This window comes from Cydia pomonella, chromosome 6 (assembly GCF_033807575.1).
Source record: "Cydia pomonella isolate Wapato2018A chromosome 6, ilCydPomo1, whole genome shotgun sequence".
Taxonomy (NCBI): Eukaryota; Metazoa; Arthropoda; class Insecta; order Lepidoptera; family Tortricidae; genus Cydia; species Cydia pomonella.
Genome location: NC_084708.1, coordinates 16,096,683 through 16,298,592, shown reverse-complemented (window position 1 = coordinate 16,298,592; position 201,910 = coordinate 16,096,683). Strand labels below are relative to the sequence as shown.

The 201,910-nt window shown below is 38.0% G+C and overlaps 5 protein-coding genes and 1 non-coding gene across 9 annotated transcripts; 5 read left to right on the top strand and 1 right to left on the bottom strand.

Moving 5' to 3' along the window:
• The first annotated feature begins 3,309 nt into the window (after positions 1-3,309).
• Positions 3,310-6,877, top strand: LOC133519104 (adhesive plaque matrix protein-like). Its single transcript, XM_061853026.1, has 2 exons — positions 3,310-4,604; positions 4,683-6,877. Exons 1-2 carry the CDS (start codon positions 3,814-3,816, stop codon positions 6,151-6,153), a joined length of 2,262 nt encoding a protein of 753 aa, XP_061709010.1. The 5' UTR covers positions 3,310-3,813; the 3' UTR covers positions 6,154-6,877.
• Positions 6,878-20,499: 13,622 nt separating this feature from the next.
• Positions 20,500-29,326, top strand: LOC133519096 (uncharacterized). The gene is made up of 4 exons (XM_061853012.1): positions 20,500-21,191; positions 21,899-22,097; positions 27,297-27,500; positions 29,079-29,326. The coding sequence occupies exons 1-4, from the start codon at positions 21,043-21,045 to the stop codon at positions 29,322-29,324; spliced, it is 798 nt and encodes a 265-aa protein (XP_061708996.1). The 5' UTR covers positions 20,500-21,042; the 3' UTR covers positions 29,325-29,326.
• An 11,864-nt stretch (positions 29,327-41,190) lies between these two features.
• On the top strand, positions 41,191-134,855 carry LOC133519100 (uncharacterized). 2 transcript variants are annotated; one of them, XM_061853017.1, is made up of 13 exons: positions 41,191-41,445; positions 60,779-60,948; positions 108,612-108,798; positions 109,429-109,663; positions 109,750-112,406; positions 112,890-113,096; positions 113,705-113,869; positions 120,241-120,376; positions 121,052-121,249; positions 124,140-124,298; positions 127,707-127,987; positions 131,143-131,312; positions 134,074-134,855. In XM_061853017.1, exons 2-13 carry the CDS (start codon positions 60,835-60,837, stop codon positions 134,425-134,427), a joined length of 4,863 nt encoding a protein of 1,620 aa, XP_061709001.1. In that variant the 5' UTR covers positions 41,191-41,445; positions 60,779-60,834; the 3' UTR covers positions 134,428-134,855. The 2 variants fall into 2 exon arrangements, with proteins under 2 accessions (XP_061709001.1, XP_061709002.1); XM_061853018.1 differs by having other exon boundaries at positions 41,192-41,445; positions 124,164-124,298.
• On the top strand, positions 129,129-129,202 carry Trnai-aau (transfer RNA isoleucine (anticodon AAU)). The gene has a single exon. It is a non-coding gene; the product is annotated as a tRNA-Ile (tRNA).
• A 61-nt stretch (positions 134,856-134,916) lies between the features above and the next one.
• On the bottom strand, positions 134,917-195,651 carry LOC133519102 (adenylyl cyclase-associated protein 1). Of its 3 annotated transcripts, none has more exons than XM_061853024.1 (9): positions 195,496-195,651; positions 157,959-158,197; positions 152,904-152,989; positions 152,313-152,695; positions 148,594-148,740; positions 145,982-146,154; positions 144,342-144,548; positions 136,725-136,868; positions 134,917-136,173 (listed from the first exon to the last, which is right to left on the bottom strand). In XM_061853024.1, the coding sequence occupies exons 2-9, from the start codon at positions 157,989-157,991 to the stop codon at positions 136,087-136,089; spliced, it is 1,260 nt and encodes a 419-aa protein (XP_061709008.1). In that variant the 5' UTR covers positions 157,992-158,197; positions 195,496-195,651; the 3' UTR covers positions 134,917-136,086. The 3 variants fall into 3 exon arrangements, with proteins under 3 accessions (XP_061709008.1, XP_061709006.1, XP_061709007.1); XM_061853022.1 differs by lacking the exon at positions 195,496-195,651 and adding an exon at positions 182,153-183,056; XM_061853023.1 differs by lacking the exon at positions 195,496-195,651 and adding an exon at positions 169,789-169,972.
• Positions 139,516-141,914, top strand: LOC133519103 (uncharacterized). Its single transcript, XM_061853025.1, has 3 exons — positions 139,516-139,994; positions 141,138-141,215; positions 141,715-141,914. The coding sequence occupies exons 1-3, from the start codon at positions 139,788-139,790 to the stop codon at positions 141,883-141,885; spliced, it is 456 nt and encodes a 151-aa protein (XP_061709009.1). The 5' UTR covers positions 139,516-139,787; the 3' UTR covers positions 141,886-141,914.
• Positions 195,652-201,910: the final 6,259 nt, after the last annotated feature.

Here is a 201,910-nt window from a genome sequence, read left to right as displayed (position 1 = left end):
TTCGCTATTTCACTATTTAATGAAATGTAATAGTACATTATGATATATCAGTGTGCTAAGTTAGTCACTACCCAAGAGACGATTTGTGCGCGCGAGCTGTAAGCGAGCGCGCAATAAGAAAGCAGATGTGGGTAATGAATGACCAATGCACACGCGTTTCTATGACGTTTTTCAACACACTTGCGAGGAAAAACCAAAACTTACAATTTTTTTATTTTATCAAAACGGTAAAAGTACAATTTTCAAAATGGTGGCTTCCAGTTTTAACATCGCTGAATAATTGCACCAAAGCGTGCTGGGCTTGTAGGCATTTATTCGCCAGTTCATTGAAGTAAGCTACCAACACATTTTCCAAGAAAGTCTGAGGGTTTTTGCTGATTTTCCATTGAATAAAAGTTTCATATGCCGCCAATTATTTTTCACCCGATTTTGATGATAAAAGGCTATCGTTCTCGGCTCTTGCCTCTATTAGTATTACTGGTAGCGTCCATTATATGTATATTCATTTTCAATGCTTAAAAATGACATTTTTGTCAATATATAAACTGAAAACATGCAAAATTATTCCAATTTTATGACAAATACGGAAAATGGTTGGCGCGTTATTTTTTTTTACGCACGATTCTAATGCGCGCGCAAGGCAAAGGCGCGAACGAAATCGACAAACCGCCAATAAAAAAAAGTAAAAACTAATATTTTCGTATTTGTATTCGACGGATGGAGATCAAATCGATAAAATGTTTATTCATTAATGTAATTTACGAGGTAATTTAATCTATAAATTATGTTTGGTGTGATAAAATCTCTTTGAACTAACATTTGAAACCTAATAGTTAGTTTAAAAAAGTATTACTCGACCAAATTAAGAAGGCTCCGCTTCCATGCATATTATTAGCAATCAGTTAAATTTTTAACTCAGTCGGATAATATAATGAAAAAGCACGAGTGTTATATATGAGCCTAAAAGTGGAATAAAAACGTCGTTTTGAGCAAGTGTGTTGAAAAAAAAAGTAGGTACTTACCTACAAAATACACTACAAAAAAAGTGTATCAGAATGCGCCACTCAATGCCTTTCATAAGATACCCAACGGCCCACGTACTTAGTAGACTTTGATTTTTCCCTCCCCCTCGACATTTCTACTATAAATAGAAAATATAATAACTAATAACTATTTAAAAATAGTCACTTTCAATGCGTCAAATGCGTGGGTATTAGTCTTCTTTAATCAGTATCGGAAATTGCTGTGCTTTAAGAAAAAATCTTAAGAATATTGTCATTTTACAAAAAATTGCTCAGACGTGCAAGAAAAAAGTATGGAAGATCAATGAAACTGCTGCCGTATGCCGTATTTCTGATGACAATGCCGTATTTTACGGCACTTACAGTATCAGGAAATATTGCGTGCGCTAGGTAGCTATAATTATTCTACGTCGCAAGACATGTTACAGAGAACAAAAATTGTTTATAACATCTGTATTCATTACCTGTAATGCACAATATATAAATAAATGATTCTAACACTGTTCTTTATAATTATTCCAAATTTCAAATCGATAACAGACCGATAGATATAGACGCACCGTAAGGGTTCCTTTTTAGGGTTCCGTAGCCAAATGGCAAAAAACGGAACCCTTATAGATTCGTCATGTCCGTCTGTCTGTCCGATTATGTCACAGCCACTTTTTTCCTAAACTATAAGAGCTATACTGTTCAAACTTGGTAAGTAGATGTATTCTATGAACCGCATTAAGATTTTTACACAAAAATAGAAAAAAAGCAATAAATTTTGGGGTTCCCCATACTTAGAAATGAAACTCAAAAAATATTTTTTCATCAAACCCATACGTGTGGGGTATCTATGGATAGGTCTTTAAAAATGATATTGAGGTTTCTAATATCATTTTTTTCTAAACTGAATAGTTTGCGCGAGAGACACTTTCAAAGTGGTAAAATGTAGCCCCCCCCCCCCTGTAGTTTCTAAAATAAAAGAATGAAAAATCAAAAAAAAATATATGATATACATTACCATGCAAACTTCCACCGAAAATTGGTTTGAACGAGATCTAGTAAGTAGTTTTTTTTAATACGTCATATATGGTACGGAACCCTTCATGGGCGAGTCCGACTCGCACTTGGCCGCTTTTTTACATTTTTAGTACGTAAGCGAAGTCGGAACCCTAAAAAAAAGTGGAGCGATGTCTATTCAAGTATTACAATAAGCCCGGAATTACTATTGATTGGCTATTTAGTCTGCTTGTTGTATGAGCTAAGCTAGCAATAAAAACGATTGAGTGCTTTCAAGTTAGAAATGGTTTAGATCTCTTAAAGGGTAGGTACCTATCTATATGTATAGGTACATATTAGGTTCTACGAGTATCTCGCATCTTGTTAATTGTACCTAAGCCGATGCAAAATAACCAAACTTATAATTGGAAAGTGTTTCATATTCTACATACATTACAAATTGTAAAATTGAATTGAATTGAAGTAGCTATATTATAGATATAATAGACTTCAAGAACTTCGTTTGATCATTAAATATTTTTAATAGTATTATATATGCTTATGTAAATTAAAGCATATTCCGATAGACATAATTGTTAGGTGCGCCGTTATTAAAGGTAGACAGAGTCCGTCTAAGCTAATTTTGCACCGACTTGAACAAAACAATTGAGGAAGTGAAATTATAAACATCACGTTCATTGAAATTTGACATTAATGATGACCTGGCCACACTTAGTCATCGCAAGCGCCATGCAGAGTTAGGCTGGTCCGACTCTATGTTATACACCGTGTTTTTATTGAATTTCGTAAACTTCGGGGTATCGCTAAGTACGTTTAGGGAAACTATATGGCATAGTAAATTTAAAAAAAAAAACTTTTTTTTTTAAATTTTATTTTTACAAAAAGTTATTAAATATTGCATAAGTATAGCGTTGTTGTAACACGGGCATTACATTTAACTCAACGAAACAATTTAAAACTGTGACAAATCAATGTCATTTTGAACATCAATCGTCCGAGATAGTAGTTAAGTTTAGTAGCAAATGTATTAACTCAGGGGTTCCCAATCTTTTTCACCATGCGGCGCAGTTACAAGTTTAGTATTTTGCAACGGCGCCCTTGTAAATTTAAAATCACGGTCGAAAAAGAGTGACACGACGCTATATTATTTACCGATGCGAGCGCTCAAATAGGTACCCGCGAATATTTGTGGTTTCGGATAATGATAGAACTCACGGCGCCCCTCTTTATTTTCTACGGCGCACCAGGGCGCCGCGGCGCACACTTTGGGAACCCCTGTATTAACTCATACTTAACACTAATCAATATGTAAATAGGAACTAAGCCAAGTGTATACGCTCGTAAGGACTTTATAAGATAAAAATTAAATATTGATTATCTCTGAAATGAAGTTAATTGGAATAACGGTGTCTTTGAGGAAGTTACTTAATTTAAGCTCAGGGATGCACCCTTGAAATTAACGAAAAAAAAAAAACACGGTGTACAGGTATTTAATGTGATGGTAGCAAGGTTCCTATATTTGTGTTTAAGCTTGTGACACTTTCTTCGGCTCGACCTCGCTTGCTCGTGACATCAATAGGCTTGCTAATAGTGTAAATCATAACGCTGTCTGTGGTCATCGGGATCGTGCCTTAGGCGCAGTGCTCCACATTCCAGGGTACCGTAAAAAATTATCACAATTTTACTCTCGACTTATCAGTACGGTGAATATGGTACCGAGCAGTGTCCACTTCTTCAATCATTTCTGATTTGGCATCCGAACGGACCGGTAGTAAAATTGTGGTAGATGAATAATTACAATAAAATGGCTCAAACTGCGGTGTATTTTAGTTTTATAGTGTGCTTATATCATGTAAATTCGTTAAACTTTCCCGGTCCTCTTGTGTACGTAGTGACTCCTTCGCCACGCACGCCAGCCGCGCTGAAGATCGACGAGGGAAGATCGGCGCCCTTTTATTACCACAATTGGATGAGGAGGATGGATTCACCCCAAAACGCTTCGAGCACCACGACGATGACTACGCCCAAAGTGGAAACACCAGATTTGATATTTGCCGAATTTGAATCTCATAATGGAGACAACTATAGAAAATCATTGAGGAACCTCTTGGAGAAAGAGAAAATACAATCTAAGACGTCTACGACCACGAAGCCAATATATGTGCCCGACGACGTCCCGGAGCAAACGCCACAAGTTAATTATGTTGTACCCGACAGCAATACCCATGCCGAAGACAAATTGAAAGCAAGCACTCCTGATATGACTGATTATTTTGCTCTTTATAATAATATGTACGGCAACAAAAACGCTGTCCCAGTATTCATTCCAACACCTACTACGGCATCCACCACGATCACCACTACAACCGCTGCCCCAAAGTTGAACAATGTAGAGGATATCTGGCATGTGATCGATAGTGAAAAGCATAACCAATTTGCTGGACAGTGGGAAGAAGTGGCTGTTGATGCTGAGAGTGATAAAACAAATACACATACTATGATTTCCCAGGAGGAACCACAAAAAGAGGATAAAACTAAAAACGAAGACATCATGGATGACAACTTTGCTTTACCTGGGTAAGTAAGAAAAACTATTGCGAGTATTCCGTAAGTTTTAATAAATATGTTAATACTAATATTCTCAATTGTTCACAGATTTGGAACAAATCCTGGAAACGGAGCCGAGAATGAATCTAGGGCAATTCGTACTGAACCTAACATTCGTTTTCCCTACATTAATTTAAAACCATTTCAAGTCAAGAATTCATTTGCAAACAACAAGAAAACCAATAATGGCATGTTTACGAGTTTGGATAACTTTCATGAAATAACAAATCCAGTTAGAGGAGAAGCCCAAGAGGTTATGCCGGCACGCCAGCCTATCGATCGTTACAACCCAGCGCAATCGTATGTGCCACCATCTAGATATGGTAAAATAAATACAAAACAAGATTCTAGCGCCAATTCACCACCTGTAAAGTCAGTTGCAAACTTGGTGCCTCCTCCACCTCCTCCACCACCATCTACTGGCGACAATTTCCCTGCCCCCGACAGCTACGAATCGTTTCCACCTTTTGCTTCCGTTGATACGAATCCTGTATCGGGTCCTCCTATCGCCCCAAGTCCTCCACTACCCCCATCTGTTCCTAAAACTTCAGCCCCAAAGTATCAACCTCCAGTGGACACACAGGCATACGACTCACCGAGTGATAATAGCGATTCTGATAGTCCACCTATGGATTTAGGCTACCGATACAAACCACCTTCATCTCCTGCTAAACCTTTTCTACCGACTTTACCGCCTTTATCAAAACCATTTAAGGGATACTCGTATGATAAACCAGGGATGCCATTAGATGATCCACCAGTAATGGATAAACCACACTTCCATGGTTACCATTACAAAAAACCTGAGCCTGAGGCTCCCCCCAGCGACGACCTTCCACCGAGTCCAAGCTACGACCACCCACCAAGTCCAAGCTACGACCACCCACCAAGTCCAAGCTACGACCACCACAGACCGCCTTCGTATCAAGGACCTGACTATCCCGAGCTCATCTTTAATAAACACCATGACAACGATGACAGCAAAGGCGGAGACGACATGAAAGGAGGAGATGATATGAAAGGAAATGACATGGGAATGATGCCTCCGCCACCAGCAACTGATATGGACAATTCTGGTCCGCCTTCTGATGATCACGGATTTCCCCATGACTTCCCTGGGGATTTCAAATATCACCACGACTTTGACGACCATGATTTCTACCATCATCATCATCATCATCCCACAACCACAACAACTACAACGACGACAGAAATGCCTCGTGTCAACAGATACAGTTATTATTACTTGGGTAAAAAGCTGTATTACTTACCGCTGTATTTTAGCGTTTACTTCATATGTTACGTAGGGGCATTAATTATCAAGGCAGTGTTACGGCACAAGATAGTATACCCTAACAGCTTTAGACCAAACGATCAAACAGCCAGTTTCTTTTCAAAGCGTTCTATCGATTCATGGGATCTTTCAAATGAAAATCTTCACGAGATTACTGGAAGGGTCACGGCCGCCATCGGAAAAGCAGCTGAAAAATATATGAACAAAGGAATAAAACAAGAATAAATATAACCACAAGTGCCAACGTGTATATCGCAATACTAGGTGATAGAGAGTCATGGACGTCATGGGAGTCATGGAGGTGTGTAATGTTGATATTGTTAAGTTATAAATTTGTTGTGAACTGGACATATTCAATTCAGAAAAAAAGCTATTTTTTTTTTGAGTATAGTTCATTGTCACAACGGTTAATGTTTTTGATACTAAGATGCATACTGAATTAAAAGGAATGAGGAGAAGGAAAGGATCGTATAAGTTGTGTCATCTTATATTGCTCAATAAAATAAGTTACATTAAACCTTGCAAGAATTTATTTTTGTTTACACCTACTTGACCTACCCTTCTTATTTGTAGCTCGGAAGTTCCTCTGCCAATTCGTGCAAAAAAAATCTAACAAAAACACACGTAATACTTAACCCGAAAGCATTCAGTTCCAAACTTTAAACATTCAAAATGATAAAAAGCAACTCAAAGCAATAAAAGAAGTCGTGTCTTAATAGTATTTTGTGCAACAGTTACATAATAAGGGTTCGTAAAATTTAAGTTACCTAACGAGACGAAGTCGAGTTTTGTAAATACAGGCTCGAGAATTTTAAGATCTAATTATGTACTGTTGCACACAATTTTTTCTAAGACACTTGAAATCATAAAATAATCGAAATAAGTACACTATACACAAAAAAATTAATTTGGTTTGTAGATCTTTACCTACATTTTAGCCTTTTAGAAAAAAAAACAGTTGTACAATGAATATTCATAAGATGACAAAGTTGTATTATGATCCTATAGACAAGCGCCACCGCGCCCCCCGCGCTGCGCTTCAAATGAACTTGATTTATTTGACAGATACGTACTCAGAAAATCATGATTTTTTTATTTGAAATAATATTCCATGAATAAGAATTGTAACGTGAGATTTTTTCTTAATAAAGCCGATGAAGTTGGTACTTATGTAAGTATGTCATGTATGAAAGTAGGTATATATATAGGTATAGTTTGGATGGACTATAAACTATAAACACTAAATTTTTCACCACACCAATGCGAGGAAAATACTAACTGTAAAACATCAAACAAAATCAAATCCAAATGAACATTATTCAATATTTATCGTTCAAAATAATCATTTATATTAAAGTCTTTAGTCAGCATGAGCAAACAACTCAAAATTTGCATCAGATTACTTTGCCTCACATGAGGATAAAATGCAACTTTCTTATCACTTTTTGAAGTACCAAGAGAGCCTTTACCAGCTGGTGTGGTGAAAATAACTATTTGTACATGTAACTATTCAATTCAGCTCATATAGGTATAAAACGTTTAGCGCTGACAATAAATATATTGCACAAGTTAATTACAACAAGTCAATAAATACCGCAACACATAATGATAACAAATCGAACGCAGCCATCTCGAATTTACCTCAATGGGGTTGGCCGGTCGAAGTATTAAACAGATGGCGGAAAAAAAGCGCGGGAAACGTGAAACGCGGCGGTCTAGTTTTTTGTTTCTCGTACATTATTTTTATTGTAATATCAGGAAATCGGTAATTTGTATATAATTTTTCACATATTTTGTATATATTCTTTTATTTGTATATATAATTAGTGGATTTCTTCATAGTTGGTAAGTTTTTTCGTGTAAATTTTCTATGGGGGACGACGATCCTCCTGATCCTGGAGGTGGAAACCTCCAGGTCGGATGTAATGTGACCGTTGATTCGGCAATGGATACTGACACTTCTGTGGGTAGCAGGAGTGAACTTAAAAGAAATAAAGTACAAAAAAGATGCAAAAATTGCAATAAAAAAAGAAGGAAAAATAATGGCGGGGAATATTCGTGCGATTGCCAGGAAAACATACAAAACTCCCAAGCTCTTTCGAGTTCTAGCACGCAGCCTACCATAATCCCCTCTGACAATTTAAATACAAATATAAACAATAGCGCTATTAGCACCAAGGTTGGTAGGAACTTATTTTCAAATTCAGATGTTGCACCCTTTATGGTTCACGTCCAACTCAAACAGACTGACGCAAGCTCATCTCTGCACCCGGTATCTTTTGGGAAATTCCTCGTCAAAAAGGCCTTCAGAAACATTATTAACGGAAGTGTTAAGCGCATTGGCAGAACTCGCATAGCAATGTCATTCTCAAATTATTTAGATGCAAATTTATTTGTAACTGACCCATGTCTCGAGTTAGAGAATCTTACTGCATACATACCGTCTTTTTCTGTGACCCGTATGGGTTTGGTTCGCGGCATTCCTGCACAGTGGTCGGATGAAGAAATTTTGTCAAACATTTCCGTGCCCATTGGGTGCGGAAATGTTCTTAAAGTGCGGCGCTTAAACCATAGAGTTACGGTTAATGGTTCTGTTTCGTGGCAACCCTCTGAAACAGTTGTTTTAACTTTTGATGGCCAAGTCTTACCAAAACGGGTATTTTCGTGCTACAACTCACTGACTGTTGAATTGTATATTTTCCCCACAATTCAGTGTTATAATTGCACTAAATTCGGACACACCAAAACTAATTGCAGATCAAAACCAAAGTGTTTTAAGTGTGGTCAAATGCACTCCGGTCATACCTGTTCAGTGGAGGAAGAAGATGCCATTTGCTGCTTATGCAATGGTTTTCATTTCGCCACGAACAGGGCTTGCCCGGAGCATAAGAGACAGAAGGATATTAAAATAACTATGGCCAATAATTGTATTTCCTACGGTGAAGCTGTCAAACTACATCCTGCAGTTTCTAAATCATTCGCCGATGTCCTTCTGACACAACCACAACCACAGTTACAGTCCCAGCCAAATTTACATCACAGAGTCCATAATTCAGCCCCGAGCACAACCATGCAGTCCCATAGTTACAAAAAAACAACTTTTTTGAAGCCACGTCCAGTAAGAAAGACCATGACAGGGTATGATGTAGCAGCTCATAATGCACTAGTTAATGAGTATACCATTCCATCTCCTCCAAATGGCTGTGCACTACAGCAAGATTCTCGCAAAGAGAATACATCAGTAGCTGACGAAATTCAAGCCCTAATTAATCATTTATCTCAGCCCAATGTAAAACTACCGTCCCACGTTGCCCCCATGCTTGATGTACTTGTTACAACTATTAAAAATAATGGCCACAATTATTCAGTGGAATTGCAGAAGCATAATAAATAAAAAGCAAGATCTAATACATTTATTAAACAAATTTCAACCTTTTGTTTTTGCCCTCTCTGAGACATGGCTAAAGCCTGGAGCTCTTCTTAGAGCTACTGGATATTCATGCCTCAGAGAGGACCGTCCTGGCGGATGGGGCGGTGTAGCTCTACTCGTCAGGAATTCCATTTCATTTTCACCTTATAATCTTCCATCCCATAGCGATGATTTTTCAATTGTTGCTGCCATTGTAAATAACATCTGTATCATTTCTGTATATATACCTCATCCATCATCATCCATTTTTGATGAGCTTGAACAAATAATTTCTTCTCTCCCTAGGCCCGTGTTAATTTTAGGAGACTTTAACTCGCATCACCAGTTTTGGGGTAGTTCATCATCTAATTATAATGGAGATCGTCTCATACATATCTTAGACGAACACAACCTTTGTGTTTTAAACACTGGCTCTCCAACCCGCCGAACAGCGCCAACAGAGTCAATTAGCGCTATTGATTTATCTATTTGTTCGGTCGATCTTGCATCCTCTCTCTCTTGGCATACCTTAGATTCAACATATGGGAGTGATCACTACCCTATTATTATTACATTTCCATCTTCCATTCCTCCATCTCCAAAACCTAGCCCTAGGCTTAAGTATAATTTAAGTAATGTTGATTGGAAACTTTTCAAAAGCCGCGTAGAGGAGAAATTGTTGTGTTTGCCCACTATAGATGCTAGTAATGTAGTTAGCTGCTCAGTTGCCTTAGCCCAGACGATTACCGAAGCAGCTGATGAAATTTTCCCTGTAAAAAACAGTGTATCAGGTAAAATACCTTCTCCTCCTTGGTGGGATGATGATTGTTCTCAAGCAATCAGAAACCGCAAGGAGGCAGAGAGAAGTTATCGTCATTCGATGACAAATGAAAATTTCGAGATATATATACAAGTTGCTCGTGAGACTAAAAAATTACTGCGCAAAAAAAAGTTCGAAGGCTGGAGACGATTTTGTTCATCTCTTAGTCCTAACGTGAAACCATCCATAGTATGGAATAATATTAAAAGATTCAGACATGCTTTCAATGAGCCATCTAGACAGACACTTCCTCCTAACCTTGCTAATCAGTTCATGGACAAATTAGCACCAGCATCAGTCCCCGAAGAACATGTTTTCCACCCTGCTGCCTTTTCATTTGACTCTTCCTATTATACTGTATTTAATGGGCCTTTTAAAATAGAAGAGTTAAAAGGTATACTAAGTAGTTTAAGAGATACTTCACCTGGGGATGATGGAGTCCCATATTCCTTTTTAGCAAATGCTAGTGATGGTATTCTCTCTTATTATCTGAATATAATAAATTTTGTCATCCAATCTGGTACAGTCCCGGATTCTTGGAGATCTCAAATAGTTATTCCTATATTAAAACCCAACAAACAAGCAACAGATGTTTCTTCTTATCGTCCAATTGCCCTTTCTTCAGTATTTGTTAAAGTAGCAGAACATTTGATTAAAAACAGATTAGAATATTTTGTAGAAAAAAACCAATTACTTTCTCATAGTCAGTTTGGATTCCGAAAAGGTAGATCTACCTATGATAGTTTGGGTATATTAGTTGCAGAAATTAGATTAGCATTTTCTAGAAATGAGTCTGTAGTAGCTGCTTTTCTTGATATAAGTGCCGCTTATGATAATGTTTTAGTCTCAGTATTACAAGCAAAACTTCATAGATTAGCTGTACCAATAATGTTAAGCAATTTCATAATAAATCTTTTATCAGAAAGGTCCATTAGCCTTCTTATAGATGACAACAATAGGATTTCCCGTTTAGTTTGGAGAGGTCTTCCACAAGGTTCCGTATTAAGTCCATTGCTATATAATATCTACACATCCGATTTAGAGTCATCCTTAAATGGCACTGTCAGAATTTTGCAATATGCTGATGATTTATTATTATATTCACCAAACCTTTCTATTGAACAGGCCAGTAGATCCATTACTTGTTCTTTGGGTTTATTGAAGTTATGGTTAGATTCAAATGGTCTGGAACTCTCAGTTCCTAAAAGTGTTGTAGTTTTGTTTACTAGAAAACTGTTTCCTCCTCCAATCAATGTGCAATTTAATAACTGCTCCATTCCCATTAAAGATAAAACCAAGTTCCTAGGTGTTATTTTAGATAATAAATTAACAGGTCTTCCACATTGTGATTACATAGTTTCTAAATGTGAAAAAAATATTAATATCCTTAGGTGTGTTTCAGGAGTTTGGTGGGGTTCGCATCCTCTTTGCATAAAATTAATGTATAATGCCTTGATAAGAAGTATTCTAGATTATGGAACATTTTTGTTAGAGCCAGGATTTGTAGCAGGCTTCCAAAAATTAGATCGTATTCAATCAAAAGCCCTGAGAATGATATGCGGTGCCATGAATTCAAGCCCTATCAATGCTATGCAAGTTGAGTGTGCTGAGCCTCCACTCCATTTACGACGCCAATATCTTTGTGATAGGTTTATTTTCCGCTGCTCCCAATTTTCTAATCATCAACTCTGGGTTATCTTGTCTAACCTCCTGCTTCAAATAACTACTTCTAACTACTGGAAGCACAAGAGTCCTCCATGTTTGATTAAAAGTTTTCAAAAACTTAAATCTATTTCAGCTCCCACTGTTAGCTCTTCAACACTTCCCATTTTCCAGTATGAATATGAATCTGTAATACTTGATCCTCCAGTTCTCCTTAATATCGGCATTTCTAAGAATGATGTTGAACAAAATCAACAATTCCTGGGATTCATTGGAACAGATGGCCTAGCTGCTGATCATATATACACAGATGCTTCTAAGATGTCTGACAATGGGTGTGTTGGCATTGGTGTACTTCACACCCAGTCTAATATTTACCAAAAAATAAAGTTGCCTCCAGAGTCCTCTGTGTACAGTGGCGAGTGCTTTGGAATTCTGAAAGCAATAGAATTCATCATTATAATGCATCTTAAAAAAACTATTATTTTCTCAGATTCTCTAAGTTCACTTCAGGCAATAGCTAAATTTCCTTTCAAATCTAAATCTAATAACCCAATTATTTATCAAATCCGTAGCCAACTGTTAAAATGTCGTCTTAAAGGGTATTCGGTTTCCATTGCCTGGATCCCTGGACACAGAGGGATTAAAGGCAATGAAAGGGTGGATGACTTGGCTCGAGATGCCATTAGTTCTGGGGACATGTTTCCGTTTAGGAATGTTGCTGAAGACCTGTTGGCACTGCCTAAATTATATCTAAGAATGGAATGGACAAAATTATGGGCATCTGGTGCGGGTGCCGCTGCGTTACATTATCGTAGCATACAAACAACAATTCCTGCCAAACCTTGGTTTGCTAAAATCTCTTTGCCAAAGCCTGCAACTAGTATGTTGATTCGTATGAGATTGGGCCATGTATGTACACCGGAACACCTGAAACTACAAAATCGTGTGGCCAGTTCTGCATGTATTTGTGGAACTGATCCCGCTGATCTTAATCATATCTTTTTTTCTGGTAATTGTAACCTATATGACCGTTCTATATTATTAAGACAGCTGTCAGATTTAAAAGTTCCGTTTCCCACATCTATTACAACACCTGTATATTAATGATTCATCTCCATATATATTTAAATCATTGTATTCTTTTATTTCACGTCACAACATTAAACTTTAAATTATTTGAATTATTAACCTTTTCCTGATCCTTTTCCAAAATTCCGTCCTACCCGTTTTAATGTAATCCTTAATTCCGTTTCCCCGTTTTACTCGTCTGGCTGAATGCGCCAGGAGCGCGAAGCCATTAAAAAAAAAAAAAAAAAAAAAAACAGATGGCGCCATCATAGCTTGCCCTGTCTATCTCTAGAATTGTGTCAAATTCTTGTTTTTTTTTTGGAATTTTGTGACCTGGATTCTAGTACTTTAAGCCAAATCTCATAGAACAAAACTAGAGACAGGGGCAAGCTATGATGGCGCCATCTATGCAAACCTTTGACAGTTGCCAACCCCATTGTTTGGAGTCCTTTTTATCACACGTATGTACACTGACATACAGAGGGCTTTCACAAGATATCTTGCTTTTAGGCTTTTCTAGGTCTAGGCTTTTCGCACAGAAACACCTACGACTGTCGCCTCGCCAAATATAATATTAACATTGAATAGCCTGCGCGATCGGCAATGAATGTTTTCTGCACAAAGTCGTAAATGGACAAATCAAATGCATCAATTGGCTTGAGAGAATCTATATAACCTCATAATCCTCGGCATCCTATAACGAAACCTTTCTCGGTGCCAGTAGGTAACTAGGACCGACCTCAGACTGCAGTCTCCCATGGTACGAGTTTGTGCTGCTTACAATGCCTTTATAAGGCGGATGTCACACTGACGCCGCATTTCGTTACGGAGTACAGAGCGACGAATTCGCGTGCGGCGATGACGCACAACCGGACGACTTTTCTTCGTATATTCGTCCGGAGTTGCGGTGCACGACGAACCGCGTTCAATTCCCTTTTATGTTCATTTGAAATTCGAACGTCGAGGTGATAATTTGTTAGTACAATGGAAACGGAACTTATTCAAAACACCGCGGCAAATTTTAGTTTGGTTTTTATATAATCAACTCAAAAACGCAGAAGATACTGGGTACATCCCTATTTACAAACCAGACCCATAAATGAATCTTTTGTAAGAGATTTTGAAGATTTAAGGCAACACGAAGATTTTTTTTTTTAACTGCACCCGAATGTCTATTTTTTTTCTTATCATCTATTGAGTCATCTGGGTATTCTGGGTCGGTAAATTTATATACCAATTCCTCCCATTGTCTTGCTTTTTACACACGATCACTGGACGCTTCACATTTAATGTTCCAAATTGCTGGACGGCTTTTAATTTCAAAAATAAACTTATCTATACCGAGGTCCATTCCGATCACGTTCTATTTGCACCAATATCCGGACGCAACTGCGGAGTTCGGTGTGGCATACCCTCCGGCCCGCACCACGCGGTTCGCACCTGCGGACGGAGACGCGGAGCCACTGTGTTATACCATGCGGTTTTTGTATACAAATATAGATTCTGCAGTACTAAACTAAAAACCGCAGCACCGGACGTCGCTGCGAAGTGCGGAGCAGTGTGACATCCGTCTAAAGGTTCCCACCCACGTTCAAAAATAAAATTAAAAATACATAGTACATTATTGCGGAGGCCGGGAAAGGGCAATTCGTGGATGAGTTTCGATTTTGTTGGACGACGCAAAGCGGAGTCCGACAAAGTCGATGAATCCACGAATTGCTGTTCCTGCCGAGGCATATATAGTGCTTTTCCCTAAACATGCGAGGAAATCAGGTAAAATAATCATAATTTAAACATCAGCTAGCACTCAAATCGAACCTTCACATCAAAAACGTCAAAAACAATTTCCCTCTTTAAATTTTTTTAAAAGGTCTAAGGCTCAACTATTCTGTCATTCAGTACCATTCAATATTCGCTCATTCAATATAATTGTGCAATATAAGCTGTATTTGAACGCGATCCTTAAAAAAAATTAAAAGGTATATAGTTTTTGATTCTATTAAGCAGTATTCGCACGATCATACACGACGGTCTTACACGACTCTATCCTATAGCTTGAAATGATGCTGACCGGGGCGTGTAGACGCGGCCCGCGACTATATTAATTAAAACGTAGTGATTATATGCTCTTTGATATTAATCGGCTGTTTGCGTTTTTCTTAGTGGATACATGTTACAATCCTTCGCGACGTCCAACAAAATCGAAACTCATCCACGAATTGCCATTTCCCGGCCTCTGCAATAATGTGCTATTAAAAAGTAAAAAAACAATACAGTAATAACTTCGCGTCCGCTAAAACACGACAATAATGGTTTAAATTGTTTTAATTTGAGTTTTACCATAACGAAGAACTTCCCGTACTATTTTTGCTACAATAAGGTGAACATTTCCGAGCATTGGAGAAAATTATATTTTGTTGCTTAACAATAACATAAATTAATTAACATAATAAATGATGAATTAATTTTAGTAACAGAAGTCAGAAGTGTAATATTGTAGTTTTATAGGTATAATAATTAAATTAGTATAATTTTAGATTTGATTGTATAGTTTTAGGTTAAGTTTAATCTCACTGTGATGCAATATAAGTAGTCAATGTTAGGTACTCCATAATTGTTGTATATATCAGTATCAGTGTCTCTATCAGATGCTCTCAAAATCTGTTACTAGTTCCCCCTCCTTCCTCTTCGAAATTTTACATTAACTCTTTCAGTTTTCGCGCTGTCCGGCTGTGGAATGCTCTGCCCGTTGACATCAAACGTGCTAAATCGCTCTCTATTTTTAAAAACCGATTAAAAGAACATTACTTGTCTCTTTCATAAATGTAGTTGTTATTCTTGAAATTCTTCGTTATTTGTATGGCTTTTCCTTTGTCATTTATTTATATATTTATTTGTTATTTATATATAATAATAAATGTAGTATACCTATATATATTAAATATTTGTAGTATATGTATTTTATTTTAGTATTTTATTATTATTTTTGCACCACCCGTTACCTTGATTACGTTCGCCATTTCTCTATCTGAAGGTTGTCTGGAAGAGATCGCTGTTTAGCGATAAGTCCGCCTGTTCTTACCTACATATTTATACCTTTACATACTTTGTACCATTTTTTTTTGTAGTGTGCAATAAAGCATTTTATTATTATTATTTATTCCCTTTTAGAATGTTTTAGTGTAAGTTATAATATGTATGATGTGGATGTACATTAATAAATAAAATAAACTATGATGTGATGAAGTCCTTATTGAGTGAAGTTTTGATTGTGATTTATTTTTAAGAATTCAAAGAAATGAAGGAGGTTATTACTGCGACTGTATTTTTAGGGTTACGTAGTAAATTAGAAATGTTTGCCATGGCCATCTGTCTATCTGTCCGTCCGAGGCTTTGCTCCGTGATCGTTAGTGCTAGAAAGCTGCAATTTGGCATGCATGGAAATACTTGTACACATATAAGTAGGTATCAATCGTGTCACAAAAGCGGTAAAATAAAAACTAGATAAAAGAAAGTGGGTGGTAGGGGAGCATGGGGGAATTGGAGCCTTCTTGGGATAAAACGAAAATAAAATCATTGTCATCGGTGAGACACGAAAAACAAAAAAATGGAATTCGCTCTCATTCCTCCCACTTCGGGTCATCAGAGCCAAATAGCACATTATATTTGAAATAGTTTTGGATTGTATTTTCTAATGTTTATGAGTGTTTTATTACTAAAATTAACGCCACGCCATATCGTTTGCACCAATTCATTCACACGAAGTTTTTCTGTTTCATCGGCTCTTTCTTTTACAATAAATTCAACCTGTTATTGAATATTTACCCAATGCCCAGTAAAGTCTGCATAAAAGCTGTACAAACGTTGCTCATTGGCAAGACGTATTTACGACAACACGGAAAGTCTATTAGAAGTAGTTACATAGAAGTTAAGAAAAGTAGTAGATATTTATATGTACAAATTGTTGAGTTATGTCACATATGGGGAAAAATTGTTCCTATCTGGACTGGCTTTAATGGGCATAATTTTACAACCTCCATACAGAATTTTTGAAAATTCATCCTCTGATGCCAATTGGAAAGGAGAGGGCATAATTCAGAACCAATGATTCCAATCCCTTTAAGGTTAAGGTGGCAATTAATTTCGTAGTTTGTTATCGGGTAACGGTATTTGCAACTGTTTCCTCAATATGTCAAACGAAAGTGACGCAACAGCACAATAAATAATATAATTCGTGTATAAGCGAATTTTGGCATAGTTGTAGGTAAAGGTGCCTACAACATACTGAAAGTACTGATGGATAGGGGTGGCGCTAATGGGTAGGGTGGGGGGTTTAAAGGTCCCTTTTTGTAGTTATTTGTAAATAACTCGGTGGTCCATACCAAAAAATTTTCTTATACGCAACTAATCTAATAAAACTGCCTACAAAAAAGATTTCGTACACTTTTTCGCTAGGCTCAACATTTAAAAAGACATTAAAGCGGCAAGTTCATTAATATCAATTTTATGGTTTATTTTTCTATATTTTCGTAAATAACTCGTAAACGGTGGCCAGTAGCAAAACACGTTGTGAAACGTAAATAATCTACACAAAACTTTCTACAGAAAAAAAATCTGATACACTTTTCGTGTGGATCAATACATATTTTAAGAGATATTAAAAAGGGAAAATTAATTATGTATAATCAATTCAAAGGTTCCCTTTTTCTAGTTTTTCGTAAATAATTTATTGAACGTTGAAAAACGTTTTTTTTTTGCTACTGGCCACCAGTTACGAGTTATTTACGAAAATATAGAAAAACGGACCATAAAATTTATTTTAATTTATTTTCCCGCTTTATTAACTCTATAAATCAATATTTAATATCAATATCCTAGCGAGTTATAAGAAACACTAAAAAAGGGACCTTAAGGGACCTCTAAACCAACTCCCCCCTCCCCCCGCCCTACGCGTTAGCGCCACCCGCATCCATCAGTACTTTCAGTATGTTGTGTAAGGCACCTTTACAACAGCTATGGCAAAATTCGCTCATACACGAATTATTTCGGAGGTTTTTCCTTCATTTGGTGGCCTAGTTGGTAGCTATTGGCACATTGGCGTATTGGCTACGCGGGCTGAGCATACTTTTAGACTATGAGTTGCAACTCTATATGACTAAGCTTGGGGTACACAAATTAGGGACAAATTGTTAGTGTTATTACAAAACACTTTCTCCGCGACCTAACATATAAAGTAGGTACACATGACATTATTAGATTGGACGTGATAATAAATTGTCCAGAGCAGTGGCAGCATGGTTCAGTTTTTATCGCTTGTCACTATGCCTATCACTTTCGCACTTACATACTATACTTATTAACGTGACAGGCATGGTGACAAATGATAAAGAGTCGACAATCTTAGACCTACAGACTGCTGTTACCTATAACGAATCACATAGGTAAACCTAGTTAGTATATTAACTTTAATTAAATGAAAACTATGTATTTACGATCAACTAATTGGATACATGAACCTGTATATAAATAGATGTGTAATGAGAAAAAGAATTCAAATGGAAGGTGCTCCAGAAACAATTTAGACATAATTTTAATTAAGTTAAGGTATTTTCAACACACTTGCTCAAAACGACGTTTTTATTCCACCGATTTTTGGCTCATAATCCTAGATATTAAACTCGCGAGCTTTTTCAGTATATGATAACACTTGTGCTTTTTCATTATATTATCCGTCTGAGTTAAGAAGGTAACTGATTGCTAATAATATGCATGGAAATGGAGCTTTCTTAATTTGGTCGAGTAATACTTTTTTTTTATCCAACTATTAGGTGATGATTAGGTGTTTCAAATGTTACTTCAAAGAGGTTTTATCACACCAAACATAATTTATAGATTCAATTATGTTCATTAATGAATGAACATAACATTTTATCGATTTGATCTCCATCCGTCGAATAGAAATACGAAAATATTAGATTTATACATTTTTTAATTGGGTGTTTGTCGATTTCGTTCGCGCCTTTGCCTTGCGCGCGCATTGGATCCTGCGTAATAAAAAATAACGCGTCAGCCATTTTCCGTATTTGTCATAAAATTGGAATAGTTTTGCATGTTTTTAGTTTATATATTGATGAAAATGTCATTTTCAAGCATTGAAAATGAAGAACACATGAAATTTTACGCTGCCAGTTATACTAATAGAGGCACGAGTCGAGAACGATAGCCTTTTAAAATCGGGTGAAAAATATTTGGCGGCATATAAAACTTTTGTTCAATGGAAAATCAGCAAAAACGCCCGGTCTTTCTTGGAAAATGTTTTGGTAGCTTACTTCAACGAACTGGTGAATAAGTACCTACAAGCCCAGCTCGCTTTGGTGCAATTATTCGATGTTAAAATATCGCCTCGTGTGTAATGTCCAACTTAGCACACTTGTATCATAATGTACTATTACGTTATATTATAAGTTACGCTATTCATAGCAAAAGGCAACTTATTCGAGCTAGTACATTTTGTAATCAAACACAATTTGATATAATTTGATCACTAGTTCGGGATGTAGTATTTGTATATAAACATGTCAAAACGAGTAACCACGATTTTTATGTTTACCATATCCTTAAATTTGGTTGTCTGGAAGAGATCGCTCTGTTCAAATCGGTGTAACTTAGTTCGTTTTTATTCAGTTGGTGTCGTCCGAGGTGTTCAATAAAGAGTTATTGTAATGTAAACTGCAATTTAAATTGAACACATGTTCAATGTTTATGTTCCTAATAACTCTGAAAAAGTCATCAAAAGAATCTTTCTAACCAGTTTCAGTGCATAAGTTACGTGGTTATAACGTTTGATATACGGTGACAATAGTTAATGTGTTAATTGCTTATAAGCCAAATAAAGTTTTAGAATAGTTATTTACGATACAAGTGCAGAAAATAGGAAATTCGCAACGAGCGGTGATAAATGAAAACACGACTGAAGGGAGTGTTTTAAATCGACATAAACTGAGAATTACCTATTCGCACGTGTATTGTACCACGTTTTACAGTACATATGGCTCTTTAAAGTTTCGACATATGCACGGAAAGTACTCATTCCCGCGCGCGTGTGGGAAACTAGCATCATATGTACTGTAAAGTATATTTATTAATAAACATTTAAAGCTTTAAATTAGCTAAGTAAAGTATGCGTGCCCCATCACTTGCCATGCCTAATAGGCGCAATTTCGGCCACCTCTTTAACTCTAAACGGCGATAACTAACAGTTTAGCTCTTCTTTATAAATTGAACGGATTTCCAAGTTCGCATAAAGTGGAGCAACTGTTACTAGGCGCGAAACAGCGCAAATCCTAGGCGCGACACGGCGGGTCACACAGGCAACGCCGCGCTGCGCCGTGCCCATCGTAAATTATTACTATTACTGGCGATAATTGAGGCACGTCGACGGTTCTACTCATATGGATCTATATTAAAACTGCGACCGTCGCTCTTTTATTTCCTCAAATCAAAAAAGAAAATGGAAGATACCAAAATTTATTAAAATAATACTTATATCTGATTACATGTCAGATATGTCATAAAGCGATGCTTTCGACTATTTTGTTATGGCGTCTACTATTTAAAAGATACTGCCAACGTTAATGATCTGTACGAGTATTAACTAATACAAACGGGACTTAATCACGTAGGATTAATAATGTCTAAAAATCGTGAAAGTTTAAATCAGTGTTAAAGATCTGTATTCAGATTACTTGTTTTGTTTATATTTATTTTTCTCTGTTCAGAGAAGGCGATTATTAATATGACGTAGTTCATATGCGGAATTTCGTATATTAAATCCAACTCTCAACAAAATAATCATCTTTTAGAGCAACTAACATTCCATGTTAATTTACGTCGCTGTCAAACTTGTAAATTAAACCACTTGAGAGCAACACGTTTTCACTGTTTGCTGAATTCATATTTCAGAAACTCTTTCCGTGCCTAACCGGAGCGCGACATTTCAAATCAGTCAGTCGGTTCCTGAACTTTCATCCGAACACATCCAAAGACAAAAAAAAGTAAAAGTTAGTTAAATACATGACATAAAACCTGATGGTGTTCTAATTTACATTTGATAATTTGTAATTTTTAAAGTTTCAAGTTGTGATTTTAAACAATGGTGCGTAAAGAGTTGATAGTGCCGAGTATAATAATGTGGGCGGCAGCGGCGCTGGCACTTTGGGCGGCCGGCGTAGGCGCCGCGCGCTATGACAGCGCTACGCCGCACACCCCGCCCTACACGAAATACAAATACATACCTTTGAGGTAAGTACATACAATGTTGTTATTGTTATTTATAAGAAACATAGATATCTGAAATCAAAATAATTTCATTTCTTACAAAATATCTTAAAAAATAATTGATGGGAATTGTTATTTCAATATGTTGTAGGAACAAAGTGCGACTTTAGTCAATTCTGTATGTGACCCTCACATACATACTAGGTTAGGGTCGGCAACGCGCATGTAGCTCCTCTGGAGTGTCAGCAGGCGTATATAGGCAACGGAGACTGCTTACCATCAGGCGGGCCGTATGCTTGTTTGCCACCGACGTAGTATAAAAAAAGTAAGATATTTAGTTAGTTAGGAAATGTATGTTAGTAGATACATTTAGTGTATATTCCGGTTCACTCGCATTAAATAATCAGGCCTGAGATAATCTTCTGGACTAATAAGTAGTGTGAAAAGGGATAACTTGGCAATTTTTTTCGCTGTTGGAAATGGTTCACAAATATTTTTCCGCAATAATATATGTATCTAATACCTTTAAACGAGCAATATATTATATTATTATTATATATTTCGGGGATCTCGGAAACGGCAACGGAAATTTGCCATATGGAGGTTTTCGGGGCATAACATCAATCTAGCTTGGTGTTTTCTCTGGGAAAACGCGCATTTTTGAGTTTTTATATGTTTTCCGAACGAAGCTCGGTCACCCAGGTACTAAATACTTATATGTAAATTTCCAGATCCTCATACGACCGGTACGACCCTGATGACTTAAGTTCGTCTCCCCCCGCGGATCCCCCGGGCGGCACCGTGGTCAACTCGGGCGGCATGGCGCCCTCAGAGTTTATCTTGACGGCACTACGCACTGCCCTGGATGTAGTGCGCAATATCAACAAGCAGCGCGCGCTTGCCAAGCCCAAAAACAACACGGCTCTAATGGTAAGTTACATTACCCTCGAGACTCCCCCGCGAGCCAACAGGTACAATGTTCAGCCGGGCGGTATGACGCGCTCAGAGTTACGACGAGAGTGGAGGACCCGCGCGAAATCACCTTTTCATACAAACGAAGTCTTCATTTTCCTCTCTGGATATTAACATTATTGAAATATTTTAATACAATTTGTTGTATATCAACCACAACTATTTGTTTTTTTTTTCGCATTTTTAATTATTAAAGCGGTGGTGGCCGAGTGGATATGACGTCCGACTTTCAATCCGGAGGTCGCGGGTTCAAATCCTGGCTCGTACCTATGAGTTTTTCGGAACTTATGTACGAAATATCATTTGATAATTACCACTAGCTTTTCGGTGAAGGAAAACATCGTGAGCAAACCTGCATACATCTGCGAAGAAATTCAAAGGTGTATGTGAAGTCCCCAATCCGCATTGGGCTAGCGTGGGGACTATAGCCCAAGCCCTTTCGCGCATGAGAGGAGGCCTGTGCCCAGCAGTGGGACGTATATAGGCTGAATTATTATTATTATTAATTATTATAGGAGTTAGAACCATTAAAAATGTTGTATGAAATCTGTTTCTCGCTCCTAATTTTTATAATAATACAAAAAGTCAAACATAGGGCATAGCTATGGTAGTGATGGTACTTATACATCTAATTATCTAAAAATATTTTTCGAAATGTCAATATCCAGAGAGGAAAATGAGGACTCCGTTTGTATGGAGAACCGGCCGTCCTCTTTCCTCTTAATGTTGATAGCATTGCGTACTGTTCTGGATGCGCAATAAGGGTACGTTAACGATTAGCATGTTGGCTACGCGGGCTGATAACCTGACTACGTCTGCGATTCCACAAATTCAGCAGAGCGGCATGGAACCTAGCATTATTAAGCACGCTCTCGATTTTGTGCGTAACATTATTAAGAGGGAAGAATAACTTTGCAATCCTATCGAAATAACGGTACTTTTTCTATGACATTCCATTTTGGGAGAAAACTGTTTCCATTAACTAAATCTCAACAAATCACTTTGATTTTGATGTCGATCGCTTCAGCATAATATATATTCTGGATTTGTAGGTTTCGCTTTTTTGAAAAAAAAGTATACACTTAGTCATGTTTTTTTAAATACACATGTATTTCACTTTCCTCGTATTCGAAATGAAACGTAGAGTGTTTAAACAACATTTTTTCTTTTTGTATTGACGATTACATCCTATACTTCCCTCTTAAGCGGAAACAATATACTACGGTTAATGGTACCTAGGTTATGCCCGCTTTTTTAATTCGGTATTTACAAACAACATATTTAATTGATAAATGAGAAGGAATTTATATTTTCGGATCCGCGTAGGTACCTATACAATATAAAATGCTAGAAACTGCAAATGCCCAAACATAATTATATTAAAAAATATAAAAAATGGCACGAGGTTACCAATATTTTCTAGCTTTAAAAGGTATGTTATAGGATTGAACTGGTTCATTTAATATAAAGACTAAGATAAATGAATTAATCATCATTATCATCAATGAGATTCCGAGTGATATGGTGTTGGTCAGCGAGTAGAAAAGAAATCACTTTTGTTTAAGTTTCTTGCGAAATGCTCCATTTCTTCATTCTTACTTATATATTTCTTCAGTGATATTATATTTTATATTTCTGAATGTACAGTCAACAGCATAAAAAATAATCGAAGATCCAAGAAAATAAACAAAGAATGTCAATTAGGTCGTTCAAGATGTTTCTAGAAAGAAAAATATACGGAAAGCAGCACCACCTATCGGGCCCAATGGTATTCTTAATCCACCCAGAAACCCTTTGAAATATATACACAACTTTTCACCCAATCCGGTTTCAGCAAATTAAATTTGACGATTTAGCGATAGCAGCGCCACCTACCGTGTCCAATTTTTTTTTCAAACCATCCATGTAGTATACTAAAACCTTCTCCAGTATGTAACGAACACTTTTCTGAAATCCGCATCTAAATCGGTTTAGCCGAACGCGAGATAATCGCGGAGAAACATACGTGTCAAACTGAGAACCTCCTTCTTTGAAGCCGGTTAAAAAGTACTAACTACAAAAAATTCAAATACTCAACAAAAAGATATGAACTCGACCTTCTGTATCTACTTCTGTATTCTAGTTCATCTAAATACTTGTGACAAAGTATTACAGCCACATGGTCCTCAAACTGGGACAACTGGGTCACTAACGGTTTCCGCTGAACTGGGTGACCGGGCGCCAGCGCTAAATGCTTCAGCCCCTGTTTGTGGAATCCATCGCGACTGCCTATCGTTGACACACGACTGTTAATTACGTGTACACTGAAAAGCTCAACGGGATTTTTTAGACTGATTCGTGACAGAAAGTAGCTCGCCATATGTAGTTAAAATTACGCGTTAGATTAAAATACAAACAGTTAAAATGTAGTTACTTCACGAGTTGCAAGAAAACTGGGTAGTATTTATATTGATATGATAAGAAAATAAGAGTAAATGAATTCATTTTTGTGGCTGGGTGTACATGACCTACGCGCCTATGGTAATATTTTCTTCCTTCAACATACTTCAAACGTAATGTAAAGTTTAAATCCAAATAATGACAAATCATACATAATTTAATTTCCTACATTGAATACGAAACGAAGCCAAGGATTTTATAAATTGAATCATGAGCGTAGGGATTGGATTCACACTTGAGGGATTCAAGTGTGTTACGCCTAAGATGGAAATAATTTTGCTACGTTGTGACACATACTGCTTTCACATCACCTATGAGCAAATTATTGTTTCAAAATATTATTTACCTAAAAAAAATAGTATGTAAAAATATAAAAATAGTGTCCTAGAACAGATAAGTGTTACTTTGATCCTTCCTAGCAGGGACGAAAAATCCCTTTTCTGAGTAGGTGATGTAAAAAATCATTATTCAGCCATTACTCAATTTGTTGAGAGCTGAAAGAACATTATCTTCATTTACCTATTTAGTCTCTGTGAGCCACTAGTTTGTGTTTGTGACTGTGACCTCGCTAACCCCCATGGCTCCGTCATTTTGAAAATTTTCTGAAAACTGAATCGATAAAAAAATCTATTTAATTTTTGACCCTGCTCACAAAATTGGACGAGAATCTGTTAAGATTTGCAACCTATAAAACACGGACATATAATAAAGCATATGAAAGTATTTTTGTCCAAGCTGAAACGGAGACCTTCACTAACGCTTGGTCAATTAATCGATTGAAAACTGAAAATCTAATAATTAAAAAAAAAACAAGAATTGAAATTGTAATATATAACCACTTAGAGAGATAAAATACTGTATCTAGCTGAAACTTGTGTAAGTAGTAGATTTCAGCTAAAAAACCTACGGTAGAAATGAGACACCCTGGTTGGCACCACAGATGGCCCCCGCGCGCCAGATTTAAAGGCAGACCGAAAAAGAGAAGGCGGGATTACTTGCACGAATAGACGCGTTCTGCAGGAATGGTGGGAGAACAAGCGACAGGACTGAATGAAAAAAAAATGCTCAGCAATGTTACATTATTAAATGAAGCTCCGATATTTTTTTTACAAATGAAATAAAAACATATTGACACTATTACAAAATTAACTTTTTGATAAAATGTACCCCAGACGGGGACGAGTGGAAATACGATTACTTATCCCATTTGTTCTGGGCGGAAGCACGAGAAAATGTTTTTCACTAGAGCTAGGTACGGTACCAATCTCGTGCTCGTGTGGGGTCTAAGGTCTAATCAAAATTTTCGGCCAACCTTTTCCACCCGAGATAGATAAATAATGACCCAATTACAGAGTAGTTGTTACTATTAGAGCAAAAACATCCTTTTAATACTTCTTTCGTAATATAAATAATTGGACAATCTTTAATTCATCATTTATTTTTATGAGAGAAATATACACTTAATATCGCAGTTAACGAACAAAATGTTGAAAAAATTAAAACAACGTTTTAGAAGACAGGCGAATCAATCAAATCAAGACCCTATCTCCTTTATTCATAAACGTGTACTAAAGTTACCATGCCGCTGATCATCGTTTGTCCCTTTCCTACGTAGCGGTATGATGGAAAGGGACAAACGATGATCAGCGGCATCATAATTTTAGTACACGTTTACGAATAAGGGGGTAAAGATTTATTTTGTAGTGTGCAATCAATTTTAATTTAACAGATGTTTTGTGTTTTAAAACGTGTCAAAATAATGGGTTACACGATTGTAAATTTTTAACCAAGGTTAATAAATACTTACGTTTGTAGATTTCAAAGCAAAATCTCTAAATCATCTATCTGGGCACTTTTTATCGCCTATCCCTACTCACCAGACTTAGATCCGAGTAAATTACAATGTTTTCCAAAATTATTGGAGGAACTCCGCGGAAAAATTTTTGATGAGTGCTGTGAAGGAGTTTTTAGAGACTACGAAAAATTTTTTTTAGAAGGTATAAATTAATAATACTAACGACACATTAGGCACATAAAAGGTTTAGATAAGAAAGGTTTTTTATATCTAAGAACTTTTTGATTCACCCTCGTAGCCTCGATTTTCTACACAACAAACGCCTACACTAAATAAACGAGCAATAAAGTTTTATCAAACATGTCTAAAGTTAAGATACGTTATGGAGGCGTAGTTGTGAAATACATAATAGAAATACGTGCTAGCAATAATAGACGTAAATGTTATAATATAACAATATAATAATAATATATATATAATAATTTAGCCTATATACGTCCCACTGCTGGGCACAGGCAATATAACAATATTATTAGCAATTTACAAAATGCTTTTTAATATCGTATTCAACTAGATCTTATTTGCGAAAACCGAATACGTGGTATTACTCTGTCAAAGTATCTTAAACTTCCCATTGCCTTTTATGCCAAACACTGTCTAACTTGGAAAAACAGTTATTATAGTAGGTATTTTTCATATAGCCTGGGTACGGTGACAACCTATCATCTTAATACAATTTTGCGTTTTAAAGTTATTAATACCAATTGTATGCCAGATGACAGCTGTCAGCGTATCCAAGCTATATGAAAAATAGGAATTAAATAAAAACAATTTATTGGATACTTTTATGAATCTATCGTACAAACTCGAAAGTGTAAATAAATTGGTAATTTACTTTAACAACTTGTTCACAAAAATTCCAGCAACAACGGCGGAGAAGAGTAAATGTCACAACGAGTGAGAGCGGGCGTGGCTTTGAAGACTACTACGACGAGCACCACCACTATGAGACAACCACCACCACCACCCCCAAACCCATGAAGCAGGGCCGGTACACCGACCCCTGGGCTGGCTACTACGACTGGATCATCAACGAGGGCTCCTTCAAGTTCTGGAGCGTCTTCCAGGTAAAAAAAAAGATTATTAGATTAGGTTACATATTTACATCGCTTTTTGACAGTCACATTTCGCATTAATACGTGGAAATCGTACCAACAAAGAGGTTTTGCCTTATATCAAATGAGGTAGTTCTGTTTTTTATATATATTGGTAGTGATGGAATAGTGATGACAACCATCATTGTGTATATAGTTACAGTACAGAGAGGGAAAATGTTATAACTCGTATATCTTGTATTTATATCCTTGACGGACTAGGCGAATCCACGGCACTCCTTTTGGGGGCAGCTTGCTGTGGTACATTTTCTTCGTTGACCTGATCGTGGATGAATGGTTTATCAATATCGGCACACATCAGGTCTCGTATATTTTCGCAGAATTGGCCATTACAGTAGTTGAAAATAGCTGAGCATTTGGGTCTTGCTTTTCCTGCAACCACAACTGCTGATTCAATCTTTTTGTAGTTACAATTAGTTAACAATTTTGCAAACCTTTGAGAAGCCATATCTTCGAAACTATTTTCCTAAGACTAAATTATTGTCATTTTCGTGTGCTTTAAAGTGACTTTTGCCGTTACACGGGTTCTTGAAAAAATTACAAAAACTGAAAAAAATCCTAAAATTTAATGGATTTTCATGTTATTACAATATCATCACTACCAACATATAAAAACAGAACTAACTCATTTGATGTTAAGTAAAATGTACCAATTCCGTAGGCTCCATGGGAATGGAAAATCCAATTACCGGAGTTTTTTGTGTTGATATCTTTATTAGCGATTTTACCTTTTAAAATTTAGCTTAGCTGTCCCTTTCGGGTATATCAATTAGACAAAGACTATAGATGATATCCTAAATATTTTGGTGGCGTATTTAAATTCGAATGAATTTGCTTATTTAGTCATAGTTTCGACCTCAAAACCACCGTAGCGCAACGTAGCGAGAAAATATTATTGTTAATTACTTTGTGTGAAAAAATGACGATTACCTACGTAGTTACGTGCCGGGCAAAAAGGTAACGAGGAACGCCGTGTAGTCATAACATTGACATAGTTTTGATGTTTGTCCGGCATGGGACGGTCGTCACTCGTCAAGCATCGGTGCCGCGCTAGCCGCCAAGGATACTGCAGCGGAAACCTTGCCTATGCTATATTTAACATAGACAATCTTACCTACTACTTTTGTTTAAGTCATAGCAATGTTTGCACTGAGTTTCCGTAGAATTTTAAGTAGGGAACTGACGGCATTGCAACATTTTTGTAATATAAGGTACTGCAAATGTCGCAACACCTACAATAAACGGTTACGTACCTTTACCACTTTTTCGTATAATTATTCATATCTATAGTCTGAAATGTTTCAGCTTCAAAACAAACTACATTCGTAAGGTCACTGCGAGGCGCCTTAATGGACTCGAGCAATTTGTCATCCGTTTGATTGTTCTGTGACATTGTTTTTGCTTCGTGTTAGGAGGTCATATTTATCGTAATACTCGGACACGGCAGTAAACTACTGCATCCTCGAAGGCTTTTGTTGTTTTTTTTTATGTAAAGAAGAAAACATTGAGAGTCATCTTTTTTGTTTTTAGTTGTTCACTGCTGCTCTTCTGTTGTACGCGTGCTTCTCCGCCATTTACTATGCGAAGTTCAACCCTATTATTCCGGACTACGACCGGGAATACGATGATTATTTCCTGGAAAGGACAGTAGGAAGACAAGCAAGAAGTTTGGATTCGATGGAGTCTTGGGAGCTACCCTCTGGTCTTAGTTGGATAAATCCAAGGACCTTCCAGTTCATTTTAGATGCTATTTCAGCACATTATGAGCAAGAATAACAAAATATATTTAACCCGAAATATGAAATAAAATCGTATTCTGACAGTAACTCTGGGTCAAAGAAGTCGAAAGCAACTGGAAGAAGTTAGGGTGGTTGCTGTATTCATTGTAAATAATCTTCTTAGCTTTACAAAGCCGTCGCAAATTGCGAGTTCATTGAAGAACAAGTTAAACTCTGTAATTAAAAGTTAATCTAAGTTGTAGCGTGTGCGTGTGCGTAACTTACTTTCTATGTATCTCACTCGTACTCCCATATTAATGCGAGCGAGATGTATAGAAAGTAAGTTACGCAGACGTTAGCGAATATGTCAGTTTCACACTGCTAAGGCAGTCGTGGTAAGGCTACTGAAACTCTCCAGCGACGGTTTTGAAGTTTTGAAATTAACGTATGTAGATTTATTATCTAGTGACGTTTTAAAAACGATACGTATATGTACATAGGCGTGATTTGACAGAACTTAGGTACAATAGTCTTTATAAGATAGAGATGTAAGAATGTAGTTATAAGAATATGTATTGACGTAAATAGGTACGTCGATACATGCATGCACTTGTAAGTTCTTATTGAATCGGGCCTAAAGTATTTTAGATATAGTTGACAAATACCTAGGATTTTTATATTTATAAGTATATTTTCCCCATTTGCTCAATTTTAGCTGCTAGATTTGCCATACCTATATACCTTAGATTATGCCGGTGATGTCGAACGACGAGTTAGATTTAAATGCAATATGGTACATATACGTATACATATGGAGGCGTGACTTGACAGAACTTAAGAGTAGGTAAGTACATAATATAATATTTTCACACAAATGTACTTCTATATGTATAAGTTTGTGTTTTCATGTAAAGTGCATAGATACATATATGCAAGTTCATTTTGAATCAAGCCTAAAGTTTGATAAATAATATAGTTTAAAAAACGGAGGAAAATTAAACTTATAAAATTACTGAGTATTTTCAATTTGCTCAATTTTAGTTCCTACATTTGTCTCATGTAAGCACGAAGTCACGTATGGCGATTTAAAAATGATAGGTGATATATTTAAGTAAGTAGAGGTGATTTGATAGACTTATTACATAAGGGAACATTTCAACGGTCAATAAAGATATTTTCTCAAAAAAAATGTATTATTATTTTACCTCGAAATGTATAATTTTTAACGGTAAATGCAAGATAAGATTTTATCTAAGACTAGGTATGCTTTAAGATAATCCTAGTAATAGTAACAAACTATTTCCTATTTACTTAGGTGACAAAATAGTTACTTTATTAACTTGCTTACGTAAATATTGTACTTACTTTAAATACCTACAGTGTGACTTTGTTTTAATCAGCCTTGTTCTAAGAAGTAATTATTTTAGTTTACATTGAACAATTTTCGCTATAGGATAAACCCCAAAGTAATAATAATAATAAAAAAAAAACAAAAAAAGGAAAAAAAACCGTAATGGCATGCGTCGTAGCGCCAAAATAATCAAATTTTTGTTCCCCTTTAGGAAACCCTAAAGTAATAATAATAACCTAGCGCTAGTGGGAGCCCTGAACGCTTTACTAGAGCCACACATACGGACTAGTAAAGATTTAGATGATACGCACTCGATCATGTACTGCGGAGCCATCGCGGCGTGCCGTGTTGCTCGAGTCAAGTTTCCGGACGCTGAACGTGCACCTAGGACCGTCGGAGGTGTGCCTGCATGGCAAGCGCGGATCGAGCGACGTATCACCTCGTTTAGGACTCTCATTGCAAAGCTGACCTGCTTCAGGGGGGGCAACAACCGCCCCCGAGTAATGCGCTTTGTGTACCAGGCATTCGCGGGGACGGATATCAGGCCCCGCGACTACATGGCCAATGTCACAGAGCGCATCGACTTTCTAAAGCAGAAAGTCTATGCATGGGCAAACCGTATTCGCCGCTACAGAGAGCGTGTGGACCGATTCCAGCAGAATCGTCTTTTTCAAAGTGACCAAAGGAAGGTATACAGAAGGTGGGAGGAAACCGACCCTCATGTGTCCGACGTGCGGCTGCCGGATGCTACTGCCATGACTGATTTCTGGCGTAGCATCTGGTCGGTGCCCGTTGAACACACGGAGGGCGAGTGGATAAACGTTGTCGAACGTGAGTGCGAGAATATCGAACCTATGGGGGCTACCACCATCAGCCCCGATGACGTAAGTTGTGCCATCCGTACGGTCCAGAACTGGAAAAGTCCTGGACCAGACGGATTGCACAACTTCTGGCTAAAATTGTTTCGGTGCTCGCACTCACGGTTGGCAACGCAGTTCCAACAAGCCCTCGAGCTTGGTTCCCTCCCTCCTTCCCTAACAACTGGAGTAACCTTCCTGCTCTACAAGTCCGGTAGTACCACGGAAGCGAAGAACTACAGACCCATCACGTGCTTGCCTACACTTTACAAGCTCCTTACATCCATTTTGAGAGCAAAAATTAACGCGCATATTGTCGCTAATAACATTTTGGCCACTGCTCAAAATGGATGTAGGGTTGGGTCCCGTGGTACTAAAGAGCTCCTCCTCATAGACATGACCATTTGCCAACAAATCCGGCGGAACAAGAGGGCCCTCTCAGCCGCTTGGATTGACTACAAGAAGGCCTATGATTCGGTGCCTCACTCATGGCTGGGGAGGGTCTTAGAGCTGTATAAAGTTGATACAGCTTTAAGAGCCTTCCTAAGCGCGTGTATGAGGCAGTGGACCACAGTCCTTCGTCAACCAGGAGGCGGGGATGACCGTCCTGGCCCGCAGGATTTTATAAGGATTGAGCGAGGAATATTCCAGGGTGATAGTCTGAGTCCCCTGTGGTTCTGCCTAGCTCTGAATCCCCTCAGCACCCTGCTGAAGGATTCGGGACTAGGTTGCCGGCTTCGGAGAGAGGGTGAAGTCGTTTCTCACCTTCTGTACATGGATGACCTCAAATTATTTGCACCAAATAGCCAAGACTTGTTGGAGCTACTGAAAACCACCGAAGTCTTCAGTAGTGCCATCAACATGGAGTTTGGTGTCGATAAATGTGCAGTTATGCATGTACAGCGGGGGAAGGTTGTAAATTCAACAAATTTACAACTATCTGAGGCAATGGCTTTCAGATCTATCTCTGAATCAGAAACCTACAAATACCTTGGTATGTCACAGTCGTTGGGTGTTGAGGATGAGGGTATTAGACAGTCGGTGAAGGAACGCTTTTTCAGTCGGCTCACAAAAGTCCTTAACAGTCTTTTGTCAGGAGGCAACAAAGTGCGCGCCTTCAACGCCTGGGTAATGCCCCTGCTCACATACTCCTTTGGCATACTAAGGTGGACTCAGACCGAGCTGGACGCCCTGGATCGGAGGGTCCGGCTACTGCTAACCACACACCGTATGCTACACCCACGCTCGTCAGTTATGAGATTGTACATCCCACGGAAGTGTGGAGGTCGAGGCTTCCTAAACGCCAAAGATCTCCACAACCGCGAGGTGTGCAATCTCAGGAATTATTTCCTTAACAACGAGTGTGGGATGCATCGTGATGTGGTGGCAGTAGACAGGAACCTCACGCCGCTCTCCTTGGCAAACGAGAACTGGCGCAAACCTGTGGTACTAAGTACTGCGGATCGCAAGGCGGCATGGGAGAGTAAGGTGCTACACGGGCGGTTCTACAAGGCCCTCACGGGACCCGACGTGGACCTGCTCGCGTCGGTGAACTGGTTACGATTCGGGGACCTCTTCGGAGAAACCGAGGGTTTTGCCTGTGCAATTGCGGACGAAGTGATGATGACGAACAACTATCGGAAATATATCCTGAAGGACGGTACGGTCGACATTTGTCGGGCATGCCGCCGTCCCGGAGAGTCACTCAGGCATATAATTTCCGGTTGTTCTCATCTTGCTAACGGCGAGTACTTGCACAGACATAATCTCGTAGCCAGGATTATTTACCAGCAACTTGCTCTTCTATACGGCCTTGTGGACCGCGAAGTACCGTACTACAAGTACTCACCTGCGCCAGTTCTCGAAAATGGTCGTGCCACGCTCTATTGGGATCGATCTATTATCACTGACAGGACTATTCTAGCCAATAAGCCTGACATCGTGATAATAGATCGATCGCAACGCCGGGCCGTGCTCGTCGACATCACCATCCCCCATGATGAGAATCTCGTGAAAGCCGAGAAGGACAAGTCCAGTAAGTACCTAGACTTGGCTCACGAGATAACCGCCATGTGGGATGTTGATTCGACGATCATTGTCCCGATAGTCGTTTCAGCGAATGGTCTCATAGCGAAGAGTCTCGACCAACACCTTGAGAGACTCTCGCTAGGTGGTTGGATCAAGGGTCAGATGCAGAAGGCGGTGATCTTGGACACGGCGCGGATAGTCCGCCGGTTCCTCTCTCTGCGGCCCTGACCACCGGCAGCTTGGGCCCTGCCCCGCTGCTGGCGGCACCCTAGGTTAGGTATTTTATAATGTGTTTATATGTATTTTGTATTATTTTTGTATGATTTGTTGTATTTTACTTTTATATTCATATTATAAAATGCCTAATCTAAGACACAAGATCAATAAAGAGATAATAATAAATAAAAAAAAATAAAAAAAAGGAAAAAAAGCGTAATGGCGTGCGTCGTAGCGCCAAATAATAAAATTTTTGTTCTCCTTCAATACCCCACGCACATCATCCTATTTTTAGGGTTCCGTAGTCAACTAGCAACGCTTATAGTTTCGCCATGTCCGTCTGTCTGTCTGTCTGTCTGTCCGAGGCTTTGCTCCGTGGTCGTTAGTGGTAAAAAGCTGAAATTCGGCATGGATATATAAATCAATAAAGCCGACAAAGTCGTACAATAAAATCTAAAATTTTAATTTTTTTGAGGGTACCTCCCCTACACGTAAAGTGGGGGTGATTTCTTTTTTTGCTTCAACCCTACAGTGTGGGGTATCGTTGGAAAGGTCTTTCAAAACTAATAGGGGTGTTCAACAAACATTTTTTGATAAAGTGAATATATTCGGAGATAATCGCTCCGAAAGAAAAAAAATGTGTCCCCCCCTCTAACTTTTGAACCATAGGTCCAAAAAATAAATCGTGGAAGTAGAGCTTAAGAAAGACATTAAATGAAAACTATAGCGGACATGATCAGTTTAGCTGTTTTTGAGTTATCACAAAAAGTTTCCCCTTCATAGTAAAAAGACTTACTTTAATTAGGTACTGATTATGCAAATTTGCCTATTTGTTTAACTCGCGTGAAAGGTACCGTTTCATCCCTTGGTTAACAATTTACTATACTTTAAGCTCCAGGTTAGCTTATTGTGACGGAAGAGTAACTACGGAACCCTACACTGAGCGTGGCCCGACATGCTCTTGGCCGGTTTTATTATTATTTCATTGCATGTTTGAGAAAAGCACTATACATACCTCGGCGATAAATATGGGGTTACCCGCCTCAGAGCTATGCTAGAGTCTGGCTACTGAAATATTACACACATTTTTGGCGGGAAATTCAAAAAATCTTGGGCTGGTCACACTTTGTGTAGTAGGAATTATAGTTTGATACTAGAAAATATTTTAGATTTTCTTAGCTCACGTAAGGTACCTAAGGAAATGAGTTAAATATACGTTGACGTGCACTATGTAAAATACATATATGTATAGACATGTTTCGCCAAGATATTTTTATATATTTTTTATATCAAATTACTACTGACCAGTCACTCCACAGATTTCTTCTAAATATTGGTTTTCACTGTTTTCAGTGACTCGTTATGTTCTAATGTTTTTATTTTATTGATATTTTCCAGAACTTCTAGTTTATCCGTTTCTTTACACATTTGTCCTGTTCATGAGATTCAGGTATTAAGAAATTCACGTACTTAATCAAAGTTATAGGCAAATGTTAGAACTAGTACTTAAAGTATCAAAATATGAATAGAGCACCAACCTACTAAATTATTTACGACTTGTAAACATTGCAGTTTTTCGTTATACAACGCTTCACGTCGACTTCGCACATTGTCGTAATTATTTACGAGGTTAAATAATAGTTTGCGGACCTCACTCGATATAGTCATTATTAATATTATTTAAAATAAACTGAAATAAACCCCTTATAAACCGCGAACAATTTAAATGAATGACATAAATTGACAACAGACTTTTAGCTTTTTTTAAATCATAGACAATTGGTGATACAACAAGGAAATATCTGTCAACAATATTTGGTAAGCCAGACTCTAGTCTGTAAGTCTTCGGCCGGCAACCCCTTTTGTCCCGGCCTCTGTAGTAATATACTAATAAGCGCCTTAAGGTAGAAATGAGGAGGTGTTCTATGTAGTCTACTTTGTATAAGTATATTGTTTTTTTTTTTATATTTCGCAATACACATGTTTTGGATTTCGAACGGCCATACGAAACTAGATTGGATACGAAAGATATAATTTAAAAAAAACCTATAAAAATGATACAAATTGGACTAACGTTAACTTCCAAGAGTTTGATAAAGCTTCAAAAAGCAGTAGAAAAGGATGAAAAAGCAACCTGCGGTGAGTTGTTTTTTCGGAGTAAAATATGGATTTCCTGTAGCCGTGACTTTTATGTGATATAACGCTCGCACTGCCCGCATTGCCTATTGGAAATAAAGGTTTTAGCCGTGGTTTAACGGCTAAACCTTACTTGTAAAGTGCATTTCACATTGCAGCATTATGAGTAATGTAATATGTTCCTAAATCCGATTCAGTAAATTGCACAATGGACGCTTAATTAATTATGGCGTGTTTTATGTGTGAATTATTTATTTACTTGTGCTACGTTGATGATACAGTTTTACTCACCACAAAAATCGATGACATGAAGCTGATTCTAAGTAGACAAGAGTTAGAAAGCAAGAAGCTAGGGCTGGCAGGGAACAGGCAGAAGACCAAACTAATGGTGATAGATCGCTCAGGGAAGTTAAAAGATGCTCATGATATTCAAAGCATTAGATAAAGTGACCAGCTTTATATACCTGGGTTCACAATGATGGAAGTTGTGTCCCAGAGATCAAGCGCCGAATTGCCATGGCAAAAGATGCAATGACCCGCTACTACTAAAGCACGCCTAGTAAGAGCCTTGGTTTTCCCAATTTTCATGTACGGAGCAGAAACGTGTACAGTAATCATCAGAGAGACAGAGGATAGACGCATTCGAAATGTGGTGCTCGAGGCGAATGCTTTGGATACCCTGGACGGCCCGGCGCACAAATGCGTTAATCCTCCGACAGCTGGGCATCAAAACGTTTGTCCACCATATGCCAACATCGGTTGCTATCCTACTTTGGCCATGTTATGCGTAGAGGTGATGAAAGTTTGGAGAAAGTAGTCGTGCTCGGAAAAGTGGAAGGCGAAAGACCGCAGGGCCCCCCACCAATTAGATGGTCCGACCAAGTTAAGAAGGCCACCTCAGGGATACTCCATCAAGCTGTGAGGGCTACGGGAGATCGAAACTGTTGGAGACAAATCCCAGGAACTGCAAAACCAAGTGGTCACGATCCTCAGTAATGAGGGGCCGACAAAGAAGATGTATCAAAAGTGATACGAACGGATAGTGCATTTCTTTATAAAGTAGGCGTATGATATATTTTCAAAGCTCGAAGAAAAGATATACCATTTTCAGGAGCCTATATTATTTTCAAGGTTCAAAATCATCACCAGTGCCGGATTAACCATTAAGCAAAATAAGCACTTGCTTAGGGCACCACGTCTAGGGGGGGCACCAAAATCGTAGGGAAAAAAACGCACAGGCTGCATCAGCATCGCAGTCGTAGTGTAGTACTTATGTACACGAAACTTTTTGATACGTGTGTACCCATCTAATAACGAAGGGTCGTAAGAGAGTGAGAACACGTAAGCACATCTCCAAACTTACGCGGAGGCCCTCAAAGCTCATGGCCAAAAAATCTTACCGTCGGGCTTGTGGCCAACCGATTTTCTCGACGTAGATTACCGATTTTGTAGCGAATTTTGCTCTCTTGCACGCCAGATGTGTCGGCCAGGCCGAGTTTCTGCAGAGCCGTGATCCTGCGATCTAATTGTCAAAGTGTTACAAAAGGCCCCGCGAAGGCCGAAAACCAAAAGTATCTTATCAAGTTGCGCTTTCGAGTAAAGCCAAAGGCCGAGCAGTAGGAGAACCGTGATTACATAGGTTCAATTTCAAGCCACTCTTTTGCAGTTCGGCATTAAGTCTTATGCGACGCTAGGCCTTCTACTTTATGCAAACTGCCTCACTTTCACTTGGCCATGGATCCAAATCCAAGTCCTCTCTCGCAGCAGGGCCTTCTGCCTTGCTCACACTTCGCCATTGGTTGTATTGTATGATAACGCGCCGCGATCGGACGCTCCGGACGTCCAGCCATTCACACCTAGCCATTGGTCAAATTCAAGGCTGGCTTTCTTCCAGCTCGACCTTTGGCCTATCCGTAAGCGCCGATCGAACGCTCCGCGCGTTCAGCCTTATGGAAAGCTCAGCCTTTGCTTTTAAAAACACTGATTTTTATACTTTCGCGATTTAGGGTTTGATGAAAAAAAAATTTTTTTTTTATAATTTTATGACGCATTAAAAAAAACTACTTACTAGATCTCGTTCAAACCAATTTTCGGTGGAAGTTTGCATGGTAATGTATATCATATATATTTTTTAGATTTTTCATTCCGTTATTTTAGAAGTTACAGGGGGGGGGGGGGGCACACATTTTTTCACTTTGGAAGTGTCTCTCGCGCAAACTATTCAGTTTAGGAAAAAATGATATTAGAAACCTAAATATCATTTTTGAAGACCTATCCATAGATACCCCACACATATGAGTTTTAAAAAAAAAAATTTTTTTTTTAATTTTTATGACGTATTAAAAAAAAAACTACTTACTAGATCTCGTTCAAACCAATTTTTCCAACGGACGTACTGTTTTCGATTTACAAGCAAAAAAAACCGAAAAAGAGGAAACATTTATGCACACCTCCTGGAATGGAGCAAACTCGGATTATACGCATTTTTAGGACTAAATTCGAAAAAATCTAATTTTATTGGCCTAATTGTGACACATTATTATTTAAGAAAACGGGACTTAATCGCATTTAATTAAGTTCTAAAATTACCTCTAACGTCAAGATAATGATGTCGATTTTATCCCGTCTTCTCCGAGACCACGGGGACAACGTCCTTGAAACGTCAACGACAAGAACCAATGGCCAATGGCTAAGCCCCTACTGAAGGCCTTTGCCCTCACACGAATGAGCTTCGCAAGAAAGCTCTAGAGGTTGCAAAACCCTGTGCGGAGTACGGCCTGTCTTACGTCCTCGCTTACAAAGTAGGTAAGTGCTTTGCATAAGGCCGGAGGCCAAGTCAACTAATATTTGGAACATTGCTGCGTTTGAAAATTCTATTCTCAGCAGTAATGCGGCAATAAACGTCACTCAATTTACTAAGAAAATTCAATGTAATCCTGATGAGGGGGCACCATGGTCTAGAAATGCTTAGGGCATCAAAATATCTTAATCCGGCACTGATCATCACCGCCATTTTATACGTGTAGAGCAAATCCTTTTCTTTAATGATTTTATTACTTTGAAACGGGCAATCCTGAGGTTACGATGAGAAAAAAACGTTATATGACTTTTGGTCTTTAGTCAAATTCGTCAAAAAAGATTTTTTGTGTATGTGAATTTTCTGCACAAGTCACGTTATTTCTTTTTACATCTTGGCAAAAAAAACACATGAGTCATTTTTTTAATTACAGATAAAGTTTGCGAATTCCTTTAAATCTTTAATATCTGTCAGCAGGTTGTCTAAACTAAGGGTCGATTGTACTAAACCGTCTGTCATCGTTAACGCGTTCGCATAATTTTATTGTAAGTATGGGAAGTTTCATAGTTCACTGTTGAGTGATGTCAGAGCCCCTAGTGTAAAATTTTATTTCGAAACGTGACGTGCGCGTTTGCGTTAAGTTACATTTAGTATGGGATTTAGAAACAGCGCGCCATGCGGAACGTTTTGAAAATTCAAAATCCCATACAAAATGAGACTTGACGCAAACGCGTACCTACGTCACGTTACGCCATCGAATAAATGTACACTAGGGGTACAGATCAGTCAACTGGCCGTATGTCACATAGTGGCAGCGTCGCAGTCAAAAAGGCGTTTTTCATTACAGAAACAAATTTTTAAAAGAATTTCTATTATCTCTAAAATAAGATCAATTTCAGTAAACTTTGCATGACATTTTAGTTTCTAAATGTGGTCATGTATTCTTTACCGCAAACCATTAAAATTTGTCTGGTTATTCGAGCCCACAGTGTGTAGTGATTTCTAGTTAACTACGAAACTCTATAAATGTTGTAACTCACCAAATCCCGGAATAGGTGACAGAATTAAGTTATGAATTAGCTATTGTAATCGCGATGCGTCGGTATGCGCGCAGCCTAGCGGCCGCGGGGTCCCGGGTTCGTCGGCCGGCGGCCGCGCGGGCGCAGGCTCTAGGATATGCACAGGACGTCGCCATTACGAGTACGCTCCCTCCTGCATCGACAGCGGGCTATAATTCTATACCCGCACAATCATAATTATTACCTATACCTACCTAGCTACGTGTAAGTGGACTTAGTGTTTGGTTTTTATTTCTTAAGTTATTACTTTCGTGTTCGCGTCAAGGGTTAATAGTAATTTTATGGATCCAAATACCTATACTCGAGAGCAATAAAAACAGGTCACTATGTACGGAAATTTTAATATAATGCGACCTGGTTTCATTACCTACTTTTGCAGTTATACTCATCTGAATATGGTGTGCCTATAATATAATACCCATTTGCACATCGAAGAAAAACATCAAATCACTCAATTCCAGAAACAATTACATTATTTGTCTCTATATGAAAATAACGAATCTAAAATAATTAAATTACTAGTAATTAACTAATATATAGGTAGTGCTTTTTCAGAACATGTAATTAACTTTTTATTTAAAAAATCTTTTTACAGTGATGACCGGGATAAGTCATGTACTTAATTTCATATAACTATTACTTTATCGAGAAAATTCAGATGTTGCGCTTCTGGGAAATTCTGGATGTATAGACTTGTAGAAAACCTTAATTAGTTGTATTTTTGTTCTTCGTTGATAATTGGTAGGTATTCCAGATTATTTTGCAATGGACCAGCTAGGGAAAACGGGCTTGGATCTTTTCGAAGGTTGCTGATAGAGGATCATAAAAGTTGTCAATTTGACCTCCGTATAGATTCAGCAAAAATTAATGGCTTCGGAGAAATTATCGAAATTTGGCCTCATACATTGATAACCAATCAAAATCGTTTTTAGAAAAATCTAGTATTAAAATACAAAATTTACAGCATATGAAGTAAATTTTGCTTTCCTGAAAAATACATGGGGGTCGAATCGATAGCTTTTATAGTTCTCTACTCCAAACGTCTCATCTCTCTATCAATAATAATCTAGTGACATGTCATCTAGTATCATCATGGATCATGTATCAGGAGAACTCGTTAATTTGGCTATGTGCGTGGTAAAAGGGACGTCAACCACTGTCATACACAATATAAACACACGGCAAGTTCTTCTGTTAGGAGCAACACGGTTACCGTATGTTTAGGAGATAGCAATCATCGAACGATCAATTAAGCTATCTCGCGCCGCCGGCGACCACAGCACAGTTTCCGAACTGCTTTTGCGGTTTGCTGTCCATTGCCCGCATTCATCTTTTGCGCTACAATTACTTTACTTCTATATAGGTGTATCTGAATAACCTAAGTCATTTAGAAACAACGTGTTTACGTAACGCTTGTGCGAGCGGAAAGGCTTCTTGCTTCGGCAGGGTTGTCACGCCAGTTCAACGCTCAAGTGCAACTCGGGCGCACATCGAACGAGTCCGTAGTGGTGCGCGGCTGCGCGGTTTCATGCGCAGATGTCCCAGATACGATTTCCGAACAGGACTACTATTTCTGACTGAAAACGATTTAACTAGATCACAATTGTTTTACGAATCTGTAACGGAACTGTCAGAGTGAAGTGATTGGTTGAGACGTTACGTTTGAATGAAATTGCGGTAAACGTGAGGTGCTGTGCTTTTACGTGAATACAAAGGTAAACATTTTTAATTGAGCTTTATATTATGATATTTATGACCAGTTAAAAACTTTGTATACTTATTTTTAGACCGTAACTATAATTTAATCGTTGAAAGTAAACTACTGTAATACAATTTTAATTTCGCATGCAAAAGACATCAACGAGCATTACCCATATGTAGGTGCTCGTATGCAATCTGAAAGACCAAACATCTAAATACACGTATGATTGTGTTATTAATAACAACACATTTTAGCAAGATAACGGTTTTGTGATGTGGATAGTGTTGAGCACTGAGTCACGAGACGGTGCCTTTATGTAGGTATTCTAAAATTGTAAAAATCCGTTACATATCATGTAAGTGCAAAATGCAGCAGCACTAATACTTGTATCAGTGTTTGCCATATTTGAAAATTTTGAACTTTCAAATATGGCAAATAGTGTGCCAAATGTTTAAATCAATACTTATTTATTACAGTTACGCGGCTTCACGTTGTTAATTGTAAAATCACTGTATGTTAATAAAATAAAGTTACACCTTAATGAAATATTGTCTATTACGTAAAATTCTGCAACGACTTGTTATTTTAAGCTCCAAAATACATGATTGAACATAATGAAGTTGTACAATATTGTCCCTTACAAATGGTTACTGAAAGTGGTTATTATGTATGGTAGGTATTGAACGGTGAGGAGCCACACATAAAACAGTCATGTATAAATTTAAAAGTTTCAGCATTTTCATTTCCTGTGTGTGATTTTTATTCGAATTGTTTACTTCTTTCAAAATTATAATCCCTTAGTGACAGTTACAAGTAAATAATGAAAAAGTAACATTATCATATGTGAAAACATTAGCATTCCTGTAAAATATTCTTATTATGACTTTTCATTGCTATCACTAAACTGTAAATAATAATATGATTATTTAAAGGTAGTGTCATTATCATATTACTGATAGTGTCTGGACCGCATAAAAGCTTCGAAAACATGAACCATGTCAAAATGTCGATGTTGACGCGTAGTTCCGCAAACTCGTTTATCTGCATATATAAGAGTAATCTGTCACATGCATTTTATGTAAGTTTGAGCAGTTGAGCACCAAGAACATCCCGTTAGGTTTTAATGAACAGGTTGATTAAGCACCGACGGCGATGCGTGAACCTATGTATTCAAACGTAGCTGTAAAACTTCGAATGTTAAATTCCACATGACATAGCATAGTAGACACGTCATAGTGGTGTGAATGTGAACAACATAACAGCATTACAGCCTCACATACGGATGGAATACAAATAAAAGTTGTTGACAGTGTAATTGTAATCCAAGGAGGTACTTCAAACTATACTCACACATTCATACTAATTTTTTGATAAATACTTAAAAATATATATGCAGGGTGGGCAAATAAGAGTGATACACTTTATTTTTAAATTTTAATTATATTAAGTGCAAAATTTATTAAATATTTTTTCATAAATATATTATTTAGGGTTGGCAATCATTTTTGCCAAATGTCTACTTCTCGCAGCAAACATTTGTTTCTCAAATGTTTCTGTTGTTTAAAACACGTTGTTTGCTCGATTAATTTCGAAAAAAAGTAACAGTGGCAACCAAAATCCCCAAATTTTGCAACGCCTGGTTTAACTATTTCTGTGGGGCTATCTAAAATTACGTGTCTAATATGCTAATAAGCTGATGAAATTTAAACAGTTAAAACCAACTATCCGACACAAATTTACTAAGATAACGCCGAAAATGTGCGAAAACTGCGACGGTAAGGGCTTGCATTTGCCTGCTGTTAGAGGGTAACATATGTCAGACATGATCTTTCGCATGTATTTGCCAACTCTAAATAATATATATATATTTAAAACAATACTTAATAATCTTTGAAATTAATATAGTTACAATTTAGAAACAAAATGTATACTTCTAATGCCCAACCTGTATAATACTTAGGTATGCTCAGCAGTAACAGTGACAACAGGCCACTTCGTGTACTTATAATTTCCATGATATGCTGAGTTATAAGCTTTTCAGTAATAACTGTAACAAGCTTTTGCCGTACGTAAGAACAAAATACCTACCATTGTTTAAAATTACAAAGTTATTAACTCAACAAAAGTGTAAATTGCAATTTTAAAATTGACGAGACAGAGGTTAATATATCTTGATAATAATTCGTACCTACTTACTAGGAAACAAGTAGTTTATTTGAAGTTTTACAAGATTTCCGCATTTCATTTCAATAAAACATTACTTACAGTTACGCAAAATCACTCACTGTGATCAAGTTGGTAATGGCAGGTCCAAAACAACAAGGTAAATCCCGTTTCTTTAAAATAATTGGTCATATGTCAAATCGATTCACCAAAATTGCAAGTGTAGCCAGATAATAACACGCATGTTCACATCCACTGAACACAGCCATAACAGTGTACCCGGCAAGTCGACAATAACGTGGACTCGAGGCAGTGCGTGCACCTAGCGGGACCCCGGTGACACACTTACCCAGGCGCGGGTAATGCATGCGGGGTAATAAGCATTATCTCACCGCTCCCATGTTAGCATTCGCGCATACTATCATTTACCGTGATATTATGTCTTATTTAGTAATCAATGATGAGTTATGACCTAATGTTTTACAATATGAATATAGATTAAAGACAGTTTTTATATATAAAAAAAAACTACTTACTTTGCACACAAGCTCCAAAGAGAAAAACCGTACTCCTTAGGAGATTATTTTTTATACGACGTTGGTGGCAACCAAGCAAACGGCCCGCCTGATGGTCAGCTGTCTCCATAATCTATGTACCTACGCCTGCAACTCTGGGGGAGTTACATGCGCGTTGCCGACCCTAAATCTAAGCATCCTCGTTGAGCTCTGGCAACCTTACTCACCGGTAGGAACATAACACTATGAGTAGGGTCTAGTATTATTTGGCTGCGGTTTTCTGTAAGTTGGAGGTACTTCCCCATTTGGGCTCTGCTCTAGATCTGGAATGACATTCGCTGTGCTGTGCCCTACCACACAAAACGAGATGACATTCACAGTGCCCATATGTATTTTAGACGTAGTTTAAGAACATACCGGGTCCAGATTAAGAAAGCAAAGTAAAAAGCAAGCATATTTATATAGTGCGAAACTTTAAGCGCAGACAGTATGTGTCATTGTCATGGCATGAATGTGAATATTTGTGGGCACAATTTTATTATTATTTGTCGCCCTCAAATGACTAATGTGGTCTTTATCAGCGCCATAGTTACGAGTATGCCATCGCAAACTGCATATGGAAACCAATATGCATATTAGCACGTGCATAATGTGTATTGTCCTAATAATTTGCATACCTATCTACGTATAGAATGCTTTTAGGAAATTAAGCAATTGTAAACTGTTTTTTTTTTAAATTAACTATTCCCAACATGAAGAGGGCCTAAATTTCAAAGTCTAGGTCAAGTGGGTTATTATTTAAAAGAGCTAAAATTGTACAAAAAATAGATTTATGAAAGAAAATGTGAGAGAAATACAATCCCCCCCTTAACTCCGAAGTTTACCGAAGAAAAAGATGACATTTTTAAATAATATTAACATTCTTATAAATGTAACAGCATAAATATAATCAGACCTCTATCTTGGTAACTTTTTTTTGCAATTTAACCAACTTTACGTGTGTTTATTACCCTGACACTATCCTCGAAAAACCAACATATGTACGTGCATTACATCGCGCAAATTAGTTAGACAATTTGCAGATGGATGGCGCTGTACACAGTTACACGAGATAATTCGAAGTTTGTACTGAACATTCGGTGCGCGAGTAAAAAGGAACTCGCACTTGACCGGTTTTATAATTGTGAAGTAACTTCTATGCAGAGGTTACTCCACCGTCAGGATAAAAAATAGAAGTCGTGATCCGCAATAGCGTATCTAACAATGCCAATTTAGTGTTTGGCTCCAGAACAGGAAATTTGACGCGCGCAGGTTACTCGGATGCTTTCAAGATAACAGTAAATGCGTTTACTGAGATTCATCTCAACCCGCTTTAGATATATTATCTACAAGTTAAGTGTTCCGTATCCCAGAAATGACGTCATTATTTTTAGAAAATGGTCCATAGAGCGGTTACTTACATTCTCGTAACCAAAACAGTGATTTTGTAAAACATGTCTCCATGATAAATAAATAAAATATTTTGTATCTACGAATATTAAAAAAGACGTTTATTCCGTTTTATAACTATTTACAATATACTTCTGCCAAACCACAGATTGGTTTGTTGGCAGACGAGACTCCTGTAATAATTGTGTAATGAGCTAGGTAATTTATACGTAAATTAAACTTATATTATTATCTATTAACCCCTTACCACATGCGCAGCCCTATATGGCAGTTATAATTTTCAATTATATTGATAGCTATTAAAGTTTATTTTTAAACAGATATACTTTTATTTGCGACATGAAGTAAGCGGTTAACGCTACAATCTGAGCATACAGTATAAAAATACAGTGCAAGTGTATGTACAGTTTATAGGGGTTGTATTTTACCTTTTAGTTTATTTAATAGAATATTGCTTAATTTCTTTTTAAACGTTTGTTTTGTTATCCTTTTGGTCTTTAAATTGGATAGGTACTTTTTAGAAACAACCTAATATTGTGCCTACTGTAACTACTGAAGTGTCTACGGACAGCCTGAAATATTAAACACGCAATATATATATATGACATTATACATATTTGTCAAGTAACTAGATAGGTATTCGATTCGTCGTTGCCCTCGTAAATTCCGCTAATTGAGCTATGGAACTTTGAGAAAAGAAAACCTTATTGCAGTTTTCAGACTTTTATTTCAGTTTTCAAAAATCGAGCACATGTTGGAATTTAGAAGCTTGTTGGGGCTTACAAAGAAATCAATCCAGTTAGTTTCCATTTCTGGAAAAAAAATCCTTTCGAATAGTTTTACTACCTATAAATACACTCGCAAAAAAGTAGGTATATAATTTTCCATCACGACTTTGAGATAATGTCTTAATTTACGCCCTAAATTTAAGCCGACTAATAACGATAACCATAATTATACTTATCACTATTAACAAATGAGAAACAACCCTGATATCAGTCAGTACTATCGCCAAGATGAATCTGCTGCAATTTAAGTAGCTTGAGTCGTTTGAAGAACAATTATGGTGTTTAAATTTAATCTTTTATCTATGAAATTGTTCTTCCTATTGATAACAAAGGCAGGTAAACGAATAATTGGTAGAATGACGTCACCCCGAGGCCAGTGCACCTCACGGATCCACCCTGGCTCTTCATCGGAGGACGAGCGTGACACGAACCTCACAATCATCGTCTCGGCAGCAGGAAACGCATGCGAACACGACCAACGGCTACTTCACGGTGTTATGATCTAAGATGTGTTTTAAGTATTAAAATTATGTAATTTATTTGTTTTTTATATGACGCTTGATTGAGATAATCGTTGGGTCTTTCGAGGAAGCGTAATAGTTAGCAACTGGCAGCCAATTCTAAGTATTAGTTATGTTGTTTAGATTATTCAATACCTATCAATTGGGTTATTGATATGTTATTTAAAGTTTAATCATGGTTATATCAGAAACTACACACTTTGCAGATAAGATATAGTTCGTGTCATCCACGATGACGCGCAGAATTGTCAAATCTAACCTTTAATGACATGACCATACGATTAATGGCACGCGTCGTCGTGAATGACACAATATATGTATATCTACTCTACGCATTGGCGAAGAGCGATGTAAAGTTGTAGACCTTGTAGTTGTGTTACTAATGCGTAATCAATTTTGCATAAATAGACCAATGTAACAAACCTATAAACCTGACTGAACATAAGGCGCAGAGCTCCCACGATGCATACCTACGAGTACTATATTTTGTTCTGTTGTTGAACAGCTATTAGTAATTAAAATCTGTAATGACTCACAATGAATGCGTATTCACAATCAAAATGTTTTTTGTCATTAGCCCGTGTACTTACTTAAGCAGTGATTGTCTAAGACGCCCCTATCGTACAATATTAAAGCAATTAGTTCTATTGTTATCTCCGGTGTCTGTACGCGTTAACGTTTTGCCTTGCGCGTCGCACGAGCATGTACCGTACTCGGCCGAATTCCGACTTTAACGTTATTTCACCCAGATTTACTAACACGCCTATTAAGGATTTAGGACATTTTAGGACTAAACAACCTGCTTGCTGGCTGCCTGCCAAAACAGATTGTGTAGGTATTGAGGGAAGTAGTACATCACAACAGTAGTACATACAACAATGCGGCTCGAATCCAGAATGATAAAAGCGAAGCTTTCTTAGTCCGACGTTGAGAGTTGAGAAATAGGAAGCAGTACAATTATTTTATATGCATTAAAGTCATAATTATGCGTTTTAAATATATACCGCTATGTATAAGAACCTGCGTCAAACACAATAAGGTCGTCGTCATAAAAAGGTCATTATGTCACTATGTAAAGCTTTGTCAAAAATCCATATTGTAAAACATATACTTACGTGTAGGTACCTACATAAATATCAGATATCAAATTTAAATCTTAAACTCAGTTAAATGAGGTACTCGTATAGAGAGATAAAAAATATGTTTGCACATTTATAAGAAAAAAATACCAATTAATCAATTAGTGTGCACTATTATTTGCCTATAAAATACAATAAGTACAGTCAGCATCAACAGTAGCGTATGAAACTACGCGCCAAAACAATCTGCTACCCGCGATTACTTTTCCAAATAGAGATATACCTCGACCGTTCTAAAGTATCTGCAACAGTTTAATTGTTCTATCTTATATTATATTAATTTTTTACCTACCTTTAAACGAGCAATTCTCGTATATTTATATATTTCGGGGATCTCCGAAACGCTTCTACCGATTTCGATTAAACTTGCTATATAGGGGTTTTCGGGGACTAAAAATGGATCTAGCTAGTTCTTATCTCTGGGAAAACGCGCATTTCTGAGTTTTTTACTTATACGGTGTAACATGAGGAAATCGAAAGATTTTAATAGTGTATTCCTGATCACGTTTAGAGACCAAAAAATCATATAAACTTTCCTGGATTTCTCCTAGTTTCAGAGTTAATACCAATTTAAAAAAACATCTTCTTATTATATCTTAGTGGAAAACGCCTTATTGATAGATGTCAAAAAGTGACTAGTAACCATTGCAAAAACTAGGTTATATAATAAAAAACGTAAAATGCATATTTAGTGCCAGTTTTACCATAACATTAACTTTTTATGTACAAATACATTTAAAAAAAAAGGCAAAAAAAAACCTTTTTTTGGCGAAATTTACTTAAACTCATCTATTTTTTTTCCTTCTTTTGGCCTCAAAAGTGCGTGGTTAAATTCTTTCGGGTTCCTCGTGTTACACCGTGTAACACGAGCAACACATATCTCTTATTGTTTGGCTATCAGAGAATGGTTCATACTTTTGACGCATAATACCTAGTTACCTACGCTACTTTTAATTCAAAATATAAATAAATATAAAAAATATATTAATTCAAAATTACCTCATATTGCTTAATAATACCTCAAGCACGACTTGTAGCAATATTATACAATATTTTATTTTAATTACTCGTATTATGTAAAGATATGCTAAATGATGACGTTTTAAGCTTATTCATCATTGAGGAAGCTGGACCATAAATCATAAAGCGTAAAACTAAAACAGACGCAAATTCGACCGATATATTTATCAATTTTCTCAAATTAGCTGCGGTGTGAATCTACATGGATCCTTGAACTGAGACTACAATTGGCGCTCGAGCCGCGCGGGCAGCAGCCACGTGCGCCGAAGTGGAAAGGTGACATTGACATTGGGCAGGCTGCAGCGAACCGCGTTGCAACTCGGAAACATTGAACTTTGTGGGTTTGTTTACCAATACCGACGCAATCCTCACATACTTTTAATGGCGGTATGGGGACTATCCGGAACAACGCAAATATTTATCCACCTATATAATGTTAGGTATAGAGCACGGACAATGTCACTAAGGACGGATAATTCAATGTTAGCTTTAAATAATTTAAAATAAACAAATTTTTTGCTGTTCTATGGTGAGTATTTTGCTGTTCTGTGTGAAAAATTCTTTTTTAATTTCGTGGTAGTTAAATACATCATAACTGTTTTAGTAATTACTCTAGCTTCTTGGATTTTCTTGTTATTTTTGCTACGCTCTGTAGGCTTATTTAAAAGCAATCGGTTAAGAGTAAGAATCACGGAGATTTGCTCACAAAACTGGAAAGATTTAACGGTAGAATTATCGCTGGCTATATGGCCCGTGGAGAAGCATACCTATTATTTATGTTATTTTATAGTTTAGGAACCGAGTGAAGCTATTTTCGTATTTGAATGGTCAGTTAGGTAAATCTTGCTACTAAATTTACATCGAATACAAAATACAAAAATACAATTACAAATAATTTATGCATTTATTTATGAATGACTAAACTATGCTTAAAATAAAGCCGGTAAATCAAAGGAGTACACATAAATAACTCAAATCAATTAATTTATACTGTTTCCTAAGTATCTGATATAAATACGCTCGCCGTGCGTTGGAGTTGCTTATCGTATGCTAGTTAATCTTCGCTACAGGAATTAAACGCTATAGATAATGAAATGACCGAAGTTGGATTGAAACGCTGGTTTCAATCCAACTTCGGTCTTCCCTTCTTCAGCTTACGTGGCTGGCTAATTTGATTTGTTATGGATACCAGCGCCATGTGATGTGTATCAGTAATCGGTATCTCTAAATCCCTTAGTGAATCTACTTATACTCGTAAGCTTTAGCGTTGAAGGCTTGAGCTTTTACGAATCTCGACATCTTTTAAGTTCAATAGCAGAAGCAAATGTAACCGAGCTGCAGCAAGATGTAACATGACAATAAAGCTCAAAACATGTAAACGCAAAACCTTACTGATAAGCAGCAATTATTTCCCACGGTGCTCATGGTCTATGAGTCAACTGTAACAGGTAACTGCGATGCACCGGCAAGGCCTCCAGGTGAGGCAACGTGCTCTACGTGTTAACGACGCGTAACTCGTGTTACGGCCTCTGGAAACTGTTTACGTTACATACCTATTGTAAACTGGAACATAGCTTGGCAATAGTATTCCTGCCGTTGTATTGTAATTTTCCCAAACAGATATCTCTGCTTAAAATCGACAACAACAAGGTAGTCGTAAGCTTTGATATAAGATCCACAGTTAGATAAATATAATTTGTTCTAATTGGTTCCTGTATCGAAAGTTTTATTTCACTAAAGCGTTTTTTTCTCTCACAGTATCTAGGTACGTGAGTATTTTTCAACGTGAGTGAAGCCTAACTTATTGATATAAGTTTTTGGCACATTTTTGGTAGGTACAAGCTTTTATCGCTGCTTGTACTTTTCTTACCATAAGCAAATAATACTCAGTGAGACAATTCTAAAAACCCCAAACACAATTAGGTTGCATTGTTTCATCACAAATTCCTATGGCCACCTCCTGTCTCCATCATCAAATCAGTTCGATGGTACCATAATATTGTATTGTCACCGGACTTACATATGTATGTGCCTATGCAAATTTTCAGCTCAATCGAAAATCGGGAAGTGGGTAAGCTTCCAAGATTTGACCCACATTAACTAACAAACTTACACACTAACAGGCCAAGTTAAATAAAAGCTTGTAATAAACATAACACAATAGTATTTTATACAAACGTGATATAATAGAGAGCTTTTGAAACGCTTAATTATATCACTATTTTATACAATACTTTTTCTACGAGTCAACAAAAATATATTTTTTTACTAAGTATAAAACCTAAATTGAAAATTGGTAAGTATCTAAGTAGACAAAAGACAAACGCGCGAGCCGAGGCCCACTCGTACCCCCTTTCTATGGGAGCGCGGCGCCACGTGATTGGTCAAATTTATTTATAGTTGACTACAGCGTATCGAAAGAAATTTTATAGTTGAGTTGGGAGCCAATTCATGAAAAGTGCGCAATTATAGTTTGGTATACGACATATTAATTCAACCATTACAGTCTAGAAGTAGAAAACCATATTTATTTACTGATAGGTAATTAGAGCTGACTGAAGCATTTTATACATACTTAGAAGAAAAAGTAACCTAAGGCCTGTTTTACGCATTGATTAGTGTTTATTGCGAGTTCATGCATATGCTCCTTGCGTTTAGTAGCAAATGTATAGGCTAATCCAGACGGAATGGTGAAATCCACCGATTTTATCAGGAAAAAAATGACGTCTATCTCATCTTAGTGTCCGCACGACCTGTACACAATTTAATCACCAATTACAGATTTATGGTAAGATCGAGCGCTCGAAATAAATAATAAAAACTGCCCATGAATCTAGTATAACTGGATCAGGTATGAGCGGTGGGAGGAAATGGCCGAACGGGGTAGTCTTATGTATCTTTCAGTAGGAGTAACAGAAAAAGCGCTAGAGTCTGACCCAGATAAGTTGGCAGCGATTTTGACAGCCTAGACAGTGCTGTTTTTATTTTAAACGTCAAACTTCTATGAAATTATCACTTTTACTTAACACTTCCACAGGCTGGGCTATCAAAACCGCTGCCAACTTATCTTGGTCTGACTTTATTATTGTTTATCCTTGTCACACTTTGTCTTTTATTCCACACCGTAAATTTAGTATGGTTTATAGTGGGAAACAAATAACTCGACCAATTTAGGTAGGTTGTTTTTGGTGTGTTATCAGGAGTATACGTGTTTTTAATTTTGTCGCATTGCGTATATTCTGTTCCTCACAGGTGCATACGTATAGCACATCCATAGGATCCTACCATCTATAAAAGTGACCCTAATCGCGCCCACTACAGTAGGAAATTGGCATTCTCACGTGACCGTTTCTCCATACATACAGTCCCCATTTTCCTCTCTGGATATTAACAGTACAAAAAATATATTTATGCAATTTGATGTAAATATTATTATGAATTTTTTGCTCCTAATTCTTATAATAGTCAAAAATTAAAAATAAAGTCAAACGAAGGACCATTATAGGTTAATATAGGTAGGTACAATAAATTGTGTAAGTTGTAAAATATCCATAATGTCAATATCCACTACATCTAGGGAGGAAAATGAAGATAACGTGTGTGTAGAGCAGTGGTTGTCCACTATTTTCTTAATCAAAAAGGAGACCGCTGATTGGAATATGATGACTAAAGCATCCACTTCCCGATATAAATCAACAATTAAGTTTTACACGCCAAAAGTTTTTGCGGTTTAGAAAAAATAAGAACACGAAAATTGTACCATAACATGGGATGGTAAAAAACCTATTCATCGCTCGGTCTCTGGGCGTTTGCAACGGGTGGCCCTGAGCTGAGGTCAGGCTTCGTATTGTCAATGAGTATTCAATATCTGCTCATGCCTCATCAAGCAAAAACAAAACACGGTATATAATATATGACAATATCACGGTTAATAGACAAAAAGTGTGTGAACTGTCAAGACTTTAGACAAGTGGCATAACTAGTTCATGATGTCACTGAGTAATTAACAGGAGAAGATATATGGAAGTCATGTTTTCAATGACGTGGCAGGAAAGGTCGACAGGCATGAATATTAGAGACTAAAATGTCTGCGCGACCGAGAAAGCGCGGGACATGAAACCTTAAATTATTGGCTAGAATATAAAGTGATTTTGGTAAACAAAATCGATAAAGCCGTTTTAAAGAACCAATTCATAAATATTGCATATATATTTATACAAGGTGTTTCGCGAGGAAGCCGAAAGATTTTAATAGTGTATTCCTGATCATATCTAAAGAATAAAATATTCTATAATCTTTTCTGGAATTCGCCTAGTCCCAGAATTAATGCCAATTTAAAAAATAATAATAATTTAATTGTTACTTAGTGCTAAACGCCTTTTTGATGGCGATGTTGCTACTATGGGACGCAGTCTAGGTATCCCATCAAAAACATTTTCATGTAAAATATTGCCAAGGCGAGACCATAAGGCTCGCACTGTTAAAAAGTTATCAGATCTCTTGTAGAGCCAAGCTTTTAACTCTAAACTTAAGCCCTAACTTCACAAAATTTACACCTTAGTCAAAATATGTGGAAAAATGTATTTACTATTCATTATTTTTTATTATACAATACTTCTTGTAACTATGTAAAGAAACGGCCAAGCCACATATTTTGACTAAGGCGTAAAGTTTGTGAAGTTAGGGCTTTTAGAGTTAGAAGCTTGGCTCTACAAGAGATCTGATAACTTTTTGACAGTGCGAGCCTTATGGTCTCGTCTTGGCAACATTTTACATGAAAATGTGTTGATGGGATTTCACTTCTTTTTGTAAGTTGCTTATTAGAATCTTCGATCCCCTAATTTCAAGAGTTGGGAGTGATTAAAAATCCTGAAATACGTATCTGGGGGCTTCTTTTATACAATCTGCTTTTTACTGATTCCTCATACAAACTTCAACTCCTTTTTCCCTCTAACGCCTTTTTCCTCTCCCTTTTCAACCTTAGGGGGTGATTGTGGGGTTAAGAACTATTCTATATCCTTCTTCATAACAAAAACTATGTACATACCAAATTACAACTAAATGGGTTCAGCGGTTATTGATTTATCTGGTAAAATCCAAACCCAAGTTATGAGGGTTCAAAAAAACGACGAAGCGCTTCGAGAAAAGGTAGTTAGTGCCCTTGCGCATCGCTTTGCTCGCCTTGGCGGGGGAACTACCGTGCCTCCAGATTACGAAAAAAAAGTAATAATTCATTTTATGTGACAGGTTTACTAATAACATTTGAATTGAATTTTGTGTACAAATACATTAAAAAACACACACACAAGCAAAAATTTTTTTTTTTGCAAAATTGACTTAAACACATATAACATTATTTTAAAATCTTTCGGATTGCTCGTGATACACTGTGTATATTTAGTAAAGTAAACAATTCATATGACAGTAAAACCTGGATACGCGAAAATTCAAGACACTTTGAATATATTACCACTATTACGAGTACCTTATACACCGTGTTTTTATTGAATTGCGTTAACTCCGGGGTTTCGGTAAGTACGTTTCTTCTTCTTCTTCTTCACTGGCTCAGTGACCCAAACAGGATCTTGGCCTCTGACACAAGAGAGCGCCACTCTGCCCTATCCTGCGCCACTTCACGCCAGTTGGGTATTCCGAGGGCGAACAGGTCTTTTAGGACTTCGTCGCTCCAGCGGTATCTGGGACGCCCAGACGGACGTTTTCCACCCGGGTGCCCCACATACGCTCTTCTCACGGCACGATCCTCTCCCATCCTCTCTAGGTGACCGAGCCAGCGGAGTCGTGTGGCCTTGACTTCGCCAATTATATTGGGCATCGCAACCAGCTCCTCTAGCTCCCTATTCTTTCTACGCCTCCAAGTTCCATCTTCATCTCTGATAGGTCCCAGAATCTTCCGCCAGATTTTCCTCTCCGCCACTAAGAGCTTGCTCTCTTCTTTCTGAGTCAGAGTCCAAGCTTCACACCCATACATCAAAATTGGCCTAATTACAGTCTTGTAGACACGAATCTTGGTTGGTCTACTGATAAGCTTTGACACTAAAACTCGATGGAGCGCTGCCGAGCATCTTAAAGCGTTTTGGACGTTTAAGGAAACTAAATGGCATATTTCATTTTCAAAAAAAAACAATGTTTTTTTTTAACTATTTTTATTTTTATTAAAAGTAACTAAATGTTGCATAAAGCGTTGTTGTAACACGGGCATTACATTTAACTCAACCAAACAATTGAAAACTGTGATATATCAATGTCATTTCTAACATCGATCGTCCGAGATAGTACGTACGTTTAGTAGCAAATGTATGAACTCGTACTAAACACTAATCAATAAGTAAATAGGCCCTAAGGCAAGTGTACACGCTCGTAAGGGCCTTATAATATAAAAATTTATGATTGATTATCTCCGAAATGGAGTTAATTAGAATATCGGTGTCTTTGAGAAAGTTACTTAATTTAAGCTCAGGAATGCACCCTCGAAATTAACGCAAATAAAAAAAAACACGGTGTATATGTAGGTACTTGTAGCTTAAGTTTTCAAGAAAAGTATAACACACAGGCACAAAGCTGGTTCATCATGAATATTAAACATAGGCCTCTTTTTATAAGTAAGTAATACGTACTTTTTGCGATGTACCTAAGTGAAGGACGGATACTTTAGACGTTAAATACTGGTTAAATAGGATACATATTCTTACTTTAAATTATGTCCTAATAGTCGTAGCAGCAGCACATAAAATACAGCGTGTCCTGAACAAAAGATTTTCTTTGACAGGATTGGTCTTAGGAGCCAAGGATGGATTTAAGAAGTGGAGCCACCAAGAATTTTGATGTAAATTTTAGGAGTGGAGGGGGGGCTCTCTCTCAACTTTATCTTGATATCTATATCATTTAAGGCACTAGGCCAAGTTTGGTATCGTTTTCGTATAAATTGGGGATGCCGAACTCATTTATGTTATCATATGGACACCATTCTTAAGTAAAAACATAGAATATGTATAAAAAAACCTTTTTTTATTCTTATTCACGCTTAAATCGCTGAACCAAAATTTGGTATAAAGATTTGTTGAGTCCCGGGGAGGAAGAAGATAGGATAGTTTTTATTTCAAAAATAATTCCATAAAGGTGTGAAAAGGGGGGTAGCGATTTATATAGGAAATCAATAACCGCTGAACCGATTTAGATGAAAATTGGCATACATATAGTTTGAGTTCCGAGGAAGAACATAGGAGAGTTTTTATCCAAAAAATCAACATGTACATATTTGATTACGTTGAAAATGATACCAAACTTGACTTAAAAACTTAAACAATTACGGCCCGGCCACGACATCGCGCGGCGGCGGCAGCGGCGAGCGGCGACCATAGGTTGGATCAAGACACAGCGATCCGACCTTTCGTTCCCACCTATGGCCACCACTCCCCGCTACCGCCGCCCCATGTAGTCGTAGCCGGGCTGTCATTAACCTCAGACGTCGCCGACGCTCAAACCGACGCCAACCTGCACCAAAAATCTGGGTGGCTCCACTTCTTAAATCCATCTTAGGAACACAAAGATTAATTCTGCGAAAGGGAATCTATTGATTTCGTGTGTTTCGTGTGTTACAAACTTCCCACCCAACCCACTTCCCGGTTTCCGGTGAAGCTGAAAATTTGCATACATATGTAACTCGGGTGACAATGCAATATTATGGTACCATCAAGCTGATCTGATGATGGAGACAGGAGGTAGCCATAGGAACTCTGTGATAAAACAACGCAACCTAATTGTGTTTGGGGTTTTTAGAATTGTCTCGATGAGTATTAGTTGCCTGTGTAAAAAAAAGCGGCCAAGTGCGAGTCGGACTCGCCCATGAAGGGTTCCGTACCATATATGACGTATTAAAAAAAACTACTTAAACTACTAGATCTCGTTCAACATTTTACCACTTTGGACACACATTTTACCACTTTGGTAGTGTCTCTCGCGCAAACTATTCACTTTAGAAAAAAATTTTATTAGGAACCTAAATATCATTTTTGAAGACCTATCCATACCCCACACGTATGGGTTTGACGAAAAAAATTTTTTTTTAAATTTTGTCGTATTAAAAAAAAACTACTCACTAGATCTCGTTCAAACCAATTTTCGTTAGAAGTTTGCATCGTAATGTATATCATATATTTTTTTTAGATTTTTCATTCTGTTATTTTAGAAGTTACGGGGGGGGGGGGGGGACACACATTATACCACTTTGGAAGTGTCTCTCGCGCAAACTATTCATTTTAGAAAAAAATGATATTAGAAACCTCAATATCATTTTTGAAGACCTATCCATAGATACCCCACACGTATGGGTTTGTTGAAAAAAGATTTTTTGAGTTTCAGTTCTAAGTATGGGGAACCCCCAAAATTTATTGTTTTTTTTCTATTTTTGTGTGAAAATCTTAATGCGGTTCATGGAATACATCCACTTACTAAGTTTGAACAGTACAGCTCTTATAGTTTCGGAAAAAAGTGGCTGTGACAGAATCGGACAGACAGACGGACATGACGAATCTATAAGGGTTCCGTTTTTTGCCATTTGGCTACGGAACCCTAAAAAGTACAGTCAGCGATAAAAGCTTGTACCAAAAATGAAATTTTTGCCAAAAACTAATTTTATCTCATAAAATAAGTAGGTATTTTGAGGACTAGATATCTACTACCTTTATATAGGACCACTAGTTTCTCAGGTAGGGCTGGCAGGTGTAGGTAAACTTCGGCTATGTTATAAACCTAAATATCTCCTTGTTCTAATTGTTAAATAATACATACCTCATTTCCAGCCTTCATCAACACAATTAAGGTATAGGCACACCTGATAGAATAATTCTATCAGATAATAGAATAGATGCACGGGGTGTTTGACCGGTCAAAGCGAATTGTTATATCCAATGACCCCCTAACAGAAGGCCCGGAGCCGGTTCTTATGTAAACACAAGTGTAGAAAGACACGGATATAGGATTAAAAGTGTACCCGAGACTCGATCCCGTTACTCTAGCGACCGCTTCAACAAAAACTGGTATCATTAAATGAAACGTCTGCTTAATGTATTATTTTTATCGGAAACTTATAGGCCCATTTGAATAACCGCACTTTGGTTATTTGCACCAAACTGTATTAGAATATAGTTGAATAAATTAATGCCATCATAAAGTTCAAGGAATGAAAATATGAGTTGTTAATACTCTATACAAAATAACTAGGCAGAAACACTACACTACCAAGAACTATCCAAAAACATACCAAGAACGTACTGGGCTGACAGCCTTGTCACAGCAGTGATTATATGCTCTTTGGTCACAGCGTTTTAAGCACTTTTTTTATAAGGTACATAATATATAGTTATATACTCTGGCACACACACATTTTCAGTAGAATAGGAGGCTAATTTAAAAAACGTAGGCGCGAATAGTTGACTTCCCATAGAAAATTTGAATTTTGCAGCCATTTTTCTACTAACACAGTCGGTTTGCCAGAGTATATATATTATTTATTCTGTGTACAACTCTAAAGTACATGGCCCATGACCCTAAAATAACACTTTTATTAACGTTTAAAAAATATTGTCCAACCTAAAAGACCCAGCTATGCGGTAGAACGAGAACGCCATAACGCTTGCTTTCTTTATGTCGTTGATTGGCCGAGGAGGGCCAAAATTGACCCAATGAGTTCTCTATCGTCCATTCCAATGAGTACAGCAGCCTTAAAAATATTGTCTATGATTTTTTTTTTCAAATTGTTGTTTTTGATTCCAAAATTTTAACTTTTCTTCAAATCAGATCCGGTACGTAAGTTTAAAGTCGCCTTAACAAACTAAAACTAGAAAAAACTGGCCGCTTAGAAGTAGTCATATGTAAAAAAAAAACTAAAATAATTTTCTTTTTCCGTAGTTTAATGGCATTTTCGTCATGTTTCCATTCAAAACCGGATAGTATCTTTAGAAATTTAAAAGAAAACTTTTTATAAATGTTTTATTCGTTAGGACAAACTTTATAAAAAAAAATATCGCGGTGAAATTCCGGCGCGGCGGGGAAAATTGACAGATTTGACTTAAGATATACTTAATATATTTCCATGGCTATTTCGTAAAGGCAAGACAAGGAATATATATTTTTATAAGTATCTTATCATTGAACTGGTCATAGATAAGAATGTGTAAAACTGAGGGGTTTTGTAATGGCAGTGGGTGTTTACTTATGCAGCTCACATCGCAGTGCAGCAAGTGTACGCCCGGGACATTATTCCTTTTCAAAAGCCAATGCACAATAACAATAGGATCGTAACAATAGTTTTAATATGAAGGAAACAATGTGGGCTTCGAACTACGAGTTTATGATGTAATGCGTTTGCTTGGAGGTACGGACTACGAGGTAAGAAAGTAAACATAACAAGCTTTGAGTAAAAATAACAAGCTTTAATTGAGCAGAAGACGATTTGCTCTAGATTTCTGTACAACCAAAAAAGATAAAGATAGTTTATTATTCAAGTAGGCATATTACAATGCGCTTATGAACTTCAAATAAAGCTACACCGGCTCTAACCCTACACCTCTGACCCGACAAGATTTAAATCCCCCCTCAATTGGAGGAGGGTATCCCAATATGGACCGGCTAGAAACTCAGCGGGACACATCTTTTCAAAACATTACGTCTTATAATTAACATGCATTAAATAAGAAAAAAAAGATACAATTTAGATTACTATAGAAATCATTAAATTACATACAGTAGCTGCTTTTATTTATAGTAATTTGATAAAAAAAATATTTGTATGTCATGTTTGTACTTTGCGGACACGAAACTTTCTGATAGAAAGCTTACATAAAACATATCTAAGTTATTACCTAATGCCCTAAATATGCAAATGTTTATATTTATTCAATATCTAAAACATTTATATAATAATCCCACAATAAGCTTTGATTTGAAGCTACAGTAAAACACACAGACTGCTAAAATTACACCTATGACTCTTCCCGTAGTTGGGTGAAAATGAAAAAAATTGAAAAATCTATATTGTATCAGAAATTTGGTTATATTCTTAAATTCAGCAGTGGGTCACGACTAATAAGAATACAAACTTGATACAAATATAACCACACATCAATCAAGGAAGGTCCTTTTGATTTTGCCGTAGTCGAGAGGTTCCACATCAGAAATCCAATAAATATAGGCCTTAAACAGAAATATTGTTAAGTACTATTTATTTACAGTACCGTTAAGTCTGCCAACCAATACCTATTGTATGTAATGTATACTAATATTGCCACCTGCTGAGTGCAGTATCGAAGACGCCTACATTTTTAAATGAGGCAACGAGTTTTTATTATCACTGATTTGACTTTTATATGTTCGCATTGGTACTTGAAAGTGTTATTAAGCCTGAGTACAGTTTGTATATACGGGCGTTAGGCGTTATGTACCTACGTATTACAGCGTACGGGTGCCGCCACATTTCTGGATTCGAGAGTATTCGTGATGGCGTCTCTTTCATTTCCCTTGGATAGCGAGAGACCGCAGAATTACGTACTGCTCGCACACCGAAGCCTCGTGCGGATGCTCATCCAATATGAAAGACGGCCATATATCGTTGTAATCATTTGTTGCACAAGCCGTTGATAATCATTTGTCCTTATCCGTCATATTAACTCTTGTATTTGTTAGAAAGAGACATTTTTTTGAATAAGGGAGTTATCTTTACTTTCGTTGTTACAGTTATAATGTTGTCTACTGGCGAGTAAGGAACCACAGATGTGAAGAGCACATACAGGATGCACACGATGGACACAATGGGCTACGGCCACAAGAAGTACCGGCCGCCGCTCTCGCCCACCAGCTTCTACCAGCATGACATGTACTCCAGACCCACCACCCTGCGCCCTCAGGTATTTATTATTTTGCTGTGTTTTTTTCTTAACGCAGCGCGCGCAAGCAATTAGCGCAAACGTACGGAAACTGCAAAAGTAGAACCGAGTATCACAAACCTTTCACTCATCGACTTTGGGTTTAGATAGCTGAAAATTATAGCAGACTTTACAACATGATATGTATTAAGATCTTGTACATGTTAAGTAAGTAGTAAAGGTTTTTCGTTTTAATGGTAAGTGTCATCTATCTACGCGCATTTTATTAGATTATTTCTAATATCTTCCTCGACACATATTTTTTATCTAGATTAATGCAGCTGTCCATTTGATTACCTATAATAACTTGATAGGTTAAACTGTGAACAAATTAAATACTTAGAAATTATCACATAGTCATTTATAAGCGATTTCGTTTAAAGATAACCGTCAAATGCGTACGTAGGTAGGTATATGCGTATAACTGAACATTTTCCACGATCGTTGGAAGGCATTGTTCGTTAAGTTCATAGACAACCTTTTGACTGGCCTAGTGGGTAGTGACCCTGCCTAGGAAGCCGATGGTCCCCAGTTCGATTTGAATGATGAACACAGATATTTGTTGCTGAGTCATGGGTTTTCTATGTATATAAATATGTATTTATCTATATACGTAAGTATATCGTCGCCTAGTACCCATAGTACAAGCTTTGCTTAGTTTGGGGCTGGGTCGATCTGTGTAAGATTATAAGTACTCGTACGTATTTAAATATTCTTTTCTGCCCTCCGGGCGGAAAGCGGCAACTTCGTTTAGCGCAGCGGGAGCAGAGTTGACGCTAAAATAGTCTCCGTCGAGCAGAAAAATAGTGTGCGCACCACGGGAGGAATCGTAGGATATTCCATCCCGCGTGTTTGTGCACCAACAATTATACATTTTATATACATGTAAAACTACTAATAAATTTGTATTGTACCTGTCACCATAGAAATATAATAAGCCTGTCACTCTACCCATCGAGTCGGAAAAACACTATAATATAGGTCCCTATAACTTATTTGTATATTTTTACGTGCCATACTGCAGTACAGATTAAATAATAAGCATCTCCAATATCTTCACCATCATCAGCACCCTGCTGACAATGAAACTTTTGAACACATTTTAGAACACATTTAAAACCCCTTTATTGTTTAATAAATTGCCGTTACACCCGCGAAGATAAAGGTAACAAAATAAATGCGCGATAGAACCAACTTTAAATATATTTCATGGTTAATTAGACCAGGTGTTTTATACTTAAATGGTCAGAGTTAGTATTTTGTGCAACAGTTACATAATAAGGGTTCTTAAAATTCAAGGGCCGAAGTTACAAAACGAGACGAAGTCGAGTTTTGTAAAAACAGGCATGAGAATTTTAGATTTAATTGTGTACATTGTACACAATATTTTTTCTAAGACAGCAGTAAACACCTAAAACGAATCTAAATCGAAATGATAAATAAAATCGAAGTAAACCTATGTATACAAGAATAAATCAATTTGGTCTGTAAATCTTTGCCTACAAGTTAGCATTAGCATAAAAAAAAATACAACAGTTGTTATAAAAAAAATTAATATCATTTATTTTCAGGCAACTATGGCCCATATATACATACCTTACAGACTAACATACATACAATAACAAAAATCTTAAAATATAAATATAATTTTGCTGACGCAGTTTTCGGTTGCGCCGCCTGTTCTTCTTGCGGATATATTCCACCACATCTTCTTCCGTGGCGGAAACATGCAGGCTATATATAGTAGCTATGAATATTCATGAGATAACTGCTATAGTTCGTTTGAATAGCATTAGACAGAAGGTGTGGATAGATAATAGGATTTTGATAGGATCACAATAGATCACTGCCTGGTCGACGTGGCATTCAAAGGCCCACAAACTCCAATAATAAATAAATAGGATCTTGACGTGTCTTTTTATTAAAAATCACTTTCTTAAAATAAGTCACTACAAATATGTCACAGCTATATAAATCATATCCTTTGTTTACATTATTTTGCTTTGATAAGTAGGTAATATTTATAAACTAATTTTTTAAAGCGTTTTTTAATCATCTTCAATAAAAAGATATGTCAGATTATTTACCTTTTTTCTAATGCAAAAAAAGACGAACTATAAGCAGTTGTATTATGATTCTAAAGACAAGCGCCACCGCCCTCCAAGCTCCCTCTATTTAAAATGAAGATTTAGATATTACTAGCAGTCATTTAAGAGGCTGTCAACACCCAATGTCCTTGAAATTGATGTTACTTAAACAGTTTTTTAAGAAAGACTATTTGTTTTAGTCAAGTAAGAAAAATATATGTTCATATTAATTATATTTCAAAGCCCGTGGTTGTACTCGATACATGATTGAACGAAATCGGCTCGATAGAAAATAATTACAAAGATTGGTCTTAAAATCACAATTAAACGGTTTTATGTCTTTATTGTTTTGACTTATGGGTCTGCAATTAAAAACACAATTTCAAAACATTTATATCTAAACAGCTGTTGAGTAAAATATTACACTAATAATCCACTTTTTTTTATTTAACTTATTATTCCCTTGCCCAGGCCCAGTAACATGCGACAGTGCTATCTCATTTACTCCGATACAAATAGACAGTCTGCGCGCTTTAGGTATTGACAGCCTCTTAATTGACAAAGAGACGTGCTGGAGTAGAAAAAAATATATGGCAACGAAAGTTCGCTAAGAAGAAAAAAATGCTTTGTATGGCGGTAAGCGGTAAGGCTTACATATATTATTTTCTCTCTGGTTTATGAATGAACCGATGTTGGGAGCGTCCGTATAATTTAGGAATGATATCAGTTGATCGGAGCGCTTCACGCGGCTTAGGGCCGGTGGGCCGTTCCCGTTACGTGGTCAACGGTACCTGACAATGATCGTTATAATAGTATGAAATCGAGTAAGAATTGTCATAGAGTCGCTGGAATATTTTTTTAAGATTCGAGTTTTTAAGAAGGTTATTGATTAAAATTGAGTCACTTTTAGAGCATCTACCTTTTTGACTTTAATAAAATGTTTATATACCTACAGGGTGTAATTGTTAAGTGTGTGTGTGTGTATGTATTATTCTGGTTGTCCTTCGTATGTTTTGGCTTTTGTAATTTTGCTTTAAAATACCTACTTAATAAGATTACATTTACGCCTTCAATATGATTTACCTGTTTATTTATATATATAATTGAAAACAGTAATACTGTAGAATTAGGATATCCTGTAAAGAGGTAGTGTGTATGTAATAAAAAATAAAATTAAAATATTTTATAGTCATAAATACAAAAAATCCTTCCATATTTATTTCCATATTTATGAATCTGTTTTTGTTGATTAATTTTCGCATACCTTTCCTTATTATACTTGTTCTTAAACATAAGCTTATCTCATTCTCTTTCGGTATGCGGGAGCTCGTTAGCGCGTGCACATTTCTCGCTTGCCTAGGCGCGACTAAAGACAGCTTGTACAATTTGTACAAGGTAAGCGCTTCAATTGTGGAAAGCCTATAACTTATCTGGAGTTATAATGTCATTGGTTGAAAAATAGAGCGTTATGTTTAGATGGCCGTGGCAAGCCAGCAATATGGTCTGATTTTAATGCCTGTAGGATAAGTTGCTTATTTGTCTGTTATTAGCTAAGCCGGTGGAAATTGGTAGGGCAGACCAAGATAAGTTGGCAGCGATTTTTATAGCCCAGACGGTGCAAGTGTCAAGTAAACGTCATAATCTCATAGAAGTGTGACGTTAAAATAGCCCGTGCACCGTCTGGTCTATTAAAATCGCTGCTAACTTATCTTGTTTTGACTCTACATATAGTACATATACACACATCAAATGTCATAACTATACATTGATCACGAGCCTAAATAACTTAGTAAACAGCTTTAATAATACTAGTTTAGGCACTTAAGTTTTTCGGGAACGTTAAAATTGTTTTAAATTAAAACGTATGTTTGATTGAGGTAATAACACTATTTCGTGAGAAACGCAGTTAAACATGTACTTAATTTTAATTAACTTGACGCTTCGTATTATAAGTAATTGCAGGGACATTCTGCGGGAATGTCCCTATTGTATTATGTTATGTGCATGATTTCTGGGTAAAAAGATAGTCTTATGATGAATGTGTATAAAAGGGTTTCCCGGGTATTTTTGTTAACCTCTCTTGGCTTCGTACAAATTTAATCAATCTTAAGTTTTTTTTTTATTATCCTGTCAAAAATATTTTCATGTGGGCTCCAAATTTTATTGCGTTACAGTATTCTTTTTATTGATTCTTACTTGTACTCTTACACAAATATAATTATGTACCTTAGTCGAACGAGCGAACGAAGCGAAGTTCTTACATTCGACTTGGAACACACGTCTGGCTAGGGGCACGTCCCGGCGTTTCAATGTTTGCTGAACTATCAGAGGATAGTTTGATGGACAATATCTTTAGTAAATTTGTTCTAAATTAAATTAAATTGGGTAAATGTGTAGTTGAGTTTTGTTTGTTGGTAAATGTGTAGTTGATATTTTAGTCATTAAATTATGAGCAGGCTTGATCAAGGGGTTATGGAGCTGGAAGAGCCTAGAAGACCAAAAAGGTATTTGTGAGGGGTCTTGCTATTCTGGTCATATTATTTCCAAGAAAGTATGGTCGAGTTTGGTATAAAATGAAAGTGCTCGGCTTATATAATATATATATATTATTTACGTTTTTTTTTTAATAATCAGCAAGATAATTTATGTTAAACTCTATGGTGACTTAAATCTATCTGATAAGGGCTCCACAGACCTTGAAATAAATCGCATGCGACTAAGTAGGTGCATTCAATTGATCAATCATTTTAGTGAATAGTTTTCATTTCGGGGCGAACTACTTGTATAAGACAAAAATACGGTATGAAGTTGAAGAGTATAGATATAGAGTCAGACCAAGCTAAGGCGACCACTTTGATGTCCCAGCCTGTGCAAGTGTTAAGTAAACGTCATAGTTTCATAGAAGTTTGACGTTTAAAATAACCTTTGCACTGTCTGGGCTGTCAAAATCGCAGCCAACTTATCTTGGTATGACTCTAGCTTGCTGGCTGATTGTTCGCAAGTTAAATAAGACATGTTTGGTTAATATGGTAGATATATTTATGGAACCCTTTGGAATAGAATTCCTTTTGCGCTTTAGTTTAATTATTTTTCTCAGTGCTTGAGCTATACATTTCTCGTTTAATACGGTATATTATTGAGCAGCCTCATCAACATAACTGGCGGCGGCTGTATACGTAAATATAATCCTCCCACAATGAATAGGACGTTAAAACACGTTACCTTGTTCATACAAACCCGTAAATCACGCATTATATTTATGTATGAATGCACAGCTGTCACTGTTGAAAAATATTATATCTTAATTTTTAAGTAGTTTCGTGATTGTATAATAAAGATACAATAAAACGTGTTTTCGCGGAAGACACGAAAGGGAGGACGGAAAATGAAACGTCCTCCTGACGTGTAACAATAACTGACGGAATTTTATTCTTAGTTCCTATACATGTTAATTACATGAACTAATATCATATTGCCACCTATTTATTGAATATTTGAACTAGTAAACTTAAATATAAGCAAAACCTACACGCTACCATATTCAATATTATGTGAAATGATGGAACTGATGGCAATTTTAAAATTTACACAAGAATGTGATCTAGCGCATACTTTAATTAATAGGATTATAATTTACATATTTTTTCAACACGAAAATACAGGAAGCTGTTGGTGATATTCAAATCCCAAAAAACGTTATTTATTAAGGGATTGAGGAACTTCGTATGTTAAAGATTGAGAATGCATAATATACACAGGTAATTATTCTAGTACCTTCACTTAGGACCAGAATCTAATACATAACCAATCTAAAAGTAAAAGCTGAATTGTCAACGAGACCAAAACTTGCTTATAACGATTAAGTTGTCTTGGTTTTGACATAATCACGAACACGGATCATATTTACCATCGTATTTGTGTAGACTCTCGAAAAATCACAAACGAAGATCAAGTTCACGTTTCGATAAGCTCAGGATTTTCACGAAGCTTATCGATTGTGTTTAGAGGCAAGACTACCAGTAGGAAAAGACCTTTGATTGCTTCAAATCTTTGGGGCAAATTGTACTATGAATGAACCTTGTTGTGAAGTGCCGATAGTCGTCTAAATTAATATACAGGTGTAATATTTTGCGAGATGAATAAATAGGTCATACTGAGCAACTTCTACTATGGGACCAACGCCGAATACGCGAAATAAAATTGACTGTTTCATAAATTTTGCCTGGTTAGATGTTGCTGATTTCTATGGAATGGGAGAGCCATTTTTTTAAAATTAAATACCTTTACTTGGTAAAAGTTGCTCAATATTACCAATTTTTTTTTATATACTACGTCGGTGGCAAACAAGCATACGGCCCGCCTGATGGTAAGCAGTGTCCGTAGCCTATGTATGCCTGTAAGTCCAGAGTTGTTACATGCGCGTTGCCGACCCTAACACTCCACACCATCGTTGAGCTCTGGCAACCTTACCGGCAGGAACACAACACTAAGACTAGGGTCTAAGTGTTATTTGGCTGCGGTTTTCTGTAAGATAGAGGTACTTAGCCAGTTGGGCTCTGCTCTAGATGTGGAATGACATCCGCTGTGCTGTGCCCTATCACGCAAAGCGAGATGACATTCACAATGCCCATACCTCTCTTTTGGACGTAGTTTAAGGACGTAGTTTATATATTTCACATCGCTAAATATTGCCGATAATTTTAAAAACAACCTGTATTTCTACTTCTCCAAAATATAGCTAATCCCATTTTAAATTTTACGTTTACTGGTAAAATCACTAACACGATCATTATTAATCACAATTCATTAATAAAAACTGCCATCTTGTATATAAGTAGATAATAAAACTGCCTACCTTCATACTACAACGCGTAGACAGCCTGCATTACAATTAAGCTATTTAACGACGACGCATTGGTCGAGCTCGAGTAGTTTTGTTCTACACCTCATTAATCAATGTACGTTTTTAACATTTATTTTATTGTTATCAATAAAACGATAATTGGTATAAGTTTAATGAATCAATACGCTTATCGATGAGATGCTCTGGTGCAGATCGCACGGTGTCGTTCACTCGCCGCCGACCGTTACTTTGCTTGATCTCCACGATATCAAATCACCTCTGCATTCTTCATTTCAATACCTATTTTTATAATATTTTGTTACACTACTCATTGAGATAAGCTACGGTTAGTTAGTACCTACCTACCTAAAATTTCTTGTGTGTTTGACACTACAATGACGATGAAATCAGTCAAGCTCATTTGACTTATGTTATTTGTATTAAAAATAAATGTTAGATTTGTTCTGTTACTTTCTCTCTTTGTGTAGGTATAAATATGTACCCCTCTGAGAGGTCGATCTATTAAACATAATTTAAATACTGTATTGTGACAGCGGGCCGAGCCTTGTGTTTCTTTTAGCTCGTCGCTGTCAAAATATAACGGCAACGGTATTCACTTGTTTACATTTTTAACGAGATGTTTTTTTATTTATTTCCCAGATTAAGCAACTTTTTCAACCTTATCTGTGTCAGAAGTCTAAATATTTTTAACCAAAGCTACGTTTGAGACGTTGTTAGATTACGACAAAAATTGCTTGCCGTGGTTTCCGATGCAATCAAGGTGAGGTGGCCATAACTCATCGAGAATCGATTAAGTGAAAAAAATAAAACAAGTGACTGATCTCATGCTCTAGTGATCTACATCGCCGCAATTCGAGCAGCCATTATCCGACAGTGGCGTCGCTCCCGGCGCAGCGGCTGACCGCTGTTATTCCAGTCCACCATTCCTTAATGTGTGATCAGCGTTGGTACTTTAATCACTAATTCTCCATAAAGATATACCTATATTTAAATTCATTTAAAGGTAAATATGCGATGGTTATTAGACAGTAACATATCGATTTATGACTGCCTGGAATGCAAAAACAGTATTGCACCGTTAGACTTAGGTATGCTAATAAGATCGTAGAGCGCGTCGAAGATGATTCCGCGAATCATGTTGACGATGTACCTAGTGTATATAGGTGTAACGAGAGGGTGTAACAATAAAATATAAGATGCGCTTCGGTCGGTCGTACGGGTGTGAATATAGCACAGCCTGCGCCGCCGAGCGCAGCCGCGCGGCACGCGTGAACTCATCTGCTTTGCTTCTGAAAAACCCAGGAAACGTGGCTCGGGCTAAGTGATGCTGCTAATGAATAATGATGAATGGACTTCCGTGAGTTCACTTAATTAGCTCTTTAGTCGTGTGCGCAGCCACCACGAACACCGATATCGATATAAACGAGCACCGCACTCGTCTGACCGTGAAGACACGCGCTACTAAAGATAGTTTACCTATTATGTAATCGCTTCTGGAAGATTAACAACAATTATATTCAGCTGTAACTACTGGCTACCATAATAGATTTAATTTATCCACACTCGCGAATCGCGTTTATCCTCGACGTACTGGTGTGCAAGATTAGCAAAAAATGCTGCTTTGTAATTTATTAATAAGCAATATTTTTTATCTTTTGCAAAAGGTACTAGTACTGATATTTTATGATCATTGGTCAAGCTGATTTGCTAACTATAGTTTACTAGACTCTGCCCGCATAAAGTTGTTAAACTGCCCAGCCGCCCTTCCCCTCTCACCACCTCTTCTCCCATTTCATCATAATCGTTATAGGGAATTAGTTTTGGGGGCCAAAAATATCTTATGTCGTATTTCAGGCTGTAAATTGTGTACCAACTTTCATCCAAAACCGTTACAGCATTCAATTTCAGCAGTTTTAGCTTTGATTGTGAAATAATAATTGCAAAGTTACTTAAAATGTTTAATTTAGATCTAATTTACTTTTTTCTGATCATTAAATTCGTCGTAGTATTAATATTTAAATAACAACATCATTATTTTCCAAATGTCAATAATTTATATTTACCGCATAATTAAAGAAATAACATTAACGTATTAGGAATAGAAAAACAGCATATTTAATTTTACTCGTGAAACCGAAAAACAAGCCACTCACTCAGAGGGCGAATCATAAATTTGACCTTTTTCCCTTTCGGCTAATTTAATAACAATTGAGGTTCACCGTCGAGAGGCTTTTCTTTAACAAATTAACACACTAACAACTTGTAAAAGAATTCGTGTATTTAGAGAAAGTATTTTGTTTGAGACACTCTTTATTTCAATGAATACGTATACCTCTAATTCGAATAAGTCGCTATAGTTATTAAGAGTCTGACTATACGCTCACGATGATTTGATCGTAAATTTCTCATTTGCTATACTAACGAGGAAGCTTTTGAAAAGGTAGTTACTGATAGTGATAGTTTACTCAGACCATTGTGAAAAAATCGCACGCGCATTGTCCAAATGGCTGATGGCGGAGGGGTCAGGAGTCGCACAACGGTTCGCTCGAAGTGCTATTTTTGTGTCAATGATCTTGACTTCTAAAGAAATTTTCATATGGCTCCCACGAATTATCATTTGCAGCGGTACATAATATGTAAATTAATTGTTATTTGTACAGCGTTTGTTTAGTGATATGGCACCTGACATTATTATATGTATATATCGGCCGCCGATCGTATGATTAGGCAGATCGTAATGTTCCTGTGTAGTGTTTCGACGGTAGTCGCATTAAACTAATAGATACAAGGGTCGATTGAAAAATTCGCGGCCTGGCCAATTAAAAAAAAAACATTTCTCTTTTTTCTGCCGCCATTTTGAACTGTCATTATTCAACTGTCTTCCCGCGAAATTTCAATTTTTCAATCCACCCTCGCAGGTAGAAGTAGGTTAGGTTCGTTAGGTTGCTTCAGATGCCCGAAGGGCAAACTGGCCAGAAATAGGACACAACTCAAAAAGGATACGACTCGGGAAACGAGACAAATATTTACACACTTTACGATTGATTAGGAAATGATTAGGAAAACTTACGATCGGCCGCCGACATATTATATAGGTACTATGAAAATTTGTATAAACTAATACAGATATGTGTAAAAACTGAAGCATGTGCCACAACCGTTTATCAAAACAAATGACGCGATAACCTGACCTAACCCACATCACAACCACAGATAGGTATTTAAATTGAAGATGTGTATGGCATGAATGGCGTCTCTTACTAAGCCAGAGTTTTCATTTTCTTCATTTATTTTCATAGCACGTACTCGTATGTTGTTTATATATCATTATCAGATGTAAATGTGACATGGTTTGCAAAATTGAATTGTAAGGCGGATAAGATCATGCAAGATCTGGTTGTATCGATATCCGAAACTACTTAATAGATTCTAATCCCTTAACTTTGTATATTCTATTGTAAATAGTCGTCTAATGTTGAATTGAATTAAAACTAATTGGAATAACATGTCTAATTTGAGTTAGTCGATTTGGCAGCGATTTTAAAGATGCTGAATTCATAAACCTGTTCCTTGAAGCGCAGGCCCCGACCGTCGTGGGACATTAATTTTGTCTGCTAATTCCACCTATGTGGGAATGGTCATCCACTGACATGGCAAGCATTATTAAATTACCAGGCTCAACGTTTTTGCCGTTGGTATTCAGCTCGCTCAGAACACCCATGTTCGAATAGAGAAAACGAGATAAACACACGTTCGTTTAAGTTACATCCCCAATACTTATCTATATTGTATCGCCAGCGGAACGTGCACCGACTGCACAGTGCACATTCATTCCGATTTATGCATGTTGCCTTTTTCTTTTCGAACCCTGTAAATCGTCACGACTCGGATAATTTTAAAATCCAAGTACAATATTAATACTATTATATCCCAAAAAAAAATAGAAGTAAGAAGTCGTTCGTCGTATTTCTCATTTACATATTATATAGAATACAATTAGCTTAATTCAATTGAAAGTATTTAAATGTAGTTCTTTTTATACCTATTTATAAAATTTATGAAGTAAAATAATAATATATTTAAGCAAAAGAGAAGCTACCTTAAATGTTGCGTTCTTGTATGATTAAGAAACAAGATAAAAAATATTTTTTTGACTGTATTGTTAAAAGCATCAAATTTTGGCTCTTCTTATTTACTCACGTTCACTTCAATCACATTTCTTCAGCCGTTGAAGATACATAAGTAGGTATGTACTTTAATTAACACAATTTGATAACACTAGAGCAAGATTACGTAAAAGGAGCACAACATTCCGTTTAAATATCAGCAAACTCAAGCCATGTTGAGCGCAAAAAAAGTGTAAAAAGTATAAATCGTGTCGGCATTTAGTTGTCGTAACGCGGAGTTACGTGGAGAGGTTCGCCTTGCACTTGGGCCGGTGCGATCTTCAGTGCAATAGCCGGCGCCCGCGCAGCCCTCTTACCTACTTTACCAAGCACTCGCATAGGCGGGACTTGTATAAGTGTGATCTCCGATAACGCATAGCTGATACGGATATCAAGATCATTCTTATACGGGTGGTGCCTGAGGTATGTGCTAAGTAAGCGACGGAAATAGAATCCCAGACCGGGCTAGCAAGAGCACCGCGAATCGGGTCAACACATTCTCATAAACAACCCACACTTTAAGCATGTAATTTGAATCACTGAACTACACTGTATGAATGGTAATGATAACAGATGATAAACCTATTTATACAAACAGGTTGTTACAGTTACTTTTAAATGAGGTAGGTAAATATTTAAATACTTAGGTCACATGCCCTGGAATATAATAACAACAAAATTTATCATTATGTCGTCTTGTCTGTATTTTATCTCATAAGTAATAGTATATTGTGATACAAGTGTCCTACGTTGGTCATTATTTATATGAATTTGTTTTTTAAGTTACTGAATAAAAATATTTTATTTTTTTATTTTATTACACACGAGGCGCAATAAGAAAGCCGAAGTGTGTAATGACCAATGCATACATTATTCAACACACTTGCGAGAACGAAAAAAACTCTCATATTAATCAAATTTTAATTGTTAATTCAATAAGGGCCACTTGCACCATCTCTCTAACCCGGGGTTAACCGGTTAAACCTGGAGTTATCAAGGTTACCTGTACAATTTGACATTGGGTTAACGGTTTAACCGGTTAACCTCGGGTTAGTGAGATGGTTCAAGAGGCGCTAAGAGTCTTGCACCTATCGTACTGTCGGCCCCTCAACCCTCTCGGCCTCTGGCGGCCGGCGCCCTCTAGTCCTTGTTGTAAAATCTACTGGACCAATTTAGAAAGGCGCCGTCTCCATACATATTATTAGCGATTAGTTACAATCTTAACTCGATCTGATTATCATACATTACCGCACGAGTGCGACAATATAATGAAAAAAACATGCGTGTATAATATCTAGGATTACGAGCCTTAAAGCGGTTCAATAGCTTGCACGTTACGAGCAAGTGTGTTCGAAAACGGGTCTTTTAACTTCACAATATTGATATAAAGAGATACTTTGCTGTTGAACTTAATATGAACTTAGTATGTCACGGGTAAATAAAGTCATATTGGCTATACTTCGCTGTGCTTAAGCTTATATAGACTGATCTTCATCAGCAATTTCAGTTCATCCATTATGCTTTTCGTGAACTAAGCACGAGTTACTATAAAAATATCCATATCTTTACCAGTATTCCTATAATGTTTCAAGAGTTCTCTTATTTCTCTAGGATTATACCATCAGATTCTGACATAAGACATTCGGCCTCAACAGTTAAGTTTAAAATCCATAATGTGTCGATCTGTCTTCCAGAAATCGGAAAATATACAAAAAAAAAAATCTACTTTATTGAAGTCGGTTAAAGAAGTTTTCATTTAATTAATAGTTAACTAACTACTAATTAACGGTCGATTAATTATAAGTAATCAGAAAACTGAAGAGTGAAAATCAATATCAGACGCATATGTTTCATCACAAAACCTTTAGATGTAGATGATATTAAGTATAACCATAATTTTACAATAGTTGTTCTCTGGAAATATGTGTGCAGTTGTGAGAATGGCCGGAAAGTTGCAATATAAATCCGTAACACAACTGACCCCAAGTTGTAAAACCAAATACCTGAGATCTTTATGTCACATTAATTGTACTCAGGCCGCCAGTAAAACCTAACTGACTCTACGTCGGCGCCATATTGTTCTCCGCCATTTGTTGAAGCCACGTTGAAGCTAGCTTTTTGTACTGAACTATTTATGAAACTTAGTGAAATAAAACTTGAACTTGCCGGTATTGTTGAAGCTCGAACAGTGCCGGATTAACCATTAAGCAAAATAAGCACTTGCTTAGGGCACCACGTCTAGGGGGGCACCAAAATCATAGGAAAAAAAACGCGCAGGCTGCATCAGCGTCGCAGTCGTAGTGTAGTACTTATGTACACGAAACTTTTTGATACGTGTGCAAGTACCCATCTAATAACGAAGGGTCGTAAGAGAGTAAGTACACGTAAGCACATCTCCAACCTTACGCGGAGGCCATCAAAGCTCATGGCCAAAAAATCTTACCGTCGGGCTTGTGGCCAACCGATTTTCTCGACGTAGATTACCGATTTTGTAGCGTATTTTGGTCTCTTGCACACCAGATGTGTCGGCCAGGCCGAGTTGCTGCAGAGCCGCGATCCTGCCACCTAATTGTCAAAGTGTAATAAAGAGCCCTGCGAAGGCCGAAAAACAAAAGCATCTTATCAAGTTGCGCTTTCGAGTTAAGGCAAAGTTGCGTTTTGAGGAATTAATTCCCAGCAAGCTGGAAATTGTTTTACTACATTTATTTGGTCCTAAATGCGTGTAATCCCAGTTTGCTCTATCCCAGGAGGTGTGCATACATTTTGGGATCCTTAGGAGATAATTTTTTCCTTTGGATTGCCAAACCACTCGATGTAGAAATTGTAGAAGGAACCCACTATCAATTACAATAGCACTTTGTGGATCAGACACTGGTAAAAAAGCGTTTTCGGATTATTAACATGATTTTACCAAAAATAAAAAATGACGACCTAATTTACAATTTAGGTACTACGAATACATATAAAGGTACCTTAAATCAATAAATCAATCAATATATTTTATTGCAAGAACATAGTTAAATTACATTTCGGATCCTCAGATATCAATTTTAATAATACTTGTAATTAGAACAAATTTTCCGTCGGCCGTACCGTTTTCGATTTACAAGCAAAAAAACTGAAAAAGAGGAAACATTTATGCACACCTCCTGGAATGGAGCAAACTCGGATTACACGTATTTTTAGGTCGAAAAAATCTAATTGTATTGGCCTAATTGTGACACATTATTATTTAAGAAAACGAGACTTATTCGCGTTTGATTAAGTTCTAAAATTACCTCCAACGTCAAAATAATGATGTCGACTTTACACAGTCTCCTCCGAGACTGGGGACAACGCCGGCCTTGAAACGTCTGGTCAGAGGTAATTTTAAAATTTACCCTATTAAGTCCCGTTTTCGTAAACAATAATTTGCTATTTAAAACATTTGTGGCCATTGGTACTTGTTCTGACAAAAACCAATGGCCAATGGCTAAGCCCCTACTGAAGCTCGGCCTTTGCCCTCATATGAATGAGCTTCGCAGGAAAGCTCTAGAGGTTCCAAAATCCTGTGCGGAATACTGCCTATGTCTTACGTCTTCGCTTACACTTGGACCATGGTTGGCTCGGCCTCCGGACTTGTGCGAAGCACGGTCTTCGAATTTGCTTACACTTGACCTTACCTACTCTTGAAACATTAATACTGCAGTTCTGTCAATTTCCGTGATAAAATGATGTGACGGATTGAAAATTCTATTCTCAGAAGTAATGCGGCAATAAACGTCACTCAATTTACCAAGAAAATTCAATGTAATCTTGATGAGGGGGCACCATGGTCTAGAAATGCTTAGGGCACCAAAATGTCTTAATCCGGCACTGAGCTCGAATATTCATCATTTATTTACGCCTCTAGACGAAGTTTACTTAAACTTATTAGTTTTATTTCAAGCCAAGCCGGGTGTAACTAGGACTACCTGACAACCTGTCCTGCAGCATCCCGGCTATTTATACCGCGGGGCTCGACTGGACTCTAATTAAAACCTTCATTTCCACAGCATTAAACTGTAAGCCAACTCTTGCGATGTTAAACTAAGATATTCTAGGCAATCTAGGTATAGCAAGGAAACTTCTAGTGCTTAACTTAAACCCAGATTTCTAATAGTACATTACGATACAAGTGCGAAAAATAGGAAATTCGAAACGAGTGGCGATAAATTAAAACACGACCGAAGGGAGTGTTTTAAATCGACACGAGTTGCGAATTACCTATTCGCACATGTATCGTACAACGTTTTACAGTACATATGGCCCTTTAAATGTTCGACACAGTAACATAATATGCTACTTCTCGCACTAGTGCTATAAAGTAGCCCCATATGTACTGTAAATAATATTTTCATCTCATATTTATTGGAGATGGTTCCTTCCTAGCTTAGTTTATATTAATTAGTAAGTAAATTAGGGTTAACAAAACAATTGATCGAGCGAAAGTTAAATATTAACATAATGTCCAAGGATAAGTAAGTAAGTAAATATTCTTTATCGCACCAACAATTACAATTTACGTACATGTAAAACTCCAAATATTAAAGCTTATTTGAGTTTTACATGTATATAAATTAAGAGGGATAATTTATGAGAATAACTATTTGTTAGTGTCTTATCGGCGAATATTTACAATTTACTAAATATAATATTTAGGAATGAAACAATAGACTTCATGTAAGGAAAGTAGACCCCGCGAGTAGGTCACTGGGTCCAGGCGGTCACCTTTCTCCTCGGCTGTTGGGGTAACAAAAAATATGTTTTCCAGATGGTTTCGTGACACCTACTGTTTATTTCATTTGCGGTAGAAAGTAAAAGAAAGTGTTTTGCTACAATGGCAATAAATAGATGAATTTCAATTGTGCTTTTATTTGTAAGGATTTGGTTTCATAATTGCATAAAGTTAGTTAAACAACTTTTTGCGCAAAAATAATAAAAATGTTCAAGTTACACAGTAGATTCTGTCAATATTTAATAAAACAAACATTACCATATAAATCCAATTTTAATATCTGTTGGTTTTTTTTAATACTATGTCGGTGGCAAACAAGCATACGGTCCACCTGATAGTAAGCAGTCTTCGTAGCCTATAGACGTAACTCCATAAGTGGTTCATACGCGTTGCCGACCCTAACACCCCGCACCCTCGTTGAGCTTGAGGTTGCCAAACCTTACTAAAAAATAACAGAGCGATGTTAACCATGGGAGTTGTTGAGGAAGAAGAGAGTGAGTCGGTGATGGATACAGGAATAAACCATTCGGTCATATTTATGGTTGCGTTCAGAAACAATATCTAAAATCAATGAATTACGGAGAATGAACCATAGGTGTGTTAGTTACAAAGCATTGTTGCGCGAAAGATGCTATGAAAATAAACGGGAGCACTACAGAATTTTCGCGGCGCGGCGGTCTACAAAAGTGATAAACAATAGGCAAGTCCCGGCACCGAGAGACCCGCAAGAGTTCGTTGCTCGCCGACGCGGCCACTCTTCGTCATGCTGATTAACTGTTCCTCAATCCTTTTGTCATGTTATGGTTACATTAATGTTGTATCATTTAAATAATAAAAATATGGACACACATACACACATACGTACACACATACGTACATTGAATACACTTTTAGTTGAAGTTAATCTGCAACCATTCAGTTTTTTTAACCGACCAACGAAGAAATCTCCATTACTTCCTATTGTAGATACCTACTTACGACCTATTGCTTTACGAGTATAAGAGTAATAAGTTTTTCTTTCCATTGGGATTTCTTAATAAAAAAGGTCGTACGTGATGGATCTAGAGAAAATTACAGCAATAATCTGTTAACACAAGGCATTGCTCTTAGTAGGTATTTATCTTTTCAAAATGTTTGTCGGATGTTACGAACTAAGTATCTTCTTCTTTCCCTAGCATTTTCTCATATAATTTAGGATCGGCTCTCCTCGTTATTCTTCGCCAGGCGTACCTGTTCTGCCTGCGTAGCCAACATGCCAATGGTTAACGCTCCGTAGCGAACGAAACGCAACTGTCACTGTCGCACTAATATAGAAGAGTGATAGAGAGAGATTACTACGCTACGCTACGGAGTGTTAACGTTTGGCACGTTGGCTACGCGGGGGTCGTCGAGACATTTGTGCTTTCTTAAGGTCGGTCGTTGTTAATGACGGACATCCAGGTAATAAGGGGTGAAGTAATAGTTCTGCCCGATCTTTTGGAGCCGATGTTGATGTTCAGGACGTCTATTAGTCATTAATCGTCTGGCCTCACGACATGGCCATACCACTTTAAGCTTGATTCGGAGAACTTTTCTTCTATTGGCCGGTTCTTAAAGCTGCCGCTGATGGGCTTGTTTCTCACCCTGTCGAATCCCCCCACCTCGTGCCCCCCTCAACATCTTCATTTCTCTTGTGTGCAGTTTTGTGGTTTATGTAGACCTTCTTCAAAGGTCAACATTTAGCGCCGTAGGTGAGAGCCGGTTAGATTGCGGATTTGTACACCCTACATTGTCCCTAAAGACACACCCGACAGTTCCCGACATTTCATCCACTCCGTGTTGCTGCGGTGAGCTATGTCAGCGTCAATAGTACCTCATTGGCTACAACCGATCCAAGGTATTTAAATTGCCTGACTTTCCGTAGCTGATGGGTTTGCAGTGTAACCGGATTGCACTGCTGGTTGGATTCCGAGTACCAGTACGCATGTACTTACTTCGTCTTCTGCCGACTTATTTTTAATCCGCCTGTGTCTGAATAGCGGCTCTCCATATTCATACAATACAGTAGGACTAGGGTAGGGTAGGAGAGTGGAGTAGGAGTAGGGTAAAGTTTAACGAACTAAGTATGTTAATTTATAATTATTATCCTCGATCTCTATCTGTTAAAAAGTTAAGTTTAATGCAACGCTTTACGAAGTTATAGCACGAAATTACGCGAGTAATTTATTGCAATTTACATGAATGATTCAAATGTTTAAAATGTGCATTACGATAAGTAAGACTATAGAGTATCATTTTATTTCGAATAACTCTCTTAATTTGAGTCAAGTACAAGCCGAAACCAGTAACTACGAAAATAGTTAATATTTATAGTATTTAGGATTATATAAGACAGCTGCAGGTACTTTGTACTGACATAATGTAACAGTTGAACCACTTATTATGGGATCATGTATATTACTATACTAGTGGTAGGCACAAAGCAGTTATCAAGGTTGCTGAGATTACCTCCTAGACAAGTTGTGAGTAGACTATGTAATTATACATAATTCTTAAACAATGCGATACCGATTAATTAGACTTAAATGGTAATACAGATGATATCTTATGGTGAGGAGCTGCCCTCCGGTTGTGCACGTGCAATTCAGTACAGTCGTTATTGTGAGTAATCACGGGGTTAACATTTTTATTAAAAGATACTATTTCATCGAATAATATCAGAGGCTTTGATTTATGATTGGTTTTTAATTGATAACGAACACGAGCTTTACAAATTAAACAATTTAAAAGTTTAATGGCTAATCGTTATATTACACGATTAAATTATTTATTAGCTACACAAAAATGATAATAATTATTGAATGAATAAAATCTTTTGACGACAAATTTTCTTTCACCAAATTCAAGAAAAACGTTCACAAGTATACCTACGTGTTTTGAAATCAGACCCAAACCCAAATGACGCCACCCTCGAGATATTCGGCCGTGATCATGACCTCAATATTCTGAATTCAAGACATTTGTCGCTTGATATGGCGCTTTATCGGAAATTGTTTCCTTTAGCGAAACGCTCCGCGAGGTATAATAACGCTCACGTATTTCACACATCCGGAGGAGGCATTTCAGCGGAGGCTTTAACCTATTGTGGAAACGATAGAATCGAGTCGAGAAGTATTGAGTTCCAGCCCAAGTAGCCACTAATAAGTAGTTACACGCTAATCATTTGCTACACTATTATTTGTCGTTGAATCGAGGATACCCTTAGCAACCACGTACGTACCTAGAGTAGACCAAGCTAACTCTGCACACTTAGCAGTGACAATATGGAAGTGCGCCCATAAACGTCAAATTTCCTATGAAAATATGACGTTAATAGTGACGCTTCGCTTTGACATTTTAGTCTGCAGAGTTAGATTAGACGGATCCTACCTAGCTTTACTTACAAACCTTTTCTTATCCCTCATTCGTCCCACGTTCAACGAGTTACAAATGACTTCAGTTTTAGAAAAATAAAATAGGTTCACAAGGATTATATCAATTAAGACTGCCGTGTCCATTTTAATACTCGCAATGTAGTTTCACCTAACCTAATGAATTCACAAAATCTCCATAAAGAGCAGTGCCGGATTAAGATATTTTGATGCCCTAAGCATTTCTAGACCATGGTGCCCCCTCATCAGGATTACATTGAATTTTCTTAGTAAATTGAGTGACGTTTATTGCCGCATTACTGCTGAGAATAGAATTTTCAAACGCAGCAATGTTCCAAATATTAGTTGACTTGGCCTCCGGCCTTATGCAAAGCACTTACCTACTTTGTAAGCGAGGACGTAAGACAGGCCGTACTCCGCACAGGGTTTTGCAACCTCTAGAGCTTTCTTGCGAAGCTCATTCGTGTGAGGGCAAAGGCCTTCAGTAGGGGCTTAGCCATTGGCCATTGGTTCTTGTCGTTGACGTTTCAAGGACGTTGTCCCCGTGGTCTCGGAGAAGACGGGATAAAATCGACATCATTATCTTGACGTTAGAGGTAATTTTAGAACTTAATTAAATGCGATTAAGTCCCGTTTTCTTAAATAATAATGTGTCACAATTAGGCCAATAAAATTAGATTTTTTCGAATTTAGTCCTAAAAATGCGTATAATCCGAGTTTGCTCCATTCCAGGAGGTGTGCATAAATGTTTCCTCTTTTTCGGTTTTTTTGCTTGTAAATCGAAAACAGTACGTCCGTTGGAAAAATTGGTTTGAACGAGATCTAGTAAGTAGTTTTTTTTTTAATACGTCATAAAAATTAAAAAAAAAATTTTTTTTTTTAAAACTCATATGTGTGGGGTATCTATGGATAGGTCTTCAAAAATGATATTTAGGTTTCTAATATCATTTTTTCCTAAACTGAATAGTTTGCGCGAGAGACACTTCCAAAGTGAAAAAATGTGTGCCCCCCCCCCCCTGTAACTTCTAAAATAACGGAATGAAAAATCTAAAAAATATATATGATATACATTACCATGCAAACTTCCACCGAAAATTGGTTTGAACGAGATCTAGTAAGTAGTTTTTTTTAATGCGTCATAAAATTATAAAAAAAAAATTTTTTTTTCATCAAACCCTAAATCGCGAAAGTATAAAAATCAGTGTTTTTAAAAGCAAAGGCTGAGCTTTCCATAAGGCTGAACGCGCGGAGCGTTCGATCGGCGCTTACGGATAGGCCAAAGGTCGAGCTGGAAGAAAGCCAGCCTTGAATTTGACCAATGGCTAGGTGTGAATGGCTGGACGTCCGGAGCGTCCGATCGCGGCGCGTTATCATACAATACAACCAATGGCGAAGTGTGAGCAAGGCAGAAGGCCCTGCTGCGAGAGAGGACTTGGATTTGGATCCATGGCCAAGTGAAAGTGAGGCAGTTTGCATAAAGTAGAAGGCCTAGCGTCGCATAAGACTTAATGCCGAACTGCAAAAGAGTGGCTTGAAATTGAACCTATGTAATCACGGTTCTCCTACTGCTCGGCCTTTGGCTTTACTCGAAAGCGCAACTTGATAAGATACTTTTGGTTTTCGGCCTTCGCGGGGCCTTTTGTAACACTTTGACAATTAGATCGCAGGATCACGGCTCTGCAGAAACTCGGCCTGGCCGACACATCTGGCGTGCAAGAGAGCAAAATTCGCTACAAAATCGGTAATCTACGTCGAGAAAATCGGTTGGCCACAAGCCCGACGGTAAGATTTTTTGGCCATGAGCTTTGAGGGCCTCCGCGTAAGTTTGGAGATGTGCTTACGTGTTCTCACTCTCTTACGACCCTTCGTTATTAGATGGGTACACACGTATCAAAAAGTTTCGTGTACATAAGTACTACACTACGACTGCGATGCTGATGCAGCCTGTGCGTTTTTTTCCCTACGATTTTGGTGCCCCCCCTAGACGTGGTGCCCTAAGCAAGTGCTTATTTTGCTTAATGGTTAATCCGGCACTGATAAAGAGGGCCCAAAAAAGAAGTAATTCAACGGGCAGACGGCATCGGCACAGGGTAACTGACCGAGTCCTTGACCCACAGCCGTGGTCACGGTCCACTCGCCTCAAAACAGACCTATAAGTATAATGAGGTTTATAATCATGTTTGGATGTGATTCGTGCGTGGGTGTCTCGCAGTAACCATAAAAAGAAGACTGCAGGAGAAAGTTGAAGAGATAGTCATTGTTATAAGTAACGCGTTGTAAAGCGTATCTAGTTTCATTTATGCTATAGTTTATTTAATTTGTTTATGCTCGATATGATCTCCATTTACGGGATAAACATTAAGCACAGGCGGAAGAAATAACGGTTAAAACACACACAATAATTCACCAATTTACACAATAATTTTGAATTTTCATAATTCACTGTAAAGTACCTGCTAGCACTTTTAACACATTGAGTTCCGGCAGCCCGCTCGGCAGGTTCTCTGTTCCTAGTCGCTTTCCTCTACAAAGCGGGAAAACGCGTAGCGTTAAAAAAAACTTTGGCAGTGAATTTGTTAATACTTTGTCATAGAAATTCATTACTGACATGTTGAAACATACCAACTGATAAAGACAAGTAGTCCAGCGAGAGTTGTAGTTGAGCCAGGTACAGTTGTTGAGTTTCAAATTGACTAATAGTATTTTTATTTTGTCTCTCTCATGATCAAGTAAAGCTAAACATTTTCAAATTGATGACAATCGATTTTAATTAATATGTAGATCCTATCGTTCTTAATATTTTCGGGGCAATAAAAGCAGTGCAAAGCACATGCAAACTAATAATTAAATTGACAGATTTATACAGGCGTGGAAAAAAACCATATTAAGAACATATAACTAATAACTATGACTTGAGTATAGCCTAAAAAGAACCACGTATGTAAATAATATTAACTAATTATTAATCATCCGATGTTTCTGAGCTGTATTATGTATCTCTGTAAAAGTTTTGGTATATTCAAACTATAAGTACGTACATGAAGTTGGTATTGTTGTAAAACCTGAAGAAAATTTACATACTCAATTAGATTTAACACGCTTTGCTCCGCTCATATCTATACATACGTACGCTGTATTTCTTTGACGATTATATTGCTATCAAGATGTTTTAGAGCGCGTTATGTGTGTTATTGGGTAGGTATTAGGTAACTGTATCTGCCACAATTATAAAAAGCAATCACTAATGATATTGTATAGTAACACTGGGTTGATGTTTTCTATTGTGCCTCAGACAACGGTGCCTCGAGTATGGAATGGAGAAATTATTGACCCCTCGCCCCGCCACGCCTTCTACATTTTATGAGATTTGGGTCCTTGTTGATAATAAATCTATAAAAACACTTATGAACCGTTTAAAGACCGAAATGGTTGTACAGTTATTATTCTTGATAATTAGTAAATAAAATATATTATGGTAAAATAAATACTTAAGCTAGGTACTTTATTTAGGTAATATCATGATTAAAGATTTAAAAAAAACAGGTACACTTAGTGTATAGTCGGTCTGTAGTTCGTTTTCCTTGTTAGTTTGGCACATTCGTTAGTGTTAATCGTATCACGCAGCGTCACTCGTGTCGGCCCGTTACGCGACACACTCGTGCCCGGTGAACACTTGATTCGACATCAGCCGTGCTGCCATTTGATTAGACGGCTCTGTCACTTTCACACATCATGTATCTGATAGGGATAACACCTATATCGACAAAACCATATGTGGCGTCGGTGTGATGTAATAAGCAATCACGCACGATCATGCGTTGAAATGAAATAGCCTTTAATACATTTCTGCCATCAGGCGGTATTGAAGTTGATCTAATCGAGATGATGAGCCGCGTCGGTGCGGTTGTTGTCCATAAAAGTGAAGTGATTGGTAATGTGTCGGAGGAATGCCACTCTATCTGCGCGTCGCCGCCGCAATCAGCGCTATCCTCAGCCACACATTCCATACTTAGGTCACATCCGCATTGTGTGTTGACTTCCATAACTACCTATTGAATTTCTTTTTGGGTTCGAATCGGGTCTACGTCTACCTTAAGATGAAAGTGGAAGACCCGCGCGAAATCGCCTTTTCATTCAACGTAGTCCTCATACATCAACTTTCAGCGTTCTGATCCGGAAATCATACTTTACGGGAGGATATGGTATCTACTTCAAATACTTGCCAATAATATTTGAGGAGTTCCATCAATTTCTTCTGAAATGTATCTTACAAAACCAGTGTAGATGATGATTTATGAATCGTGGTGTATCCAAATAGCACAAAATATCTAAATTGAAAACCTCTTTTTTTAAAGGAATTAAAATATATTTCTAGTGTACTGACTCCCTAGGTAACACACATTAGCAACCACAACAGACATCAGCCTGTCATTGACATCTCAGCACAGCCAATGCGCTTAGTCATCTATTATATAGCAATCTGCGCTCCCACACTTCATCGATATTTTACTCCTATAAAATGCGGGTGTATTGTTCACGAATACTTAATAAATAACTAGCACGAGTTATTGTAGTACTCATTATTACATCTACAATCTATACATATTATCTAATGCATCACGAGTATAAAATGATATTTCAGTATAGAGATAAGCCAAAAAAATACAATCTGCAAAAAGTATTTTTTACTTTATCAAACGAACGAAGCGTAAGCTCATAGGCTTCGTTAAAATTCAATTATGGTTTCATACGTGATTCAATATTTATTAATGAACATTTTTTATTTTAATCAACCGCTTCCTATAGCTGGAAACACAATTTGTAAATGTAGAGATTAGCCTTGATACAGTTCAAAGCCTCTATTCCAGTTGTGGTGTCGTGATTTTTTATTATTTATTAGAGACGTTTAGGTGCTCACATGTCAAATTTTTTTGTCATCTTCTTTGATGGTATGTAGGCTATATTCACGGACGCAAGCTATTACGCCGAGATTACAGTCTTTATTGCGAGATCCTTGGGCCGCCATGAATGCCATGATTCATGTTCTTCACAGCACGCCGCTGGCTGGTGTATTTTGTTTTTGTTTGTTATAAAAACACTGCAAATTGCTTGTGTATCAGATATTCTTTTTTTATAATCTTAATTAGTAAGACGGATTTTGTATTAAGTATGCAAAAGCAACGCATCTCTTTTCGATTGTAACGAAATAACGGTATTTTTTCTATGAAATTCCATTTCGGGAGAAAACAGGGCTACGAGTATAACCGCGAAAATCGAAGTTCGTCAAATGCGAGCATTTTTCTCTGTCACTTTAATCACGTCTTACTGAGAGTAAAAGAGAAAGATCCCCGCAATTTGCGAATTTCGGTTTTCGCGGTTGGCCCTCTGTTTCCACTAACTAAATCTTAACAAATCACTTTGATTTTGATGTAAAAAGTCATAGAGAATGGAAATTATATAGAAGTGGAAAAGCATTCTTTCTTTTTGTATGGACGATCACGTATACTTCCCTCTTAAGCCTGAAATAAATCCATACTTTAGATTACAGGAGGACATATTTCCGATTTCGAAATCAAATATTTTTTGAACGCGAAGTCCGAGGAAAATGCGAGGGCATGGGGGTTGTTTTAGTTCTGTGAGTGTGGCGGATTGATTAATGACAATGGATCACTAGCCAACAGCGTGCAACACTTTTCACTTAAACGCTTTCAAGGCTTAAGTTTTGCATTAATTTCGGAATATGCAAAATAGGTTGGAGATGTGCGCATACCTAGATAGTGCAGGTTACTAATATTTAGAAATTACGATTTTCAAAAAATTAAATCCACTTTCATCTTCTTTTCGTATAATATAAATAAATAGTTTTGGTTTTTATGTTTTAATTGTTTTTATTCAACTTTCAAATCCGATATATTATGTGGCGCTAGACATCATGTACTTACCTATATTGCTTTATTACGCGGTTGTTTTATGCGACAAATGCTGCGTTAAGCCCTGTTAAGCCCGATGCGTTGGCCGCACACCATTTTATATCATATGGGTCATGCACATTTTTTAGCAAACTCGTTCGCGTCTTTCCTGTAGACATCGCAAAGTTAAGGGAACTTAAAGTTAATTTTTACTCGGTGCCTTCACAGGCGGAATATTTTTTTTTCAGTACTTGAGACTCAAATAAGGAAAATGGGATATCAATGTACCAGAGTCGTTAACTTTGATTGTATTGTCCTCAGAAGTGACCTTTTTTATAAGGTGTTTGGACTCGTCCGCGTCTTTCCTGTAGACATCGCAAAGTTAAGGGAACCTAAAGCTTATTATGAGGCGGCACATTTACAGGCGGGATAGATTTTTTCAGTACCTACTTGAGACTCAAATAAGAAAAACGGAATATCTATGTAAGGAGTGGATCAGAAAAAAAGTAGCAGCACATTATGTGGATTTTTCATTTTATTTAGTGATCATTTTTAAGTAGCGGATTTTTGTAGTAATCTATATATACAATTAAATACAATCGTATTTAAAATAAAAGGATGAATGGAAGTGTTCGCCTTTTATATTACATGTCTCCTAAGACTTATTGAACAGCGTCTTCTGAGAGAATTTATGAGGTGTTTCTCATAAACATAGTTTTTTCTGTAAGTTTGATAAGCTACTCGTAGATATATTTATTTACAATAACAATATACAGAAGATTTGATTTGATTGATGATGATGAACTCTAGTTTATTGGTATAATTTACTCGTAAGATGATATTCCTAAAAGCATACAACTAGTTGTGGAAATTCAAGAGTGGCATTGTGGAAAACGGCAGGTGTTGATTGTCAAATTGTGTTGTACAAAAAGTTACGAAGTACATTGCAATAAAAATGAGAAAACTCAAACAATCTGATATTTCTCAATATGACTTTATTGTTATTATATAGTATTTTATCTACAGATTACTGAAAAAATAACCTGCTTCCTAATTAGTAATAAAAAATATACTAGATAATTTACTGCCACTTTTTTACTTAACCACGCCTTATCAGAGGAGTCGTTAACTTTGATTGTATTGTCCACAGAAGTGATCTTTTTCTAAAATGTGTTTTACCCAGATAATCTAATGACCATACATTGCTTTACGCAGTCAACGCGCATACGAGTATGTAAGCGCAATGTCATTTTTCATACATTCCGTTGATTGCATGCGTTCGACGCTGCGTTTATCGCTTAAAACAACGCGCGCTTAATTATACTGTAACTCATGATCTTAAATTAGGTATCCCAAAACTTTTGAGAAGTTAGTATAAATCGAACATTAACTATGAATGCGACACTAATAATTCTACTTAATTATGGTAAACAACCCACTTAGTTGAAACTTCTTGTTTTAAAGTGTCTTCGTAATTGCAGCGGTTCCAACATTGAAGGATTTCTAACAAAAAAGTCTTCCTGCATTGTGTACAATAGACAGATAATAAGCTTTATTACCGACAATCTGCCGCGAGTCCCCGTGATGTCTGCCTGTCCGTCTGTTCGTTGTGAACAAGTGGGTGCAAATCTCAGGCCGTTGTTACGGAGAGACTTCTTACGTAATTGAGGACCATTAAAACAAGGAGAATGAGGTAAATTAAACGTCAACGAGGACACTGACGACTACTGCTGCGCAGTACGCAGCCCATTATGCGGGCATTATTATAATTTCTGCATTATACAATCGCAGTAGCTAATAATTAATAATACCCAGATACTAAGCTTATCATTGTGTTTAAGTCAGTACCCAAGCGTAATTAATAAAACTCACGATTGTATCGGCAGATGAGGACACGTCTGTCGGTATGGCGTCCTCTCAACGCATCCTCGTCAATGTTACCATGACTAACAAATTAGTTCCCGTGTTTAAACTATTAGCGTCATACAGCCATGACCTGCACACCGCGAGTGAGGAACCTTGCCCAGCAATTATCTCAACAAATATTGATTAATTGCCCAAAACTGACCAGCACGGCACGCATACGTCGTATGGTTCATTGATGGTTTTAATCAATCTTCTAATTGAGGTTGGTTACGCGTTCATGATTTTTTCGACAGCCGCCGCAGGCGAACGTTGGTTTGTCATTTTAATTTAAAACGCAACGGAGAATTTTATTTTTAACCTTTAAAATATGTCTTAAAGTTGATAAAAAATAATAAATTACTGATAAAGATCAACGACGACAAGTACTTACCTACCTTTTGTTTAACAATAGACTTACTTACTTCAGAAGATTACTGTTGATTGAGATGTAGGTACGGCAGTATGATGGACACATTTGCCAATAATCCGATGATGATTTATGGGTGATCAGTCGCCGTCAGCATCAGTTAGGCGGGCCCAGGCGCACCTCAGGGTTGTGAGGTCGCATCCGCGCAAGGTCGCCCGGTCTCGTCCATGCACCATGCAGCCCACTTATGTATGTGCATCTTGAAATAGATGCCGCAAGGGTAATTGCATAGTAATAATCACTAAGTGCCAGTGTGTTGTTATTCATCTATAAAACTGGACATTTTAGTTCATGATCATTTGTTTTTCATGGAATTCATATGGCTTTAGAACGAGGTCCCCAAATGTCAAATGGTATGGACATGAATAAGGGGCCTTTAATTTACATACATACCAATTTTCATTTTCATCAAAATTTTGCGCCAAAAAAATGTTTCCTCCTTTTTTTCAAATCAAACCACGATCCTCATTATTTTTGTTACACCTTGTAGGTAGTTAATGAAATATTTATTTACCTAAGCCTTCCAGTTAGAAGAAAACCACGTAAATAGACGTCTATCTATGCAACGAGGTGCGTCTTGTCGGTCACTGATATCAGACAGCTATGCCAAGAATCCTACAAGTGGGCTCCAATATGCAAATTTACCTTTGAGGCATTCGATGGACGATGAGGAACTTACGTGTAGTGTAGGCTGTCTAATGAAAAAGCTGATCGCAAATTTTCTATTCATCGCGCTTAAAACACAAGGGTACAATGAGGGCTAACGCGTTTAATTTCGCCGCTAGGGGCGCTAGTGTGGACGCAGGTCTTTCAAAATGTAAAATGCATAGTATTATTAGTATTTTTGAGGGTTACAAGCTTTTTTTATCGCGAATTTTCACTCCTTATTCATAATTGTGATATAAATAATTTTTCTTTTTTTGACTACTCATGGTAAACATTACATAGATTCAATAAATGTTAGTGGTTTTAAAAAGTGCCAACTAAAATATATGAATAAATTAAACAGGTTTAAAAAACGGCAAATTTATATGGTATTAAAATACTTTGTGTATATTAGAACGTATTTTTTTTAATAAGCGTAGCAGAATTTTGAGAGCTGTTCTGGACCACCATCTACAGTGGCGCCAACTGGTGAGCACAAAAACGGTAATTAAGAGGAAAGGGGACGGCCGCTTCTCCATACAAACGTAGTCTTCATTTTCCTCTCTGAATATTGACATTATGGAAAATATGTTTGCATAATTTGATGTATATTATGTTGACGACCGGTTTGGCCTAGTGGGTAGTGACCCTGCCTACGAAGCTGATGGTCCCGGGTTCAAATCCTGGTAAGGGCATGTATTTGTGTGATGAGCATGGATATTTGTTCCTGAGTCATGGGTGTTTTCTATGTATTTAAGTATTTATAAATATTTATATATTATATATATTGTTGTCTAAGTACCCTCAACACAAGCCTTATTGAGCTTACTGTGGGACTTAGTCAATTTGTGTAATAATGTCCTATAATGTTTATTTATTTATTTATTTATATTAACTATATAATAGCTATGCGCCTACGTTTGACTTTTTGCGATTTTTTATTGTTGTAAAAATTAGGAGCGAAAAACAGATTTCATACACATTTTTAAATGCTCCTAACTCTTATAATAATTTTAAATAATTTAAACGTAGGGTCATAGCTGTGTCAAATATATTACTGTTGCAACCAATTATGTCAAAATATTTTCAAAAATATTAATATCCAGAGAGGAAAATGAGGAGTACGGTTGTATGAAAAGGCGATTTCGCGTGGGTCCTCCACATTCGTCTTAAGTAAGTTTGTATAGCGAGCGAAAATTGCATTATGAATGAAATTCATTCATAAAGTGGCCTTGCACTTTTGCGGCTGGGTGTACGTTACGGTTTGTTAACCGATTTCAAAAAAAGGAGGAGGTTCTCAATTCGTCGGTATCTTTTTCTTTGAGTAATCGGGGACCATACAGTTCCCCAATTACTCAAAGACACCTGAACAGATTTGAAAAATTGGTTTTTTGTTTCAAAGGGTATACTTCCCAGGTGGTGGTCCCATTTAAACTTTATCGAAATCGGTCGAGCGGTTTTAAAAAAATCAATAAGATCTAAAAAAATTATACATTAAAGATAAACATAAAATAACCGCCTTCAAAAAAACCCAGGAACTAAAAAGCAAACAATTTTTGGTATTTACATACGATTTCCTACCCAAACCTATAAATTAAATTTATATTGATTAGATGTGTTTGAAGTCGGGGACGGCCGTGCTGCGGTGGCAGCATGGTTCCATTTTTATCACTTGTCACTATACTAGTCACTTTTGCGTTTACATACTTGTCGGCATGATGACAAAATGATAAAGAGCCGATCATCTTAGCCCTACTGCGGTGGCAGCATGGTTCCAATTTTATCACTTGTCGCTATGCCCGTCAGTTTCGCGCTTACATACTTGCTAGAACATGACAGGCATGGTGACAAATGATACAGAGCCGACCATATTAGCCTCACTGAACAATACAACCCAAACAGGTAGACGTAGGGTGTACTTTTATATGCCCTAATATCTTAACCGATCTCTTATTCCTACCTATCATTCTAACATCTCATACAGGCGCCTAGTACTTTTTATAAAGTTATAAATTAGGAACAGTATTGTAAGTACAAAAAGAGATAGGTTCCTAATATTTTCCTGTTTTTAAAGCGGTAGTGAAATATGTTACCTTAGGTGACTAAAATGTTTAACACTGAACAGAGGCTGATTCCCTAATTAGCAATAACGCGTAATATAGTGGAATTCAATAAACACATAAAAAATTGTTTAATTAATTCGTACATCAGGAATCAAATTACATAAAAGCTTATGATAGATAGGTACAGAGTCAAACCAAGATAAGTTGGCAGCGATTGTAGAAGTCCAGACGGTGCACGGGTTATTTTAAACGTCAAATTTCTATGAAATGATGACGTTTACTTGACACTTGCACCGTCTGAGTTATCAAAATCGCTGCCAACTTATCTTGGTCTGACTTTATTATCATGTTGGCAATTTTGCGGTTGCGTTTGGCTTATCTGAACAGAAAAGGTCGGAAAGTGGGAGTAACGGGACTGAAGTGTAAGTACAGTGGATGTCTAATAACGGGTGATAACAAAAAAATGAGAATGATTTTCTGTAGACTTAGGTATAAACAAAACTATCTACATAAACAAAAAATGTCGTTAATAAAGTTGTTGCTAGTTCTTTTGAGATTCTTGAATTTCAAATGTTTTATTTTTTCAAACATTTGTTTTTTTTTTACAATACAGTCGAAACAAGAAACTCTGCGAAAACGTGTTGTACATTTAAAAAAATCTAACTTAAACATGGGGAAAAGCGACACAGTGGGTCATTTTTGTAGAGAAAATATACCAGTTTCTACTATACAGGGCGTCCCAAGACTATGGGACAACAAGGGAAAGTACCTTAAATATCGTAGATAGGATATTTTTCTGAAAGAAGACTTTATTTTATTTTTAAAAGTAAGTAATATTTCATCCAAAAAAATTCTAAAATAAATTTGCAAATGACTTACTTTTTCTGGGAATGAACCATTGATGTAAGTAAAAGGGGTAGATATGTGACGTTAATAGTTGACAAAACTAAAATCTGGTCCAGCACCCCCTCATTTGCAAATACTACACACCATTATAATGTACATGTGCACAACGAGCAACAGGGATAACCAAATATAGTTAACAGTGCTGCGCAAGCGAGACCCCTATATTTTGCGTATTCCTCGAGGTGCAACAGAGAAAAACTAATAACATTATACAAATGTGTAGGCGAGACGTACATACTTCTTACATTGTCGTCTTAAAGTGATATTAAGTCATTTCGATTTTTAAAAAATACAATGATTTGATATTACCTAATCTTAGACCGTCTCTCACTTCAAGCAAAAATCTGAGCGAGCGAGTTACACTGAGATTAATATCAAATGATTGACTATCATATTTTTAAAGCATGAAATTGACCCTCGTTTTTTACTTCTGAAACCCTGGTCGACTATTCACTATGTTCAACTAACGTGTCGCCTCGAGAAAACCAGTATAACGATATGATCTCAGTTGATAGGGATCTCGAGGTTCCACTTCTGATGGTTTTTCGGAAAAGACAAGTACGCTTGACAAGAGATAATGTAATCACTGGTAATTCGTAGTTACTCCTGGTATTTATATATTCCAATCGTTCACCGAGCGCACGACTCAAGATAACCAATATAAAAGTGTGAACCTTGTTTATTCATAGTTACGATACGTATACGGATTCACTTATATTGGACAAGTTGTAAGTCATGGGAATAAGCGCCTTCAACGGCGGTCTTTATTAGGTAGCGTCAGGAAACAAATATTTATAAAATATATACGAAATTAAAATAAATAGGCACTTTATTTATTTTATGGAAAACAATTTTTTTTTCGCTAACACAAATAAAATATGTAAAACTGTATGTATTTTATATGTAAAACCGATAGTTTATCTATACAATTCAAAAAAATATGCGGAAAGGGCGGTATAAAAAGGAAAATTATAATGTATGGAGAAAAAAAAATTGTATCAAAAACGAAACCGAGCATCATTTTTAATTTTCACAATTCAATGCCTAGGCATTTCCACAGCTGCAGCTCGTTTTAAAATAGAAATAAGTGAAAGTTTTTTCTCTAAACGTTATAGCTTTCATTTTTTTAACGTTAATACTGATTTTGAAGTTATATTTTTTTTTTATCATTCCCTATCGAAGGCGAAATTAGCAATGTCCCACTTTTCTCGATTTGAGACGGCAGCGTGCCCTTACATTAGAATGTTCAATTTAAAGTATTCGTTCTGATTTTCATCGTTTTCATTTTCATCACCTTAGTTGCTCTACAAAGAGGACAAATTAAAACAAATACTCAAACGGTAAATACGTAGTTAGGGAGTTTCGTTCTGTTTATAATCAGCAGTTCCACTACACTAATTGCCAGTTTTTGGATAAAAAGGCTTAATTTGTAAACAAAACCACAAAAATCACTATATGTGTACCTATAAGACTTTAAGTGTTCCCTCAATTCTTCATGGATTCCATCATTAGAACTTTGAACCCGGGACGGGACCATCGGCTTTATAGGCAGGGTCACTGCCCACTAGGCCAGACCAGTCATCATACATTTTACTTGACAAATAGAGATGATTATTATTTATTTCTTTTGTTTATGATAAAAGGTTAAATTTGATTGATCTAATATCTGTTCTAAATATTTTTACACAGTTTTCAACATACATAAATACATCTTAAAACTACACTATAACTCGCATATTAAAATTGTAAATCGAGCTCTCGTTAAAAATGTTGTCCATAGTTTTCCTATTGTTGTACAAGTACTATTTAGTAATTTTTGATGGACTATTCCCGATATTTGGATTTCAAGTTAATGCAAGATATTGTTTTAACAATACTATCAGAAAAACTGAATTTTTGGTTAACAACCGGTTATTCGTATATTAAAATAAAAACCGGTTACATTCTATAGTTTCAAGGAATAGGAGCACATGATTTAAAAAGTTGCATTATTTATAAAAAAATTGCTGACTCTACAATGCATGAAGTGGGCAGGCCTACTTGACACTCGGATAAACGTGTTACTCACATGGGTAATGCATTATTTAGCTGTCGCGCTCACTCAATTACAAGGAAATTTTTAATTTTATTTAGAAAAAATTATGTTTTCAAATGTTATAACAGTACTTACGAATGAAAAGTGATACCGTGAGCTTTGTTTTTGTGCTTGGAGCTATTGAAGCACTGGAAAAAGGCACAACACGGCATTCTTTGGCAATATTTTATCGAATTTGATGACAATGTTGACACTTCAGCGTCACCCGTACGACTAATTCAATATAGGTCCCGGAACCTATATTTTGTGGCTCACGATCGAGCGCCTGGTACCTCATCTACCCCTATTACGTACATCAATGGAATGAACCCGAATCTTGAAATTTTAATCAAAAATTTTACTCTATTCATTTCTTTGGCGATATCATATTTCTGAGATGACTTATTTTTTATGCATTAATTCGATTGGCATCATAAAAATACAGAATGTTTTTTTTTTTCACATTTGAGTCCGTTCGATTTCCAAACAAAGTAACTTATTTTTTTTAAATCATTGTATGCAGTTTTATTCAGTTTTGAAAATAAAATAAAGTCTCCTTTTAGCAAAATATCCTATGTCTTATATTTAAGGTAGTTTCCCTTGTTGTCCCATAGTCTTGGGACGCCCTGTATATTATCATCCAAATTTGATTGTCCTTTTGTGCAGAAATGGAATGACATTCATATGGGTTTATGACATGCTGCTGCTGACGTTTTATTTATCTGATTTTAATTTTCATTTGAACTTGATTTTAATTGTGATATTAATTAATTTATATATTATACTAGTTCATTATTTAATAACAATTATAATTTATTTATTTATTTGTAACTGTGATTATTTATTTAAAATTAATGTAATAATTATACTGTGGATACTAAGTTACTAACATAGTCATAAAGAAAATTTGTAACTAATCTTACATATATGGCTATAATACCTGAAATAAATAGTTCAATTTCAATTTCAATATAGAATTATTGCATCCTTGACAATAAATCGAAAAAGTTGTAGTGGCTGGCTAGCTAATAACCAGGGCAAGCCTGAATTGACTCCAAAGCACTTTTAATTATATGAATTCCAGGAGCCAACGAGATGCCGCCAAAATGTTTAAGTGTTACCAACCGTACATTTGTCGATCATTAAAAAAGTTAGGTCTGGAATGCTGCTAGAAGGTAAGAGCCCCGGAATACACTATAATCAGTAAAAATCGACCATAATGTCTCAGTGCTGCTAGATGACTCGGAATTACAAAAGGAAATCATTCAGTTTGGATGATGAAAGTTATTTTCCTTTTAGCAAAACTTGATATACCTGGAAATGGTTGATACTATACTAGTAATAATTCTACAATACCAGGCAATATTAAACACAAGTATTATGGACAAGTTTGAGCAGACATACATTACAATTCTTGAACTCCAATAACATACCATTTGTATGTAAGAAAGTCCGAAATCCCACAAACCTTCCACAATGTCAGCTGATTGATAGTTTTTTTTAATGTTTGGCTAGTTCAGTGTATAAAAATTATTGGAGAGCCGAAAATTGTGCCCAGCTAATAAAAATGACTTCTTATGTTCCGAAAATGGATAAAAACATTAAAAACGTGAGAGTCAGAATGGCGGGTGTACCTAAATAAAATTAAATGAAAACCATACCATATGTTTGTACCTAATTTGTACTATTTAGTACCTCCTTTAAAAAAATGTACCTCACGGTACTTAAAGTTATCACCAAAAAACAGTACACTCGCCATCCTGACAGTCAGAATGACGGGTGTACTTTATTACGCTATGTTCCCGTGGTTATTGATAAATTCTATGAAAGCCAAATTTTTGTACCTTTTTGTAAATTCATATTCAATTATAATACGAGTCATTTTATTTGTGGTTTCCAAGTTTTCCTCATTTTATAGTTTGCTTGCTATTACAATTTTGCAGGCGTTATAAGTTTTCAAGTTATCGATTTCATTTTTAAGAAAAAACGCTAAGGTACAATTATTTTTATTACGCCAGGAATTAGTACCTTTAATGTATAATCTGTTAAGTTCAAATAACTAAACAAATAAAAAAAGGGCGCCAATTCAAAGAAATCTTTCTAAGAAAAATCATTTTTAAGACATGATTTTCTGAGTTATTTGAACTTAACAGATTAAACATTAAAGGTACTAAATCCTGGTAAAAATAATTGTACCTTAGCGTTTTTTCTTAAAAATGAAATCGATAACATGAAAAATTATAACGCCTGCAAAATTGCAATAGCAAGCAAAATATACAATGAGTAAAACTTGAAAAGCACAAATAAAATGACTCGTATTATAATTAAATATGAAGGTACAAAAATTTGGCTTTTATAGAATTTATCAATAACCACGGGAACATAGCGTAATAAAGTACACCCGCCATTCTGACTGTCAGGATGGCGGGTGTACTGTTTTTTGATGATATCTTTACGTACCGTGAGGTACAAATTTTTTGAATGGAGGTACTAAATAGTACAAATTAGGTACGAAAATATGGTATGCTTTTCAATTATTTTTATTTAGGTACACCCGCCATTACGACACAACACAACAAATAAGTTTGAAATCTGTTTTTCAATTAATAGACACATCAAAATCGGTTACCTTCTTTCTAATGCTAAAAAAACGAACTATGAATGCAAGTGGCAAAAATCAAGCAAATAATGTGTGTAATATTTCAGATATAGCTACATGAAAAATGATGATAGATTTAAACAATGGTTCGAAAGACCTACTTCACACGGACCTACTATTGTAGCGATCTAATGCCGGCATCTTTTAATTTGCAAACCTTGTAACGCAACGACAATAAGTCGGACGAACGTTTGTCGGTCATCGCGGGGTAAGTAGGCGTGAAATTAGTACGAGTGCTAAACGCTGCAGCTGCACTATGCACTATGCTAGCGAGCACTCGATTACATTACACGCACCTTAGTGCTACTAAGAGAGACATATTAAGGGTCTTGAGCGCGGTCGCAGGGGCCCACGACAGCCCAATATTTGGCCACTGGGTGAAAACTCACGCGCTACATGCCCACTATGACAAGTAATAAGTTTTAATATAATTTAATTGATAATTTTAATGTAATTTAATTGATAATTTTGATATTATTTAATGAATAATGTTAATTTAATTTAATTCGTATTTTTAATTTAATTGAATTAGTATTTTAAATCTGACTTTAAGTGTCCATCTTTGATCTGTGAATCTCGCTGTATGTCCAGCCCACTTCCACTTGAGCTTTTTGCATAGCTCAGGGCGTCTGTAGCCCCTGTTTTTTCTCTTATTTTCGAATGTCTAATTTTTTCTATTATTCTTATATTGAGCATGCTTCTTTCTAACCCGCGTTGGCATGTAATGATTTTCTTTTGAGCCTTAAAGTCACAAAATGGAAAGGCCTACTTGGCAAAAGAGGCCATGGATGGCCAAAGACCACTGATGCGATGGGACGAAGACATAAAAAGAACAGCCGGTACAGACTGGATGACAGTAGCACAGGACAGGGACAAATGGATAGCACTGGAGGAGGCCTTTACCCACCCTAGGGATTCTAGAACAAAATATTAATTAAATATAAGTTTTAATTTCATACCTGTAACCATATCAAAGAATAAAAGGCTTTTCTTTTTTTTTGATAAATATTTTAAATCTATTTTATGTAATTTATATGAAAATATTTTAATTGTTGGTTGTTTTGTGTTTTTGTATATGGATCTTGTCCGAAATAAATGTTTTTTTAATAATCAATACAAAAATGATTATTATTCTTATCTATTTGTAATATTAATATGTATATTCAAACACAAAATTTAAGGATCGTTTACAAACTCGTTAACGTTCTTGTCCTTGATTATAAAATTAAAACCACTAATGAATTATATGAATGAGTATAAGTATGAGTATGAGTTGAATTACATTGATTCTGTCGACTCCATAGCTCGCTAACATCTTGCCGCGCCATAAAAACTCCGATGCCTTAATCAATTGAATTGAGTAGGTATGAAGAACTGCTTATCTAAATTCAATATCTTCGAAAAGTTACGTTCCTCGTCGTCATTGTTGAACGTGGGCGGGATTTGTCAAGGGGTAGTAATTAATTGTATTGTGCGGTGATCCAACATTATCAAAGATTTGTGATTTCCTAGTTATTATAATTTTTGTATGACCTTTGCAGATTAGTAAGAATTCTAATCTTTCAGTGAACTCATTAGATGGCGTTATAGGTGTCTAAGTGGTTGCACCATGCACGATTTAAATTTAGGATTATGACTATATTTCAGTAGCGACATTACATACTTCTTAATATTAACTCGTCTTTTTTGCTAAGTAATGATACAGGCATTGAAGCATATAGGTATGTACACTACCAACTACGAACTGCGTGGAAGCTCGTCATTACCGCAGCCACGTTGGAATGGGTCCACGGTCACCGTGCCGTCTTCCACCGATAAATGATAATTTATTATATCTACTACTAATAACGCTGGAAAAATGATCTACAAAATCTAGCTGATTGCAATATTTATAGGGTAAGAAATATTAAATCAATTACTAACCGGCTTCAAAAACGGAGGAAGTTCAAATCGACCGCTTCTTTGTATGTTACCGCAGAATTTAGTAATTTGTTATCAGATTTGTAAAAACATTATTTGCTAAAATTACCCTCAAATCTTATAGGCCATAAATATGAGTATGAGTATGAATTTATTTTAATAAATGAAGGGTTATTCCCACTAGTTACCACCAAGTTGTTGCCAGGGGTAACTACTGGGATTTTTTTCCCCATCTTTTACCACTGGTAAGTACGGGGAAAAAAAATCCCACAATCATTTGCATTTAAAAAAGTGTCAGTTGGTGCTATTAATTATCGTCATTATAATCACTCACACATAGTTTTTATTTAACATATGTGGGTACAACTTAGTATTTATATATTATACCTAAATATTTATTTATCATTAATGTTATTAAATCAGAGCCACTAGCCAAGATTGACAATGTTCCTTTCCTACATCAGCAAAGCATCGTATATTGATGAGATAATCAGAACGCTAAATTCGCGCGCTCTCACAACGGTTCCATGGTGCACTCTGGACGCTGGAATCTGAATCCAGCGATCCGAGTTTAAATCTCGGTGGAACCTTCAGTTTGCTGTTGCTTTTTCTTTTTGTATTTTAGTTTATTTATTATTTAACCAAATTGATTCTTTCCAATCTAGGTATGTAAAACAAATTTAAAAAATATATTTTGGTACGTACTTGGTTATACGAAAAATACATCTTTTTATTTTAACAACAAAGTTTCTGTATAGTCTTCTTCTTATCGTGTAAAGGTGATCCAATTTCCTAAATTATGTTCGTCCAATGTTTAGGCACTTGTATTCCTTGTATTTCCACTGTATAGTAAGACAGACTTAATTGTTATGACAATTAAATACCCTTGTAATTGGTCAAGTTCAACGACCTAATTGCGCAACTCGTCATTTAAAGAGAGGTAATTACCCTCGGCTACGGATGTGCCAGTAGTCGCTAAATTAAACAAGGAGTAATTATAATTGCGCTGTTCGACTGAATCGTAAAGATTGGATGCAAATAGGTACCAACTTTGGAGTTTAAAGATGTAAAATCTGTCAGATACTAACAAGAATCTATGTGTAGGTATGTTTGAAATTCTGTACTGTACAGTTATAAACTAATTTCAACCCTAGATATACCTGTCATTGTATGCAAAGTTACATTACAATCCAACACGTAGTTTTAAAATGCGAATGAAACTCCGTTTGTATGGAAATGTAAAATTCGGCCGAGCTTGTCTGGGACTCTTCAAAGGACTGAAATACAAACTAGCACTTGAATATTACTGAATTTTGTTGAACTCGATATTTTATGTGGGTACCTACTTAAATATACATTAAATGGCATGTTACAGCAATCAATTATTAGGCAATTTCTTCCACAGTATCCTCATAAGCTAGGCCGTCAATAAACTATGTACATTTTATCATTACTAAATAATGGCGATTTGCCGTGAAACTACCTACCTACATATGAATATTTAATTACCTACCTATCTATAAGTACTAGCCTCAATTTCACAATCGTTTTGTCCTCCTTCTCTGTAACTCAGGGATAAAAAAACATTTGGCGCATTTTTACTTTTCTACAAAGCATACTTACTTCACAAGGAGAAATTACTCCGCATTGTTTGTGGATCATTTCTCCAAGTAGGACTTTCTTCATTCTTGCGTTTGTAAATATGCCAACCCTTTTGTAATGGCCGCCGCTTCCACGGTATAATTACTGGGACCATAAAAACCTCTAGCCAAAAATTCTACCTCATCAAAATTCTGTTCATGTTCTTCAAAATGACGCGCTACCTTCACCAATTTTGAAACATACGTTTTAATTATCGACTGATATCGAAGGCAGAGTTTATTGCCATAATAAGCTGGTGTCTTATCCGTCTTCCTAATCGGTTTTGCCCTCGGCTGTTTTGAGTTTTAACTATAAGAATGTTCGTGAAAATTGCGTTGATTATTTACAGGTACATGTTTTTACACAAAAAATGTGTACAATATATGACATGAACAATAATATATAACACCTTGACAATATTTACATCATAAGCTTAATGCTAAATAACGTTTTTTTTAAGTATACATTCCTCAAACTAGTTAATGAAGTTTATTATTTTTATTGAAAGTTTACTCAGAAGGAAACAAACGCCTGTAGTAAATCAATACGCAATACTATATAAAAGCGTACAATAATACTATTAAGTTTACAAAGACATAATTATAATTTCGTTTATTTTATTTTTTCATTGCCTAGGTCTTCTTAATATAACTCTTCTTAATAAATTCATTATTTTATAAAAACTCTTTTTGTACTCTAGGCTCTAAAATTTGGGCCTTATTTTTTTATTAATCACCGTAACCATAACATTATAAATAGTAGGTAGGGATTTCGCTCTCACCAACTCATATTTTCTTGATTTCGCTTCATCTGTTATGAATGAAATGAAATGTGTTTATTTGCTTAACATTATGTACAGATAGGATGGTATAGTCAATAATATTATGTCCAGATAATGTCAATACCTTATACTAGTAGGCATGCAAATTATTTTAAAGACCTATTTACATTATATTACATTAAATTACATATTTGCATAATCAATTACAATAACATTATATTTCAATAAATTATTATTATTAAATATTAACAATGAAAATAGAGCCAAGAATAGAATTAATAAATAATAAAATAATAAAATGTCACAATATCAATAGAAATCTATATTTAAATATTCCTTAACGCTATAAAAATTGTGCTGGCTTAAAAATATTATAATCGCTCGTTTAAATTTAATAAGTGGCATGTCTCTTAACGATTGTGGCAGTTTATTATATATTGTGTATGTCATCCCATCGACATTATTTCGATAAAGCGCCAAATTGTTTTTTGTTCCAAGAAGTTTCTTCAGTCGATTAGCTCTAGCATTCGGATTTACTTGAGCTATAAAAGTAAAGTATTGGTAATGTTTTTTTACAAAAATGCATATTTCTGCTATGTATATACATGCCAAAGGAAGAATTTTAAGTTTTTTAAACATGGGTTTACACGATTGCCTTTGTACCAATACCGCTTAATGCTCTGATGCACTTTTTTTGAGCTTTAAATGCTCTATCAAAGTCAACTGAGTTACCCCAGATTATAACGCCATATCGTAACACAGATGATACATAGCTATGGTAGGCGTTTAAATCTGTGTCTAAGGATGCGATATTTTTTAGTCGTTTGAGTGCGTACACAAATCGGTTCACTTTAGTGCATACAAGGTCAATATGTTTCTTCCAGTTACAGTGTTCGTCAAGAGTTAATCCCAAAAAGACAGTCGAATTAACCATTTCTACTTTAATATTATTGTACATTCTATTTATAGATAATGCTTGGCTCTTATTTGTTCTAAATTGTACAGCTTTGGTTTTACTAATATTAATTCTAAGATCATGATTATTCAGCCAATTTACTATGGCTTTAATAGATTCATTAATTTCATTTTCAAAGGTGTCTACGTTCGTACATTTAAACAATAAAGTAGTATCATCAGCAAATAATATAGATTTGTGTGTTGTTACATCGGGAAGGTCATTAATATATAGAATAAATAATAATGGTCCTAAAATGCTTCCTTGAGGAATTCCTCGGCCATAAAGTTTATATTCTGACATGACACAAACTTTTTTATCATTAATTACTTTACATATTTCAGTGCACTGTCTCCTATCATTTAGGTAGCTAGTAAGCCAGTCATGGGCTTTACCTCTAATGCCATAATCGTAAAGTTTATTGAGAAGCGTTTTATGGTTTACAAAATCAAATGCCTTTGACATATCTAAAAATAATGCTATAATAGGCAAAAGCAACGCTTGTGAACCCAGATATTACATCGATTACATTTGTGTTTCATCGGTTTTGATATACGAGTCACGCGGAATAAATTGACGGAACGTAAAAGGTGTGGGTTATTTGGCGTTGCCCGTGGGCAGTTCCCAGCGCACATGATGTCCAGCAAATGCCTAATGATTTCAACATTGTGTCAAGGCAATGCTGACGTGTCATGCCTTTTGCACTGAAGTATTTCACACAAATCTTTCACTTTTCGAAAGGAAATATGTTGTAGGTATATAGATTTTGCTATGTAAATGGTGTAAACGAAAAACAGTGTGTGGACCCATTTTTCGGTGTCCATTTATTTTATTTTTATTTTCTTTATTTAGGATTACCAACAGATATAACATCTTATATGCTCTTATATGACAACAGGACTGATGCTTATCTAATTATAGGTAACCACATCTTATATAAGTGTCTTCTTCCAGTAAACATGCAGTAATCTTACGGTTCAATTAATTAGTACCAGTACATTACATTAACTAATGCTACAACTAAGATGATGTTAAATAGTTGATAACAATTATTAACTACTTATATAAAAATATTTAAGCTAAAATTTAACACAGCGAATACATGTTAACCCTTTACCAACCTAAGGGATATATATTTCCCACATGAAGCACTTCAAACATGTGTTCTATTTTCGATGAGTAAGACTGACATTCCATTGTTATTTTTGAATTGTCAGCCTGGTAAAGGGTTAAGATGTAAGTCAGATGACCAGCTAATGTATTGTATTGTGCCTTAAAGATAATTTGATGATGTATGCGTGGCTACAAAAACTGCATGTACACCTGAACCCGAGTTCGTGCTTTTGAGAATCTCTTCTTTAAATCTTAGACGACTGAGCAACATAAAGTACCTAAGGTCAACCGGAATACATGCAACTAAGGGGTTATTTATTTTATTTATTTATTTTATTATGGCAACAAACAGTCATTACATCAAAAGAAACAACAGATGGACTTCAGAGAAGACAAACAGTACCGAAACATTATAGATGTTGATACTGAGTGGTAACGATAGATGCATCGTGCAACCCAACAGACAGGTTTACAACATTTAAATCGATAGAACGTTTGAAAACAAACTAAAGCTTAAGTTGATTACGGATGCACTATACTCTGTAAATGATTTCTTTCGGCCATCTGAGACCACCTGATTACTTGCCCAAGATCAATGTAAATACGAAGAATAATAGCTGTTAAGTAGTGTAAGATTGTTATTTATTAAACAATTTTTTTATTTTATTATTATTTCCTTTATTTCTCTTAATTCTTAGACTGAGGTTTTTTACAATATGGATATAAAAGTAAAATATAAAAATACATAAAAAAAAAAAAAATACAAAACACATATAAACATATTGTAAAAAACCTAACCTAGGGTGCCGCCAGCAGCGGGGCAAGGCCCAAGCTGCCGGTGGTCAGGGCCGCAGGGAGAGGAACCGCCGCACTATCCGCGCCGTGCTCAAGATCACCGCCTTCTGCATCTGACCCTTGATCCAACCACCTAGCGAGAGTCTCTCAAGGTGTTGTTCGAGACTCTTCGCTATGAGACCGTTCGCTGAAACGACTATCGGGACAATGATCGTCGAATCAACATCCCACATGGCGGTTATCTCGTGAGCCAAGTCTAGGTACTTACTGGATTTGTCCTTCTCGGCTTTCACGAGATTCTCGTCATGGGGGATGGTGATGTCGACGAGCACGGCCCGGCGTTGCGATCGATCTATTATCACGATGTCAGGCTTATTGGCTACAATAGTCCTGTCAGTGATAATAGATCGATCCCAATAGAGCGTGGCACGACCATTTTCGAGAACTGGCGCAGGTGAGTACTTGTAGTACGGTACTTCGCGGTCCACAAGGCCGTATAGAAGAGCAAGTTGCTGGTGAATAATCCTGGCTACGAGATTATGTCTGTGCAAGTACTCGCCGTTAGCAAGATGAGAACAACCGGAAATGATATGCCTGAGTGACTCACCGGGACGGCGGCATGCCCGACAAATGTCGACCGTACCGTCCTTCAGGATATATTTCCGATAGTTGTTCGTCATCATAACTTCGTCCGCAATTGCACAGGCAAAACCCTCGGTTTCTCCGAAGAGGTCCCCGAATCGTAACCAGTTCACCGACGCGAGCAGGTCCACGTCGGATCCCGTTAGGGCCTTGTAGAACCGCCCGTGTAGCACCTTACTCTCCCATGCCGCCCTGCGATCCGCAGTACTTAGTACCACAGGTTTGCGCCAGTTCTCGTTTGCCAAGGAGAGCGGCGTGAGGTTCCTATCTACTGCCACCACATCACGATGCATCCCACACTCGTTGTTAAGGAAATAATTCCTGAGATTGCACACCTCGCGGTTGTGGAGATCTTTGGCGTTTAGGAAGCCTCGACCTCCACACTTCCGTGGGATGTACAATCTCATAATTGACGAGCGTGGGTGCAGCATACGGTGTGTGGTGAGCAGTAGTCGGACCCTCCGGTCCAGGGCGTCCAGTTCGGTCTGAGTCCACCTTAGTATGCCAAAGGAGTATGTGAGTAAGGGCATTACCCAGGCGTTGAAGGAGCGCACTTTGTTGCCTCCTGACAAAAGACTGTTAAGGACTTTTGTGAGTCGACTAAAAAAGCGTTCCTTCACCGACTGTCTAATACCCTCGTCCTCAATACCCAACGACTGTGACATACCAAGGTATTTGTAGGTTTCTGATTCAGAGATAGATCTGAAAGACATTGCCTCAGATAGTTGTAAATTTGTTGAATTTACAACCTTCCCCCGCTGTACATGCATAACCGCACATTTATCGACACCAAACTCCATGTTGATGGCACTACTGAAAACTTCGGTGGTTTTCAGTAGCTCCAACAAGTCTTGGCTATTTGGTGCAAATAATTTGAGGTCATCCATGTACAGAAGGTGAGAAATGACTTCACCCTCTCTCCGAAGCCGGCAACCTAGTCCCGAATCCTTCAGCAGGGTGCTGAGGGGATTCAGAGCTAGGCAGAACCACAGGGGACTCAGACTATCACCCTGGAATATTCCTCGCTCAATCCTTATAAAATCCTGCGGGCCAGGGCGGTCATCCCCACCTCCTGGTTGACGAAGGACTGTGGTCCACTGCCTCATACACGCGCTTAGGAAGGCTCTTAAAGCTGTATCAACTTTATACAGCTCTAAGACCCTCCCCAGCCATGAGTGAGGCACCGAATCATAGGCCTTCTTGTAGTCAATCCAAGCGGCAGAGAGGGCCCCCTTATTCCGCCGGATTTGTTGGCAAATGGTCATGTCTATGAGGAGGAGCTCTTTAGTACCACGGGACCCAACCCTACATCCATTTTGAGCGGAGGCCAAAATGTTGTTTGCGACAATGTGCGCGTTTATTTTTGATCTCAAAATGGATGTAAGGAGCTTGTAGAGTGTAGGCAAGCACGTGATGGGTCTGTAGTTCTTTGCTTCCGTGGTACTACCGGACTTATAGAGCAGGAAGGTGACACCAGTTGTTAAGGAAGGTGGGAGAGAACCAAGCTCGAGGGCTTGTTGAAATTGTGCTGCTAAGCGTGAGTGCGAGCATCGGAACCATTTTAGCCAGAAGTTGTGCAATCCATCCGGCCCAGGGCTTTTCCAGTTCTGGGCCGTGCGGATGGCACAACTTACGTCATCGGGGCTGATGGTAATTGCCCCCATAGGTTCAATGGACTCGCACTCACGCTCGACAACACTCATCCAACCCCCCTCGGTGTGTTCGACAGGCACTGACCAGATGCTACGCCAGAAATCAGTCATGGCAGTAGCATCCGGCGACCGCGTGTCGGACGCACGAAGGTTGGTTTCCTCCCACTTTCGGTATACCTTCCTTTGATCACTCTGAAAAAGACGATTCTGCTGGAATCGATCCACACGCTTTCTGTAGCGGCGAATACGGTTTGCCCATGCATACACTTTCTGCTTAAGAAAGTCGATGCGCTCCGTGAGATTGGCAATATAGTCGCGGGGCTCAATACCCGTCCCCGCGAACGCCTGATTCACAAAGCGCATTACTCGGGGGCGGTGGTTGCCCCCCCTGAAGCAGATCAGCTTTGCAATGAGAGTCCTAAACGAGTTGATACGTCGCTCGATCCGTATTTGCCATGCGGGGGCGCCTCCGGCGGTCCTAGGTGCACGTTCAGCGTCCGGAAACTTGACTCGTGCAACACGGCACGCCGCGATGGCTCCGCAATACATGATCGCGTGCGTATCATCTAAATCTTTACTAGTCCGCAGATATGGCTCTAGTAAAGCGTTTAGGGCTCCCATTAGCGCTAGATTGCGTTTATTCATAGGCAAACGTGGTAATCGTGGCCTAGTGTTGGGTGTGGACCGATACTGCGTAATCACCTCTTCCAGAGTCCTCCTCAGTTGCTCATTGGCAGATGTACTCACGCTCTGATTCGCAAAGTCCCCCTCATCGGTACTGAAATCAACCCGCGGCGCCCCCGATGCCAGGTCGGGTGCGGGCATCGGATCCGGCGACATGGCGGGCAGATCTCGCACCGAGGAGGAGTCCGCGCGAGCAGAGAGAGCCTCCTGGCGAAGCCGATCAAGTGTCGCGTCATCCAACCGCTTTAGCCGCTGAATGACGCGCACCTGATCCGATAATCGTTGTTCCGATACGATGATGGTAGGTTCAAGAGCCTGAAACAGAGGAAGTATTCTTGAGCGATACGCGGATAGCTGTGTTCCCCCCTCTGTAGCCCCATAGTAGGCGCGCATGACGTTCTCATTCATGGATTGAGACCATCGCATGCGACGCACTACACCACCGGCAGCGGGAGCCGTGGGCGGGGCAGGATGTCCCGCAGGCCCCAAGCGTGCCGGCAGCGGTGGCCGCCCTCGTCGCGCAGGTGGTCGTGGCGGCGGCGGCGGCGGCCCGCACTCGTCGCTCGACTCGCTGGTGTCGGGCGCGGTGGCGAATTCATCGCCCGACGACGGTTGCGAGGAGACGGACGAGGCGGGCGAGGGTGGTGGACGTGCGTTTTGTAGAGACGCTAATTGGCCGCGTGTTTTACTTCTCGTAATCATTTCCGTTAGGTATGCATCTTGTAATACATGTCGAACATTTATGGTATCTTATTATACCCGATATATGATTCTTGATTGTATGTAGACATGTCAAGGGTACTTTTTTCCATAAAATAAAGTTAAAAATCAACATGTAAATACAAAATATAGAAAATAATTTAAGAGAAAATAGAAAAACACGTTTGACTTTGACGGCGTCATATTTTTTTTTTAGTATTATTTAGTTATTTTAAACTTAAAACAAAAAAAAAATATAATTAATTGCATATGATAGAAATAAGTTACACTTAAAAAAAAATCGTTCATTAAAAATTATAATTATATTTGAATATTATATAAATCTGATTAATTCTTTTTAAAATAAGTTAAAATAATTCGACCCGTAATGATAATGAACTTTGAAATAATTATATTTGTGTAAATAATGTTTTCATCTATAAAATAATAATGTGCGATTAAATAGATATAATGAGTTGACATGTAAAATAACTATATTTTATCAATAAAAAATAAAAAAAGATAATCTATTACTTATCTTATTGCGCCTATTGTGTTAATTCTTGAATACGATTGGTCGAAATGCCCTCTGTTACATTTTATTCTCCAAGTAGCTCACTTGATTCTGGCTGCAGCGTCATCTAGTGCATGATAGCAGGCTCTAGTGATAAGTAACATCACTAGAAGACGGCAACTTTTATAATTCACGTTGTTAACACGGGAACTGAAATAAACGCAATAATCCCATAGTTGCATTTATCCCGGTTGATCTTACCTGTTTATTTATGTGCAATCGGCAATAAAAGCTTGATTGTCTTCTACACCCTTGCCAAAAGCTTTTCTCGTCTCTAACGTCTCTAAACGTCTCTAAACTTTCTGATGTTGTTAACAGAGTGAATACCGGTTCGCGGGCGGAGGGTACGGGCGCGGGCTCGGCAGCGGCAGCGGATCCCGCGGCGGGAGCGGCAAATTGTGTTCGGCGGCGTTAGTGGGTGGGGCGCTGCTGGCGGCCGTGGCGGTGCTCGCCGTCGCGGCGCTGGCCTTCTACATGGGGGCCTTGAGGCCTGACAACGGGGAGCGTGAGTAACAATGCAACTAAGCTAGCTAGAAATTCACGTTCCACCTCTGATTCTTATTGAACGTCTCTTGTTATTATCACCTCAACTACTCCTAGAGTGACATCAATGAGGGTAATAATGGGGAACGTAAGTGAACTTTTTTTGTTTGTTTTTAATTTACTGAGAAACAAACAGTCTAAAATAAACATATGAGCAATTTAGCTAATAGCTACAAATTGATTTCGTTATAGACCTAATTTACAAATATCTGTCTACAATTGAAGAAAAATTACAGGTACTATCTGGTTGCTGCAACATTTAACCGTTATTCATATATTTACTTTAATAAAGTGATAATTCGGTTACCTTGGTAAAGGTTGACTGGAAGAGATCCCTTACAGGGATAAGTTCGCCTTTTTACATTGCCAACAATTTTTTTATTGTATCTTTACCTGTCCCTTATGTACAATAAAGTGTTTACATACATATATACATTACATATACATATTATACACTCCTAATTTTTGATTTCCATTTCATATTCCTGTACCTAAATTGAATTAGGATCTAAATCGGACGTCGCGATATAGTTTAATTAAATAGTGTCAATTTCTATTTCACACACATTAATGGTCTCATATATTATTTCAGCTATAATGTCGTTCGAGGGCACGCTACGCGTGACCCGCGGCGACGTGTACGGCGGCGCGGCGGGCAGCCCCGCGTGGCGCGAGCGGCAGCGCCGCTACGGCGCCGCGCTGCGACAGGCGTACGCCGCGCCGTCTCCGCTGCGCCAGGCCTTCGCCGGCGCCCTCGTCACCGGCTTCGGCGACCGCCGGCTCGACGTGCACTTCAGACTCTACCTTGACAGGAGAAAAATACCAAGGTATGGAGGTTCACCAGGTTCAGCCTAGTTACTACAACCTCAAGCCCTAATGTAACCCCATTTTTAAACTTCGATTTCTTTTTCAGTTCTGTCTCAAATATAGAAGAAACGCTGAAAAATATTTTGATTCAAGACTTGAACTCGAAGAATCCAGCTTTTGGACAAATTAAAATTGATATGTCTAGCATAGTTATAAAGAGGGATCTAACCCACACATACCACTCTGAATCTTATGTCAAAGAGGCTTTAAATGACACCATGGTAATAAGTAGTTCAAAAGCACCTCCGCCGCTTAGTAGTAAAGATAAGACACTGCAAACGAGAGTAGGTGTTGTTCGCAAAACCACAGTGAAACCAAGTATGTCCAATAAAAAGAAAGATCCCGATGAGCCGGATATTGACACAGAAAATTTGCCTGTAGTTCAAGGTACTTTCCAGATCACAAAGACTGAAGCTGATATTACTGAAAATAAACAAAACTCTAGTCCACCAAAAAACGACGAAAAACCAAATATTAAGACAACGCCTACAACGAAAGCAACAACTACGGCTAAAGCACCCTCAACGAAACCTCCCTTCATTAGACCGTCTACGTTTAGACCATCCACAACAAGAAGAGTTCCTACAAGTACACCAAAGGCGCGACCATTTACGATTAAGTCTACCTTGAATGTAAAACCAAAAACAGATCCTACTCCACAAACCGATTCCGAAAGAACTACGACTAGATTGGCGACGTCATCCATTACCACATCATCTCCTCCCGAGATAAACACGAATAATGTTTCTCAAATATTACTGGATCTCCTTACTAATGAAAATCAATACAAAGATATCCCTAAAATCGATACTCTTTTTACTGTACCACATGTTGTTGATAATGAACCGTGGCGGCCAATCACCAGGCCATACTACGAGTCCACCAGCAGCGTGCCTGTGGTAACTGAGGAGCAGCCTATAGAACCCATTGAACAAAATGCTGAAGATAGGATCGGTGTCGCTGAGGTAGTAGAAGATTCATCGGTTCTAGAAAGCTTTTTAAGTCCTATCCCTCCAGTGAAAAAAAGAGACAAAGTTACGTATAAGCCTCCAGGCTTGTTAAGTGTGGATCCTAATTTGGGTGCAGAAGTATACGTACCAAGTCCTGTATACACAAGTTTTACTCTTCCTACGTTTGCCCCACCATTGAAAAATATGGAAACGTTAGGATCTAGTTTTCCGAAAGCTCATCCCATTCCTGTCGATAAAATCAGTGCAGTAGTGGAATCAGAAGATACAAGCGGAGACGATGAAGATGATGGAAAACCAGTGGAAAGGCCTCCTAAGGAAAAAACGACGTCTGTAACACTAAACGTGGTACAATTTGAGCAACAAGATAACAGTACTGAAAAAGTCTCAATAGAAGGCGCGTCAATTCTTAAGAAACAAGAAGTCACTACAAGCAGTACTTCATCAACAATTACAACTTCAACTTCAACCAGCACCATGTCAACTATGTCCTCAAGAGACATGTCACCTAGCAGTACGACGAAAGCAGCTGATGGTCACGACGATACGGAGAACTCCACAAGGCGACCGAATAACAAAGTTTCGATTATACCAAGTACAGAGACCCCTCACCACACCTGGGAATTGGTAAATACCTCAACCAATGATAATGGCACATTCAATAAACACTCACCGGAGAAATATTACAATGATACGTTGCAAGCTATTATTACTAAAAATGACGCTCCATTTCCAAACACTACACCAAAGTTCTCGGGAAAAGTATCAATACTAAGAAATCTGACAGAAATTATAAAACGATATACACAAAGCACGACTGAAAAACCTATAAAAGAATTGGATGAATCTGAAAATGAAGAGCGCCAGACTCACATCAAAATGACTGGATCAGTTGAACTTGTACCCGAGGATGAAGTCGAAGCAACAACAACACGAGTCATCACTCTACTACCCGCCAAATCTAATCTTGGCGTAAACCGTCCTCTACGACCGAGGCCGTTAATACGGGTTGAATCTCCGACGAAGGAAAATGAGCGTAGTTTTTTTCGTAGCAATATAAGATCTCAGACGGTTACGGAAAAGACTACAAAGAGGAGTATAAATGATAATGACGATTACGTGACACCTAAACTTGAATTGAAATCTAAGGACGGAGAAGTCAAACCCGACGAAGAAGATATGTTAACAGAAGTCAGTGACAGTATAACTTTCGCCAGTTCACCAGACATGGTCACTGGTAGTAACCGATTTCCTAAAGCGAGTGATGAACTAGGAGGTTATATTCAAATTAAGAAGGAAAATGGCACATTCGTACCCGAAGGCACGTATAGGGTCTCATACCATGTTACTGGAAGTGTTAGTAGCAAACAGGCGAACAAAACTTTAGACCTTCCTGCATACGAACTTGCCTTGGAACCCGATGTCGTTTTAGAAATACCTACTAATCAAACAAATACTCTTACTATTGATAAACTAAAACAATTAGCGAATTTGGCGACGATATCAGATGCTCAGAATAATACTTTATTTCGAACTCCAGGTGGAGTCATTTCTACCAAAGCTATACCATCTAGTTACACTTTAAACCAGGCGGGATTCAAAATTTTAACTAAGACATTTAGTAAAAGTCCGCCTTCTAAACAAGAGGTAATCATCATAGAAAAACCTGTTCCCGAAAAGAACTTCAACAAATTATATTTAGAAAAAGAAATAACAAAAGACGCCGTTAAAACAGGTATGATTATTAGTTATCTGTAAACTGTTTCTGGCGTGGCCTTTCCTAACCTATGAATACTGTGTGTGTACTATTTATATCTTTAAAATTCTAATCTTTATTTATGCCTATGTTGTACAAAAAATAGTGTATTAACGTAAGTTTATTGGTCTCGAAGAACCTTTCGATTCTGGATAGAAATGGGATCGATATGTATATTTTTTTAAAATCACAAATCATAATGTTACTGTACTTTTTCCTCAAAATCTGTAGTAATGTCAATCGACAATATCGACATTAGGTACTCAAAAAGTTAGAGAAGGTCTCCTAAGATCATTGTTTGCGTAGCAGCGCGAGATCCAATTTAAAAAATCTACCCTGTATATACTGCTATAATTGTATGTGGATAAAGCCCACCTTCACATACATTTTAAGCCTTGCACGTGAAAATTGTTCCTAATTGAAGCAATGATGGGTTTGACAATGATTTGATTGCATTACCAGAGGAATGCGACAACAGCACGTCATTCCGTTGCACGAGCGGCGCGTGCCTGCCACTGACGTCGCGCTGCAACCGCCTGCTAGACTGCGCGGGCGGCGAGGACGAGCGCGCCTGCTCCTGCGCCGACTACCTGCGCGCCGACTTCGCTGACGCCAAGATCTGCGACGGCGTCGTCGACTGCTGGGACTACTCTGACGAGAACAGATGCGGTAAGGATGGGTTCACTCGTATTTCCCTACTCATTGAATGATGCTCGGAGGTTTGACTCATATCGATTGCTGGATCACCCAAGATTAAGTAGGTATTCCGAAACAAGATCCTATTGTAAAACCTTACAATAGGATCCTACAACTAATCCTGCAGAACCATACAAAACTTGAAACACCGCTCATGATGTTGATGATCTTCTCTTGATCAGATGTTAGCAGTTGATGTTTTGCTCTTTGCGATTGCTAGATCTCTATAATCTCCATTAAAAAACTCCCAGCTGATTAAGTATCTCGAAATATTGGTCATTCGTTACATAAGATTTTTCAGGTAACCCTGCTGAACTATGTAGGTTAGCATTTTCCAAACTATGGGTCGCGAGCGAATATTGAGTGGAACTTGAAACTACTAGGTTATCTGGGAGTTACCAATAATATTTTATGCCCCCTTTTTAAGACGGCTAAGAGGTGGGTCCCGAATTTGGCAATTATTACTCGTAGTAGGAGAGAGCAGAGCCCAGTCAACTTTGGGCACCACTGATGTTGGGAATTACTTGAAACAACACTCATCGTTTTAAGCTCATTGTACTAAACTCGGGCTTTACTTACAGAATGGTGTAGGGAAGACCAGTACGTGTGCGCGAACGCGAAGCAGTGCGTGGAACAGCTCCGCGTGTGCGACGGCGTGCCGGACTGCCCGCTCGGCGACGATGAGAAAAGCTGCGTGGCGCTCGCCGACGAGATCGACAACGAAGTCGTACCCTACAACGAGGAAGGTAAAGGGGATTAATGGGCCTTATTCTACATTGTAAATACACAAAAAATATTTGTTTTTTTCTTTATTCTTAACTGATCAGCGATTGACCCTGGTATCTCCTGATGAAAAGTACCTAACGACTAACCACAGTAAGACAAAAGTAACTCACTGATTCCATTGACCATTGACTAATTGAATGACGGTTAATGGAATCTTGTTGTCTGAAATGCGAATATCTATCGAAAATATATGGTTCGTAAACAAAAATGGTCAAGGCTTTTAGGACTTAAAATATTTCGGTCGGTTTTGTTTAGCCATTCTTAATAGACCGCGGGCCAGGAGCATATTACGTCAGTCATCGCCTCCTGGCTGATACTTTGTCAGATGATAGTTTAGATGCTGTTTTAAACTTAAAAAATCGTCAGCCGGTTCTATCGCGGTGGAATGACCGTCAGCTGTGCTGTAAAATAAACATGTAAAAATATGCGCCTACCACTTTATGTGCGGAAAAGTATGCGTAATGTGTAAATTGCGTAATCCGTTAATGGCTTTTTAGGCGATTACATGTTTACATGATTACACATTAAATGCTACATGCAACGTTTCATGATTTGTTTTTGCTATCATAAAAAGGTATAGCACTTATTTTTTACATGTTCATGCGATCAGCTGATGTTCTTACCACCGCGATATAACCGGCTGACGATTTTTTTTAACTAACATTAATAGCATCTGAACTATCATTTGACAAAGTATGAAACGGGAGGCGATGACAATTTTTTTTTTGTTTTACGTGTTTCGGTGGCTGCCATTCCTCAATCCACCAACGGAGCGGCAGCTATATTAAGAGTCCTTATTCCTACAGACGAGCGTATTTTGTAAAATGCTTCCTTTTTCATTCAAGATTACGACGTAACTATTAGTATTTATTCAAAAACTGATAACGTACTTAAATAATCGTTTCCTAAACTAGGGGCTCCAACAGTTCAAATTTTCATTTTCTCTTTTAAACCTCTTTTTTAATGAGGTTTTTTGGGAGTCTTTTCCAAATTTTGCAGTGAGATGTGGCGTTACGGTTCTCAATTTTGCTATAAACAAGAATCATTTGGTACATGAATGACTACAATTTGATTCAACATATCTCGTACGAGGGGCTGGAATGATAAACAATCGAAGATTCATTTGAAAAAACTGATAAAATACCTTCCGAGTTTTCTTCATTTTTTTGGCGAAAACAGGGTTTTAATATATTTTATTTCCGCAAATTGTACGCATATTTTGCTTTAAAAATAATATTATAGCAAACTGTAACTTTATGTTAACCTATAAAAAAAAAATCGTAACTATGGGGCCTACATTGCCGTAAATTTATATTTTTTTAAACACGTATAAATCACGCAGCAGCGACGCCCCGCTCTCAGTCCGCGCGGAGCGCGCTTAGAGGACGGACCTGTGCTCGATTGTCAGGCATTCGTTGCGATCGTAATCAGCTACGGAGTTCCGAGAAGTGCTATATACTGCGATTAGAAAATCTTAATAAAAGTTCATTTTTTACAGTATGCCTAACAGACTCGCTTATTGATGGATTTTCAGTGTTACTTTTTTTTAAATACTAAGTCGGTGGCAAATAAGCATATGGCCCGCATATGTACGCCTGCAACTCCAGAGGAGTTACATGCGCGTTGCCGACCCTAACCCCCTCCCGCCCCTCGTTGAGCTCTGGCAACCTTACTCACCGGCAGGAACACAACACTATGAGTAAGGTCTAGTGTTATTTGGCTGCGATTTTCTGAAAAACGCATTTTCACTTGAAATTACGTTAGGGTTTGCATTATTATTTTTGACCCGGATGAAGTCCAAGTTCTCATGATGGAGTCAGGAGTTGGTCACCAGAACTCCTAATCTACTAATTATAATCCCATCGTGTTTGGGCTCAAAAGATTTGCCCTGACGAACACCATCGATCTAGATGAGGTCCAGGGTCTCATGATGGAGTCAGGAGTTGGTCACTAGAACTCCTAATCTACTCATTATAATTCCATCGTGTTTGGGCTCAACAGAGTTGCCCTGATGAGCACCTTCAATCTAGATGAGGTCCAGGGTCTCATGATGGAGTCAGGAGCTGGTCACCAGAACTCCTAATCTACTCATCATAACTCCATCGTGTTTGGGTTCAATAGAGTTGCCCTGACGAGCACCATCAATCTAGATGAGGTCCAGGGTCTCATGATGGAGTCAGGAGCTGGTCACCAGAACTCCTAATCTACTCATCATAACTCCATCGTGTTTGGGCTTAATAGATTTGCCCTGATGAACACCATCGATCTAGATGGGGCCCAGGGTCTCATGATGGAGTCAGGAGTTGGTCACCAGAACTCCTAAACTACTCATCATAACCTCATCGTGTTCGGGCTCAATAGATTTGCCCTGACGAGCATCATCAATCTAGATAAAGTCCAGGGTCTCATGATGGAGTCAGGAGTTGGTCACTAGAACTCCTAATCTACTCATTATAATTCCAACGTGTTTGGGCTCAAAAGATTTGCCCTGATGAGCACCATCGATCTAGATGAGGTCCAGGGTCTCATGATGGAGTCAGGAGTTGGTCACCAGAACTCCTACTCTACTCATCATAACTCCATCGTGTTTGGGCTCAATAGAGTTGCCCTGACGAGCACCTTCAATCTAGATGAGGTCCAGGGTCTCATGATGGAGTCAGGAGCTGGTCACGAGAACTCCTAATCTACTCATCATAACTCCATCGTGTTTGGGTTCAATAGAGTTGCCCTGACGAGCACCATCAATCTAGATGAGGTCCAGGGTCTCATGATGGAGTCAGGAGCTGGTTACCAGAACTCCTAATCTACTCATCATAACTCCATCGTGTTTGGGCTCAATAGATTTGCCCTGATGAACACCATCGATCTAGATGAGGCCCAGGGTCTCATGATGGAGTCAGGAGTTGGTCACCAGAACTCCTAATCTACTCATCATAACCTCATAGTGTTCGGGCTCAATAGATTTGCCCTGACGAGCATCATCAATCTAGATAAAGTCCAGGGTCTCATGATGGAGTCAGGAGTTGGTCACTAGAACTCCTAAACTACTCATTATAATTCCAACGTGTTTGGGCTCAAAAGATTTGCCCTGATGAGCACCATCGATCTAGATGAGGTCCAGGGTCTCATGATGGAGTCAGGAGTTGGTCACCAGAACTCCTAATCTACTCATCATAACTCCATCGTGTTTGGGCTCAATATATTTGCCCTGATTAACACCATCGATCTAGATGAGGTCCAGGGTCTCATGATGGAGTCAGGAGTTGGTCACCAGAACTCCTAAACTACTCATCATAACCTCATCGTGTTTGGGCTCAATAGATTTGCCCTGACGAGCATCATCAATCTAGATAAAGTCCAGGGTCTCATGATGGAGTCAGGAGTTGGTCACTAGAACTCCTAATCTACTCATTATAATTCCAACGTGTTTGGGCTCAAAAGATTTGCCCTGACGAGCACCATCGATCTAGATGAGGTCCAGGGTCTCATGATGGAGTCAGGAGTTGGTCACCAGAACTCCTAATCTACTCATCATAACTCCATCGTGTATGGGCTCAATAGAGTTGCCCTGACGAGCACCATCAATCTAGATCAGGTCCAGGGTCTCATGATGGACTCAGGAGTTGATCACCAGAACTCCTAGTCTATTCATCATAACTCCATCGTGTTTGGGCTCAAAAGATTTGCCCTGACGAGTACCATCGATCTAGATTAAGTCGAGGGTCTCATGATGGACTCAGTAGTTGGTCACCAGAACTCCTAATCTATTCATCATAATGGTAATTTGATGGTGCTTGTCGGAGTAAATCTATTGAGCCCAAACACGATGGAGTTATGATAAATAGATTACGAGTTCTGGTGACCAACTCCTGACTCCATCATGAGACCCTGGACTTCATCTAGATCGATGGTACTCATCAGGGCAAATCTTTTGAGCCCAAACACGATGGAATTATAATGAGTAGTTTAGGAGTTCTAGTGACCAACTCCTGACTTCATCATGAGACCCTGAACATCATCTAGATTGATGGTGCTCGTGAGGGCAAATCTATTGAGCCCAAACACGATGGAGTTATGATGAGTAGATTAGGAATTATGGTGACCAACTCCTGACACCATCATGAGACCCTGGACTTCATCTAGATCGATGGTACTCGTCAGGGCAAATCTTTTGAGCCCAAACACGATGGAATTATAATGAGTAGATTAGGAGTTCTAGTGACCAACTCCTGACTCCATCATGAGACCCTGAACATCATCTAGATTGATGGTGCTCGTGAGGGCAAATCTATTGAGCCCAAACACGATGGAGTTATGATGAGTAGATTAGGAATTATGGTGACCAACTCCTGACTCCATCATGAGACCCTGGACTTCATCTAGATCGATGGTACTCGTCAGGGCAAATCTTTTGAGCCCAAACACGATGGAATTATAATGAGTAGATTAGGAGTTCTAGTGACCAACTCCTGACTCCATCATGAGACCCTGGACTTCATCTAGATCGATGGTACTCGTCAGGGCAAATCTTTTGAGCCCAAACACGATGGAATTATAATGAGTAGATTAGGAGTTCTAGTGACCAAATCCTGACTCCATCATGAGACCCTGAACATCATCTAGATTGATGGTGCTCGTGAGGGCAAATCTATTGAGCCCAAACACGATGGAGTTATGATGAGTAGATTAGGAATTATGGTGACCAACTCCTGACTCCATCATGAGACCCTGGACTTCATCTAGATCGATGGTACTCGTCAGGGCAAATCTTTTGAGCCCAAACACGATGGAATTATAATGAGTAGATAAGGAGTTCTGGTGACCAACTCCTGACTCCATCATGAGACCCTGGACTTCATTTAGATCGATGGTACTCGTCAGGGCAAATCTATTGAGCTCGAATACGATGGAATTATAATGAGTAGATTAGGAGTTCTAGTGACCTACTCCTGACTCCATCATGAGACCCTGGACTTCATCTAGATTGATGGTGCTCATCAGGGTAAATCTATTGAGCCCAAACTCGATGGAGTTATGATGAGTAGATTAGGAGTTCTGGGAGTTCTGGTGACCAACTCCTGACTCCGTCATGAGACCCTGGACCTCATCTAGATCGATGGTGTTCGTCAGGGCAAATCTTTTGAGCCCAAGCACGATGGAATTATAATGAGTAGATTAGGAGTTCTGGTGACCAACTCCTGACTCCATCATAAGAACCTGGATGGACTTCATTCGGGTCAAAAATAATAATACAAACCCTAACGTGATTTCAAATAACACTGAAACTCTATAGCACTAATGTGCGCAAACGATTGGCATCTTGACTACGCAGCATGGGTGCGTAGCCACCATGCCAATCGATACGACAACGAAACACTACCTGTCTCTCTCTTGTACTAATATGCACAAACGATTGGCATCTTGGCTGGGCAGCATGGGTGCGTAGCCAACATGCCAAACGTTTACGATACGACAAGGAAACACTATCTGTCTCTCTATCGCACTAATATGCGCAATCGATTGGCTTCTTGGCTAGGTATCATGGGTGCGTAGCCAACATGCCAATCGTTTACGATACGACAACGAAGCACTACTCTCTCTCTATTGCACTAATATACGCAAACGATTGGTATTTTGGCTAGGCAATAAGCAAGTGTGTGGCCAACATGCCAATCGTTTACGATACGACAACGAAACACTATCTGTCTCTCTATCGCACTAATATACTTTATTTATACCTGCAGTCATTTAGTAACTTCTTCATTTTCCATTGGTGTGAAAGAGACAGAATAAAGAGCAAGGGTTATAGTACACTCTGTAGTCTGTACACTTAGTAGTAGTGTACATAAAAAAAAAACTACTGTGCATATACAATAAAATAAAGAGTGCCCATATGATATCATATGACACTAAAATTAATGTTGCTTGAAATTATATTGAAAACTATCAAGATTATTCTAGTCTGCATTGAAACGCGCGTCGCGTTGCCGGCGCTCGCGTACCGAGCGCCAACGCCATCTATCGAGCGTTATTTCGTGAAATCGGAGAACGCTCCAAGGATTAAGGGCTCTTAACCACTACACGAGTTTTCAGCTGGGAGGAGTTTTTAAATGTAAATAGGCTTTGTTTTAATTTTTATTGTAATTTTAATTTTAAGTTAGTTTTAACTTTAATCTAGTTTCATTTTGACATGTAAATTAACTTTATGAATAAATGAGTATGAGTATGAGGCGATTGGTCATAGAAATTGTTCCTGGCTCGCGGTCTATAAGTAGGTAAACGGCCTGAACTGTATCTTGAATCTTGCCATGATCATTTGAACGTTTTGCAGGATACGTGATGGTGCGAAAGCGCGGTGTGTGGGGCCGGCTGTGCGTGGAGAGCTTCGCGGAGGCCGTGCATGAAGCGCACAGCACGCTTCAGCTGCCCGACCTCGGCCGAGCCGTCTGCCGCGCCATGACCTTCCAGTCAGTATCGCTATAGTCTCGCTGCAGCTGCCCGTTTTTTGCCGAGCCGTCTGCCGCGCCATAATCTTTCTCTAATGATACGTTCTGCGAACGCTTCTGGGAATTATAGCTAGCGTGAGTAGCGTGGACTTCTGGCCAGAGGGTATTTCGGTGGTTCCGTGGGAACTCGACGAATCCTACACGCATATATATATATATATATAGTCCTCCTCATCGTTTTCGATGACGGCGACCCCAAATAAACACATTATGGACGTTGTCTAGCATGAGCCCTAATGTGGCTGGCCAGGCCGAACTTGCTCTTAAATACTCTATTGCACGCGTGACAATAAAGTTGGCCAGCTGCGTTGAACGTATACACGTAGGAGGGCTTAGGTCTCTCTTTCCGTAACTGGCGTTTCATGTCTAGGCTAGTGAGGCGGTTATCTTCGAATGTTTTGACACCGTTATGGATGATTAGTAGTTTGGATAGTTCGACACTATTGTGACGCCAAAATGATTTGTAGTGTTTAAGATTATTAAAATTGTATGTGTATGTATGCTTAGTCCGCAAGGTTTATGTGGTCCTTCATTACCTGAAAATACGTGACTTTTGATTTGATAATGTAGGATTGGAAGTAATTTGCGCTTCTCTTCTCGGATTGAATCAACTCTAGAGCAACGTCGATGTGACAGGTCCGTGGGCTACGCGCGCGAGGCCCGCGAGGGGCGCGCGGCGCGCGCGGGGTACTGGGAGGTGCGGCACGAGGCGCGCGCGCGCGACGCGCGGCTCACGTTCCGGCGCGCCGCGTGCGGCCAGCGCCGCGCGCTGCGGGTGCGCTGCGGCGCGCTCGAGTGCGGCGTGCGCCCGCACGCTGACGCCCAGCAGCCCAGGTAAGCGGATGCCGCAGTTTGCACGCACGGTCGACGAACTTTATTTCAGAACCAATTCGCGCCTTATCATTGTGACATTTATATGAGATCCTTAGCGGCATTCATATTGTTCGTCAATGTATAACAAGTGGGTAATTATAACAAGATACCTACGAAATGGTACTGAAATTGAATTCTTCCACTTTACCTTTATTTAGATAGAAATTCATCTTTCGTAGTTGTTCTTTTTGAATGAATGAATGAATATTTTTATTACATGTAACACATGGACACATATTTTCATTAGTAGAACTTACAAACTAAGGGGTTAGTAGGTACAACAAACACTAATTTAAAATAAAACAACACTGATGGGGGAATGCAATCCCTCACAGTGCGACAAGTAGGGACAGTCGACCCTATCCGCTATCATTCGTAGGATGCTGTTGGGACTGCCACGCACCCGCCGCACCAGGGATGCTGCGCGTGAACGCATGGTAGTATAAAAACAGTCCACGCGCGCCGTCACGAACATCCCTGATGCGCTACAGAAACGGGGCAGCCCCATCAGCACCCGGAACGCATTGTTGTACTGGACCCTAAGGGCCCCGTATGCCCGTTGCGTATACTGTGCCCACAAATTGCAAGTGTAGAGGGAAGTGCAAAATGCCCTAAATAGTGTGACTTTAACCTCTTTTGAGCACCTTGCAAATCTGCGGGCGATCATATTCGCCCGGACCGACAGGGCCCTTCGTTCCCTCTCCATATTCAGGTCGTCCTTGAGGTCGGTCGCGAGAACATGGCCTAGGTACTTAAAATGGTCCACTCTATCTATGGGGGTACCATTGAGGCAAATAGCAGGAATATCCATTGTCTTCTTGCGACCGCACTCAAACACCATGAACTGACTCTTGGTTGCGTTATATTTAAGACCATGATTTGAGACATACGTTTCGCAAATTCGCAACAGTTTACGCAGCCCACACACCGACGCGCTCAGCAGCACCATGTCGTCCGCATAGCTTATGTTGTTGACACAAACTCCATCCACATGACAGCCGACATGGGTTCTACTGAGCGCCTCGATTAGTCCATTAACATACAGGTTGAAGAGCATAGGTGAAGTCAACCCCCCCTGTCTCACCCCGCACTCCAACCTGTACTCATCAGATAGCACGTCTGCCCATCTAACGCAGTTGACCTGGTTTCCATACCAATACTTAAATATTCTAATGGTTTCCTGCGGTACACTGGTATTCTCCAGCTTCTTCCACAGTATATCATAGGAAACCAGGTCAAAAGCCTTAGACAGGTCAAGGAAACAGGCCACCACCGGGGTTTTACTTTTGGCATAATACCTGACAGTGTGCTTAAGACATAGGATCGCAGACTCAGTAGATAACTGTGGTCGGAAACCTAGTTGGTTATCATGCAGTTTCACATGGCTATTTAACTGGGAGTTAAGCACACTATCAAGTATTTTTGCCATGACTGTTGCCAACGAAATGGGTCTGTAGTTACTCCTATCTGCCAGGTCTCCGGTCAGGTTTTTGACATTAAATTTTACTTTTTCCCTAGTTTTAATAAATAACCTGAAATAAACCTAGGTATTTACTAAAAAAAATCCCTAAATGATGATCTTTATCAAACGATTCATAATAGCTATCCTTAGTTTAAAGAAACTTTTTATGATAATGAAAACGTTCTATGATAATATTTTTTCAATATAACAATTAAATTTTGAATTAAACTTTCCTATTTGTTTACACTGATTTTTGTTTTGTTTTTTTTTTACACTGGTTTGAATTACCAAGTTTCTCTCAGGCGATAACTTGTAAAGCGGTTATACGGTTTAGAGAGATGTGGGTTACCTTGATATCTCGAAAGTGTCAGCTGCCAGTTCCTTAAAGGTTTCAAGAACTGTAGCCAATATAGCCACATATACACCGTGTTTTTATTGAATTTCGTTAACTTCGGGGTATCGGTAAGTACGTTTAAAGAAACTAAATGGCATAGTTAATTTTCAAAAAAAAAAAAAATTGTTTTGTTTTTTTTTTACTATTTTTATTTTTATAAAAAGTAACTATAGTTGGTCAAACCAATTTGTCAGTTAATAAGAACAAAAAAAACTATACTCGTCCTTTTTTTTGGGTGCTAGTACTAATGTAAAACAAAGATAGTATGATTCTCTCTGTCTATGTTGACATGAGATCGTCCTTTGACAAACTATAAATGTTGCATATAGCGTTGTTGTAACACGGGCATTACATTTAACTCAACCAAACAATGGAAAACTGTGTCATATCAATGTCATTTCGAACGTCGATCGTCCGAGATAGTACTACGTTTAGTAGCAAATGTATGAACTCGCACTAAACACTAATCAATAAGTAAACAGGCCCTAAGGCAAGTGTACACGCTCGTAAGGGCCTCATAAGATAAAAATTAATGATTGATTATCTCCGAAATGGATTTAATTAGAATATCGGTGTCTTTGAGAAAGTTACTTAATGCACCCTCGAAATTAACGCAAATCAAAAAAAACACGGTGTATACATTGTCCAAAAATGGCAGTAAGCAGCAGATAAATAAATATTCAGCGACAATCTTACTCAGATCGACCTAGACCTAAACTAAGTAAAGCTTGTACTATGGGTACTTACTAGGCGACGATATACATATGTACACATAGATAATGACATACTTATATACATAGAAAACACCCATGACTCAGAAGCAAATATCATCATACAAATAAATGTCCTTACCGGGATTCGATCCCGGGACCATCGGCTTCATAGGCAGAATCACTACCCACTAGGTCAAACCGGTCGTTCCAGATGAGAAAACATTCCCCTCTGTTCCCTTGGGACCGGGGTGGAAACAAATAGGAACAAGTTATAATTTGTAGTAACAGTCGCGTGCGTTGGGGCAGGGTGGTGGGCGGCGGCGGCGCGGCGGCGGGCGCGTGGCCGTGGCAGGCCGCGCTCTACCGCGACGGCGACTTCCAGTGCGGCGCCACGCTCATCACCGCCGAGTGGCTGCTCTCCGCCAGCCACTGCTTCTATCAGTGAGTTGCACTTTATCCTGTGCGTCACCTGTGACAGTGATGTGATTGTAGCCTGTCACCGTACTCGGACCACATGAACTAAGTATGATTTCATATAGCGAATGTTAGTCACTTCCTCCTATGTTACACATTTATTTATTTAACGTTTGTTGCACAAATACAGAAATAATGTATAAATGGCGGACTGGGTGGTATTCTCTATCAGTCAACCATGTGTGTTTGAAAATTTTCACAAATTTCAAATTTTAGAGTAAGTTCAGGCTACCTATAAAGAGGCAATTAAGAGTCCGCAGCAAACTGCCGAATTTCGCCTTCCCATACAAACGGAGTTTCGTTCTCATTTTAAACCTAGGTACGTGTTGGATTGTGATTAGTTTATATTGCTCCAGCTTATAAGCGCCGGTCGCGCGCGCTCACGCACTGCTCAACTCCCTGCTCGAGGCGCAGCCACAGTGCGATTTGTTTGTGAGTGCGATGGGGCGAGTGATAATGGAATGCAAGAGGATATTAGAAAGAGAGATGCCTGAGAGTACTATACCGTTATGAATTCCTGTGTCTTAGCTGCTCATGTGTTATTGCTTTATAATGTTAATGCTTTATGTTGTAAATGTATTCCAATATGTGCCGCTTTGGCATTAGCTGTAAGGTGCAATTTGTTATTTGAAATAAATAAATAATAATAATAAATAATAATAAAACAAACGAAATAGACTAAAAACAATGTTTTGTATGAAACGCTTTAATAACACATAAACTAATTACAGGCATAGATAGATACATCTTATTCTATTGTAAGTACACAGTTTTAGAGCAATCTGACTAGTCGTATTCAGTGCCGGATTAACCATTAAGCAAAATAAGCACTTGCTTAGGGCACCACGTCTAGGGGGGGCACCAAAATCGTAGGGAAAAAAACGCACAGGCTGCATCAGCATCGCAGTCGTAGTGTAGTACTTATGTACACGAAACTTTTTGATACGTGTGTACCCATCTAATAACGAAGGGTCGTAAGAGAGTGAGAACACGTAAGCACATCTCCAAACTTACGCGGAGGCCCTCAAAGCTCATGGCCAAAAAATCTTACCGTCGGGCTTGTGGCCAACCGATTTTCTCGACGTAGATTACCGATTTTGTAGCGAATTTTGCTCTCTTGCACGCCAGATGTGTCGGCCAGGCCGAGTTTCTGCAGAGCCGTGATCCTGCGATCTAATTGTCAAAGTGTTACAAAAGGCCCCGCGAAGGCCGAAAACCAAAAGTATCTTATCAAGTTGCGCTTTCGAGTAAAGCCAAAGGCCGAGCAGTAGGAGAACCGTGATTACATAGGTTCAATTTCAAGCCACTCTTTTGCAGTTCGGCATTAAGTCTTATGCGACGCTAGGCCTTCTACTTTATGCAAACTGCCTCACTTTCACTTGGCCATGGATCCAAATCCAAGTCCTCTCTCGCAGCAGGGCCTTCTGCCTTGCTCACACTTCGCCATTGGTTGTATTGTATGATAACGCGCCGCGATCGGACGCTCCGGACGTCCAGCCATTCACACCTAGCCATTGGTCAAATTCAAGGCTGGCTTTCTTCCAGCTCGACCTTTGGCCTATCCGTAAGCGCCGATCGAACGCTCCGCGCGTTCAGCCTTATGGAAAGCTCAGCCTTTGCTTTTAAAAACACTGATTTTTATACTTTCGCGATTTAGGGTTTGATGAAAAAAAAATTTTTTTTTATAATTTTATGACGCATTAAAAAAAACTACTTACTAGATCTCGTTCAAACCAATTTTCGGTGGAAGTTTGCATGGTAATGTATATCATATATATTTTTTAGATTTTTCATTCCGTTATTTTAGAAGTTACAGGGGGGGGGGGGGCACACATTTTTTCACTTTGGAAGTGTCTCTCGCGCAAACTATTCAGTTTAGGAAAAAATGATATTAGAAACCTAAATATCATTTTTGAAGACCTATCCATAGATACCCCACACATATGAGTTTTAAAAAAAAAAATTTTTTTTTTAATTTTTATGACGTATTAAAAAAAAAACTACTTACTAGATCTCGTTCAAACCAATTTTTCCAACGGACGTACTGTTTTCGATTTACAAGCAAAAAAACCGAAAAAGAGGAAACATTTATGCACACCTCCTGGAATGGAGCAAACTCGGATTATACGCATTTTTAGGACTAAATTCGAAAAAATCTAATTTTATTGGCCTAATTGTGACACATTATTATTTAAGAAAACGGGACTTAATCGCATTTAATTAAGTTCTAAAATTACCTCTAACGTCAAGATAATGATGTCGATTTTATCCCGTCTTCTCCGAGACCACGGGGACAACGTCCTTGAAACGTCAACGACAAGAACCAATGGCCAATGGCTAAGCCCCTACTGAAGGCCTTTGCCCTCACACGAATGAGCTTCGCAAGAAAGCTCTAGAGGTTGCAAAACCCTGTGCGGAGTACGGCCTGTCTTACGTCCTCGCTTACAGAGTAGGTAAGTGCTTTGCATAAGGCCGGAGGCCAAGTCAACTAATATTTGGAACATTGCTGCGTTTGAAAATTCTATTCTCAGCAGTAATGCGGCAATAAACGTCACTCAATTTACTAAGAAAATTCAATGTAATCCTGATGAGGGGGCACCATGGTCTAGAAATGCTTAGGGCATCAAAATATCTTAATCCGGCACTGGTCGTATTAAAATGAAAGTGTAACTACGTCTGTATGGAGAACCGAGCTTGCTGCGGACTCTTAACCACAAATCAATTCATTCTACTGTCGCCCCTTGCTTCAATAACAGCTACAGCTATAAGCGCTTCGAGTTCTACGTATTTCGAATAAGTTTTTTTTTATACCACGTCGGTGGCAAACAAGCATACGGCCCGCCTGATGGTAAGCAGTCACCGTAGCCTATGGACGCCTGCAACTCCAGAGGTGCTACATGCGCGTTACCGACTCTTTAAAAACCTGTACACTCCTTTTTTGAAGAACCCCATACTGTATACCCTCGGGAAAACCTCGGCAGGGAGCTCATTCCACAGCCGGAGCGTCCGCAGGAGGAAATTCCTCTTAAACCGCACAGTGCGCGACCATTTAGGCTCTAGGGTATGAGGATGAACACCCTGCCGACGGCGAGCGGTGCGGTGATAGAAAGTGGCCGTTCGCATCATGTCAAACAATTCTTCAGAGCACCGCCCATTGTACAAGCGGTAGAACACACACAAGGAGGCAAAGTCTCTCCTTTGACTTAATGGTTCAATGCCGCTTGTGAGTTTGGGATCGTCGACGATTCGATCTTGTACCTACACTTTGATAGCGTACAGCGTCAGTGTATAGTATGGTAAGACAATAATTATATCGATGGTGACGTCGAACACAGCGTAAGGTGTGTTTACTTAATGTACAATCGGTAATTGCAGAGCGACGGAGGCACACTGGGTGGCGCGACTAGGCGCGCTGCGGCGCGGCGCGTGGCCGCGCGGGCCGTGGGAGCAGGCGGCGCGCGTGCGCAGCGTGGTGCTGCACCCGCGCTACGCGGCGCGCGGCTTCCGCAACGACATCGCGCTGCTGCGCGTGGCGCGCCTGGCGCTGCACGCGCGCCTGCGCCCCGCCTGCCTGCCGCCGCCGCGCGCGCCGCCGCCCGCGCTGCACTGCACCGTGCTCGGCTGGGGGCAGCTCTACGAGCACGAGCGCGTCTTCCGTGAGTCACCAGCACATATACCCGCCACACTAACGAATAATAATATCACTACTGACGCCTTGACAATAGACGCGTGTTCAGATATTTGTAAACACCTTGCCCGGCCCTATACACCTGATGGCGACTCTGCCTAGAACATACATCGAGTGCCAATAATAAAACAGATTAAATTGGTAACGCAGCTTGGGTGTAATTTTGGGTACCTATACAATGTGATAGACAAATAAACTAGCCCCCTTATTCATAAACGTCTACGAAAGTTGACAAGCCGCTAATAATCGGTTGTCCCTTTCCGACGTATTGCCCGTATTGGTATGATGGAAAGGGACAAACAATTATTAGCGGCTTGTCAACTTTAGTAGACGGTTATGAATAAGGGGGTTATATAGGCAGGGTCAAATTTATATCTGAAAATTCGAAAAGCACCTTAATAGGTGTTAGTACGGTATAGGTATGAGCTTTGATAAAAGTAGTAGCTGACGTACGAATTTATTCATAATTTGTCCACCCAATATCGCAGCTCACTATACAAGAAGTATTACCCGAAAAGAAAAGACTGCCTACAAAAAGAAGAACTGCTTACAAAAAGAGTTAACATCCCATCAAAATTATTACATGTGAAAAGACGCAAGTAATAAACTAAGTCAGTTTTATTTTACTCATTACTGGGGGTGTCCGTCCACAGAACACGATTTCCAACGGCTTGCCTATTTTTAAACCGTATCGATAACACGGCTACATAATCAAGAGCTTATTTACAATGTGTTTAGTCCCGCCAACCATAGGTCAAAATTCAGTGGTTTTCGAGTTATTCGAGTTTTTAGTTTTTTTCGAAAAACCACCATCTTCCGACCTAGGAATGGCAATAGTAAAAAAGTACATGCATTAGGATGGTCAATTTTTGTTTTTCTTGTAGCCAGTATACAAAGGATTAAACAAAAAATATTATTATAGAATATAGCCTATATAACAATTCAAATTAATATGTGTAGCGCCTAATTGAGATGGTTGATGAGAAATTAGGTAGGTATTTTATTATTGCTGACTGAACAAATAAAAAATAATAACAAGGCACATCAAATTCACAGTCGCTTTATTTATGACATAGAAACTTTACTGTAATTTCGATACATGGCTCATCGGCCCATTAGCTCAGTTGGTTAGAGCGTCGTGCTAATAACGCGAAGGTCGCGGGTTCGATCCCCTCATGGGCCATTTCTATTTTTATATTTTTTCATTTCCAATAGACATACTGTACAATTGACTACATTATTTTTTTAAGTAGGTAGTAAGTAATGTTATGTATCGAAAAAAATATTAGACATTTTTTTTCGATACAATACTTGTTCTTTTATTTCACAAGTACCCAGCGAATTCCAGGGTCGTTAGTGTATTATGCCTACTACGAAATTTATAACATTATATGACAACCGGACATAATTCAAATTTTATGCTTATAATATGTTATTCACCTTATACAGCCATATGCAAAATATCGGTAATTTGTTACATATTTACCGGTAATTTATAAACGTTTTTTACCGGTTTGCATTTCCTATATCAAGGTGCTCAAACATTCATTCATTTCATTTTTGAAAAATCATACCGTACCGCTTTTTTAGATAACAATACGGTTGCCAAAAATTTAATAGCAATTTTGAGGATTTTCTCTGGGGACTTCAGCTATTTTAATCCTGATTTTTTGACTTTCGCTCGATAGAAAAGAAATCACGAACATAGGTCTAAAAAGCATTTTAAAAAATTGTAACTATTTATGCACAAAAGACTTTATTTAAATGTTTGTGAACTCCTTCTCCCATATATCTGATGTTAACTATACGAATATAAATCGGTGCGTAATGCCTATCTACCATCTACATACCTATCTACCACATTCAAATTACGTATTGAAAATTAATAATATTTATAATTACGTGCTGGTTCTTTTACCGTAATCACTAATCTATAACATGAACACATACGAGTACATGCCTGCAGTATATTATATTACTTATTCATATATAGGTTTTAGCACTGCTACAGATATAATATGCGGGTCGAAATGAGCAGAAATCCGGCACGTTTTTCATCCCGACACGTCGTTGGCGTTGGTGCTGGCGTATAAAAGGCGAATTACTTATTAATTTATTACCCCATTTGTACTCTGTCTACAAATGAAAATCGACGGATATATCTTTCTGTGCTTTCTATAGGCTCGTTTATTATCCATTATGTCTGCAACGTTCACTTGATAAACCCTAGCCTAGCTAGGTGTATGGTTTGGCTCTTGTAGAATTATGGTTGTTAAAATCGCATACCTAAGCAATAAATAGGTTACCACCACAGTTTAACTTTGATTACTATTACGCTGCACAAATTTCTTCAATGATGTATAATAACTAAGTAGTAGGCGTTATCATGAAGCCTTCGACCATGAATAAACACAATTGAACTTCACTTACAGGTAAGTTCGTTTAATTTCTAATTGTTGCGTGCTTTTGTTTGAAGAAAAAGTATCCCCCATTGGTGATTGTTAATTTATTCCCTGAAAAAGGTTATTCTAGAGCTCATTTATAATGATTTATGCTCAGTTAGCCAGGGGTCTTAATTCAATGGTTTTAATGCTATTTGAGGATCAAGGGCCTGGCCACATGTCAGAAATACACGGTGCATGGTGTACACATTTACGGTGCCGCCCGTGGAGGTTTGCGGTGCCGCTGCGCCTGCTACGGCGTCGTGCCACAGAGATCATGATCAATTTAGTACTTACACCTTACATGGCAAATGTTATCCGATTCGCACGTCGCTCGCTTCGACGTGCGAGCGGGATGTCGCTATAATACGCGCATAGCGTTGTCTCGCTTAAACATCGGAGCGACGTGCGAATCGGATCTAGTGTGCCATGCGCCTTAACTTACTGACATGTGGCCAGGCCCTAAAATTTCTACGAAAATATCCGTTCAAAATGATGATGAAGAATAAATTAAGTACTTACCCCCGTCTTCCGTCTCCGACGTATTGGTATGATGGAAAGGGACAAACGATTATTAGGGGCATCGTAACTTTAGTAGACGTTTATGAATAAGGGTGTTACTGATTACATAATGTCGAGTTTTGGTATAAAAGTTTTGTAATATGTGAAAATGTTGTTCCAGCGGACACCCTACAGGAGGTGGAGCTGCCCGTGATCTCGACGGCGGAGTGCCGGCGGCGCACGGCCGCGCTGCCGCTGTACCGCGTGACGGACGACATGTTCTGCGCGGGCTACGAGCGCGGCGGCCGCGACGCCTGCCTCGGCGACTCCGGCGGCCCGCTCATGTGCCAGGTAACCTTGGCAACCACTCCTTTATGTACAGCTATGGGTACATACATCAAAATATACTTAGGTACCAGCTACGAACCCTGCGATAGTTAGCTTACTATTTAACTAATGATAGTAGGTGATGGTCTTACCTTACTTAGGACGTTACCCCACGTTGGGCGCCTGTGGTGAATATTAGATACAGAATTTCAATTTTAGAATTATTTACCGTCTTTTATGGCATCGCGCTTCTGTCGCATTCGAAAGTGTAAAGAAAGTTGAATTGTAACGTTCCGAAACACGCGAAGTTATTTATCTACCTACATGTAATTCTGTTATTATTGTTAGTAAATGTTATTTGTGGTGCAGTAAAGAATATTTTCTCAAACTTGCTATGAAATGATGACATGACTTACGTCAAATTAGGTCCGGAAATACTACATATCAGGAGCGATGAGTGAAAATGATATGTAAAGGAATTTCATACTGCCTTACACACTTTGTTTTTAACATCAAATTGTGACACAACGTCTTGGCATCCAACCATCAACTAGCTTCCAAAGAGCATATAATCACTACGTTCTACTAGCTTCAGTAAGCTTGGTAGTTGGTACGGTGACTTGTTGTGCATATTCGTTGCTAAGCAACGGCGGTGGCGCATCGCGCAGGCGCGCGGACTTACGCGCGTGAGGTACACCGCCGCTGGTAGAGTGGCGAGCCGAGTAGGTCGCCACAAAACAAATTGACTACAATTTTTTGTTTTAATTGCAATTTTGAGAAAAGCACTATACATATCTCGGCGAGAAACGGGGTTGCCGGCCTCTATAGTAATGTACTATTACTTACTTACACGGTTGTTTAGTCAGCAGTTGCCGAAACAGACCATCAACTTTAAATACCACGGACCGCTTTATATCTAATTCAAATTTTTGAGAAAACTGCCATATAAGTAGGTTAAATTATTACTTTCCAAATTCCCACCGCTCCGCTTTGTCAAAAGGACGGATGAAAATCTCAATATAGAGGTTTATTTGTATCCGGGTCGGGTATTACGGAATTTTAAAAAGTTGAAAACAACCAGGTATAGGTACGTAAGGCCTGTACCGAAAAAAGAACTGTAGATAATTAAATTTCAAGTCGCTGTAATTTTGTTTCTAAGCAAGATGACTACTGCATTCTTACCGCGATAAAAAGTTTTACTATTATATTATATATTTCAATATAAATAATTCTGGTTTAACGCTGTTCAACTTTACACCAGTAAATAGAATAGATCACTGAAAATTGTTTTTTTTTTTCGAATAGCAAGATAATTTGCAACATCCTACATGCCTGATTTCGAAACAATTAAAATTACCTTGAAGTTTCGTGCATTTTAAAATAAATAACTAATTTAGTATGTTGTCTCTTGAACAGAGGCCGCGAAGCGGCTGATCTGTAGGAACAAGTGACCCTGGGCCCATCACAAAGATTGCTAATAGAAATTGCGAAAACGAAGCATACCTGTCATAATTATCGTAAAAACTGGGGTAGGTACATATGCGGCTAAAATAAAACGAACGACGATAAAAGTCAGTTCAGTTCTTCGTACGAAGGTAATAACTAAAGTTACTTACAGAAAATGTGTGTTACTTAATTCTAGCCCAAGTCGAAAATCATACAATTTCCTTCGTACAAAAATCGCATTTGGTAGTTGACATAGAATAGAGTAAGAGCTCCAAACGTCTTGCTGTGCCGTTCTCTCAACTATGATTGGACTAAAATTAAAAGTGTATTAAAATAGAAGAATGAAAACGCTAAAAAACATTAACAAAAGTCCAGCAGGTGACGGGCAAATGCAGGCATATATGAAAAACGGGTCCGTAAAAAGCTGCCACTGAATGCGCTAGGAAGAAGCTGCCTATCACTCCTACAAAAACGGACAAACATCTAAATTAGAAGTCGCTTTTTATTGTAGTTATTCTAAAAACCTTAAGTCTGTTCTCAATCGCATTAGTTTTTATCATTTGAAGTTTACAGTTTTTTTCGGTACAAAGGAGACTTTCCATTTAAATTAAAATAACCTTGAAACATTTTATTATCAACCAAGTTTATTTCCAGCTACAAGGATAAAACTCTCGTTTAACTTAACCAATTAAAGTGCAGGCTAATTCGACAGATGTTCCCAAAAAAGTAATCTAAACGAAGTCGCAAAATATATGTTATTTAATTGCCAGTGAGCCGATTGAGGGCTCGGGAGCCGTAAAATTTATAATAAGGAAAACGAATTCCAATTTTCTCCGTTTAAGGGCGAAGTTTTTGATAGCGCATATTATTATTATAATGACAAAAGCAAACTTATTTATTTCTTTCCCAACTCCGTCAATTTGAATATGAATAGGCACGTACAGAGATATTTGATATGTTGATTAATCATTGTGGGAAGTTTAACAGCGGAACTAGACGGCATCGCTCGGGTATTGTATTGTAGGATGGGTATTTCGCGGAAAATTGATACCTATTGAACTGTGAAAGTAGGCGCGTCTGGCAAAACTGTTTCATTATAATTGATTCCACCGTGTATTGTAGAGTTAGACCAAGATAAGTTGGCAGCGATTTTGATAGCCCAGACGGTGTAAGTGTCAAGTAAACGTCATAAATTTATAAAAGTTGGACGTTTAAAATAACTCGTGCACCGTCTGGGTTATAAAAATCACTGCCAACTTATCTTGGTTTGACTCTATACGTCTAATACAACTCGGTAGATGTTTCAGATGAGAAATTTAAAACTGCTCGTACATTTCAGGAAGCGGATAACAAATGGTACATCTACGGCGTGACGAGCAACGGGTACGGGTGCGCGCGCGCCAACCGGCCCGGCGTGTACACGAAGGTGTCGCACTACATCGACTGGATCGACGGCGTCATCGCGGCGCACGCGCTCAACGACTCCGCCGCCGACCCCTCGTACTACGACTTGGAAGCGGCCGAGGACAGGCCGGCCGCGCGGCCGGACACGTGCCGCGGCCACCGCTGCCCGCTCGGCGAGTGCCTGCCGCCGTCCAGCGTGTGCAACGGCTTCCTCGAGTGCTCGGACGGCAGCGACGAGTGGCGCTGCGCCGGCTCCGGCCTGCGCTCCGGCGCGCTCGATCCCGACTGACACGGGATTAGAGCGATCTAGCTACTTATAAGCCAGTACTATGTAGTTACTTTCTTAAATGCGACTGATATGTTAATTAGATGTACTTAAGTAAACGTAGTGTACGATTTAAAAAATGTCAATTAGGTTTAAATTGTAAAGACCCCGATTACTTTTCGACTAAGTTCAGTCCGTGCTTCCCGTCTCAAACCTCTGCTGATATCTTTGACTATGCCATATTTATTTAGAACGCGGGTACGCTTTGTAAATATAGATATTAGCATCAATTAGTACCCGAACTGTTGTTTTGTTAACCACTTCGTGACAGCTTGAATTTAAAACTATTTATTTGAAATTCATGGATGACCTTTTCCGTTTGAATTACGTTACCATTCAAATGGACGATGTAAACCATGATTGGAATAAAAATCTATTGATTGAAAACACTATACTTTTTGTTTTATTTGGTTTCAGGGTATAAAGAAAGATGATTTCAAAAATATATACACGTTTCCTTAAAACTTAGTTTAATCTCTCGACAAATAAATTAACAAAATGCAAACGTTTGTATTACAAATTATCATTATTCATGTGTTCAAAATGATGGCATTATCAATAGTTTATATTCTTAATAGCAATGTCATATATTCATATTAAAACGGAATAGAATTATCCTGATTCATTATTGCCTACATTTATATAATACTTCAAAGAAATTAAAAATTATAATACCAATAAATTATAATCATCTCAAATTAGAAAATCTCAGTAAACCGCTTGAGAGAATTCGATTACTCAAACGTTGATAAGTAAATTTCTGCATTTTGCGAGATAAGTCGGGGTTATAGAATCACTGTAGTGACAGCAAAAGTCGAGACCAATAAAAGCATTCCTAACTCCAAACTCGATACAGTCACACGCCTTATCTAACTTAAATAAATCCCGTACCAAGCGGTACTCCCTCGCCTTACACAAGACTGATTCTTTATTTAAAAAAAATATAGCAAGGAACATCATTCTGATACATCTCAAAAGGCCCGTAAATACTTGAGTTACAATGATTGCTACGTCACGTAAGATATGCATTTAAATACTAGGAAATGAAGGTAGAACGAATTCACATTGGCAAAATCAGATTGGACACTTAAATAATGTAGTGCCCGAGAACATTTTGTGCTTTGGTTACAATTTTGATACGAACTCTATCTAGTGTGTTAGAAGTTACAACTAGACCGTGCAAAGTAATCATGTTAATAAACAAAATGAACGGGTGATTGGTAGACCCGGCTTTCAGCGCACTAATCGTGTATGGTAATCCAACCCCACAAACGGGTAGTCCAAGCCGTGGCACTAATACGAATAAATTAAAATGCAAATTTGTATAAATTGAATAATACTAATCATAGGATTTATTAATTTAAATAAAAAAAAAATAAAGTTATAAAAAACACTACGAAAAAATGTGATTTCACAAAAACGAGACGATAAAAAATAATAAACATTTGAAAACAATCATCTACCCTAACAGTAATTTGCCACGACTTTTAGGCCTCGGTCTCCAGTTGACGCTGCGTACGTCATATTGTAAGGAAAAAGAGAATCAGATGCCGTCAACCGGAGAGCGCGGCCTTGAGACCGGTTGCGGGCGCGGCGCAGTGTTCCCGGGCGCCAGGCGGCCGCCTAGCCCTTGCTCTCGACGGGCGAGGTGGACAGCCCGCCGCTCTTGGTCACCACCGTCTTGAACTGCTCCGGCACGGGCCACTCCGTCTGCAACAAAACACAAACGTCAGTTACCCCTTCCACTAATTTCATGAAAATAATTGGCCCTTAGCACTCCGCGGATCCGCGTTCCGGCTTGCGAACGCGGATCCGCGTACGAGGACGCTATTTAAAAAAATTGCGGCATACGAGTTGTTAAGATCTTCTCAGATATGAAGTTTATATGCCATTCTATATAATTACGTAAGGCTTTGAAAATTATAGTAACTTATAATTCGAATACCATTCTTATAATTCGAGTATAAAATAAGGTAGAAATCCCGTAACGCAAAAGTTCTTTTACAATGCTTCGAACCCGAACAGAAGAGAGCACATGTTTATGTTTTGCAAAATTGTCTGAAAATACATAGATCACAGGTCGGCAGTTTTCAACAAGTGAGACGAACTCAAGGCCTATCATAGGAAAGAACTTAGGAATTAGTTATTTCCTATGATAGGCCTAGTTGAGCAAATAAAGTTTAGTGCGCAAGGAAAACAGAAAGAACTTTCCTTTTATTGAAGTAATTTTGAAAGAATTAGGTAAAAGATCGTTCACTTACGTAGTCGCCGTTGCCCTTGGGCACGAGCACGTTCATCTCGGAGGACTTGGAGCTGACGATCTCGACATCGAGCGCGTCCTTGGAGAGGTAGATCTGACAGCCGTCCGTCTTGTCCACGGAGATGGTTGGCACCTTGCCCAGTACCTGTCGATCATCGACATTTTATTAATAGATGATTATTCATTACTGTGCAAAACAAACAATCAACACGATTCTAATAATAGTGGATCATTCATGAATAGGATATTGTTAATGTAATTAGTGATCGCGAAGTTCTACGGGAAAAATAATGACATTTTGTTTTGTCTTTATTCTCAAATTCGTAGTATGCATGTAATGCATGTGTCATAGCAGTTGACTTTCATTCTTATTATTATGTCCCTAAAAGCTAATTTCGGTAATACCACTTGCTTTAATCAAATAAGCCAAATAAGGCCAAATAAAACATAAAATATGAATTTAAATAAAAGTAGCATTTTGTACCATTTGGCGTTGAAACTCTAGGTCCATGGGGTCCCAGCGCGCACAAGTTTTTTTGGAGATATCGCGAAACGTCTGGTTGACGTAACTGGTGACCGAAGAGCTGGCGGCTTCCTCGCACAACGTATCAGTATTGCGATACAACGAGGAAATGCCGCCAGCATCCTTGGTGCAATGCCTCAAGGGCCTATTTTAGATACATATAAGCTAGTTATAGTGATCATCTGTATATATCCATTATGTATATTGTTATTATAAAAAAAGAAGTCGAAAGTCAAGAGTCACGCTTTAATAATAAACAACCATACCGAAACTTTTCAGATGCTTTTGACATTTAATTAACAATTCAAAGATAGAACTGTGCACAGAAGTTGTGATGTGACAGCGTCACGTCATTGTCACCCATTTTAAGTTTCAGACGATATTGTTTACATTTGTATTTTCCCACTTTCACATCAATAATTGATATGCATGGATAAGAGACGGGGTAAAGTGATGATAATCACGAAACGTTTAGTAATAATGGTCATGTCAGTGTTGCTCGCGGTGTACACTAGCAGGCTGTTCAACGACAGGCGAGCGGTGGCGCAGCCGCCCCAGGTCGCATGTGATAACTACTGGGACCATGTACTAAATCACTACGGAATACCCTTTTTACAGTTTTGTATTACATCGTTCTACAAATTATATATAAAGTTTACTGTTTTTAACGCGGTAAGTTTCTGATTATTTGCAGGATTGTGATTTGATTGCACCTGTGATTTGGATGCAATGAGTTCAGTAACTTAATTTCACGTATTATTTACAGTTAGTGTTTAGCATGAAATATTTACCATCCGGAGTATATTTGTACAAGTTTGTGAGCAGTGTGTACCGTACTTCGAGAGAACGTCTGAAGATAAAACAAATAGAACTCGAAGATTTAGTTTTAGAGGTATAAAAGTTCCGAAACGTTAGGTAGGTAATTCTAAGTTCGAAAATTCGTTCATCGCTGATTTCTTCAAGAATATTATTTTTCGCGTTGTGCTGTATAAGGACATACAAACTGAATTATTTTTTTCGCAATTTCCGTTGTCCAGCTTGTAACCTGTATCGTATGCAGTTTTTTTTACTTAGGCTTTGTTATCCTCCGCCATCCCCTTAAGGAGGCATCGCGTCCCCCCGGACCCACAGTGATAAAAAGCCTATAAAGATCTATCATATAAATTATAACTGATAAGCTGCCGAAGTTTGCTATAATAAAGCTTTTAGCAGTGTCCTGGTTAGTTTCATAAAAGTCCAACCGCATGCTTAGATTATTTTAAAGCGCCACTGCAATGAACTGAACAGATCGCGATGGTGAAGACGAAGCAGGTCGTCAGCGAGACGGAGTGCACGGAGCTGCTGGCGCAGCAGGAGCGCGAGGCGGCGCGCCTGCGCGACATGCGCGCGCGCGTGCAGGCGCTCGTCGCCGACGACGACGTGCTGCGCAAGCTGCTCGACACCTTCGCCATTGAGAGGCCTCACTCCTTGGGACATCACACCAGCGATCAAGACCTTAACTTAAGTAACTTTTGTTGTTTTGTGAAACTTTTTAACCGACAACCACCCGATACAACATTAGAAAGATTTAAAAAATGTATCTTTTTCGTAAATAGACTTCCTAGTCTTATTAGTTTATTTCTCACGGTGTCAAGCTAATATTTAATAGTGTCGAGAATCGAAAGTTTAAGGCATTAAAGTAGTAAAAAATCCAGCCATAAACGAATCCTACCCCTTTACTCATAAACGCACTACAAGCTTCAATTATATAATAATCGTTTGTCTTAACACGATCACTGTCCCAACCTGAATTGTTAACCTTACGGCTTTGTAATAGAGGCTTTCCGTGACCCATATAACAGTGAACAGTCCATAGGACAGTGAACGTGTTAATCTGTAATTTGGACTTATACACGTGTAAGAAAGGGATAAAACATAAATTAACTAATTGAGGCTTGTAGTGCGTTTATGAATAGAGGGCTCGGCTGACCTGCCTCACTCAACACTATGATGATACAACAAACTTTACTCAGTGGAACTCCTCGCATTCGATAAGAATGGATCAGCAGACAGAACAAACGAGAGCGTAGATGACCCCAGAGAGGACCCCGTCTCAGGGAAGAGCGAATACTCGTCGGTGAGCGAAGCGGAAGTTGAGAAGGACTGTCGGATCAAAATCATTGAAGTGACCAACGTCTACAAAGTGGCGTATCTCAAGCACTACATTAAGCAGAAACGAATCCGTCGAGCTAGCAGACACGCGTTGCTTAAGAAAAAGGTAAATATTTCGAAAATTAACTTTACGTAAAAGAATAATAATCCTCAAAATTTAAAGCTAAACGCTATTTGCCACAAATATGATTGTCATATCACTTTCTGTCCTGTGAGCAAGCGAAGTAGCATTTCATTGGTAATTCTGTCACGGCTTTAATACTTTGTATTGTAGGAAGTGCTTTCACATCACGTTGAGTGACTGAGCTCGTTTTTATAAGAAACTATATTATAATATTATAAGGCCGCGTGGAAAAAATATACTGTAGCTAATTTTTATTTTTATTTTAGATGGCAAACATCAAAAAGTTGTTGGAGAGCTGGCAAAAGGCCCTCAACATGGTAATGAAGGACCACCAATACATGCTGCGGCGGGAACGGGACGAGACATCGGAGGACATCAGCGCCTCGCGGCGGCTCGACTCCGACACCGACACCGCCATCGACGAGTACAGCCCCGACTGGGACAATCCTGGGCCTTACAAGAACTGCTACCGGGTACAGTAAAACCACAGCCACTTATTGCCATGGCGAGGACGCGACGAGTCGTCGAAGGACATATACGAGTAAATTGTACAGAAATAGTACATTGTGCAATTAAGGGGGTAAGTGAAATTTTGAATACGAGGGTGGTAATTACCAAAAGACCCGAGTTTGCAATATTCTTACCCCTTACACACAATGTTTTTCATCACAATTGCGAAGAAAAAACTAAATTTTAAGCGAAATAATTCCTAAATACGGTGACATATCAAACATTCGTCCGCCATTTTGTAATTTCTTGGCAAGTGAGGCATTCAGCCACGATTGAAAATTATGTAAAAATATTTTAATCGGCTGTTAAATTAATCAAATTAAATCATTATAACATAAACAAAAATATTAAATTATAAACGTCAGTATTTTAAAAGTAAATCTCATTTACAGTTCATATTGTGCTGCTTTACCGCACTAGTGCGAAAATTAGCATATTATGTTACTGTGTCGAACATTTAAAGGGCCATATGTACTGTAAAACGTTGTACGATACCAGTGCGAATAGGTAATTCGCAACTCGTGTTGATTTAAAACACCCTCTTCGGTCGTGTTTTAATTTATCGCCACTCGTTTCGAATTTCCTATTTTTCGCACTTGTATCGTAATGTACTATTATGCTACTTGGTTTGTATGAATAAGTGACATAATTATAGAAAAAAACTATAACTCCCTAGGGAGTTATAGCTTTTTTCGCAATCCATAACTCCCGCGCGGACAAAATAGGCCTTTGTCTTTCAGCACACCTGCATGAAATAAGATCTTTTTCGAACAAGTGTGATGAAAAACTTATTTTTATGGTGGGAACGGTCCTGATATCGGCACTCGCGTACAGGTGTTATCCCAACTGGCGGCACCCCGGGACTTACAAGAACTATTACCAGGTCTGTACAACCATAAATACCTGTAGGATATGTCATTAACGATGGATCAAATCGAACAGGAACATGTAATAATTTTGCGTAACAGTTAAACGTGGCAACATGCGCATCGCATCCTTATTCAGTACCCAAGCTACACACTTCTAGCATACTTTGGACAAGCTAAATAGATAAGCTTCGTGAGCAACTTGTTAGAGTGATTGTAACTAAGCATGTATTGTTCCAGGAGCCTGAAATAACAGAATGTTCAGGTGACTACCCATGCCACGAGTACAACGAGCACTATTACGGAAACTGCTACGAGGTAAATTATGGCAAGCTGCCCTGACGACGCTTAGTTATACAACACGTTTACAATAAAAAGTGGCGCCATCTTACCGAGGCCAAACGTATGGCGGATGGCGCCACTTTTTGATATTTAACAAATGTAACACATATCAGTGAAAGAATAAGGATCAAAGTCAAATGGCGTTTTAAAAGTTTTAATTATGTGTTGAAAGATGGCAGTAAATTTACTGGGGCTACAAAGTTTACTTTGACAGTCCACCTCTATTTCAAATTCTCTTTGGTACTACTAAGAATCATAAGACCCTCACGGATTGCAAACTCGATATAAGATATTTATCAGATTTTACAATTTAAGAGTTAAGACCAATCTCAAAATGAACGCCCCTCTAACGTGCTTTCAATTCAAAGCGCTCACTACAAAACATATCAATTAGTAGAAAGAAGCAGAATAACGTTTCACCTCGAAACGATTTTCACATTTCTAAGAATCAAACTAAACACAGCATAATTCCCAGGAGACCGAAACGTCGGTGTATGAAGAACAGGAGTCGAAGTGCGAAGCGCAGGCCGCGCCGAGCGAGCGCGCGCAGCTGCCGCGCCTGGTCGAGGAGACCAGCAGCCAGCTGCTCGCCTTGCAGGACCTCACTCTCGACCACGATTCGTCGAACGACTTCCTCACGGTTTAATTTTTGCGACATTAAAATTGATGATTGAAGGTTTTCTTTATTTCCTATTCTACTGCTGACATTTTTAAGTCTCTAAACTACAACCCGCGAACTCTTGCCCGGCCAAAAGGATGGGGGAAATCCGAAGGCCTGGCAGAGATCTTCGGGTTAAAAGGTTTGGAAACCCCCGCACTAGACTCATCTCATTTTCATTTAAAGTGATATCATAGAGAAATAAGTAATTTTAGCGTGCTCACTGTATAGATTTCTTACTTAATTTTTTTTTTTTTTATACTACGTCGGTGGCAAACAAGCATACGGCCTGCCTGATGGTAAGCAGTCTCCGTAGCCTATGTACACCTGCAACTCCAGAGGAGTTACATGCGCGTTGCCGACCCTAACCCCACCCCCCTCGTTGAGCTCTGGCAACCTTACTCACCGGCAGGAACACAACACTATGAGTAGGGTCAAGTGTTATTTGGCTGCGTGTGTTATTTGCGGTTTTCTGTGATGACTGTTTTTTTTGGTTTTTTTCTTAATAATATTAAGTCGTATGGCAGGTATGGTAAAACTTAACACTGATTAAACATAAATCTTATTACAAATAAGTTTTCGCTAAGCTCGCTTATAACTTATCTTTTACGATTTTTTTATATATATCAAGTGAGCACTCTATGCTTACTTATTTGTCAATGGTTATATCGAGGGATATATATACCGTGGGCTCAAATAACCAGACAGATTTTAAGCGCGCATTCTTATGAGGTCGTAAGTAATAAAAATGTTATGACTTTTGGTTAAATTCCGATTTTTTTTGTGTGTGTATGTGTTTTCTGCACACATGTTATTTATTTTTACATCTTCGAAAAATGAAGTTTGCAACGAATAAGTAAAGTTTATTAAGGATATTAAGTTTATTAAGGATAAGGAAACGAAAAACTTTAGGCTGGTTTTAATGTCATGCGGACCGTTAGTACGGACCGCTCGGCACCGGACCAATATGTATTAAGTTCAGGGAGCGAGGGAGTTTTAGAATAAGGCTGACGGGTCATGAACTTCATACAAATAGTCGGTGCGGATCGCTCCGTACTGACGGTCCGCATGACGCTAAAACCAGCCTTAATGTCTGTCAGTAGGTATGTCTAAACTACTCTAATAAACCAAGTCACCGAGTGGCAGCGTTGTAGCCAAAAATGCGTTTTTCACTGAGTTATTACAGAAACAGATTTTCACTCAAGAACTATCATTATCTAGAGATAATGAACAATGATTTAGGAAACTAGCCCGATTTCAGAAAACTTTATATGACATTTTTCTTTTTCAATGCGGTCAAGGATATACCTTTAAAATCTGTCTGGTTATATGGGCCCACGGTGTATACACATGTCTAATCTATTATGTGAATATTTTTTAGATTGGAATCACTTTATACTCTGTGATTATATATGATTTATTTATCGTATAGCAAGTTTACACTGGGTTTTAAGTATTTACATGCAAATCATAACTTAAATTTAGCATTCCATAAGTCAGATAACGTCGCTCGTGAGGTCTTTCGAATCCATGGGTGACCTGTCATACTTAGTTATGGGGCATTCGAAAACAATGTGGTGCACAGTTTGTTTAGGGTCTCCGCAGTCGCATATCTCAGCGTCAGTGTGATTAAAAACCTACATATGCAATGAATACATTTAAAACTTGTGGATTTCTCTGGGCATCATATGTAATCTTCACTCGAATGGAAGCGGGGTGGCATCATTAGTGCTGACAATACTTGTGGTCTTATCAGCACTGAAATAACACTACCTGACCTCGCCACGAAATATCTCATTAGTGTCTGTGCAATCTACAAGAGCATGTGCTAAGAGCTCACTCCAACATCTTGTCATGCTGGTTCACATTTTTAACCAGTGCATTGTTAAAACTGCAGAGAAATACACTGTTTTATGAAAAGTAATGTTAAAATTCCAATGATAACACATGTAAAATAATGTAATTTCACGGATGTCCCAAGAGTCATAACGCGATCAAATTCAATTATTTATTTCGGAGGTTCCAATTACGTGTTGGTTGTGGCTTAGTGGGTGTGTCGATGGCATGACGGCATCACTCAACTTTTATACATGCAGGCACTTGCCTATTTTTTTAAAATATTTGCTTTTAACTTTACGAATCAATAAAATGTTGTAAGTAACTTATAACATTTTATTCATACATAAAGCTGAACGCAAATATACACATTTTCAAACTTTAATTTAAAGCAACGTAAATGTTTAAAGTAAGCGCAGGATTGTGCGTCAGATGCATCTGTGACTTAAATAACTTAATATTGTTGAAGAAGTATGCTACAAAAGCTAATGACTGGTTACGGCTTGTAATTTTATCTTATTTCTGCCTAGGTCTATGGCCGTTATGGGTGTAGTCACCTTAGTGTCTTGTCCTATGTATATTAGTAATTCTGAGCATTGTTCACTGACCTGCATCTGCACAGACTGGCAGTTGACGAACTCGACGCTGGCCACGAGGTTGTCGAACACGACGGCGCACTTGGTGCACGAGTCGAGCACGACGCCGTTCACCTTGCCGCGCACCGTGAGCGCCGAGTCGCGGCACCGGAACATGTACACCACGTTGTTCATCTCCGCGTTCTCCACTACCAGGTTGGGGTTGCCCTTCTGGTATTCCTGTTCAAACAGGTTGAAAGATTTTTTTTATAATTTGATTTTCCTAATATTTAACTTGGTTACAATAATCAAGACCGAAATATGAATCCTCTGCATGACATTTTAAATTGCACGGTACGTATATACCCTGTATAGTCGAGTTCACATACATATTAACAAACCAATGTCCCAAAAATATATTTCAACACCTCTAAGACACGGACAATAAGGTCATGTAAATATATTTACAGTACATATATACTGCTACTTTCCTGCACGCGTGCGGGAATGAGAACTTTTCGTGCATATGTCGAGACTTCAAAGAGCCATATGTACTGTAAAATGTTGTACGATACACGTGCGAATAGGTTATTCACAACTCGTGTCGATTTAAAACACTCCCTAATTTCTACATATGTACCTTCCTATTTTCGACACATGTATCATAAATAACTATTTTGGAATGTTGGTTGGTAAAGATGGTTGTGAACCTGTCCGTAAAAAATATATAATTTATATAATTGAATGTATGTAGTGACCACTTCAAGCTAGCATGCTATTGATAATACATGCCGATTGGTAATGCCACGTGATTATTTCCTTTCCCTGAAATGACCGAGTCACACGAGGGCGAGACAGGTTTGGATGGAAATGGTTCAATAAATGAGAGATATTTAAAAGGTTATAAAAGTTGACACCAAAAGACACATTTTCACGAGCACTGGCCTTACTTAAGATGCCAACATTACATACAATGTATATAGAGGCATGTTCAGATATTTGTGAGCGTCTTGGCCGCTCCGGTATATCTGATGGCGACTGTACATGAAATACCGTTGATTGCGCGACACCTTAATTACTAATTAAACTCTACGTATAAAGGGCTGCGGTTTTCTCTGAAGTGGCAATTGTAATCTACCTATAGCTAGTAAGATGAAATTCCAATTCCAAGACAGACTCATACATACTAAGACATGAATTGAGATTTTTATTTAATCGGAACATAGCTCATTCATTTACCACAATCGATTGGCTAATGAGGGTACAAACATTTTTAACACCTTTGTCATTTATTAAGTCTTTATTTGCGCTAAGTATGTACCACTTTAGATCATAATTTGACTGTGCGATTTCACCGAAGGATAAGTGACAATTATATGTTTATCCTTCCATTTTAAAATAACCAAGTTATAGTTAGCCGGGAACAGGTTAGTTGAAAGTGGAATTCTTTCTTAGGGGACATTCCATTACCTGTCCCGTATAAATGCATTATATTTCGTATATTACCTACATTTTTCATGGTTACCAGTCAATGATCTTTTTACTGAGCATTTTTCACATCCATTGTGACAGAAAAAAAACTCCTATTCCTGCAAATGTTCAGAAAATTCGCGGCAGCAACGGTAGGTAAATCCGTGGAATGTTCCTGAACTGTATGTGTAGATAATACTCACAATGAGCCACTTCTTGCCGTCGCGCGCGAAGACGGGCGGCTTGTCGACGGCGCCGGCGCCGGGCGCGGGCAGCGCCTTGCTGGGCGCGGTCGGCGCCGCCTTGAACGGCGCCGGGCCCTGCCGCAGCGCCGGGTTCTTGTGCGTCTGCATGTCCGATGTCACCTTGCGGAGGCCTGGACAAAACCACTACGTTACACATGTCCTGCATGTTATTTCAACTGGGCAGTAAGTTGCAGAGCTGATCCCCACTCTGAACAGGAGATTGTTTGCAGAGGGGTCGAGTATGTGTACGGTGCGGTAGCCGATCCGTAGTAAACGCAATATTTCATTTAGTTTACGACTCTAAACAATTTTTTGGATATCATATCATCTCCATACAATTTATAAATTTAAATAGCAAAATCTCGCAAAATAGTACTGAGATGAAACCTGTCACCGTACCAATGCCGTTTGAAAATACCATAATGTTGAATACAATAAACTGTGTAATGTATTATAGCAACATAAGCAGCTACGCGAACGCTCGGAATGCTACCACTAAAGTATAAGTTGGAGCAAATAGTTTTGAACGGCTTGTCTGTATGTTTCTAACATATATACACGACGTTTGTGTAAACCTTAAAAAGCATATACCAGAAGAGTACCTACACAAGTATAAACATAATAATAAATAATTTAATAAACAAGAACAAGACCGTAAAAATAGGTAGGAACTTTCTGTATTGTACGAATGTAATCAAAATCACATTAGTTATGACTGTATCAGATACAAGAATCCTTTTTTAGATTGCGAAACAGCAAAATCCATGTAACAAAACAAGCGATCAAAGACTAATTCCGAACATTGTTACTTTAACAAGTATTAACAACTAAGTATAAGAAGTTAATAACAAAACACACGCGGCCCGTTCCCACGACAATCCGGGAGATAGTTGCTCAACGACGGAGAAAACTAAGTTTACTTTGATGTAACAACTGCCGTCAAATACCAGAACTCTGGACCCGCGCAGACTGAAGAACATGTAGCACTTGGTGACTCATACAATACATATAAAATAGATCGCATCTTTAACGATGATTAATTGGTTAGGCACTTTTTGAATTTGGTCGAGTTTGATTATTCTAGAAATATATAAAATCTGTTTCAATATTATTTCAAGACACTATTACCGCGAAATCACAAACTTACCTCGAAATGTTTGAAGGTAAACTAATCATTATATTTTAAGCATCAAGCATCACTCAAGTCGAACCTTTACATTAAAAAAGTCAAAAACAATTTTTAAAAGTTAAAGGCACAACTTATACTGCCGTTTAGTACCATTCAATATTCTTTCAATCAATTTAATTGTGCAATATAAGGTGTATGTGCACGCCTGAGATGTTAAAAAGAAGTTACGTAGTCTTTGATTTTATTAAGCAGTATTCACACGATCTTACACGAGTGTCTTGTAAGAACGAGACATGTAAGTTAGTTTATCTTCCTATCTCACTTTATCCTATAGCTTGAATTGACGACTGACCCGCGTAGCCGCTGCTATAATAATAATTGGCTGTTTGCATTGATTTTTCTTAATGCGTAGATATTTTTAAAAGATAAAAAAATAATATAGGTAGTAATAATTCTTTCCGTCCGCAAAAACAGCAACAATAATAAAGCAAAAAAAAAAAACAGCAATATTTTATTTTTTTATTTTTAGTTTTCCCATAAAGAAGAACTTCCCGTTCTATTTTGCTACAATAAGGTGAACATTTCCGAGCATAATAGAGAAAGTAGTACATTGTGCAACGAGGGGGGTAAGTTAAATTTTGGAAGCGAGGGTGGTAATTCCCGACATCCGGAGGCTGGAGAGAATTAAAGACCCGAGGTTGCAATATTCTTACCTCCGGAGTTACACATAATGTTTTATAACTCCCTAGGGAGTTATAGTTTTTTTTTTCACAATCCATAATTCCCGCGAGAACAATATAGGCCTTTGTCCTTCTGTACACCTGCTTGAAATAAGATCTTTTTCGAACAAGTGTGATGAAAAATCTATTATCATATCTATAGCACTCTTATATTTATATATTAGGTATATGATAGAATAAGCAAATACATCGTCATAATTTAATCCAAAATGTCCAACAATTTTTAAGAAACTCGTGTCTAGAGCGCATCCATTTTTGATATATCATGCGGGAATTGCCTGAATTTCATTTCCGTCGTTTCAAAGCGTTGGCATATCAGAGAGGCAATCCAATAATACACCGCGTTCATTGTTCACTCACGACGCAGCTCGTGCCCTTACTCTGTTATTGTCTAAAATTGTTAACGTGTGACGTTAAATTGAATCTGATTTAAATAAAAATTCTGACTAATCTGTCATTAAACTAAAGGCCGCTGTAAAGGACGTGCCAAGGTGGCCAATTAAAAGCCTCTGGGCCTTCTGGCGGTCCAGGGTCACTCTGACCTTGGTCGGAGCGCGATATATTTTAGTGGTAAACCACCGCCTATACGGTAGGAATCTAGCAAGTCACTTTGGGAAGAGCCTTGTCAGTGAGCGCGTAGAGTGGGTTTAGTTATGTAGATAGTGATGATGTGGTATAGTAGGTAGGTTACAAATACTAACTGCTAGTGATGTTCTCGCCCTGGTTGATCTCTGCGAAGAGCGCGCTGCGGTCGTCCACGGACAGGTTGGAGAAGTCCGCCGCGGGCAGCACGGGCGGCGGCGGCGGCATGCCTCCGGGCGGCGGCGGCGGCGCGCCCGCTCCCTTACCTGTGTCAACAATACATGTAATATTAGGCTCTGGCGACAACAAAAAAGCTGTTTTTAGAAGCAATTTTAAAGTGTATGGAACATACAAGCACCTGGAATCTGACGGACACCCGAAGGAAAACAACTAAGATTCCAAAATACATATACATTTTTGCAATCGAAAGAGGCGGCAACATAATCTAAGCTCTTGAATAACCCGATCCGTTATTTTTTAGCACAAGTGGCGCTTACTGGGCTATCAGCATGTAATGGCATTTTTATACGGATCCAAACGGACCGTGACTGCGTGTAGTCGATAAAATATCGACAGTTGAGCTTGGCTATTTCTCGATCGGGGAGAAAAGACTCAAACAACAATATACACAAATCTAAAATTCATGTAGTCATGCCTAAAATATCGCAGATAGAAACTATAAACGGTGCTCACGAGGACCCCGAAATAGTTTAACAGTATATTCCTGATCATGTTCAAGTCAAGTTCAAGTACTATAATGTCCGTTTTCGGGAATTCGCATAGTTTCGGAGCTAACGCTAATTTTGAAAAAGCATATTGTTATTGTTACTTAGTGCAAAATGCCTTTTTGATTGCGATATTGTCACTACGGGAACAAGTCTAAATGTCCTTGTCTAATTGTCTAAATGTATTTACCAAAATATCAATATCCAGAGGAAAATGGACACTACGTTTGTATGGAGAATCGGCCGTCCTCTTTCCTCTTAATCGGGCTAATAATGACGCCTCGCCCGGTTCTTCAAGCATACATTAGGTTATTAATTATGGTAGGTAATTAATTTTACAGTATGTATACATGCGATAACGCGACTAAACTGGTAGTTTGTGTGTATTACTGCGGCATATTTGTGAGTTGGTAGCATGTTTCAACAGAAATGTTAGTACCTAAAAACTTACAAGCAATTTTAACTATAGCTGTGAATTTACTTTAAATACTTATAGTACTACACAAGGAGAAGAGAAGTAGGTACACAATGAGATCCAAACGCGCAAATGCCATTGGATTGGGCATATCCTCAGGAAGTCTGACCCCCACATATCCAAAGTGGCCCTCACCTAGAAGATGACCGGAAAACCGGAAACATGGTCGCGATAAATCGACTTGGCGCCGTTCCGTGGAGCAAGAGTTGTGTGTATTGGGGATGGGGTGGAGGTTACCCAAGCTCCCCAGGAACAAAATAGTTCGAACCTTCACCCCAGCAGGGTGTAACAGGATTAAAAGAAGAAGACGACATAAAGGATTAAATAATTAGTTTTAACCCCTTATATCGAAACTATACTATGCCTGACGTCTGTATCGACCTTGTTGACATTGTAAACTTTACATTTTAAATCTAGAGTGCTCTCGAACCGGTAACGTTACGCCCGCCCTTTATAACACATTGCTGCTTAAAATTTAAAGGTATTTTCAGCACATGCAGGAATTTCCTCCCGCGGACGCTCCGGCTGTGGAATGAGCTTCCTGCCGAGGTTTTCCCGACGGGCTACAGTATGGGGTTCTTCAAAAAGGAGTGTACAGGCTCGGCAACGCGCATGTAATATCTCTGGTGTTGCAGGCGTCCATAGGCTACGGTGACTGCTTACCAACAGGCGGGCCGTAGGCTTGTTTGCCACCGACGTGGTATTAAAAAAACACACGAGACTCAACATAGTAGATTGTTAACCAAGGGATGAAAGGCACTCATTTCTGCCGAGTTATATGCCAATCGTCCGAGGCTGAAATGAGTGCGGTTCACCCGAGTTAAACACTCTACTTTTCATTTCGAATACGAGAAAAGTAAAATACATGTTTTTTTAAATCATAACTTAGTATAATTTTATTAGCATTTTTTTAGGGTACTCTCAATTAACCATTTAGGTAAAAGTATCGCTATTTATTGGAATGGGGAGTTAAATATCAGAATGGAAGTTGTATAAGTAGGCATCGGAGTTTTTATCGCATGGTAAGACTAATAGCGAGCTATTTAATTCATTTAAAATCAAATTTCAATTACTTATCATAAAAAAATATAAATATCGTCCTTGGAAAGTAAAACACACCTTTTAGAACAATAATGACACTTTTTCAGAGCATGCGAAATGAAAAGACTTATAATTAAAATCACAGTCTCTTTTAGTCCTCACGGGACCAATGTTTGTACATTTTGGGTACGTAATTGTACACATATTTGATTTCAGTCAACTTGTTTTAAAACTAATATTAATTACGATAGACTTTGAAGCGACAACGAATAAAAGTTTATAACTACGTGTACAAACTTTCTATTGAAAATTAATATAGCGGACAATTTAATACCATTGATACGTCATTAAATATAGATGAGGTCAGAGGGAAAAGTTAAATTTGGCTACGGAGGAAATCTACAGCCACCGCAAAAGCTATCGTTTCAAATAACTCAATTACAGGAGGAAGGTTAGGGGAGGGTTCGAAAACGATTACGGCGAATTTTACGTGGGTAATGGGTTAGATAAAAATACCTAGAGACAGTAATTGTTTAGTTTAACAAAATGACACCAATGCTTTGTGTTAACGGATCAATAGAGCTAGCAAATTGTGCGGCCTCTACAAACCAACGATTGTTCACTGAATAATAAATTAGCAGTCAAGTATCGCCACCGCTGTATGCAGAATTAATAACGAATAAAGACACGACAATGCTTCTCATGTGAATATTTCCCTGCGACTTATTTATAGAATGAATTATACTGTACCTATTCTTTTTTTAAATTGGAATCTAGAATCTAAAACAAAAAGCATTCTTTACTTCATTAATGTACAGGTAAATTATTCCAAATAGCCACGTGTTATTAAACGGTTTGAAAGTAGACCGCGTGTAACAGATGGACAAATTCTAAGAGGGTTCCATAAATATATATTATATACCTATTACATTGAATATAAACTATTTTTGTAAACAATTATAAAGATAACAATCTTAATAGACCTACCCTATTACTTACAGTTACAATATATAACCTACACTAAAAGATAGTAAATTCAAGGATTTACGATATTGAACTTACGTGTGTACCAACACTACATATTGGGATTAGATTGTGCGGCTCACAACGAATGGGACATCAAGATATCACAACATCTTTTGTGTAAGTCTACGAAGATGGTAGAGTAGATAAGCTCGCGCATAATAGGACGATAAAACCTTAATGCTCAGGCCTATATCTACCCTCATATTTGTATATAATGGCAGTTATCTTGTCAATTTCTGATAGATTACATAATATTACGCTACACTTGAAAAGTAGATTGCCGATCTATTTTTATAATAGTAGACGTCCTACGCGGTTCTTGTTGACATCATTTTTTACGGCCATTATTTTCGGACGACAGAAACGTGTGATGAATTTTTGCTTTTACGATATGCAGATTCGCTTGGTACACAGCAATGAGGCACCCTCGCCGTCAGTACTATATATTCGTCAGGAAGGAACTCTCTATTACTTATACATACCTAGAAAGTGACAGCGTTATGTGATGTTCATTAATTTGTAAGTACGGTTAAGCTGCTGCAACCTCAAGTAAGAGAATCATTTAACTTACCAGACCAAACAAGCCCCGTGGTGTGGTACTGTTTGACATAGGCCTGCAGCTCAGAGAGCAGCTGCACCCAGGCGCGGCACCACTCCACGTGCTTCTGATCCTTGTCCTTCCACTCCTTCAGCACGCGATTCGTGTAGAACTGCCCAGCGTCATTCATCTCCTTCACGTACGGCGCCGGCGTGGGCACGATCGCCACCCAACCCAGGGCGGGAATGCTCTCGGAGATAGCCGAGAGATGGTTGAACAGCTTCGACGCGCGGTTCTTCTCACGGTATGCTTGGATGGCAGAAATCTGTTCGCTGGTAGGAGCAAGCAGTTGCATCTCTTCGCTCTGTGATGGTTTGCTGCGGGAGCCCGCTAGCTGAATGTAGCGCATTTGAGCCCTGAAAATATATTACGCATGAAAAATGCGCCACAACTTTGATGGACTTTGCAGTTCTTGTTTAGTAGGTAATCAAAGTCTCTAAAACAACAATATCAAAGTTATTGTTTGAATTTCGAACTTGGGGTAATGAAATTTGACTTGATTCGTAGTTATGGGCATATAGTAAGAGAATACACCACCAATAACATTAATAATTAATAACTTACTGGAAAGCATTTCCGACGAGGTCGGCGTGAGTGGCGACATCTCCACCGATCTGTTTGGACAGCTCCAAATACGTCCGCAGCGGACCCTGCGTCAATAGAGCATATTTAATGCAAATACAATACAAACAATTGAAAATGTATACTTGTATAGTACTTTTGAATTTTCATCAAAAGTAAGGCTTAAATACTTGTGTAGGTAAAGACCCGAGTGTCTACGGTGCCGATAGCTTGAAATTCGAATTAAAATTCAAGTCGAGGTTCAAGCTCCCCTTACATTATTCCTAGAGAGGTACCCACGCAGATATATCTTGAGATAAAATCGGTTGAAGGTACCTGACTACCTTGCCGTTTTCAATATTTAGAATATTCGATATTGTAGGAGCTTACCTTTCAACTTTCTTTCAGCGTGTTTTAATGGATTAAAATATCTCAATTATCTAAGCGCTTCACCATTGAAAGCGCTGAAGAGGAAAAATGCCAGTTCAAAACTGTGGATTCGTTTGTGGGAACATCGCGAGTAACTAAACAATTCAAGCCGTATTGTAACGACTACAACGCTCTTCTGTTTTTAATTTCTTATTCTGGTACTGTTGTATTACATGGATTTAATCTGTCAAAAGTAACATTTTGGTCCAGAAATCCACAACAGTTTTAGAACACGGAATTAGAATAGGAATCGGGGGATAGGTGGTTTGATTTGGAAGCATAACTGAAAATGAGGCTGGACGATTTAAAAACGGAATTTTCTTTTCTGATAAAGTGATAAGGCATCACTTTCTAACTACACAACGTGCTCACGAGGAACCCGAAACATTTTAATCGTGTATTCCTCATCATACTTAAAGACTTTAGTCCTATATTTTTTTCAAGAATTCGCTTAGTTTCAGATTTAATACCAATAATAATAATAAATGTAACTTTGTGTAAAACACCTTTTTGATGGCGATGTTGCCATTACAGATGTCAAAAAGTGTCAAGGACAAGAACTTTGCAAAAACTATTAGTTCAACTAAAAAAAAGTACGAATTCATTTTAAGTGATAGTTTTACATAAAACATTTACTTTTTATGTACAAATACACTAAAAAACCGGACCAGTGCGAGTCGGACTCGCCCACCGAAGGTTCCGTACTTTTAATATTTGTTGTTATTAGACGTGTGCGCCGCGCCGGCGCACCGCCGCCGCCGGACTTTTTTGCCACGCCGCCGCCGCCGATAAATGATCGGCGTGAAATCGGCGTGACCTTCAGTGTCAACAATTAGCTCTTCCAAGTTGGTATTTGGATTACAATATGGATTTTTTTGTATTACATCAATATATCAATTATTAATTAAATGAAACTGGTGACAGACGGACGGACGGACGGACAGCGGAGCTAAGACTCCGTAATAGGGTCCTGTTTTACCCTTTGGGTACGGAACCCTAAAAGTAGAATAAAAAGATTTTTTTGACATTATAGACGTAAACTCATATACATATAATGTTTTCCTTCTTTTGGCCTCAGAAATGCGTGGGTAAAATTTTTCGGGTTCCTCATGGGCACGTTGTATGTTTATAAAAATCAGACAGATATATTTTATTGTTTTTATTAGAGACTGACCAGTGAAGTAACATACACTATTACTTTAAATATACCTACCTAGAAGATCGTATTTGTGAAATTGCATTCAGAAAGACGATGATTAATCGCACATGGAAGGTATGTAGAGGTATGTGTTGTTAGTAGTTTTTAGGCTTTGTATGACTAAGGTCACTATTAAAGTAGCAGCTACAACACCCGACTCGCTATATAATTCATGGTTATAATCTCGCTCAGCGGAAACCAAATTTTTCGATCAGGTATGTGGGGGCGGGGAGGTAATCTGTCTCAAATTACTTAAGCCCTCGTTCGTTACCGCTACTTGCAATTAATAATTTGACGACAATCTTTAGAACAATTTATAACGAAAGTAATGAAATACCTTTGAACCCTTATCAACGACGATATGTATTATATAATTGATCTTGACTTCAAATGATTGGACAGGAAAATGTGCGCTTACCTCCGGCTGTTTTCGTTTAAGCTTTTAATGGTCCTACGACACCGGAACTTGACGCAGCAAATAGGCACAGACGTTTTTTGTTATTGGTATCTAGATTTTTCTGTGTCAACGTCTTTCGAGAAGCAGTGTGGCCGATCTTTTTCAAGCAAAACTTACAACTTTTAACGTATTTTTGCACATTTCGGGCGAAAATTACGGAGTGCCAACTGTTAAAGATAATTAACCAGACTAGACCCTGAAGCCGACCAGGTTTTACTCAGCTGCAGAATAACGATGATATTGTTCAAGTCTAACGCGTGAAAACGCAAAAAAAAAACACACAAAAGGATCGAGAAAGAGTAACAACTCACAAGGAAAGGTACCCAACTGTCCGGTTTCGATTTGATTTATATTTATATATGTTATAGAGTAGTCTAAAATAACGGACACGTATTTTTTTTTAGCTGCCCAAACTCAACCTATTGGGAGAAATTGTCCTCCAAACTACTAAAAAGTTACTAAATCTTAAAACTCCTATAGAAAGTGATGCTCAAGCATCTTGCTAGTTAATGGCTTTTTTGAGTATATGTTTGAGAACAGGAAAAAATTATGTACACGTGTTTTGTTATATCTGCTTAAACTCAAGTTTTCCTAAAAAAAACACCCGTCTTTATGTGTAACTTTAGCGATAAGATATTACAAAACTTCGAATGTCGATTTTTTTTTTAAATGAGTTTTAGCCGATATAACAAAACACGTGCTCATTATTTTTTGCTGCTTTCAAACATATACTCAAACCAGCCATTAACTAGCAAGTTGCTTGAGCATCACGTTCTATAGGAGTTAGAAGATTTAGTAACTTTTTAGTAGTTTGGAGGACAATTTCTCCCAATAGGTTGAGTTTGGGCAGCTAAAAAAAAATACGTGTCCGTTATTTTAGACTACTCTATAACATATATAAATATAAATCAAATCGGAACCGGACAGTTGGGTACCTTTCCTTGTCAGTTAAAGAAGCGGTTCGTTATTTAGCTGATTTTATTGAGTTCATTCAAGTTCAAGAATCATAAAAGATCTTTGAAACGTGAACGTTACGTTGCGTTGCACTGGTTTCTAAATAGGCAATTAGCATTCAACTGTAAATTATAGCTAAGTTACGTCAATTTCCAACAGTTAAATATGTTTAATTAATGTGAATGCGGACATATCACATAGATTCTATGTACCTATCCGGAATAATCGGAATATAGGTAATTAATATTATAGGCGTGCTACGAATATTCGGTTGCAAGACGAAAAGACTCAGGTACTTACTTAATGATAATATTGATAATTCATTTAAGTACATATATTATTAATCAAGGCTATTAGCAATATTTTTTTGACATTTTTCTAATCAAAACGATGATTTACATTTCCAGGTCGGAGCCTGCTACGGATTTTGAAGAGCTCAGAATTCCTGCAATCGATGCCTATCGCCCGTCAAAGCCAAGCAGAGTCTAATTGCTCAATTTAATCATTCGAACACCGCAGCGTTGATAGCTCACTCAATAAAAATATCCTCGTCATCACGCAAATTTATTTCGTTGGCATTATTGATCTCTGCTTGAGACACATTATGGAACTAGAAGTATTAAAAAGATTCAACAATTTCGTGCGCTGAATTACGGGCACAGAATCTACCATCAATTCATATTTTAAAAAATCGCAACTACAAGGCACTTACGTCCATTTAGCTACAGAACTATATAAATGGATATTTGACCAGTTCCAGTTCCTTGACAAGGATAATTAATTTCAGTTTAGCTATGGATACGATATTGGCAAGGCTCGATACTCCATGCAAGCGTGGCGGCACCTATCGCTGTCATAACAGGGCTGAGATTAATTGCTCTACTCAATCATTCGAACACCGCACCGACGAGAGCTCACTCAATAAAATGTATGCCCGAATTTTTAGCTTTATTTATTTGGATTGAATCATTGAGCTATGTTTGCGATCCCGAGGTATTGCTAAATATTTAACGAGTACTCGTACCTCTCTTCAATGCTCGCTCGCTGCTACATAATTTGTTAGATTAGAGGGAACTTTGCAGCTGAATGGCGCGGGATTTTACATTGGCATTTTCTGGCAGACGAGAGTTATCTCTCTTTCACATTGTATAGGATTAAAGTATTATAGCTATTACGATAACAGATTCTGGGTAACAAGGAAAATTTGGTGTGTACCAATTTCCGACAGGGAAAAGCCCTGACCATGACATTCATCAATAAATAAACATATTTATGTGTTAACTAGAAGGTTACGAATAATCTTTGTGGTTATACATATGGGTATACCTATAGTAAAGTAGGTATTATGTTTACGGACAAAGGCTATCTGTTCGAGGTTACGGTACCATAAGTAAGACGTACGTACGACAATATATATTAATTATAATGTATGTATGCAAAGATATATTGAACTTTTAATCGGCATAGTGGATACCTACGTTATGATGCTATTATTTTAATTAATTCGAAGCATGATTAACAAAAAATCACTCGATACTTTTAATTCGCTGTGTAGGCACCGTTCTTCAGCCCTTGCTGTGTAGTTCTGGTCGCAACGCAGCTCGCTGAGCACTGAGCCAACGGCCGTGCGTGCCCATGATCGCGAATATCATTGTTATTTAAAGTAAGTTTTAACAAAAAAGTAATTGATGAGTTCAATCAAAAATAATATAGGTTCGCATTTTTAGAAGCAATTTTCATGCTACACAATGTGCATGTGCACAAAAGCTAATGTGCAAAAATAATTTCAATTTTTGGATGGTGCGTTTTTTTCTATCGAGCGAAATTTTAATCAACTTTCGTATCGATGAAGTTACTAGAGAAAGGCCTCAAGACTGCTATTCTTATTTTATGGCCACCATGATTTGAAAAAGGCAGACGATTTTTTCAAAAACTCTGCTGTCTGAATCCTCTGCAGCATAAGGTACGCTTGCGAAAGAAAATCTAGAATATTCTCAGAAGGGTCTACTGGCATACATACCTGTATAATGTCCTGAAACCCGCTGATACTCATATTGTCAGTAAGAAAGAGCTCAGGCTCGTCCTGCTGGGCGAGGGAGGGGGTGGGCGACACGGGGGTCGCGGGGGTGGCGGGGGGCGAGCGCGGCAGCAGCAGCGGCAGGCGTTCCAGGCGCGAGGTCACTCGCTCCAGCCGCTCGATCAAAGCCTCGAGGTCGGCTGCGGGACTGTGGGTTGCAGCTGTTGCCTCGGGTTCACCGCCTGTTAAAAAACGATGCAACTTAAGACTCTGTTCACGTGCCACGCTATTTTGTTTAGCATGGTACTTATTAGATTATTTTATCTCATAAGAGCATAACGACATACGTTAGAGGATTAAGGAACTTTTCCTGCTCCGATCTTTTTTCTTTAGATCCTACAATGAAATTATTTCTAAAGGAAACTAAGCCGATTCGTATAAAAAAAGAAGTTTTTCAAAAGATCTTGTCACAAAAAAGTTGATGATTGATTTGTTCGACAGTTTTCGTGTATTTTTCATTGTTTTGTATTTAAAACAACACTATATATAGTGAAAAGAGGTCATTAAACATAATCAGGAATATGAACTCCATAATTGCTAATGATTAAAGAGATTTAGTAGTGTTTATTATGGGCGTGTTCTTCTTGTCGATGACTCAAGAGCTTTATCATCACATCGTGACTCACATCACAATCGCGTAAGTAAGATGGCACTAACCGAGCCCAAAGTATATATTAGACTCTAAATAGACTACAGAATAGTAATTTCTTAAAAATAGTTAAAGAATAGTAGTTTCAGAAATGTAAATATTTGTTTTCCTTTTTTATTGTGCAACGTACCACATTACAATCTATAAATTGTAATTGTATTGTATTGTTGTGTTTTTTTTGTGGATTAACATCTGTTATACAATTTATAAATAGTAGTTTCCTTAAATAGTATTCTTACGTATAGTGTATTCAAAGTCTGGCTGATAAAGTTCCACCAATTGCTAGACGGAAATAATTTACATCGGGTTAGTACTGTTGGAACAATACAGTTGCTCCATAATTAAACCAAGTTGGTTAAACTTCCATTAGCCAAACTATCTTCACTCCACTTTGTATACCAAAGGACAGTTACAGTACTAAAGTTTAAACTTTCCCGCACTAATAACAACTTTGGTGTTTGTTTATTAAAGGAAATAAAATATACAAAACATTTCCCTTATTGTAATAGTTGTTTTACAAGAGGGCGAAGTTGTTGCTTAACCCCTCGTGCTTATATTCGTATTGATACCCGAGCAAGCGAAAAAATCTTCACCACACCGACGCGAGGATAATACTAATTGTAAAACATTACAAATCAAATCCAAATGAACGTTATAAAATATTTATCATTCAAAATATTACTTAAGTCAATTTTACCATCCAAAGAGGAAACAACTGAAAATTTGCATCAATTACTTTGCCACTCTTGTGGGTAAAACTTTGTCATCAGTTTCTGACGTATAAAGAGAGCCTTTACGAGCTGATGGGGAATAAAAATATATTGTTAATAACTAATCATTTCTACATTCTGCCATTTCAAAAGTTTAACTTTACAGTATTTTTTGCAAATTTTGGAGAATTTATGCATTAACTTTCCTTTTCATTAGACGAGACAGGTACCATCTCATATATTTACATAATACAGGCAATCTACAAAGTTTTAAAGAGATATACACTTTGGGAAATTTGTCATAGTCATAGGTATTCATATATCTACGAAAAATCAACATAATATAATATCTACCCTACATGTGTACAACTCGTGTAATAAATTTTGCCTTTATAAGACGTGTAAAAGTTCGCTTGAACACCGTGAATTTTTATGAGCACTAGGGGTCTCGGGAACGAGGTCAACTCAACGAGAACATTATTCTCTAATGTAGATAAAGTGTATTCCTTACATGTAACTGTTCAGAACGAATCTTTAATGACGTCACGGACGGCCGAGGGACTCCAAAATTCAAAAGATCGGCGACGAACGTACGAGTATATCGCCGTCCGCCGACAGTAGCTAACGGTAAACTTCCAAAATATATTGAATGTCAAACTCGAGTTGTACTGTATTTAATTGAATTATAATTTATATACATAAATCCATGTACACAAGTTTAATTAACAAGTCTTCATTGAACATCCACTTAACCATCCCTGCTTTATCTAGAAAGGAGCCTAGGCCTGAATAGTAACCATATTACCAAATAAAATATGTAGCAGTATTACGATGATAAATATAAAACAGAAAGATTGAATAGGAATATCGGTATAAATTTGTATCATTTATTTCCAAAATAAACTAGGTATTTGCACCTAAACTAAAACGATTTAAAATTAAAGATACACCGCCTAATAGTACTTATAAATGTTAACTTTCTTGTTCATTATCACGACAGAATATAGAATAATATATCGTGACCTTGTACATATAAATAAGAATAAATATAAATTATTAACAATGAATATACATATAAATTAGTGATTCTAAACATACCAATCATATCATCTAAAATTGTATTGACAGTATCCGCGACGTCATCTTCCCCGGAGATATTGTTCCGTGCTTCAAATATTTCTATTAAATGTCTCATATTTCTTCGTATACTAGGTCCTTGACCTTCCGCCATTGTTCACTCACAAAGAACTTTAACACTCTGGTACGCAAGTTACAAAGGCGCAAATATACCTGCACAACTCGACCCCTCCTACATAGGTATGTAGTGTAGAACTTGTAAAAGTCATATGTGAACCTGACTTTGAAAGATCTGATTGGTTAGTTGGTGGCTATTATCAGCAATTCACAAAAGATAGGATTGATAAAATTATTACTAGTAAGTCATTATCATGAGTTACAGAGATAACAACATTACGAAATAAAACGATCGTTATGTGTTGATAATATTGTTTGAACTTTCATTCGAAATTTTGAACATTATGTTGACGATATTCAAATATAATAAAATAAGTAAAGCTTTCATCTTTCATTTATATCTGAAAAAGTCCAAATTTAATATGGATCATTTAAACATAAAAGATCTAACGAGCAAAATTACAGAATCTCCAACTCGTGCAGACATAATCCTCAGAAAGGACTAATCTCGTAGACCTTTAGAATTGAAAAGGCTTTCTTTGTTAAATATAACAAAGTGACCTGTGCTGAATGTGGCTTAACGACGTGTTTAATTTATATAAGAGCCTTTGTGCCCTTAACTTATGCCTAACATCATACGGTACCTAGCCTTTGACCCTTTTCGACGAGTTAATTTAATCGCCGACACTTTACAATTAAAATCAAGTTAAAACTGCTAATTCTAAATAAAATATTATGTTTTAATCTTGCAACATGACCATTAAAACTGGAATATGGAAACTCTATTTTCCATATCGGTTACGTTTCCTAAAATTTCAAATGTGGTTTGCAATTTGCATACCCATGTATAGCGGGAATCTAACAACGTACATTGTTTTAATAAAAATATTTGCCGCCTTTATTACTCACACATAGACAAAACAGTCATTAACCTAATGCCAGCTAAGTATAAATAAAACTTTTTCACATTAACTAACTACTCCACAGCAATAGAGCTAATGTGTTTTGAATGACATAAGCTAAAGGAGTTAGACTTTTCTGTTCCATAATCCATGTCGTCTAGAATAACAGGTCCGAATGCTGATGTTAATGACTCACTAATGGCGAATTAAAATGTAAAAGAGTTCTTTAACTCGTCGACGTAGTCTACCTGCTAAACTAATCTGGGAGTGTATTTGAATGAACGTACGGTTATCAGCTAGCGCTTATACACTCAAGAGCAATAACCTAGGTTATTTCGTATGGAAATTCCCACTAAAGTGTTCCATTTTTATTGCTCTTTGTCAGCGTGATTAGCATAAATATCCATGCCAAAATACCGCTTTCTAGTGCCAATGGTCACTGAGCTAGGCCACAAAAAATATAAAAATTTCTTGATGACTCTAGAACTATACAAATTGTAAAAACACTCGAGTTATGTAGGTTGTAGTGGACTAACAGAAATTTAAGACGATAATCGAGCACATGGACTGGAAGTGCACGCACATTGAAAGTTCAATACTCTACTACGAATATGTAACAGGATACTGCACACAGTGGTTTGCCTGAACCTAGCACAAACGACACGACTTTCACGTGTTCCCTCAAACATCGTAACATAGCGGAAGTTCAACTCATATACTTGCTTTAATTAAGGTGTACTATCTAGTTACACGAGTAACTCATTAACCGAGCCAAATAACAGTCTACTGTTTGGTTTCGTTTCAGTCAGCTACACTCAAGAGCAATGAATACGGGACACGTTGTATGAAAAAGATTATAATTTATTAATTGGCTTTTCCAATTGAACTCGGAATTAAAAACGTGACCTCAACGTTTGTATAGTTGTTAGATTTGTAGCTGGCCCTCAACGGAATATCTTTGTCCATTGTTAACTAAAACGGCGCGTGCCACTACCTGAAAAAAAAAGGGTCGTATAATTCTAATTGGCGCCTGAGCGCGGGCTAGTCTAACGCTCAAAAAACCAATGTAGGTGTGCTCTCCGATAGCGCGCCTTTGTTACGCATATCGAGGACACATTTTAGGCTGGTTCGGTAGCGTTCGACTCGCCGGCACTAAGTAACAGTATAGGGACCACACAAGAACTCGCAAATTATTTTTTCCATTTGTTCATTTTGAATCTTATTTCAATTACCATAGGAGTTGTAATTAAATAACCGGTTAAAGTGACCGGGCCCTTTTTTTGCAGGTAGTGGCACGCGCCGTTTTAGTTAACAATGGACAGTCTCCAACAACATAAACTAGCTGGGCGGGCAGACCTTGCACTCTCATGATCATAACAAATTCTCAGTCAGCTGATGAGTAACGGCTAAATTTAGATTCCAGTTGAGAGGACTATTTTAAACGTAACCTCAATACATAATCTATTTCTAACAATAAAGATAGAAGCGATCGAATGAAATAAATCGTACATCAATTCCAAATGCCAAAGAGGGAGGAAATGCGACATTCTTATCAACGAACAGGGAAAAATCGTCGTATCCAAGCGGTTAATACAGACGGGCGCTGCCAGAAATTTCAATGTAGATATAGATACTTATATTATAGCCATTGTGTTCAATACTCGGCATTAAACAGGCGTGATCATATTCTTAAGCAGATTTTCATTTTGATGGATTTAAAGAAAAAATGATTTTCTAAAGATCTTACATGTGTTCTCTGTATTATGAAGGTATGAACTCTACCCCTACTGAAATCGCAAATGCTATTACATACATATATACATATTATTTATTATATACATATCTCAAAGCAGGATTAATACAAAAGGCGAGCTACAACTCTGCTGCATCATTAAATGACACCCAGTGGGTTGAATAATTTCACTGGCCCAGCGACCACAAAGCGCTAAATAGTAACCGTAGCCCGACGCTAAACCGCAAACCGTATAAGCGAAAGTATAGCTAACAACTTTGTCTTGTAGTCAAATAAAAATTCGCCGTACTTTATATTGCGAATCAACTAAGTAGAAAGGACCTTTGTATTAAAACCTTAACTACGATGGAAACGTTGAAAGAAAAGCCACACCCACTGGTTATGTTGAGATCATTAAAAGAAGGGAGACCGGGGTGAGATTGTTCTTTTTCCATTCTAACCAAGTCAGTAGCGCTCAGATGACAGTTGAGGTTTTACAGTGGTTAGGGCCAAAATATTGCTAAAAGTAAGTTTCTCATCATTTTTTCAAGGCCATTTCTTTATCAGTTTTGAAATTTTTTGCTATATGTTTGGAGCATTCTAGCAGTGTTTTTTGTATCATATATTTGGACTTATCGCTTTTTTTAAAGTAACTCGACATCGTCTTGTTTTGTAAATTAAAAGTCCAAAGAAGTGTCAACATCTGAAAAATATAAGGATGAGGTAGGTTGAAACACCTGGTTGCAATTTTTTGTTCGAATTTGTCAGAAGCTGTTCATATCAGATTGAGGGAATTATATTTTTCAGTTTTATTTTAGCACTTGGGTTGAGAGCTTTACAAAAATGTATTTACAATGCTTTAGTCACTAAAAACACTTTAATACACAAAAATATTGATCAAAATAACAAATTCCTTCTCGCCTCCTGCCTCGCAATCTCTCTCTCTGTGTTTTAAAAACTAAACTTTTACTTTTGAATTTAGAAATTTAGCTAAAAGTAAAATTCTAAATATGTAGAGCAGCGGTTATCAATGAAAATGCTTGATTTAAATTCATAAATCATAGAAGTGGGTCAAAGTCTCTTTCATATAATGCCGAGCGAACATGCGCACCAACGAAAATGTGCACAAACGCCATTTGCTCACCAACGAACTGGCCCACTTCATATTGTCCGTAAGGCCCGTCTCTACGAAGTAATTTTTAAATTCAATCAAATTTATGGTTATGACCAAAAAGTAAAATTTGTTTCAACTCTCCTAGGTCTCCCCAAGAGTAGCGCAAGGGTCTTAATTTTGAGTAACTGCTAAGATTTCTTAAAGAATTAAATGGAGTAAGTTAAAGAGAAAGCAGATTTGAGTACTTCTTTTGCAATTTAACAAACAACTATACACACATGCGGGATTGAGAGTGTACAATTTGTAGATAATAGATAACCATCTGTTGTGCCGATGTCATTGGGTTTGCCGTGTACCGGCATCTGTGGTTGGCCATATATGTAAGGTCGCACCATGTTAGGTATGCCTCTCAACGTTAACGTTTATAACCATGCATACGATCTGCTACGATGCTGATATGATACGATACTGTAAGTACACTTTTTGGGTATTAACGACGACAACTGCTATGAAACATTTTGAGTAATACCTGCGTTTATAGTCCCGGTCTCGCCTGCCAATTTCACAAACGGCTAATGGGCGATTTGTAAGATAGGTGAAGTAGCTATATACATATATACTTATATTTCTCCTACCATCTTTCTTAATGGCGACATTTACTCATCATAAACATCATTCTCCCTCTCATTAACTTTTGGGGTCGGCGCGGCATTTCATTTTACTACTTGTTAAACATGGATGGGAAAATCCCCATTCGCGACCCCGAATCTAACTTGCGAATTTTGACGTAAGACAAACTTGCAAAATACGCAAATTAAATGTGTGTCACAGATATGCGCATCAAACGCGGGTTAAAAATATACGGGCAATTTGTAAACCGGCAGTCTACTAACAAGCAGGAGGCAGGCGCTAGTTTTCAAGGAGGCCGCGGTTATGGCAGCAGGCTAAGGGCTGGCAAGGCCACGCAAATGAGTAAGAGCCTCTTAGTCTGTTCCATATACGTTAAAATACTGTAACAAGAGACACCTTTTAAGAAGCGCACCCTTCTGTAGGTAACTCTACATTTTTAACGACTTCCAGCTGGAAATTTTGTTGTAAAAGTTTAACCCGTAAATACTTTAACAGCAGAATTTTTAATTACCTAGGAACTGAATTTAAGAAACATTCAAACACTGTACTTCTTACGGAAAGATAAAAAATTTAAGATAAACATTTTTATAAACTGTGATTAATTTACTACTGACTCTTTGTAGGTACCAGGGATCGGAACCGGTTTTTTGCAAAAACATCGAAATAACCATATATTTCGGTTTATTTTATACTCTAAATGTAGGACTCGGTTGTGTTTTCAGATAACGACTTCGTATTATTAGATTGTCTAATTAGAAATAAAGTAATTAACAAAGAACGAAAAAATACCGTTTTCGTTCCCATACAAAAAATACCGGTTTCCGATCCCTGGTAGGTACATATAATTAATCACTTATAGAATCAGGAAGATTTCAATAAGATTTAACTCCGAAAATAAGCATCTAGCACTGAAACTTCATACATTGGTTTGTATTAATTAATGCAGTCGGTACGTAAAAAAACGAAACACATTGGAACACGAATGTTTTCAATGTTGCTTTTCAGTATTCACGTTTATATTTACGCATGAGATGGGATCCGTGCCAGGTCAGAATAAAGCATTCAAGTCGGCCCACAAATGTGACTCTAAGCGGTCTTTAATAAATGACAGCAAGAAATAACGCCCGTATTCAATGCCGCATGGCGCAACACCAATTAAAACCCTTCTCTACTTTCAACTTAAGCCTTGTCAATAGTTTTCTCAACCAACGATGACATCATTCGTAATTTAATTCACTCAGGTGTGGTTTGATGAATTAAGTATAAAAGAAAGTTATAAAAAGCTACAAAGCAGGTTATCTAGTCTTAATTCTTACTATTCCTATTATTATTTTTTGATATGCTTATAAATATATTTTTACCTTTTCTATCAATCGTTGATATTGTGCATTTAAAACATTAGTAATACGATAGATCCGTCTGTTGAAACTTAGGGCAGACCAATAAAACCAACAAGTACCTACGCTGGTTACGGCTAAAGATTTGTGAAATTATGTGTTTTATACATAAATGATATTGAATGAATCTAAGTTAACATTGACTGTTACGGTAGATATTACTGATACCAATACTGTACCGAAAATTTACACATCAGTAGATACACCAACAATAGCCAACATAATGAGATTCTGTAAACTACCGAGCCGTTGGTCGTCCAACCGTATCCAGTTTCTACACTACAATACTACCATTTAACACAAAAGGAAAAATCACTCAATTTTCCTGTAAAAGTTAAGTATTCCAATCGTTTTATACTCTATTTTACATATTCTTGTAATACCGTTATTTGCCTACGAAGTATCAACCCTACAATTACTTTTTTACCTCATTTAAGAGCCCTTTACCACGCTAGGAAAATTTCAAAAAAGCACTTATATGTACTACAGTCTTTTTAGGGTTCCGTAGCCAAATGGCAAAAAACGGAACCCTTATAGATTCGTCATGTCCGTCTGTCTGTCCGATTCTGTCACAGCCACTTTTTTCCGAAACTATAAGAGCTGTACTGTTCAAACTTAGTAAGTGGATGTATTCTATGAACCGCATTAAGATTTTCACACAAAAATAGAAAAAAAACAATAAATTTTGGGGGTTCCCCATACTTAGAACTGAAACTCAAAAAATCTTTTTTCATCAAACCCATACGTGTGGGGTATCTATGGATAGGTCTTCAAAAATGATATTGAGGTTTCTAATATCATTTTTTTCTAAAATAAATAGTTTGCGCGAGAGACACATCCAAAGTGGTAAAATGTGTGTCCCCCCCCCCCCTGTAACTTCTAAAATAACAGAATGAAAAATCTAAAAAAAATATATGATATACATTGCCATGTAAACTTCCACCGAAAATTGGTTTGAACGAGATCTAGTGAGTAGTTTTTTTTTTAATACGTCATGAAATTAAAAAAAAATTTTTTTTTCAACATACCCATACATGTGGGGTATCTATGGATAGGTCTTCAAAAATGATATTAAGGTTTCTAATATCATTTTTTTTTCTAAACTGAATAGTTTGCGCGAGAGAACCTTCCAAAGTGAAAAAAAGTGTGTCCCCCCCCCCCCCCCCCGTAACTTCTAAAATAACAGAATGAAAAATCTAAAAAAAATATATGATATACATTGCCATGTAAACTTCCACCGAAAATTGGTTTGAACGAGATCTAGTGAGTAGTTTTTTTAATACGTCATGAAATTAAAATTTTTTTTTTTTTTCAACATACCCATACATGTGGGGTATCTGGATAGGTCTTCAAAAATGATATTAAGGTTTCTAATATCATTTTTTTCTAAACTGAATAGTTTGCGCGAGAGAACCTCCCAAAGTGAAAAAAAGTGTGTCCCCCCCCCTGTAACTTCTAAAATAACAGAATGAAAAATCTAAAAAAAATATATGATATACATTACGATGCAAACTTCTAACGAAAATTGGTTTGAACGAGATCTAGTGAGTAGTTTTTTTTAATACGTCATAAAATTAAAAAAAATTTTTTTTTCGTCAAACCCCTTCGTGTGGGGTATCTATGGATAGGTCTTCAAAAATGATATTTAGGTTCCTAATATAATTTTTTTCTAAAGTGAATAGTTTGCGCGAGAGACACTACCAAAGTGGTAAAATGTGTGTCCAAAGTGGTAAAATGTTGAACGAGATCTAGTAGTTTAAGTAGTTTTTTTTAATACGTCATAAAGGAACCCTTCTTGGGCGAGTCCGACTCGCACTTGGCCGCTTTTTTTAAGAAACCCGCTTACCTTATCAGAGAACACACTCTTTGTATCACGACACTACTAATGACAGAGAATAGATAATAGTGCTATTTATATAATTGATTGTCATTATGTCTAATTTACGTGGATGATATTTTGGCGTGTGTGTGTGTGCAATGTGATTCAACAGTCATCAACTTCATTCACATGTTCCCGACCTTGCATCTAAATCCAGATGAAATGATGCGGTCAAAGTTCTTAAAGCCCACAGCATTATTTGAATGAGCAAAATTCATTACAAATTAGATTAGGTACTTGAAAACGTAAGTCTGCAGTAAATTATGTATAGATTTATTATAGATATAGGAATTAACATAGAAACTACATATCCAATATGTAACAGAACGAAAGGTAAAGAACCCGTTAACGTTTAGGTCATACCTACTGAGCAATTATTACTATGGGACCAACCCGGAAATAACGAATATAAAAATTGACTCTCCCATAGGAAATTTCAACATCAGACCAGAAGCAAAATGTATGAAATAGCTAAATTTTTATTTATCGCGATTTCAGGGTTTGTCCCCATAGTAAAAGCTGCCATTATGGCCTACTAAACATTAATGGGTCTCTTTCTTTGCCCTTTCGTTCTGTTACATTCGTATTATTAATATTATTATACTGTAGGTAAGTCCATATAAAAGACTTACCTATAATGAAATAGGCAAAGTAAGCAGCCCATTCATAATTTAAATTGCATGTAATGAAGAAAGAAAAGAAAATAAGAAAACAAAGAAAATAGTTGTGTGCTTTAATGAGCAGCTCAAGGTGAGTCGCAATTTTAATAAGTTGCAATTAACTCTGGAACTTTACTCAATAAAAAGAAAATGGTAAATTAACTGAAATGCTCATAATGTAATAAGTAAATCAGTAATACTGCCTATTAGCAGTAAGAGGGCAAGCCAGGCGGCAAATTCATTTTCTATTACAGTCATATGAATAAAAAGAATAAATAATCAAATGCTCACACTAGACAAGTGCCTAATAAAATATGTCATGTTCATCTTGGATAAACTCGAGAGTATTCCACGTGAATTGTGCATTTCAAAGGTTAGATTATATGATATGATAGAACTTTACAGTGTAGAACTTGTAGTAAATTTTGCAAAGAAAACTACGTTGGATTTTAATTTGAATTCGTACAATTATAACAACTGTGCGAACACTATTATAAACTTATATCGGGCATCTATTATCATATACAGCTGTCTAAAGTAGTGATAATACTAATCCATCATTCATAATTTATGAAATCATGCACATAAATAATATCAGTGATGGGTGGCTGAAAACAGTGCCAAAGCTCGCAAACGTCACGTTACCGGCGTTACCGCCCTTGAATTATCGGACCATCCCATGTCTATAACAACGAAGTCATAAACAAGTACCATTAAACCGCAGTTACACGGTTAAATGGACAGCCATTACAGCAACCGACAGGAAAATAACGGGTGTATTTTAAACCGTATACGTTCCTTATTTATTACATTAGGCTCTGAAGGACCGTTATCTCTACAATGATACAGAAATTAAAACTATAAACGCACGTTATGTTTATTACAACTCATGCTTCTTATGTCTTACCGTTTATTACAAATCCGAATAAAAGGCACAGTCACAGCACAATATTAGAACACTGGCGGTTTGTTTTTCTGATATAATCACTAGCGATGCGCGTGCGACTCCGAACACTGGCTGGAGTGTAGTCGCCGAGCGGATGCCGTGATACTCAACGGAGTCCGGCTGCCGGCACTTCGTCACTCCGTACTGTACTCGCTCGAAACATGCCAGTGACTCATGCGGTGGTGACGTAGGACACGTAATAATCAATATGAGCCATATCGGCTGCATAAGAAATGACATTAGCAGACAATCAACAAGGCAAATAAACCGTTATGAGAATACTTAATACAGACAGTATTCATCAAAAATTCGAATATAAACCGTGTCTAATAATACAACAATAGCAATATAAACTAAATAAAGGATATTCTTCAACGCATCTGTCATCGCAGTAGGCGGATAAAATGACCATTGATCGCTTAAATTAATTGGAAGGAAATACAATACAGTATAATACACAGTACAGTAACATACACAAATGTCTCTGTTTGACCTAATGGTTGACTGGTAGAGAATGCCTTTTGGCATTAATTTCGCCATTTGTACAATTTTCTTTATGTGTGCAATAAAGTTTAAATGAATAAATATAATAAGTAATAAGGTTATTTATATTTTCTATGCGAATGACAATGACTAATGGAGCTGGCGAGAGTAGTGAGTGCTGGAGTGTTGCACTAATCCCTCACCGAGAAAAGGCAAAGCCTATCCACGATAGAATCTATAACGGCTAACTATTGCAGAACTCGAGATCACAGTTAAATGGGCTTCTCTACGTTTCATAAACTGGTTTGATAAGCTGTGTAAACGACCTACTCTGGAGCTCTTGAAAGGGATGACATAACACTGGAACGCTGACAAACAAGTGATACCTACGAGATCACTGTGTCTAGAACAACAGAGATCGGATATTAGGTTTCCTCACTCCGTCGCATTCATAGAAAGTGGTCAAAACGGATCGTAACGTAGGTGTCGGGATGTATTTCAAATTCATAACACGCGGGAAGTATAATCTGCTTAAATTGATTTGTTTTATATCATTTGTCAGGTCACGTAACGTCATTTCGAATACCTTAACAATTTCTCCAAACCTTAACTTGCACTGAATTAACATTAAGAGTATAGGTAAATGACTCCTTTATCCAGGTGAGAAAAAAAGATAAATGAACATCATTATAACTTTCCAAGAAAACCATTACGTGAGTGGCATGGGAAAACAGGCACAGATAATGATTAAGTGATTAGCTTATCAAAAAGAATAGGTCATTTATTTAAATGCGGAATCTGTATAATTTACGTTAAGTAATACAGGGAAAAGTTTGGCCCTCATCAGTTATCTATAACTACACTTAATTGCTGGGTCAAAAGTTTCTAATACGAAGGTTCCGTGAACTGGATTAAGTAAGTATGAGGATTATTGTACTAATTTTCTAGACGTTTTATTGAAAATAAAGACAATAGTCACACAACGTATATTTCCAGCAGATTATTACATTTCCAGAAGAGAAACTCAACACGATTTCTAAGAATTTATTTGCTTTTATCGTAGCTCGCTTCACAATAAACAATTTATGTAGAAACTTCCAGCAGTAATGTTTTGATGGGGAGGTTTTTATTGGAAAAGAAAAAGCGTAAGTCGTAACATTTTTGTTATTAACGTAAAAGCCATTTTGAGTGAACTTTACCGTACCGTTGTCCCGACGGGCATAATAACATAGTTTGCTCGTCTACAGCATAAGGAGCTGGGAATATGTTGGCCACTTAAGTACCTGTACTTACGTAAATATTTTTTTACTTGTCTATGATCTATGTATTTTCTTTTAGAATTTGTTTTTATATATTTTGCAAAACTTGGTAATTAGTTCAAATGTAATGACAACCATTAGATAACGAGCTGAGTCTACCCACATCGCGCGCCCTTCCCAGTGACAACATATACGAGTCTACAAAAGCCGCGAATTGTACATCAAAACAAAAATAGAGAAGAAGAACAATCTAAACGAGCTGTCAGTAACATTACACTACTACACTACTTGTACACTTAAGAAAGCACTGATTAAATGAATTAATTTTTGTTACAAATAGTATTATAATAACATGTAAACACTAACTGCCAACAGGACTAATTATATACTTAGTTAAGGCTAAACTTAGTTAACACAATCTCCAAATATAGAGATTATAACTGAGTGCAGACTGTACCTCAACAAAAACTGAAATAAACAGATTAAATATATATATTTTTTTTACATATATCCTGACGTAACATTTCAGGGCTCTCCAACGAAATGCCTTCACATTCACAACCAAAGAATAGGCCGTTGTTATGATCCCACCCTTTTACATGCAGGTATCGATCCTGTCTTGTATGTATCGCTCTCACTAATGATGCTATTTAGTAATACTCCAAAGAAGATAAAAAGCTTGCTTATATTTTGTATAATATTTTGCCTTATTTAATTTTTTTACTGTTTTGTCCATATAATCGGTCTGACGACTCTGACGTGAAACTGAAATGTCATATTATTATTATTAGTTTTCTTTCAGAGAAGTTCCATCAGTAAACCGGTTTTCCCGAGAGACTGCGGTATAGGAGTTTTCAAAGGGTAGAATATTTATGTCGGCAAGTCCTATTCAAGTTCCCATTCCTATTCCCATAACCTAACCTAACCTAACATACACCGTGTTTTATTCAAACCCCTTTAATTTCAAGAGTGCATCCCTGAGCTTAAATTATGTAACTTTGTCAAAGAGATTGGTATTTTAATTTAATTAACTCCACTTTTAAGGTAATCCACAATTCGCGCTATATACAACCTATAAACAACGTTTATCTCCAGTTTATTTTTATTTAATAAGGGCCCTAACAGCGGCAGAGGCAGCGTTAGGCGTGGGCGACGTGGGGCTCCGCCTACGGCCTCGCGGTCCGAGGGGCCTCGCGCCTCAAATAAGTATAATACCTCGGACACAACGTAAAAATTTTCGTTATTTCTTGCGCCACCAGAGGGCCTCGCTAAATGTACCTTGCCCCGCCACTGCCAGCGTGTACACTTTTCTGGGGGACTGCTTACTTATTGATTAGTGTTTAGTTAGGCTTAATACATTTGCGACCAAACACAAGTACCTACTATCTCGGACGATCGAGGTTCGACATGATATTGATATGTCCAAATGTTCAATTGTTTGCTTGAGTTAAATATAATACGCATTTTACAACGCTATAGTTCGTGTCACCCACGATAAGCGCAGATTTGTCAAATCTTATCTTTAATAATATGACAATACGAGTCAAGGCACGCGTCGTCGTCGTGAATGTATTATAAATATATCCCATTGCTCTAATTATAAAATGGAAGTGCCTCTTTACTTTGCTCAACCCGTTACCATCAATATGTCGTCTCTTTGACTTCCCCAATCCAAGTGAACGAGCCTGTCCAACATTTACCGTGTCCCCACCACTTGCTAAAACTACCGTGTTGCCAACAGCATAACGTTATTTTCCCAACCACCCCTGTATCAATCGGGGCAACATAACAATGTTGTCACAGTCCAATTATTATTCAACTGCTATCTTAAATGTGAACATATATGAATCATGACAAATGACACGATCCATATATGCAGTATTTAATTACTTTTTATGAAAAATAAACAAATATTTTTTTTTATGAACTATGCCATTTAGTTTTCATGTATGTAATTAACCACTTTAGCCATACCCCGAAGTTAACGCAGTTTATATAAAAACATGGTGTATATACACCTACAATGAAGTTAGTCCACACAAAGTTAAGATGAAAATATGCAATTAAATCTGTTTGGGAGAGCTGTGCGCATGAGATAAGAGTTACCTGACATGTAATTTAATCTAAAGCACGGCTTCAGGATCCTTGTTGGTAGAAAATTTGTTTACCAAGTTAATTTATATAGGTACCCAAAAAGTTGAAGGCCGTTTGTTATTCTTAATTTCTCTCTTCTTCCTCGCGTTGTACCGGCATCTTTTGCGACGGCTCATGGGAGCCTGGGTCCGCTTGACAACTAATCCCAAGATTTGGCGTAGGCACTAGTTTTTACGAAAGCGACTGCCATCTGACCTTCCAACCCAGAGGGTAAACTAGGCCTTGTTGAGATTAGTCCGGTTTCCTCACGATGTTTTCCTTCACCGAAAAGCGACTGGTAGATATTAAATGATATTTCGTACATAAGTTCCGAAAAACTCATTGGTACGAGCCGAGGTTTGAACCCGCGACCTCCGGATTGCAAGTGGCACACTCTTACCGATAGGCCACCAGCGCTTTTTATATCAAAATAAATTTGTTGAAATATTCGTTAATGAAGAAGTTTGTTATTCTTCATTAACGAATATTTCAACATCAAGACATATAATAGGCTAAACGACATTTTTTTATTAATGGTATCAATCGCTCAGGTTTGTTTTTAGAATAAAATGTTTATATGGGAGTATGGGACCCATCGCAAAACACTCCTAACATAACGATAAGTGATCGTGACGTCACGGTCACTGAGAGCCCATTTTGAAATATGGAAAAAAAGAAAATTGCGTTTGTTGGTAAAATATTGCATTTACGTATATAATTTTTATTATATACAGTAACTTACTTACTTTATTCCCGGGTAATATGTGACGAGAAGGGACAGTTTTTTAAAATTCATCAAAAAATTATGGTGGTAAATTATACAAAATGACGTATAAGAACAGTTTCAGCAAATGTTGTAGATAGTTTAAGTATCAAAATTACGTATAGTCACTTGTTTAGAAGTAATTTCTGGAGAAAATTGATTTCGTCTAACTTTTTTTTTTTATACCACGACGGTGGAATGGAACAAGCATACGGCCCGCCTGATGGTAAGCAGTCACCGTAGCCTATGGACGCCTGCAACACCAGAGGCATTACATCCGCGTTGCCGACCCTTTAAAAACCTGTACACTCCTTTTTTGAAGAACCCCATACTGTAGCCCCTCGGGAAAACCTCGGCAGGAAGCTCATTCCACAGCCGAAGCGTTCGCGGGAGGAAATTCCTCTTAAACCGCACAGTACGCGACCATTTAGGTTCTATGGTGTGAGGATGAACACCCTGCCGACGGCGAGCGGTGCGGTGATAGAAAGCGGCCGTTGGCATCATGTCAAACAATTCTTCAGAGCACAGCCCATTGTACAAGCGGTAGAACACACACAAGGAGGCAAAGTCTCTCCTTAAAGGTTCAATACCGCTTGTGAGTTTGGGATCATCGACGATTCGTACAGCGCGCCTTTGGACTGAGTGGAATGTTCCAAGTTGGCATTCAGGTGCTCCTGCCCAAAGGTGACAGCAATACTCCATATGGGGTCTGACTTGCGATTTATAAAGCAGTAGTCTTTGCCCCGGAGTAAAGTATCGCCTCGCTTTATTGAGCACACCGAGTTTTTTGGATGCCAGCGCAGCCTTTCCTTCCAGGTGGCTACGGAATTGGAAATGTCGACACCGAGGATCCCAATACACCCTGATATGGTAAGGACTGAGCCTTGGAACTGTGGGACCACAGTAAATGGGGTTTTCTTAGCGATAAACGCGCAAACTTGGTGGGGTTGAATTGGACTAGATTGTCCCGACCCCACACCGAAACTCTGGATAGAGTGCTCTCAATGTCCGACACAAGCTTTTCACGACTCTCCAGCAACACAGAACGAGGGATGTTGGCACGGCCTGTGTAATAGGCATCCCCAGTACTGTCGTCAGCATAGCAATGAATGTCGTCGTTAGACAACATGTCATTGATGTGCAGCAAAAACAGCGTTGGGGATAGCACAGATTTACACTTGTTCAAAGTTATAATAACAAAAATTTAGTTTATTAAAGTTGAAGTACAGGATATGTGTAATACAAAACTACCATTTTTAGCAGTCCAAACTTTATGAAAATTACAAATAAGATTGAAAAAATCAGTACTTTACGCGCGTTTACCTAAACGTCCATCAGAAAAAAAATCATTACTAATTAAGTGAGTCTATTTTTAAAAAAATGTTTTATTGTTTGAATTGTTTTAAAACGTGCTAATAGAAACCAGTACTTGTTATTTCTAATAGTTAGCAAAAGGTGTACAATTTCATCGGCTAAATCTATCAATTTGACATTTTTGCGACTAAAATCGATTACAGCCTCTTAAATTTTGTAACTTCAGGTCCTGTATCTGTTTATCATTTCCAATTTTAATATTCACATTATTGTGATGAATTGCTCATTTGCTAAGTTTTTGTTATAAAATTCAACATGTGTCATCATTCCTATATAAACAAAATGTGGTAAATCATATAGCAAGCATTTTATTTAATATTAAAGCCAGAAATATTATTAAATAATATAATTACATTATTTGCCAAATTTGTATAGGCATGAGTAAGTTTTCCTCAAGCGGAATACTTATACAAAAATGTGATGCTCGTTAAAAATATTCAGTAAAGGTACTTACTAAATATAACATGTTTATCGGAAAGGTACATTTAAATAAGCGATCATATTTTCGAGGAAACCCAAATCAATGTCGTGCTGAGATTTTTATTTAGCAGCCAAATATCGTGTGATAACAAAATATAAGCATAATTATTTCTTCTCTCTCCTATATTTATAGTCGTCGTTCATCATCTTAGTAATCATCTTGAGCCTACGTCAGTAGTACTGATTAAGCTACCAGACGGCACCCTTTATCTACATAGAACATTAAGTGTGCCCATTTATTTTCAAATAAGGGGTGTACCGAAAAAAACTGGTAATTTCAAATGAAAAAAAACTGATGCGATTGAGAACAAACTAGGGTTTTTAGAATAACGACAATAAAAAGCGACTTTTAATTTAGATATTTGTCAGTTTTTTTATTCATATTTTTTTCTGTAGGAGTCATAGGCAGCTTCTTCCTAGCGCATTCAGTGGCAGCTTTTTACGGACCCGTTTTTCATATTTGCCTGCTAGCCCGTCACCTGCTGGAATTGTTTATGTTTTTTGGCTGTTTCATTCTTCTCTTTTAATACACTTTTGATTTGAGCCCAATAATGGCTGAGAGAACGGCACTGCAGGCCGTTTGAAGCTCTTACTCTATTCTATGTCAACGATCAATTGCGATTTTTGTACGAAGAAAATTGTATGAATTTCGACTTGGCCTAGACTTAAGTAACACACATTTTCTGTAACTTTAGTTATCTTAACCTTCGTACAAAGAACTGAATTGACTTTCATCGTAGTTATTTGCACTTTAGCCGCATATATCTACCTCAGTTTTTACGATAATTATGACAGGTATGCTTCGTTTTCGCAAATTCTATTAGCAATCTTTGAGATGGGCCCAGGGTTACTTTGTTCCTAGAGATCTGCCGCTTCGAGGCCTCTATTCAAAAGACAACATACTAAATTAGTTATTTATTATGAAATGCACGAAACTTCGAGTTAATTTTTAGTGTTTCGAAATCAGGCATGTAGGATGTTGCAAATTTTCTTGCTTTTTGGAAAAGCCCAATTTTCAGTCATCTTTTCTATTTACTGGTAAAGTCGAACAGCGTTAAACCAGAATTATTTATATTGGAATATATAATATAATAATAAGACTTTTTATCGCGGTAAAAATGCCGTAATCATCTTGCTTAGACACAAAATTAGAGGGGTTTGAAATTTACAGTTTTTTTTCGGTACAGGCCTTAATTTGCTAAATTATAAAACCGTTTCATTAATAACAAAGTCTAAACATGCCTGCTTCGCATTTGACAGCTAATGCATGGAGATGATGTGTTTCTTATAATTATGCGGTAACTCTGACTGTCAAAAGTTTATTTTTTTCTTAGCCCGTTATAGTCACCCGCTGCTGGGCAAAAGCAGCTCTTTAATCTCCAAGCCCAAACCTCCCGTTGTTGTGCTTTTTCCATGAAGGTAAAGGGTATCTTAGTCGTCCCGCCATCTACGCCTAAGCCCGCCACGTCCGCGCTAATTTCGCAGCATCAACTTGGTGGGTATATAAGCCCACCTAGCCAGATGCATGCCGCAGACGTGACCCGCCCAGTCCCACTTCAGCCTGAACGTCTTCGCCCCTACGTCAGGTATGCATGTGTGTTTTGGAGCGCAGTGTAGTGTTTCGGGTGTCAGAAATTTACGTTTGACTATTTAGTTGCCGTACAGCGCCTAACTTCAGCTGTCAAACTCGGAACACGATTTGCTTCTTAGAGTACATCTCTTCTACTATACTTAACTTCATTTCTATGCTGCCGAGTCTATTCTCGGCAGCTTGTGAACAAGATTCAATTGTGTTCAAAAGGCATGGAGGCGGTAGCAAATAATTAAGAGTACAATTTTATTAACAACAAACATGTGACGTATTTAATAGGCAGTAATAAATTGAAGGAGACATTCCATACGGCAAGTAGGTATAGTACAGAACCCTTAGTGTAAATTTATTCGATAGCGTGACGTGACGTACGCGTTTGCGTGAAGTCTCATTTTGTCTGGGATTTAGAAACAGCGCGCCCAGAGGGACGTTTCAGAAACTCAAAATCCCATACAAAATGAGACTTAACGCAAACGCGTAGGTATATCACGTTTCGCTGTCGAATAAATTTACACTAGAGGTACAGAACAGATTAATACGTTTACATGTTCTATAAAATATAACTAAGCAAGAAAACGTAAATCTCGGCCCGACTTATTCTCAAATTATAAATAATGAAATTAATAAAACATCAAACAATCGATAACATTTTAAGAAAGTATTTGCGATCACTCGCTCTACTTAGTTTATTAAGTATAATTCCATATGGCAAATAGGCACAGAACATATTAATACGTTAACATTTTCTTTAAAGTATAAATAAGCAAGTATATCATCAATCGTGTATGTTTATTGACCTAAATTTTGTGTGTGAAAGTAGGCTTTATAAACGTTTTTTTTTTTTTTGCAACACCTACTCTTTTTGATTAATTGTTTTTGTTTCCGCTACCCAAAGGTCGTCTGGAAGAGATCGCTCTTTAGCGATAAGACCGCCTGTTGTCTGCCTCTATCACTAATCAATTGTTTTTCTTTAAGCTGTATCTTTTACTGATGTGTGCGAATAAAGAGTATTCTATCTATCTATCTATCTATCAATGTGGACCAAACTAACTAAATCCACAGTCTACTTGAGGATTTTTTTAACTACTTACCAAACCCACAACTACCAACCCACGAACATAGACCGCTAAAAGTGATTAAGTTAGATCTCCACAGGTAGCAAGATATCACTCATAAGTTAAGCTGACACGCTCGAGTAACTACAAAAATCCCCTCTTGGGCTCCCCTACTATACTATGATAGAGCGCAACTCCAACGCCGACTAATTTAAATTATAAAATACAAATTTGAATTGGATTGTTGACGCTTAATGCACGCCTTGACAGGGGCACGTTAAATTTCATAATATATATATAAAGCCAACTGATGGAAATCGATGTAAATTGTAAACCCGTATCCGCACGTGAGTAACGGTACGGTAAACAAGTAGCTTTATGAAGTCTGAACTCGCTATGCACTCAAATTAATTACTTGTACTGTATGTTTTTGCCGCTAGCGATGTACATATTTAAAATGTTTGTTTTATAACATGAAACCAGTAAGAAATAAGCCGGTATTAAAATTGTTACTTACAGCATTTAATCCAATAACTTTGTGTCAAATCCGGTAGTTCTGATTTTTTACAGGCTTGTTTATGACGTTAGCTCAATAAATAATCCAAGTTGCCTGAAGCGCCGAACGCAACTTTGTCAAAAAACGAAAAAACCTGCGAAAGTTTCGGTTTTTAGGGTTCTGTACCCAAAGGGTCAAACGGGACCCTATTACTGAGACTCCGCTGTCCGTCCGTCCGTCCGTCCGTCTGTCACCAGGCTGTATCTCATCAACTGTGATAGTTAGCCAGTTGAAATTTCTACAGATTATGTATTTCTGTTGCCGCTATAACAACAAATACTAAAAACAGAATAAAATAAATATTTATTTCCAATCTGGAGGTTCTCTTCTCATCCAATCACCGAAGTTAAGCAACGTCGGGCGGGGTCAGTACTTGGATGGGTGACCGTTTTTATAGATAATTGTACGGAACCTCTCCTGTGCGAGACCGACTCGCACTTGGCCGATTTTTTTTTTAAATTTGGGCGATTATAACCCTAAAGGACTGGTTTTTGATATTACTTTCAAGGGGCGTTTTTAAAGAAGACTAAATTTGCTACAGTACGAGACTAGAATTGTCTCTGTACACGTAATAGTTTCCGAGATAAAGCCTTTCAAAGTTTATAATATTTTCGAACTTGAATTACAGGGTAAGGAAGTGCAGTGCTTTTGTCTCAGGCGATGCTCGTATTGTAGCAAATTTAGTCTACTTTAGGAACGCCCTGAGAAGGTACTATCAAAAACTAATCCTTTAGGGTTATAAATGTTATAATCGCCCAAATCTAAACAAAACACGACTTATCGCGGTTTTCTCGATTTTTTACCAACTTGCGTTCGGCGCACAAACTTTGATTATTCTTTGGGCTAACATCATAATCAAGTCTGCAAAAAATCAGAACTATCGGATTTGACGCAAACGCTGATGTATAAAGTTACTGTATTAATTGCTCTTTTATGAAATATTTACTATATTTTTCCCTAAATTTGTATTTTGTGTTGTTACCCCCGCGCTGTTATCACGCGTTGTCCTAATCGAAAAACACACCGAATTGACCCCCAAAATGTATTTTCCTCTAACTAGAGGATTTCCGTAGCATTTGCCAAGGGTAAAAATATTTTCTTCACGCCTGGGCACTCTTTACAATCTATTTGTACTGGCATTGGCACACTGTTCCATTACTCATCTTACTGGTCAAGAGTTTAAATAAAGATAAACCTCGAAATAAACCGGGATTTAATTAAGACATTATTATTGCAAAAACAATCGAGATTTCGCTGAAACGCAAGAAACTTGCCTTTAATTAATCTAAAACACGTTTTCCACATACAATATTAGAAGCAGTCTGAAAGATTATTTTTGCACATGAGGGAAGGCTTTAATGGAATATGTATTTACAGTCGCTGGAATTTCAATGGAGGTACACACATAGACCTGTAAATAAATTTGTACATAAGCCAAAACGAAGGTAAACATATTATCAAAACACGCTATATATCTCCTCCAAAAGATATTTTCATCAAATTAAGAACATATATACTTGCGTCAGGTTATCAGAGTTCGTGAGAGGGCTTTTATTGTTAGTTAGTACAGATAGATATAGATAGATTCCGGGCGGAAAGAAAATAAAATTGTTAGGTGGCTGTCTCAGTGGATAGATCATCAGCTGATTTCCTGAAATGTGTATCACAAGATTCACAAGCGTCAGGCGAGAGCAACAATCCTCCTACCTACCTACTTAAATGCACCAAGTCCCTTATTCACCGCGCAGATAGCCTGGTTCAACAATTGTCTAAATTGCCTAATTTAGTAATAATTGACGCTAAAATGTAAATCAACATATCGCCTAAATATGCCAAAAGTATTGCCTCAAATGAAAAATAATTATTTACTGCAAATTATCCGTACACGTGAGAGGTTTCACTCTTCAATTACCAATACCCCTCAATTACATCTATTGCAGCCATTTAAATGAGGTAAAACCGTATAAAAAATTAGATTAAGGAACATTTTGCACAAAAAACCAAAGTCAACATATTTTTCGCCTACTGCTAACACTTTTGAAATTTTTTACATCACGGCTGCTGAATAATTCCTATCAAGATTATGTTATTTATGTTAATTGTGGACCAGATAAAAAGCAGATTTGGAGTTGACGAGCAAAAATATTTAAAAAAGCATTAATGTTAAATATATTTAAATCCTACAAGTAGATAAATGCTGGTTTGTGAAATCGGCTCGTATTTTGAATGGTGGAACCTGAATACATGCATTACTTATAAAGTACCTATAGTTTTGTTGGGCACCTGCCAAGACCATTGATTTTTCTCCCTCCCCAAAAGTGAAGACATTGTAAGTAGGTATCTCTTAAGAAAACAAAATGATTTAGGGAAGACAGTTAACTTTTCTATACTTATTTGTGAAATAATGCAAATCAGATATACATGTGGTTCGTTTTCTCTTTTTAATAAGGCACGCGCGTAAATAAAATATTACTAAATTTAATTTTGTTTGGCTTTTAAATGTGTATCAATTATAAGTAGTCGCCCCAAAACCAATGATTTTTTATTTAACGTATATAGTCAACAAAACAATTAGCGTAGCGATAATCGAATCCGTGGGACATGAACATGCGTACTCGGTAACCAACTCACCGGGTTCAGCAACAACAGGCCCGAGGGGGTCGAAGCGAACGCGGTGCTCGACGGCTGCGCGCGCGGCGCACACAAGGTCAGAGAAGAATCGGTGTCTCCGCAAAGCCAGTTCGTCCCGTCCTACTGGCGTCGCAGGAGGCTCAGTCGGCCGTTCGGTAGAGTCAGGTATACCCTTTTCAAATACATCATCGTCATCAGAGCTTGGCTCTTGAAAAGACTTGTGGTCCCCACTTCCGGTACTAACACTAGTTTTAAGTATCCCAGTAGACTTACGTCGTCCGCCAGGCCGAATATCGAAATTCGTCTGAGCTAATTTTTGCTCAAGGCGCGCCAACTCTTCTAACGTAGCCGTATCTCGGCGGTAATCAACCGAGAACCTTTTGAAATCCATGCGGCTTTTTTTGATATCCACCGAATATCTCTTTTTCATTAATTCCCTTTTGTACACTTGGGCCAAAATATCATCATTGATAACATCATCAGTGGAATCATCCCCTAGATTTGTGTCAACTTCATCAGATATTATTTCACTTACGTCATTTGTACTCTCAGGAATACATATATCTTTTTCGGGAGCATCTGGGGTAACTTTTTCTTGTACGATTTTATTGTTACAAGGTTTTGGCACAGCCTCTTCTTTCGACTCACTAACTTCCTCCCGCAACTTTTGGTTTGCATCAGCAACTTCGAACTCAGACATCGTGTCTATCTTTTCGGGTTTCGATTTACTTTTGGGTATCTTTTTCGGTCGCGCACAGCAACTTTTAAACATAATTAAAATATAAACAGTAACAATTTATAAAGAACTTATTTTCAACAAATAGAGACAATCTATTAAAAAAGTCAAACATAACAATATAGTAATATTTTCTTAATCAGTGTAAATACTCATTAATAATCTAATCAACCAGTGATTTCAGCGTTTTCCGCACGATGTAAGTAGTTAATATAGAGGGGGTTGTTTTGTCGGCGGCCGGCCGAGCGCTCGGCGGCGGGCGACTGGCGGACTGACGCAGGGCCGATGCGCCGCGACCGGGCGCATCAGCCACCCGCGCCGTCCCGCACAACCCGAGGGACTCCAGCCTTGTTACCCATAGACACCGACTGCTTCAATAAAGACGAACCAGTTTAAATCTAACCTCCTTTTACGCAAAGCTACTACAAATCTCGGGGTCAAGCTACACTAGGAATAAACTCCGAGTCGAGACAAAATGGTTTATGATGTGAGTAGCAGCACTCTACCCCACAACATCTACATCAAAGTACCTATACCATACGCACAGGCATTTCGAGTGTACATAACTTTGAACTACCCAAAACCTCACAAAACACAGACGTGACTCCGAATCTACTTTCATGTCTAACAAAAATTTCACGTGATAAAATATTATGTACAAAAATACAGTCGAAAGATAATATAATATTGTGCTGCTCTCGCAAGGGGTTTTATGGTTTAAATTTATAATATACTTATTTGTCTACATGTTGCATCGCAATAATTCAAGTTTTTACATGTTTTAAGCAAGGGCAAATGTCATGAACAAATTCACTCATAAACTAGACTATATTTGCGAGGCCAGTACCCCTAGTGTAAATTTTATCGACATCATAACGTGACGAACGCGTTTGCGTTAAGTCTCATTTTGTATAGGATTTTGAGTTTCCAAAACGTCCCGCTTGGCGCGCTCTTTCTAAATCCAATACAAAATGAGACTAAACGCAAACGCGTACGTCACGTTATGATGTCGATAAAATTTACACTAGGGGTACAGACTCTAAGTAAAACCTTAAAAAGTTAAAGTTGACGCGATAGATAAATATCACGAAAACATGTCTAATTTTCGTTTATTTTAAATTGTATGTCGTTACCCTACAATCCCTGCATACCAGAGCAGTATAATTGTGACGTTTTCAAGCAACAGGTATAATATTGTCGCTTACCATAAAGTTGCTTGTATCTTTATGCGAATAACCTGTCAGATCATCTTTATTGCAAGCAACAATGTGGTACCTTTTGTTTGAAAATGACACAATTTTAGTCAAAATTTTAAACACAAGTATACTTCCAGAGGTATTGAGGAAAAACGTCAAAACTCGCGCGATCGCGAAATCTTCTGTCGCGAAATTCGCGCGGCGCGCCTAACCTTTTGTTCCTTCGACTCTCCTGGCTTTTCGCCCCGCCCACTCTTATAAAGTTTTTGATTTTATTATAAGATAGGTATTTATAATTAAAATATCATCATAATATTAAATAGAGTTATCTAGTTTTTACTTGGTGATGGGCACCGCACATTCATATTAGGTATATTTGCATATTAATATTTACGCCAAAATTTTGCACGATGTCACTCTAACATTTTTGTCCTTTCTGTGACTAAAAAGAAAATTGAATCCGGCCAAGTAAGGTAATAAAAATACATTAATCTTTAATCGAAATCCGGAGGTGGAATGGGATTGGAAACTAGAATTTCTCCCACAGGGTGACATTTCATACAGAGGACCGAACGTGTTAAATGCAGGGCGAAAAGATAATCACATTTTCCCCAACCCAACATCGTCGGGAAAGAAAATAGGCCCTGGAAAATATTACCGTTACCGCCGCTCTTTCGTATTTAGGGTATTTTATGAGAATACAGTTTAATTCAGCTCATAGATTGTTTCAATCTATGAATATGAATGATTGATATCATTATTTATTTCAATAGTTTATCGTTACATTTTCATGAATTTTCCGTCCTCTTTTCGTTACATATTTATTGGTTTAAGACCAATCTTCGCGCATTTTACAAGTGCAGAATGTGTAGAAGGGCCAATGTAGTTTATGTAGTTTACAAATGTTAAGGTGGCTGGCTAGCCTTTTACGCCTGCGCCACAGATCAAAACAATAACTACTAGTTGCTACGTATGTTTAAAACTTACTGTTTAATAAATAATGGCCATGCAGGTCCTAGTACTTAGGTTGTAATTTTAGTTCTCCACACGTTGATGTAGTCAAGTAGGTAAGTTAACGTAGAGTTTAGTCCAAGATCCTAGAGCCGCCAGACCTTACTTATTTTCTCATTAATAAAATGTATGGGATAATATAGTGTTGGTAAGTATGTACCTACTTTTAATGTCTGCATACTTGCTATATTGGCCCAACGGCCATTTGTCCGGTACAAGGTGCTAAAGGCCTAAAGGCTGGTAAAAATACAACTTTCCTTAATATTCTATGGCTGATTTTTATGTATGTTTTAGAAAACATTGTTAAAAAGTAATAATCAACATTGCCAGACCATTCCCGCCGGCGATAACTATTACCAGACGCTTTAAAACTGCCAAAAAAATATTGAAACTTTACTTATATTCTCACTCTTGATTTCTATGTATGATACTCAGGGAACTATTACAAACCATTTTGTAAGTAGCCAGACCAATTGCAGGGGCACAACCATCCCCCAGACCCTCATAAATTTTCACGCAAATACACATATACAGTCTTTTTTTTGACAGTTTTAAAGCGTCTATCGCCGGTGGAAATGGTCTGGCAATGTTGATTATCAATTTTTAACAATGTTTTATAATGTAACTCATCTACGAATTGCCATTTCCCGGCCTCTGCAATAATTGTACTATTTCTATTATCTTGTTTAGGAAATGTACTCGGGGAAGTAGAAGATTTGCAGGAACACGGCCATGGGGATTATTCCCGGGAACATGAATGTTCATTAGGCACAACACTAAACGCAATCGCTCTAGTTGAGCTTTCGGCGGCTGCGGATAATGACGCGCCGCTGGGTGCAAGTGGGACGCGTGTACATTACATTCTTACTATTCCTCACCAATTGCTTGTGATCACCCTCCGTGGCGCCTATATACTATATAGACTTACGAACAGAAAAAAATAACAATGCGCCTCATTTCACTCAAATGCTATATCCTCTGTCATATATACATTATACGTCCATCTCTATCTTCTTGACCAAACCACGCCAGTGCCATGATTTAATACAATATTTACGAGAAACGAAATATAATATTTGATCAAAATAAATTCATGAGCCGCATGCTAATCTTTCAAAGCGAAATAGCTGTTCTTACTTTTCTAAAAATTAATATGTATTCTGACCGAATTCGTGTATTTAGGTATTAATATGTGAATCTTCGCTATTTCCGGAATAATTAAGTACAAGATGTCATTGTAAAATACATTATCTTCTGCTTAGTCCTATATTAAAAATCAGACAGAAACTCTAAAAATACAGCCACATGAGACACATACATAGATACGGTCCGATACACACGTGTTACGATTTCGACCAACGCATGGCAGCGTTACTTGCAAAAACTTACATACCTACCTAATATAATAAAAACCGGCCAAGAGCGTGTCGGGCCACGCTCAGTGTAGGGTTCCGTAGTTACTTTTCCGTCACAGTAAGCTAAACTGGAGCGTAAAGTATAGTAAATTGTCAATCAAGGGATGAAACGGTACCTTTCACATAGGCAAATTTGCATAATCAGTACCTAATTAAAGTAAGTCTTTTTACTATGAAGGGGAAACTTTTTGCGATAACTCAAAAACAGTTAAACTGATCATGTCCGCTATAGTTTTCGTTTAATGTATTTCTTAAGCTCTACTTCCGCGATTTTTTTCATATTTTTTGGACCTATGGTTCAAAAGTTAGAGGGGGGGACACATTTCTTTTTTCTTTCGGAGCGATTATCTCCGAATATATTCTTCTTCTTCTTCTTCTTCCAGTGAGCCAGTGCTCAGTGACCCAAACAGGATCTTGGCCTCTGACACAAGAGAGCGCCACTCTGCCCTATCCTGCGCCACTTCACGCCAGTTGGGTATTCCGAGGGCGAACAGGTCTTTTAGGACTTCGTCGCTCCAGCGATATCTGGGACGCCCAGACGGACGTTTTCCACCCGGGTGCCCCACATACGCTCTTCTCACGGCACGATCCTCTCCCATCCTCTCTAGGTGACCGAGCCAGCGGAGTCGTGTGGCTTTGATTTCGCAAATTATATTGGGCATCGCAACCAGCTCCTCTAGCTCCCTATTCTTTCTACGCCTCCAAGTTCCATCTTCATCTCTGATAGGTCCCAGAATCTTCATAAAGGCGCCATGCACTTTTGCAGCTGGGGTTCAGTATGAAAAATCTTTTTTTTTTTTTAGGTCATTAGCGACCACAAGAGAATTACAATTCTTATATATATATCGATTAATTTTATAAACCTGAGTACATGTAAATATCCATCATTCAAACAATCACTTAAGGTGTTAGGCAACTCACAGATTTCTTTTTCTTTCTTATATGCTAAACACTCAACTAAAATATGGCTCACAGTCAACTCCAAACCAAACCGCATTTATCACATTTATTTTTTTCTTCCTTAGTGATAACATACCAATGGGATGGCAATGGGTTAAGTTTGTGTGTCCTATTCTAAACCTACTAATAGCGATCTAATCTCTTCTACACGTGAATGGTATCGGTGGGGTTTCAAAAATTGATTCTCTAACATACGATAAACCACTTACGTTACCACTTTTCCAATAATTATTCCAGTAGGTTTTGATTGCTGATTTGATCAGTTTTTTAAACACAGACGTGACTCCGAATCTACTTTCATGTCTAACAAAAATTTCACGTGATAAAATATTATGTACAAAAATACAGTCGAAAGATAATATAATATTGTGCTGCTCTCGCAAGGGGTTTTATGGTTTAAATTTATAATATACTTATTTGTCTACATGTTGCATCGCAATAATTCAAGTTTTTACATGTTTTAAGCAAGGGCAAATGTCATGAACAAATTCACTCATAAACTAGACTATATTTGCGAGGCCAGTACCCCTAGTGTAAATTTTATCGACATCATAACGTGACGAACGCGTTTGCGTTAAGTCTCATTTTGTATAGGATTTTGAGTTTCCAAAACGTCCCGCTTGGCGCGCTCTTTCTAAATCCAATACAAAATGAGACTAAACGCAAACGCGTACGTCACGTTATGATGTCGATAAAATTTACACTAGGGGTACAGACTCTAAGTAAAACCTTAAAAAGTTAAAGTTGACGCGATAGATAAATATCACGAAAACATGTCTAATTTTCGTTTATTTTAAATTGTATGTCGTTACCCTACAATCCCTGCATACCAGAGCAGTATAATTGTGACGTTTTCAAGCAACAGGTATAATATTGTCGCTTACCATAAAGTTGCTTGTATCTTTATGCGAATAACCTGTCAGATCATCTTTATTGCAAGCAACAATGTGGTACCTTTTGTTTGAAAATGACACAATTTTAGTCAAAATTTTAAACACAAGTATACTTCCAGAGGTATTGAGGAAAAACGTCAAAACTCGCGCGATCGCGAAATCTTCTGTCGCGAAATTCGCGCGGCGCGCCTAACCTTTTGTTCCTTCGACTCTCCTGGCTTTTCGCCCCGCCCACTCTTATAAAGTTTTTGATTTTATTATAAGATAGGTATTTATAATTAAAATATCATCATAATATTAAATAGAGTTATCTAGTTTTTACTTGGTGATGGGCACCGCACATTCATATTAGGTATATTTGCATATTAATATTTACGCCAAAATTTTGCACGATGTCACTCTAACATTTTTGTCCTTTCTGTGACTAAAAAGAAAATTGAATCCGGCCAAGTAAGGTAATAAAAATACATTAATCTTTAATCGAAATCCGGAGGTGGAATGGGATTGGAAACTAGAATTTCTCCCACAGGGTGACATTTCATACAGAGGACCGAACGTGTTAAATGCAGGGCGAAAAGATAATCACATTTTCCCCAACCCAACATCGTCGGGAAAGAAAATAGGCCCTGGAAAATATTACCGTTACCGCCGCTCTTTCGTATTTAGGGTATTTTATGAGAATACAGTTTAATTCAGCTCATAGATTGTTTCAATCTATGAATATGAATGATTGATATCATTATTTATTTCAATAGTTTATCGTTACATTTTCATGAATTTTCCGTCCTCTTTTCGTTACATATTTATTGGTTTAAGACCAATCTTCGCGCATTTTACAAGTGCAGAATGTGTAGAAGGGCCAATGTAGTTTATGTAGTTTACAAATGTTAAGGTGGCTGGCTAGCCTTTTACGCCTGCGCCACAGATCAAAACAATAACTACTAGTTGCTACGTATGTTTAAAACTTACTGTTTAATAAATAATGGCCATGCAGGTCCTAGTACTTAGGTTTGGCGAAAAGAAAAATCCTGAAAATTTTACAGCACCATAGAACTATACCTTCCTATAATTCATCATCACTGTTCGTACTGAAAACTATAGTGATTGAGTTCGAAGCGCAATTCAAGCCACAAAAAACGTATCACATAGATATTTGAATACCTACATATAACATGAATAAACATGTCGTCAAAGAAAATTAGATCACACGTATAGAAAAGTGCAATAGCTATTTAGATGACGAGGCGTGGCAGTGGCTGCAATGGCAAGATGACTATTGACAATACGGGCTGCTATTCACTAACATTTACCGACAGCCTCAGGTACACCAGTATAAACGGGCCCACTTATTACCAGTTCGCCGGACGATATATATCGGACTGTTAGTTATTCGCGATTGTCAGCTTTTACGAATAACTGACAGGCCGGCGATATCGTCCGGCGAACTGGTAACTGAACTTAACGTGCATCACACACGGCCTGAAATTTTAAGACACTCAGCACCGGAGTCTGTATGGATACTATGGATACGGAATAAGTTCAGATGTTGTCCATGTCTATTTTGCCATTTTTGCCACGAAAAGGAACAGATTCCATAGATAATATCTGAATTACTCTATGACCCTTGAATTTGGTGCTGTACGAGTAAATCTGATAATTTCAGCCCATGTGTGGACCTTAGTTTGTAGTGCTTAGCATAGAAGTGACACTGCTTAACAAACCCAAATGTGAATCATGTTGTGTCTCTCTGATGCATCTGTTACCTACTTTTTCGGCTCTCCAGGATGGCCAACATTGCGCTTCACTTGTGTTATACAGCCCACTTACATGCAATCATTCCATCCATTAAAAATACATTTTGATTTCTAACTAAAAACAGATCACATTTAACGAAAACTTTATAAATACTCCGTAATTCAGTCCTAGCGTAAAATAGCGTAGAGTAACAATTGTCACAATGTGATTGACAGATACCTATGTAAACTCACACTCCCTTTGCCTACATAAGTAGTTAAGAATGTTAGGTCAACTTATATCAGATACGAGTTTACAATCGAGACCAGTCCAAATATTTTGTGATAGGCTGCTCCGTGTAGCGCAATTATTGTTGGCTGTTTCTGAAAATGGAAAACGTGCCGAGAATATTTCCATCTGTAATTTTAGTTCTCCACACGTTGATGTAGTCAAGTAGGTAAGTTAACGTAGAGTTTAGTCCAAGATCCTAGAGCCGCCAGACCTTACTTATTTTCTCATTAATAAAATGTATGGGATAATATAGTGTTGGTAAGTATGTACCTACTTTTAATGTCTGCATACTTGCTATATTGGCCCAACGGCCATTTGTCCGGTACAAGGTGCTAAAGGCCTAAAGGCTGGTAAAAATACAACTTTCCTTAATATTCTATGGCTGATTTTTATGTATGTTTTAGAAAACATTGTTAAAAAGTAATAATCAACATTGCCAGACCATTCCCGCCGGCGATAACTATTACCAGACGCTTTAAAACTGCCAAAAAAATATTGAAACTTTACTTATATTCTCACTCTTGATTTCTATGTATGATACTCAGGGAACTATTACAAACCATTTTGTAAGTAGCCAGACCAATTGCAGGGGCACAACCATCCCCCAGACCCTCATAAATTTTCACGCAAATAGGTACACATATACAGTCTTTTTTTTGACAGTTTTAAAGCGTCTATCGCCGGTGGAAATGGTCTGGCAATGTTGATTATCAATTTTTAACAATGTTTTATAATGTAACTCATCTACGAATTGCCATTTCCCGGCCTCTGCAATAATTGTACTATTTCTATTATCTTGTTTAGGAAATGTACTCGGGGAAGTAGAAGATTTGCAGGAACACGGCCATGGGGATTATTCCCGGGAACATGAATGTTCATTAGGCACAACACTAAACGCAATCGCTCTAGTTGAGCTTTCGGCGGCTGCGGATAATGACGCGCCGCTGGGTGCAAGTGGGACGCGTGTACATTACATTCTTACTATTCCTCACCAATTGCTTGTGATCACCCTCCGTGGCGCCTATATACTATATAGACTTACGAACAGAAAAAAATAACAATGCGCCTCATTTCACTCAAATGCTATATCCTCTGTCATATATACATTATACGTCCATCTCTATCTTCTTGACCAAACCACGCCAGTGCCATGATTTAATACAATATTTACGAGAAACGAAATATAATATTTGATCAAAATAAATTCATGAGCCGCATGCTAATCTTTCAAAGCGAAATAGCTGTTCTTACTTTTCTAAAAATTAATATGTATTCTGACCGAATTCGTGTATTTAGGTATTAATATGTGAATCTTCGCTATTTCCGGAATAATTAAGTACAAGATGTCATTGTAAAATACATTATCTTCTGCTTAGTCCTACATTAAAAATCAGACAGAAACTCTAAAAATACAGCCACATGAGACACATACATAGATACGGTCCGATACACACGTGTTACGATTTCGACCAACGCATGGCAGCGTTACTTGCAAAAACTTACATACCTACCTAATATAATAAAAACCGGCCAAGAGCGTGTCGGGCCACGCTCAGTGTAGGGTTCCGTAGTTACTTTTCCGTCACAGTAAGCTAAACTGGAGCGTAAAGTATAGTAAATTGTCAATCAAGGGATGAAACGGTACCTTTCACATAGGCAAATTTGCATAATCAGTACCTAATTAAAGTAAGTCTTTTTACTATGAAGGGGAAACTTTTTGCGATAACTCAAAAACAGTTAAACTGATCATGTCCGCTATAGTTTTCGTTTAATGTATTTCTTAAGCTCTACTTCCGCGATTTTTTTCATATTTTTTGGACCTATGGTTCAAAAGTTAGAGGGGGGGACACATTTCTTTTTTCTTTCGGAGCGATTATCTCCGAATATATTCTTCTTCTTCTTCTTCTTCCAGTGAGCCAGTGCTCAGTGACCCAAACAGGATCTTGGCCTCTGACACAAGAGAGCGCCACTCTGCCCTATCCTGCGCCACTTCACGCCAGTTGGGTATTCCGAGGGCGAACAGGTCTTTTAGGACTTCGTCGCTCCAGCGATATCTGGGACGCCCAGACGGACGTTTTCCACCCGGGTGCCCCACATACGCTCTTCTCACGGCACGATCCTCTCCCATCCTCTCTAGGTGACCGAGCCAGCGGAGTCGTGTGGCTTTGATTTCGCAAATTATATTGGGCATCGCAACCAGCTCCTCTAGCTCCCTATTCTTTCTACGCCTCCAAGTTCCATCTTCATCTCTGATAGGTCCCAGAATCTTCATAAAGGCGCCATGCACTTTTGCAGCTGGGGTTCAGTATGAAAAATCTTTTTTTTTTTTAGGTCATTAGCGACCACAAGAGAATTACAATTCTTATATATATATCGATTAATTTTATAAACCTGAGTACATGTAAATATCCATCATTCAAACAATCACTTAAGGTGTTAGGCAACTCACAGATTTCTTTTTCTTTCTTATATGCTAAACACTCAACTAAAATATGGCTCACAGTCAACTCCAAACCAAACCGCATTTATCACATTTATTTTTTTCTTCCTTAGTGATAACATACCAATGGGATGGCAATGGGTTAAGTTTGTGTGTCCTATTCTAAACCTACTAATAGCGATCTAATCTCTTCTACACGTGAATGGTATCGGTGGGGTTTCAAAAATTGATTCTCTAACATACGATAAACCACTTACGTTACCACTTTTCCAATAATTATTCCAGTAGGTTTTGATTGCTGATTTGATCAGTTTTTTAACTTCAGGGTAGCTGGATTTAATTAAATAATCTATCTATTGATTTTTAGTAGCGTTTTTAGCCTCAATATCAGCTTTTTCATTTCCAATAATCCCTTGATGTCCTGGAATCCAGATTAATTCAATTCTAATTTTTTTTTTCTAATAGGTAAATAGTTTTCTGTTTAATATGTAAAACAAGTGGATGGGCGTTCTTGGGGTTCTGCAAGCCCATCAAGCATGATTTAGCATCAGTGTAAATTACATGTGTCACTAGGTTAGAATCCTTTTCAATTAACTCTATGGTTTTAAGAATTACTATCGCTTCACAGGTAAAAATAGAGTAACTAAAATCATGGAGTCTATAATTGTAGTTATTGATAGATACAACTGCACATCCAGATTTGCCATTTATAACGGAACCATCGGTATAATACGTTTTACAGTGTTCAAACCCATCATTAAGTTCATTGAATAGATTCTTGTAAGTATATTGTGCCATGTCACTCCTTTTATTTTCGGATAAGACTAGATTTATGGACACTTGAAGCTGTTCCCAAGGTGGAACAGTAAGTAATTTTATTGGGTATAATTCTGGGATAGTGAGATTTAATTCTTTTGGATATCTTGCTACTCTAATATTGAAAGGTTGATGTAAACCTGGGTGAAAATTAAATTCGTCATCAGTAACAGATTGTTTGATGTAATAATCATATGTAGGACAATCTGGACGTGATAGAATTTTCGTTGCATAAATCAACGAAAGAGCTCTCCTCCTATATTTAAGTGGCATTTCTCCGGCCTCAGCCAATATACTATTAACAGGACTTGTACGAAATGCACCAATACTAAGTCTCAGTGCCGTGTTTTGTGCACTCTCAAGTGAATTCAATATTCCACTATTTGCAGAATCATATAAAACTGAACCATAGTCTATTTTTTGTCTAATTATGCTACGGTAAGTGTTTAATAGACAATTTCTATCAGAACCCCAAGATAGAGAGGATAATGTTTTAATTATGTTCAATCAATTCATACACTCTGATTTTAATTTATTTATGTGGTGAAAGTCAGAATGGTGGGTGTACTTTATTACGCTATGTTCCCGTAGTTATTGATAAATTCTATAAAAGCCAAATTTTTGTACCTTTTTTGTACCTTCATATTCAATTATAATACGAGTCATTTTATTTGTGCTTTCCAAGTTTTACTCATTTTATATTTTGCTTGCCATTACAATTTTGCAGGCGTTATAATTTTTCAAGTTATCGATTTCATTTTTAAGAAAAAACGCTAAGATACAATTATATTTATTACACCAGGATTTAGTACCTTTAATGTTTAATCTGTTAAGTTCAAATTACTCAGAAATTCTCCGAAAAATAGTTCATGTCAAACAAGTGTTAATGCTATATCTCTACCTAGCTAATATTAACCTATAAACAAAGGGTCACCACAGTTGCTAAACATCTGTGGATGTAAACAAAAGGTAATAAAGTAATAAATGAAATCTACTGTAAACAAATACTTAAATATAATAGAAAACAACCATGACTCAGCAAGGAATATCTGTGCTTGTCACACAAATACATGGCCTGACCAGGTCTCAAATCAAACCTAAGACCATCACCGTCATAGACATAGAATATAGCCAGTCTATGTATTTAAGGTGAGGGCTTGTTTGTTTATGTGTCTGTGAGCACAAAATAATCTCTCCATTTATCTCCAGAATGGCTTTGCCTATTTAATTTGATCTTCAGTAAAGGCTGTGTTTCATAAGCAATTCATTGAAATTGTTTATACTCAATATATTCTCTGACATATACCTTCACTTCAATGTTATGTTGTAAACTTTTTGTTGATATATTTATGAGTAATTCACTGCATAAAATCCAAATTTATCCGACTAAGCAGCTCAAAATTATAGCATAATACAGAATAACCCAATATGGTGCCCTAAAAACAATTTAATATAGTAATCAATAATGAATATATTGGGCATTAAATAATACTGTTGAACACCTAATGATTTCCATAACTAGCTACACAAAGACAGGAAATGGTCGACAGGAAAAGTTCGTAAAATCGTAGTTTTACTTATCTTAACACGAAGTTCATTGTACTACAGTGTTGGCGGCCGGGTTATCATTATAATAAGCTTTAGACGTAAAAATCTTGACGTTACCGACTGAAACACAATTTGGCAATACAATATAAACAAAGCGAATTTTATAAACACCATTAATGGTTAACACTGGTTGTGGCTTACTAGAATAAATCGGTAAATGCAAAATAAGGTTACACGTAAGTAAGTAAACGCAACGAAAATCTGGGTGAAATAATTACAATATATGATTTAGAAAACACTTACGCGTCACCGGTCTCTGCTATCAGCTTATATGAGGTGGAAACCACTAGATTCGCGTATATAAAACGATAAAAAATCAGTCTTGAGGTTAGTTGTCAGATACCGTTTGCCGTTCGGCGTTCCGTTTCGTTACATTTCGCAGCGCAGACGCTAGTTGACGCTACCCATGAAGCATCTTTTAAAAGCCAATATTACTGTAAAAAACATTTTTTTTCCTACGAAATATTTCTCGCATATAATTAGGAGTAGATGCCTTATTGAGTTGTAAGTTTTCATAACTACTACTATTAATTAAATTTATAACAATTAGGGTTCTTTACAGTTCTGTAGTACAAAAGGAAAAACGGAACTGATTACTCCATTCAACACATCCTTAGAACACGCTCTAAAAGAACACATCGCTTTTGAATCTCAAATCTCAACCAGCGTTGGTAGGACTGGAGTCTTATGTTATGAGTATAAATTTGAAGAACTCGACTCGTTTTTACGAGACTGCGCTAAAAAATATTCTGAATCTTTTAAGTCCTGAGTAGAGACCTTTCCTGAGTCGAGTCCTGAGTGCCTTCGGACAAAGACTCCGTCAACAATTTTATAGGTTTTATCTAAATACTAGTAGCAGTATAAAAAATAGCCGTTATTATATGATGTACGGTCTAACAGATGCATTTTACATTTTGAATTATACTGTAAAAACAAGTCAGTCTAGACGGGATGATGAAATCGACCGATTTAATCAGAAAAGAAATTGGCGTCAATCTCCAATTTTAGATTTATGGTGATATTTGAGCACCTTAAATTTAAAAAATGCCTCCAAACATGAATACACACGTCACAAAATGGTATTCTTGCGTCCGCACCTCCATTTTATCGGTAACTAATGGGGGCGCGGTGGTCGAAATATGCGAGCAAAATTGGAGTTTGCGTCCGTGCGGACGATTGATCAAATCGACTGATTAGATCAGACAATTTGCAAAAAATTGTTCCCGTCTGGACTGGCTTAGAACGGAGTCTTAACAGTGAATATTATATTTATATTCTTTGGTCTTAATCTTAATGCAGAGGATTCGAGTTTTAATCAGCACTAATCTCGATCCGTTCTGGGCTGCAATTTTACAGATAGGGCGATGTAAAAAAAAAGTGAATGTTGAGTTTGTCTACAAGGGCGCTCCACACTCATGCGCGAATCACGGTGTGAAGCCGCGAACGTAAGTGTGGCGTCGCTTTCGCAGATTGTTTACGCCTTTGCGCCTAATTCCTTGACTCCCGTTTTTAGGGTTCCGTAGTCTGTCTGTCTGTCCGTGGCTGTGTTCGGTGGTCGTTAGTGCTAGAAAGCTGCAATTTGGCATGGATATATAAATCAATCACGCTGAATATGTAGAAGAATAAAAACTAGAAAAATATTTGTTATGGTGCCTCCCCTACACGTGAAGTGGGGATAAATTATTTTTTCGCTTCAACCCTGACATAATATCCTTTTTTGTTACGCTGTTAGAGAATGAGAAAAGATACTTTTGACGCGTAGTCTGATCCGCTACTTTTGATGCTAACTGTACCAGCAATTAAATGCATGTTACGCTTAATGCCGCGCCATGATATGACCCGACCGGACCGGTACAGGTACGTTCGGTTCGTCCATGCAATTGTATTTAAAGGCTCCTCTACACGATGGCCCAGCCTAGGCCTGTCTAATCATAATCATAATAATTTATTGATAATATAAAATTACATGTCAGGGTTACAGTATGTAACTACAATATTATACAATGTTAAACTATATGTTTAACTTAAACTTAATTAATTACATTTTATATAGCTCCTTGTGGTCGTAGAACGTCTGCTCGAGAAGCCATTTTTTAAGTTTCGATTTAAGAGTCCTTATACCTACAGACGAGCGTATTTTGTAAAATGCTTCCTTTTTCATTCAAGATTACGACGTAACTATTAGTATTTATTCAAAAACTGATAACGTACTTAAATAATCGTTTCCTAAACTAGGGGCTCCAACAGTTCAAATTTTCATTTTCTCTTTTAAACCTCTTTTTTAATGAGGTTTTTTGGGAGTCTTTTCCAAATTTTGCAGTGTGATGTGGCGTTTCGGTTCTCAATTTTGCTATAAACAAGAATCATTTGGTACATGAATGACTACAATTTGATTCAACATATCTCGTACGAGGGGCTGGAATGATTAACAATCGAAGATTCATTTGAAAAAACTGATAAAATACCTTCCGAGTTTTCTTCATTTTTTTGGCGAAAACAGGGTTTTATTATATTTTATTTCCGCAAATGGTACGCATATTTTGCTTTAAAAATAATATTATAGCAAACTGTAACTTTATGTTAACCTATAAAAAAAAAATCGTAACTATGGGACCTACATTGCCGTAAATTTATATTTTTTTAATACACGTATAAATCACGCAGCAGCGACGCCCCGCTCTCAGTCCGCGCGGAGCGCGCTTAGAGGACGGACCTGTGCTCGATTGTCAGGCATTCGTTGCGATCGTAATCAGCTACGGAGTTCCGAGAAGTGCTATATACTGCGATTAGAAAATCTTAATAAAAGTTCATTTTTTACAGTATGCCTAACACTCGCTTATTGATGGATTTTCAGTGTTACTTTTTTTTAATACTAAGTCGGTGGCAAACAAGCATACGGCCCGCATATGTACGCCTGCAACTCCAGAGGAGTTACATGCGCGTTGCCGACCCTAACCCCCTCCCACCCCTCGTTGAGCTCTGGCAACCTTACTCACCGGCAGGAACACAACACTATGAGTAAGGTCTAGTGTTATTTGGCTGCGATTTTCTGAAAAACGCATTTTCACTTGAAATTACGTTAGGGTTTGCATTATTATTTTTGACCGGGATGAAGTCCAAGTTCTCATGATGGAGTCAGGAGTTGGTCACCAGAACTCCTAATCTACTAATTATAATCCCATCGTGTTTGGGCTCAAAAGATTTGCCCTGACGAACACCATCAATCTAGATGAGGTCCAGGGTCTCATGATGGAGTCAGGAGTTGGTCACTAGAACTCCTAATCTACTCATTATAATTCCATCGTGTTTGGGCTCAACAGAGTTGCCCTGATGAGCACCTTCAATCTAGATGAGGTCCAGGGTCTCATGATGGAGTCAGGGGCTGGTCACCAGAACTCCTAATCTACTCATCATAACTCCATCGTGTTTGGGTTCAATAGAGTTGCCCTGACGAGCACCATCAATCTAGATGAGGTCCAGGGTCTCATGATGGAGTCAGGAGCTGGTCACCAGAACTCCTAATCTACTCATCATAACTCCATCGTGTTTGGGCTCAATAGATTTGCCCTGATGAACACCATCGATCTAGATGAGGCCCAGGGTCTCATGATGGAGTCAGGAGTTGGTCACCAGAACTCCTAAACTACTCATCATAACCTCATCGTGTTCGGGCTCAATAGATTTGCCCTGACGAGCATCATCAATCTAGATAAAGTCCAGGGTCTCATGATGGAGTCAGGAGTTGGTCACTAGAACTCCTAATCTACTCATTATAATTCCAACGTGTTTGGGCTCAAAAGATTTGCCCTGATGAGCACCATCGATCTAGATGAGGTCCAGGGTCTCATGATGGAGTCAGGAGTTGGTCACGAGAACTCCTACTCTACTCATCATAACTCCATCGTGTTTGGGCTCAATAGAGTTGCCCTGACGAGCACCTTCAATCTAGATGAGGTCCAGGGTCTCATGATGGAGTCAGGAGTTGGTCACTAGAACTCTTAATCTACTCATTATAATTCCAACGTGTTTGGGCTCAAAAGATTTGCCCTGACGAGCACCATCGATCTAGATGAGGTCCAGGGTCTCATGATGGAGTCAGGAGTTGGTCACCAGAACTCCTAATCTACTCATCATAACTCCATCGTGTATGGGCTCAATAGAGTTTCCCTGACGAGCACCATTAATCTAGATCAGGTCCAGGGTCTCATGATGGACTCAGGAGTTGATCACCAGAACTCCTAGTCTATTCATCATAACTCCATCGTGTTTGGGCTCAAAAGATTTGCCCTGACGAGTACCATCGATCTAGATGAGGTCCAGGGTCTCATGATGGAGTCAGGAGTTGGTCACCAGAACTCCTACTCTACTCATCATAACTCCATCGTGTTTGGGCTCAATAGAGTTGCCCTGACGAGCACCTTCAATCTAGATGAGGTCCAGGGTCTCATGATGGAGTCAGGAGTTGGTCACTAGAACTCCTAATCTACTCATTATAATTCCAACGTGTTTGGGCTCAAAAGATTTGCCCTGACGAGCACCATCGATCTAGATGAGGTCCAGGGTCTCATGATGGAGTCAGGAGTTGGTCACCAGAACTCCTAATCTACTCATCATAACTCCATCGTGTATGGGCTCAATAGAGTTGCCCTGACGAGCACCATCAATCTAGATCAGGTCCAGGGTCTCATGATGGACTCAGGAGTTGATCACCAGAACTCCTAGTCTATTCATCATAACTCCATCGTGTTTGGGCTCAAAAGATTTGCCCTGACGAGTACCATCGATCTAGATTAAGTCGAGGGTCTCATGATGGACTCAGTAGTTGGTCACCAGAACTCCTAATCTATTCATCATAATGGTAATTTGATGGTGCTTGTCGGAGTAAATCTATTGAGCCCAAACACGATGGAGTTATGATAAATAGATTACGAGTTCTGGTGACCAACTCCTGACTCCATCATGAGACCCTGGACTTCATCTAGATCGATTGTACTCGTCAGGGCAAATCTTTTGAGCCCAAACACGATGGAGTTATGATAAATAGATTACGAGTTCTGGTGACCAACTCCTGACTCCATCATGAGACCCTGGACTTCATCTAGATCGATGGTACTCGTCAGGGCAAATCTTTTGAGCCCAAACACGATGGAATTATAATGAGTAGATTAGGAGTTCTAGTGACCAACTCCTGACTCCATCATGAGACCCTGAACATCATCTAGATTGATGGTGCTCGTGAGGGCAAATCTATTGAGCCCAAACACGATGGAGTTATGATGAGTAGATTAGGAATTATGGTGACCAACTCCTGACTCCATCATGAGACCCTGGACTTCATCTAGATCGATGGTACTCGTCAGGGCAAATCTTTTGAGCCCAAACACGATGGAATTATAATGAGTAGATTAGGAGTTCTAGTGACCAACTCCTGACTCCATCATGAGACCCTGAACATCATCTAGATTGATGGTGCTCGTGAGGGCAAATCTATTGAGCCCAAACACGATGGAGTTATGATGAGTAGATTAGGAATTATGGTGACCAACTCCTGACTCCATCATGAGACCCTGGACTTCATCTAGATCGATGGTACTCGTCAGGGCAAATCTTTTGAGCCCAAACACGATGGAATTATAATGAGTAGATTAGGAGTTCTAGTGACCAACTCCTGACTCCATCATGAGACCCTGAACATCATCTAGATTGATGGTGCTCGTGAGGGCAAATCTATTGAGCTCAAACACGATGGAGTTATGATGAGTAGATTAGGAATTATGGTGACCAACTCCTGACTCCATCATGAGACCCTGGACTTCATCTAGATCGATGGTACTCGTCAGGGCAAATCTTTTGAGCCCAAACACGATGGAATTATAATGAGTAGATTAGGAGTTCTGGTGACCAACTCCTGACTCCATCATGAGACCCTGGACTTCATCTAGATCGATGGTACTCGTCAGGGCAAATCTTTTGAGCCCAAACACGATGGAATTATAATGAGTAGACTAGATTTTGCTTGGTGCGCGGGGCCCGGGGGCCCCGCGGTGTGCATGGTGCTGTTGTTAGTATTGTTGTTTTTGTAGTTGGTGCTGTTGTTGATGTTGTTATTGATGAGTTATTGTTGTAGGTGCCGTTGTTTGAGTGAAAAAGTTTGTTTTCCAAAGGGAAGAAGTGGTGCAGTTGTACTTTTGCTGCGCGTGCGAGCATGCACTCGGCCTCGCGTATGTTGTTATTAATATTGTTGTTTATGTGTTGTTGTTGTAGTGTTTGTTGTTGTTGCTGTTGTTTAGGTGTAAAAGTTTGTGTTTTCCAAAGGGAAAAGGTAAAGCAGTTGTACTTTTGCTTGCAAGGAATGGTCCGCGTGCGAGCACGCACTCCCGCAGCTCGGCCTTCGGCCTCGCGTGTTTGGGCGATCCAATGGGACGCTCCGGGCCTTCGGCCCTACGCGGAGCTCGGCCTTCGGCCTTCGCTAGCCTCGACGCTTCGCCGTCGGGCCTTCGGCCCGCCGGCTACGCTTATTAAGACAGTTGACTTGTTGCCGGTTCGCTTTATAACTTTTCCCGTTATTTTTGTTGTCATTAATATAAATAAGATTTGTTTTCCAAAGGGGAAAGTTAATGCGGTTGTACTTCCGCTTTGGGCCGCACTCTCGCAGCTC

Coding starts and splice junctions, on each gene's coding strand:
- LOC133519104 (XM_061853026.1), top strand. CDS start 3,814: ATGAATAATTACAATAAAATGGCTCAAACTGCGGTGTATTTTAGTTTT. Junction 4,605..4,682: donor GACAACTTTGCTTTACCTGG/GTAAGTAAGAAA, acceptor AATTGTTCACAG/ATTTGGAACAAATCCTGGAA.
- LOC133519096 (XM_061853012.1), top strand. CDS start 21,043: ATGGTGCGTAAAGAGTTGATAGTGCCGAGTATAATAATGTGGGCGGCA. Junction 21,192..21,898: donor TACAAATACATACCTTTGAG/GTAAGTACATAC, acceptor GTAAATTTCCAG/ATCCTCATACGACCGGTACG. Junction 22,098..27,296: donor AAAACAACACGGCTCTAATG/GTAAGTTACATT, acceptor CAAAAATTCCAG/CAACAACGGCGGAGAAGAGT.
- LOC133519100 (XM_061853017.1), top strand. CDS start 60,835: ATGCACACGATGGACACAATGGGCTACGGCCACAAGAAGTACCGGCCG. Junction 112,407..112,889: donor AAAAGACGCCGTTAAAACAG/GTATGATTATTA, acceptor TTGCATTACCAG/AGGAATGCGACAACAGCACG. Junction 127,988..131,142: donor CGAGCACGAGCGCGTCTTCC/GTGAGTCACCAG, acceptor ATGTTGTTCCAG/CGGACACCCTACAGGAGGTG.
- LOC133519103 (XM_061853025.1), top strand. CDS start 139,788: ATGGCAAACATCAAAAAGTTGTTGGAGAGCTGGCAAAAGGCCCTCAAC. Junction 139,995..141,137: donor CTTACAAGAACTGCTACCGG/GTACAGTAAAAC, acceptor GTATTGTTCCAG/GAGCCTGAAATAACAGAATG. Junction 141,216..141,714: donor ATTACGGAAACTGCTACGAG/GTAAATTATGGC, acceptor CATAATTCCCAG/GAGACCGAAACGTCGGTGTA.
- LOC133519102 (XM_061853022.1), bottom strand. CDS start 182,924: ATGTTTAAAAGTTGCTGTGCGCGACCGAAAAAGATACCCAAAAGTAAA. Junction 152,696..152,903: donor CTCGTCGGAAATGCTTTCCA/GTAAGTTATTAA, acceptor ATATATTTTCAG/GGCTCAAATGCGCTACATTC. Junction 136,174..136,724: donor CCAAGGGCAACGGCGACTAC/GTAAGTGAACGA, acceptor GTTTTGTTGCAG/ACGGAGTGGCCCGTGCCGGA.